Source organism: Pleurodeles waltl, chromosome 2_2, assembly GCF_031143425.1.
Source record: "Pleurodeles waltl isolate 20211129_DDA chromosome 2_2, aPleWal1.hap1.20221129, whole genome shotgun sequence".
NCBI classification, from domain to species: Eukaryota; Metazoa; Chordata; class Amphibia; order Caudata; family Salamandridae; genus Pleurodeles; species Pleurodeles waltl.
In genome coordinates, this window is record NC_090439.1 from 692,250,149 (window position 1) to 692,538,506 (window position 288,358).

Sequence of the window (288,358 nt, forward strand, 5' to 3'; positions counted from 1 at the left end):
TTGTAATATTCCAGGGACTTTAGCTAAAGAGTTGATGCCACTACAATATTGCATACAACGTCTCCTGCAGTTCCTAAACCGTAAACCCAAGTATGTTTCCCACTCAAACCTCAACAACCTCCTGATACTAAAAAAGTAGGTGAATGAACAAATTTCAGCCGACCTCTGTGGAAAAAGATCTGCTTCATAACGTTTCATAAATAAGCATTTTGACGTCCTTGTTTCACCATTATGCATATGCAAGTGCTTATATAAAATGTTGGCTTTTCATTAAAATGACAGAAAACAGCCTACATTCCTATTCCTAAGAACATTAAGACCACTCGATTGCTGTTTGCAGCACCATTCTAGGGCACACTCATTTTAAATGTTCACTTTTAGGTCAGGCCTTTGAGACAGCATAAGCTGCCCCTTAAAAATTTTGTTTTTCTCAACAAATCCCACATAATATTCAAACATAGAGAGAATTTTGGTCAGTGGACGTCATTCATTGGTCTGTTAAATTGTCACTCACATTTTGCTTATACTCATCATAGCACACAGCGTGGCGGAATAGGTCAGCCACCTTTGCCCCTTGGATTCCTTCACTTTGAGTGACCACACAGCCCTTGTGCACTTTGTTCATATTCATCTTTCTCCTCAGGTGCACATCTGGTTCAAATTGTGCTTTTTATTTTATTTGTATGTTACGTTTAAACACGTGTTATTACTTTTGAGGGTACTCCTTTATAAGATTTATGTTAGAAAGTATTTAAGTGGCGTAATTTTGCAGCCCCATGCTAAGGTGGTGATTTACAGTATTATTCTCTCCTTCACAGTTAATAAAAAAATGCACAGTGCAACCGAAAGGCTTATTTAAAAAAGATTCACTAATGAACAAGAGCACTCCTGGGTGTTTTTTACATTTAACATTTTTAGTGCAAGCATAAGGTGCCACGCCAATGGGGCGGCATATTTTCTTTTTTTCCTTTTTACTTCCTGGCATATGCTTGAAATCCCCAAAATATCCATCCCACCAGTTTGTGAAGCCAAGACCTTTGGGCTTTGTCAATGATTTTTAAAATTGTCCACATTTAAAAAGATGAATTAACTACTCTATGGCCTTGCTAGCATTTCTCTGCAGAAATGTCACAAAAGGGCATACTGAAATAAAGTTTATTTCAGTACACGCTGTGCTTATTTTTACACTGCTATTTACTCTCATTTCAAGTGTACAGTAACACAGACCGTGCATATGTTTATACTGTTAATACAGTACGCTCTCTGTTCCACTCTTTCGGTGTACGCCCAAGTGCTCACCAAGCAAACAAACATGTTTGAAGAGGAATTAAACATAGTAATGCAGACGCACGTTCTCTCAGAAGAGCTATCACGGCCCATGGAGAGTACCTGTCATGCACTAATGAGAGAAAATCTTATTGTAGGCTGGCATTTGTGATTCCCACTCAAGCCTTTCTTGAGAGAATAAGTGCACTTCACATCTTTCTCTTGAAGAAGGTATCAAAGAGAAAATAGAAAATGAAGCCATGCTATAGTAATGGGCCTATGGGACAGAACTCGGAGACGTTTACTCTGCGTACTCCCTTCCCAAGTTATTCACAGAATAATAAAAAATCCGCTTGCTTAATCTCAGCGCTTCAAACCGTCTGTGACACCCGTTGCCGTCACCTAATAACAATAATTATTTACCTAAATATTAAATAAGCATGACATAAGTATGCTTCTTTTTGCTCAGTTTAAGACTACTCACACAGAAATGTGTCCTGTTTGATGTATTTATTTTGTCCTATTTCAAAGTGTTGGAAGCATATTACTTAAAGTGACGAAAAAAATGTTAGGGTGGGGAGTGATGCGTGAGCTAATCTCAGATATTAGTAATTATTTTGGGGCCTCAATCCATCCATCTTTTTCCCCACAATGCACCATAGACAGTGCTAGCGTGCCTGGTCCTTAGTAAGTAAACTTACAAGGGGACGCGTATAGGCCGATGAACCTTTTGAATCGCATGGAGTATTCTAGTCATGCGGTGGAATAATGAACCATTAATCAACATTAATAATTCAAAATCAACATTCAATAAACTAAGAACAAACCCTATCTAACAAAAAAAAAACATCACTCACAAGAATGGTTAATAGTTTTTATTCCCTATTTGTTACAATTCTAATAAAAAAAACCTTGTTTGACTTTATTATTAATCAAGCTTTATTAATCATCACGGGGAGAATATTCATTCAAGAATCACAAATAACAAAGCAAACATTAAGCTTATAACTTCTTAATCATTTATGTAGTAATTCAGCAAAGCAATTTCGTCAGTTTGATTTGTCACTGTCAATGTCACCACTGTCAGTCTACCTAACCAAGATTAGCATCAGCACATTCATTTGGAAAAAATCTATCTCAATGAGAAATTCTGTTAAAACAGCGCAGTTGGTACCTAGAAGAAAAGGCACAAATTAATAATTTGCATTATTATAGCTACCTATCCAAGATGGGTCAGCAACGAGTCACTCTTCATCGCCAGGTCATCAGTAGTCAGCAAGGTATCAGGCTCACAGAGTGTAAGCCTAATTATCAGCACTTCGGACAGCATCTCCTGACATAATCAACTTTCTCCTCTCTGCTCTGATTTTACTTCCCTGGTCATGACTTTTTATTAGGGTCTCTCAGTCCATCCCACTAATTTCTAATTGGTCAACCTTATCAGAAGTTATGACTCTAACCTATAGTTTATGTTTACTGCATCTACACGTCTACTTAGGATTCAAGTTCCATTAGTTTGATTGGTTCCTCTGTTGATTAGAACATCATCAGGTTCTTCAGGTGACAAAACTGTTGCATACAAGTCTTTTAGTCAGAGCTTCCATTGTTCAAGTCCTGAGAAACTAAGTTTAGCCTACATTACACATATTTGTATCAAATTGTCTTCATCATCTCCTGTCTGCTGGTACATTGCAGAATGTTCTAGCAGAGCCATCTGAACTCTGCGCAGTTCAAGGTTCTTTGCTCCGGTTACCAGTCCTCGCAAGCCTTATTGCGTCTTCACGTTATAAGCAGTCAAGGCCCAGTGAAACCAGGCCTTTAGTTTGGCTAAGTCAAGAATGTGAATTAACATAAAACGTAGGTTATACATCCAAGTATGACATATTAATGCATTTTACATGAATATTTCTCATTATTTAGCATCTTGTTAATACACATGGTGACCACTCCCCGTGGGCACATTTTGCTTATACACGTTATTTTCAAATATTAGTTTCTTTATTGAATTTTCTCATTATTAAACACACGTTAATCATTAGAAATCTCTTATATTAGCATATCTGCTCCATCAGTCCCTACTCTGATGACTAAATATGTCATCACACCTTTCAACATTTCATAGATTGGTTTCAGCTACGTTTTGACTTCTTCTTCTTGTATTTGCTCTATAAATTCTTCTCCTAGGTTGTTCCTCCCTCCTCTGATTATTTTTACCTCTTTTTAATTTTACTTTTTGCCACAATTTACATGCACCCATAATCCTAATATGAGAATGATCACAATTAGTATTCCTTGGACAATTTTCCATAGTATCCCACCCCAAATTTGACTAAACCAATTTCCCACAGCAACAAATCCATTTCCAACCTTTTCCCAAACTCCTGGTTCCTTCAATTCTTTCAAATCCTTGCTTGCATTAGTTAAATTAGTAAGTAAATCTTTTATCTCTTTCATTCTCAGGGACGTATGACCAACAGTGCCATGCATTAATTATTTTACAGACTCCTCTGTCTTTCACTAATATTATATCTAAAGCAAGCCAATTTTGAAGCGTCATAGCTCTATCCGCAGCTAATTCAGTGTTTCACAAAAGTATTGCTCCTGTAAAGTTTGTCAGCATATTATCCACAATAGTAGACAATTTTCGTATCTTGTTTGCATTTAGTATAACTCCTACAGAAGGAATTATTGCCCCAAAAATATCCCCTACAATTGCAGAGGCTGTTTCTCTTTTTTGTCGTATTTGGTGTAATTCAGTCACTTTCGGTATCTTCTTTAAATCATCTATCTGGTAAATTTCAGGGAAAACTATTCCCAAATAACATGTACCATACCATCCTCTAGGAAGACGGTAATAGGCATTAAGCCCACAAATATAATAAATTCCAGGAATCACAGGGTCTTCACCATTCAGCATAAAAGTCCACTTACTCTGAAACAAGAATACATGCCCACACTCACTCGTTCCCAAAAACAGAGTTTCAGTGTGTGATTTTGGCCGATATATACAAAGCTTCCCTACATGTAATGCATCTAAAGCTAATCACCCTTGTGTTTTAATAGCAGTGTAAGCATAATCATTTTTATAAGTCCTTTTCTCCAATCTTTTTCAATTTCTCTTTTAGTGCTTTTCTCCTATCGTCAGTATGTCCTATAAAGCTCTTTTCCATTGGTGTTAATAAGCAGGTTAAATTGTTATGATGCGCATAAGCTGTGCCAAAGGTTAGAGTTGGCTCAAAGAATCTGCTAAATAATACTATGGCCCTCATTACAACCCTGGAAGTCGGTGTTAAAGAGGCGGTAAAACCGCCAACAGGCCGGCTGAAAAAAATAGAATTATGGCCATGGCGGAAACCGCCAACATAGACAGCCACTTTAACACTCCGACCGCCAAGGTGGTACAAACAAACAGCATGGCGGTCACCGCCAACAGACAGGCGGAAGACAATGTACCGTATTATGACAGGCCAATCCGCCACCTTTTCCAGTGTGGATTCAACGCGAACGAAAACACGGCGGAAACAGGAATTGGAAGGGAAAACACTCACCTCTACACACCCCACGAGGAATCCGGACGCCATGGAGCCTGAACTCCAAATACTCCCTCTGATAGTCTTCCTGCTACTCTACCAGGAGCACGACTGACGGCAGCAACGACCACGGTGAGTACTGCACCTACAACACAGGGGAGGGGAAAGAGAGTGACACACACATGCAACATGCAACACCCCCACCCTGACCCTCACCCACAACAACACACACACCAATACATGCTGAAACATTACATTTACACCCCCCAAATCCCCCTGGAAGAACGCAATGACAAAATGAAATGATTTGAACGATTGTAATCATGTAAAATCCATTAGTCAAAACTTTATATACACTATAAACAAATATGTACACCAAGAATTCAAGTCCAGGTACTGCACCTATATAGTCCGTGGACCACTGGACCCAAAATGCATGGGCGAGGCTCACACTCGATACCCGATCGCAATGGAGAGAACACTGCAGGGGCATCAGATCGAAATAAAACAGGCACCTCAGGGGGAAGGGAAGGGGGGGCACCTCAGCCGGATGAGTGCACGACACCAGCACCACAAGGGGGATCCATGCCCATTGATGTATCCTGGGGAGTGCAAAGCCACAGTCTCTCAAGTCTCTCCAGTGGGTGGGTTGCCCACTGCTTTATCCTGGGGAGTGCAAAGCCACAGTCTCTCAAGTCTCTCCAGTGGGTGGGTTGTCCACTGCTTTATCCTGGGGAGTGCAAAGCCACAGTCTCTTAAGTCTCTCCAGTGGGTGGGTTGCCCACTGCTTTATCCTGGGGAGTGCAAAGCCACAGTCTCTCAATTCTCTCCAGTGGGTGGGTGGGTTGCCCACTGCTTTATCCTGGGGAGTGCAAAGCCACAGTCTCTCAAGTCTCTCCAGTGGGTGGTTTGCCCACTGCTTTATCCTGGGGAGTGCAAAGCCACAGTCTCTCAAGTCTCTCCAGTGGGTGGTTTGCCCACTGCTTTATCCTGGGGAGTGCAAAGCCGCAGTCTCTCAAGTCTCTCCAGTGTTTGGGTTGCCCAGTGCTTCTTCCTGGGGAGTGCAAAGCCACGGTCTCTCAGGTGGATGCCTTTCTCCTCTGGTTCTGGAAGGGGCCTTGTGCCCAGAGTGCTTCATCCTGCCAAGGACTGAGGTAGTGGATGTGAATCTCCACTGGTTCTATAGGGGGCGTTGTGCCCAGAGTGCTTCATCCTGCCAAGGACTGAGGTAGTGGATGTGACACTCCACTGACGGTGGGGCAACATCGAAGCTGCCCAGGCCCCTGGAACTGACCACCAGCCTCATACAAATTACCACTGGGGATGGCAGCCATGTCTGCAGTGGTGCCACTGGCTCAGGATGTTGCGTGGCCGCTGGCGGTGCTTGCGGCGGGGTCAGTAGCGACGGTGCTTTCGGCGGTCATTGGGGAGGCGGTGCTTGTGGCAGTCATTGGGCCAGAGGTGCTGGTGGTGGCCTCACTGACTGCGGTGCAGGTGGCTGGCTCACTGACTGCCGTGCTGGTGGCTGGCTCACTGTCTACTGTGCTGGTGGCTGGCTCACTGACTGCCGTGCTGGCGGCGGTGTCAGTAGCGGCGGTGCTAGTGGTGGGCTCACAGACTGCGGTGCTGGCGGCGGTGTGAGTCGTGGCGGTGCTGGTGGCGGGCTCACTGACCACGGTGCTGCTGAAGGGCACAGTGTCTGCGATGCTGGTGAAGGGCTCAGTATCTGGCGGCGGTGTCAGTGGTGGCGGTGCATGTGGCGGTGCCGGTGGCGGTCTTGTCCGCCGTGCAGGTTGGCGGCGACGTTGACTTGCCTTTCTTTTTCAGGCCCTTCCCCACCTTGGATGGTGGCGCAGCTGTCTTGCCACTCCCAACTATTGTCTTGGCTGAGCCCTTGGTGGCAGGTGTTTTGGCCTTCTCCCTCCGGGATGTGGGCAGCTTCTTCTGTTTTGGAGGTGGGGGAATGTCCTTGGACTAGCTCCTTGGGACACTGGCAGCCCTGCTGCTTGACACACTCCAGAATCCGGATGTTGCTGGCACCACTGTGCCTGGTGATGTGGTGGCTGAGGTGCTTGGTTGGGACCTGGAAAGACGGGCCCTAGGGGACGGACGGGGGGGTGTAGGAAAGAGGTCAACATTTGAGAGGAAAAGCTTTTTTGACACACTGGGATGGGTAGATGAGGGGGTTTGGGAGTGGAGGAAGAGGTAATGGTTGTAGGAGGTGTTCATATGCTGATTTTAGGTGAAGGTGCATGGGCTGGAGGCTGTCGTGAGGTGGATGGCTGTTGGGTGGGTGTGTGACTGCGATTGTGTAGTTTGGGAGGAGGGCTCACAGACACACTGGGAGAGGACACAGGGGATGTGTGAATGGTAGTGGGGGTGGTGAGTGCATGTGAGCGGTGTGTGGTGATGGGCGTGCTGGTGATGGAGGTAGTGGCTGAAGATGTAGTGCATGCAGGTGTGAGTGGAGACGTGACAGGGAGGGAGGTGGGAGACGTGTAGGAGGGGGACACAGTGGAGGCAGTGGATGTTGGTATGTGCGCATGGGTATGATGCTTGTGTGAGTGCTTGTGGGATGTGTAGTGCTTATGTTTGCCAGAGCCACCCTTGTGTGTTGGGAACTTTGCATGCTGGTCTGATGGTGTGCTTGGGATAGGCTGAGGTACAGGGGATTGGGTCTTGGTGGAGGAAGTTGGATGGGGGAGGCTCGGCACAGGGACAATAGCTTCCATCAGTGCAGAGGCCAGAGCCTGAAATGCTCGCTGTTGGGCTGCCTGGCCAGAATGAATGCCCTCCAGGTATGCATTTGTCTGTTGCAACTGCCTCTCTACACCCTGGATGGCATTCAGCATGGTAGACTGCCCAACAGTGAGGGATCTCAGGAGGTCAATAGCCTCCTCACTGAGGGCAGCAGGGCAGACTGAGGCAGGGCCTGAGGTGCCTGGGGCGAAGGAGATGCCCACCCTCCCGGGTGAGCAGGCACGGGACAAACACTGAGGGGCTGTTGGGAGGGCAGTGCTGGTAGGGGGGGTGGTGGCTGTAGCTGTAGATGCGGTGGGCACAGAGGGGCCCGCCACCGCAAGGGAGCTCCCATCAGAGGAAGAGTCGGTGTCGCTGGTCTCAGCTCCCGTCCATGCCATGGAGCTCCCCTCGCCCTCCGTCCCACTGGTGACTTCAGACTCCGTTGTCTGGCCATCCAGGGCCATGTGGGATGCAGCTCCCTCCTGCTCCAGTGGCACAGCTCCTCCTCCTGATAATGCTAATGCACACAAGAACAGGGAGACCACAAAAAGGGGGGTGGAAAAAAGAAGAAAGCCAAGTTCAGTGCATACAATACCGCTACGGTCTTCAGACACTACAGACACAGCAGCCCTCTGCACTACGCCATGCACTTAGAGTTCCCTAATTAATCACAGGGACATGGGGTACAAGGCCTATGCCCAATTGCTGCACACATGGAAGTCACAGGAGCCTGACTAGGTGTAGATGGCTCTTACCACTGGTGGGGATGGGGTGGAATTTTGCCTGCCTCACAAAGGGTCCTTGCCTACAAAGCTCACCCTAGCCTAGGGGAACCCACTGCCCACCTCCCCCACCCAGACACCTCCAATGCACGCAGGGTCAGATGGGTGTGATGGTACTCACCCCCTTGTGGCTGCTGTGATGCCCTCAAGCGCCCATCCAACTCCGGATACGCCACCGCCAGGATCCGGAACATCAGGGGGGTCATGGTGCAACGGACACCCCTCCCACTTTGGGAGGCCATCCCCAGCTGGGCCTCAACCGTCTTCTTGCTCCAGCAGCGAAGGTCCTCCCATCTTTTACAGCTGTGGGTGCTCCGTCTGTGGTGGACCCCCAGGGTCTGGACGTCCTTGGCGATGGCACGCCAAATATCCTTCTTCTGGTGGGCGCTGACCTAGATGAATAGTACAGGGGAAAATGTAAAACGTTTACCGTCCAGACCGTCACAGTCATTGTCCCACGTTCCTACCCTTGCCCTGACGCACATACACTCACCGTCTGATCATGCAGGCCTCATTTCCCCCCTTATCTTCCATCCACACCACTCCAAACAGGCATTGCCCATACAGCATGCTCACAGTGTACTCACCTGTTTGTCTGGAGGACCGTAGAGTAGCGTGTACTGGGGGAGGACGCCATCCACTAGTTTATCCAACTCCTCCGATGTAAAGGCAGGGGCCCTTTCCCCAGACACATGAGCCATCGTCCCTTCCAGACTGAGGTCACAGCAGCACTTGCAGTGTAGGTCCTCTCCTGTTGAAGATCAAGTATCAAGTGAGTAAACAGACAGAAAATGGCGGTCAAGTCCGCGGCGTTGCATACCGTCACCGCTGGTGTACATCGTCAATGGCTCCTGGAACCCATAGGGCCCAATGTTAACCAATGCAGGATTGCGCCGCGGTCTTCGACCGCCTACCGCGATGGTGTACAACACCAGCACAGTTTCCTCATATCCCCTTGTCCCACATTACAGGTCAGGCAGCCGCCATTTCAGGGGGCCACATAGTATCAATTTTTAATGCGTCACACATATATAGGCCTTGCATATGCACAGAGACAGGCACATAGCGTATTGACAAATGTGTGCAATAAAAATATTTTTTTACTGCCTCAGAGTTGGCTGACTCTGTGCTCGCTGTTCTCATCCATAGGGCACGTCTGCTGGGGAGGTGAGGAGATGGCGGCATCCTCCGATGTACAGACCGCTGGTGGACCTGTCGGCAATGGAAGAGAGACATGTAATAGTCACCTACAGACTTGATCGTGCCACAATCCAGGAACTGTGTGGCCAGTTGGAGCCAGACTTGATGTCAGCTATCCGCAATGCCGCAGGAATCCCCCCTCTAGTGCAGGTCCTGTCAGTACTCCATTTCCTGGCAAGTGGGTCTTTTCAAACAACAGTGGCCATTGCATCAGGGATGTTCCAGCCTATGTTCTCCAACGTGTTGTCCAGAGTGTTGTCTGTCCTGCTGAAACACATGCGCAACTACATCGTGTTCCCTCAGGTGGAGGATTTGCCTACAGTGAAAGGTGACTTCTATGCCCTGGGACGCAACCCCAACATCATCGGTGCCATTGATGGGACACATGTGGCCTTCGTCCCCCCCGCAGGAGTGAACAGGTGTACAGAAACTGGAAGAGCCACCATTCAATGAGTGTGCAGATGGTGTGTTTGGCCGACCAGTACATCTCCCATGTGAACGGCAAGTTTCCATGCTCAGTGCATGACGCTTACATTCTGAGGAATAGCAGCATCCCTTACGTGATGGGGCAAGTCCAGAGGCACCGTGTGTGGCTAATAGGTGAGGACAAGGACCCTATACCCTGTGAATAGTTGTCCAGGTATGGGGTTGTCCCTAAGGGTTAGTGTGTGTCTAACAGATTTCCCTCGACACTTGCAGGTGATTCTGGTTACCCCAACCTGTCATGGCTACTGACCCCAGTGAGAAATCCCACGACAAGGGCAGAGGAACGCTACAATGAGGCTCATGGGCGAACTAGGAGAGTGATAGAAAGGACCTTCGGCCTCCTGAAGGCCAGTTCTGGTGCCTCCATATGACAGGTGGTTCCCTATACTACTCATCAAAGAAGGTGTGCCAGATCATCGTGGCCTGCTGTATGCTGCACAACTTGGCTTTGCGACGACAGGTGCCTTTTCTGCAGGAGGATGGTCCAGAAGGAGGTCTTGTGGCAGTTGTGGAGCCTGTGGACAGTAAAGAAGAGGAGGCAGAAGAAGAGGACATAGACAACAGAAACAACGTGATCCAGCAATACTTCCAGTGAGACACAGGTCAGAAGACATCACTGCGTCCTACATCTGATAAAATTGTTAGACCTATCATCTGTCTGTCACTTTCACCCAGTGTATGGACCCTGAATTGTCACTTTGCCTTTCCATTTCACAGATGTGTCTCCCACTGTGTGACCTCTGCTATGTTACCTCATGGACTAGAGCTGTGTGACAAAAGAATAACATTGCTAATTTCCTCAGTTATTGCAAATACACATTAGTGAAAGCACAGATTGACTCCAGATTGTTTTGTGATTCAAGGGTGTTTATTTAAGTGCTAAATAGTGGAGGGGGTTGTAAAATGGTCAGGGGTGATGGTGGAGGAATGTCCATGGTAGAGTCCAGTTATTAGTCTCACAGGTGCATTGTCCAAAGGGGCATAGGAAGTGGAGCTAGGGCAGTTTAAGGATGGACAGAGTGACAAAGCGGGACAGAAGGATGACGTTCAGGGTGGTCTCATTTCTTGGCAGGGGTCTTGGCATTGTTCTCTTTCTTTGTCCTGGATCTCAGGGACCGCTTGCGGGGTGGTTCTCCATCTGCAGGGGGAGGGGTGCTGGTGTCGTGGTCCTGTGGCGGTGCCTCCTGTCCACTATCGCCGGCGGAGGTGGTGGCCAGTTCATCATCCAGGCTAGTGTCAGGGGCCCAAGTTGTGCCGCAGTGTCCCTCCTGGTGTTCACAAGGTCCTTCAGCCCCCCTATAATGGTGCCCAAATACTGTTCCTTCTGCAGCCGCTGGGTCTCCTGAAACTTGGCCAGTACCATTGCCATCGTCTCCTGGGAATGATGGTACGCTCCCATGATGTTGGAGAGGGCCTTGTGGAGAGTGGGTTCCCTGGGCCTGTCCTCCCCCTGTCGCACAGCAGACCTCTCAGTTCCCCGGTTTTCCTGGGCCTCTGTCCCCTGAACCATGTGCCCACTGCCACTGACCCCAGGTCCCTGCTGTTCTTGGGTTTGTTAGTTTGACTGGGTTCCCTGTAGTGGTGGACACTCTGCTGCTTGGCGTGTCCTGGGGACAGAGGTATGGTATGGTATGGTATGGTATGGTATGGTATGGGCCCGCTGGGTGGGTGCTGTGCTGGTGTTTCCTGAGGGGGGAGGCTCTGTGGTGGCCTGTGACTGTGTCAGGGGAACCTACTGTCCCGAGGTCCCAGATGGGCCGGGATGGTCATCTAGATCCAGTTGGACAGAGCTGCTGTCATCACTGTGTGCCTCTTCTGTGGGGGGATGGACATGTCTGGAACCTCCTGTCTGGTGACTTTGGGTAGGGGTCCTGCAGGGGTGTAAAGGCATGATTATTGCATCTGTGTGTGCCATGCTGAGCAATGGGTGGGTGACCCTGTACCCCAGTGCTTACATTCTTGTGTAGGACCTTTTGTGATAATTGTTTTGGGGTCTGTGTGGGTATCTGTAGTTGACATGCTTTGGTGATGGGTGTCCATGCTTTGTTGTTGCATGCAGGGCTTGGTGTTGGGATGTGTGGTTTGTGATAATGGGACATATGTGAGGAGTTGGAGTGATGAAGGTGAGGGCGAGGGTGGGGGTATGTGATGGCATGCAGGTAGGGTGGGGGATATGGTAGGTAAAGATTTAACTTACCAGAGTTCATTCCTCCAGCTACTCCTGTGAGGCCCTCAGGATGCAGTATAGCCAAGACCTGCTCCTCCCATGTTGTTAGTTGTGGGGGAGGAGGTGGGGGTCCGCCGCCAGTCATCTGAACTGCAATCTGGTGCCTTGAGACCACGGAACGCACCTTCCCCCGTAGGTCGTTCCACCTCTTCCTGATGTCATCCCGTGTTCTTGGATGCTGTCCCACTGCATTGACCCTGTCCACGATTCTGCACCATAGCTCCATCTTCCTAGCTATGGAGGTGTGCTGCACCTGTGATCCGAATACACGGATGATTTCCTCCACCATGACCCTGAGCTCCTCCTCAGAAAACCTGGGGTGTCTTTGCAGTGCCATGGGGTGGTGTGGGTGATGGTTGAGGTGGTGTGTGTTGTGATGTGTGAGGGGATGTGTTTGTGTGTGTTGTGTGAGGTGCATGCTTGTTGTGTGGGTGATGGTATTGAGTGCCTGTGGATGCTAGTTTGTTGATGTTGGTGTCTCTCTCTGGCCTTCTGGTGCAGTTCTGGTCGTAAGGGATTGTGGGTGGGTGTTTTATATTGTATTGAGTGTGTGGGAGTGGTGTGTGTATGTGTATCAGGTGTCTGTATTTCAATTTGTCCAATGTGGTTGTGTTTTGTAAATGTGTGTGTATTTTGAGCGTGGCGGTGTGTACCGCCAATGGTTTACCGCGGTTGAAAGACTGCTGCGTGGATTCGTGGGTCGTGATAATGTGGGCGTATTCCTGTTGGTGTGACAGTGGAGGTTTTGTTATCGCCAGTTTATCACTGACCTTTGGTGTGGCGGACTTGTGTAGGTGCCTGGATTTTGGCAGATTCCGAGCTATGGTTCGTAATAGCTGCTGCGGCGGTGTGTTGGCGGTCTTCTGCACGGCGGTAAGCAGCATTTACCGCCAATGTTGTAATGAGGGCCGATATCATGCTCCTTAGCTATCTTACTCAAATATCTAATAATAGGAACAAAGGAAAACACCGGGTCATGGTTTGAATAAAAATGTTGTATATATTCTTGGTTATAGAATCAGGTTAATATCAAACTACAAGTTATGCCATAGGTTAAGGGTAAGCTATGATGTGTAACCTCTTCTTCCACAGAGGAAGGGATTTGCATACACACAAGAAAATTCTTTGCATCCATTGTCTCTACATACTCATTCAACAACCAATAGAAAACGTTAGAAGACAGCTCTCCTCTTGCATTAGTATAATCATGCAAATATTTTTAATCTAACCTCTCTAAAGCTGTTAGTGTGGTAGTTTCATGAACAGGAGTGATAGCAACTTCTTTCATCTCATGAATAGACATTCCCACAATCATTATTAGAAACATTATTCCACACACAATTGCCATTCCCACACTCAGATATCTACAATACCTAATGTTTCTAGTGCTGTTATTTAATCCAGCCATGATCTGTAAAGAACCAGAAAGCAGAGATAACTCTTAAGTAAGGTGCAACAGAAAAATCAAAAATCAAAAAATCAAAAATGCACTTCTTTCTAACAGTTCAGATTCATACGCAAGAACCCTTTTTCTTCCTTTGTCGAATCGGTTAGCAGCTTGTCACATTTAGATTTTCAGATGTCATATCAGGTTATCAGTGTCTTTTCCGGTTTAATTTCGACAGTTTTCTCATTTGGGGCCAGATGTAGCAAAAAGAAAATTTGCGAGTTGCAAATTGCGAGTCCATGCATGACACCGTCTGAGAGTCGCTATGGGGTCGCAATGACCCACCTCATTAATATTAATGAGGTGGGTCGCAAATTGCGGCCCCATAGCGAGTCTAGGGACTCGCAAACATGGAGGCCTGCTGTCGTCAGCAGACCTCCATGTTCGTGACTGCTTTCTCAATAAAGCAGTTTTTTTTTTTTTAAGTGTAGCCCGTTTTCCTTAGCCCGCTTTTGGTATTTTTTCAGGGCAGGTAGTGGTCCCTTGGACCACTACCTGCCCTGAAAAAATTGTATTGGGTCCATTCGCAAAGGGGAAGGGGTCCCATGGGGACCCCTTCCAATTTGCGAGTGGGTTACCATCCACTTGAAGTGGATGGTAACTGCGACACCCTTTGCGACCGCAAATGCGGTCGCAAATGGTATTGCATGCCACTCCGAATCGCAAATAGGAAGGGAACACCCCTTCCTATTTGCGATTCTGAAATGCATATTGCGAGTCGGTCCCGACTCGCAATATGCATTTCTGCATAACAAAGAGGCATTTGCTTTGCTACATCTGGCCCTTGCTCTTTTAGATTAGCTCAACAACTCAGTCTATTGATTCTCTTCAGGTTGCATCAAAGTACTGACTCAGAACTTCGCTGCCAAAGCAAAAGGACATGAGCTCGTTTTGCATTCACTTGTCGCTGCATATGCCCACTCAGGACCTGAGTATCTTTTCACTTGCTACTCTCTTTCTTTTCAACTTTCGCTCTCCTGCTTACTCTCCTTCACTTAATTCATTTTTTCTTGTAGTGTCTATTTCTTCCTCTATTGTCTCATTCATAACCAAGTCTTTCTTCTTGCCTACTTGAGATTCAGGCCAGTTGCCTCCTTTTCTTGTTCCTTCTGTCAATAATCTTTTTAAGATCACACTTTTCTCTTTATCTGTGGTGTTTTCTCTTGATGGACCTGCAATGGGTTCAGGAGGAGTCGGATCACTTTGGCTTTGATCCGCCTCAACTCTTTCCCCCTCAGGTTCTGGCACTTGATCTCCTTGTGCTTTACCACCATCTGCTTCTGGGAGAACCTCCCCTGTGCTTGGTTCTCCAGTCGCCTTAGTTGGATTAATCTCTTGCTCTGGTTATTGGGCTCTTGCACCTTTGTGCCTCACTGGTGTAATCGATCCATCTTCCATCAGCTCTGGGTTCACTTCAGGTTCAGCCTGCTCCTGCTCTGGTTCAGGAAGAACCACTTGCTTTGCTGCTGTTGGTGCTCTCAACAACACTTCTTCATCGTCTTGGGGACTCACCACTCTCTTGGTATGGCTCACGTGTATCCAATTAGGCAAACCGGCACATTTTACAGCTGTTGTAGTTGTCAACACCACTAGGTATGGACCTTTCCAACGCGGCTCTAGGCAAGTCTTTCACGCATGCTTTTTGATCATGACCCAATCTCCATCTCTCAAGTTGTGACCTAGGTCATGGATGGGTGGCAGGGTAACAGCTTGTACCTGCTGAGAAAAAGATCAAACCACATTAGCCAGATCTTTGCAGCAGTCCAACACCATATCATCTGTAATATTGACAAGAGCATTTGCTGGTATTGCTGGCAACCTCATTGCTCCACCCATGAGAATCTCGTGTGGAGACAGTCCTATTTTTCTGTCAGGTATATTTCGCATTGACATCAATACCAAAGCTAATACATCTGGTCATTTCGGATTTGTTGCAGCACACATGTTGGCAATTCTTGACTTCAAGGTACCATTGATTTGCTCTACAAGTCCTGATGCTTCTGGACGGTAACTGCAGTGAAGCTTCTGTTCAATGTTCAATGCTGCACATAAGAGTTTAATCACTTTGTTATTGAAGTGCGTTCCCCTATCTGATTCTAAAGAGATCGGCAATCCGAACTGTGGCATATAACTCTCTAAGCAATAGCTTCACAACTGTGAGACTATCATTTCTACGTGTGGGGTATGCTTCAATCCAATGACTAAACATGCACACAATCGCCAACACGTACTTCAGTCCACCACATGCAGGCATCTCAATGAAATCCAACTGCATCCTGCTGAATGGTCCTCCTGCTCTTCCAATGTGGCTCAAATTCACCACTGTACCTATTCCCACATTTACTTGCAGACACAGCACACATCTGTGACATACTGCTTCTGCTGCTTGCCTGAATTTTGGATTAAACCAATCAACTTTGAACAACCTGACCATGGCATCTCTTCCAATGTGTGCCTGACCATGGTAATACCGGGCCATCTGACTCAATAAACTATTTGGCAGCACCATCTGACCCTCCTCAGAGACCCAAATTTCATCTGGTCTTTGTACACATTTTAATTTCAACCAAAGCTTTTTCTCTTCCTTGTCCTCATTTTCTTGCAATGTTTTTAGCTGTTCTAAAGTGTCAATTATTTTCAAAGCAAAACTTGCACAATTTGTTTCTTACTCTGGCATTAGTTCCCACTTTTCTTTGAACGATATACAGTTCAATACGCAAAACCTTGCGACTTGATCTGCATATCCATTTCCCACAGAAATGTAATATTGTGACTTTTGATGTGCACTGCATTTTACTACAGCAATTTCTTCAGGTAATTGAATTGCTCACAACAACTCTTTTATCCGGTCACCATTTCTTACTGGTGTTCCAGTTGAGGTCATAAAACCTCGTTGTGACCACAATTGACCAAAATCATGAACAATTCAGAATCCATATTGACTATCAGTGTAGATTGTGACTCATAACCTTGTAGAGACATAGCAAGCCCTGGTAAGAGCTACTAGTTCTGCTACTTGCGCAGAGTACACTCCTGGAAGCCACGAAACCTCCAAGGTACCTGTAATGGTGCATACAATATATCCTGCTCTCAGGGTGCTGGTCCCGTCTCTGAGACATGAACCATCAACAAAGACAATTTGATCATTTTCTTCTAGTCGCGAGTCTCTAATGTCAGGCCTTGGTTTTGTGCACAATTCACTCACCTCAAGACAATCATGTTCAATATCCTCCTCTTTCTCAATCTCAACAGTATCACTTGGAAGTAATGTTGCTGGATTCAACACTGTACATCTTTTCAATGTTGCAGTTGGAGCTCCCAAGATGCTCGTCTCATACCTTGTTAGCATGGCCCCCGTCAAATGTTGTGTTTTCGTCCTTGTCAGTAAAATCTCAACAGAATGTGGTACCATTACCATTACAGGGTATCCCATGACTACCCCTTGGCTGTAGGAGACTGGCATGGCTTAAAGTGGGTACCTTATGGTACTTACACATTGTGCCAGGTCCAGTTATCCCTTATTAGTAGTATAGAGGTGCTCTAGCAGCTTAGGCTGAACAAGGAGACATGCAAAGCTCCTACTATACCACTTATATCATATATAACTATATCATACGAAAACACAATACTCAGTTACTAAAAATAAAGGTACTTTATTTTAGTGACAATATGCCAAAAGTATCTCAGAGGATACACTCCCTTAGGAGGTAAGTAATATACACAAATGATATTCACACAAAACAAAAACAGGTAAGTAACAGTTGGAAAAGTAGTGCAAACCATGTAGAATCACAATAGAATGCAATAGGGAGAAATAGGCCTAGGGGCAACACAAACCATATACTCCAAAAGTGGAATGCGAACCATGAATGGACCCCAGCCCTAGTGTAGTGTGTAGAGGGTTGCTGGGAGTGTAAGAAAACACTAAGGGTGTCCAAGATACCCTACCCCAAGACCTGAAAAGTAGGAGTAAAGTTACCCTACTACCCCAGAATGACAGTAAAGTCGAGATAGGGGATTCTGCAAGGAAAACAACTGACCGCAAAACACTGAAGATGGATTCCTGGACCTGAGGACCTGTAAAGGAAGGGGACCAAGTCCAAGAGTCACACAAGTGTTCAGGGGGGCAGGAGCCCACTAAACCCCGGATGAAGGTGCAGAAGGGCTGCCTCCAGGTGGAAGAAGCCAAAGATTCTGCAACAACCGAAGGTGCCAGGAACTTCTCCTTATGTCAGAATATGTCCCACGGCGTGCTGGAGGATACAGAGTTGTTTCCACGCAGAAAGACCACAAACAAGCCTTGCTAGCTGCAAGAGTCGGGTTGAGGTTTTGGGTGCTGCTAGGGCCCAGGAAGGACCAGGAGGTAGCCCCTTGGAGGAAGAGACAGAGGGGGCGCTCAGCAACTCAGAAAGCCCACGCAGAAGCAGGCAGTAGCCACAGAAGCACCTGAACCGGCACATAGAAGATCTGAGGACAGCAGTCAACTCAGAGTCACAAAGAAGGGTCCCACGACGTTGGAGTCCAACCCAGCAAGTTTGGCAATGCAGGACGGAGTGCTGGGGACCTGGGCTAGGCTGTGCACAAAGGAAGTCTTGCAAAAGTGCACAGAAGCCCAAGCAGCTGCAGTTCATGCTGTACATAGGATTACTGTCTGGTGTGGGGAGGCAAGGAGTTACCTCCACCAAATTTGGACAGAAGGGCCACTGGACTGTCGAACACACTTGGACCCAACTCCTGTGTTCCAGGGACCACGCTCTTCAGGATGAGAGGGGACCCAGAGGACCGGTGATGCAGAAGTTTGGTGCCTGCGTTGGCAGGGGGAAGATTCCGTCGACCCACAGGAGATTTCTTCTTGGCTTCCAGTGCAGGGTGAAGGCAGACAGCCCTCAGAGCATGCAACACCAGGAAACAGTAGAGAAAGCCGGCAGGATGAGGCACTACAATGTTGCTGGTAGTCTTCTTGCTACTTTGTTGCGGTTATGCAGGCATCCTGGAGCAGTCAGCGGTCGATCCTTGGCAGAAATCGAAGAGGGAAGGGCAGAGAAACTCTGGTGAGCTCTCGCATTCGTTATCTGAGAAATAGCCCACAGGAGAGACCCTAAATAGCCCACAGAGGAGGATTGGCTACTGAGAAAGGTAAGCACCTATCAGGAGGGGTCTCTGACGTCACCTGTTGGCACTGGCCACTCATAGCTGTCCATTGTGCCCTCACACCTCTGCATCCAAGATGGCAGAGGTCTGGGACACACTGGAGGAGCTCTGGACACCTCCCCTGGGAGGTGCTGGTCAGGGGAGTAGTCACTTCCCTTTCCTTTGTCCAGTTTCGCACCAGAGCAGGGATGGGGGATCCCTGAACCGGTGTAGACTGGCTTATGCAGAGAGGGCACCATCTGTGCCCATCAAAGCATTTCCAGAGGCTGGGGGAGGCTACTCCTCCCCAGCCCTTCACACCTATTTACAAAGGGAGAGGGTGTAACACCCTCTCTCAGAGGAAATCCTTTGTTCTGCCTTCCAGGGACCAGGCTGCCCAGGCCCCAGGGGGGCATAAACCTGTCTGAGGAGTTGGCAGCAGCAGTAGCTGCAGTGGAGACCCTGGAAAGCTAGGTTGGCAGTACCCGGGCTCTGTGCTGGAGACCCGGGGAGGCATGGAATTGTCCCCCCAATAACAGAATGGTATTGGGGTCACAATTCCATGAGCCTAGACATGTTAGATGGCCATGTTCGGAGTTACCATTGTGACACTACATATAGGTATTGACCTATATGTAGTGCACGTGTGTAATGGTGTCCCCACACTCACAAAGTCCGGGGAATTTGCCCTGAACAATGTGGGGGCATTGTGGCTAGTGCAAGGGTGCACTCACACTAAGTAACTTTGCACCTAACCTTCACCAAGTGAGGGTTAGACATATAGGTGACTTATAAGTTACTGAAGTGCAGTGTAAAATGGTTGTAAAATAACGTGGACGTTATTTCACTCAGGCTGCAGTGGCAGTCCTGTGTAAGAATTGTCTGAGCTCCCTATGGGTGGCAAAACAAATGCTGCAGCCCATGGGGACCTCCTGGAACCCCAATACCCTGGGTACCTAGGTACCGTATACAAGGGAATTATAAGGGTGTTCCAGTGTGCCAATGAGAATTGGTAAAATTAGTCACTAGCCTGCAGTGACAATTTTAGAAGCAGAGAGAGCATAAACACTGAGGTTCTGGTTAGCAGAGCCTCAGTGATACAGTTAAGCACCACACAGGGAACACATACAGGCCACAAACCTATGAGCACTGGGGTCCTGGCTAGCAGGATCCCAGTGACACATATCAAACATACTGACAACATAGGGTCTTCAATATGAGCACTGGGCCCTGGCTAGCAGGATCCCAGTGAGACAGTAAAAACACCCTGACATATACTCACAAACAGGCCAAAAGTGGGGGTAACAAGGCTAGAAAGAGGCTACCTTCCTACATTGGCATTGGGAAAGACTTTGACCAACTGCGGCTACTGCTCACTGACAACCTGGTAAAGCTGCTGCAACCGGGTCCAAGGTAGCTGAAAAATAAGCTACTGTGCGATAAGCACCTCTAAGGACCTGTGTCAAAACAGACAAATAACAAGTATCATGTTCATGGCAGAACAATGTGAAAGGCTTTGTGTAATCAGGCATTCCCAACGCTGGAGTTCTGCACAATCTCTCTTTCAATTCAGTAAATGCCTTCATCTGGTCCTCATCTAGGATAATAGAATCTGTAATTCCCTTATGGGTCAACTGTTCAAAAGGTTTGGCTATCTCAGCAAAATTCGGAATCCACTGTTTTCAGTACCCCACCATTCCCAGAAACATTCAAACATCTTTTTGGGAAGTCGGGGAACTTCTCTGCAGAATCATTGTTATCCTTTCTCTGGAGATTCTTCCGAACCCTTTCTCAATCTGATGTCCCAAATATTTTACTGACTTTTGACAATACTGTAACTTCACAGGTGAAACTTTGGGGGTCATTCTGACTTCGGCGGGCGGCGGAGGCCACCCGCCAAAGTTCCCCGACAGAATACCGCAGCGCAGTCAAAAGACCGCCGCGGTAATGCTGAGTTTCCCACTGGGCCGGCGGGCGACCGCCAGAAGGCCGCCCGCCCGCCTAGCGGGAAACCCCCTTCCACGAGGATGCCGGCTCCGAATGGAGCCGGCGGAGTGGAAAGGGTGCGACGGGTGCAGTTGCACCCATCGCGATTTTCAGTGTCTGCTATGCAGACACTGAAAATCTTTGTGGGGCCCTGTTAGGGGGCCCCTGCAGTGGCCATTGGCATGGGCACTGCAGGGGCCCACAGGGGCCCCACAACACCCTTCCCCGCCAGCAAGGTTCTGGCGGTCAAAACCGCCAGAACCAGGCTGGCGGGAAGGGGGTCGGAATCCCCATGGCGGCGCTGCATGCAGCGCCGCCATGGAGGATTCCTCAGGCCAGGGGAAAACTGGCGGGAAACCGCCGGTTTCCCTTTTCTGACCGCGGCTTTACCGCCGCGGTCAGAATTGACCTGGATGCACCGCCAGCCTGTTGGCGGTGCATCCGCGGTCCCCGGCCCTGGCGGTCTATGACCGCCAGGGTTGGAATGACCCCCTTTATGTCCAAATTCTCCCAAATGGTTCAACAGGGCAATTGAGTCATGCTTACACTTGTCCCTTGTTTTGGATGCAATCAATAAATCATCTATGTACTGTACAAGAGTCGATTGGCAAGGTAATTCCAATGACTCCAGATTCTTTTTCAAGATCTGATTGAACAGGGATGGTGACTCCATGTACCCTTGTGAAAGCCTGCATCAGCTATAGACTTTATCTAGGAATTTGAAACTGAAAAGAAACTGATTATCCTCATAAAGTGACACGGAAAAGAAAGCTTTCCACTCCACATTGCATGGAATCTGAAACAGTATCACTGCTGGATTGGGTATGATCAGACAGCATTTAACCACCATGTCATTCACTTTTTGCAAATCCTGCACAACTCGTACCTTCCCACATGACTTTTTCAAGCCCATTATCGGTGAATTACATGGGCTGCTCAACATCTCCTTTAAAACTCCTTGTTTCAGGAACTCTCCAATTATTTGTGCCACTTTCATCAACTCTTCCTGCGCCATGCTATACTGAGGAAGCTGTGGAAATTCAACATTCGGTTTCAAAGTAATTTTGATTGGTTCCACTCCTTTAATCAGACCCACTTCCTTTCCTGTCAAGTCCCAGACTTCCTCTCTCACAGTTCCCTGTAAATCTGCATGTAATTCAATCAATTGGTATTCTTCATAAGCATTATTGAGTACCATTGCAGACGTCTGTTCTTTTTCATCATCACTGTTTGTTTGGACTTCTATCCCTGCATCTGTACAATTTATAGAGCATTTGGTTTTGTACAACAAATCTCTACCTAGTAAGGACACAGGACTTAAATCACACACCACAAATATATGCAGTCCCACATAATTTCCAATTTCAACCTGCACTGGTTCCGTGATGGGGTTTGTCAACTGTCTATTCTCCACTCCCACAACTTGAACTGTCCTGCCTGACAGAGGTAAGTTTGGTACTTCTATGCTCCTTACTGTAGAGCGCGTAGCTCCTGTACCAACTAAGAATGAGACCTTGTGACCCATCACCTTTCCTTTTACAAAAGGACCTCTCTGATCTATTCTAGGGAAGCAGCACGTATACAGGCTCCTTCATCTGAACCGTTACTCATCCATTCTTCATTTATTTCATCCTCACTGTGAAATGGGAACTGGTGTACTGTGTTATTACCATTGTCCTGTCTTTGACCTGTGACCTGTTGAGTAAGTATAATCTGTTGCTGTTCCATCGGTGCTTGGGGTATTTGCATTTGCTGTCTAGGTACCATTAAAACCTGCTGCTGTACCGGTGAGAACGGAGCGAATTGTGCACGAGGCACCTGCATTTGCTGTATGGGCAAAAAATTCTGTCCTCGATTCTGAGCATTAGGAACTATGCCCCTCATTTTCGGGACCTTCACAGTTTGAAATGTACTGACGTCACCTTGCTGAACCACTCCATCCTGCACCATCAATGGGGACTCCCGCTTCCAGTGTCCCACTTTTCCGCAAAATGACAAGGTAACATCATTTTCATACCCTGCACATCATTCTGAATGACCACATTTCCTAAATATGGACTTCACATCATATCCATTCCACGCCCTCTGCCCCTTACTTGAGGTTGAAACATGGCATCTCTCTGTTGCGGTGGCATCAGCAGCACTAAATCTCCTTGCGCTCCTGTTTAGGCTGCCTTAATCTGCATCACCATTGCTTTTTCTTTCAATTTCTTTTGTTTCAATTCAATCTCATCACTACAGTATTTAGCATATTGCAATACCTCATCAATCGGTTTTGCCTGCCAGCAAATTAAATGATTCTTAATCATCTGTCCCACTTCTGGTCTCAACCCTTCGACAAATCTGAACACAAAATGCAACATGTCTTTTAGCTCAATTGCTTCCTTACCACTGTACTCTTTAAATGCTTTCAACAATCTCTTGTAATAAGTATGTATTGATTCTTTAGACTCTTGGACTGTCCTCTCAATCCGCTGCCAATCAATGTTTTTGGGAGAGATTCTAGTCTTCAAGAACTCAATCACCTAATAATAATTCTTCATTACCTCGGGTGACGGTTCACCTGTATCTTTGTCTCTCTCTGGTTCACTCGTTGGACAGTCTACTGCCCTGACATTCGACCCATAGGTCAGCTGGAACAATTATCTCCAGTAATGTGTTCAAGTCTTCCCACAAACAGTTAGAGAGTTTCACAAATCTCTCAGTCTGTTGATACCACTCAACTGGCTTTTCCCTCAACTTGGGATAATCATTTGCGAAAGATAGTATGTCACTCCTGTGCCAAGGGACATGAACAAATTGACACCCTGGGATTTCCCTCATTGGAAGCATTTTAACTGATTCCTCTTTGTCGACTCCTTCCGCCCCTTCATGGGAATCTCGCTTTCGTTTCTCTTTTTTCTTCGTCCATCTACCTTCCCACTTTTTTAATGCTCCCCAGATCTGTGCACTCTGCAGCAAATCTCTCAAGTGTGCTTTCATCCCAGCTGATCTCATGTGTTCAAAATCTTTTGCCTCAAAATCTAATCTGTAACTTTGTCCCAGATACTTCATCATTTTAAGATCAGTGTCATGTTTCTCTGCTAATTCTGCTAGCTTCTGATGTATTTTTCCCACCTCTTTTGTAATTCTTGGGTATAAATACCTCAGCTCTTCCTCCGTATAAGACTCTAGTCGGTTTAGTCCCATTGTTCCTTCAACTAATTCATTTGCTTCTATATTTAATCTCACTCGATTTAGCTGATCTTCACCTTTTGATACGTTCTGAGGAGTATTTAGACTATCTAACCAATTATTCAACTGTTGAGCTGTTAACCCTTGCAATGAGATGTTACTTGCATTCGGGGCTGGTAACTGTTGTGCCACTGCACCTGAAGCTTGCTGCGTCAGAAGTCTCTGACTTCCATTTGAGACATTTACTGCACCTGGTAATGCTACAATAGGACTAAAACCCATAGAGGGTCTAGGTTCATAGAAAGCCTGTCCTGCAGATGATGTCAATTGCGCAGAATCTCCCACTCCCCTTCTCACAAGACTCTCTGACAGGTCATTCTGCTCTCCTGTCTCTGATTTCTTCTGTGTATATAAGGGTACCGCTAGGCCAACAGTAATCAGTAGTGATATTGCATCTCTTGTGTGAGTGGCACTCCTATTGCCTGGTTCATAACTGGTGTGAGATCGGTTTGTGTTCCTGTCAGTGGTGTAAACTTTGGCAAACCATACACTTGTGCGGAAGGTAACAACATTGGTGATGGGTCTGTCTGAATCAACATTGGCTTCTGAAGCACCTGCTACCTCGGCACCATGATATTTGAAACAGTCTCAAGAACTGGTACGTCTGGATAAATTCTCTGTACTGAAGGTAGATGCATCTGTGCCTGAACTACAGTATTAGTTCCTGCATTAGGTGTACTCTGTACTACCCCTGGCAGTTGTTCGCCTTCTGCCTGTACAGCTCCCCTGGCTCCCTGGGATTGTGCAGGAGTAGCTGTAGGGGCAGTAACATTAGTACTCACACCCCCCGCATAAGTCATTGAAGGAGGAGGTCTGTCTCTTAACAACTGTGTAATGAGATCCTCAACATCTGAAGCATCATCATCTACATAGGAATTTTTCCTTTTCTTCTTTCCCCCACTCTCTTCTTCTTTAGCACTGTCTCCTTTTTTTGCCTTGTCCCCCTCTGAAATTGCAGGGAACATGTTAATCTCCTGCATTGTTGCCATCCTCCATCTCTTTTGCTCCCAATCCCATCTAGCTTCTGCTCATGATTTTTCCACTTTATTCACTCATCTATTAAACTTTAGCTCCTGCTACTGTCTGGCCACTAGCTCCCAGACTGATAAAGCCTCGAACTGTGCTGGTCTCGGTTATGGCTTCAAATCATATAGTGACATTCACAATTGATCCAAAATTCTCAAATTAAATGTTCAGTGTTCTGGAAAAACTAAAGTCCCTTGATTTTTTCTCAATTTGCTCCATTGCTTTAACCAAAGACACAGTGCTACACCTCGCTCTTCCATCACAAAATAAGCTGGAGAATCCTCTGGGGGGGTCGGCTCCCCCACTGATGCCTTAATGTAAGTATCGCCCCTTATTGCACTCTTTAATGCCTTGAAAAACATAATTTTGCCTGTTTTTGTTTACGTTTTGATCCAATAAATGAAATGACTTTTACTCCCAAGATTCCTTTCGCCTGTTTACTCAACCAATTGCCTCTTACGTACAGCTGCCGATCCGGTCGCGGCTCTTCTTACTGACTGACCTATCCCAGCGCGGCACACGCTGACGTCACACCAACACACAGCGGCTGACAAAGTCTTGCGGCTTGTCCTCCTCAACTCGACTCACTCAACTAATGCAATTTATTGCAAGCGTCCTTACCATCCAATAACTAAAACAAACCTGCTGATTTACTGCAGGAAGGGACACAATTGCTTCAGGGACATTACGGATTTTCACTAATGGCTCTTTTGGCTCATATAGCTATTCCTCTTTCTCAGTCCCCCACATCCACAAGTAAAATTCGACCCGCAAATTTTACTCTAAACTGATCAATGGGTCTGTCCTGGTGCACATAGAACTCGCCAAATCTCAGTCGAAACTTCTTTTGCTCAATTATCGCACACACTGACTTGTTGATCACGCCCGACCAACCTATTAAACCAGACAGATTGCAACATATACCCAAGTGTCTCCTACAGTTGTCAATGTACTCTGTAGTCTTGGACCACGCAGGGTTCGTACATTACCAACAACCACGTGGATAATTTTTTAGCACATAGCACCACGCACATGAAGTTCGACGACTTCTCTACTCTCATACTATGGAATACGCACATTCCTACTAACCCTGACTTGGAGCACGCAGACTCCCTACCTTACCTCACATACATCACAATTCACCTGCAATTTGCTTAAGCCTTGTGCAAGCACAACCTACTGCTCTCTTACTACTTCAAAAATATGCCAAGAACATACCCAACCTTTCTAACAAGATCCAGGATCTGGGAAAGTCATTGCTGGGCTTAAGGGGACATCATCTTTGCTACGATTGCCATTTCAGAAAAATAAAATTAAAACCTCATAAAATACAAACAACTAAACCTTACTTAAATTAATAACATAACCTAAACTACTATCACATAACTAGTTCTCCAAGAAAACTAACCATCAAACTGCTATCAAAAACTGATAGCGCGCCTGGTCCTTAGTAAGTAAACTTACAAGGAGACGCGTATAGGCCGATGAACCTTTTGAATCACATGGAGAATCCTAGTCCTGCGGTGGAATACTGAACCATTAATCAACATTAATAATTCAAAATCAACATTCAATAAACTAAGAACAAACCCTATCTAACAAAAATAACCATCATCACAAGAATGGTTAATAGTTTTTATTCCCTATTTGTTACAATTCTAATAAAAAAAACTTGTTTGACTTTATTATTAATCAAGCTTTATTAATCATCACGGGAACAATATTCATTCAGGAATCACAAATAACAAAGCAAACATTAAACTAATAACTTCTTAATCATTTATGTAGTAATTCAGCAAAGCAATTCCGTCATTCTGATTTGTCACTGTCAATGTCACCCCTGTCAGTCTACCTAACCAAGATTAGCATCAGCATGTGGGTCTTCATGCGAAAAGAATTTGGATAAAACATTAATTTGGAAAAAATCTATCTAAATGAGAAATTCTGTAAAAACAGCGCAGTTGGTACCTAGAAGAAAAGGCACAAATTAATCAGTTGCATTATTATAGCTACCTATCCAAGATGGGTCAGCAACGAGTCAGTCTTTGTCTCCAGGTCATCAGTAGTCAGCAAGGTATCAGGCTCACAGAGTGTATGCCCAATTATCAGCACTTTGGACAGCGTCTCATGACGTCATCAACTTTCTCCTCTCTGCTCTGACTTTACTCCCCTGGTCATGACTTTTTATTAGGGTCTCTCAGTCCATCCCACTAATTGCTAATTGGTCAACCTTATCAGAAGTTATGATTCTAAACTATAGTTTATGTTTACCGCATCTACTTAGGATTGAAGTTCCATTAGTTTGATTGGTTCCTTTGTTGATGAGAACATCATCCGGCTCTTCAGGTAATTAAATTGTTGCATACAAGTCTTTTAGTCAGAGCTTCCATTGTTCAAGTCCTGCAAAAGTACATTTAGGCTAAATTACACATAATTGCATCAAATTGTCTTCATCATCTCCTGTCCGCTGGTACATTGCAGAATGTTCTAACAGAGCCATCTGAACTCTGCGCAGTTCAAGGTCCCTTGCTCCGGTTACCAATCCTCGCAAGCCTTGTCACGTCTTCACGTTATAAGAGGGCAAGGCCCAGTAAAACCAGGCCTTTAGTTTGGCTAAGTTAAGAATGTGAATTAACATAAAACATAGGTTATACATCCAAGTATGACATATTAATGCATTTTTCATGAATATTTCTCATTAATTAGCATCTTGTTAATACACATGGTGACCACTCCCCGTGGGCAACATTTTGCTTATACACGTTATTTTCAGATATTAGTTTCTTTATTGAATTTTTTCATTAATAAACACACGTTAATCATTAGAAATCTCTTATATTAGCATATCTGCTCCATCAACAGGGACCAGATAAACATTTTCTGGGGTTAACTGTGTTCCCTCTCGAGGAAACCATCTTGGGCTTGACATTTCCTGTTGGATGATTAGAAAGGCTAATTTTTATAAGGCTGGTTCCTGACTGACATGGCTTAGTGGTTAGAAATGAGGTACTGAAATGCAGTGCAAAGTAATTAGCAGTGGCTGATATTAACTCAAGCAATCCAACTATCACTTTTCTGTTTTTCTCAGTGTGATGCCCCAAATGCAAAGGTTATGACCGGGCTTGGGGTCCGTGTTCCATAGGATTTAAGGTTCATGTTATTGGTGAGACCCAAGGAGGTTGAAAGAGGTCCGATGTTGTTTGTGTACTTGTTCAGAGAGCCCTGGCTGGCAGTTTGGATGGACTGTTCCTATTGAAGCAAGGCAAAGCCTAATTTCCTTATTGCAGATTTTTGTCTGAAGTAGCTAAGCACACAATCACTTTTTTGTTTTCCTTAGTTAGACACCATAAGTGTGAATGGTATGCCCACATGGGTTCTGTGCTTGATGTGCCATATGACTGAAGATGCACCCTACAGGCTCCTTATTTTACCCTTGATAGAACTTGCACTTTAAAAGACTCATTTTATGCACTGTTATTCTAACAGTTTTTATTTGTCCAGTTCTGTTATTTGTGACTGGGAGAGCATGGTGACCTGGCTTCTATGAGGCTGGTTCAGGGTGGTTTTAGTGGTTTCTGTCAGCTTCTGACAGCTTCTTGCCACTCTTATTCTAAACTGTACTTTGGGTCCAAGCTCAGCTCTCTGGTCCACCCTGGATTTTTCCATTTGTGTGGAGAGAGCAATAAGCCTACATTCTTACTTCCTGGTTGCCATTTTACAACTGCCATCTTCATTGAGGTGCGGTCTACTGCTCCTCTGGCCTACAAGAGTTGGTTGGGCATGGACAGGGGCCACTGGCACACCAAAGGTATGCTATGCCACAGGCAAGCCCATCTGCACCCGTCCCCACCCAAAAGCCACCAGTTTCCAGGACTCCTGTAGCTTTTGCTAGCAACATAGTCATGCAGTATTAATGTGGGGATTAACTATGTTGGATTGGGAGTAGGGTCCCCTATGTAAATCTTAGGACCTCTGCCTGTATTAACTGTGTCCCATTAATAAAGAAGGTCCCTCCTCATGTTACAGCTGTGGTTTCTCTTGTACCAAAGGGGACTGTGCTGGGAATGAGTATGTGTGCTGTGGGGGTAAGTAGGTGTTTGGGAAATAGACAGGAATTGGAGAAGACTATTTCACCTAACCCCACTGGGATCAACTGCACAACAAGCAGAGTTTATACTTCAACTCTAGAATCACCCTCAAACATACACTCGAAATATGGGATCTTTTGTCCTCTCTTAACCCAGACATCTGTTTCATTAGGGAAACATGCCTTTATCCTCAGGCATTACCCAGTATTCCCATTGCCTTTCCTGACAAATATAAGTTGATCAGGTTGGATACAGAACCTAAAATAGGAGGGGGTGTAGCAATCACCTTTTCTGATACCTTAAAGGTATCCCTTACTGACACTCTACTCGCTGACTTGGTTGATGTGAATATTAAAGATAGAATCTGTTTCAGGAGATCCTTGGAGAGGGGCTTTGTTTTACTATCCACCAGGCCCCAAGAAACATTTCAGTCACAAGCTAGTTGAGTACCTTGCAGCATATTCGCTGGCAACAGATAACTTCATGGTACTAGATGACTTTAATTATCATGAGGAAAATCGATCAGACCCTGATGTCAGTCTGACTTAAACATGCTAGGGCTGCACTGCAACAAAGGGTTTTTGGTCCAACACCTGCTGCAGGGCACACCAGAATCTTCTTTTTACTAACTCTTAACTCCAAGAAATCGAACGCCCAATGCCCCTAATTTGGACCAGTCATTATGCTACTAGTTTTGATCTTCCTGGGCCTGTCATAGTCAGGAAGACCACAAAGAATGGGAAAAAGTTGAATAGATCCCTGGTGACAAATTGACCCCCAGAACGTCCATTCCACTTTTTGTCTTCCTATAATGTACAAATTTGATAATGTCAACAATGCAGTTTCTACCTATCACACTTCCCTTACCACAGCTTTTGATATAGTGGGTCAGATTCAGGGTGCTAAAACTAAACTTTCCAAATTGTAATTCCCATGCAGTGTTCGGACAAAATATAAATTTAAAAATATTGAGTTACAGAAATAGTGAGTTTATAATATTATGACACAGAAAATTTGTGTCCAAAAATATCTCTGACTGAAATATAAATGTTTTAAGGTAAGAAATAGTGTTTTTAAAGTTTCTGTATGTGTTTAAGTAATATTTCAATTGCCTATATTTTATATTGCTTTTGTGCAATTGTTGTTAATGTTTTTAAATATAGTTTTTAATTTTAAGTTATATATATTTTCAATGTATTTGCAAAAAAGTAATTTATAGTATCGTAGTGGGTTGTGAGGTTTGATATTTTTTTGAAAATGATATCAATTATTTATTTTATTATTGAGTATGTAAATTGTGAAAATATTACTATTTTAAGTTATATTTTAGGTGTGGGTTGTTGGGTTTGTATGGTTACAGGGTGGGAAGCTAAATTAATAGTGCATTATGAATGATTAGTTATTCCTAAATTAATAATTAGCTAACTGTGGGTTGTTGGATTTGTAAGGGTATAAGGTGGGAAGTTAATTGAATAATATTTTATCATTTATAAATTATGTATTCATACTTAAATGCTTAATTGTTAATTAATTATGTAAATTGTGTAAATATTATAATTGTTTATCTTAGATATATATTTAATGTGCAACTATAGTGTGGGAATTTGATGAAATAATTATTGAATACATTTTTTTCCTAAAAGTTATAATTATTTTAATTGTTTATTTGTTTTTAATGTATAAATTAAATTTTATGTTTAAAGTTTGATAGTTTTTTTAAAAAGTAATACACGTATTAAAATAATGTATGTGTTTGTAATGAATTACTTTCCCTACTCAATGGAATGGGAATGGGAATAGTTAATTTTACTCCTCCTGAGTCCAGCACTTTAACTAAATCTGCACCGACTTGAGTGGGAATAGTAAATTTGACCCCTCCTGAGTGCAATACTTTCCCTAGTGTTGCACAGACTGGTGTGGGAATAGTCAATTTTACCTCTCTAAAGTCCAAAACCTTTGTCACTGTTGTACCGACTGGAGTTGGAATAGTAAATGTTACCCCTCCTGAGTACAACGCAGTCCCTACTGTTGCACCGACTTGAGTGGGAAAAGTACATTTTACCCCTCCTGAGTGCAACACTTTCCCTACTGTTGCACAGATCAGAGTGAGAATAGTAAGTGTTATCTCTCCTGAGTCCAACGCTTTCCCTACTGTTGCCTGACTGGAGTGGCTATAGTAAATTTTACCCTTCCAGAGTTCAATACTTTCTTTACTGTTGCAAAAACTGGAGTGGAAATAGTGAATTGTACTCTTCCTCACTCCAAACAGTTTTGCTACTGTTGCACAGACTGGAGTGGGATTTGTACATTTTACCCCTCCTGCATCCAACGCCTTTCATACTATTGCGCAGACTTGAGTGGGAATAGTAAATTTTACTCCTCCTGAGTCAAATGCTTTCTCTACTGTTGCACCTGTTGGAGTGGGAATGGTAAATTTTTACCCCTCCTGAGGCCAACACTTTCCCTACTGTTGCACAGAGTAGAGTGGGATTATTGTATGTATATATTCCTAGAAATGTACAGTTTTGTTTATATCTTTTAAATAATATTATTGTTATGTTTCTGTTTATTTTATTTTTTAATTAGTAATGTTTGTAATATATAATATATTTCGAGTAAAATATATTTTCATAACTTACTTTTTTATGTGTAATTTAATTGGTATGTTTTAAAAAAAAATGTTCTAGTTTATTTGTTATGATCTTCAAGAGAAGGCTGGAATCTTGCATGATTATATTATAGGGACCAAAATACCAGCAGGGCATAACTCTGATCCAAAATTGTATGTACATCTTTAATGAGAACAAAAAAGAAGTCATCTGGTGATTTATTGGTCCCTTAAAATCTGCAGGAGTAGAAATATGATTTTGAGGAGCCATGTGAAGATAAGATCTTGTTATATTTATTAATGGATTATTTTGTTACAGGCAAGATGTTTGGACCATTAAAATATCAACTATGCATTGTGCACTTTATATAATGTGTACCTGTGAGTGGGATCACTGTATATAACTGAAGATGGCCAGACATGTACATTATTTAAAACATTTTTTGAAACATCTTTTGAAATATATTTAAAGACATCTTATGAAAGATTGGGTGTTCATTTGCATGAACAATTTACTAGGAGACTATATTAAGGTTTGAGGAGTTATCTGTACAATTACACTTTTGTATAGCATGAATAATACCATAATGCTTGATTTTTGTGAATAGCTTTGCATTTTCCTTCTGCATCTTTAGAAAAAGCACTATCTAAAAAGCACTTCATCTGGATTAGTGATTGCTGCCAGCATTACTGCACCTTTTGGTACTCTCATCAGATAGGGATATATAACATGAATAACTGAGCTTGCATTTTATACCTTATGCCCTAAAAGTCTTGGAAAAATCTCTATCATACCCTTTGAAGTATACTTTGAGAAAATGAGGGAGTAAATTTATATTTTAGGAATTATAATATTTGGTATGTCCGTTTTTTCAAATAGTGTTTTGAATAACTGTTGGTAACATTTGTATCTATTGAATTATGATAGTCTTTCGTACCAGATTCTGAATATGGATCTCCCTCTTTTCAGGTAGTATAGATTGTTTAATTACAAGTAGGATGTGTAAAGTGACATAGGATGATGATGGTCTATATCAATGAAAATAGAGACACCAAGGAGTACTGATAAGTAGGACTCTGCAAGGGTGAAACAAACATCATTATGCAATCTGTTTTAGGAATGTGTTTATTGATATATTTATTCTAATTTGTCTGCATGAGTCTTAAGTGGAATTTCATCCTTTTATTTGAAGAAGCATAAAGTTACAAATGTACTTCATTGTTATGTGCAAATAGCGAAATTGAGTACTCTTAATAATTATTGCTTTCTCAAACATGGACACAGTGTGGAAAAATGGCGTCAGCACTGTGACATCAGTATTAAATTGTGCACGGCCTAGTGCTCATGTGAGTAAACATTGAGAAAGGACCACAGGTGAAGGTTTCATTTTAAACACTGCTTGATTGTGGAGACTGTGTGGCCCAGTTGAAGGCAGTGGCCAAAACACGTCAGCCATGTTTTCCTTTATACGTTTAAATTGAAGGCAATTAAGCAAGAGGTGAAATCTTGTGGTTGCCTGTGCCGTTCATCTGCCGATCGATCTATATATATATATATAAATATATATATAAATACATACATTTTAAAATTGAGATGCAGCCATTAATATCGTTGGACAAATAGCAGAGACAACCACAAGATTTCACCTCATGCTTTATTGCCTTCAATTCAAGAGTGTGCAAATCACACATTGTGAGATAGGATTATGGATATATTTTTTGGAATACCGTGCCTGCAGTGGGTAATAGCTAGCATATATAACATGATGCATCCTGCAATTAGAACCTGATGGTGCATAGCTGGTTACAGCGAAGATAATCTGGTGTGGGTAACCTGTATAACTATGGACTGGGGGCAATTGTTGAGTGGCCAACTCGACAACCTTTCTGTATGTGTTCACCTACAAAATTACAACATCATGGATGCAGTAGTGGAACTGTGCAAAGCTGCGGTGCTAGCACTGTTTGTAAGTGGTTCTAATAAAGGTGGAACTTCTTCTAAAGATAATTAATCTGAGGTAACAATCAAATAGAAGGTCAACAAATTGGAAAAAATGCTTATAAGAGAAATCTCAAAATGGTGGGAGGGAACCTCGATGCAAAACTATGTTGATCAAGGAATGGTCCCTAGGGGACTGAGAATGTATATTGTTTCATAGTATGAGTCTCCAAATCCTAAAATGTTTGAGAAATGGATGGAAAATGCAGCAACAAGCTCACGGAGGATGTTAGACATTCTTATTAACTAACGCATGGCTGGATAGAGAAAGCTTATTGAAGCAAAGTGAATTATTGGAACTGGAGTTGACAACTTGTGTGGATAAGGAGCCCATTAACAAGTTTATGTCTGAAAAGACTACACCCCTCAACAGACATGAGGATGATATCAAGACAAGAAAGCAAAGCAAATGAAATTTACTTTTAGTCACAAGTTTGATAGTGAATTCAATAACAGTATGGTAAAGTCAACAGCACTAGCACCTGAGTGTGTGGGTACATCTGAGAAAAGTACTACAATGGGGACAGAGACAGATACCGCAGCATCAGTAGTGAGTATTTACTCAGGAAGTAAACAATGTTTATAAACCATATTTTTTTAAAGCAGTATCACTCCTAAGGACGAGTCATCAGATTGTCAAGGAAACAACAGGAGTAATGAACAGAGGCACAGGGACATCTACCAGAGGCAGAGGATGAGGAGGAGCTAGCAGAGGAAACAAAGAATATGGCAGAGGAACAAAAAAGAAATGGATCAAAACCACAAAGATGCATGGGAACCAGTACAAGTCCAGCAACAGATGTAAAATGGATCTTGAAATGGTAAACAGGACTTTTATCAATCTATCCAAAAGGGTATTGAGTAAGATTGAGAAACAACTGTTATGTTTTGGTCTATCATTTTGTCCTTTAAGGAATTTTGATTATGTGGGAACTAGAGTGGATCTTTTCAAATTCATTAGAAAATTGAAACGTGCAGAATGGCATCATTGAAAAATAATCCTTCCATTTTACAGGGTACAAGCAAAAGAGACACTACATTTGATGACATTAAAATAACTGATGTTGACGCATTATTTATCCTACATGAATTGCAGGGTAACTAACCTATTCCTAGTAATCCTCAACCTTTGCTCGACAGGCTAGGTATAAATCATGATGAATCAATCCCTAGTAGTTGTAAACCTCCATCCACTTTTCTACCATGTATGCCCCATGATAACATTGACATATTTCATGAGGTTGTCATTAAAGATTTTAAGAGACTGAGAACTAACAAAAGTAGAAGAGCTAATTACAACATTATATAGGAACAAAAACAGGCCCTAAATTTCTTACCGAAAGACAACAGCATTGTTTTTTGCCCTGCTGACAAGGATGGTAACATTGTGATCTTAAATCATGAGCATTATATAGCAAAGTCTAATCGACAACTTAATGATAACACTTCATATGAGGTCACTGATAGAGAAACACACACCAACATTTTTATGAACCTGTGGGCTATACTTACAGAGTGGAGTGACAAGGGGCTTCTGGAATGGGAATCATTTTTGTAATTTAAAGAAGGAATTTCCCAGACTAACTGTTCTTCCCAAGGTACACAAGGACATGGAAAATCCCCCTGGAAGACCTATTGTGTTATTGTAGGAAACCGCATTTGAGAATGTGTCTAGGTATGTGCATATTGTTCTTCATGACTTTGTTATGACTCTCCCTTCTTATGTGAAAAACACTAAGAATTTCCTTTAAAAAAGCTCATGGATACGTTGGGAGGAAGCCTTCTTGCTTGCTACCATGGCTGTGAAATCTCTATGTACTGTCATTCATCATGAGCAGGGTGTTCAGGCATGCCACCACTTTTTGAGGGCGAGACCCATTAGACTATTGGAACATACAGCTATGATACTCGAGATGATGAAACTGTGTTTACTAAATAACATCTTTCTGTTTAATGGTATTCTATACTACCAAATCTTCAGAAATGTGATGGGCACCTGCTTTGTCCCCTGCTTTGCAAATGTTTTCCTCAGCTGGTGGGAGTATTAGTTGTTTGGGTACACCTCGTTGCAGATACATTCTGATGAGGTGGTACTTTGGTTAAGGTTTACTGATGACCTCTTTATCATTTGGAAGGGATCCATTGAGGAGATTACCACCTTTGTAGGGATTTTGAACAACAATACCTATAATTTAGACTTCAGCCTAACTACAAGCCACACGAGAATTGAATTCTTGGATATAACAGTTGAGGTTCAACAAAGTGAAATACAAACCTGCCTATTCAGAAAACCTACGGCAGGCAACAGCATCCTCCACGTGATGAGTGGTCACCCAGAACGTCTTAAGTGGAGGATACCATATGGGGAACTACTGAGTGCGAAAAGGAACTGTAGTACTGAGAATGCTTTCAGAGCAGAATGGGAAGTGATGATACAAAGGTTCAAAGAGAGAGGGTACCCTAATTCTGTCCTAGAGAAGGACTGTAAAAAGGTTGAGGGAATAATATCTGCCTTTTTTTCACATTGTTTTTCACTTTTTTAAATTATACAAGAATTCTTGATATGGTGCCATTGGTATCACATTGACCGTGTTATAGACCTCTGATGTATTATTTGATTTCTGTTGTGATTTTTGAAGTGATATGAGGCATGTGCAATTTAGCAAACAGTTGTATACATGTTACTACTTTTGAAGGTCTTATAATATCATAATTTCTGTTTTTATGAGACAAAATTAATCTTATACTTATATGTCTGTATAAGGTGAAACTGATCCCATAGCAACATATGGGTCCAGATATCCAGATTGACTAGTGGTTTTATTCTGGTTATGCCTGAGGCCAAAAGTATTTTGAACTAGCATGATATGAATATTTACATTGCTTGTACATCAGTGGCTTAATTTGTGGAGCTTTATGCATAGCATGGAGTAATGCTAATACTATTGCTTGTTTATTTGGTCTATATTTTGATCATAGACTGTGGTGTACTGGTTTAATTTTCTATGATGTAACATATGCGGTAAGTTTTTAATTGAAAAATGGATATCTCCTATGAATGTATAACATCACAGAAATTATTAATATGCTGCCAATAGACTGGGAGATTAGAGAGATATGTTGTGTCATAATATTATGTTTGGAATATAAAGTGTTTTCTTTTGATAATCATTTCTAATTGGCCCAATGACCTTTATTGATATACAAACACTGAGAGTGAGATAAGTGTGTGCATTGTCTATTTTACAAGTAAGACAAAACGAGTATAGCAATGACATTTACTTTACACATTATGGGGTATGGGAGTCTGTCATTATTGGTGGTGACAGAAGGTTTCATATACGTTCTGAATATGCATGCAGGTTTATGTGTATCAGGCCGCTTGTACTACCGAAACACATCATAATGGATGATGGATGATGGCTGGTGAATAAACCTTTGGCAACTGTTGCCCAAGTGAGCGCTTCATTTCTTTGGGAGTTGTGACCATGAATACAAATATGTACAGTAAGCAAAGTGAATAGTACAACTTTGAACCAAGACAAAGAGAGGCAATTGTTTCTTTAAAAACCAACAAAGACATTCTCATAAAAAAATCAAATCAAGGGTATTATGATGAATTGTTGAACGGAAAGATCAGGATCAACGTCTGTGGTAAGAATACCAATTCCTCAAGTGTGACTTTCCATAATTACCAGCATTATGCTTTTGACCTAAATTACATAAGAATTCTGAAGTACCTCCTGGTAGACCTATTATATCATCAAGAGTTAGTTTATTGGAAAGCACCTCAAAATATGTGGAATATGTTATACATAAATTTGTAGAGGCATTGCCATTCTATATTCATGACACTGGTGATTTCTTGTGAATATAAATGGCATAGCATGGGAATAAGACTATCTATTACTGTGTCTTGACGTGAATAGTTTGCACACAGTATACCACAGGAGTTGAGATAAGAGTAGTGAGGCAGTTCCTTAGAGCAAAATCTTTGTTGTATCTGTTACATATATAGATGTTGTTGGACAAGATTAGGATTTGTCTAACAAATATTTTTTTCATTTTCAACAAAGTGATTTATCATCAGACCCAGGGGACTCCCATTTGGCACTTGCTTTGCCCCCAGAAACGCTGGTTTGTATCTAGCCGGTGGGAGGAGCAAGTGGTCAGGAACATGAGCCATATCGATGAGCATGTAGTCCTCTAGGCCCATTACATTGATGGCATATTTTGTATTTGGAAAGGGGATTTAGAGTCAGCATAGAAATGTGTTGACATTCTGAATAAAAATGACATTCTGAATAGAAATGACTTTTTGTATAGAAATTTGCAATTTCCCAGTCAGATAGACAATGAGAGGATTGAAAGTTTGGATAGTCAAGTCTTGGTGGACAATGGAAGTTTGGAGAGTTGACTTTACAGAAAGTAAACAGCTGGCAACAGCCTACTTCATGTGAATAGTTGTCATCCTACCAGTCTAAACCACAGTATTCCTTATTGTGAATTACTGAGAGCCAGATGGAATTGTAGTTCAGATAATGCTTTTAGACTGAAGGCAAAAGTGATGATCCAAAGGTTCAGGGAAAGAGGATACCCCATAAGGTGTATTAAAAAAGCATTTGAGAGAATAGAAGGGGTGAAAAGATACAAATTGTTAGTGCCCAGAGCTAGATCCAATAAGACTGTTAAATCTAAAAGGTTCATCACAACATATCACTGCCAAATGAAAGAGTTGAGGAAGATTCTGCAGAAAGTCTGGCCTATAATGAAAAAAGACTATACATTCCTGAAAATCTTATACAATAAATAAATAAATAAAATCCAGAATTTGTAAAGGATGCCAAATCTCCAGTGAGGGTCTCAAGACACTGGTCAGGCATGGTAAGATTAAGTGATTTGCCCAAAATCAGAGGATGTTGAGCCAATGCCAAAACTTGAACCTGGTTCCCTTAGCTCCGAAGTCGGCAGCTCAGGTGGTTACACCACATCCTCTCCTAAGATCACATTCGGGGAAAGGCCCCTCTCTCAAGGAATCTTTGGCTCTCATTATTACATTGGTGGTAAGCATGGAGTCTGTCAATTGATTGAAATATGTATTACTTAAACAAGCTGTAAACATTGTAATTCAAATGTACAGTTATATTTACATAGGTATTACCTGTATTGGGCAGCAATAAACACACCAGGAGCCAGAGTGGGGCACAGATATCTGAAAATTGAGATGCCAAAGGGTACAGTAAGTGGCCATGAAAATAGGGAAATCAGGCTGCCATGTACAATGTCCAACACAAAACTGCAATGGAAGGTGAAGTTACAGTGCCTTACCTGTGTGTCACTGGAAGTACTGTTGGATTATTGTAGTTCTGTTGTCCACATCCTCTTCCTCTGCCTCCTTTTCATCACTGTCCACAGGCTCCACCGCTGCCACACAACCATCCCAGGCTCATCCTCCTGCAGAAAAGGCTCCAGGCATCTCAAGGCCAGGTTGTGCAACATGCAACATTGATCTGGCACACCTTCTGGGGTGAGTAGTACAGGGATCCACCTGTCAGATGGAGGAACCGGAATCTGGCCTTCAGGAGGCCAAAGGTGCGCTCAATGATCCTCCTTGATCACCAATGTTCCTCAATGTAACGTTCCTCTGCCCTTGTCCTGGCATTCCTCACTGGGGTCAGTAGCCATGAGAGGTTGGGGTAACCAGAGTCACCTGTAAATATCGAGGGACACCTGTTAGCCACACACTCACCCTAAGGGACAACCCCACACCGATATACCTACATCAACTGGGTGGGGACCATTGGCTCACCTATTAGCCACACCCGGTGCCTCTGGAGTTGAGCCATCACATATCAGATGCTGCTATTCCTCAAGATAAATGCATCATGCACAGAGCCAGGATACTATGCACTGACAAGGGAGATGTACTGCTCTGCCAAACACACCATCTGCACATTCAGAGAGTGAAAGCTCTTTCAATTTCTGAACACCTGTTCATTTCTCCGGGGGGGGGGCAAAGGCAATATGTGTACTATCAATTGCACCAATGATGTTGGGGATATGTCCCAGGGCATAGAAGTCACCTTTCACTGTAGGCAAAACCTCCACCTGAGGGAAAACGATGTAGCTGTGCATGTGTTTACGCAGGACAGACAACACTCTGGACAACACGTTTGAGAACATAGGCTGGGACATCCCTCATGCTATGGCCACTGTTGTTTGAAAAGACCCACTTGCCAGGAAATGGAGTACTGACAGGACCTGCACTAGAGGGGGGAATTCCTGTGGGATGGCGGATAGCTGACATCAGGTCTGGCTCCAACTGGGCACACAGTTCCTGGATTGCGGCACAATCAATTCTGTAGGTGACAATTACATGTCGCTCTTCCATTGTCGACAGGTCCACCAGCGGTCTGTACACTGGAGGATGCCGCCATCTCATCACCTGCCTCAGCGGACATGCCCTATGGATGAGAACAGTGAGCAGAGGGTCAGCCAACACTAAGGTACTAAAACAACAACTTTATTGTACACATTTGTCAATCCGCTATCTGGCTGTCTTTGTGTGTATGGAAGGCCTAGATATGTGTGACGCATTTAAAAATAATGCCATGTGGCCCCCTGAAATGGTGGCTGCCTGACCTGTAATGTGGGACAAGGGGATATGAGGTAACTGCGCTGGCGTTGTACACCGTCGCGGTAGGCGGTCGAAGACAGCGGTGCAATCCTGCATTGGTTAACATTGGACCCGAAGGGTCCCAGGAGCCAATGACTATGTACGCTGGTGGTGACGGTACGCACCGCCGCAGACGTGACCGCTATTTTCTCTCTTTTCACTCACTTGATACCTGATCCTCGACAGGAGAGGACCTACACTGCAAGTGCTGCTGTGACTTCAGTCTGGAAGCGACGATGGCTCATGTGTCTGGGGAAAGGGCCCCTGCCTTCAAATCGGAGGAGTTGGAGAAAGTTGTGGATGGGGTCCTCCCCCAGTACACGCTACTCTACGGTCCTCCAGACAAACAGGTGAGTACACTGTGAGCAAGCTGTATGGGCAATGCCTATTTGGAGTGCTGTGGATGGGAGATGGGGGGATGAGACGTGCATGATCCGACGGTGAGTGTATGTGCGTCAGGGCAAGGGTGAGAACATGGGCAAATGACTGTGACGGTCCGGACGAATAATGTTGTACCTTTTCCCCTGTACTATTCCTGTAGGTCAGGGCCAACCAGAAGAAGGATATTTGGAGTGCCATCGCCAAGGACGTCTAGGCCCCGGGTGGTCCACCACAGACGGAGCACCCACTGCCGTAAAAGATGGGAGGACATTCGCCGCTGGAGCAAGAAGACAGCGGAGGCCCAGCTGCGGATGGCCCCCCAACATGGCGGGGTCGCCCATCGCACCATGACCCCCCTGATGATCCGGATCCTGGCGGTGGCGTATCCGGAGTTGGAGGGCGCTTGAGGGCATCACAGCAGCCACAAGGGGGTAAATAGAGTCACATCCATCTGACTCTGCACGCATTGGAGGTGTCTGGGTGTGGTAGGTGGGCTGTGGGTTCCTCTAGGCTAGGGCGAGCCTTGTAGGCAAGGACCCTTTGTGAGGCAGGCTAAGTGGCACCCCAACCCCACCAGTAGTAAGAGCCATCTACACCTAGTCAGGCTCCTGTGACTTCCATGTGTGCAGCAATCGGGCATAGGCCATGTACCCCATGTCCCTGTGAGGAATTAGGGAACTCTAAGTGCATGGCGTTGTGCAGAGGGCTGCTGTGTCTGTAGTGTCCGCCAATGGTAGTGGTATTGAATGTACTGAACGTGTCTTTCTTTCCCCCCCTTTTTGTGGTCTCCCTGTTCTTGTGTGCATTAGCATCATCAGGCGGAGGAACTGTGCCACCAGAGCAGGAGGGAGCTGCATCCGACGTGGCCCTGGAGGGCGACACTGCGGAGTCAGAATTCACCAGTGGGATGGAGGTTGAGGGGAGGGGAGGCGAGGGGATCTCCACGGCAGGGACCAGCAACACTGACTCCTCCTCTGATGGGAGCTCCCTTGCGGTGGCGGGCCCCTCTGTGCCCCCCTCATCTACAGGTACAGCTGCCACCCCCCTACCAGCACCGCCCTCCCAGCAGCCCCTCAGCGTGTGGCCAGTGGCCGCTCACCCAGGAGGATGGGCATCTCTTTCGCCCCAGGCACCTCAGCCCCTGCCCCAGTCAGCCCTGCAGCCCTCAGTGAGGAGGCCATTGACCTCCTGAGATCCCTCACTGTTGGGCAGTCTACCATTCCGAATAGAATCCATCCAGGGTGTAGAGAGGCAGTTGCAACAGACAAATGCATATCTGGAGGGCATTCATTCTGGTCAGGTAGCCCAAAAGAGAGCATTTCAGACTCTGGCCTCAGCACTGATGGCACCCATTGTCCCTGTGTCCAAGCTCCAACTTCCTCCACCAAGACCCAAACCCCTGTACCTCAGCCTATCCCAAGCACACCATCAGACCAGCATGCACACACCTCAACACACAAGGGTAGCTCTGGCAAACATAAGCACCACACATCCCACAGGCACGCACACAAGCATCATACCCATGCACACATACCAACATCCACTGCCTCCACTGTGTCCCCCTCCTCCACGTCTCCATCCTCCCTCCCTGTCACGTCTCCACTCACACCTGCATGCACTACATCCTCAGCCACTCCCTCCATCACCAGCACACCCATCACCACACACTGCTCACGTGCAATCACCACCCCACTACCATTCACACATCCCCTGTGTATTCTCCCAATGTGTCTGTGAGCACTCCTCCCAAAATACACAAATGCAGTCACACACCCACCCAACAGCCATCCACCTCACGAAGCCTCCAGCCCATGCACCTTCACCCAAAGTCAACAAACGAACACCTATTACAACCTCTACCTCTTCCTCCACTCCCAAACCCCCTCCATCTAACCGTCCCAGTGTGTCTAAAAAACTTTTCCTGTCAAAACTTGACCTCTTCCCTTCACCTCCCCCACCCCTTCCATCTCCTATGGCCCGCCTTTCCAGGTCCCAACCCAGCACCTCAGCCACCACATCACTGGGCACAGTGGTGCCAGCAGTAACCGGATTCTGGAGTGCGCCAAGCAGCAGGGCTGCCAGTGTCCCAAGGAGCGAGGCCAAGGACATTCCCCCACCTCCAAAACAGTTGTCCACATCCCAGAGGGAGAAGGCCAAAACACCTGCCACCAAGGGCTCAGCCAGGACAAGAGTTGGGCATGGCAAAACAGCTGCGCCACTATCCAAGGTGGGGAAGGGCCTGAAAAAGAAAGGCAAGTTAACGTCGTTGCTAAGCTGCATGACGGACAAGACTGCCACTGGCACCGCCACATGCACTGCCGCTACGGGCACCGCCGCCAGCACCCAAGATACTGAGCTCTTCACCTGCACCACAAACAATGTGGCCTTCAGCAGCACCAAGGTCAGTGAGCCCGACAACAGCACTGCCGCTCAGGACAACGCCGCCAGCACCGAGGTCAGTGAGCCCGCCACCAGCACCGCCGCTCAGGACACCGCCCCCAGCACCGCCGTTCAGGAAACCGCTGCCAGCACCAAGGTCAGTGAGCCCCCCACCAGCACCGCCGCTCAGGACACCGCCGCCAGCACCATGGTCAGTGAGCCCCCCACCGGAACCGCCGCTCATGACACAGTCGCCAGCACCGATGTCAGTGAGCCCCCCCACCAGCACCGCTGCCCAATGAGCACCACAAGCATCGCCGCTACTGAGCCCGCCGCCAGCACCGCCAGCGGCCATGCGACATCCTGACCCAGTGGCACCACCGCAGACCTGGCTGCCATCCCCAGTGGTTATTCGTACGAGGCTGGAGGTCAGTTCCAGGGGCCTGGCCAGCTTGCATGTTGCACCACCGTCAGTGGAGTGTCACATCCACTACCTCAGTCCTTGGCAGGATGAAGCACTCTGGGCACAAAGCCCCCTCCAGAACCAGTGGAGTATCACATCCACTACCTCTGTCCTTGGCAGGATGAAGCACTCTGGGCACAAAGCCCCCTCCAGAACCAGTGGAGACTGTTATCCACTTGGGAGACTGTGGCTTTGCACTCCCCAGGATAAAGCAGTGGGCAAACCACCCACTGTAAAGACTTGAGAGACTGTTGCTTTGCACCACCCAGGATAAAGCAGTGGGCAAACCACTCACTGTAAAGACTTGAGAAACTGTGGCTTTGCACTCCGCAGGATAAAACAGTGGGCAAACCACCCACTGGAAAGACTTGAGAGACTGTGGCTTTGCACTCCCCAGGATAAAGCAGTGGGCAAACCACCCACTGTAAAGACTTTAGAGACTATGGCTTTGCACTCCCCATGATACATCAATGGGCATGGAGCCCCCTCGTGGAGCTGGTGTCGTGCACTCATCCGGCTGAGGTGCCCCCCCTTCCATCCCACTGAGGTGCCTGTGTTTTTTTTTCAATCTGATGTCCCTGCAGCGTTCTCTCCGTTTCGATCAGGTATCTTGTGTGGGCCTCGCCCATGCATTTTGGGCCCAGTGGTCCACGGACTATATTGGTGCAGAACCTGGACTTTAATTCTTGGTGTACATATTTGTTTATAGTGTATAGACATTTTTGATTAATGGATTTTACATGATTACAATCGTTCAACTCATTTCCTTTTGTCCTTGCGTTCTTTCAGGGGGGTTGCAGGGTGTAAATGTAATGTTTCAGCATATATTGGTGTGTGTGTTGTTGTGGTTGAAGGTGGGTGGTGGGGGTGTTGCGTGTTGCATGTGTGTGTCACTCTCTTTTCCCTCCCCCCTCCCCTGTTGTAGGTGCAGTATTCACCGTGGTCTTCGCCGCCGTCGGTCGTGCTCCTGGTAGAGGAGCAGGAAGACAATCGCAGGGAGTATTAGGAGTTCAGGCTCCATGGCGTCCTGGTTCCTCGTGGAATGTGTAGAGGTGAGTGTTTCCCCTTCCAAGTCCTGTTTCTGCCGTGTTTTTGTTCGCGTTGAATCCGCCCTGGTAAAGGTGGCGGATTGGCCTTTCATAATAGTGTGGGCGGTACATTGTCTTCCGTCTGTCTGTTGGCGGTGACCGCTATGCTGTTTGTTTGTACTGCCGTGTCAGTCGGAGTGTTGAAGTGGCTGTCTATGTTGGCGGTTTCCGCCACGGTCATAATTCCATTTTTTTTATCGCCGGCCTGTTGGCGGTTTTACCGCTGCTTTACCACCGACCACCAGGGTTGTAATGAGGGCCTAAATGTCTGGGGGAGTCCAAGTTTGTGTGCTTCACAAGCACCTCACACCATTTTCTTACCCACAATTCCCTGCAAATCGCCAACTTTGCCTGAAATCATGCATTTTCCCTACATTTCTGTGATGAAAACTTCTTGAATCCACAGAAATCCACAAAATTCCTACCTCCCAGCATTGCCCCATCTGTACTGATAAAATCTTTGCCCCACTTTTATGGGTGCCCAAAGCAGATTCAGCATTAAAACATATGAAAAAAACTGCCTATTTGGAGCCACTTTGTTCTACACATTTTTGGGCCTTCCTTGTCGCAGGCACTTGGCCCTCGTACACAAGGCAGGTGTCATTATTATTGGGAGACCAAGGGGAAAGCTAGGTGGTAAGAAGTTTGTGCCAGCATGGTGAGCCCACACAGAAATGAGAGGAAAATGTGATTTCTTTTAGCTAAATTTGAGGTTTGTAGGGAATTCTGTGTAAGAAAACATTGAGGGATCCATGCAGCCACGCCTCCCTGGACTCCCTAAGGTATCTAGTTTTCAGAAATGTTTGGGTTTGGTAGCTTTCCCTAGATTGCTGACGAGTCCGGGACCAAAAATGCAGGCGCCTCCCTTGCAAAAACAGGTAATTTTGTGACAGATAATTTAGATTACTGCACAATATGTTTTGGGCCCTTATCTGTTGCGGGCACTTGACTCACCCACACAAGTGAGGTAGAATTGTTATCAGGAGACCTGGGGGAATTCTGGGTGGTAGGAAATTTAAGGTTCCTCCCAGATTCCAGAACTTTCCATCACAGAACTGAGGAAAATATGTTTTTTAGGCAAATTATGAGATATACAAGGGATTCTGGGTAACAGAACCTAGTGAGAGCCACACAAGTCACCCCATCCTGAATTACTCTGGGTGTCCAGTTTTCGAAAATGAACAGGTTCACTAGGTTTTCCTAGGTGCTGGCTGAGCTAGGGTCCAAAATCCACAGCTGGGCACATTGCAAAATAGGGGTCAGTTTTGGGTGGAAACATTTGATGTTCCACATTGAGTATTGGGTTGTTTCCTGTCACAGGCACTAGGCCTACCCACTCAAGTGAGGCCCCAATTATATCTAGAGATTTGGGGGAATGCTGGGTGGAAAGAAGTTCTTGACTCCCCTCAGATTCCACAACTTTCCATCACAGAAATGTGAGGAAAATGTGTTTTTAGACACACTTTAAGGTTTGCAAGAGAATCTGGGTAACAGAACCTGGCGAAAGCCTAAAGTCACCCCCTCATGATTTCCCAAAGTTGTCTAACTTTAAGAAATGTGCAGGTTTGCTAGGTTTTCCTAGTTGCTGGCTGAGCTAAAACCAACAATTCACAGCTAGGCACATTGTAAGAATAAAGGTAAGCTTTTAGTGGAAAAATGTGCTGTGTCTATGTTGCATTTTGGGCCCCTTTCTGTTGCAGGCACTTGTCCTACCCACACAAGTGGTGTACCATTTTTATCGGGAGATTCAGAGGAACACAGAATAGTAGTACAAGTGTTATTACCAATTGCCTTTCTCTGCATTTATGCCTTCCAAATGTAAAACAATGTGCAAGAGAGAAGTCATTTTGAGAAATGCCCTCTAATTCACCTGTTAGTATGGGTACCCACATATTCAGATATGTGCAAATAACCACTGCTTCTAAACTGCACATCTTATGCCCATTCCAGAAATACATAGATTTCCCTGATACCTATGTTTCACTCTTTATATTTTACCAAATTAATTCCTGTATACCTTGTACACAATGAAAAACCATTGCAAGGTGCAGCTAAGTTATTGCATTCGGGTACCTCGGGTTCTTGGTGAACTTCTAAACCCTATATATCACTGCAATCAAAAGGGTCTAGTGGATGTAATGGTGTATTGTTTTTAGAATTTGCCATAGAAGAAGTTACAGGTGAAAACATAGATACAAATGGTTGTTTTTTCAACTCAATTTCAATATTTTTTATTTCAACTGTTACTTTTTATAAGAAAACCTTGAAGTATCTACTCAAATGAACCCTAGCTAAATTCAGAACTTTGTTTACTTTTTAAAAAGGTATCACTTTCCAGGATTCACTATTGGTTTCATATCTATTTCTACCATTAACCGGACAGATGTTGAAAGCACAAAACATAGCAAAAATGGGCTATCTCCCAGTAAAATGCCACAACTGTGTTGGAAAATGTGGATTTCTGATTCAAGTCTGCCTGATCCTGGAAGCTGGGAAGAGGGTCATTTTAGCATCACAAACCCTTTGTGGATGCCATTATTCATGGAAAAAACATACGCTTTCTTTTGCTGCACTTTTTCCCATAGTTGTATTTTGTCTTCTTTCTCAGCCCCCTCAAGGGGAATCCACAACCTCTAGGTATCTTTGGAATATTCAGGTTACTGAAAAAGGAGAACACAAATTTGGCATGGATACCTTATGTGGACAAAACGTTATGGGGGCCTAATCGCCACAAGTCCTCTTCTGTTTCTAAATAGCACTAAAAGAGAGAAATTGAACCTGGCATTCCTCTATCAAACCCTCAGTCACCCAAGACCTAACAAAACAGGCCTTAAACGTCCCTATCCAAAATTATTAGACTTATCAACTGTGAAATCATTCAATGTAGAAAGTATGCATGCAATCCATAACCTTCTTTATTGAAACATCCACAATATCAGGCCATCATCAACAGCTAGAGGAATTTTAAATAAGTCAAGGACTGCAGGATTAGGCACAGAGGATTCTTGAAACATCTGTTGCATGACCATGCTTTTTTTTGCTCCTGGCCAACCTACAAGAGAGATAATAAACCTTCAATTCACATGTCCCAGCATTGCCACTAGGATTGACTTCTTCCTGGTCTTTGCTATCCCTGCTTATGAAAGTCTCAAAAACAAAAGGGGGGGTGCGGTTCCTCTAGTTGCAAGAAGAAAGTAGAACAGAGGATAGGTTGGATTTCTACAGTTAGGGAGTCCTCAAATTTGAAAAGTGGTGCCCTCACACACCGTAAATGGTATCATGCTTCATCATAAGATGGGTGCCCTCATTCGGCCGCACTGCAATGCCTGACAGACCCCACAAGAGGGCTCTTTACAGGAAATCTTTTGATAAGGCTGTGATGGTGAGATGTGGTTGTGTGAGGTTATAATCTTATGTAGGGTGGTAAAGAGAGTGAGGAACGAAAAAAGGAAGTATATTAAAACTATATAGGTGATAAATTTAGGGTCAACATGTTTCACGCTCCATGGCCGAGCTGGATCCAAAGCGCTTCTTCAGTTCTGAAGTGCCCTACCCTACACACAATTGGGATATGTAATGGTTAGTACACCTTAACAGAACAAACACACCTATCTTTGGTACAATCTGACCTATAAAGAAGAAATAAACCTGAGAATATGTTATGTAACATTCTGAAATTTGAAGATGCCATAGGTGCAGATGTGTCTCAAACTATATGCAAAGAGGTGCATAAAGTTACCTTGTTGTGACCAGTGAACAAACAGCAGGGCAAGCTAGTGACCACATGTGTAGAAAAGACTTCAAGTGTGTCATACATATTGCCAGATAGCATAAAACACATATCGGACCCAAATGTCATAATATCCCATTATGGGAGGGAGTAGGAAACCTTACCCTGTTGAGAATGTCTGTTGGGCCCCTTCAGTCATGAACAGAGAATTGCACATACGTCACAAAGGAACTATTTATAGATAGAGATGGAAGTATGTCAAAGTAAAGGTAAACAAATCAAGGACCTGTATGTCCTCTATATCAGGAGGAATGTCTAAATAAAGAATGTTGCCAGTACTCACATGGTGCTGTGTGTTATGTGCCCATAATTTACCCCGTCTCTGCTCTGCCTGAAAATGTGTGGTAGAGGTAGGTAGTCTCTTAAATAGGGCCTAAAATCATGGTAACGACCTGCAGGTGCAGGCTGAAACGTTTTTTCAACGTAGGTCTTCATGTCTCAATCAGGTGACCTGCAGGCTAAGGACATGTCACAAGACACAGGCGTCTGCCTCCAGTGTTGATTGTCAGTAGGCACATGCATGTATATGTGCAAGTATTAGCCTCAAGAGGCATTGCAGAATGTGGGTGCTATCTTGAACTGTGACAGATCACTAATATGGGGCTGAAAAGGAGGTGAACAAGGCTGATCTGCAAATGGGTGCCATATATAAATAAGGGACATTTCTCAAAATAAAAAAGTTCACAAAGACAGGAAGATTTTAGTGACAATCCAATTAAGGGGTCCAAGCGGAAGCTCCAAAAATGGGGCACCATATTAGAATGTGTAAGCAAACTATAGTACTGTCTACATACATAGTTAATGATTCAAAGACACTGTAGAGAGAGGAACAGGTCATGTCAAAACAGTAACCCCCAAAAAAGTAAACACTAGTCATATGTGAATATAAAAAGCATTTTTTGTCACCAGTTACAGGATATCCTTATTCAAGATACTACACAGGATCAAATAGGTATCCGTGTGACACTGTCTCCAGCAGTGGTTGGGTTTGTAAAAGTTTATCAATCATAACTGACCCCATCAAGAGAGAAAAGTCCCCTTATCTCAGTGCATGTAACTTTGCGTTCACTAGAGGAACAAGGACTGAACAAGCGAATGAAAAATTCAGTGTAAGAAAAGGTGTCATGGTGTAGACAGGACCTAGTGAGAATAGTGGTCATATCTCACACCAAGGGATTTGATCATTAAGGTCATTGTGATTGGTTGACAGTCAGAACAGCCATCACTACACTTTACAGTGAAGTGTCTATTTTCCCCACAGATCATTGGCTTCAAAGATAGTCCATCTAATGTCACAGTGTGTATGGTTTGAGGTGAAAAAATGGGAGTATAGTTTGGTGGTAGTACGTTTGCATCATACATTACTTCGGTGCTCTGTGATTCTCATTTTCACCCAAAGGGTAGAATGCCTTGTCTTTTTGTCTCTCCCTGTCCCTCTCTTTGTTTATTTGGGTTTACTGAAGTCTCAACCTGAAAAGTCCTGGAAAACAACCTCCCAGATTATTCCCTCAAGCTACTTCAGAAGATGTATGGCATGTATCATCACCAGTGAAGAGCTGGGAAATGAATACATCCTGCTGCAAGCAATCCAAGAAGAAAGACCTTCGATGGACAAATATCAACACCTACTTTACAGAAAATGAAGGCCCAGTCACATGGGTTAAGATGCCATGGGGAGCAAAAAAACCTTATCTGACTGGTGCCAGGATAAATGACTATGTCAATGGGATTTGAAACTACATTGGAGAATGAAACAGACAATGTTACTGTCCAGAAATGGCAACAGACTTACCACTGGAGAGGGTTCGGTGGTGAGGTCCAAGTTCACGTCTGTAGGCAATGGTACCTATAAAGGAAAAAAAGAACACAGCTAGGAAGGAAAATGCTCAGTAAAAGAAATGAAAGATAAGACAGACTAGAGACAATGTACGACCTGAAGAAGGAAGAGATTAGACAATTGAAAAGCATGTGGGCAAACAGGTATAATCACAAACAACAGGCTGCAAGGGTGGTTCCATGGGACCATTCGTTCAGAAGACAGAGAGGAATTCATGCAGGTTCAAAGAAAACAGATCATAGACAACCCCGAAGGGTGCCCTTCCTGCAAGTAGACTGAATGTACAGCCAAGCATCCAGGAGAGATATAAAAGGACTGAGATCCTTCTCTAATAGTGATAAAACAGAGAGGTGGCAAGAAAGAACACCAGCTGTCTGAGTAGCAAAGGAATAAATGGGAAGTTGTGTGCAAAATAACAATTGACTGGGACGTGGCCCAAGTAATTACCACTGACTATGATTAATTCAAGCATTCTATCCAACACTTTTTTGTATAATCATGGGGAGTGGCACCACACAAAGGACTAAGAAGACCTATCCTACCTATAACAGAAATATAGTTGGGCCCCAGTCCAAAGGTCCTTGTAGCTGAGTGACAAACCCTCAATGTTTTGGGTATGGAGAATGGGGACACATGCATTGGTATAATACAAAATGATAGGGCCCCTTGCAAAAAGTAAGGATGAGCCACTGAGTCTTCCATACCTCACAGATATCAATTCACTTTGCCTGTATGGGGCTGCCTAAAGGAATGAAGAAGGGCCTGAAGGGGTTGTAGTTCCTCAGCACCTTAGGAGCTGCAGAGGGTTGCGATACACCCCTGTTGACATTGGCTGATTCTCTAGTGAGTGACGAGAAGGTGTGCCTATGGAAGGTGAATGGTTACAGAAACATATATTATGCAGGAGATTCAAAGGGATGAGATTATTACCATATACAGATTAATTATAACAAGGTAGAGGCTCCTTCAGTGATTCTCAGTAGATCTGTAAAACCTCAACAGAGTATGCCACATAAAAAGTTCTGATTCATGTGCATGGGGAGAAAATAAAATCCTTTGATCAGGTTCCCCTGGATAAGAGTCCACAGCTAGATGTTCAAGCGGAAGTAGTAGTCCTGGCCTCTTGATATATCTCCTAAAAAAAAATTAGGCATAGATTTTCATTTGTGATTTGTGTTTTTATTTCATTAGAAAAGTAGTTATGCATGGGTAGACATTGCTAATCCGGGCTGATTTTTTTTCCTGGATGACATTTTTAAAAATGGCAGATGTGTTGCAGTGATGATGTAATATTTCAAAAACCCTGAGACCTATCTACTTTTGGTGTCAGAACATAGGTTTTGGGGGTCAAGTAGTCCTTTAGAGACAATAACACATCAGAGCAACCACTCCACCATTTTCCAAGATGGCTCTATGATAGAGGAAGAAGAGACATATATAGAAAGAAACAAATATTAATGTTTTTTTAATACTTTTATGTATACACCAAACAATGTTTATGATCTGAATATGTAAAAAAAATGTTTATCACTACTGTTTTCATAATTCAGCAGTCACTCATGGTACCTTTGCAGAATGTTGAACATTTGAGAAGATCATATAGACAGTGTCAGGGAATACGGTGGTGGGGAGGATACGGTCAAGCCAAGGGAGAGTCGAGGCCAATGCCTCTGCACTTTCTGCCCTGCCAGCACATTCAGAATGTGCACTGTTGCCATTGCAGACAGTGCGTATTCCGACTGTGCTGACGGGATGGGCTCTGCACTGCCCATAACATCTGCATGGGCAGTTCAGGCCCCACGTGGCCCTGTCTCTGCTTGTTCGCTGGCCTTTTCATGGCAGCACCCCCCCCCACGAAAAGGCCAGCAGAAAGGCAAGTTGTGATCAGCAGGGTGGTGCCAACATCCTCACTGCTGTGCTTGACTACGGCTTTCACTGCCGCAAACGCATTGGGATCCACGATCCTGCCAGTGGTGGCAGTCTTTTGGTGGTCCAAGTGCCAGCATCATATTCTTACGGTTAGAATGCCAAGGATGTGTTGGTCAGAGCGCCACCATGGTTATGGCGGTCTTAGGACCATCCTACTCGTGATCAGGCCCTTAGTGTTGTTTCTCGCATGTTCTATAACATATCCATAACTCCGACAATCCTTGACTTATGAACATTGCAACAAATCTAGGTAGCACAATAATAACATTTGTGTCATTTGACAGCACAATAACTTGATTGGGACCATTTCAAACAGCCACTCAACATGCAGCACAACACAAAGGCCAGCTTCCTCTGATTTGCCTTTAAATGCTTGAACAACATGGCCCAAACCTTTTGCATATATCTCTGCAGGCACCAACTCCTCATTGACAATCATTCCACTTGCAATAATTAGAAATTCAGTGTTCACTGAAGCATCAGCAATGTTTTGGTGAGTTAACATCTCCAAGTTCATCTTCTTCGATGTTGATGACCAGAATTTATCAAGTTGCACAGGTATAGGTGTCGAATAGGTTTGCTCTATAGAAATATCATATACATACTTACATGCACACATACTGCTTTTTTCTCTGAGGATTTGCCAAAAACCCAAGAGACTGCACAGGCAAACGCAGAAACAAGGTGGTCTGTCAAAACCCATCCTGCTAACCCAAGAAATTGGCAAGGGGATAGAGATTTTCAAGCAGCCCAGCAGGAGAGTCCATCCTTACAATATACTTAGACACCAGCTACAGATGCTGGGGCTAGCTCACACGTCTCACCAATAGTCCTCTATTTTTTTTAGCTTTGAGTCCTCTTTTCCTTTTGGGAGCTGATTTCATTTTTAGCCCACACCCATTTAACAGATTGCCATTCCGGGTTTGAAATCACAGAAAGGAGTATCACTGGCCAATTCCACTGGCCAGGATTTTTCTCCCAGGTATGGATATACTGTAGAGCAGTGGTTCCCAACCTGTGGGCCGGGGACCCCTGGGGGTCTGCGAAGCCTCCTCAGAGGGTATGCGACTGCTTAGAAAATTTTATATTATTAGGTTCCAACTATCAGTAAGGACTCAGTGGGGGTCCCCGGATTCCAATAATGATTCAGTGGTGGTCCCCGGGCTCCAGTATAGATAAAATGGGGGTCCACAGAAGTCAAAAGGTTGGGAACCACTGCTGTAGAGAGCACCCAACCTGCCAAACCACTTTTCTGTATAAATCCTTAAAGGCCCCAGAACAGAAACTGGTTAATGAAGAGTCCCATTTCACTAGGTTGTAATGGATCTGGTGTGGCCATTGATAACCAAAAATAAAGAATATAAACACAGATTGATTATTGTGGACTATGCCATTATGACATACTAGAAACTTTCATGTAGCCTCAGCCATGACTGAGGTGTTTTCTTGCACAGGGTTCCCAAAACAGATCTTGACAGACCAGTGGACCCCATTTGTATCTAAGTTAATGGGATAGTTTTGTAAACAATTATAGGTAAAACAGCTTTGCGCTTCAGACTGCCATTCTCAAACAGACAGGTTGCTTGAGAGGTACAATACTATCTTAAAGGCTGACACTTTCGGATAATATGCTGCCTTTGGCACCTCTTGCAATCCGAGGTACAAATTGGGCTCTCCCCATCTGAGCTATTATTTAGGTAAAAACCTAGAGTGCTGCTAGAAATGTCCAAGGAAGTATGGGAGGAGCCTACTACTGATGGAAAATCTTGCCGCCATACGTAAGCCAGTTATAAAAAACAAGTGAATAAATTAGGAGAACTAGTAAAAGAAAATTTGGAAAGAGTTCAAGAAAAACAACAGGCTGTATATAATGTTACGAGAGTTCCATGTAGGGAACTGGATTCGCCTTATGTTATCATCGAGTGAGCATAAGATGTTAGCCAAATGATAGAGGCCTGTCACAACTTAGAATAAATAGAGTCACTTATAAAGTATGGATGTCTGAGAGGAAGAAAGAAGAGCACATTTTTCATGTTAAAGACCTTAAAAAAGCAGAAGGACCGATATCTGTACCTACCTGTACAGTATGGATTGTAAAAACACCTGACATTCTGTGTGAGCCTGTAGAAGTAGGATAGCATCTGAAGCCTGAGGAAAGACAAGAGCTTAAGGAAATGTTGACACTTTTCTTCAGACCAATTTGCAGAGGTTCCAGGGGGAAATAATTTAGTATACAATAATATAAAAATGGAGACAGAGGAGGTAATGAAACAAAAGCCCTATTGCTTACCCGAGGCTTGGCGTCCTGCTAAAGTTAGGTTTGCATTCCACCAGCAATTGCAACTCAACCATAGTTCTTGTTTTCAAATGAGATGGATTATCTGGTTCTGTATTGATTTTCATAAGGTCAATCAGATATAAATGTTCTACTGTACCTGTGTAAGCAAGTTAATTGAACAACTGTGAAGGCCAACCACATTACAGATATTAATCTTGGATCCGCCTGACAAGGAGAAATTGGCTTCTTCACTCCCTAGGGGTTGTATCAATTCATAATTCTACCCTTTAGTTTTCAAGGTGCACCTATAACCTTTCAATGGTTGATGAATCAGCTATTGCAGAAATATTAGACCTATGCCTCAGTATATCTGAATTACATTGTGATTCACAGTAGCTCCTGGTACGATCATCTTAAACATTAGCTGGCAGTTTTACAAACTTTCAGGAATGCGAGTCTATACATTGACCATAAAATACCAACATGGCCACTAGTAAAGCTCATAAACGAAGTTAGGATCAACCAAAGAGGTAATTGAACTGAAAAGAAAAATGGAAATTACAAAAAGGACAAGAGAGTCAGGCACAATAAAGAAAGAACTTGTTTTTTACATTTTAATTTATTAATTACCACTTACATGTGGTTTACTTTATTTTGAGGGCATGACAATGTGGAGAGCGAGGGAGAACCCTGACAATGACCAAAGAAACAGAATGAAAAATGGATTAAATGAACTTAGTATCTCAGAGACGTGGCACAGACTGTAAGATTTTGAACTCTTGTTTTTGTCACACCTAGAGAAGGAAAAATAAAAGGAAGCAATGTGAGGTGTGGTAGTTGTGTTACAGCTTAACTACATCACAGTTACATTGTTTCCCACTAACACTGGTAAAAGCAACATTTAATCTCAAATTGCATTTTGCCTCCAGGCAGAATATGTTTATCCAGTTGCAATTTAAGACACTTTGGCCCTGATTACAACATTGGCGATAAATCCCGCTTACCGCCGTGCAGAAGACCGCCAACATACCGCCGCAGAATTCCACCCCAGCCATTACGACCCACAGCTCGAAATCCGCCAAAATCTAGACACCCACACAAGTCTGCCACACTAAAGGTCAGTGATAAACTGGCGATAACAAAATCTTCACTGTCACGCCAACAGGAATACGTCCACACTATCACGACCCACGAATCCACGCTGCCGCGCTCAAAATACACACACATTTACAAAACACAACCACATTGGACAATTCCAAAATACACACACCTGATACACATACACACACACACCACACACCCAATACAATATAAAACACATACCCACATTACCCACAAACCCTTACAACCAAAAATTTGGAAGAAGCAGAGAGACAGAAAAGAAAAGACCACACCAGCATACAGAGGCACAAAACACCATTACACATACACATCCACGCACAAAACACCACACACCCCTAAACATCACCCCACACATCACAACACACAACACCTCACACATCACCCACAACACCCCATGGCATCGCAGAGACACCCAGGGTTTTCTGAGGAGGAGCTCAGGGTCATGGTGGAGGAAATCATCTGGGTAGAGCCACAGCAATTTGGATCACAGGTGCAGCACACCTCCATAGCTAGGAAGATGGAGCTATGGTGCAGAATCGTGGACAGGGTCAACGCAGTGGGACAGCACCCAAGAACACGGGATGACATCAGGAAGAGGTGGAACGACCTATGGGGGAAGGTACATTCCGTGGTCTCAAGACTCCACATTGCAGTTCAGCGGACTGGCGGCGGACCCCCAAATCCTCCCCCACAACTAACAACATGGGAGGAGCAGGTCTTGGCTATACTGCATCCTGAGGACCTTGCAGAAGTAGCTGTAGGAATGGACTCTGGTAAGTCAAATCTTTAACTACCATATCCCCCACCCTACCTGCATGCTATCACATACCCCCACCCTCACCCTCACCCCTATCACTCCAACTCCTCACATATGTCCCACTGTCACAAACAACCCATCCCAACACCAAGCCCTGCATGCAACAACAGAGCATGAACACCCATCACCAATGCATGTCCACTACACATACCCACACAGATCCCCAAACCAAATATCACACAATGTCCTACACAAGAATGTAAGCACTGGGGTACAGGGTCACCCACCTTTTGCACACCATGGCACACACAGATGCAATAATAATGCCTTTACACCCCTGCAGGACCCCTACCCAACGTCACCGGACAGGAGGTTCCAGACATCTCCACTCCCCCATAGAAGAGGCCCACAGTGATGACAGCAGCTCTGTCCAACTGGATCTAGATGACCATCCCGGCCCATCTGGGACCTCAGGACAGTCGGTTCCCCTGACACAGTCACAGGCCACCACAGAGCCTCCCCCCTCAGGAAACACCAGCACAGCACCCACACAGCGGGCCCATACCTCTGTCCCCAGGACACGTCAAGCAGCAGTGTGTCCACCACTACAGGGAACCCAGGCAAATCCACCACCCCAAGAACAGCAGGGACCTGGGAGCAGTGGCAGTGGGCACACGGTTCAGGGGACAGAGGCCCAGGAAAACCGGGGAACTGGGAGGTCTGCTGTGTGACAGGGGGAGGACAGGCCCAGGGAACCCACTCTCCACAAGGCCCTCTCCAACATCATGGGAGCGTACCATCATTCCCAGGAGACGATGGCAACGGTACTGGCCAAATTTCAGGAGACTCAGCGGCTGCAGAAGGAACAGAATCCATCAATACCATCCAGGGCACCATTGTAGGGGTGCTGAAGGACCTTGTGAACACCAGGAGGGACACTGTGGCACAACAAGGGGCCCCTGACACTAGCCTGGATGATGAACTGTCCACCACCTCTGCCGGCGCTAGTGGACAGGAGGCACCGCCACAGGACCACGACACCAGCACCCCACCCCCTGCAGATGGAGAAAAACCCCACAAGCGGTCCCTGAGATCCAGGACAAAGACAGAGAACAATGCCAAGACCCCGGCCAAGAAATGAGACCACCCTGATTGTCATCCTTCCATCCCACATTGTCACCCTGTCCGTCCTTAAACTGCCCTTGCTCCACTTCCTATGCCCCTTTGGACAATGCACCTGTGAGACAAATAGACTGGACTCTGCCATGGACATTCCTCCACCATCACCCCTCACCACTTTCATACCACCTCCACCATTATGCACTTAAATAAACACCCTTGAATTACAAAACAATCTGGAGTCAGTCTGTGCTTTCACAAATGTGTATTTGCAATAACTGAGGAAAATACCAATGTCCATTCAATTTGTCAACATACCTATGTCACACAGCTCTAGTCCATGAGGTAACATACCAGAGGTCACACAGTGGGACACACATCTGTGAAATGGAAAGGCAAAGTGACAAGTCACTTGGGTGAAAGTGACAGACAGATGATAGGTCTTACAATTTTATCATATGTAGGAGGCGGTGATGTCTTCTTAACTGTGTCTCACTGGAAGTATTGCTGGATCACGGCGTTTCTGTTGTATATGTCCTCCTCTTCTGCCTCCTCTTCTTCACTGTCCAAAGGCTCAACAGCTGCCACAAGACCCCCTTCTGGACCATCCTCCTGCAGAAAAGGCACCTGTCGTCGCAAAGTCAAGTTGTGCAGCATACAGCAGGCCACGATGATCTGGCACACCTTCTTTGGTGAGTAGTAGAGGGAACCACCTGTCATATGGAGGCACCGGAACCTGGTCTTCAGGAGGCCGAAGGTCCTCTCTATGACTCCCCTAGTTCGCCCATGTGCCTCATTGTAGCGTTCCTCTGCCCTTGTCCTGGGATTTCTCACTGGGGTCAGTAGCCATGACAGGTTGGGGTACCGAGAGTCACCTGCAAATGTCGAGGGACAACTGTTAGACACACACTAACCCTTAGGGACAACCCAAGACCCAGACAACTATTCACATGGTATAGGGTCCATGTCCTCACCTATTAGCCACACACGGTGTCTCTGGAGTTGCCCCATCACATAAGGGATGCTGCTATTCCTCAGAATGTAAGCATCATGCACTGAGCCAGGAAACTTGGCGTTCACATGGGAGATGTACTGGTCGGCCAAACACACCATCTGCACATTCATCGAATGATAGCTTTTGCGGTTTCTGTACACCTGTTTATTCCTGCGGGGGGTACCAAGGCCACATGTGTCCCATCAATGGCACCTATGATGTTGGGGATATGTCCCAGGGCATAGAAGTCACCTTTCACTGTGGGCAAATCCTCCACCTGAGGGAAAACGATGTAGCAGTGCATGTGTTTAAGCAGGGCAGACAACACTCTGGACAACACATTTGAGAACATTGGCTGAGACATCCCTGATGGTATGGCCACTGTAGTTTGAAAAGACCCACATGCCAGGAAATGGAGTTCTGACAGGTCCTGCACTAGAGGGGGGATTCCTATGATGGCGAATTGCTGAGATCAGGTCTGGCTCCAACTGGGCACACAGTTCCTGGATTGTGGCACGATCTATTCTGTAGGTGACTACTACATGTCGCTCTTCCATTGTCGACAGGTCCACCAGTGTTCTGTACACGGGAGGATGCCACCATCTCCTCACCTGCCCCAGCGGACGTGCCCTATGGATAAGAACAGCGAGCACAGAGTCAGCCAACACTGAGGTAGGAAAAAAACAAAAGTATTGCACACATTTGTCAATACGCTATGTGCCTGTCTCTGTGTATATGCAAGGCCTATATATGTGTGACACATTAAAAAATAATGCCATGTGGCCACCTGAAAAGGCGGCTGCCTGACCTGTAATGTGGGACAAGGGGAAATGCGGTAACTGTGCTGGCGTTGTACACCATCGCAATCCTGTATTGGTTAACATTGGGCTCTATGGGTCCCAGGAGCCAATGACGGTGTACGCCGGCGGTGACGGTACGCACCACCGCAGACGTAACCGCCATTTTCTCTCTGTTCACTCACTTGATACCTGATCTTCGACAGGAGAGGACCTACACTGCAAGTGCTGTTGTGACCTCAGTCTGGAATCGACAATGGCTCATGTGTCTGGGGAAAGGGCCCCTGCCTTCACATCGGAGGAGTTGGACAAACTAGTGGATGGGGTCCTCCCCCAGTACACGCTACTCTACGGTCCTCCAGACAAACAGGTGAGTACGCTGTGAGCATGCTGTATGGGCAATGCCTGTTTGGAGTGGTGTGGATGGAAGATATGGGGAGGGAGATGAGGCCTGCATGATCAGATGGTGAGTGTATGTGCGTCAGGTCAAGGGTGGGAACTGGTGGGCAATTAGTATGACAGTCCGGACCGTAAAAGTGTTACAGTTTCCCCTATACAATTCCTCTAGGTCAGCGCCCACCAGAAGAAGGATATTTGGCGTACCATCGCCAAGGACGTCCGGACCCTGGGGGTCCATCACAGACGGAGCACCCACTGCCATAAAAGATGGGAGGACCTTCACCGCAGGAGCAAGAAGACAGCGGAGGCCCAGCTGGGGATGGCCTCCCAACGTGGGAGGGGTGCCCGTCGCACCATGACCCCCTTGATGTTCTGGATACTGGCGGTGGCGTATCCGGAGTTGGATGGGTGCTTGAGGGCATCACAGCAGCCACAAGGGGGTGAGTACACTCACATTCAGCTGAGTCTGCGCGCATTGGAGGTGTCTGGGTGGGGGAGGCGGGCAGTGGGTTCCCATAGGCTAGGGCGAGCTTTGTAGGCAAGGACCCTTTGTGAGGCAGGCTAAGTGGCACCCCATCCCCACCAGTGGTAAGAGCCATCTACACCTAATCAGGCTCCTGTGACTTCCATGTGTGCAGCAATCGGGCATAGGCCATGTACCCCATGTCCCTGTGATTAATTAGGGAACTCCAAGTGCATGGCGTAGTGCAGAGGGCTGCTGTGTCTGTAGTGTCCGCCAACGGTAGCGGTATTGTATGCACTGAACATGTCTTTCTTCTTTCTCCCCCCCCTTATTGTGGTCTCCTTGTTGTTGTGTGCATTAGCATCATCAGGGAGGGGAGCTGTGCCACCGGATCAGGAGAGAGCTGCATCCCACATGGCCCTGGAGGGCCAGACAACGGAGTCTGAATTCACCAGTGGGACGTAGGGCGAGGGGAGCTCCACGGTGGAGACAGGAGCTGAAACCAGCGACACAGACTCTTCATCTGATGGGAGCTCCCTTGCGGTGGCGGCCCCCTCTGTGCCCACTGCATCTACAGGTACAGCCACCACCCCCCCTACCAGCACCACCCTCCCAGCAGCCCCTCAGCATGTGTCCCGTGGCCGCTCACCCAGGAGGGTGGGCATCTCCTTCGCCCCAGGCACCTCAGGCCCTGCCCCAGTCAGCCTTGCTGCCCTCAGTGAGGAGGCTATTGACCTCCTGAGATCCCTCACTGTTGGGCAGTCTACCATTCTGAATGCCATCCAGGGTGTAGAGAGGCAGTTGCAACAGACAAATGCATACCTGGAGGGCATTCATTCTGGCCATGCAGCCCAACAGAGAACATTTCAGGCTCTGGCCTCAGCACTGATGGCAGCAATTGTCCCTTTGTCCAGCCTCCCCCCTCCAACTTCCTCCATCCAGACCCAATCCCCAGTACCTCAACCTATCCCAAGCACACCATCAGACCAGCATGCACACAACTCAACAAACAAGGGTGGCTCTGTCAAACATAAGCACCACACATCCCAGAAGCACTCACACAAGTATCATACCCATGCACACATACCAACATCCACTGCTCCACTGTGTCCCCCTCCTCGACGTCTCCCTCCTCCCTCACTGTCACATCTCCACTCACACCTGCATGTACTACATCTTCAGCTACTACCTCCATCACCAGTACGCCCATCACCACACACCGCTCACTTGCACTCACCACCCCCACTACCATTCAAACATCCCCTGTCTCCTCTCCCATTGTGTCTGTGAGCCCTCCTCCCAAACTACACAAATGCAGTCACACACCCACCCAACAGCCATCCACCTCACCGAAGCCTCCAGCTCATGCACCTTCACCCAAAGTCAGCAAACAAACACCTCCTACAACCACTACCTCTTCCTCCACTCCAAAACCCCCTCCATCTACCCCGTGTGTCAAAAAAACTTTTCCTCTTAAATGTTGACCTCTTCCTACACCTCCCCCCCCACCGTCCGTCCCCTAGGGCCTGCCTTTCCAGGTCCCAAACCAGCACCTCAGGCACCACATCACTGGGCTTGGAGTGCACCAAGCAACAGGGCTTCCAGTGTCCCAAGGAGCAAGGCCAAGGACATTCCCCCACCTCCAAAACAGAAGTTGCCCACATCCCAGAGGGAGAAGGCCAAAACACCTACCACCAAGGGCTCAGCCATGACAAGTGTGGGGAGTGGCAAGACATCTGCGCCAGCATCCAAGGTGGGGAAGGGCCTGAAGCAGAAAGGCAAGTCAATGTCGCCGCCAACCTGTACGGCGGAAAAGACCGCCACCGGCACCACCACATGCAGCGCCGCCAAAGACACCGCCGTCAGCAGCCCAGATACAGAGCCCATCAGCAGTACCGCGGTCAGTGAGCCAGCCACCAGCACCGCAATTACAGTCCCAACCTCCAGCACCGTGGTCAGTGAGCCAGCCACCAGCACGGTAGTCAGTGAGCCAGCCACCAGCACCACCGCCACAATGACCACCGCAAGCACCGCTGCTAATGACACCGCCACCATCCCCGCCAGCGGCCCCGCGACAACCTAAGCCAGTGGCACCACCGCAGACATGGCTGCCATCTCCAGTGGTCATCCGTATGTGGCTGGTGGTCAGTTCCGGGGGCCTGGGCAGCTTTCATGTTGCCCCACTGTTAGTGGAGTATCACATCCACTACCTCTGTCCTTGGCAGGATGAAGCACTCTGGGCACGAAGCCCCCCTCCAGAACCAGTGGAGAGATACATCCACTACCTCTGTCCTTGGCAGGATGAAGCACTCTGGGCACAAAGCCCCCTCCAGAACCAGTGGAGAGATACATCCACTAACTCTGTCCTTGGTAGGATGAAGCAAACTGGGCACAAAGCCCCCTCCAGAACCAGTGGAGAAAGGCATCCACTATCTCTGTCCTTGGCAGGATGAAGCACTCTGGTCACAAAGCCCCTTTCAGAACCAGTGGAGACTGTTATCCACTTGATAGACTGTGGCTTTGCACTCCCCAGGATAAAGCAGTGGGCAAACCACCCACTGGAGAGACTTGAGAGACTGTGGCTTTGCACTCCCCAGGATAAAGCAGTGGGCAAACCACCCACTGGAGAGACTTGAGTGACTGTGGTTTTGCACTCCCTAGGATAAAGCAGCGGGCAAACCACCCACTGGAGAGACTTGAGAGACTGTGGCTTTGCACTCCCCAGGATAAAGCAGTGGGCAAACCACCCACTGGAGAGACTTGAGTGACTGTGGTTTTGCACTCCCTAGGATAAAGCAGCGGGCAAACCACCCACTGGAGAGACTTGAGAGACTGTTGCTTTGCACTCCCCAGGATACATCAATGGGCATGGAGCCCCCTCGTGGAGCTGGCGTCGTGCACTTATCCGGCTGAGGTGCCCCCCTTCCCTTCCCCCTGAGGTGCCTGTTTTATTTCGATCTGATGCCCCTGCAGTGTTCTCTCCGTTTCGATCGGGTATCTTGTGTGGGACTCGCCCATGCATTTTGGGCCCAGTGGTCCACGGACTATGTAGGTGCAGTACCTGGACTTTAATTCTTGGTGTACATATTTGTCTATTGTGTATATACATTTTGGACTAATGGATGTTTATTGATTACAATGGTTACAATCATTTCCTTTTGTCCTTGCGTTCTTCCAGGGTGGGTTGGGGGTGTAAATGTAATGTTTCAGCATGTATTGGTTTGTGTGTTGTTGTAGGTGAGGGTGGGGGTGGGGGTGTTGCATGTTGCGTGTGTGTGTCACTCTCTTTTCCCTCCTCCTCCCCTGTGTCGTAGGTGCAGTACTCACCGTGGTGGTCGCCGCCGTCGGTCATGCTCCTGGTAGAGGAGCAGGAATATAATTGCAGGGAGTATTTGGAGTTCAGGCTCCATGGCGTCGTGGTTCCTCATGGAATGTGTAGAGGTGAGTGTTTTCCCTTCCAAGTCCTGTTTCCGCCGTGTTTTTGTTCGCGTTGAATCCGCCCTGGAAAAGGTGCGGATTGGCCTGTCATAATAGTGTGCGCTGTACATTGTCTTCCGCCTGTCTGTTGGCGGTGACCGCCATGCTGTTTATTTGTACCGCCGTGGCGTTCGGAGTGTTAAAGTGGCTGTCTATGCTGGCGGTTTCCGCCACGGTCATAATTACATTTTTTTACCGCTGCCTGTTGGCGGTTTTACCGCTGCTTTACCACCGACCACCAGGGTTGTAATGAGGGCCTATGAGCACTGGGAAAAACCAGGGAAATTACAAGCTGCTGTCCTTCAACAATAAGGTTGTATCCTCTAGGTCAACCATCCATCTGGCTACAGATATTTCTTACAAGAAGTGTCTGGACCTCATAAAAGAGCTTACAGCCTTCATTAGCCATCTCTGTAGTTCTAATCATGTACATTCCTCCATAGCTGAGATTAATGTCTTGAATTGTATAACACACATATTGTGAGAGTAAAATAATTTGCTTGAAGACCGAATCATTGCTAAACAACTCTCTAACACCATAATAGATATGGTGACAAGAATAGCCCCTGGTGAATATGTATTCTGTGTTTCTCATAGACAAACAAGGCACATAATCCATTGCTTGTTCCTCCTGGATTTACCCAGAGGCTATCAGTTATGTATAAGCCATGAAGGGATGAATTACTCTGTTCCAGGTTTTCTGGATCAACATTAAGACTAAGATTCTAACCAAGGTACTAACAGACTGGCTGGACACTGACATTAATTGGCCTATCCCTTATTCATTACTGGGTGATGTGCCTGGATGCACTACTCAGAGAAACTATGCACCCTGCACCATCTGCTCTTGTGAGTAAGAAATGCCATTGATAAAAAAATAATATCTGTCATAGATGTTGATGCTTTGATCATGGGGAGTGGAGGTTTCAGTTGAGTGTGCTTGAAGTGGCAGGTTTGGGCCTTTACTTCATTCCCATGATCAAATGGCATTATCCATTGCTATCAGGCCAAGAAAACTGTGGCAACTTTCTTTTATATTCCTTCCCAGTTTAACAAGTCAGTAGTTAAGGCTGCCCACTGTCACCTGTTCTTTTCATTCAAGCATTTTAACTCTTGACAAACGAACAAAGGTAATCCTGTACCTTCACCCAAAGGCTTGATCCAAATACTGTTGTAATTGGTCTCAACCTTTTCTTCTTTCTCAGAGCATTAGATCAAATACGAGAAGAGTGATGTCTTGTGCAAGACATAATCCTCCACAAATGTACAAGTGAAAGAATTCCAATTTAAGTGAAACCCAAACATCTGACTTATCTTGGATTCTGATAAACAGAGGCCTCCATTACTTGACACCATACTATGATACAACCCATCTGAAATTGACTGTGATATACTTTTTATGATGGTAAAACCTAATTCAGTCCTTATGGGGTAGATTGCTGGCTACTAAGATGATGGCAACATCATGATTTACCTATGTGTTTGGCATGCTCCCTCTTCAGATACAAAAATTGCATTTCCTAACCCTTGATGGAATTATCAAAATATTATTTGAGATGCTGAAGAACCTAAACCAAGGATGAGTACAAATGAAATCATGATATGTAACCACAAATTTTCAGGTATGCCCTCCCATGTACCTCAATGTGCATCCTACCCACTGTGCAAGATGAGTGGCCTTGTTAGGAGCATTCAGCCAGGCCCTTCACCCACACTGTGCGCATCTCATTGCAGGGCTCTGTCCCATGAAAAGCAATTGAACATAGCCTTCAGCTCTATGCATCTGGAGACTGGCAAATGACCTGGCCTATGGCTAGACAATGCACTGAGGCCACAGTCCACTAGGTCAGTTGGACATATCTTTCTTCTCTGCACACAGGCTGACCAGAGGAAAGGTCCTGCATCAGCATCAATCCCGTCCCAAAAAATTGTGCATGTTTTTTGTCAATGTAATATGATCTTTGGCAACAAGGTATGCCTTATGACCATACACTGTGTCAGTTCTGTTCCACCCAAATTAACTACATAGAACATGTATCCGAATAGAGCAAGTTCGGTGTACAGTAGTTCCTAATACAGTACACTTTTGTGTAACAACCTATTGTTTTTGCTCTTTAGTTGTTTTTTCTATCCATGTATCAGTAGCATCAAGTCAAGGCCTAGATTCAAGTATGCAGGTTCAATAATTTGTTACAGCATTTGATGATCTAGGTAAGCAGACTTGGGCTGGATTCTGTTAGTATGATACTGGCAATTTAAATGGCAAATGCGGTAAACAAAATGGGGACATATTTTTGGGTGCACTATCTGCATCCATTCATCCCATATATTCCCCCTGGGTTCAGAGGACACTAACCTGTTACGTGTCCTCTGAAACCTTTTTCAGGATGCCTCCATCAGTACCTCATCTTGAATTGGCCACCACAATGAAAGTTTTCAGTTGTGGACAATACGTTGCATTTTCCACATGTGAGAAAACTGGGCTGATTGCAGAAGCCCCCTAACTGTTTGCCCCCATTGTTCACTTTTTGCTGGTGTTTTCCTGACTCTGATGGTGTGCTGGGTACTGCTAACTGGCCCAGGACCATGCTGTGATTCAAATGAGCATGCACATTAGGCTAATTATAATTGGGAGTATCAACCCCTACCTATAAGTCCCTAATACGTGTTAGGACATGTAGTTTTAGAGACCCAAGCATAGGTAGTGACCCTATAGGTGCACAGCTGAGGTGCCCAGTGTCTTTTTAAATGCTGGCCTGCCTTACTGGATGCTTTGAAGTTAAAGTTACATGCCAATTCGACTTTGGAATTAAAAAAAGTACTTACAAAGTCTTAAACTGCCTTATTTATTTATATATATGTCACCCCAATGGTGTGCCCTAAGTGCCCTTAGGCCTGGGTGCTATGTAACTATAAGCAGGGACCTTATAAAAAATGTTTTATAAACCCTGGTGAGGTAAAATAGTCAACTTCATTTTTCCCTCACCTTAGTGAATGGGCTCCATAGGCTAAAATGGGGAGACTTTTTTTAATTAATGGAGTCTCAATAGGAGCCAGATGTTTAAAGTTCGGTATCAAACTGATTGTTATAATAAATCCCACAACTTGCCATTGTTGGATTTAATATAACTTGTTCAGGGAAAGAGTTTTAGATACTCTACCTAAAAGTTGCCAACTTCAACTCTCTAGTGGCCTTCTCTGATTGGCCAACTTCTGGAAGCCTGGCCAGGCTGCCTAAAAGAGATGTGAAGTGGCCTGGGCTGAAGACAAAGAATGTGCCTCGGGGAGGAGAGCTGTCTCAGCAGATGGAGTAAATAGGGTGAGGGGGAGAACAGCCAAATTGGACTTCAAAGGAGGGAAGAACATGTGGAGTAGGTACGGACCCCCCCCCCCCCATTTCCTGCAAACCCAGACAACCAGGTGCCCTCTTGATTAGATTAGGAGAGAGCAGGAGAGGGGTGTGTAGGATTTTTAGCCACACCAGTGGGTTAGCTCAGCCAGACCTAACCTCCAAAATTCGGTTTCTGCCATTTTGGAATTTTAAGGAATGTTGCTCACGGGGATTGATTTTTGCCACACTTCCCAGGAAGTGGTCATCCAAGAGGGTAGTATCCTGCCTGTGATTGGACAGCTGTCCCCACCCCCGCTTTATATCCCAGGAGCAAGGACACATTTCGCAGAGATGCACTCACACCTCAGATCCCTGCTGGAAGAAGTTACTGGAGAAGAAGGACTGCCCTGCAGGACTCTTGGCTTGCACCTAGACACTGCACTCAGTAAGGCTGCACCAGCTGCACACTTTGGGCTTCAACAAGAAAAGGACTTTGCCTTGCTTTTACAACTCCAGGAGTGTACTCCCTATTTGTTGCAGGTATAAAGAAGCTGACCAGAATCCCCTGCACAAGTCCTGCAAGAAGAGCCAGCTGACCAGAATCCAGGGACCATTTGAGGATTCTGACCAGGTTCATTCTGGGAATTGTAGTCACAACTCCCAAGGAGAAACTCAGAGCTTCTTGAACCATGCACCAAGTTGTGGACACTGCCAGGACCCAAAAAGGACCTCTGGAAGAAGTTCTAGTTTGGAGACTTTTGGAGCAACTGTTGAAAAAAGCTCCATTAGTTGAAGAGGTGCACTGTAGGAGTTGTACTCCCAGACCCCAGGAGATAAACCAGAGTCTCTGAATCCTTGGCTGGTGCTGTGGACCACTTTACTGAATCACTACACATTTCTGAAAGTAAGTGTAACAGTGTTACCTCATGGGTGGCCTGAACTCTGGCTCTGTCCCTGTCCAGTTTTCTATGTGCTAGAAAACCTTAATTCTTTAAAAATTCATATCTCTGGTTTCCCTTATCCAATTGTAATTCTTTGGGTGTCATTCTAAAGATAAAAATAAAATCTATGTTTACAAATTAGTGTTGAATTTTTATTGCTTTTTTGTGTTTTATTTAATTGCTGTTTTGTGATTTTTAAATGCTTTACACATTTGTCTCCTAAGTTAAGTCTTGTCGTTTGTTGCCAAGCTACCAAGGGTTGAGTGGGGATTCATTTATAGAGAACTGACTGGACCTAGTTGGGGTTTGTTGCCTATTGCTAAGTGTAGGTACTAACCTGCACTTACCAGTAATCCACTTTCCAACAACGCATTTGCGGATCCTCCAAGCATCTTTGAATTTGAATTGGACAAAGGGGTGAACAATCCTCATCCAATTAGATTACCTTAATTGTTTTTTACTAAAGCAAGACAATGGCCATAATGTCAAGGTGCCTAGTGTGAAAATCCTTTGAAAGGGGTCAAACGTTTTGGGAGGTGCTAAAAATCACATGCTTCATTTTAATTCACATAGGGAAAATACTACAGAATTAATTTTTACACATTTTGCTTGAAGTGAAGTGACCCAGCCCAACTGGCAGGCCTATAGTGTTCTGGTGAAAATCAGTTGAGCATTTGTTGCAGAAAATTAAATAAAAATAAGGGATTTGGCTAGATATACTAAGATTTAGAATTGTTACTTCCAAATTGTGAATTTTACCGTACCAAAACTCTATTTGGGAATGACTGTTTGTAATTTATTTTAGTGAGCTTTCCTCAATTTGCTGCTCAGTACAATTTGCAATTTTGGGATTTCCTAATATTAATTCAGTAAACATCGAATTGGTATTCAGAAATTGCAAAATGTGAAAGTTACATTCTGGAGCAGCTTGCTGACATCTCAATGAGGAAGCGCTTTCACACATGCTTTCTAGAATATACTGAATGAGATAGGAAGACAGGCTTTGTGAGCCCAATATCCTGGTGACAGTCTTGAGGCTCATGGAGCTACTGTTTTCCACCATGTCTAAAGAAGAGAGCCAAAAGGAAGCTGATGGCTGCAAAAACGAGATCAAATGCATGGAGAAAATGCTGGAGGTGCTCCATGAAGACTGTGTTAATCAATGCGATGAGCTTTTTGGGAAAAGCTCGATTTCAGGTTCCTGACAGTCAGAAGAGAAAAGTTTGGAATGCCATCCAAGACAAGAGTAATACAATGTGGTTCTTGCAGTGTACCATCTAGGAGATAACAAAGCAGTAGTATGATTTGCATTCACACATAAAAAAAGTTTGCAAATAGACTTGCTGAGTCCCTTTGAACAGGTGTCGGGGAGTCCTTAAATGCAGACATTTCCAACATTTGTGGAAGACCTGATCAAATGCACTTTTGAGCCAGACAGTAGAGTTGAGCTTTTGAAAGAAGATACCTCTCCCTCACCCACTATGCTTCAAGGTAAGTGTGCAGTTATAAAATTATTTATTGTAAGTTGCTTAGGGCCAGATGTAGGAAGGAAGCAATTTGCGAGTTGCAAATTGCGAGTCCTTCCGACTCGCAATTTGCAACTCGCAAATTGCTATGCAGTACGGTGTCTCAGACATAGACTGCAACTCGCTATGGGGTCGCAATGACCCACCTCATGAATATTCATGAAGTGGGTCGCAAATTGCGGCCCCATAGCGAGTATAGGCACTCGCTAACATGGAGGCCTGCTGTAGTCAGCAGGCCTCCATGTTAGCGACCTACTTTTCAATAAAGCAGTTTTTTTTTTTTTTTAAATGTAGCCCGTTTTCCCTAAGGGAAAACGAGCTGCATTTCAAAAAATCCGAAACCTTTTGTTTCGTTTTTTTCAGGGCAGGGAGTGGTCCCTTGGACCACTCCCTGCCCTGAAAAAATATTTTGGGGTCCATTCACAAAGGGGAAGGGGTCCCATGGGGACCCCTTCCCGTTTGCGAATGGGTTACCATCCACTTCAAGTGGATGGTAACTGCGACTCCATTTGCGACCGCATAAGCGGTCACAAATGGAATTGCATACCATTGCGAATCGCAAATAGGAAGGGAACACCCCTTCCTATTTGCGATTCGGAAATGCATTTTGCGAGTCGGTAACGACTCGCAAAATGCATTTCTGCATAGGAAACACGCATTTGCGAGTCGCAAACGGCAAATTTTGCCGTTTGCGAATCGCAAAGTGCTTCCTACATCTGGCCCTTAGTTCTTTAAGTTAGTGTATATTTTGAATTAGTCGAACTTCAACACAAACTCCTTATCCATGCATACTATAGTCTATTGGATGCTTTAGGGAAGCTGTGTCCCATAGATTTTAGACTTCTTCTAAAAATTAAATATATAATATCTTTAAAAATATATACAATATTTATGAATGCTAAAAAAGAAGTTCCAAACACATTATTAACAAACAAATGTATTTGAAACAAAAAATAGCTTTTAGATTAAGAATACTGAACAAGTGTGTATATCACAGATATTCCGTCCACAGGATTTGATGATTCACACAATGAGGCACAATGAGGCACCTCAAGACACTTCTTTAGACATGGAGTATGATAATTCAGCAATTCTGAAACCAACAGCACCTGTGCCTTTCAGACACAGAGCAGCAGTGTCTCACTGTTAGATTTCCCTCAAATGGCAGAGTAGCAAGCAGGATACAACACAACTCAACGGGTGGCAGGGTGGTGGAGAAATAATCAAAGAAAATGCTTACCTTTGGGGGAGATGCATTTGTCTCTCCTCCGTCCTCGCCCTCTTCTTCTTCCTGGCTCACACAGGCTCCCAGCTAATCAACGCTGCTGTCACCAGCATGATAGCAAGTGATGATTGGCCTGAGTGACCTGCTATGCCCCTGATAACGCGTCCCTTTATGATAATTTATTACACATTAGGACTCGTTTTAGGCCAATGAATCTTTTGACCCAGTTGAGAGGCACCTTAGGACGAGATAGTTAATCCATATGTCAATCAATACTTATCATAACAATACATTTCAAGGTCATTAGTCAATTCAAAACTCTACCATGACCTTACAACCAGGAATAACCACACCAGTTTAGTAAAATTTTATGAGTTTTATTCCCTATTAATTACAATCTAAGAGCAGATGCGTTAATCTCAAAACCAAAAAACATAATAGCATAGTCATGATATGGCAACTTTGATAAGATTTCATTAAAGCGAGAATCACAAACATCAGAACATAACATGGCATGAACATAGATCAATTTAACAGGGTGTCAATAATGCGTCAGTTCAACAAAGCATAGTTTCGGTTGTTTGTCTATTTGCGTCAGTTTAGTGAATACCTGTCCTAACCACTGATTAGCATTAGCATGTTGGGCTTCATGTAAAACAATTTAGAACATCAATTTGAAAAACATCTAACTATGGTCTCTGTCAAAAGCAAGCAGTTGGTACCTAGAAAGGAAAAGCAAACAGACAAATCACAATTGCATTGTCATAATTACCCTCCAAAGTTTAGGTCAGCGCACAGGTTCAGTCTTCGTCTTCAGGAAATCAGTCAAATCGCCATCAGTCTGAACTCAGCTCTGGGGAAAAGGGCACTTCACTCATAAGGAGATAAAGTGTAAAATGGACAATTCTAAGGTCGAGGATGGTTTTAAGTAAACCAACAAGCCACCAAACAGAGTGACAGAGTTTCTGGATAAAATCAATAGCATTCCCTAACCCACCTAAATGACTCCCCGTGACATGGGTTTTTATCCCTTATTCATTGTACATTCCCCCAAAATTCTATTGGACATTTGTTATACCCCATTATCTGCAACCTATCAGAAAACACATTATGGGGGTCATTCTGACCCCGGCGGGCGGCGAGCGCTGCCCGCCGGGCGGAAACCGCCCAAAGACCGCACCGCTGTCAAATGACCGCGGGGGTCATTTCAACTTTCCCGCTGGGCCGGCGGGCGATCTCCAAAAGATCGCCCACCGGCCCAGCGGGAAAGCCCCTGCAAAGAGGAAGCCGGCTCCGAATGGAGCCAGCGGATTTGCAGGGGTGCGACGGGTGCAGTGGCACCCGTCGCGATTTTCACTGTCTGCTAAGCAGACAGTGAAAATCTTTGTGGGGCCCTGTTAGGGGGCCCCACAACACCCGTTCCCGCCAGCCTCTTCCTGGCGGTGTAAACCGCCAGGAACAGGCTGGCGGGAAGGGGGTCGGAATCCCCATGGCAGCGCTGCAAGCAGCGCCGCCATGGAGGATTCCCTGGGCCAGGGGAAAACCGGTGGGAAACCGCCGGTTCCCCTTTTCTGACCGCGGCTTTACCGCCGCGTTCAGAATGGCCCGGGAAGCACCGCCAGCCTGTTGGCGGTGCTTCCTCTGCCCTCCTCCCTGGCGGTTTGAAACCGCCAGGGTCGGAATGAGGGCCTATGTCACCTAACTCTTCACCCCATATTATTTTACAAGTCTTTGATTGGTCTCCATAATTGACATCTTCAGTGGTGGCACATCTGGTATGATTTCATCTTTCTGTAATTCTTTGCACATCTTTTGGTCAGTAACTTCATTGTCTTCACCGGTTTGAATGACCTTGTACATTACATTAATCTACACAGTTTCATTATGTTTCAACATTTATTCTACAAGCAAGTAAAAGTTATGGGAACGGATCTAGCATGGTTACATTTGTCTTCTAATTTGAAGAAAAAAACATACGGGGTCATGTCCTTTTGTGAGTCAGCACACTGCAAGATAGAAAAATATATTTAATATGAGAGCCAAGCAGCTAAGCTCCGGCTCATGCTAACTTAAGGCCTATGAGGATTTCAGCACAGCTTCAATAACGCAATCATTAGTATAAACTTATTTAAACATAATATAAACATTTTAGTCATCATTATTAGTCCACGTATACATTGGCGGCCACTCCCTGTGGTCACATTTTGGGTGCACGTTTAAGCAAAATTGCTATTATAGTTTCTATGCGGCATTATCACACATTAATTCATAAACATTTCATGTTAATATAGATCATATAAGCTACGCTCTCTCATCTCCTCTGATGATGTTTGCCATCACACAAACCTTTCCCTTTGACCTTTTACTTTTAATTTCTCACCTTGTGCATGATGCGCATTTCAACATCTTGTCCTTTATGTGAGCTTTCCCAAATTTCATTAAACATTTTCTCCCTTTCACTTTCCTCGTTCCTTTTATTCCTCTTTGTCCAGTTTCTTTTTGTTTTATCATTAATTTTGCATGCTCCCCAGTAACCTAATAAACAGGCCAGAACAATTAATAGACCCCCTAATATTTTTGCAAGGACCCTATTCAAAATATTGCTAAACCAGCTCCCTACTCTGGCAATTCCTTTTCCCACTTTCTCCCAGACTCCAGGTTCCTTCAAATCCTTCAAATCTGCACTATCTTTAGTTAGGTTAGTGAGCATACCTCTAATCTTTTTACTATTGTCAGGTATATATGAGCAACAATGACGCTCGTTGAGCATCTTGCAGACTCCGCCGCTCTTTTCTGAAAGAATGTCTAAAGCAAGCCGATTTTGAAGAGTCAGAGCTCTTTCCACAGCAAGTTCAGTATCCATCAGGAGTATAGCCCCTGTAAAATTTGTCAGCCTGTTACCCACAATAGTAGACAACTTTCAAATCTTTATGGAGTTTAAGATAACCCCTACTGAAGGAATTATGGCTCCAAATATGTCACCAACGACAGCAGCCGCTGTCTCTTGTTTTTGCCTAGCATGTTGTAATTCAGACGTTTTAGGTATTTGCTTTAAGTCATCAATCTGGTAAATCTTTGGGAAAACCATTCCCAAATAACATGTTCCATACCATCCCTTAGGGAGACGGTAATAAGCATTAAGTCCACAGATATAATAGATCCCGGGGATCGCTGGATCCTGTCCATTTAACATGAATGTCCACTTAATCTGAAACAAAAACACATGCCTGCATTCACTCGTTCCCACAAATAAAGTGTCATGTTCAGATTTCGGCCTATATATACAAAGCCTTCCTACATGTAATGCATCTATAGCTAGTTTGCCTTGCATCTTTATTGCAGTGTAAGAATAATCATTTGCATATGTGCGTTTCTCTAGCCCTTTTTCTAATCTCTCTTTCAATGCTTTGCGTCTATCATCAGTGTGATCTAAAAAGCTTTTCTCTACAGGTGTCAATAAGCAAGTCAGATTGCTGCAGTGTGCCTCAGCTGTCCCAAATGTAAGCGTCGGTTCAAAGAAACCTCTAATTAATTTTATACTATGCTCCTTAGCTAACTTGTTCAGGAACTCAATCACTGGCACAAAAGAAAACACCACATCCAAATTTAAATAGAAGTATTGCACATGCTCTTGATTATAGAATCTGGTTTGTAGTAAACTACACCTTATCCCGTATGCTAGTGGCAAGCTATGATAGGTAACCCCCTCTTGTACTGATGAATGAATCTTTGAGCACACATAACAGTTTTTCGCATCCATGGTCTCAACATACTCATTCAGCAAGCAATAGAAGACATTAGTGGAAAGTTCCCCCTTTGAGTTAGTTCCCTTTTGCAAGTGTTTTGCATCCTGCTCAAACTTTTCCCACAGTGTTAGTGTTGTAGTCTCAGGTTTTGAAGCATTGTTAGTCACTTTCTTATCCAACCACGGCATTCCCACAATCACACCTACAATTATTATTGCACACACAATACCTAATATAAGACTTTACCCCTTTTGTTATTACCTCTATTATAAGCCATGTCTGTAAAGAATCAGATAGCAGAACAATAATCAACTTGAGGACGATTTCTGCGTGTATTTACAGCGTTTCACTCACCACAGGGCCCTTTTGTCAAATCAGGTTAGCAGCTTGTCATAAACGGGTTTTCAAAGTCAATTCAGGTTATCAGTGTCACATCCGGCAATTTAGCAGTCTCTTTCTCAACTTTTCAGCTTTCAATTTCAATTTCAATTTTAACAAAGTCTCTCTCTATTTATTGATTTCAGGTACCGTAGTATTGGCCTGGTACTTCTCGATCAAAACAGAACGCTAAGAATTCTTGTTGCAATTCAGATGTTGTTGCATACGCCCATTGAGGACCTGCGTACCTTCTGTTTGCGGTTCTCTTTGTTTTCAATCTGCGTTCGCCTTGCAATTCTCCTTCACTTAGGTCCTCTATTCGGGATGTATCAGTTTCTTCTGTTATTGTTTCACCTGGTACGGCTCTTTCTTTCGCAGCCTGCTTCTCTGGCCAGTTATTACCTTTGTGCGTCTTCTTCCTGCTTGTCCTTTCAGGACGCTGAACAGCACCCTCCTCTTGTGCTATGGTGTTTTCTCTTGATGGACCTGCAACTGGCTCGGGGTATGTCGGTGTGCTTTGATCTCTCTCTACTATTTCCCCTTCTTCTTCTGTATCTGTGACAGGTTCAAGCTCTAACCCGAATCCATCTGCTTCTGGGAGGACCTCTCCTTGATTCAGTTCTCCTGCTGCCTCTAATGAGATAGGCACATTGTCACCTCTCTTGAACTCGTTCACTGTTTGAGGGACTAGGCTGTTCTCAGTGGGCTCTCCTGCAGTCTCAGTTTCCTCGTGGCTATTTTCAGGCCCTGAGACTTCCCTCTCTGGAACTGTTGAGTCAGAAACTTCAAGTTCCTCATCAGTTGGACACGTTACCTTCTTTGTGTGACTGGCATGTATCCAATTTGGAACGCCTGCACATTTCACAGCAGTGGTTGTTGTCAGTACTACTTGATATGGGCCCTTCCAGCGCAGCTTCAAACACGACTTTCTCACGTGCTTCTTGACAACCACCCAGTCACCGACTTGCAGGGTGTGACCTGGATCACTGATCGGTGGCAATGTGTTGGCTTCTACCTGGTGAGAAAAAGAACGAACCACATCAGCCAAACCTTTGCAGTAGTCCAACACCATATCATCCGTGATATTCACGAGAGCATTTGCAGGCACTGCGGGTAGCCTTATAGCTCTACCCATAAAGCTCTCATGGGGTGATAGTCCTGTCTTCTTATCAGGGGTGTTCCTCATTGACATCAGCACTAAGGGCAATGCATCTGGCCATTTCATATTGGTAGCTGCGCACATCTTTGCCATTCTTGACTTCAAGGTACCATTCATTTGTTCTACTAGTCCTGATGCTTCAAGGCGGTAGCTACAATGCAGTTTCTGTTCAATATCTAATGCAGCACACAAGAGCTTAATCACCTCATTGTCGAAGTGTCTGCCCCTATCTGATTCTATAGAGACCGGAAACCCGAACCTGGGTATTAGTTTCCTAAGCAGCAGCTTTGCAACTGTGAGACTGTCGTTTCTACGTGTGGGGTAAGCTTCAATCCAGTGGCTGAAAACACACACAATCACCATCACATACTTCAATCCTCCACAAACAGGCATTTCAATGAAATCCATCTGCATCTTGCTAAATGGACCGTCAGCTCTCCCTATGTGGCTCAAAGTTACCACAGTCCCTTTTCCGGCATTCATCTGTTGACAGATGATGCACCTGTGACAAGTAACCTCTGCGGCGTGTCTGAATTTTGGGTTAAACCAGTCAATCTTGAAAGACCTGATCGTTGCATCTCTCCCAAGATGTGCCTGCCCATGATAAAGCCTCGCAAATTGTGACAGAAGACTGTTTGGCAAAACCAGTTTCCCTTCCTCTGAGACCCACAAGTCATCAGCTCTTTCTACACATTGCATTCTCTGCCAGGAGCGTTTTGCCTCTTTGCTAGCATGACCCTGTAATGTTCTTAGCTCATCTAGTGTATCAACCACCCTTAATGAAAAATTCAAGCAGGTGTCATTTTCAGTTTGCAGTAACAGTTCCCACTGATCCCTGAACGATATACAGTTCAATGCACAAAACCTTGCGACTTGATCTGCATAGCCGTTTCCCATGGACACAAAGGGGGTCATTCCTACCCTGGCGGTAGGGGACGGAGGAAGCACCGCCAACAGGCTGGCAGTGCTTCTGGGGCTATTCTGACCGCGGCGGTAAAGCCGCGGTCAGAAAAGGGAAGCCGGCGGTTTCCCGCCGGCTTCCCGCCGGCTTCCCGCTGCCCCTGTGAATACTCCACGGCGGCGCTGCAAGCAGCGCCGCCATGTGGATTCCGACCCCCTTCCCACCAGCCTGGTTCTGGCGGTTTTCACCACCAGAACCTGCCTGGCGGGAACGGGTGTCGTGGGGCCCGTGGGGGCCCCTGCAGTGCCCATGCCACTGGCATGGGCACTGCAGGGGCCCCGTAACAGGGCCCCACATTGATTTTCAGTGTCTGCTTGGCAGACACTGAAAATCGCGACGGGTGCAACTGCACCCGTCGCACACCAGGAACTCCGCCGGCTCCATTTGGAGCCGGCTTCCTCGTTGCTGGTGCTTTCCCGCTGGGCGGGCGGGCGGCCTTTTGGCGGTCGCCCGCCAGCCCAGCGGGAAAGAAAGAATGACCGCTGTGGTCTTTTGACCGCAGTACGGTCTTCTGTCGGTTCCCGCCAGGCAGGCGACGACCGCCGCCCGCCAAGGTAGGAATGACCGCCAAAGTCTTGTGACCTAACATGAGCATTGCATTTCAACACGGCAATTTCAAGAGGTAACTGAATCGCATGTAACAAATCCTTAATTTGTTCACCATTTTTCACTGGAGAACCAGAAGAGGTCATGAAACCTCTCTGTGACCACAATTGACCAAAATCATGTACAATTCCAAATCCGTATCTGCTGTCAGTATAAGTAGTGACTCTCAGATTTTCAGCTGCTTGGCATGCCTTAGTAAGGGCAATTAGCTCTGCCACTTGTGCGGAATGCACTCTCTCGAGCCAGGAAGCTTCAATGATACCAGCTATGGTACATACAGCGTAACCGGCTCTCAGCATTCCGACTGAGTCTCTCAAACAGGATCCGTCAACAAACATAATGCAGTCATTCTCCTTTAACTGAGTATCTTGAATATCAGGTCGGGGCTTGGTACATAGTTCTGTTACCTCAAGACAATCATGCTCCACTTCCTCTTCATTATTAATCTCGGTACTTTCAACAGGAAGTAGAGTTGCCGGGTTCAATACAGTACATCTTTTCAGTGAGACATTAGGCGACCCCAAAATGATTGTCTCATATCGGGTAAGTCGGGCATTTGTCATGTGCTGAGTTTTAGTTCTAGTTAACAGAATTTCAACTGAATGTGGAACCATTACTGTCAAGGGATTCCCATCACTATGCCTTCACACTGCGTGAGGCTTTGACCAACTGCTGCAACTACGCGCAAACAACCCGGTAAGGCTGCTGCGACGGGGTCCAAGGTAGATGAAAAATATTCTACAGGGCGGTTTGCACCTCCATGGACCTGTGTTAAGACAGACAAAGAATAAGCATCACGTTCATGACAAAACAGTAGAAAAGGTTTCATGTAATCAGACATACCCAAAGCTGGTGCCCTGCACATGCACTCTCTCAATTCCACGAATGACTCAAGCTCTTCTTTGGATAAGGCTATGGTATACGGCTCATCCTTAATCTCTTTACCTGTCAGCTTTATCAATGGTTTTGAGATAATTGAGAAGTTGGGTATCCACTGGCGACAGTAGCCCATCATTCTCAAAAACATCCTGACATCTCTCTTTGTTGTCGGGGGGTTCATTTGCAGAATAGCTGTTACCCTTTCCTTTGATATTCTCCTGGACCCTCTCTCAATCAAGTGTCCTAAGTACTTCACCTCTTTCTGACAGTACTGCAGCTTCTTTGGCGACACTTTGGGGGTCATTCCAACCCTGGCGGTCGGTGTTAAAGCGGCGGTCAATCCGCCAACAGGCTGGCGGTAAAAAAAAATGCAATTCCGACCCTGGCGGAATCCGCCAACAGAGACCACCACTTTAACACACCGCCCGCCACGGCGGGACAAACAAACAGCGCGGTGGTCACCGCCAACAGACAGGTGGGAGACAATGTACCGCCCACCCTATCACAACCCACCAATCCCCCACCTTCTCCGGGGCGGTAGCCCCGCCGATAAAAACACGGCGGAAACAGACATTTCAAACGGAAAACGCTCACCTCCATACACCCCACGAGGAATCTGGACAGCATGGAACCCGAACTACACATCCTACCAGCCATTGTCTTCCTGCTCCTCTACCAGGAGCACGAATGCCGGCGCAGAAGACAACGGTGAGTACTGCACCTACGAAACAGGGGAGGGGGAGGCAAAAAATTACGGGGACACACATATGCGACACACCCACCCTCACCCTCAACCACTACAACACACACATCAATGCATAGCAACACATCACAGTTACACCCCCAAACCCCCCAGAAGAATGCAAAGGCAAAAGGAAATGATTATAAAAATAGAATTATATTGTAAGACTGAGTATAAAATATATCACACATCTATAACTTCATATACATAAATTGTCCAGTCTGATATGTCCATCAGCCATTGTTCGTGGGCCACAGGGCCAAAACACATGGGCAAAGCCCACACAGGATACCTGCCTCCAACGGAGAGAACACTGCAGGGGCATCAGATAGGAAAACTACAGGCACCTCAGGGGGAAGGGAAGGGGGGACACCTCAGCCTGATGAGTCCACGACGCCAGATCCACGAGGGGCCTCCATGGCCACTGTGCCATCCTGGGAGTGCAAAGCCACAGTCTCTCAAGTCTCTACAGTGGGTGGCTTGCCCACTGCCATATCCTGGGGAGTGCAAAGCCACAGTCTCCCAAGTCTCTACAGTGGGTGGCTTGCCCACTGCCATATCCTGGGGAGTGCAAAGCCACAGTCTCTCAAGTCTCTACAGTGGGTGGGTTGCCCACTGTGCCATCCTGGGGAGTGCAAAGCCACAGTCTCTCAAGTCTCTACAGTGGGTGGTTTGCCCACTGTTCAATCCTGGGGAGTGCAAAGCCACAGTCTCTCAAGTGGAAAACAGTCTCCACTACTACTGGAGGGGGACTAGTGCCCAGAGTGCATCGTGCAGCCCTACCCGACACAGATGCGGGCCTGCCCCTTCCGCCAATGGGCCAGCGGTGCTTGAGATGAAGGGCCCAGTGCAGCGGTGCTTGAGACGGCGGTGCCCAGTTCAGTGGTGCTTGAGACGGCGGTGCCCAATTCAGCAGTGCTTGAGATGAAGGGCCCAGTTCAGCGGTGCTTGAGACGGCGGTGCCCTGTTCAGCGGTGCTTGAGATGAAGGGCCCAGTTCAGCGGTGCTTGAGATGAAGGGCCCAGTGCAGCGGTGCTTGAGACGGCTGTGCCCAGCGGAGCGGTGCTTGAGACGGCGGTGCCCAGCGGAGCGGTGCTTGAGATGAAGGGCTCAGTTCAGCGGTGCTTGAGATGAAGGGCCCAGTTCAGCGGTGCTTGAGATGAAGGGCCCAGCGGAGCGGTGCTTGAGACGGCGGTGCCCAGTTCAGGGGTGCTTGAGACGGCGATGCCCAGTTCAGCGGTGCTTGAGATGAAGGGCCCAATGCAGCGATGCTTGAGACGGCGGTGCCCAGCGGAGCAGTGCTTGAGACGGCGGTGCCCAGCGGAGCGGTGCTTGAGATGAAGGGCCCAGTTCAGCGGTGCTTGAGATGAAGGGCCCAGTTCAGCGGTGCTTGAGATGAAGGGCCCAGCGGAGCGGTGCTTGAGACGGCGGTGCCCAGTTCAGCGGTGCTTGAGACGGCGGTGCCCTGTTCAGCGGTGCTTGAGATGAAGGGCCCAGTTCAGCGGTGCTTGAGATGAATGGCCCAGTTCAGCAGTGCTTGAGATGAAGGGCCCAGTTCAGCGGTGCTTGAGATGAAGGGCCCAGCGGAGCGGTGCTTGAGACGGCGGTGCCCAGTTCAGCGGTGCTTGAGACGGCGGTGCCCTGTTCAGCGGTGCTTGAGATGAAGGGCCCAGTTCAGCGGTGCTTGAGATGAATGGCCCAGTTCAGCAGTGCTTGAGATGAAGGGCCCAGTTCAGCGGAGCTTGAGATGAAGGGCCCAGTGCAGCGGTTCTTGAGACGGCGGTGCCCAGCGGAGCGGTGCTTGAAATGAAGGGCCCAGTTCAGCGGTCCTTGCCCTGTTCAGCGGTGCTTTCCCTGTTCAGCGGTGCTTTCCCTGTTCAGCGGTGCTTGCCTTGGAGGTCCTTGCCCTGTTCAGCGGTCCTTGCCCTGTTCAGCGGTCCTTGCCCTGTTCAGCAGTGCTTGCCTTGGCGGTCCTTGCCCTGTTCAGCGGTGCTTGCCTTGGCGGTCCTTGCCCTGTTCAGCGGTGCTTGCCTTGGCGGTCCTTGCCCTGTTCAGCGGTGCTTGCCTTGGCGGTCCTTGCCCTGTACAGCGGTGCTTGCCTTGGCAGTCCTTGCCATGTTCAGTGGAGCTTGAGTTGGCGGTCCTTCATTGCCCAGCTGGGCTGTGGCTGGCGGTCCTTCATTGCCCAGCTGGGCTGTGGCTGGCGGTCCTTCATTGTCCATCTGGGCTGTGGCTGGCGGGGCCCTCCTGGGCAGCTGGGCTGTGGCTGGTGGGGCCCTCCTAGGCAGCTGGGCTGTGGCTGGCGGGGCCCTCCTGGGCAGCTGGGCTGTGGCTGGCGGGGCCCTCCTGGGCTGCAGTACCGGGCCTGTGTGTGTCCTCCTGCACACCTGGGATGGGGCTGGTGGGGCCCTCCTGGCCAGTTGGCCTGCTGCCGGACTTGTCGGGTGTGCTGCCCTTCCCACCCTTCCCTGCACGCTTGTGGCCCTTTCCCACCTTTGGCGGTGTGCCAGGTGGCACCTCACTTCCTGACGGTGCCAATGTAGGGATTTTGGTCCCTGGGGTCTTTGGTCGCTCGCGCCGGGCACTGGCAATCTTAGGATGCTTTTCCGGTGGTGGGCTGGCTGTGCCTTGGCTCCTAGCTGAACTGGATGCCCTTGAGGGTGGGGGACTCCACAGTCCATGGACAACAGTCTTCACTGGTCCCGGTTTTGTGGTGGCTGAGGTGCTGATTGGAGTCTTATGAGACGGACGGGGTGGGGGAGTTGTAGGAAAGAGGTCAAGTTTGGAAAGGAAAATCAATTTGGAAAGAGAGGGACGGGTAGGTGTAGTTGGTATGGGAGTGGAGGAAGAGGATGTGGTTGTAGGAGTGTGAAGTCTGGTGTCTTTGGGTGCAGGTGCTTGGGCTGGAGGCTGTCATGAGGTGGATCGCTGTTGGGTGGGTGGCTGCCTGCGTTTGTGTAGTTTGGAGGAGGGGGTGACAGACACACTTGGAGAGGACACAGGGGACGTGTAAATGGTAGTGGGGGTGGTGACTGCACGTGTGCGGAGTGTTCTGGTGGGTGTGCTGGTGATGGACGTAGTGGCTGAAGATGCTGTGCATGCAAGTGTGAGTGGAGATGTCACAGGGAGGGAGGAGGGAGACGAGGAGGAGGGGGACAGAGTGGAGGCAGTGGGTGTTGGTATGTCTGCATGTGGATGTTGCTTGTGTGAATGCTTGTGTGATGTGTGGTGCTTATGTCTGGATGAGCTTCCCTTGGGTGTTGAGGTGTGTGCAGGCTGGTCTGATGGTGTGTCTGGGATAGGCAGAGGTACATGGGATTGGGCCTGGGTGGAGGAAGTTAAAGGGGGGAGGCTAGAGACAGGGACAATTGCTGCCGTCAGTGCTGAGGCCAGAGCGTTGAACGATCGCTGATGGGCAGCCTGACCCGAATGAATGCCCTCCAGGTATGCATTACTCTGGTGCACCTCTCTTTGTACACCCTGGATGGCATTCAAAAGGGTAGACTGTCCAACAATGATGGTCCTTAGGAGGTCAATGACCTCCTCACTGAGGGCAGCAGGGGTGACAGGGGCAGTGCCTGAGGTGCCTGGGGCGAAGGAGATGCCCACCTTCCTGGGTGAGCGGGCAGGGGGCAAACGCTGAGGGGCTGCTGGGAGGGCGGTGCTGGTGCACTGGGTGCCGGCTGTACCTGTTGTTGCGGGGGGCACGGATGTTGCCGCCACCACAAGGGAGCTCCCTTCAGAGGACGAGTCGCTGTCACTGACATCAGCACGAGTCCCCGCTGTGGAGCTCCCCTCGCCCTCTGTCTCACTGGTGAAATCCGAGTCAGTTGCATGGCCCGCCATGGCCATGTGAGATGCAGCTCCCTCGTGCTCCGATGCCACTTCTCCTCCGCCTGATGATGCTAATGCACACATGAACAGGAAGACCACAAAAAAGGGGGAGAGGAGAAATAAAGACATGTTGAGTGCATGGATAACCGCTACCATTGGCGGACAAGACAGACACAGAAGCCCCCTGCACTACGCTGCGCACTTGGGGGTCCACTACGCAATCCGCGGGACATGGCCTACAAGCCTATGGACGACAACTGCACACATAGATGAGACAGGGCCATGGATACCTGTACTTGGCACCCTACAGAGGTGGGGGGTGGGAGCACAGGGCCATGCCTTACGGAGGGGCCTAGCCTACAGAAATCGCCCTGGCCTAGGGATACCCACAGCCCTCCTCCCCCACCCAGACACCTCCACTGCGGGCAAAGTCAGCAGAATGTATTTGTACTCACCCCCTTGTGTCTGCTGTGATGTCCTCACGCGCCCATCCAAATTGGGGTAGGCCACCGCCAGGATCCGGGACATCAGGGGGGTCAATTGACGACTGGCACCCCTCCTACGTTGGGAGGCCATCCCCAGCAGAGCCTCCGCCGTCTTCCTGCTCCCGCGTCGGATGTCCTCCCATCTCTTCCGGCAGTTGGTGCCCCGTCTGTTGTGGACCCCCAGGGTCTGGATGTCCTTGGCGATGGCATGCCAAATCGTGACTTTCTGGTGGGTGCTGACCTATGTGACATGTACAGGGAGAGAAAAATTGTCATCACCTTCTGCATGCTCGATGTGAGTGCCCCCCATTCCCACCCTTGCCATGTGGCACATGCTCTCATCTGTCGTTTGATGCATGCCTCAATCGCTCCCCTCCTCGCCATCTTTCATCCACCCGACTCAACCCAGGCATTGCCCACTAAGCATGGTCCTAGTGTACTTACCTGTTGGTCTGGAGGACCGTAGAGTTGCGCATACTGGGGGAGGACCCCATCCACAAGTTTCTCCAACTCCTCCGCAGTGAAGGCAGGGGCCCTTTCCCCAGTCGCATGAGCCAGTGTCTCTTCCAGACCGAGGTCACAGCAGCACTTGCAGTGTAGGTCCTCTCCTGTCGAAGATCAGGTATCGAGTGATTAAGCAGATAGAAAATGGCGGTCACGCCTGCGGCGGTGCGTACCGCGGCGGTGCGCACCGCGACCGCCGGCGCGCATCGTCATTGGCTCCTGAAACCCATAGGGTTCTATGTTAACCAATGCGGCTTAGCGCCGCGGTCTTCAACCGCCTACTGCTGCGGTGTCCCACGCCAGCGCATTGACCTCACATCCCACTGTCGCACTTCACAGGTCAGGCAGCCGCCATTTCAAGGGCCCACATGGCCTATTTACCAACTGCGTCACACATACCTAGGCCATGCACCAACACTCATACAAGCCATTCAATGCATTGGGAATCGTGCTATGTGCAAGCTGCGGTTACGTACCTGTGGGTTGCTTGACTCTGTGCTCGCTGTTGTCCTTCATAGGCACCGTCCGCTGGGACATGCGAGGAGAAGGAGGAATCTTCCCGAGTACAGACCGCTGGTGGACCTGTCGACAATGGAGGAATGACATGTCATACTGACATACAGGCTTGACCGAGCCACTATACAGGAACTGTGTGCCCAGCTGGAGCCAGACCTGATGTCACCCATCCGCCAACCCACAGGGATCCCCCCTCTAGTGCAGGTGCTGTCAGTACTCCATTTCTTAGCAAGTGGGTCATTTCAAACAACAGTGGCCATATCATCAGGGATGTCCCCGCCTATGTTTTCCAAGGTGTTGTCCAGAGTGTTGTCTGCCCTGCTGAAACACATGCGGAGCTACATCGTTTTCCCTGAGGTGGGGGATTTGCCTACAGTGAAGGGTGACTTCTATGCCCTTGGACATATCCCCAACATCATAGGTGCCATTGATGGGACACATGTTGCTTTGGTCCCCCCCAGCAGGAGTGAACAGGTGTACAGGAACCGGAAGAGTTATCATTCGATGAATGTACAGATGGTATGTTTGGCTGACCATTACATCTCCCATGTTAATGCCAAGTTCCCTGGGTCAGTGCATGACGCCTACATCCTGCGGAATAGCAGCATCCTGTATGTGATGGGTCAACTCCAGAGGCACCGGGTGTGGCTATTAGGGGACTCTGGTTACCCCAACCTGTCCTGGCTACTGACCCCAGTGAGGAATCCCAGGACAAGGGCAGAGGAACGGTACAATGAGACCCATGGGCGGACTAGGAGGGTGATCGAGCGAACCTTTGGCCTCCTGAAGGCAAGGTTCAGGTGCCTCCATATGACAGGTGGATCCCTAATGTACTCACCAAAGAAGGTGTGCCAGATCATCGTGGCCTGCTGTATGCTTCACAACCTGGGTTTGCGCCGCCAGGTGCCTTTTCTGCAGGAGGATGGTCCAGATGATGGTGTTGTAGCAGCTGTGGAGCCTGTGGAGAGTGAAGAGGAGGAAGCCGAAGAGGACGACATAGAGAACAGGAACACAGTAATACAGCAGTATTTTCAGTGACACACAGGTAAGAGTAGACACCAGCATATTACATTTACTTAATGACTCCTACCTCTCTACTGTCTGACTTTTTCCCCCAGTGTATGGTAACTGTGTTGTGACTTTCCCTTCCGTTTTCAGAGCTGTGGGCCCCACTGCGTGACATCTGCTTTGTTTCCCCATGGACTACAGCTGTGTGACAGCGGTTTGTTACCATCACAATGTGAATGAACATTTTGGCACGGTCATGTCTAATACATTTGTTCTAAATCACAGCCAGACTCCAGATTGTTTTGTGCAATAAGTGTTTTTATTCAAGTGCTCTACATTGGATGGGTGGTTGCAAATAGGTGAGGGGTGATGGTGGAGGATTGTCCATGGCAGAGTCCAGACTATCAGTTTCACAGGTGCATTGCCCAAATGCCTGTGGGAAGTGGAGCAGGGGCAGTTTAAGGTTGGACAGGGTGACAATGTGGGACAGTGGGATGACAATCAGGGCGGTATCATTTGCTGGCGGGGGTCTTGACATCTTACGCTGTCTTCTTCCTGGATCTCAGGGCCCGCTTGCGGGGTGGTTCTCCTTCTGTAGGGGGTGGGGTTCTGGTGGCTTGTTGGTCTTGTGTCGGGGCCTCCTGTCCACTAGCGCCAGCGGAGGTGGTAGGCAGTTCTTGGTGCATGCTAGTGTCAGGGGCCCTTTGAGGTGCCACAGTGTTCCGCAATGTCGTGACTACCTCATTCAGGGCCACTACGATGGTACTCATGGCGGAACTGATGTTTCTTAGTTCCTCCCTGAACCCCATATACTGTTGCTCCTGCAGAAGCTGGATCTCCTGAAACCTAGCCAGGACCGTCGCCATCGTCTCCTGGGAGTGGTGGTATGCTCCCATGATGGAGGAGAGGGCCTCGTGGAGAGTGGGTTCCCTGGGCCTGTCCCCCCCCTGTCGCACAGCAGCCCTCCCAGTTGCCCTGTTTCCCTGGGCCTCTGTCCCCTGGACCGTGTGCCCACTACCACTGCCCCCAGGTCAGTGTTGTTGTTGGGGTGGTGGGTTAGCCTGGGTTCCCTGTAGTGGTGGACACACCGCTGATTGACGTGTCCCGGGGACAGAGGTATGGGCCCGCTGGGTGGGTGCTGTGCTGGTGTTCCCAGAGGGGGGAAGGTCTACTGTGGCCTGTGGCTGTGTGAGGGGAACCGACTGTCCCGAGGTCCCTGATGGGCCGGGCTGGTCATCTAGATCCAGGGAGACAGAGCTGCTGTCCTCACTGTGGGCCTCTTCTGGGGGTGGAGGGGACATTTGTGGACCCTCCTGCGCGGTGATGTGGCGTTCGGGTCCTGCAGGGGTATAAAAGCATGGTTATTGCTTCTGTTTGTGTCATAGCGTGCAATGGGTGGGTGCCCGTGTATCCCAGTGCTGGCATTCCTTTGTGGGGGCTGTTGTGACGGTGGTTGGGGGGGGGGTTTGTATGTGTATGTGTAGTGGGCATGCTTAGGTGATGGGTATCCATGCTTTGTGGACGCATGCAGGGCTAGGTGTTGGGATGGGTGGGTTGTGATGGTGAGAAAGTTGCAAGGAGTAGGATGTGATGGGGGTGAGGGTGAGGGTATGAGTTGGCATGCAGGTGGGGTGGGGGGGAGAAGTAGTTAAGATTTGCCTTACCAGAGTCCATTCCTCCGCCTACTCCTGCGAGGCCCTCAGGATGCAGGATGTTCAAGATTTGCTCCTCCCATGTTGTAAATTCTGGGGAAGTAGGTGGGGGTCCACCGCCAGTCTTCTGCACCGCGATGTTGTGCCTGGATACCATGGAACGCACCTTCCCCCGTAGGTCGTTCCACCTCTTCCTGATGTCGTCCCGATTTCTTGGGTGCTGTCCCACAGCGTTGACCCTGTCCACTATTCTGCTCCATAGCTCCATCTTCCTGGCAATGGTGGTGTGCTGCACCTGTGCCCAGAACAGCTGTGGCTCTACTCGTACAATTTCCTCCACCATGACCCTGAGTTCATCATGGGGTGTCTTTGCGGTGCCATGGGGTGGTGTGGGTGATGTGTGGGGTGGATTGTGTGCTGCTAAGTGTGGTGATGTGTATTGTTGTGTTGTGTGAAGTGCGTGCAAATATTGCTGGGTGACAGTGAATTGGGCGTCTGGGTGCTCGGATGTCTTTTCTCGGTGCGTGTTCACGAATCTCTAGGAGTGGAGGTTTGTGGGTGATGTGGGTGTGTGTTTTATATTTAATTGGGTGTGTGGGAGTGGTGTGTGTATGTGTCTCAGGTGTCTCAGGTGTGTGCATTTTGAATTGTCCAATGTGGTTGTATTTTGTAAGTGTGTGTGTATTTTGACCGCGGCGGTGTGTACCACCAATAGAATACCGCGGTTGAAAGACCGCCGTATGGATTCGTGTGTCGTGATAGTGTGGGCGTATTTCTGTTGGCGTGACGGTGGAGGTTTGGTCATCGCCAGTTTCCCGCTGGCCTTTGGTGTGGCGGACTTTTGTGGATGTCTGTATTTTGGCGGTTTGCCTGTTGTGGGTCAGAATGACCGTGGCGGTTTACCGCGGCCGTGGCGGTGTTATGGCGGTCTTCTGAACGGCGGTAAGCGCCTTTTGCCACCGTGGTTGGAATGACCACCTTTATGTCCGTTCTTTCCCAAATGATTCAGTAAGGTAATTGTATCATACCTACAGTCATCTTTTGTGCTGGACCCAATCAGTAAGTCGTCAATGTACTGTACTAGAGTCGAATTGAAAGGCAGCGTTAAGGATTCTAAGTCCTTTTTCAACATCTGATTGAAGATGGACGGTGACTCAGAAAATCCTTGAGGAATTCTGCACCAACTGTACACCTTGTCCAGGAATTTAAAACTGAATAAAAACTGTCTGTCCTCATGAAGAGGTACCGAAAAGAAAGCTTGTGACAAGTCTACAACGGTGAACCATTCAGCATCACACGGAACCTGAAACATGATCACTGCTGGATTTGGCACCATGGGGCAACACTTCACCACAATCTTGTTTATTTTTCTCAAGTCCTGCACAATTCGAACTTTACCACAAGGCTTTTTCAGACCCATTATCGGTGAATTACATGGGCTGCTCAATACTTCTTTCAGGACTCCTTGTTTTACAAAGGCTGCGATTATTTGCGACACCTGGATGAGAACATCTTGTGCCATATGGTACTGCGGCACCTGGGGAAACACTGCATTTGGCTTTACTTGTACTTTAACTGGTTCCACTCCTTTTATCAGTCCTACTTCCTTTACTGTCAAGTCCCACACTTTCTCTGTCACTGTCCCCTGTAATTCAGAAGGTAAGTCAGTTACTGTAAGCATCGGGAATAAGGTTATCAAAGGGTAATCTTCATTCGAGGTTTCTGTCTCTGACTCTAAGCTGGCCATCATCCCCTTCATCATCACTGTTTGTCTGCACCTCAATTCCATCATTGGAACAGGTAATCGAACATTTCGTCTTGAACAGTAAGTCTCTTCCCAGTAGGGATACCGGACTTGAATCACAGACTACAAACTTATGCAGTCCCTGGAAGTTACCGATCTCAACTTGCACTGGATCTGTAATAGGATTTGTTAAGTACTGGTTCGCTACTTCGACCTCTCTTATGGTACGCCCTGAAAGTGGTAATTTTGGAACCTCTGCACTTCTGACTGTAGAGCGTGTTGCTCCGGTATCAACCAAGAATGACACCTTGTGACCCATCACCTTTCCCTCTACATAGGGTCCCCTTTGATCTACTTCTAGGGACGCTGCAAGCCTGCACTCTTCACTGTCTGAACTGTCATCCAACCATTCCTCATTCATTCCATCTTCCCCACGCAATGGGAATTGCTGTACTATATTATTTTGGCTCATCACTTGACCTGTGACCTGCTGAGGAAGCATCACCTGTTGCTGTCCCATTGGAGCTAATGGTAATTGCATTTGCTGTCTAGGTACCATGGGAACCTGCTGTTGTACTTGCTGCATTTGTGCTGTCTGAACATGCGGCATTTGCATTTGCTGCATAGGCTGTAGCCCTTGCATCTGAACCATGTTATTTTGGAAGTTCGGGTTTTGATTTCTCAATTTTGGACCGCTCATATTTTGCAATGTACCGACATTAGTGCTTTGTTGAACGACACCATCCTGCACCACATTTGGGCATTCCCGCTTCCAATGCCCCATGCCCCCGCACGCGTGACATGATGACATCTTTTCCATCCCTTGTGTGTCATTTAGAACCACAACAGTATTCAAGTCTGGACCGCGATTCACAAAACCTTGACCTCTCGGTTGTGCCTGAAACGCACCATTCCCTTGCGGTTGCTTTTGTATCATCTGCTGAATTCCATTTCCCTGCATTCCTGCCTGTGCAGCCCTTATCTGCAGCACCATCACCTTTTCCTTCAGTTTTCTCTGCTTTAACTCAATCTCGTCACTACAGTACTTTGCGTACTGCAACACTTCATCAATTGGCTTCGCTTGCCAACAGATCAAATGATTCTTAATCATCTGGCTAACCTCTGTCCTCAGCCCTTCAACAAATCTGAACACAAGATGGTTCATATCTCTCGGCTCAATAGTTTCAGTACCACTGTAATGTCTAAATGCCTTCAACAATCTCTCATAGTAAGCATGTATCGATTGTTTAACCTCTTGTGAGGTCCGATCAATTTTCTGCCAGTCAGTCACTTTCGGCGACACTTTCTGCTTCAAAAACTCAATCTCTTTAAGATAGTACTTCATCACCTGCTCAGAGGGTGCTCCGGTCACCTTATCCCTTGCCGGCTACTGCGTCGGCCAGTCTACCCCTCTCTTGCACTCAAGCCATAAATCAACAATAATCTCAAACAAGGTATTCAAATCTTCCCAGAGACACTTCGCAAGCTTCACAAACCTATTGGTTTGTTGGTACCACTCGAACGGTTTCTCCCTCAACCTGGGATAATCATTTGTAAAAGATAGGATGTCTCCCCTGGACCACGGTACATGAATTAGAACCCCACCAGCTGTTTCTCTCATTGGTAGCATCTTTACTGATTCCGTATCTGGTGAAGCTTTAGCCTGAGTTGACCCCGGACTGTCACCTTTCTCCTTATCTCTTTTCTTTGCCCATCTGCCTTCCCACTTTTCTAAGGCTCCCCAGATCTGTGCACTTTGCAGTACTTTCTTTAGATGTGCTTTCATGCCCGCAGACCTCATGTGCTCGAAGTCCTTTGAGTCAAAGTCTAATCTGTAACTTCTTTTCAAATGTTTAGTGTTCTCAATGTCAATATTGTATTTGTCTGCCAGGTTTGCTAACTTCTGATGTACCTTACCTACTTCTTTGGTGATTTTAGGGCACAGATATCTCAATTCTGCTTCTGTACATAACTCTAATCTGTTTATCCCCATTGTTCCTTCCACTAATTCAGCAGCTTCCACACCCACTCTCACAAAGTTCAGGTACTCATCTCTTTCCAACCTTTCTGGTTCCACTACAGTTACTGTAGTCTTCTGTGAAGCACAGGTCTTCTCTAGCCACTCATTTAACTGTTGTACCGAAAAACCTTGCAGTGAAATATTCCCTGCATGCATCATTGGCGACTGTGAAGCATTTGTACTTATTGTCTGTGAGGTTAACTCACCTAGCCCTGCCTCATTGCCTCCAACGGTGCTTCAGCCGGGTTAAGGTCTAGCAAAGACCTCGGTCTTTGGACCACTTGCTCTCCTGGGGCCATTAACTGGGGAGTTCCTATGGACCCTCCTCTTATTGCATCTTGGGTCATTACTCCCTGATCACATACACCAGGCTTACCTTGTGCATACAATGGCACCGGTGGACCAATAGTAATTGGCAATGATATGGCAGCTGGTGTCTGACCTGGTCCCAAACCCCGTGGAGCAGCGACTCCAAAGGTCTGATCCGGTGAAGCCGGGGCAGGTATTAATGGAGGTCCTGCTGCTGGGTTATATCCCGGTATCAGTTGTGGCTGCAGCTGGGGCAGCAATTGTGGAGTTGGGCCAATCTGTACTAACCTCGATTTTGTATATATATCGGGTTTGGTGGCACTATCAGATTTGTAGTAGTCTCTAGTACTGGGACGTCTGGATAGATTCTCTGTATCTGCGGTGGAGGTTGCAACTGTATCTGCATGTCTGGAGCAGTGGTACACTGACACTATTCTGTATCGAACCCATATCACTAGTCTGTGCTGTATCAGTAACTCCCTTCTCCTACGTCTGGTTCCCAGGACCCACACTAGTGCTCAGGACATTGTCGCTTACCACATAAGGTGGCGGGCGATCATGCAATAACTGATTTAGAAATTCTTCGTTGTCTGAATCATCTTCTTCTTCCCAAGATCTCTTAGGGGGTCATTCCGACCCTGGCGGTCATAGACCGCCAGGGCCGGGGACCGCGGATGCACCGCCAACGGGTGTCGTGGGGCCCCTGGGGGCCCCTGCAGTGCCCATGCCAATGGCATGGGCACTGCAGGGGCCCCCTAACAGGTCCCCACAAAGATTTTGAGTGTCTGCATAGCAGACACTGAAAATCGCGACGGGTGCAACTGCACCCGTTGCACCCTTTCCACTCCGCCGGCTCCATTCGGAGCCGGCATCCTCGTGGAAGGGGGTTTCCCGCTGGGTGGGCGGGCGGCCTTCTGGCGGTCGCCCGCCAGCCCAGCAGGAAACTCAGAATTACTGCGGCGGTCTTTTGACTGCGCTGCGGTATTCTGTCGGGGGAACTTTGGCGGGCGGCCTCCGCCGCCCGCCGAAGTCAGAATGACCCCCTTAGTTTCTTTAGGTTTACTAGTGTCCTTGTCTGTTTTACATGTGGCTTTCTTCCACTGCGTCTCATCTCCCTGTGTTATCGCTGTGAACAACTTTAATCCATCAACTATTCCCCGTCTCCACATTTTGCTCTCATTATCCCACCTAGCTTCCGCTAGAGTCTTTTCTGCCCTTTTCAGTCTTCTTTGGAACTTCTCTTGTCTCTGTATTAGAGCCATTAAATCCCAAATTGCTAAAGCCTCGTACTGAGCTGGCCTCGGAGGTGGCTTCTGTACACTTAACATCCACCTTAAATTCTCTAGAACTCTCGTATTGAACGTCCCATGCTCCGGGAACACCAAACATCCCTCTTTTTCTGTCAATTTGCGCCACTGTTTTATCCATAAACAAGGCGCGACACATTTTTCCTCCATAACTATATAAGCTGGAGTACCCTCAGGCGGTGTAGGCTCCCCTTCACTCTCCATAATGTATAAGTCTCCTTTCAGAGCACTCTTAAAAGCTTTGACAAAGTTCATTTTACGTCTTTTCTTTGTATATAATCAAGAAGTGACTTTAATTCCCAGGACACTCTTCACCCACCTTTCTCAATCTATTGCCTCTCACGGACGGCAGCCAATCCGTGCGCGACCCCTCTCGACAACTGACCTATCTCAGCGCGGCACTACTGACGTCACACTCACACACTGCAGCTGACAAAGTCTTGCGGCTCGTCCTCCCCTCACTGGATTCACACCAAACTAATGCAAAAATTACTGCGAGCACTTTAACATCAACAACACAAATTTGCCGGTTTACTACAGGAAGGGTAACACATTTGCTTTAGAACTTTACAGAGATTTCACTTGAAGCCTCGGCCGCTACTCTCTCCTTCTCAGTTCCCGCACCCGCAAGCAGAATTCGACCCGCAAATCCTACTCTCGACTTGTCAATGGTTTGCTCTAGTGCACTTTAGAACTTGCCAAATCTCCATCGAAGGTTTCACACATACAATTCGACTCAAACTCGACTTGTCAACCACGCCTGATTGACCTAATTAAACCGCACAAATTACAACATAAACCCAAGTGTCTCCTACACTTGTCAATATACTCCAGAGTCTTAGACCACAACGGGTCAGTACATGATCAACCAACCATGTGGATAATTTTGAGCACAAAGCGCCACACTCATATGAAGTACGCCGACTTCCCTACTCTCATACTGTCGCGTGGGCTCTCATTATCCTAAATGAGACTACTGGATTTCTGGGCAGCAGGGTCGTTCCTGGTGTGGGGGACTTAGTCTTACCCACTTAGAAGGACCTTTGCTACCTTCAATCCGGTTTTGCTCCGGCTAACTAGCAGTGCCTCATCTCTCCCAAGGGGAAGGGATGATTGGGCAGCCGAGCGCATGACATCTTTGGAACCTCTCAGGGAAATCGTGGTCACTCAGATCCAAACCAGCTCTCTCATTTACAATATGATCTCATATACAAATGACAGAGGCAGTTTAAGTTTTATATAATGTTTTAATAAAACGACTGCATTTTAGATATTAAGGCGTGAGCCGCAATAACCAGAACCATACAACACAGTAGGATTGAAATAGTCACGAGGAGAGTGAAACATAAGAATAACGCTATCATGGTGTTAACAATTTCTACTCTCTCTCAGCTAGATCTATTTCGAGCACAGCATGTTAAGCTTCTAACTTGCATTTCAGATTCCCTGGGAAGACATCAACCCTCATACCTGAGCAAAGGCTTGTGATCTGGTTCAGCATCTGCAACAAGGCAGTCAGCGTCTAGTTGTGGTTCCCTGGTCAGAATCTCCCTCTTGCGTGTATTGGGACAAGAAAGTGTTTTTATAACTAACATGTCAGTGTGATCACAAAATGTCCCTACGCAAGAATGCCAAAGACTAAACTCCTGCCACGTCTATCGCAATGTACCAGACTGTATCCTTGACTAAAGCACAGAGTGAACAAGAATGTTTTATTGGGGACTCCAGTGCTGAAGTAGGCTAAACAGTGTGATATAAAAAGTAAAACAAGACCGTAGAACTGGTTATTTGAAAAATAACAGTACGAAGCCGAGTAAAAAGCATTTAGAGCAAAGTGCACAGAGGCTCTAAGCTGCGAGCAAAGGAATAAAATACATCCAGGGCAAAGTGCACAAAGGCCTAAAGCCTGAAGCTAACGTGCAAAGGATACAGAAAACTCACCACACTACACCCTCCCCTTGTCGGTAGCAAGTGGTTCTAATAACATAAAACTATGCCCCTGATATAAAGAAAACATCAAATATATATTTCGACAAGTCCAGAGGACAGCAAAGCAGAAAACTAATTTATATTTGGAAAGCATGTGACGTTAAAGCCAAAGTTGATACAATGTCAATTTTCGATAAAAAAAATCAAATTCTTAGACAGAAGCCACGGAAAGCAGGAGATCCTCTACTTCGACAGATGTCAATATCGGAAAATCCGCGCCAAAAATGATCATGGAGCAGGTGTGTTCCAAAGCCCCTAAACCATCCAGGGCGGCACCCCGTGCAGGGCCTATGAACGAGACAATACCATCTTCCTCCAGGAAGGGAATCTCATAAACTGCCTCACGAAGCAGACGCAACCGTAGTGCACAAGTCTGGGAATGAGCCCTAATCGGGAACATCAACAGATCAGTATCAACCACTGTGGGGCGCTGCAGTGAGAGACAGAGAGCCAGTGCATGTTCAAACGAGCACCAAAGGCACCGAAACACGGGGTCCACACAATCCAAAACCGGTCTGAATGACAGAGACCAGTCACACTCCAATTGTCCCAGGAGTGTTGCTCCAAAATGCTGCTTCATGCGTTCACGACACAGCTGCGCCGACGGGAGCGCCAACATGGGATCTCGTCGCAGTGGGACAGCCATTGCGGAGGAACAGCAGCAACAGCAAAACACCAGCCAACAAAGCCAAAGTAATCGGAAATCCCCCAAAAATGCTTCTGAAAATAGAGTGAATAGCCGAAGGTATTAAACCGAATATGGAAGAGAAGGTATGAGCAAAATCAACACCTACGGCTTTGAAAAAATGTGCAATTTCAGCAGTGCTGGACGCATTAAATATACGTCCCACGAGCTCATCAAAGTGACTTGGAAAATTAGTATTTAAAAGGGACTGTATTTCCGCTGATGACCTTGCCACCTGAAGTGCATAGGTCTCGCTAGCAGATGTAAGGGCCACATGCTTTTGAAACAATAGAGCTTTCAGTCGACTCAACTTGTCGAAATTCACCTTGGAAGTAGCAATATGAGGCCAGATGTCCGTTACCTCCTTAATTCGAGTGGGGGGAAACAACACATTCCCGCAGCACGTAACGGCCTTGGTGACAACGACCATGTAAACTATTCCGGCATGCATGCCACAACAGGGTTCACTGTTAAGAAGGACGTAACTGCCGTTTGAAAGCACCTGGAAAGTGTTCCTAATTACCGGGACTGGAACTCCCTTAAGATAACAAGCTAAGTTAGCAATCGAGGCATTGCACGCCCGTGCAAAGACAGCTGTTTACAAACCATCGAATGGCTGACAGAAGTTTTGCATTCGATACCGCTAAGAAAAACCTCCCTCATACCATTAAGACATCTGTATAAAAAGGGAAGCTCCCACACCTCATGTATGTAATTGTCTCCCAACCGCTCATATCTACCCACCGGAATGTGTTTTAAACAAGACGTAAATTACAGAGTGGAGATAGGCAAATTAATAACCCTGTGTATCAACCACTCCGCTGACGGAATCTCAGCCACAGTAAAAGGCAATTTCTCCAACTTTTCAATATTTAAAATAACATACGTCGCTTCTTTCTTAGCCATTAGTTGTTGTTGACGTTTCAAATTAAAGGAAATGAATATCTCCCTGGCACGAATGTGCTGCCACGGAACGCGACCTGCCTTCAATGTCTGTAGAATCCAACCCAACTGCATGATGGACCGCGTTTGACTCTGCCCATGATATAAAGAAGACATATCCGATTTAATAATGTCTATAGCAGAGGAAACAACGTTGCCAATTGTGTATACACGGTCTGATAGGGTATGCATCCCATTATCCACAACAGACAACGCTTGAATCAAATTTTCCTGATCAATTTACCGCAACCGGGCCGCTGCCTCCTGTTGTGAAAGCTTCCAAATCTCATAATATACTTCATATAAAAAAACGTTTCTTCCGTGGCATCCTCGGTCCTGACAAAAAATCTTGCAAGTCAGTATCATTAGACAGTAACGTGAGATGTGTCTTAACCGCATCCAGCATGGATGACCTCAACCATTGTTGACAAAGTTTCCCTACGCTGTATGTAGTAATGATGTCAGCATGTTCTGGTGATATGTAGCGAGGGTCTGCCCTACTAGACCTGAATCCCCCCGAAGAGGTGACAAAACGTTGATGACACCTATTAGTGTCTATGGGCCACAATAACCACCTGCCTGGACGTGTCAATGCAATGTTAAGCGTACCATTCTGGACCCAGTCTGTAAGCTCACCAAACGTGGCATTAATATATTGCTGCCAATTTTTCATTTTGGATGGGACAGGTATCCCAGGCAAATTCAACTCCCTAATTGTTGCTAAGCCCAAACAGCTAGTCTGTTGTACAGTGTCATTTAAGAAAATCATCTGGACAGGAATAATACATGCCCTAAACAATGTATCCCTACCCTGCATTTGCCAATTTTTCGTTCCCCAAACACTTTAATAATACGACTTAGCACTTCGTTGATGATGCTCAGAAAAATACGCAAATTTGTCATAATAAGTTTTAGAACTCCCCTGTGGAGGAGTTGGGCAATGTTCCCATGAATATACTCAAATATTGATTTAGGGCTACTTGCTTTATGAATAAAGTGGTGTCCATACCATACATATCAAACATCACTCTATCCCACACAATCCCATCTGGAATTGGTACAGCAGAAATGTTCACAAAGGACAAGTCTCTTCAAACCATATGTGACGAAAAATGTGGTTTCAACACCGTCTCCACGTGCTCAATGTCAGATCGTTCAGGAAGAAAATGACCATGTATCACCAGAAAAAAGGTGACCACAAATCCCAGCCATAGGAAAAGAGTCATCACAGTCATTAAAAGCCACAGATAGTTTCAAGGAACAACAAAATATTTATGTTTGAGCCAACACAGCAGCTTACGTGGACCCAGGGCTGGTGTTGAAGAAGACGATGAGTCCGACACAATTTCATCAGTGGCATTGAAGCAGCCCGAAGCAGTTCTCGCAAAAGGTGCAATCGTAAACAAAGAAGCAGATGGTGGCTCTCGCCTTGGCACGCTATAAACCACATGTTCAGCAACATCTGTAGAACGTACAGCAACTTGATCAAAAGATACCAAATCATTCACTGTCTGTGGAACAATCGTAAGATCAGCTTCCACCCTCCCCAAGCTCGGAGAGGAAATATCATCGGTGAAAATCACCTGCAGCGGAACTTCTTCCCCAGTAGTGAGAGGGATTCCGGAGCTACTGGGTGTTCCTCGTGGTCTGCTGTGCAGAATCGGCCACATGTTGTATCTTGACATTTTCAATGGAAACGAAGCGATTTCCTTTGGCCCCTTGCAACGGTGGCAAAACTACAGTTCTTGTGCCACGGACCCCTAGCACAGGGACAGGCACCCGATAGGAAGGACCAAATTCTTTTTTCACTGCGACCTTTTCACACAATAGATCCCCAATCTAGGAATCCAACCAGTAGGCGTCACTGGTTGTTTCTTAATTCCTGTGGAGGCAGCACTGGTAGAAGAGTTATCATCACGGAATTGTTGTAAATCCTGCAAAACAGTGACACGATCATTTATGTCAAAGGGCGTATCTGCCGTCTCCACACCAGGACCATCTAGATCAGGAACATACATTTGTGTTCCAAACAGGCAGTCATATGAAGTACGACCCCCCAGGGACCTTCTAGGCAAGTTATTAAGTGCTCTCTGTACTCCATACAGGTGGGCTAGCCAACCACGACCCGTACCTATAACTCTGGCTGTTAAGGATTGCTTTAAATCGCGATTTAAACGCTCCACAACAGAATTCCCCTCGGGATGAAATGGAGACGAGAACTGGAGCTGGACCCCCAACGAAGCCATGGTGTCCCTGAATGCCTTAGAGGCAAAGGCAGGGCCCTGGTCCGAATGAAAAGCCGCAACTGCATATGTATCGACAAAGATGCGCAAATCTTTAATAACAGTTTGAGCGTCAGCCGAGCGTTGTGGCCAGACCCATACAAATCTGGAGCACGAATCTACAGCAACCAATATATATTTGTATGCACTATCAGGCGTCAGCGGACCACAATGGTCCAAGTACACACATTGTAAAGGTTTATTTGATATGAGGAGGGGCGTCTGCAGCGGGCGTTTAGCCGTGGAAACTTTAATTTGTTGACAGATGTCACAACAAAGGACATACTGCTTTGTCTCTTTATAGAGACCAGGCCACCAGTAACGGGCCTGTAAGTGTGAGATTGTGGCTGCCACGCCTGCATGGGCAGAAGCTGCCCCCTCATGCGCTGCAGTAATTAATTGAGGTCGGCCAATTTTATTGGGAATTTCACGTACACCAAAGCCTGGTATTTTAACAACAGCGTTTAGCATACCACCCATACAGTAATTATATTTAGCAGGAAATCCTTTAGGAAATGGCGTGCCATCAGCCGTAGCTTTTATGGCAGCCAAAATCTCTGTGTCTGGTTTGGAACTCAAACGAGTTACTGCGGCTACAGTGGCAACTACCACTGCCGATTTCACGGCTTCATCAGCCAAAGTATTCCCAGCAACATGTATTCCAACGCACTGGTGTCCAAGTGTATGCACAACATGGACTTTAGGAAGCATTTCCTTCAGATCCGCAACCTTCCCCCACAGCAATTTGTGTTTAATGGTGTTGCCTTTAGAATCTCTGAACTCGTTCAACCTCCAGTAGTGTAGATATTCATTGAAAGACTGAACACAATAATAGGAATCACAAACCAGCAATGTAAACACTGCCAGATCCGCATGTTCCAATGCTAACAATAGAGCTTTCAGCTCAGCCAACTGTGCCGTACAATCTCCCAAGGTCTGTGTATAAGTATGTCGGGGGCAGAACACTTCCCCCTCCCTATAGCCGCTCACCACCGCACATGCAGCAGAATACTGTTATTTAGTCCCAACCGCTGGTTGTGCAGAGCCATCGGTATACATGACCACTTTATATTGGTCAATAGACAATGTGCCAGCGGGAACTGGGTACTCCATTTCATAATGAAGAAATTCCTGAGTCTGCAATTTAGGGTCAAATATGTAATCTACATTAGTGGCCGTCAAAGACGTTGCCCATTGTATCCATCGCGGGTGTAAAGCTTTCGAATTAGGAACACTCGCTTTTGTAACAGCCTCTAAGGCTGGAATCGGGGAAACAACAATAATGCGTTGGCCCTGGGCAAGAGGTCGTTCTTTAATAACAGCCATCTGTACAGCAGTGAGAATTTTTTCAGTTTGTGCAAAACGTTGTTCTGTAGCCGAGTACAAGTGGGATTTGTATGCTATCTGTACTGTCTCACCCTCATTAAAGGTGACATATGTAAATCCAACGGCACCAGGTATAACCCTGATGACCAGATGTGTTTTATTGTCCCGTGTGTGTAAATGCTTTACCACTAAGAGATCAGTTTGCAAATCTCGAAGAATATGTGTATGCTCAATCGTCCAAAACCTATTCGAAAAATTCGGGCGAATCAACTCGTATAATGGTTTTATACGTGTAGCATAATCAGGAATGTAAGTTCTGCCAAAATTTAGAAACCCCAATAATGACTGGAGTTTCCGAACTGTATTAGGAGGTTGTAATTGAGCACATTTCTCCAAAAAGTGAGGCGCTAAGCTCTTGCCCTCATCCGACAACTCATATCCCAGGAAAATGACGCTAAGGAAGGCAATTTTCGATTTCTTAAAATTAAATTTTTAGCCTATATCAGCAAATCCCACAACAATGCGCGCTACGCGCCTTAAATGTCGCAGTAACTCATCGTCCGTCAGATATATATCATCAACATATGATAATGCTTCAGGGTCCAACCCGTGCAAAATTTCTGTTACACGAGCCAAAAATAGTCCTGGGCTATTTTATACCCCTGAGGCAGACTCCAAAACTTTTTCTGAGAGCCAAACGCACTAAAGCTCGTATAATCCCTACTTTCGGGCGCTATATTCTGGCAGAAGAATCCATTCGAGATATTTAATGTAGTTTTATATTTCTTACGCACAATATTATTCATGAGCGCTGCGCTGTGTGAATTCTGTATTGCATATGTGCGTGTATGTCCATTTAAATGTCTGTAATCCACCACTATCCTATATGAATGGTCCGGTTTAGCAACTGGAAATAAGGGATTATTCATCGGCGAGACACAGGGTTCAATTACCCCCTGGTACTCCAATTGTGTAAGTATGTTCCTTACCGATGCCCTCGCTTCAAATTTTATAGGATATTGCGGTTGCGGCTGAGGCTCGCCCTTAATCGGAATTACATGATAAGGTGAATCCCTATCCCACCCCACATTATTTCTATATAGGGCGGGAGCTTGTGCTAGGGCCCATGTTTTACTATAGGACTCTGCTAGTTCTCCCGGAACAAGTGGTGAGAATGAAGGTATAATAACCTCCTCCCCAACTGGACAGTCACGAACAAAGTCAGGAGTCCAATCCTGTTTGGCCAGCAGAACGTCATACAATTTGACCACTCGGTCCCAAAAGATGGCTTTTATAGTGCGCTCAATGTCCCCTTCTAATTGTAAAGTCACTGTATAAACCCGATCGGGATCCGAGACACGCCTATCTGCTGTTTCGACTTGTATGAAGTCATCAGTTGCTTTCACCTCCAGATGCTCTTGAAGATTCCGGGGAACTATTGTGACCTCTGTCGCGCTGTCTAACAGTGCCAACGCCCATGTCTTGTTCTTCAAGAGAACTCTTCTCTTGAGTGGCATGTCGTACTGAGACTGCTGCCACTTTCTTTTTTTTTAATTGCTGTTTCTGTTGAATCGGTTTCTCTTCTTGGTTGACAGAAACCTCCGTTGAGCGTTGTGACTCCTGTCTCGGTTTCACGTACTCTGTTCTCCGCTCTGATAGCCCACCTCTCTCATTTCTCTTTTCCGAGGAGTCCTGAAAGGAACAAGATTGGCGTGTATCAGTATATTGATATCTATCAGGCGTCTTCAAATTATCCCTATTTCTGAGATTATACCTATTCTGCGGGATCTCCGGCTGTGGAGACTGTCCCCTATCTTTTTTAGGTGTCTGATGTTTTTTCTCCCAGCGCTTTTTAGTACCCTCAGGTTGCTGTTGTTTAGTAGTATCTTTACTATTCTTACCCTGTAACTGGGGTTTCTGCGGTCTAGCCCCAAGGCTATCGCGACCGATACTCGAATATGTTTCTGCTATTATTCTCGGCAGTTCCCGCTCCTGGTTACCTTGCGGGACGTCTCGAAGACGCATACGCACCGTTAGTGCTACTGCCTTCCCTTTGAGATTACTCAAAATCATAGAAGAAACTGCGGCAAAATTGCCCATCAGCTGCATCCCTAAATCTAAGGCTGGGGCATCCTGAATTTGTTTCAGCACTTCCGGTAGATTAGCCAATGTTGGTGTACCGTGTGCTGTAGTGTAGAGCACGGCAAACACAGTGCCCCAAGTATTACAATGGTCCACAGTAGGAACCATTTCATACGGTAAACACATCGTCAATATTCTATGTTTATCCTGAGGTCCCGTATGGGGAAATACTGCTTCCAGCGTATTAATCTTTTGCGCCAGCCAAAATGGAGTTTCCTCCCGTTTTGCTGGGACCTTACCCATAACTGAGTGTACAGTGGTCGGATTGACCCCCGGAACCACTGCATGTGGTTGCGCCGGAGCAGCACGCGCTGGGTTTGTGTTAAGTGTCTGCATCACAAATTGAACCAAACGTCTATATGTAGCCGTTAGTTCCATATATAAGCGACGAACTTCAGCCACTGCCAATTGAGCAACCGCAGGATGTGGTGTATATGTAGCCAACAAAGGCCAGGTAGGACCATCATTACTCAGTGGACCTAACCTAACAGGTGCTATAGTGTGTGGAGGGCGCCATCAAGCCAATTATTATGTTCTTGATATGATAGAGGTATCTCTAAATATGCATATGCCCTGTATAGTCCAGGGACATTAGCAAGAGTATATTCGTGAAAAGTGTTTGTACCCCCATCAACTGCTGGAAGTACAACCCAAGAATAAAAAAGCTCTGTTCTATAAGCTGCATGGGCGTCCACCACAAACGTGACCGGACCACCCTGGTTCGTGAGACCATGTGCTATCAGATGTCCCGTGAGAGGATGGCCCATATTAAGCGCTATGTTCACTACTTGAGGATTTGCCATTATAAAAACAGCACTAGGTCAGAGAAGGCACACCAATATCGGGGTTTTTCCTTTCAAAGTTCAAGCTTGAACAACCGACCACTAAGTAATAGGAAGCACCTATCTCGAGGCGGCGGAAAACCTCAGCCCCACGGACGTCTCCGTTAACGGAACCGAGTAGTCAATATATATATGAAACCAAGAGAGTCAGCCGGACCTGAAAATTAGAGCCAGACCAATCATTGGCGGCGCCATGTCGCGTGGGCTCTCATTATCCTAAATGAGACTACTGGATTTCTGGGCAGCAGGGTCATTCCTGGTGTGGGGGACTTAGTCTTACCCACTTAGAAGGACCTTTGCTACCTTCAATCCGGTTTTGCTCCGGCTAACTAGCAGTGCCTCATCTCTCCCAAGGGGAAGGGATGATTGGGCAGCCGAGCGCATGACATCTTTGGAACCTCTCAGGGAAATCGTGGTCACTCAGATCCAAACCAGCTCTCTCATTTACAATATGATCTCATATACAAATGACAGAGTTTAAGTTTTATATAATGTTTTAATAAAAAGACTGCATTTTAGATATTAAGGCGTGAGCCGCAATAACCAGAACCATACAACACAGTAGGATTGAAATCGTCACGAGGAGAGTGAAACATAAGAATAACGCTATCATGGTGTTAACAATTTCTACTCTCTCTCAGCTAGATCTATTTCGAGCACAGCATGTTAAGCTTCTAACTTGCATTTCAGATTCCCTGGGAAGACATCAACCCTCATACCTGAGCAAAGGCCTGTGATCTGGTTCAGTATCTGCAACGAGGCAGTCAGCGTCTAGTTGTGGTTCCCTGGTCGGAATCTCCCTCTTGCGTGTATTTGGACAAGAAAGTGTTTTTATAACTAACATGTCAGTGTGATCACAAAATGTCCCTACGCAAGAATGCCAAAGACTAAACTCCTACCACGTCTATCGGCAATGTACCAGACTGTATCCTTGACTAAAGCACAGAGTGAACAAGAATGTGTTATTGGGGACTCCAGTGCTGAAGTAGGCTAAACAGTGTGATATAAAAAGTAAAACAAGACCGTAGAACTGGTTATTTGAAAAATAACAGTACGAAGCCGAGTAAAAAGCATTTAGAGCAAAGTGCACAGAGGCTCTAAGCTGCGAGAAAAGGAATAAAATACATCCAGGGCAAAGTGCACAAAGGCCTAAAGCCTGAAGCTAACGTGCAAAGGATACAGAAAACTGACCACACTACAATACTGCGGAGTACGCCCACTCCTACTAAAACAACACTACCTGGCCTAAATACACACAAACTTCACAAATCACCTGCAAAATGCATAAGCTGAGCAAGCGCAAATCCTACACCCCACATGCTATGATGCCGAGAACATCCCCAACTCACTTAGGCAGGCTCCGAGATCCCAGGAAAGTCATGGTGAATTTAGAAACACATCATATCTCCAGTTTGCATTATCCGGGAAAAACAATTTAAACAATAATTCTCCGTCCTAGGGCCCCAAAGGGCCAAACCGTCACTCTGCTACCAGAACTGATAACGCGTCCCTTTATAATAATTTATTACACATTAGGACTCATTTTAGGCCAATGAATCTTTTGACCCAGTTGAGAGACACCTTAGGACGAGATAGCTAATCAATATGTCAATCAATACTTATCATAACAATACATTTCAAGGTCATTAGTCAATTCAAAACTCTACCATGACCTTACAAGCAGGAATAACCACACCAGTTTAGTAGAATTTTATGAGTTTTATTCCCTATTAATTACAATCTAAGAGCAGATGCGTTAATCTCAAAACCAAGAAACATAATAGCATAGTCATGATATGGCAACTTTGATAAGATTTCATTAAAGCGAGAATCACAAACATCAGAACATAACATGGCATGAACATAGATCAATTTAACAGGGTGTCAATAATGCGTAAGTTCAACAAAGCATAGTTTCGGTCGTTTGTCTATTTGCGTCAGTTTAGTGAATACCTGTCCTAACCACTGATTAGCATTAGCATTTTGGGCTTCATGTAAAACAATTTAGAACATCAATTTGGAAAACATCTAACTATGGTCTCTGTCAAAAGCAAGCAGTTGGTACCTAGAAAGGAAAAGCAAACAGGCAAATCACAATTGCATTGTCATAATTACCCTCCAAAGTCTAGGTCAGCGCACAGTTTCAGTCTTCGTCTTCAGGATATCAGTCAAATCGCCATCAGTCAGAAATCAGCTCCGGGGAAAAGGGCCCATCACTCATAAGGAGATAAATTGTAAAATGGACAATTCTAAGGGCGAGGATGGTTTTAAGTAAACCAACAAGTCACCAAACAGAGTGACAGAGTTTCTGGATAAAATCAATAGCATTCCCTAACCCACCTAAAATGACTCCCCGTGACATGGGTTTTTATCCCTTATTCGTTGTACATTCCCCCAAAATTCTATTGGACATTTGTTATACCCCACTATCTTTAACCTATCAGAAAACACATTATATCACCTAACTCTTCACCCCATATTATTTTACAAGTCTTTGATTGGTCTCCATAATTGACATCTTCAGAGGTGGCACATCCGGTATGATTTCATCTTTCTGTAATTCTTTGCACATCTTTTGGTCAGTAACTTCATTGTCTTCACCGGTTTGAATGACCTTGTACATTACATTAATCTACACTGTTTCATTTTGTTTTAAAATTTATTCTGCAAGCAAGGAAAAGTTGTGGGAACGGATCTAGCATGGTTACATTTGTCTTCTAATTTGAAGAAAAAGACATACGGGATCATGTCCTTTTGTGAGTCAGCACACTGCAAGATAGAAAAATACATTTAGTATGAGAGCCAAGCAACTAAGCTCCGGCTCATGCTAACTTAAGGACTATGAGGATTTCAGCACAGCTTCAATAACGCAATCATTAGTATAAACTTATTTAAACATAATATAAACATTTTAGACATCATTATTAGTCTACGTATACATTGACGGCCGCTCCCCGTGGTCACATTTTGGGTGCACGTTTAAGCAAAATTACTATTATAGTTTCTATGCGGCATTATCACACATTAATTCATAAACATTTCATGTTAATATAGATTATATAAACTACGCTCTCTCACCCCTCAGACTGGGAGTGGGAGCCTGGGCAGGTTCTTTACTCAAGATAAAATACATTATAGACACTGCTGTTTAAATGGATTCACAAGGTATGTACACAGGCTGACTCATGCTGTTGCCACTTTATCAGAGTGCACAGTCAACATGCAGGTAGAGATGGGTCACTACAGTGGCAGAATTGCTCATAGCCTTTTTAAAGTTACCAGTGCTTTAGAAAATATTCAAACATCATACATCTCTGCTACTCGTGATTTAGGTAGGGGTGAAAGTGAAGAGAATTCTTGTCTCAGTAGCATCTCTGCACAGAAGCCTTGCGTCTGTGTCCCACTCGAAGACAAACTACTGGCAGTGATGTATCAGGAATTCAGAATGTTGAGACCATAGAACGGGCAAGTATTATGAGAGGGAGAAAGACGCATTAGATCAATGTTTCTCCTACTATTTGCTACTTTTTTTAAATTAATTTGTTCTAATTTGCAAAGATAAAAAACAGAAAGTTATTTTGCTGAAATGTGTTTTTTTTATTCTAACAATCATTGACATGATAAGTAAACCTCCGTGAAATGTGATAAAACATTAATGTAAAAGTAACATTGTTCTGTCTAATTTCTTTGTTACATATATTGTGATACTTAGGCCCTGATTTCTACTTTTTTTGCGCCACATTACAGTCATTTATTGACGCAAAAGCGGCGCAAATTTACAAAATAAAATAGTATTTTGTATTTTTCCACCTCTTTTGCGTCTAAAAATGATGGTAATGAGGCACAAAAAAAAGTATAAATCATGGCCTTAGTTTAGAAATAATTTCTAGTCATTTCTGCATGTCACGCAGTTCCTTTAGCTATCCAGAGGGTGAGGTGGTATTAGCAGATCATCTTCGTCCATCTCTGGGTCTTACAACGTGACAGGTATTCCTCTCTTTGTTGTTATGTTGTGCATCATTGCACATGTTGGTACTATTTTATCTTGTCTCTGGTGTGTACCGGAGTGTCCCAACACTTTTATGGAGACAGCTGAAATTACTTCTAAGCAGGCCGCAAGTATGAGCTACCACATTTCTACTAGATTTATAAGCAGCATTGTCATGCACTCAATTGCGATTGCAGGATTACGATACACTGTCTCCTACAATATAAAGGTATGAAATATTTAGAAACAAAATTGATACCCATGTCCAGCATATATCTACATAAATATAAATGTTAAAAATCATCAAATAAATATCAGTCTCTATATTGTCCTCTAAGAAGGCGTGCATAAATTCCACTAAGCCTAAACGTAAGTGAATTGTGGATATTTCCTCAGAACCCTGATACTATATGGGCAATTATGTTAGATGCATTGCAAACTACTTGTATGTTTAAAGAATGTGGGGGTCATTCTGACCTCGGCGGTAAAAGGTGCTTACCGCCGGTCAGAAGACCGCCATAACACCGCCGCGGTCGCGGTAAACCGCCACGGTCATTCTGACCCGCAACTGGCAAACCGCCAAAAACCCGACATCAACAAAATTCCGCCACAGCAACGGCCAGCGAAAAACTGGCAATGACCAAACCTCCACCGTCACGCCAACAGAAATACGCCCATGCCATTCCGACCCACAAATCCCCGCAGCGGTCTTTCAACCGCGGTATTCCATTGGTGGTACACACCGCCGCGCTCAAAATACACACACCTTTACAAAACACTACCACGTTGGACAATTCAAAATACACACACCTGAGACACATACACACACCACTCCCACACACCCAATACAATATAAAACACACACCCACATCACCCACAAACCCTTACGACCACAATTGCGACTGAAGGACAGAGAGAGACAGCACAGAATAGAGTAGACCATCACACAGAGGCAAATCACAACATCACCCACACAATATCCACGCACAAAACACCATACACCACCACACTCACCACACTCTACAACACATACACCACCCCTCACCACATCCACACCACCCCATGGCACCCCAAAGACACCCCAGGTTCTCTGACGCAGAACTCAGGGTCATGGTGGAGGAAATAGTTCGGGTAGAGCCCCAGCTCTTCGGGACACAGGTGCAGCACACCACCATTGCCAGGAAGATGGAGCTATGGCAAAGAATAGTGGACAGGGTCAACGCTGTGGGACAGCATCCACGAAATCGGGACGACATAAGGAAGCGGTGGAACGACCTACGGGGGAAGGTGCGTTCCATGGTATCAAGGCACAACATCGCAGTACAGCGGACTGGCGGCGGACCCCCACCTACTCCCCCAGAATTCACAGCCTGGGAGGAGGAAGTCTTGCACATCCTGCATCCTGGGGGCCTCGCAGGAGTAGGCGGAGGAATGGGCTCTGGTAAGTCAAATCTTCACTACTTCATTCCCCCCACCCCACCTGCATGCCAAATCATACCCCCACCCTCACCCCCACCCCATCACACCAACTCCTTGCAAATGGCTGACCATCACAACCCACCCATCCCAAAACCTAGCCCTGCATGCGTCCCCAAAGCATGGACACCCATCACCAAAGCATGCCCACTGCACATACACATCTCCCCCACAAGCCACCGTCACAAAAGCCTCCACAAGGGAATGCCAGCACTGGGGTACACGGCCACCCACCCATTACACGAAATGGCGCACACAGAAGCAATAACCATACTCTTATACCCCTGCAGGACCCGAACGCGACCACACCGCCCAGGAGGGTCCAGAGATGTCCATCCCACCCCCAGAAGAGGCCCCCAGTGATGACAGCAGCTCTGTCTCCCTGGACCCAGATGACCAGCCCGGCCCATCGGGGACAGTCGGTTCCCCACAGACAGCCACAGGCTACAGCAGACCTAACCCCCTCTGGGAACACCAGCACAGCTCCCACCCAGCGGGCCCATGCCTCTGTCTCCAGGACACGTCAATCAGCGGTGTGTCCACCACTACAGGGCACCCAGGTTGACCCACCACCCCAACAACAACAGGGACCTGGGGGCAGTGGTAGTGGGCACACGGTCCAGGGGACAGAGGCCCAGGGAAACAGGGGAACTGGGAGGGCTGCTGTGCGACAGGGGGGGGACAGGCCCAGGGAACTGACTCTCCAAGAGGCCCTCTCCTCCATCATGGGAGCATACCACCGCTCCCAGGAGACGATGGCTACGGTACTGGCCAGGTTCCAGGAGATCCAGGTACTGCAGGAGGAACAGTACATGGGGTTCAGAGAGGAACTGAGAAACATTAGTTCCGCAATGGGGACCATCGTCGTGGCCCTTAACCAGATAGTCACCACATTGCGGGACCATGTGGCACCACAAAGGGCCCCTGTCACTAGCATGGACCCAGACCAGGCTACCACCTCCGCCGGCGCTAGTGGACAGGAGGCCCCCACACAACGACAGGCCACCAGAACCCCACCTCCTGCAGAAGAAGAACCACCCCGCAAGCGTTACCTGAGATCTCACAAGAAGACAGAGTAGGATGCCAAGACCCCGCCAGCAAACGATACCCCCTGATGTCATCCCACTGTCCCACATTGTCACCCTGTCCAAACTTAAACTGCCCCTGCTCCATCCTTCCACAGGCATATGGACAATGCACCTGTGAGACTGAAAACTGGACTCTGCCATGCACATTACTCCACCATCACCCATCACCGTTTTACAATCATGTCCCTAAATTTAGCACTTTAATAAAATCACTTATTGCACTTAAAAAATCTGGAGTCTGCTTGTATTTTGAACAAATGTATTAGACATAACGGTGCCAAAATGTTCAGTTACATTGTGATGACAACATACCACTGTCACACAGCTGTAGTCCATGGGCAAACAAAGCAGAGGTCACGCAGTGGGGCCCACAGCTCTGAAAACGGAAGGGAAAGTCACAACTCAGTTAACAGGAACTGGGGGGAAACACAGACAGTAGAGAGGCAGGAGACTTTAAGTAAATGTAAAATGGCGGGGTTGATTCGTACCTGTGTGCTACTGAAAATACTGTTGTATCACTGTGTCCCTGTTGTCTGTGTCGTCCCCGTCGTCTTCCTCCTCTTCACTCTCCACAGGCTCCACAGCTATTACAACACCACCATCTGGACCATCCTCCTGCAGGAAAGGCACCTGGCGTCGCAAAGCCAGGTTGTGAAGCATACAACCGGCCACGATGATATGGCACACCCTCTTTGGTGAGTACATTAGGGATCCACCTGTCATATGCAGGCACCTAAACCTTGCCTTCAGGAGACCGAAGGTCCGCTCGATCACCCTCCTAGTACGCCAATGGGCCTCATCGTACCGTTCCTCTGCCCTTGTCCTGGGATTCCTCACTGGGGTCAGTAGCCACGACAGGTTGGGGTAACCAGAGTCACCAATTAGCCACACACGGTGTCTCTGTAGCTGTTCCATCACATAAGGGATGCTGCTATTTCGCATGATGTACGCGTCATGCACTGACCCAGGGAACTTGGCATTTACATGGGAGATGTACTGGTCAGCCAAACAGACCACCTGGACATTCATCGAATGATAACTTTTTCTGTTCCTGTACACCTGCTCACTTTCACTGGGGGGAACCAAAGCCACATGGGTCCCATCAATGGCACCAATGATGTTGGGGATATGTCCAAGGGCATAGAAATCACCCTTCACTGTAGCCAAATCTTCCACCTCAGGGAAAACAATGTAGCTCCGCATGTATTTCATCAGGGCAGACAACACTCTGGACAAAACCTTAGAAAACATAGGCTGAGACATCCCTGATGATATGGCTACTGTTGTTTGGAATGATCCACTTGCCAAAAAATGGAGTACTGACAGAACCTGCACCAGAGGGGGAATCCCTGTGGGTTGGCGAATGGGGGACATCAGGTCTGGCTCCAGCTGGGCACACAGTTCCTGTATAGTGGCTCGGTCAAGTCTGTATGTCAGTATGACATGTCTTTCTTCCATTGTCGACAGGTCCACCAGCGGTCTGTACACGGGAACATTCCTCCATCTCCTCGCAAGTCCCAGCGGACGGTGCCTAGGAAGGACAATATGGAGCACAGAGTCAAGCAACCCACAGGTACGTAACCACAGCTTGCACATTACACGATTCGCTATGCATTGAATGGCTTGTATGAGTGGCAATGCAACGCCTAGGCTTGTGTGACGCAGTAGAAATTAAGCCATGTGGGCCCTTGAAATGGCGGCTGCCTGACCTGTGAAGTGTGACAATGGGATGTGAGGTCAATGCGCTGGCGTGGCACACCGTGGCGGTAGGTGGTCAAAGACCGCGGCGCAAAGCAGCATTGGTTAACATTGAACCCTATGGGTCTCAGGAGCCAATGACAATGTGCGCCGGCGGTCGCGGTACGCACCGCCGCGGTACGCACCGCTGCGGGCGTGACCGCCATTTTCTATCTGCTTAATCACTCGAGACCTGATCATCCACAGGAGAGGACCTATACTGCAAGTGCTGCTGTGACCTCGGTCTGGAAGATACAATGGCTGCTGCGACTGGGGAAAGGGCCCCTGCCTTCACATCTGAGGAATTGGAGAAACTTGTTGATGGGGTCCTCCAGCAGTATGCGCTACTCTACGGTCCTCCAGACCAACAGGTAAGTACACCGGGACCATGCTTTGTGGGCAATGCCTGTGTTGAGTGGGGTGGATGAAAGATGGTGGGGAGGGGAGCGAATGAGGCATGCATCGCACAACAGATGAGAGCATGTGCCATATGGCAAGGTTGGGGAGGGGGGGCCACTCACATCGACCATGCAGAAAATGATGATATTTATTTTCCCACCCTGTCCATGTCACATAGGTCAGCGCTCATCAGAAGATCGACATTTGGCGTGCCATCGCCAAGGACGTCCGGACCCTGGGGGTCCACAACAAACGGGGCACCCACTGCCGCAAGAGGTGGGAGGACATCCGCCTTGGTAGCAGGAAGACCGCGGAGGCTCTGCTGGGGATGGCCTCCCAACATAGGAGGGGTGGCTCCCGTCAATTGACCCCCCTGATGTCCAGGATCCTGGCGGTGGCCTACCCCGATTTGGATGGGCGCGTGAGGATATCACAGCAGACACAAGGGGGTGAGTACCAGTACATTCTGCTATGTTAGCGCACAGTGGAGGTGTCTGGGTGGGGGAGAAGGGTGTGGGTATCTCTAGGCCAGGGCGATTTCTGTAGGCTGGGCCCCTCCGTAAGGCATGGCCCTGTGCCCCCGCCCCCCACCTCTGTAGGGTGCTAAGTACAGCTATCCATGGCCCTGGGTCACCTATGTGTGCATTTGTCATCCATAGGCTTGTAGGCCAAGTCACAATAATTGAGTAGTGTACACCGAGTGCGCGGTGTAGTGCAGGGGGCTTCTGTGTCTGTCCTCTCCGCCAACGGTGTCGCCAATGCATGCACTCAACATGTCATTTTTTCTCCCCCCCCTTTTTTTTGGTCTTCCTGTTCATGTGTGCATTAGCATCATCAGGCGGAGGAGAAGTGGCATCGGAGCACGAGGGAGCTGCATCTCACATGGCCCCGAAGGGCCATGCAACCGACTCCGAGTTCACCAGTGAGACGGAGGGCGAGGGGAGCTCCACAACGGGGACCCGTGGAGACGTCAGCGACACAGACACGTCCTCGGAAGGGAGCTCCCTTGTGGTGGCGGCAACATCCGTGCCCACCGCTACAACAGGTACAGCCGCCACGCAGCGCACCAGCTCCGCCCTGCAAGCAGCCCCTCAGCGTTCGCCCTGTGCCCGCTCGGCCAGGAAGGCGGGCATCTCCTTCGCACCAGGCACCTAAGGCCCTGCCCCAGTTACCCCTGCTGCCCTCAGTGAGGAGATCATTGACCTCCTCCAGACGCTCATTGTTGGGCAGTCTACCCTTTTGAATGCCATCCAGGGTGTAGAAAGGGAGGTGCACCGGAGCAATGCATACCTGGAGGGCATTCATTCGGGTCAGGCTGCCCATCAGCGATCGTTCAACGCTCTGGCCTCAACACTGACGGCAGCCATTGTCCCTGTCTCCTGCCTCCCCCCTCCAATTTCCTCATCCTAGTCCCACTCCCCTGTTCCTCTGCCTATCCCAGCCACACCTACAGACCAGCCTGCACACACATCAACACCCAAGGGCAGCTCATCCAGACATAAGCACCATAGATCACACAAGCATTCACACATGCAACATCCACATGCAGACATGCAGACATGCCAACAGCCACTGCCTCCTCTGTGTCCCCCTCCTCCTCGTCTCCCTCCTCCCTCCCTGTGACGTCTCCACTCACACCTGCATGCACACCACCATCAGCCAGTACGTCCATCACCAGCACACCCACGAGAACACTCCGCACACGTGCAGTCACCACCCCCACTGCCATTTAAACGTCCCCTGTGTCCTCTCCCAGTGTGTCTGTCACCCCCTCCTCCAAACCACACAAACGCAGGCAGCCACCCACCCAACAGCCATCCACCTCACGACAGCCTCCGTCACAAGCACCTGCACCCGCACCCAAAGACAGCACACTTGACTCTCCTACAACCACATCCTCTTCCTCCACTCCCATACCCACTGCACCTACCCTTCCCACTGCTCCTAAAAAGTTTTTCCTCTCCAAAACTAACCTCTTTGCATCACCTGACCCACCCCCTCCATCTCGTAAGAGTCCAAACAGCACCTCAGCCACCACAAGCCCTGCACCTACAAGGACCATAGTCCAGGTCTATTGGAGTCCACCAGCTTCTAGGGCAGCAACATCGGCCAGCAGCAAGGGGACAGCCAGCCCACCCCCTGGGAAAAAAACTAAAAAAGGGAAGGGCCGGCGCGAGAGGCCAGAGACCGCAGCCCCCAAAGGCACTACCCTGGCACCATCACCTGGCACATCCACAAAGGGAGGCAAGGGCCCCAGAGAATCGGCGAAGGAGGGCAAGGGCAGCAGGGCGGACAAGTCTGGCAGCAGGCGAGCTGCCCATGAGGGCCCCACCAGCCCCATTTCGGGTGTGAAGGAGGACACCCAGGGGCCCAGGACTCCAGCACAGGAGGGCCCGCAAGCGAAAGGTCGGATGGCGACTGAGCGGAAAATATTGGCCCGATCTGGTTCCCTGGGAACACATGTCAAGCACTAGGACTAGGACTAGGCTGTTCTCAGTGGGCTCTCCTGCAGTCTCAATTTCCTCGTGGCTATTTTCAGGCCCTGAGACTTCCCTCTCTGGAACTGTTGAGTCAGAAACTTCAAGTTCCTCATCAGTTGGACACGTTACCTTCTTTGTGTGACTGGCATGTATCCAATTTGGAACGCCTGCACATTTCACAGCAGTGGTTGTTGTCAGTACTACTTGATATGGGCCCTTCCAGCGCAGCTCCAAACACGACTTTCTCACGTGCTTCTTGACAACCACCCAGTCACCGACTTGCAGGGTGTGACCTGGATCACTGATCGGTGGCAATGTGTTGGCTTCTACCTGGTGAGAAAAAGAACAAACCACATCAGCCAAACCTTTGCAGTAGTCCAACACCATATCATCCGTGATATTCACGAGAGCATTTGCAGGCACTGCGGGTAGCCTCATAGCTCTACCCATAAAGATCTCATGGGGTGATAGTCCTGTCTTCTTATCAGGGATGTTCCTCATCGACATCAGCACTAAGGGCAATGCATCTGGCAATTTCATATTGGTAGCTGCGCACATCTTTGCCATTCTTGACTTCAAGGTACCATTCATTTGTTCTACTAGTCCTGATGCTTCAGGGCGGTAGCTACAATGCAGTTTCTGTTCAATATCTAATGCAGCACACAAGAGCTTAATCACCTCATTGTCGAAGTGTCTGCCCCTATCTGATTCTATAGAGACCGGAAACCCGAACCTGGGTATTAGTTCCCTAAGCAGCAGCTTTGCTACTGTGAGACTGTCGTTTCTACGTGTGGGGTAAGCTTCAATCCAGTGGCTGAAAACACACACAATCACCATCACATACTTCAATCCTCCACAAACAGGCATTTCTATGAAATCCATCTGCATCTTGCTAAATGGACCGTCAGCTCTCCCTATGTGGCTCAAAGTTACCACAGTCCCTTTTCCGGCATTCATCTGTTGACAGATGATGCACCTGTGACAAGTAACCTCTGTGGCGTGTCTGAATTTTGGGTTAAACCAGTCAATCTTGAATGACCTGATCGTTGCATCTCTCCCAAGATGTGCCTGCCCATGATAAAGCCTCGCAAATTGTGACAGAAGACTGTTTGGCAAAACCAGTTTCCCTTCCTCTGAGACCCACAAGTCATCAGCTCTTTCTACACATTGCATTCTCTGCCAGGAGCGTTTTGCCTCTTTGCTAGCATGACCCTGTAATGTTCTTAGCTCATCTAGTGTATCAACCACCCTTAATGAAAAATTCAAGCAGGTGTCATTTTCAGTTTGCAGTAACAGTTCCCACTGATCCCTGAACGATATACAGTTCAATGCACAAAACCTTGCGACTTGATCTGCATAGCCGTTTCCCATGGACACAAAGGGGGTCATTCCTACCCTGGCGGACCAGTACGGTCTTCTGTCGGTTCCCGCCAGGCGGGCGACGACCGCCAAGGTAGGAATGACCGCCAAAGTCTTGTGACCTAACATGAGCATTGCATTTCAACACGGCAATTTCAAGAGGTAACTGAATCGCATGTAACAAATCCTTAATTTGTTCACCATTTTTCACTGGAGAACCAGAAGAGGTCATGAAACCTCTCTGTGACCACAATTGACCAAAATCATGTACAATTCCAAATCCGTGTCTGCTGTCAGTATAGGTAGTGACTCTCAGATTTTCAGCTGCTTGGCATGCCTTAGTAAGGGCAATTAGCTCTGCCACTTGTGCGGAATGCACTCTCTCGAGCCAGGAAGCTTCAATGATACCAGCTATGGTACATACAGCGTAACCGGCTCTCAGCATTCCGACTGAGTCTCTCAAACAGGATCCGTCAACAAACATAATGCAGTCATTCTCCTTTAACTGCGTATCTTGAATATCAGGTCAGGGCTTGGTACATAGTTCTGTTACCTCAAGACAATCATGCTCCACTTCCTCTTCATTATTAATCTCGGTACTTTCAACAGGAAGTAGAGTTGCCGGGTTCAATACAGTACATCTCTTCAGTGAGACATTAGGCGACCCCAAAATGATTGTCTCATATCGGGTAAGTCGGGCATTTGTCATGTGCTGAGTTTTAGTTCTAGTTAACAGAATTTCAACTGAATGTGGAACCATTACTGTCAAGGGATTCCCATCACTATGCCTTCACACTGCGTGAGGCTTTGACCAACTGCTGCAACTGCGCGCAAACAACCCGGTAAGGCTGCTGCGACGGGGTCCAAGGTAGATGAAAAATATTCTACAGGGCGGTTTGCACCTCCATGGACCTGTGTTAAGACAGACAAAGAACAAGCATCACGTTCATGACAAAACAGTAGAAAAGGTTTCATGTAATCAGACATACCCAAAGCTGGTGCCCTGCACATGCACTCTCTCAATTCCACGAATGACTCAAGCTCTTCTTTGGATAAGGCTATGGTATACGGCTCATCCTTAATCTCTTTACCTGTCAGCTTTATCAATGGTTTTGAGATAATTGAGAAGTTGGGTATTCACTGGCGACAGTAGCCCATCATTCCCAAAAACATCCTGACATCTCTCTTTGTTGTCGGGGGGTTCATTTGCAGAATAGCTGTTACCCTTTCCTTTGATATTCTCCTTTACCCTCTCTCAATCAAGTATCCTAAGTACTTCACCTCTTTCTGACAGTACTGCAGCTTCTTTGGCGACACTTTGGGGGTCATTCCAACCCTGGCGGTCGGTGTTGAAGCGGCGGTCAATCCGCCAACAGGCTGGCGGTAAAAAAAATGCAATTCCGACCCTGGCGGAATCCGCCAACAGAGACCACCACTTTAACACACCGCCCGCCATGGCGGGACAAACAAACAGCGCGGCGGTCACCGCCAACAGACAGGTGGGAGACAATGTACCGCCCACCCTATCACAACCCACCAATCCGCCACCTTTTCCGGGGCGGTAGCCCTGCCGATAAAAACACGGCGGAAACAGACATTTCAAACGGAAAACGCTCACCTCCATACACCCCACGAGGAATCTGGACAGTATGGAACCCGAACTACACATCCTACCAGCCATTGTCTTCCTGCTCCTCTACCAGGAGCACGAACGCCGGCGCAGAAGACAACGGTGAGTACTGCACCTACGAAACAGGGGAGGGGGAGGCAAAAAATAACGGGGACACACATATGTGACACACCCACCCTCACCCTCAACCACTACAACACACACATCAATGCATAGCAACACATCACAGTTACACCCCCAAACCCCCCAGAAGAATGCAAAGGCAAAAGGAAATGATTATAAAAATAGAATTATATTGTAAGACTGAGTATAAAATATATCACACATCTATAACTTCATATACATAAATTGTCCAGTCTGATATGTCCATCAGCCATTGTTCGTGGGCCACAGGGCCAAAACACATGGGCAAAGCCCACACAGGATACCTGCCTCCAACGGAGAGAACACTGCAGGGGCATCAGATAGGAAAACTACAGGCACCTCAGGGGGAAGGGAAGGGGGGACACCTCAGCCTGATGAGTCCACGACGCCAGATCCACGAGGGGCCTCCATGGCCACTGTGCCATCCTGGGGAGTGCAAAGCCACAGTCTCTCAAGTCTCTACAGTGGGTGGCTTGCCCACTGCCATATCCTGGGGAGTGCAAAGCCACAGTCTCTCAAGTCTCTACAGTGGGTGGCTTGCCCACTGCCATATCCTGGGGAGTGCAAAGCCACAGTCTCTCAAGTCTCTACAGTGGGTGGGTTGCCCACTGTGCCATCCTGGGGAGTGCAAAGCCACAGTCTCTCAAGTCTCTACAGTGGGTGGCTTGCCCACTGCCATATCCTGGGGAGTGCAAAGCCACAGTCTCTCAAGTCTCTACAGTGGGTGGCTTGCCCACTGCCATATCCTGGGGAGTGCAAAGCCACAGTCTCTCAAGTCTCTACAGTGGGTGGTTTGCCCACTGTTCAATCCTGGGGAGTGCAAAGCCACAGTCTCTCAAGTGGATAACAGTCTCCACTGGTACTGGAGGGGGACTAGTGCCCAGAGTGCATCGTGCAGCCAGATGCGGGCCTGCCCCTTCCGCCAATGGGCCAGCGGTGCTTGAGATGAAGGGCCCAGTGCAGCGGTGCTTGAGACGGCGGTGCCCAGTTCAGTGGTGCTTGAGACGGCGGTGCCCAATTCAGCGGTGCTTGAGATGAAGGGCCCAGTTCAGCGGTGCTTGAGACGGCGGTGCCCTGTTCAGCGGTGCTTGAGATGAAGGGCCCAGTTCAGCGGTGCTTGAGATGAAGGGCCCAGTGCAGCGGTGCTTGAGACGGCGGTGCCCAGCGGAGCGGTGCTTGAGACAGCGGTGCCCAGCGGAGCGGTGCTTGAGATGAAGGGCTCAGTTCAGCGGTGCTTGAGATGAAGGGCCCAGTTCAGCGGTGCTTGAGATGAAGGGCCCAGTTCAGCGGTGCTTGAGATGAAGGGCCCAGCGGAGCGGTGCTTGAGACGGCGGTGCCCAGTTCAGGGGTGCTTGAGACGGCGGTGCCCAGTTCAGCGGTGCTTGAGATGAAGGGCCCAGTGCAGCGGTGCTTGAGACGGCGGTGCCCAGCGGAGCGGTGCTTGAGACGGCGGTGCCCAGCGGAGCGGTGCTGGAGATGAAGGGCCCAGTTCAGCGGTGCTTGAGATGAAGGGCCCAGTTCAGCGGTGCTTGAGATGAAGGGCCCAGCGGAGCGGTGCTTGAGACGGCGGTGCCCAGTTCAGCGGTGCTTGAGACGCCGGTGCCCTGTTCAGCGGTGCTTGAGATGAAGGGCCCAGTTCAGCGGTGCTTGAGATGAAGGGTCCAGTTCAGCAGTGCTTGAGATGAAGGGCCCAGTTCAGCGGAGCCTGAGATGAAGGGCCCAGTGCAGCGGTTCTTGAGACGGCGGTGCCCAGCGGAGCGGTGCTTGAGATGAAGGGCCCAGTTCAGCAGTCCTTGCCCTGTTCAGCGGTGCTTGCCTTGCCGGTCCTTGCCCTGTTCAGCGGTCCTTGCCCTGTTCAGCGGTCCTTGCCCTGTTCAGCAGTGCTTGCCTTGGCGTTCCTTGCCCTGTTCAGCGGTGCTTGCCTTGGCGTTCCTTGCCCTGTCCAGCGGTGCTTGCCTTGGCGGTCCTTGCCCTGTTCAGCGGTGCTTGCCTTGACGGTCCTTGCCCTGTACAGCGGTGCTTGCCTTGGCAGTCCTTGCCATGTTCAGCGGAGCTTGAGTTGGCGGTCCTTCATTGCCCAGCTGGGCTGTGGCTGGCAGTCCTTCATTGCCCAGCTGGGCTGTGGCTGGCGGTCCTTCATTGCCCCGCTGGGCTGTGGCTGGCGGGGCCCTCCTGGGCAGCTGGGCTGTGGCTGGTGGGGCCCTCCAAGGCAGCTGGGCTGTGGCTGGCGGGGCCCTCCTGGGCAGCTGGGCTGTGGCTGGCGGGGCCCTCCTGGGCTGCAGTACCGGGCCTGTGTGTGTCCTCCTGCACACCTGGGATGGGGCTGGTGGGGCCCTCCTGGCCAGCTGGCCTGCTGCCGGACTTGTCGGGCGTGCTGCCCTTCCCACCATTCCCTGCACGCTTGTGGCCCTTTCCCACCTTTGGAGGTGTGCCAGGTGGCACCTCACTTCCTGACGGTGCCAATGTAGGGATTTTGGTCCCTGGGGTCTTTAATCGCTCGCGCCGGGCACTGGCAATCTTAGGATGCTTTTCCGGTGGTGGGCTGGCTGTGCCTTGGCTCCTAGCTGAACTGGATGCCCTTGAGGGTGGGGGACTCCACAGTCCATGGACAACAGTTTTCACTGGTCCCGGTTTTGTGGTGGCTGAGGTGCTGATTGGAGTCTTATGAGACGGACGGGGTGGGGAAGTTGTAGGAAAGAGGTCAAGTTTGGAAAGGAAAATCAATTTGGAAAGAGAGGGACGGGTAGGTGTAGTGGGTATGGGAGTGGAGTGGAGGAAGAGGATGTGGTTGTAGGAGTGTGAAGTCTGGTGTCTTTGGGTGCAGGTGCTTGGGCTGGAGGCTGTCATGAGGTGGATCGCTGTTGGGTGGGTGGCTGCCTGCGTTTGTGTAGTTTGGAGGAGGGGGTGACAGACACACTTGGAGAGGACACAGGGGACGTGTAAATGGTAGTGGGGGTGGTGACTGCACGTGTGCGGAGTGTTCTGGTGGGTGTGCTGGTGATGGACGTAGTGGCTGAAGATGCTGTGCATGCAAGTGTGAGTGGAGATGTCACAGGGAGGGAGGAGGGAGACGAGGAGGAGGGGGACACAGTGGAGGCAGTGGGTGTTGGTATGTCTGCATGTGGATGTTGCTTGTGTGAATGCTTGTGTGATGTGTGGTGCTTATGTCTGGATGAGCTTCCCTTGGGTGTTGAGGTGTGTGCAGGCTGGTCTGATGGTGTGTCTGGGATAGGCAGAGGTACAGGGGATTGGGCCTGGGTGGAGGAAGTTAAAGGGGGGAGGCTAGAGACAGGGACAATTGCTGCCGTCAGTGCTGAGGCCAGAGCGTTGAACGATCGCTGATGGGCAGCCTGACCCGAATGAATGCCCTCCAGGTATGCATTACTCTGGTGCACCTCTCTTTGTACACCCTGGATGGCATTCAAAAGGGTAGACTGCCAAACAATGATGGTCCTTAGGAGGTCAATGACCTCCTCACTGAGGGCAGCAGGGGTGACAGGGGCAGTGCCTGAGGTGCCTGGGGCGAAGGAGATGCCCACCTTCCTGGGTGAGCGGGCAGGGGGCAAACGCTGAGGGGCTGCTGGGAGGGCGGTGCTGGTGCACTGGGTGCCGGCTGTACCTGTTGTTTCGGGGGCACAGATGTTGCCGCCACCACAAGGGAGCTCCCTTCAGAGGACGAGTCGCTGTCACTGACATCAGCACGAGTCCCCGCTGTGGAGCTCCCCTCGCCCTCTGTCTCACTGGTGAAATCCGAGTCAGTTACATGGCCCGCCATGGCCATGTGAGATGCAGCTCCCTCGTGCTCCGATGCCACTTCTCCTCCGCCTGATGATGCTAATGCACACATGAACAGGAAGACCACAAAAAAGGGGGAGAGGAGAAATAAAGACATGTTGAGTGCATGGATAACCGCTACTGTTGGCGGACAAGACAGACACAGAAGCCCCCTGCACTACGCCGCGCACTTGGGGGTCCACTACGCAATCCGCGGGACATGGCCTACAAGCCTATGGACAACAACTGCACACATAGATGAGACAGGGCCATGGATAACTGTACTTGGCACCCTACAGAGGTGGGGGGTGGGGGCACAGGGCCATGCCTTACGGAGGGGCCTAGCCTACAGAAATCGCCTACTGCTGCGGTGTCCTGCGCCAGCGCATTGACCTCACATCCCACTGTCGCACTTCACAGGTCAGGCAGCCGCCATTTCAAGGGCCCAGATGGCCTATTTACCAACTGCGTCACACATACCTAGGCCATGCACCAACACTCATACAAGCCATTCAATGCACTGGGAATCGTGCTATGTGCAAGCTGCGGTTACGTACCTGTGGGTTGCTTGACTCTGTGCTCGCTGTTGTCCTTCATAGGCACCGTCCGCTGGGACATGCGAGGAGATGGAGGAATCTTCCTGTGTACAGACCGCTGGTGGACCTGTCGACAATGGAGGAACGACATGTCATACTGACATACAGGCTTGACCGAGCTACTATACAGGAACTGTGTGCCCAGCTGGAGCCAGACCTGATGTCACCCATCCGCCAACCCACAGGGATCCCCCCTCTAGTGCAGGTGCTGTCAGTACTCCATTTCTTAGCAAGTGGGTCATTTCAAACAACAGTGGCCATATCATCAGGGATGTCCCAGCCTATGTTTTCCAAGGTGTTGTCCAGAGTGTTGTCTGCCCTGCTGAAACACATGCGGAGCTACATCGTTTTCCCTGAGGTGGGGGATTTGCCTACAGTGAAGGGTGACTTCTATGCCCTTGGACATATCCCCAACATCATAGGTGCCATTGATGGGACACATGTTGCTTTGGTCCCCCCCAGCAGGAGTGAACAGGTGTACAGGAACCGGAAAAGTTATCATTCGATGAATGTACAGATGGTATGTTTGGCTGACCAGTACATCCCCATGTTAATGCCAAGTTCCCTGGGTCAGTGCATGATGCCTACATCCTGCGGAATAGCAGCATCCTGTATGTGATGGGTCAACTCCAGAGGCACCGGGTGTGGCTGTTAGGGGACTCTGGTTACCCCAACCTGTCCTGGCTACTGACCCCAGTGAGGAATCCCAGGACAAGGGCAGAGGAACGGTACAATGAGGCCCATGGGCAGACTAGGAGGGTGATCGAGCGAACCTTTGGCCTCCTGAAGGCCAGGTTCAGGTGCCTCCATATGACAGGTGGATCCCTAATGTACTCACCAAAGAAGGTGTGCCAGATCATCGTGGCCTGCTGTATGCTTCACAACCTGGGTTTGCGCCGCCAGGTGCCTTTTCTGCAGGAGGATGGTCCAGATGGTGGTGTTGTAGCAGCTGTGGAGCCTGTGGAGAGTGAAGAGGAGGAAGCCGAAGAGGACGACATAGAGAACAGGAACACAGTAATACAGCAGTATTTTCAGTGACACACAGGTAAGAGTAGACACCAGCATATTACATTTACTTAATGACTCCTACCTCTCTACTGTCTGACTTTTTCCCCCAGTGTATGGTAACTGTGTTGTGACTTTCCCTTCCGTTTTCAGAGCTGTGGGCCCCACTGCGTGACATCTGCTTTGTTTCCCCATGGACTACAGCTGTGTGACAGTGGTTTGTTACCATCACAATGTGAATGAACATTTTGGCACGGTCATGTCTAATACATTTGTTCTAAATCACAGCCAGACTCCAGATTGTTTTGTGCAATAAGTGTTTTTATTCAAGTGCTCTACATTGGATGGGTGGTTGCAAATAGGTGAGGGGTGATGGTGGAGGATTGTCCATGGCAGAGTCCAGACTATCAGTTTCACAGGTGCATTGCCCAAATGCCTGTGGGAAGTGGAGCAGGGGCAGTTTAAGGTTGGACAGGGTGACAATGTGGGACAGTGGGATGACAATCAGGGCGGTATCATTTGCTGGCGGGGGTCTTGACATCTTACGCTGTCTTCTTCCTGGATCTCAGGGCCCGCTTGCGGGGTGGTTCTCCTTCTGTAGGGGGTGGGGTTCTGGTGGCCTGTTGGTCTTGTGTCGGGGCCTCCTGTCCACTAGCACCAGCGGAGGTGGTAGGCAGTTCTTGGTGCATGCTAGTGTCAGGGGCCCTTTGAGGTGCCACAGTGTTCCGCAATGTCGTGACTACCTCATTCAGGGCCACTACGATGGTACTCATGGCGGAACTGATGTTTCTTAGTTCCTCCCTGAACCCCATATACTGTTGCTTCTGCAGAAGCTGGATCTCCTGAAACCTAGCCAGGACCGTCGCCATCGTCTCCTGGGAGCGGTGGTATGCTCCCATGATGGAGGAGAGGGCCTCGTGGAGAGTGGGTTCCCTGGGCTTGTCCCCCCCCTGTCGCACAGCAGCCCTCCCAGTTCCCCTGTTTCCCTGGGCCTCTGTCCCCTGGACCGTGTGCCCACTACCACTGCCCCCAGGTCCCTGTTGTTGTTGGGGTGGTGGGTTAGCCTGGGTTCCCTGTAGTGGTGGACACACCGCTGATTGACGTGTCCCGGGGACAGAGGTATGGGCCAGCTGGGTGGGTGCTGTGCTGGTGTTCCCAGAGGGGGGAAGGTCTACTGTGGCCTGTGGCTGTGTGAGGGGAACCGACTGTCCCGAGGTCCCCGATGGGCCGGGCTGGTCATCTAGATCCAGGGAGACAGAGCTGCTGTCCTCACTGTGGGCCTCTTCTGGGGGTGGAGGGGACATTTGTGGACCCTCCTGCGCGGTGACGTGGCGTTCGGGTCCTGCAGGGGTATAAAAGCATGGTTATTGCTTCTGTTTGTGTCATAGCGTGCAATGGGTGGGTGCCCGTGTACCCCAGTGCTGGCATTCCTTTGTGGGGGCTGTTGTGACGGTGGTTGGGGGGGGTATGTATGTGTATGTGCAGTGGGCATGCTTAGGTGAGGGGTATCCATGCTTTGTGGACGCATGCAGGGCTAGGTGTTGGGATGGGTGGGTTGTGATGGTGAGAAAGTTGCAAGGAGTAGGATGTGATGGGGTGAGGGTGAGGGTGGGGGTATGAGTTGGCATGCAGGTGGGGTGGGGGGGAGATGTAGTTAAGATTTGCCTTACCAGAGTCCATTCCTCTGCCTACTCCTGCGAGGCCCTCAGGATGCAGGATGTTCAAGATTTGCTCCTCCCATGTTGTAAATTCTGGGGGAGGAGGTGGGGGTCCACCGCCAGTCTTCTGCACCGCGATGTTGTGCCTGGATACCATGGAACGCACCTTCCCCCGTAGGTCGTTCCACCTCTTCCTGATGTCGTCCCGATTTCTTGGGTGCTGTCCCACAGCGTTGACCCTGTCCACAATTCTGCTCCATAGCTCCATCTTCCTGGCAATGGTGGTGTGCTGCACCTGTGCCCAGAACAGCTGTGGCTCTACTCGTACAATTTCCTCCACCATGACCCTGAGTTCATCATCAGAGAACCTGGGGTGTCTTTGCGGTGCCATGGGGTGGTGTGGGTGATGTGTGGGGTGGATTGTGTGCTGCTAAGTGTGGTGATGTGTATTGTTGTGTTGTGTGAAGTGCGTGCAAATATTGCTGGGTGACAGTGAATTGGGCGTCTGGGTGCTCGGATGTCTTTTCTCGGTGCGTGTTCACGAATCTCTAGGAGTGGAGGTTTGTGGGTGATGTGGGTGTGTGTTTTATATTTAATTGGGTGTGTGGGAGTGGTGTGTGTATGTGTCTCAGGTGTGTGCATTTTGAATTGTCCAATGTGGTTGTATTTTGTAAGTGTGTGTGTATTTTGACCGCGGCGGTGTGTACCGCCAATGGAATACCGCGGTTGAAAGACCGCCGCATGGATTCGTGTGTCGTGATAGTGTGGGCGTATTTCTGTTGGCGTGACGGTGGAGGTTTGGTCATCGCCAGTTTCCCGCTGGCCTTTGGTGTGGCGGACTTTTGTGGATGTCTGTATTTTGGCGGTTTGCCTGTTGTGGGTCAGAATGACCGTGGCGGTTTACCGCGGCCGTGGCGGTGTTATGGCGGTCTTCTGAACGGCGGTAAGCGCCTTTTACCACCGTGGTTGGAATGACCACCTTTATGTCCGTTCTTTCCCAAATGATTCAGTAAGGTAATTGTATCATACCTACAGTCATCTTTTGTGCTGGACCCAATCAGTAAGTCGTCAATGTACTGTACTAGAGTCGAATTGAAAGGCAGCGTTAAGGATTCTAAGTCCTTGGACGGTGACTCAGAAAATCCTTGAGGAATTCTGCACCAACTGTACACCTTGTCCAGGAATTTAAAACTGAATAAAAACTGTCTGTCCTCATGAAGAGGAACCGAAAAGAAAGCTTGTGACAAGTCTACAACGGTGAACCATTCAGCATCACACGGAACCTGAAACATGATCACTGCTGGATTTGGCACCATGGGGCAACACTTCACCAGAATCTTGTTTATTTTTCTCAAGTCCTGCACAATTCGAACTTTCCCACAAGGCTTTTTCAGACCCATTATCGGTGAATTACATGGGCTGCTCAATACTTCTTTCAGGACTCCTTGTTTTACAAAGGCTGCGATTATTTGCGACACCTGGATGAGAACATCTTGTGCCATATGGTACTGCGGCACCTGGGGAAACACTGCATTTGGCTTTACTTGTACTTTAACTGGATCCACTCCTTTTATCAGTCCTACTTCCTTTACTGTCAAGTCCCACACTTTCTCTGTCACTGTCCCCTGTAATTCAGCAGGTAAGTCAGTTACTGTAAGCATCGGGAATAAGGTTATCAAAGGGTAATCTTCATTCGAGGTTTCTGTCTCTGACTCTAAGCTGGCCATCATCCCCTTCATCATCACTGTTTGTCTGCACCTCAATTCCATCATTGGAACAGGTAATCGAACATTTCGTCTTGAACAGTAAGTCTCTTCCCAGTAGGGATACCGGACTTGAATCACAGACTACAAACTTATGCAGTCCCTGGAAGTTACCGATCTCAACTTGCACTGGATCTGTAATAGGATTTGTTAAGTAATGGTTCGCTACTTCGACCTCTCTTATGGTACGCCCTGAAAGTGGTAATTTTGGAACATCTGCTCTTCTGACTGTAGAGCGTGTAGCTCCGGTATCAACCAAGAATGACACCTTGTGACCCATCACCTTTCCCTCTACATAGGGTCCCCTTTGATCTACTTCTAGGGATGCTGCAAGCCTGCACTCTTCACTGTCTGAACTGTCATCCAACCATTCCTCATTCATTCCATCTTCCCCACGCAATGGGAATTGCTGTACTGTATTATTTTGGCTCATCACTTGACCTGTGACCTGCTGAGGAAGCATCACCTGTTGCTGTCCCATTGGAGCTAATGGTAATTGCATTTGCTGTCTAGGTACCATGGGAACCTGCTGTTGTACTTGCTGCATTTGTGCTGTCTGAACATGCGGCATTTGCATTTGCTGCATAGGCTGTAGCCCTTGCATCTGAACCATGTTATTTTGGAAGTTCGGGTTTTGATTTCTCAATTTTGGACCGCTCATATTTTGCAATATACCGACATTAGTGCTTTGTTGAACTACACCATCCTGCACCACATTTGGGCATTCCCGCTTCCAATGCCCCATGCCCCCGCACGCGTGACATGATGACATCTTTTTTATCCCTTGTGTGTCATTTTGAACCACAACAGTATTCAAGTCTGGACAGCGATTCACAAAACCTCGACCTCTCGGTTGTGCCTGAAACGCACCATTCCCTTGCGGTTGCTTTTGTATCATCTGCTGAATTCCATTTCCCTGCATTCCTGCCTGTGCAGCCCTTATTTGCAGCACCATCACCTTTTCCTTCAGTTTTCTCTGCTTTAACTCAATCTCGTCACTACAGTACTTTGCGTACTGCAACACTTCATCAATTGGCTTCGCTTGCCAACAGATCAAATGATTCTTAATCATCTGGCTAACCTCTGTCCTCAGCCCTTCAACAAATCTGAACACAACATGGTTCATATCTTTCGGCTCAATAGTTTCAGTACCACTGTAATGTCTAAATGCCTTCAACAATCTCTCATAGTAAGCATGTATCAATTCTTTAACCTCTTGTGAGGTCCGATCAATTTTCTGCCAATCAGTCACTTTCGGTGACACTTTCTGCTTCAAAAACTCAATCTCTTTAAGATAGTACTTCATCACCTGCTCAGAGGGTGCTCCGGTCACCTTATCCCTTGCCGGCTCCTGCGTCGGCCAGTCTACCCCTCTCTTGCACTCAAGCCATAAATCGACAATAATCTCAAACAAGGTATTCAAATCTTCCCAGAGACACTTCGCAAGCTTCACAAACCTATTGGTTTGTTGGTACCACTCGATCGGTTTCTCCCTCAACCTGGGATAATCATTTGAAAAAGATAGGATGTCTCCCCTGGACCACGGTACATGAATTAGAACCCCACCAGCTGTTTCTCTCATTGGTAGCATCTTTACTGATTCCGTATCTGGTGAAGCTTTAGCCTGAGTTGACCCCGGACTGTCACCTTTCTCCTTATCTCTTTTCTTTGCCCATCTGCCTTCCCACTTTTCTAAGGCTCCCCAGATCTGTGCTCTTTGCAGTACTTCCTTTAGATGTGCTTTCATCCCCGCAGACCTCATGTGCTCGAAGTCCTTTGAGTCAAAGTCTAATCTGTAACTTCTTTTCAAATGTTTAGTGTTCTCAATGTCAATTTTGTATTTGTCTGCCAGGTTTGCTAACTTCTGATGTACCTTACCTACTTCTTTGGTGATTTTAGGGCACAGATATCTCAATTCTGCTTCTGTATATGACTCTAATCTGTTTATCCCCATTGTTCCTTCCACTAATTCAGCAGCTTCCACACCCACTCTCACAAAGTTCAGGTACTCATCTCTTTCCAACCTTTCCGGTTCCACTACAGTTACTGTAGTCTTCTGTGAAGCATAGATCTTCTCTAGCCACTCATTTAACTGTTGTACCGAAAAACCTTGCAGTGAAATATTCCCTGCATGCATCATTGGCGACTGTGAAGCATTCGTACTTATTGTCTGTGAGGTTAACTCACCTAGCCCTGCCTGCCTCATTGCCTCCAACGGTGCTTCAGCCGGGTTAAGGTCTAGCAAAGACCTCTGTCTTTGGACCGCTTGCTCTCCTGGGGCCATTAACTGGGGAGTTCCTATGGACCCTCCTCTTATTGCATCTTGGGTCATTACTCCCTGATCACATACAGCAGGCTTACCTTGTGCATACAATGGCACCGGTGGACCAATAGTAATTGGCAATGATATGGCAGCTGGTGTCTGACCTGGTCCCAAACCCCGTGGAGCAGCGACTCCAACGGTCTGATCCAGTGAAGCCGGGGCAGGTATTAATGGAGGTCCTGCTGCTGGGTTATATCCCGGTATCAGTTGTGGCTGCAGCTGGGGCAGCAATTGTGGAGTTGGGCCAATCTGTACTATCCTCGATTTTGTATATATATCGGGTTTGGTGGCACTATCAGATTTGTAGTAGTCTCTAGTACTGGGACGTCTGGATAGATTCTCTGTATCTGCGGTGGAGGTTGCAACTGTATCTGCATGTCTGGAGCAGTGGTACAATGACACTATTCTGTATCGAACCCATATCACTAGTCTGTGCTGTATCAGTAACTCCCTTCTCCTGCGTCTGGTTCCCAGGACCCACACTAGTGCTCAGGACATTGTCGCTTACCACATAAGGTGGCGGGCGATCATGCAATAACAGATTTAGAAATTCTTCGTTGTCTGAATCATCTTCTTCTTCCCAAGATCTCTTAGGGGGTCATTCCGACCCTGGCGGTCATAGACCGCCAGGGCCGGGGACCGCGGATGCACCGCCAACAGGCTGGCGGTGCATCCAGGCCAATTCCGACCGCGGCGGTAAAGCCGCGGTCAGAAAAGGGAAACCGTCGGTTTCCCGCCGGTTTTCCCCTGGCCTGAGGAATCCTCCATGGTGGCGCTGCAGGCAGCGCCGCCATGGGGACTCTGACCCCCTTCCCGCCAGCCTGGTTCTGGCGGTTTTGACCGCCAGAACTTCGCTGGCGGAACGGGTGTCGTGGGGCCCCTGGGGGCCCCTGCAGTGCCCATGCCAATGGCATGGGCACTGCAGGGGCCCCCTAACAGGTCCCCACAAAGATTTTCAGTGTCTGCATAGCAGACACTGAAAATCGTGACGGGTGCAAATGCACCCGTTGCACCCTTTCCACTCCGCCGGCTCCATTCGGAGCCGGCATCCTCGTGGAAGGGGGTTTCCCGCTGGGCGGGCGGGCGGCCTTCTGGCGGTCGCCCGCCAGCCCAGCGGGAAACTCAGAATTACTGCGGCTGTCTTTTGACTGCGCTGCGGTATTCTGTCGGGGGAACTTTGGCGGGCGGCCTCCGCCGCCCGCCGAAGTCAGAATGACCCCCTTAGTTTCTTTAGGTTTACTAGAGTCCTTGTCTGTTTTACATGTGGCTTTCTTCCACTGCGTCTCATCTCCCTGTGTTATCGCTGGGAACAACTTTAATCCATCAACTATTCCCCGTCTCCACATTTTGCTCTCATTATCCCACCTAGCTTCCGCTAGAGTCTTTTCTGCCCTTTTCAGTCTTCTTTGGAACTTCTCTTGTCTCTGTATTAGAGCCATTAAATCCCAAATTGCTAAAGCCTCGTACTGAGCTGGCCTTGGAGGTGGCTTCTGTACACTTAACATCCACCTTAAATTCTCTAGAACTCTCGTATTGAACATCCCATGCTCCGGGAACACCAAACATCCCTCTTTTTCTGTCAATTTGCACCACTGTTTCATCCATAAACAAGGCGCGACACATTTTTCCACCATAACTATATAAGCTGGAGTACCCTCAGGCGGTGTAGGCTCCCCTTCACTCTCCATAATGTATAAGTCTCCTTTCAGAGCACTCTTAAAAGCTTTGACAAAGTTCATTTTACGTCTTTTCTTTGTATATAATCAAGAAGTGACTTTAATTCCCAGGACACTCTTCACCCACCTTTCTCAATCTATTGCCTCTCACGGACGGCAGCCAATCCGTGCGCGACCCCTCTCGACAACTGACCTATCTCAGCGCAGCACCACTGACGTCACACTCACACACTGCAGCTGACAAAGTCTTGCGGCTCGTCCTCCCCTCACTGGATTCACACCAAACTAATGCAAAAATTACTGCGAGCACTTTAACATCAACAACACAAATTTGCCGGTTTACTACAGGAAGGGTAACACATTTGCTTTAGAACTTTACAGAGATTTCACTTGAAGCCTCGGCCGCTACTCTCTCCTTCTCAGTTCCTGCACCCGCAAGCAGAATTCGACCCGCAAATCCTACTCTCGACTTGTCAATGGTTTGCTCTAGTGCACTTTAGAACTTGCCAAATCTCCATCGAAGGTTTCACACATACAATTCGACTCAAACTCGACTTGTCAACCACGCCCGATTGACCTAATTAAACCGCACAAATTACAACATAAACCCAAGTGTCTCCTACACTTGTCAATATACTCCCGAGTCTTAGACCACAACGGGTCAGTACATGATCAACCAACCACGTGGATAATTTTGAGCACAAAGCGCCACACTCATATGAAGTACGCCGACTTCCCTACTCTCATACTGTCGCGTGGGCTCTCATTATCCTAAATGAGACTACTGGATTTCTGGGTAGCAGGGTCGTTCCTGGTGTGGGGGACTTAGTCTTACCCACTTAGAAGGACCTTTGCTACCTTCAATCCGGTTTTGCTCCGGCTAACTAGCAGTGCCTCATCTCTCCCAAGGGGAAGGGATGATTGGGCAGCCGAGCGCATGACATCTTTGGAACCTCTCAGGGAAATCGTGGTCACTCAGATCCAAACCAGCTCTCTCATTTACAATATGATCTCATATACAAATGACAGAGGCAGTTTAAGTTTTATATAATGTTTTAATAAAACGACTGCATTTTAGATATTAAGGCGTGAGCCGCAATAACCAGAACCATACAACACAGTAGGATTGAAATAGTCACGAGGAGAGTGAAACATAAGAATAACACTATCATGGTGTTAACAATTTCTACTCTCTCTCAGCTAGATCTATTTCGAGCACAGCATGTTAAGCTTCTAACTTGCATTTCAGATTCCCTGGGAAGACATCAACCCTCATACCTGAGCAAAGGCTTGTGATCTGGTTCAGCATCTGCAACGAGGCAGTCAGCGTCTAGTTGTGGTTCCCTGGTCGGAATCTCCCTCTTGCGTGTATTGGGACAAGAAAGTGTTTTTATAACTAACATGTCAGTGTGATCACAAAATGTCCCTACGCAAGAATGCCAAAGACTAAACTCCTACCACGTCTATCGCAATGTACCAGACTGTATCCTTGACTAAAGCACAGAGTGAACAAGAATGTTTTATTGGGGACTCCAGTGCTGAAGTAGGCTAAACAGTGTGATATAAAAAGTAAAACAAGACCGTAGAACTGGTTATTTGAAAAATAACAGTACGAAGCCGAGTAAAAAGCATTTAGAGCAAAGTGCACAGAGGCTCTAAGCTGCGAGCAAAGGAATAAAATACATCCAGGGCAAAGTGCACAAAGGCCTAAAGCCTGAAGCTAGCGTGCAAAGGATACAGAAAACTCACCACACTGCACCCTCCCCTTGTCGGTAGCAAGTGGTTCTAATAACATAAAACTAAGCCCCTGATATAAAGAAAACATCAAATATATATTTCGACAAGTCCAGAGGACAGCAAAGCAGAAAACTAATTTATATTTGGAAAGCATGTGACGTTAAAGCTAAAGTTGATACAATGTCAATTTTCGATAAAAAAAATCAAATTCTTAGACAGAAGCCACGGAAAGCAGGAGATCCTCTACTTCGACAGATGTCAATATCGGAAAATCCATGCCAAAAATGATCATGGAGCAGGTGTGTTCCAAAGCCCCTAAACCATCCAGGGCGGCACCCCGTGCAGGGCCTATGAACGAGACAATACCATCTTCCTCCAGGAAGGGAATCTCATAAACTGCCTCACGAAGCAGACGCAACCGTAGTGCACAAGTCTGGGAATGAGCCCTAATCGGGAACATCAACAGATCAGTATCGACCACTGTGGGGCGCTGCAGTGAGAGACAGAGAGCCAGTGCATGTTCAAACGAGCACCAAAGGCACCGAAACACGGGGTGCACACAATCCAAAACCGGTCTGAATGACAGAGACCAGTCACACTCCAATTGTCCCAGGAGTGTTGCTCCAAAATGCTGCTTCATGCGTTCACGACACAGCTGCGCCGACGGGAGCGCCAACATGGGATCTCGTCGCAGTGGGACAGCCATTGCGGAGGAACAGCAGCAACAGCAAAACACCAGCCAACAAAGCCAAAGTAATCGGAAATCCCCCAAAAATGCTTCTGAAAATAGAGTGAATAGCCGAAGGTATTAAACCGAATATGGAAGAGAAGGTATGAGCAAAACCAACACCTACGGCTTTGAAAAAATGTGCAATTCCAGCAGTGCTGGACGCATTAAATATACGTCCCACGAGCTCATCAAAGTGACTTGGAAAATTAGTATTTAAAAGGGACTGTATTTCCGCTGATGACCTTGCCACCTGAAGTGCATAGGTCTCGCTAGCAGATGTAAGGGCCACATGCTTTTGAAACAATAGAGCTTTCAGTCGACTCAACTTGTCGAAATTCACCATGGAAGTAGCAATATGAGGCCAGATGTCCGTTACCTCCTTAATTCGAGTGGGGGGAAACAACACATTCCCGCAGCACGTAACGGCCTTGGTGACAACGACCACGTAAACTATTCCGGCACGCATGCCACAACAGGGTTCACTGTTAAGAAGGACGTAACTGCCATTTGAAAGCACCTGGAAAGTGTTCCTAATTACCGGGACTGGAACTCCCTTAAGATAACAAGCTAAGTTAGCAATCGAGGCATTGCACGCCCGTGCAAAGACAGCTGTTTACAAACCATCGAATGGCTGACAGAAGTTTCGCATTCGATACCGCTAAGAAAAACCTCCCTCATAACATTAAGACATCTGTATAAAAAGGGAAGCTCCCACACCTCATGTATGTAATTGTCTCCCAACCGCTCATATCTACCCACCGGAATGTATTTTAAACAAGACGTAAATTACAGAGTGGAGATAGGCAAATTAATAACCCCGTGTATCAACCACTCCGCTGACGGAATCTCAGCCACAGTAAAAGGCAATTTCTCCAACTTTTCAATATTTAAAATAACATACGTCGCTTCTTTCTTAGCCATTAGTTGTTGTTGACGTGTCAAATTAAAGGAAATGAATATCTCCCTGGCACGAATGTGCTGCCACGGAACGCGACCTGCCTTCAATGTCTGTAGAATCCAACCCAACTGCATGATGGACCGCGTTTGACTCTGCCCATGATATAAAGAAGACATATCCGATTTAATAATGTCTATAGCAGAGGAAACAACGTTGCCAATTGTGTATACACGGTCTGATAGGGTATGCATCCCATTATCCACAACAGACAACGCTTGAATCAAATTTTCCTGATCAATTTACCGCAACCGGGCCGCTGCCTCCTGTTGTGAAAGCTTCCAAATCTCATAATATACTTCATATAAAAAAACTTTTCTTCCGTGGCATCCTCGGTCCTGACAAAAAATCTTGCAAGTCAGTATCATTAGACAGTAACGTGAGATGTGTCTTAACCGCATCCAGCATGGATGACCTCAACCATTGTTGACAAAGTTTCCCTACGCTGTATGTAGTAATGATGTCAGCATGTTCTGGTGATATGTAGCGAGGGTCTGCCCTACTAGACCTGAATCCCCCCGAAGAGGTGACAAAACGTTGATGACACCTATTAGTGTCTATGGGCCACAATAACCACCTGCCTGGACGTGTCAATGCAATGTTAAGTGTACCATTCTGGACCCAGTCTGTAAGCTCACCAAACGTGGCATTAATATATTGCTGCCAATTTTTCATTTTGGAAGGGACAGGTATCCCAGGCAAATTCAACTCCCTAATTGTTGCTAAGCCCAAACAGCTAGTCTGTTGTACAGTGTCATTTAAGAAAATCATCTGGACAGGAATAATACATGCCCTAAACAATGTATCCCTACCCTGCATTTGCCAATTTTTCGTTCCCCAAACACTTTAATAATACGACTTAGCACTTCGTTGATGATGCTCAGAAAAATCGGCAAATTTGTCATAATAAGTTTTAGAACTCCCCTGTGGAGGAGTCGGGCAATGTTCCCATTGAATATACTCAAATATTGATTTAGGGCTACTTGCTTTATGAATAAAGTGGTGTCCATACCATATATATCAAACATCACTCTATCCCACACAATCCCATCCGGAATTGGTACAGCAGAAATGTTCACAAAGGACAAGTCTCTTCGAACCATATGTGATGAAAAATGTGGTTTCAACACCGTCTCCACGTGCTCAATGTCAGATCGTTCAGGAAGAAAATGACCATGTATCACCAGAAAAAAGGTGACCACAAATCCCAGCCATAGGAAAAGAGTCATCACAGTCATTAAAAGCCACAGATAGTTTCAAGGAACAACAAAATATTTATGTTTGAGCCAACACAGCAGCTTACGTGGACCCAGGGCTGGTGTTGAAGAAAACGATGAGTCCGACACAATTTCATCAGTGGCATTGAAGCAGCTCGAGGCAGTTCTCGCAAAAGGTGCAATCGTAAACAAAGAAGCAGATGGTGGCTCTCGCCTTGGCACGCTATAAACCACATGTTCAGCAACATCTGTAGAACGTACAGCAACTTGATCAAAAGATACCAAATCATTCACTGTCTGTGGAACAATCGTAAGATCAGCTTCCACCCTCCCCAAGCTCGGAGAGGAAATATCGTCGGTGAAAATCACCTGCAGCGGAACTTCTTCCCCAGTAGTGAGAGGGATTCCGGAGCTACTGGTTGTTCCTCGTGGTCTGCTGTGCAGAATCGGCCACATGTTGTAACTTGACATTTTCAATGGAAACGAAGCGATTTCCTTTGGCCCCTTGCAACGGTGGCAAAACTACAGTTCTTGTGCCGCGGACCCCTAGCACAGGGACAGGCACCCGATAGGAAGGACCAAATTCTTTTTTCACTGCGACCTTTTCACGCAATAGATCCCCAATCTAGGAATCCAACCAGTAGGCGTCACTGGTTGTTTCTTAATTCCTGTGGAGGCAGCACTGGTAGAAGAGTTATCATCACGGAATTGTTGTAAATCCTGCAAAACAGTGACACGATCATTTATGTCAAAGGGCGTATCTGCCGTCTCCACACCAGGACCATCTAGATCAGGAACATACATTTGTGTTCCAAACAGGCACTCATATGAAGTACGACCCCCCAGGGACCTTCTAGGCAAGTTATTAAGTGCTCTCTGTACTCCATACAGGTGGGCTAGCCAACCACGACCCGTACCTATAACTCTGGCTGTTAAGGATTGCTTTAAATCGCGATTTAAACGCTCCACAACAGAATTCCCCTCGGGATGAAATGGAGACGAGAACTGGAGCTGGACCCCCAACGAAGCCATGGTGTCCCTGAATGCCTTAGAGGCAAAGGCAGGGCCCTGGTCCGAATGAAAAGCCGCAACTGCATATGTATAGACAAAGATGCGCAAATCTTTAATAACAGTTCGAGCGTCAGCCGAGCGTTGTGGCCAGACCCATACAAATCTGGAGCACGAATCTACAGCAACCAATATATATTTGTATGCACTATCAGGCGTCAGCGGACCACAATGGTACAAGTACACACATTGTAAAGGTTTATTTGATATGAGGAGGGGCGTCTGCAGCGGGCGTTTAGCCGTGGAAACTTTAATTTGTTGACAGATGTCACAACAAAGGACATACTGCTTTGTCTCTTTAGAGAGACCAGGCCACCAGTAACGGGCCTGTAAGAGTGAGATTGTGGCTGCCACGCCTGCATGGGCAGAAGCTGCCCCCTCATGCGCTGCAGTAATTAATTGAGGTCGGCCAATTTTATTGGGAATTTCACGTACACCAAAGCCTGGTATTTTAACAACAGAGTTTAGCATACCACCCATACAGTAATTATATTTAGCAGGAAATCCTTTAGGAAATGGCGTGCCATCAGCCGTAGCTTTTATGGCAGCCAAAATCTCTGTGTCTGGTTTGGAACTCGAACAAGTTACTGCGGCTACAGTGGCAACTACCACTGCCGATTTCACGGCTTCATCAGCCAAAGTATTCCCAGCAACATGTATTCCAACGCGCTGGTGTCCAAGTGTATGCACAACATGGACTTTAGGAAGCATTTCCTTCAGATCCGCAACCTTCCCCCACAGCAATTTGTGTTTAATGGTGTTGCCTTTAGAATCTCTGAACTCGTTCAACCTCCAGTAGTGTAGATATTCATTGAAAGACTGAACACAATAATAGGAATCACAAACCAGCAATGTAAATACTGCCAGATCCGCATGTTCCAATGCTAACAATAGAGCTTTCAGCTCAGCCAACTGTGCCGTACAATCTCCCAAGGTCTGTGTATAAGTATGTCGGGGGCAGAACACTTCCCCCTCCATATAGCCGCTCACCACCGCACATGCAGCAGAATACTGTTGTTTAGTCCCAACCGCTGGTTGTGCAGAGCCATCGGTATACATGACCACTTTATATTGGTCAATAGACAATGTGCCAGCAGGAACTGGGTACTCCATTTCATATTGAAGAAATTCCTGAGTCTGCAATTTAGGGTCAAATATGTAATCTACATCAGTGGCCGTCAAAGACATTGCCCATTGTATCCATCGCGGGTGTAAAGCTTTCGAATTAGGAACACTCGCTTTTGTAACAGCCTCTAAGGCTGGAATCGGGGAAACAACAATAATGCGTTGGCCCTGGGCAAGAGGTCGTTCTTTAATAACAGCCATCTGTACAGCAGTGAGAATTTTTTCAGTTTGTGCAAAACGTTGTTCTGTAGCCGAGTACAAGTGAGATTTGTATTCTATCGGTACTGTCTCACCCTCATTAAAGGTGACATATGTAAATCCAACGGCACCAGGTATAACCCTGATGACCAGATGTGTTTTATTGTCCTGTGTGTGTAAATGCTTTACCATTAAGAGATCAGTTTGCAAATCTCGAAGAATATGTGTATGCTCAATCGTCCAAAACCTATTCGAAAAATTCGGGCGAATCAACTCGTATAATGGTTTTATACGTGTAGCATAATCAGGAATGTAAGTTCTGCCAAAATTTAGAAACCCCAATAATGACTGGAGTTTCCGAACTGTATTAGGAGGTTGTAATTGAGCACATTTCTCCAAAAAGTGAGGCGCTAAGCTCTTGCCCTCATCCGACAACTCATATCCCAGGAAAATGACGCTAAGGAAGGCAATTTTCGATTTCTTAAAATTAAATTTTTAGCCTATATCAGCAAATCCCACAACAATGCGCGCTACGCGCCTTAAATGTCGCAGTAACTCATCGTCCGTCAGATATATATCATCAACATATGATAACGCTTCAGGGTCCAACCCGTGCAAAATTTCTGTTACACGAGCCAAAAATAGTCCTGGGCTATTTTATACCCCTGAGGCAGACTCCAAAACTTTTTCTGAGAGCCAAACGCACTAAAGCTTGTATAATCCCTACTTTCGGGTGCTATATTCTGGCAGAAGAATCCATTCGAGATATTTAATGTAGTTTTATATTTCTTACGCACAATATTATTCATGAGCGCTGCGCTGTGTGAATTCTGTATTGCATATGTGCGTGTATGTCCATTTAAATGTCTGTAATCCACCACTATCCTATATGAATGGTCCGGTTTAGCAACTGGAAATAAGGGATTATTCATCGGCGAGAGACAGGGTTCAATTACCCCCTGGTACTCCAATTGTGTTAGTATGTTCCTTACCGATGCCCTCGCTTCAAATTTCATAGGATATTGCGGTTGCGGCTGAGGCTCGCCCTTAATCGGAATTACATGATAAGGTGAATCCCTATCCCACCCCACATTATTTCTTTATAGGGCGGGAGCTTGTGCTAGGGCCCATGTTTTACTATAGGACTCTGCTAGTTCTCCCGGAACAAGTGGTGAGAATGAAGGTATAATAACCTCCTCCCCAACTGGACAGTCACAAACAAAGTCAGGAGGCCAATCCTGTTTGGCCAGCAGAACGTCATACAATTTGACCACTCGGTCCCAAAAGATGGCTTTTATAGTGCGCTCAATGTCCCCTTCTAATTGTAAAGTCACTGTATAAACCCGATCAGGATCCGAGACACGCCTATCTGCTGTTTCGACTTGTATGAAGTCATCAGTTGCTTTCACCTCCAGATGCTCTTGAAGATTCCGGGGAACTATTGTGACCTCTGTCGCGCTGTCTAACAGTGCCAACGCCCATGTCTTGTTCTTCAAGAGAACTCTCCTCTTGAGTGGCATGTCGTACTGAGACTGCTGCCACTTTCTTTTTTTTAAATTGTGGTTTCTGTTGAATCGGTTTCTCTTCTTGGTTGACAGAAACCTCCGTTGAGCGTTGTGACTCCTGTCTCGGTTTCACGTACTCTGTTCTCCGCTCTGATAGCCCACCTCTCTCATTTCTCTTTTCCGAGGAGTCCTGAAAGGAACGAGATTGGCGTGTATCAGTATATTGATATCTATCAGGCGTCTTCAAATTATCCCTATTTCTGAGATTATACCTATTCTGCGAGATCTCCGGCTGTGGAGACTGACCCCTATCTTTTTTAGGTGTCTGTTGTTTTTTCTCCCAGCGCTTTTTAGTACCCTCAGGTTGCTGTTGTTTAGTAGTATCTTTACTATTCTTACCCTGTAACTGGGGTTTCTGCGGTCTAGCCCCAAGGCTATCGCGACCGATACTCGAATATGTTTCTGCTATTATTCTCGGCAGTTCCCGCTCCTGGTTACCTTGCGGGACGTCGCGAAGACGCATACGCACCGTTAGTGCTACTACCTTCCCTTTGAGATTACTCAAAATCATAGAAGAAACTGCGGCAAAATTGCCCATCAGCTGCATCCCTAAATCTAAGGCTGGGGCATCATGAATTTGTTTCAGCACTTCCGGTAGATTAGCCAATGTTGGTGTACCGTGTGCTGTAGTGTAGAGCGCGGCAAACACAGTGCCACAAGTATTACAATGGTCCACAGTAGGAACCATTTCATACGGTAAACACATCGTCAATATTCTATGTTTATCCTGAGGTCCCGTATGGGGAAATACTGCTTCCAGCGTATTAATCTTTTGCGCCAGCCAAAATGGAGTTTCCTCCGGTTTTGCTGGGACCTTACCCATAACTGAGTGTACAGTGGTCGGATTGACCCCCGGAACCACTGCATGTGGTTGCGCCGGAGCAGCACGCGCTGGGTTTGTGTTAAGTGTCTGCATCACAAATTGAACCAAACGTCTATATGTAGCCGTTAGTTCCATATATAAGCGACGAACTTCAGCCACTGCCAATTGAGCAACCGCAGGATGTGGTGTATATGTAGCCAACAAAGGCCAGGTAGGACCATCATTACTCAGTGGACCTAACCTAACAGGTGCTATAGTGTGTGGAGGGCGCCATCAAGCCAATTATTATGTTCTTGATATGATAGAGGTATCTCTAAATATGCATATGCCCTGTATTGTCCAGGGACATTAGCAAGAGTATATTCGTGAAAAGTGTTTGTACCCCCATCAACTGCTGGAAGTACAACCCAAGAATAAAAAAGCTCTGTTCTATAAGCTGCATGGGCGTCCACCACAAACGTGACCGGACCACCCTGGTTCGTGAGACCATGTGCTATCAGATGTCCCGTGAGCGGATGGCGCAGATTAAGCGCTATGTTCACTACTTGAGGATTTGCCATTATAAAAACAGCACTAGGTCAGAGAAGGCACACCAATATCGGGGTTTTTCCTTTCAAAGTTCAAGCTTGAACAACCGACCACTAAGTAATAGGAAGCACCTATCTCGTGGCGGCGGAAAACCTCAGCCCCACGGACGTCTCCGTTAACGGAACCGAGTAGTCAATATATATATGAAACCAAGAGAGTCAGCCGGACCTGAAAATTAGAGCCAGACCAATCATTGGCGGCGCCATGTCGCGTGGGCTCTCATTATCCTAAATGAGACTACTGGATTTCTGGGCAGCAGGGTCATTCCTGGTGTGGGGGACTTAGTCTTACCCACTTAGAAGGACCTTTGCTACCTTCAATCCGGTTTTGCTCCGGCTAACTAGCAGTGCCTCATCTCTCCCAAGGGGAAGGGATGATTGGGCAGCCGAGCGCATGACATCTTTGGAACCTCTCAGGGAAATCGTGGTCACTCAGATCCAAACCAGCTCTCTCATTTACAATATGATCTCATATACAAATGACAGAGGCAGTTTAAGTTTTATATAATGTTTTAATAAAACGACTGCATTTTAGATATTAAGGCGTGAGCCGCAATAACCAGAACCATACAACACAGTAGGATTGAAATCGTCACGAGGAGAGTGAAACATAAGAATAACGCTATCATGGTGTTAACAATTTCTACTCTCTCTCAGCTAGATCTATTTCGAGCACAGCATGTTAAGCTTCTAACTTGCATTTCAGATTCCCTGGGAAGACATCAACCCTCATACCTGAGCAAAGGCCTGTGATCTGGTTCAGTATCTGCAACGAGGCAGTCAGCGTCTAGTTGTGGTTCCCTGGTCGGAATCTCCCTCTTGCGTGTATTGGGACAAGAAAGTGTTTTTATAACTAACATGTCAGTGTGATCACAAAATGTCCCTACGCAAGAATGCCAAAGACTAAACTCCTACCACGTCTATCGGCAATGTACCAGACTGTATCCTTGACTAAAGCACAGAGTGAACAAGAATGTGTTATTGGGGACTCCAGTGCTGAAGTAGGCTAAACAGTGTGATATAAAAAGTAAAACAAGACCGTAGAACTGGTTATTTGAAAAATAACAGTACGAAGCCGAGTAAAAAGCATTTAGAGCAAAGTGCACAGAGGCTCAAAGCTGCGAGAAAAGGAATAAAATACATCCAGGGCAAAGTGCACAAAGGCCTAAAGCCTGAAGCTAACGCGCAAAGGATACAGAAAACTGACCACACTACAATACTGCGGAGTACGCCCACTCCTACTAAAACAACACTACCTGGCCTAAATACACACAAACTTCACAAATCACCTGCAAAATGCATAAGCTGAGCAAGCGCAAATCCTACACCACACATGCTATGATGCAGAGAACATCCCCAACTCACTTAGGCAGGCTCCGAGATCCCAGGAAAGTCATGGTGAATTTAGAAACACATCATATCTCCAGTTTGCATTATCCGGGAAAAACAATTTAAACAATAATTCTCCGTCCTAGGGCCCCAAAGGGCCAAACCGTCGCTCTGCTACCAGAACTGATAACGCGTCCCTTTATAATAATTTATTACACATTAGGACTCATTTTAGGCCAATGAATCTTTTGACCCAGTTGAGAGACACCTTAGGACGAGATAGCTAATCAATATGTCAATCAATACTTATCATAACAATACATTTCAAGGTCATTAGTCAATTCAAAACTCTACCATGACCTTACAACCAGGAATAACCACACCAGTTTAGTAGAATTTTATGAGTTTTATTCCCTATTAATTACAATCTAAGAGCAGATGCGTTAATCTCAAAACCAAGAAACATAATAGCATAGTCATGATATGGCAACTTTGATAAGATTTCATTAAAGCGAGAATCACAAACATCAGAACATAACATGGCATGAACATAGATCAATTTAACAGGGTGTCAATAATGCGTAAGTTCAACAAAGCATAGTTTCGGTTGTTTGTCTATTTGCGTCAGTTTAGTGAATACCTGTCCTAACCACTGATTAGCATTAGCATTTTGGGCTTCATGTAAAACAATTTAGAACATCAATTTGGAAAACATCTAACTATGGTCTCTGTCAAAAGCAAGCAGTTGGTACCTAGAAAGGAAAAGCAAACAGGCAAATCACAATTGCATTGTCATAATTACCCTCCAAAGTTTAGGTCAGCGCACAGGTTCAGTCTTCGTCTTCAAGACATCAGTCAAATCGCCATCAGTCAGAAATCAGCTCCGGGGAAAAGGGCCCATCACTCATAAGGAGATAAATTGTAAAATGGACAATTCTAAGGGCGAGGATGGTTTTAAGTAAACCAACAAGTCACCAAACAGAGTGACAGAGTTTCTGGATAAAATCAATAGCATTCCCTAACCCACCTAAAATGCCTCTACGTGACATGGGTTTTTATCCCTTATTCGTTGTACATTCCCCAAAAATTCGATTGGACATTTGTTATACCCCACTATCTTTAACCTATCAGAAAACACATTATGGGGGTCATTCTAACCCTGGCGGTAAAAACCGCCAGGGCGAATGACCGCGGTAGCACCGCCAACAGGCTGGCGGTGCACCGCTGGGCATTCTGACCGCGGCGGTTCAGCCGCGGCCAGAAACGGAAAGTCGGCGGTGTACCGCCGACTTTCCGCTGCCCTTGAGAATCCTCCATGGCGGCGGAGCGCGCTCCGCCGCCATGGGGATTCTGACACCCCCTACCGCCATCCTGTTCCTGGCGGGTCTCCCGCCAGGAACAGGATGGCGGTAGGGGGTGCCGCGGGGCCACTGGGGGCCCCTGCAGTGCCCATGCCAATGGCATGGGCACTGCAGGGGCCCCCGTAAGAGGGCCCCACAAAGTATTTCAGTGTCTGCTATGCAGACACTGAAATACGCGACGGGTGCCACTGCACCCGTCGCACCTTCCCACTTCGCCGGCTCAATTCTGAGCCGGCGTCCTCGTGGGAAGGCTGTTTCCCACTGGGCTGGCGGGCGGCCTTTTGGCGGTCACCCGCCAGCCCAGTGGGAAACCCAGAATGACCGCCGCGGTCTTTCGACCGCGGTACGGTCTTCTGGCGGTTCCCGCTTGGCGGGCGGCTCCCGCCGCCCGCCAATCTCAGAATCACCCCCTATATCACCTAACTCTTCACCCCATATTATTTTACAAGTCTTTGATTGGTCTCCATAATTGACATCTTCAGAGGTGGCACATCCGGTATGATTTCATCTTTCTGTAATTCTTTGCACATCTTTTGGTCAGTAACTTCATTGTCTTCACCGGTTTGAATGACCTTGTACATTACATTAATCTACACTGTTTCATTTTGTTTTAACATTTATTCTGCAAGCATGGAAAAGTTATGGGAACGGATCTAGCATGGTTACATTTGTCTTCTAATTTGAAGAAAAAGACATACGGGATCATGTCCTTTTGTGAGTCAGCACACTGCAAGATAGAAAAATACATTTAGTAAGAGAGCCAAGCAACTAAGCTCCGGCTCATGCTAACTTAAGGACTATGAGGATTTCAGCACAGCTTCAATAACGCAATCATTAGTATAAACTTATTTAAACATAATATAAACATTTTAGACATCATTATTAGTCTACGTATACATTGACGGCCGCTCCCCGTGGTCACATTTTGGGTGCACGTTTAAGCAAAATTACTATTATAGTTTCTATGCGGCATTATCACACATTAATTCATAAACATTTCATGTTAATATAGATTATATAAACTACGCTCTCTCACCCCTCAGACTCGGAGTGGGAGCCTGGGCAGGTTCTTTACTCAAGATAAAATAAATTATAGACACTGCTGTTTAAATGGATTCACAAGGTATGTACACAGGCTGACTCATGCTGTTGCCACTTTATCAGAGTGCACAGTCAACATGCAGGTAGAGATGGGTCACTACAGTGGCAGAATTGCTCATAGCCTTTTTAAAGTTACCAGTGCTTTAGAAAATATTCAAACATCATACATCTCTGCTACTCGTGATTTAGGTAGGGGTGAAAGTGAAGAGAATTCTAGTCTCAGTAGCATCTCTGCACAGAAGCCTTGCGTCTGTGTCCCACTCGAAGACAAACTACTGGCAGTGATGTATCAGGAATTCAGAATGTTGAGACCATAGAACGGGCAAGTATTATGAGAGGGAGAAAGACGCATTAGATCAATGTTTCTCCTACTATTTGCTACTTTTTTTAAAATAAATTTGTTCTAATTTGCAAAGATAAAAAACAGAAAGTTATTTTGCTGAAATGTGTTTTTTTTATTCTAACAATCATTGACATGATAAGTAAACCTCCGTGAAATGTGATAAAACATTAATGTAAAAGTAACATTGTTCTGTCTAATTTCTTTGTTACATATATTGTGATACTTAGGCCCTGATTTCTACTTTTTTTGCGCCACATTACAGTCATTTATTGACGCAAAAGCGGCGCAAATTTACAAAATAAAATAGTATTTTGTATTTCTCCACCTCTTTTGCGTCTAAAAATGATGGTAATGAGGCACAAAAAAAAAGTATAAATCATGGCCTTAGTTTAGAAATAATTTCTAGTCATTTCTGCATGTCACACAGTTCCTTTAGCTATCCAGAGGGTGAGGTGGTATTAGCAGATCATCTTCGTCCATCTCTGGGTCTTACAACGTGACAGGTATTCCTCTCTTTGTTGTTATGTTGTGCATCATTGCACATGTTGGTACTATTTTATCTTGTCTCTGGTGTGTACCGGAGTGTCCCAACACTTTTATGGAGACAGCTGAAATTACTTCTAAGCAGGCCGCAAGTATGAGCTACCACATTTCTACTAGATTTAGAAGCAGCATTGTCGTGCACTCAATTGAGATTGCAGGATTACGATACACTGTCTCCTACAATATAAAGGTATGAAATATTTAGAAACAAAATTGATACCCATGTCCAGCATATATCTACATAAATATAAATGTTAAAAATCATCAAATAAATATCAGTCTCTATATTGTCCTCTAAGAAGGCGTGCATAAATTCCACTAAGCCTAAACGTAAGTAAATTGTGGATATTTCCTCAGAACCCTGATACTATATGGGCAATTATGTTAGATGCATTGCAAACTACTTGTATGTTTAAAGAATGTGGGGGTCATTCTGACCTCGGCGGTAAAAGGTGCTTACCGCCGGTCAGAAGACCGCCATAACACCGCCACGGTCGCGGTAAACCGCCACGGTCATTCTGACCCGCAACTGGCAAACCGCCAAAAACCCGACATCAACAAAATTCCGCCACAGCAACGGCCAGCGAAAAACTGGCAATGACCAAACCTCCACCGTCACGCCAACAGAAATACGCCCATGCCATTCCGACCCACAAATCCCCGCAGCGGTCTTTCAACCGCGGTATTCCATTGGCGGTACACACCGCCGCGCTCAAAATACACACACCTTTACAAAACACTACCACATTGGACAATTCAAAATACACACACCTGAGACACATACACACACCACTCCCACACACCCAATACACCCCAGGTTCTCTGACGCAGAACTCAGGGTCATGGTGGAGGAAATAGTTCGGGTAGAGCCCCAGCTCTTCGGGACACAGGTGCAGCACACCACCATTGCCAGGAAGATGAAGCTATGGCAAAGAATAGAGGACAGGGTCAACGCTGTGGGACAGCATCCACGAAATCGGGACGACATCAGGAAGCGGTGGAACGACCTACGGGGGAAGGTGCGTTCCATGGTATCAAGGCACAACATCGCGGTACAGCGGACTGGCGGCGGACCCCCACCTACTCCCCCAGAATTCACAGCATGGGAGGAGGAAGTCTTGCACATCCTGCATCCTGGGGGCCTCGCAGGAGTAGGCGGAGGAATGGGCTCTGGTAAGTCAAATCTTCACTACTTCATTCCCCCCACCCCACCTGCATGCCAAATCATACCCCCACCCCATCACACCAACTCCTTGCAAATGGCTGACCATCACAACCCACCCATCCCAAAACCTAGCCCTGCATGCGTCCCCAAAGCATGGACACCCATCACCAAAGCATGCCCACTGCACATACACATCTCCCCCACAAGCCACCGTCACAAAAGCCTCCACAAGGGAATGCCAGCACTGGGGTACACGGCCACCCACCCATTACACGAAATGGCACACACAGAAGCAATAACCATACTCTTATACCCCTGCAGGACCTGAACGCCACCACACCGCCCAGGAGGGTCCAGAGATGTCCATCCTACCCCCAGAAGAGGCCCCCAGTGATGACAGCAGCTCTGTCTCCCTGGACCCAGATGACCAGCCCGGGCCATCGGGGACCTCGGGACAGTCGGTTCCCCACAGACAGCCACAGGCTACAGCAGACCTAACCCCCTCTGGGAACACCAGCACAGCTCCCACCCAGCGGGCCCATGCCTCTGTCTCCAGGACACGTCAATCAGAGGTGTGTCCACCACTACAGGGCACCCAGGTTGACCCACCACCCCAACAACAACAGGGACCTGGGGGCAGTGGTAGTGGGCACACGGTTCAGGGGACAGAGGCCCAGGGAAACAGGGGAACTGGGAGGGCTGCTGTGCGACAGGGGGGGGACAGGCCCAGGGAACTGACTCTCCAAGAGGCCCTCTCCTCCATCATGGGAGCATACCACCGCTCCCAGGAGACGATGGCTACGGTACTGGCCAGGTTCCAGGAGATCCAGGTACTGCAGGAGGAACAGTACATGGGGTTCAGAGAGGAACTGAGAAACATTAGTTCCGCAATGGGGACCATCGTCGTGGCCCTTAACCAGATAGTCACCACATTGCGGGACCATGTGGCACCACAAAGGGCCCCTGTCACTAGCATGGACCCAGACCAGGCTACCACCTCCGCCGGCGCTAGTGGACAGGAGGCCCCCACACAACGACAGGCCACCAGAACCCCACCTCCTGCAGAAGAAGAACCACCCCGCAAGCGGTACGAGAGATCTCACAAGAAGACAGAGTAGGATGCCAAGACCCCGCCAGCAAACGATACCCCCTGATGTCATCCCACTGTCCCACATTGCCAACCTGTCCAAACTTAAACTGCCCCTGCTCCATCCTTCCACAGGCATATGGACAATGCACCTGTGAGACTGAAAACTGGACTCTGCCATGGACATTACTCCACCATCACCCATCACCGTTTTACAATCATGTCCCTAAATTTAGCACTTTAATAAAATCACTTATTGCACTTAAAAAATCTGGAGTCTGCTTGTATTTTGAACAAATGTATTAGACATAACGGTGCCAAAATGTTCAGTTACATTGTGATGACAACATACCACTGTCACACAGCTGTAGTCCATGGGCAAACAAAGCAGAGGTCACACAGTGGGGCCCACAGCTCTGAAAACAGAAGGGAAAGTCACAACTCAGTTAACAGGAACTGGGGGGAAACACAGACAGTAGAGAGGCAGGAGACTTTAAGTAAATGTAAAATGGCGGGGTTGATTCGTACCTGTGTGCTACTGAAAATACTGTTGTATCACTGTGTCCCTGTTGTCTGTGTCGTCCCCGTCGTCTTCCTCCTCTTCACTCTCCACAGGCTCCACAGCTATTACAACACCACCATCTGGACCATCCTCCTGCAGGAAAGGCACCTGGCGTCGCAAAGCCAGGTTGTGAAGCATACAACAGGCCACGATGATATGGCACACCCTCTTTGGTGAGTACATTAGGGATCCACCTGTCATATGCAGGCACCTAAACATGGCCTTCAGGAGGCCGAAGGTCCGCTCGATCACCCTCCTAGTACGCCCATGGGCCTCCTCGTACCGTTCCTCTGCCCTTGTCCTGGGATTCCTCACTGGGGTCAGTAGCCACGACAGGTTGGGGTAACCAGAGTCACCAATTAGCCACACACGGTGTCTCTGTAGCTGTTCCATAACATAAGGGATGCTGCTATTTCGCATGATGTACGCGTCATGCACTGACCCAGGGAACTTGGCATTTACATGGGAGATGTACTGGTCAGCCAAACAGACCACCTGGACATTCATCGAATGATAACTTTTTCTGTTCCTGTACACCTGCTCACTTTCACTGGGGGGAACCACAGCCACATGGGTCCCATCAATGGCACCAATGATGTTGGGGATATGTCCAAGGGCATAGAAATCACCCTTCACTGTAGCCAAATCGCCCACCACAGGGAAAACAATGTAGCTCCGCATGTATTTCATCAGGGCAGACAACACTCTGGACAAAACCTTAGAAAACATAGGCTGAGACATCCCTGATGATATGGCTACTGTTGTTTGGAATGATCCACTTGTCAAAAAATGGAGTACTGACAGAACCTGCACCAGAGGGGGAATCCCTGTGGGTTGGCGAATGGGGGACATCAGGTCTGGCTCCAGCTGGGCACACAGTTCCTGTATAGTGGCTCGGTCAAGTCTGTATGTCAGTATGACATGTCTTTCTTCCATTGTCGACAGGTCCACCAGCGGTCTGTACACGGGAACATTCCTCCATCTCCTCGCAAGTCCCAGCGGACAGTGCCTAGGAAGGACAACATGGAGCACAGAGTCAAGCAACCCACAGGTACGTAACCACAGCTTGCACATTACACGATTCGCTATGCATTGAATGGCTTGTATGAGTGGCAATGCAACGCCTAGGCCTGTTTGACGCAGTAGAAATTAAGCCATGTGGGCCCTTGAAATGGCGGCTGCCTGACCTGTGAAGTGTGACAATGGGATGTGAGGTCAATGCGCTGGCGTGGCACACCGTGGCGGTAGGTGGTCAAAGACCGCGGCGCAAAGCAGCATTGGTTAACATTGAACCCTATGGGTCTCAGGAGCCAATGACAATGTGCGCAGGCGGTCGCGGTATGCACCGCCGCGGTACGCACCGCTGCGGGCGTGACCGCCATTTTCTATCTGCTTAATCACTCGAGACCTGATCATCCACAGGAGAGGACCTATACTGCAAGTGCTGCTGTGACCTCGGTCTGGAAGATACAATGGCTGCTGCGACTGGGGAAAGGGCCCCTGCCTTCACATCTGAGGAATTGGAGAAACTTGTTGATGGGGTCCTCCCGCAGTATGCGCTACTCTACGGTCCTCCAGACCAACAGGTAAGTACACTGGGACCATGCTTTGTGGGCAATGCCTGTGTTGAGTGGGGTGGATGAAAGATGGTGGGGAGGGGAGCGAATGAGGCATGCATCGCACGACAGATGAGAGCATGTGCCATATGGCAAGGTTGAGGAGGGGGGGCCACTCACATCGACCATGCAGAAAATGATGATATTTATTTTCCCACCCTGTCCATGTCACATAGGTCAGCGCTCATCAGAAGATCGACATTTGGCGTGCCATCGCCAAGGACGTCCGGACCCTGGGGGTCCACAACAAACGGGGCACCCACTGCTGCAAGAGGTGGGAGGACATCCGCCGTGGGAGCAGGAAGACCGCGGAGGCTCTGCTGGGGATGGCCTCCCAACATAGGAGGGGTGGCTCCCGTCAATTGACCCCCCTGATGTCCCAGATCCTGGCGGTGGCCTACCCCGATTTGGATGGGCGCGTGAGGACATCACAGCAGACACAAGGGGGTGAGTACCAGCACATTCTGCTATGTTAGCGCACAGTGGAGGTGTCTGGGTGGGGGAGAAGGGCTGTGGGTATCTCTAGGCCAGGGCGATTTCTGTAGGCTGGGCCCCTCCGTAAGGCATGGCCCTGTGCCCCCGCCCCCCACCTCTGTAGGGTGCTAAGTACAGCTATCCATGGCCCTGGGTCACCTATGTGTGCATTTGTCGTCCATAGGCTTGTAGGCCAAGTCACAATAATTGAGTAGTGTACACCGAGTGCGCGGTGTAGTGCAGGGGGCTTCTGTGTCTGTCCTCTCCGCCAACGGTGTCGCCAATGCATGCACTCAACATGTCATTTTTTCTCCCCCCCCCCTTTTTTTGGTCTTCCTGTTCATGTGTGCATTAGCATCATCAGGCGGAGGAGAAGTGGCATCGGAGCACAAGGGAGCTGCATCTCACATGGCCCCGGAGGGCCATGCAACCGACTCCGAGTTCACCAGTGAGACGGAGGGCGAGGGGAGCTCCACAACGGCGACCCGTGGAGACGTCAGCAACACAGACACGTCCTCGGAAGGGAGCTCCCTTGTGGTGGCGGCAACATCCGTGCCCACCGCTACAACAGGTACAGCCGCCACCCAGCGCACCAGCTCCGCCCTGCAAGCAGCCCCACAGCGTTCGCCCTGTGCCCGCTCGGCCAGGAAGGCGGGCATCTCCTTCGCCCCAGGCACCTAAGGCCCTGCCCCAGTTACCCCTGCTGCCCTCAGTGAGGAGATCATTGACCTCCTCCAGACGCTCATTGTTTGGCAGTCTACCCTTTTGAATGCCATCCAGGGTGTAGAAAGGGAGGTGCACCGGAGCAATGCATACCTGGAGGGCATTCATTCGGGTCAGGCTGCCCATCAGCGATCGTTCAACGCTCTGGCCTCAACACTGACGGCAGCCATTGTCCCTGTCTCCTGCCTCCCCCCTCCAATTTCCTCATCCCAGTCCCACTCCCCTGTTCCTCTGCCTATCCCAGCCACACCTACAGACCAGCCTGCACACACATCAACACCCAAGGGCAGCTCATCCAGACATAAGCACCACAGATCACACAAGCATTCACACATGCAACATCCACATGCAGACATGCCAACAGCCACTGCCTCCTCTGTGTCCCCCTCCTCCTCGTGTCCCTCCTCCCTCCCTGTGACGTCTCCACTCACACCTGCATGCACACCACCATCAGCCAGTACGTCCATCACCAGCACACCCACCAGAACACTCCTCACACGTGCAGTCACCACCCCCACTGCCATTTAAACGTCCCCTGTGTCCTCTCCCAGTGTGTCTGTCACCCCCTCCTCCAAACCACACAAACGCAGGCAGCCACCCACCCAACAGCCATCCACCTCACGACAGCCTCCGTCACAAGCACCTGCACCCGCACCCAAAGACAGCACACTTGACTCTCCTACAACCACATCCTCTTCCTCCACTCCCATACCCACTGCACCTACCCTTCCCACTGCTCCTAAAAAGTTTTTCCTCTCCAAAACTAACCTCTTTGCATCACCTGACCCACCCCCTCCATCTCGTAAGAGTCCAAACAGCACCTCAGCCACCACAAGCCCTGCACCTACAAGGACCATAGTCCAGGTCTATTGGAGTCCACCAGCTTCTAGGGCAGCAACATCGGCCAGCAGCAAGGGGACAGCCAGCCCACCCCCTGGGAAAAAAACTAAAAAAGGGAAGGGCCGGCGCGAGACGCCAGAGACCGCAGCCCCCTAAGGCACTACCCTGGCACCATCACCTGGCACATCCACAAAGGGAGGCAAGGGCCCCAGAGAATCAGCGAAGGAGGGCAAGGGCAGCAGGGCGGACAAGTCCGGCAGCAGGCGAGCTGCCCATGAGGGCCCCACCAGCCCCATTTCGGGTGTGAAGGAGGACACCCACGGGCCCAGGACTCCAGCACAGGAGGGCCCCGCAAGCGAAAGGTCGGATGGCGACTGAGCGGAAAATATTGGCCCGATCTGGTTCCCTGGGAACACATGTCAAGCACCGCTGAACAGGGCCCCGCCATGACAAGCACCGCTGAACAGGGCCCCGTCGTGACAAGCACCGCCGAACAGGGCCCCGCCGTGACAAGCACCGCCGAACAGGGCCCCGCCGTGACAAGCACTGCCGACCAGGGCCCCGCCGTGACAAGCACCGCTGAACAGGGCCCTTCCTGTCAAGCACCGCTCCGCTGGGCCCTTCATCTCAAGCACCGCTCCGCTGGGCCCTTCCTGTCGAGCACCGCTCCGCTGGGCCCTTCATCTCAAGCACCGCTCCGCTGGGCCCTTCCTGTCAAGCACCGCGCCGCTGGGCCCTTCCTGTCAAGCACCGCTCCGCTGGGCCCTTCCTGTCAAGCACCGCTCCGCTGGGCCCTTCATCTCAAGCACCGCTCCGCTGGGCCCTTCATCTCAAGCACCGCTCCACTGGGCCCTTCCTGTCAAGCACCGCTCCGCTGGGCCCTTCCTGTCAAGCACCGCTCCACTGGGCCCTTCCTGTCACGCACCGCTCCGCTGGGCCCTTCATCTCAAGCACCGCTCCGCTGGGCCCTTCATCTCAAGCACCGCTCCGCTGGGCCCTTCCTGTCAAGCACCGCTCCGCTGGGCCCTTCATCTCAAGCACCGCTCCGCTGGGCCCTTCCTGTCAAGCATCGCTCCGCTGGGCCCTTCATCTCATGCACCGCTCCGCTGGGCCCTTCATCTCAAACACCGCTCCGCTGGGCCCTTCATCTCAAGCACCGCTCCGCTGGGCCCTTCATCTCAAGCACCGCTCCACTGGGCCCTTCCTGTCAAGCACCGCTCCACTGGGCCCTTCATCTCAAGCACCGCTCCGCTGGGCCCTTCATCTCAAGCACCGCTCCGCTGGGCCCTTCATCTCAAGCACCGCTCCGCTGTGCCCTTCCTGTCAAGCACCGCTCCGCTGGGCCCTTCCTGTCAAGCACCGCTCCGCTGGGCCCTTCATCTCAAGCACCGCTCCGCTGGGCCCTTCCTGTCAAGCACCGCTCCGCTGGGCCCTTCATCTCAAGCACCGCTCCACTGGGCCCTTCCTGTCAAGCACCGCTCCGCTGGGCCCTTCATCTCATGCACCGCTCCGCTGGGCCCTTCATCTCAAGCACCGCTGGCCCATTGGCAGGGCCGGATCTGTGTCGGCCAGGGCTTCACGAAGCACTCTGGGCACCATGCCTCCTCCAGAACCAGTGGAGTCTGTAATCTACTTGATGGACTGTGGCTTTGCACTCCCCAGGATGGATCAGTGGGCAAGCCACCCACTGTAGAGACTTGAGAGACTGTGGGTTTGCACTCCCCAGGATGCTACAGTGGGCAACCCATCCACTGTAGAGACTTGTGAGACTGTGGCTTTGCACTCCCCAGGATGGTACAGTGGGCATGGAGGCCCCTCGTGGATCTGGCGTCGTGGACTCAACTGGCTGAGGTGCCCCCCTGAGGTGCCTGTAGTTTTACTATCTGATGCCCCTGCAGTGTTCTCTCCAATGGAATTGGGTCTCGTGTGTGGGCTTTGCCCATGTGTTTAGGCCCATTGGCCCACGAACTATCCTACCTATAATGTCCCTGTGACCCTTGGTTTAGCTGTGAATTTCTAGGGTTTTTAAAGCTATTTCCTAATTCTAATGTCCCTGTAACCTTTGTACGTGAGGGGGTTTGTGAGTGGGTGTATGAGTCGGATTGTGAGTGGGTGTATGAGTGGCTGTGTGGGGAGCAAGATATAGTTATCCTAGGGTGCAAGTTATAGTAACTTGAGATGACACTAACTATAACTGCTGAATTCCTAAGGTGTTGTGCAAATAAATTCAAAACCTAACTATAATGTCCCTGTAAACATATAGATAGATAGCATCCAAACCACACTCCTGCAGTACAGATGATGGTAAAAGTATTAATGACAAGACATGCAACGCATTTTGACACACAAGGGTGTCTTGATCAGGAATATATATATATATATATATATATATATATATATATATATGCATGGTAAAGGCATTTGCGTGGTTAAGACTTGCATACTATACTAAAGGCAATGTGTGGTAAAGCATTGTGTGGTAAAGGAGGCATGGTAAAGGCATTATGTGATAAAGACCATGTTGTAAAGGATGCTTCCCACAGCCTATACTTTTTCATTCTGGGAGCATTGACCTAGACTATACAACAGTTGTTCTGTATGAGCTCACAGTTTTTCTGTCCTTCACTGATGGCATTGCCCCTTTGCATTTCAAGATTGTCTCTTGCAAGAAAAGTAACACTATCATTATCTACGGGCAACTAATCACAGTGGTTACTCTTTCTGTCAAATGGTTTGGTGTTAACATTACCACTACTTGCCTCTTTTTTCTTTTTGGAATTTAATTTTTAATTTAAATTCCAGAAAAATAAATGGAACTTAATTTAATATAGCTAAATAAGTTAAGATTCAGTTCAAAGTTAATAACGCTGTAGCTTTTTGAATTTTGTTCTATAGGGAGAGTCCATAGTGGGGGTGAAGTCCTCCATTTGGTAAAGTATAGGGGACATGTAAAAATGTTATAAAACTTTATAATAAATAGTACAAATATGTTTGTGGTAAATATTAATGTAAAGTAACATATTTGGAGCAAAATATAAAAATTCTAAAGGGCTATTAACTAAGGGCCTGATTTAGATCTTCGCAGTGTTACTTCCAAGTAGCATCAGTGGCGGGCCCCAGAAGACTGTCAAATCAATGATTTTCCTACCGCCATATTTAGATATATTGCGGTTGAGCCAAAGACCGTCAGAATGGAGCGCTCTCCCTAGCAGTCAGGCAGACTGGTTCCGGCCCTCAGCATTTAGATGTTATAGTTGGACAGTCAGTGTCCTGCCTACAGGTTGCTGATGGAAAGAAGCCATTGCTGGACCCAATGGACACTGGACAATGCCAGTGGCCATGGAATAGAGGTAAGTCACACACACACTCTACGCTTCACATATGCTTCCCTCTGCATCACACATGACACAAAACTCCACATACACACCATTATCCTCCCGATACACACCATTAAGACTCCACTTTTACACCACAACACCTACATGCCAAAAACACACATACATGTATATTCGTAACACACAACATGCACACACCAGTGACACCACACCCACACACAACACAGCCACAACAATTAACATGCTTATCTACGCAAACACATGCACACACAAGCACAACTGCACACATCACAACAGTGACCACCACGCAAAAACATGTACCTGAGTTCTGCATGCAGCAACACAGTTTACAACACCATCCATGCAATATGCAAGTGATACACATACTGACACAAACACATCACCAACTACACCTCCCTCCACCTCACACTGCCAATCACATTGCATGCACACATACATTTACTAACTCACGTACACAACTGAAAGCACAACATGACAGGTACAGGTCCTTTTGCAATGTGCAGATATCTGCACAGTTGCGAAGTGTGATTGTACAGTCATTGTGGTGCAAGCATTCATTTGGCAATGAATACTGACACCATAATGACAGTTGTGTATGTGTTTGATATGTATTGTATTCCACTGTGTCCCCACCTGTGCCTGACTCTCCCATGTCTCTGACATATGCATGTCACAGTAATATAATGAAATTACTGTGACAGGTATATGTCTGCAGGGGTCCTATGCACATGTGTAGTGACCCCCAAGATACACAGTTCATGCGTGTTCCCTACCTTCATGTCCAGCGATGGGGAGGTGTTGTTTTCTCCATGGTCCAGTGGCAGCAGCAACGGAGGATTCTGTCCAGTCATGTCTAGCCAGAAACAGAAGAAGAATCAGAAGAAAAGGTGAGTTTTAACCCCCTTTCTCTCAGTGAGAAGTGGAGATTATGCTGCCACTGTTTGGCATATCAAAATCTGTATGTGTGGCTGGTGCCCTGCCGTTAGCCGCACTTTATTATGGTGCCATCGCAGCAGATGGAATCCTAGGTGGAGTTGGCAGGACTCGGACAGGTTAAAGTCAAGAGGACCACCAACATCTTAATCGGGTGGGTGGGCCACCAAGGCTGCAGGCGGGTTTTTCGTCAGAAAACCGACAGCTGGGCAGTTACCGCTAACATCTAAATTAGGCTAAATTAGTTTTGAATTAGGTCTTTAATTAATTGTTTCCACCCTCTTTTATTAGGGGGTGGAGATGTGTAAGTCTATCATTTTGAGTAATCTTATATTCTGATTTTGTGAATAGCCCAGAAGTATTAAACGTACTAATTGCAAGAGTAAATTACTCCTGTAAATTATTTACAAGTGTAAGTTACCTTTGTGCAGAACCCCATTAATTTTTAACAGATTTAGGTCTTAGATTTGAGGCATAAGAGCTATGGTTTAATAGCCAACACAAGAATGATCCATCGTAATAGTGTCATCCACTGTAGTCACTAATCTACATTGCGTATGACCGATTTGAGCAGTTCAGAAAAGGAGCATGGCAATAAATTAGTTTCACACTCTTTGCATCCACATCTTGCATACAATACTCCTGTCATTATCGTCTTGAAGCTGAGAATCTGAAATGGATTTGATTAAGCGGTGGACAAGTAGGGATGCTTGTTTCCCATTACAGTAAAATGAAGGAAAATTAAATTACAGAAACAAAGTACGTGTAAGGTTACATGTATGTGGTAGCTATATTAATAGAATGGGATGATTTGGTTCCTCTAGATACGATTGGGCCATCTAACAATACTAAAGTAACTTAGCGGTGTCACAGATGAAAGTTAGACCTTGTTGTACACATAGCTTGAGCTTCTGAGGAGAACATAAAATGAGGCATGGAGGAAAAAAATGGAGGATTACCTTACTAAGAACTCTATGGAACATTTTAGGATCGCCTAAAGATACATTAGCTAAAACATGAGAAGTTTTTGCTAGTGGTCAGAAAGCTATTGAAACATGGGACAAGAAACTGAAGTAAATGAGAGTACAAGTTGCAGTAGTTGGGTTGGCAAGTTGCAAAGAAAGAGAGGTTCATAGGTAAACCTATCTGAGGTAGTAAGGAAGAGGAAAGTTAGAGGAGAGGAGATTTTAGATTCTACAAGTACTTAGAATCAGTGTAGCTTGTCTGGCACTGTGGATGGGCAAGGAAAATGCCCAGATGAGAAGAGATTATGAAACTACCTATTCTCATTTGTCTGGTAAAGAAAGCATTTCAGATGATGCTGAAAGTGAGGTAACATGCTCACCTGAATTTGATTGAGCTCAAGATGTGATGTGGTTAACCACAAAAGAATATCTAAAGAGGCAAGTAGGGCCTCAAATATTAATCTGCCCTATCCATTTGTATTATAAATGTTTGATCTTCTTTTGAGCAATCATCCAAAGCCACCGGAATAGACTCCCTTTTCGTATGTGGCACAATATGTGAGACATTGGTTAAATAGGGAAGTTCTCAAGAAAGTGAGATCACATTTGCAATCTGAACTTCCCTGGTTATTACACCATATAAGGGAGCTTTGACTCCAGAACTGGATGCTAAAGTATCACCTTTTACAAGTACAGGAAGAAGGGAGCCAGGTATGAGTCCAGACAGAGGTTTAAAGTCATGTCAAGTGCATTTCATAGATGTGATTGGGCCACTGATGAAGATTTTTGATTTAGCAGAAGATAACTATAATAAGGATAAGCCTTTGAATGCACAAGAGTTGTTCCAGTTGGTTCAACATTCTGTTTGCCTCGCTCTATTTGATTTGTCATGTAAAGGAAAAGGTCCATCTTCAAAAGGTTGCTTCTTTTCAGAAGATTTCAAAATTTGCAGTAGTTTTTAGCTTCATCTAGAAATCTAAGAGGGATATTTAGTGGGTTTGTAGCAGGTTTTTATCATGAAAGGGAGAACAAGATACCATTTTTCTGTCTGATTCCAAGACACGTTAAGGGATCATATGCCCCTTGCATCAACACTGCTCTTTAGAAATAGGCACTTTGAGCCTGATTTAGAATTTGATGGATGGGGTTACTATGTCACAATAAGATGCGCATACAATCTGCTGTATTATGATTTCCATTAGAAATAAGAGAATCGTAATATGGCTGACGGAATATATGTCATGTTTGTAATGGAGTAACTCCGTTTGCCAAACTCTGAATCAGGGCCTTTGTGTTTGGTTCAATCCAATGGCCTTTCCCTCAAAGACTGAGAACTTGGTGGAGAGTATCATGGAGAGAGAGGCATCAGCAAGGATCTTCAGGTGAGTATCGCACCACACCCTGTAAAGCTGGGTGACAGACTTACCCAATCTTATGGTAATAAAAGGAAATAAATCATGACCCTTGGGTTCTGGAAAAAGTTGTTGGTTATAAAATAGATTTGCTAGGTCAACCAGTAGAAGACAGCTTCGGAAGAGAATTTGTATTCTCAAAACACATAAATATTGATGGACAAGAAGGTACAGAATATGTAAGTAAATGTTTTTAGTAGAAAAGAAGGACAAGGCAGTAAATCTCAGAGATCTGAATAATTAAGTGGTTTACCACCAATTCAAGATGGAAAGGATTGATTTTTTAATGAACTTTGTAGGGAGGAAAGATTGGATAAAAAGGTTTGATCTAAAGGATGCTTGTTTAACAATTTTGTTTGTGGTGCTCACCAAAGGCTTTTGCAGTTCCATTATGTCAACAGTCTTGCATTTGGTTTGTCTTCAGCCTCTCAGTGTTTTACCAAGGTGTTATGCACCGTAGTTTCTTTGCTAATATCCAGAGATATCAAGAACTATTGAGGCAGTTGTTTGGAGGCGTTATAACGATGCTTCACAGTGCTTGAAAATAGCACATTTTGAGAAAGAGAATTACTATGAAAAGATAAGATTGATTCAAGAGATGTTAAAAAGATGGGGGTCAGAGTTCAAAGGGATTGGCAAAGGTAGCCAAGGTGTTTTGGGATTACTGTTTGAACCAAGGAATCTCAGTTGTGGCAGAGCATATTGCAGATGTGAGCAACAGAGTGAGGGGCTGGTTCCCAAGTAACATCCAGGATACAAATTAATCAAAATTAGATCACAGATTATTTCTCATGATTAAAAATGCAGGGGGGAGGTGTCTTCTGGATCAAACGTTTGGCAAACAAATTGAGCACAACTTTTTCTCAGTGGAAACCGGATCCACAGTGCACAAATGTTAAGATACAGTAATGGTGGTGACTCCATTTTGGAGATCTCTGGCTTGGTTTCCAGACATGGTGGAAATGTCTGTTGGCTTCCCCTTAGATCACCCACTGTCCTCAAATATGCTAATAGGCCCTCAAAGAGAGTCCCATGCCTTGGGCATGCAAGGATAGTTGTCTCTGATGGCCTGGAGAATTTCATGAGACAATAGGAGAAGCCAGGCCTTTTGCAGATAGCTTTGAGAGTTCTTCAGAATCATGTGGGCTGAAAACAACAAAAGAATCTCAATTAACACTGGAAACAATGGGCTGGTTGGTGCTCATGATGGAATTGTGATCCCATTTCAAAAGACATACTTAATGTTGTGAATTACCGTTTAGAGCTTTTGGAATAAGGACTGTTGTACTGAACAGTCAATTTGTATAGAGTAGAAATAGCTGAAGGACATAGATAAACCACATAAATCACTATCTGAACAAACTCTTGCAAAATGGGTCAAAGAAGTTATGATGAGGTTGATGTGAATGTGAACAATTTTAAAGTGCATTTTATGAGCGAAGCATCCTCTTTTAAATCCTTTATGCATGGCAATATCTTGTGAGATATATCAAGATCTAGTGATAGGGCAAATTAATCAATGTTCAGATGTTGTTATTTTAAGCCATTGGCAAATGTTATTGATAATGTATTATTAAGGCTTTGAACCTGCACGATGTAACCCGGGCCATAAAGAGTACATTTTTCACAGCCTCATGGGCAGAAAGACTAGATTTAATGAAGGACATGGAGGCTAATATTATTACCCTAAGGATGTCTCTTTAACTTTGTCAGTCACAAAGGACAGTCTCCCTGCGGACTCCTGACAGTGTCTCTTTCTCTTAACACTTAGGAATCTAGTAGTAGTGGAGCGTCAAAGTCACCATCTCATTTTTGTGCGGATTAGCATGGGTCACGTAAGGGATTATGGGGTGAGTCACACCTTCTTATGGATCTCCTCGCAACACTGCATGAAGAACAAGTCTTAAGTCTTCACAGCATCTTAAAAGTCCCTTATAGTATGTGTTGCCTGTTTTGCAGAAATAGTATTGGTTAATTATTTTCCAGACAGAAAGATTTGAACAGAGATATTTATGCTGATACAGTTTAATCATATAATCTGTACATTTTTGGTTCCCAATCCAAGATAGCTGAGTGCATGTTCAATCCATCACATCCTGTTTGGGACTCTAAAAAGGGAGTTAATTTTAAGTCTGTTTAAGTTATAATTATTCCTGCTTGATTGCTCGTTTACCGTCTTGTCCAAGTCCTGTTCATGTGTTTCTTACTTTTTCTTTCCATGCTTTTTTCTGGTTTAATTTAAAAAGAAACTTATCATATTCACAGTATTTAAACTAGAAAGGCAGCTGCATGTTCTGGACTTCATTTGCGAATTAGAATCTCACCAAAGTTCAAAAGATTTCCTTCTGCTGCTGCTGTGAGCAAAAACAATAAACGATACAGGCATAATCGTAGCTGTGTCGTCATTAAAATCAATATTTTCTGCCTTCCTAGTTGTGGAACATCTACAGTTAGCGGATATGTAGGCCATACTCTTTTTAAAAGATATTTACAACTAACTGGACGGTTTTGAACTCTGGAATTGCTCTACTGTAAACATGTGTTTATAAGAAAAACACAACTACAGCTAGTGTTCACTTGTGAAGTTTTATCCTGGTTTTACGTCATGCAAATCATTTTTGTGTGATTTCAAATTGGCTTTTATCATTCAGTTCACTGTGAAATTAGATAGGTTGCCTGGTTTAGAGTCCAATGGATGGAAAGCGTACTCTACCCTGATAATGGAGTACCCCACTCACAAAACTCTTATTCCACCTGCCTCATATAGAGATGGGAAGACTTTAAGTATTCTGTTTATGGAGCCACAGGAGGCTCTGTTGGTAGAATACTTTTATTGATGGCTCAATATAGGGAATTTGTTTTTGAAAAATATTGTTGAAAGGGCATGAAAACTGATGGGGGTCTGTCACAGACTTTTATCAGACCGAAATGAACATCCATTACAATGGTTCATTTCAGCATACAGAGGCTACTGTTGAGCCAAGAGTTAACTCTAAACGTGGATTAATGGTACTCCTTTAGGGTGATGGAGGTAATGTCCTCCACCACCCTAATGGACTGTATTCAGTCTGCCAAACAATAAATCAGACCTATAGAGTATGCAGCCAATCAGCACTGACCTGGTGTGATCTGGCACAAGTTGAAAAGACTAACTACATGTGAGGCTTTTTGACTTATTAATGTTGAAGTCTATTCATATGTATTTCAGGGAAAGAGCCACAATTGAAAAGGTTCATTCTAACATTGGAAATGGCTAATTGGTTATTGAAAGGATGTGTGTTTAGTTTACAAGTATCTTATAAAATATTTAGTTTTTTTTTTTAGAATTTGTTTTAGTAAAAACGACAAAAGGTTTGCTATGCTAACGTCACCTTCTTTCCAGCTTTCAGGAACAGTCACAGTTGTAAAAAACACTTTTTCATAGTTTTTCATTTTTTGAAGTGGTAATCGGTCTTTCCTATTTTTTGTTGTTTCCATCTGCTAACAGTTTAGAAACAGTTGTGCATCCCATGGATAAACCCAGACACCTATAACATTCCAGAAAAGTAAACCAAAAAATTCTCAATCCAGCAAGAAGTAATTTGTCTAGATCGCTCATGGTTTAAGACAAAAATTGCAATATGTGACTAGGTTTTCATTTGCACATTTGTGACCTGATGGGCAATTGACAAAAGTAATGTACTCTTGTGTCTATCAGGATTTTCTGGTTACAGAGATATTTAGTGTTTGTTGCTTCTGAAACATGCAGTACACTAAGAGTCAACAACTATTCTGCAGCTTATAAGGATTTTTCATTGTGTACAACAATGCATCGATCTATATGTTAAAATCTAATGAATGAAAAATGGTTATGACGAAAAGCCACTTTTTTTCAAAATGTGCCATGATCATGAGTTTAGGAATATTGGTCCTCATTACAACCCTGGCAGTCGGTGATAAAGTGGCTGTAATACCGCCAATAGGCTGGCGGTAATTACCGCCAAATTATGACCATAGTGGTGACAACTCCCATAGACAGCCACTTTACCACACCTAGCGCCAGGGCGGAAACAACAGTCACCACAGCGGTAGCTGCCTACAGCCAGGCGGAAGCCAATGTTCCACCCACCGTATTAAGACAACCCAATCCGCCACCTTTTCCGGGGCGGTACCAACGACATCAATAGCCTGGCAGAAACACTGCACAGAAGGGAAAGGACTCACCATTGGAGACACAGGGTACAACGCCACCACCATGGAGCCTGAACTGCAGATCTTCCCAATGATTTTCTACGTCCTGCTCCACCACGAACACCAACAACGGCAAAGACGACCACGGTGAGTACAGCCGCCTAGCAGACAGAGGAGGAAAAAAAAAGTGACACACTCACGCAACACACACACCCCGCCCCCATCACCATACATACAATCAGATGCAGTAACACAACATATTTACCCTCTACCCCCCCGGAATAATGCAAGGACTACAGGAATAGATGAAAGTGAGTGTAATAATATAAATACAGTGGAAATACGAAAAGTCATTCTAATGGTATACACATATGTATAGTTCAAGGGACACAGCCCAGTCCTCAATGAGCGTGAGCCACAGGGCCACATGATAAAGTCCAAGGCCCCACTTGTCTCCTGCAGCAACACAGAGAGAACACTGCATGGACATAATTTGGAAAATAGGCAGGCACCTCAGGGGGATGGGAACGGGTGGCACCTCATCTGGCAGATGGTACAATACCAATGGTCCTGGAGGGGGCCACATACCCTGTGCTTGGTCCTAGGGAGTGGAAGGTCACAGTTTCTCAAGTGGGTGACTTGCCAACTGGCTCTGGAGGGGGAAACATGCTCATTGCGCTGCCCTGGGGAGTGCAATGCCACAGTCTCTCAAGTGGGTGACTTGCCTACTGGCTCCGGAGGGGGCATCGTGCCCTGTTCTTCAGATCCTGGGGAGGATGGGGTGAGTGGGTGCCATACCCACTGGTTCTGGAGGGGGCATCATGCCCTGTGCATCAGATCCTGGGGAGGATAGGGTGAGTGGGTGCCATACTCACTGGTTCTGAGGGGGCATCGTGCCCTGTGCTTCAGATCCAGTGCAAGGTCACAGTCTCTCATCTGGGTGTCATTCCCACAGAATTTGCATGTGGCAGATGGCACAACAGCCCATAGAGGCAGGACTACACACTGTCCACCGGTGGTGATGGCTGCTCAGTGGTGGTGGTGCTGCTGCTGGTCGTGTGGGGAGGCTCCAGCCCATCCCCTGCAGCCTTGGATGGCTGCCCACTGGTGGTGCTGCTGCTGGTGATGGGGGGAGGCTCCAGCCCATCTCCTGAAGCCTCGGACGGCTGCACAACCATGGTTGGTGGTGGAGGCTCTGACTGATTCCCTGCACCAGGCCCCTTGTTCTTCCTGCCTTCCTAGCAGCAGCGGGGGATGGCTCCTTGCAGTTCTTGGCAGCAGCTGGGGATGGCTCCTTGCTCTTCTTGGCAGCAGCTGGGGATGACTCCTTGCCCTTCTTGACAGTAGCTGGGGATGGCTCCTTGCCCTTCAGGGCAGCACTTGGGGCAGGCAGCCTATCCCCGAGGCTGTCTGGTGCCCTGGATCCTTTCCCACAATGAGTGGTTGTGGAGACTACTGGGCCCGTGGACTGGGTGGGTGATGTGCTTGGCTAGGTTTTTGCCACCCTGACCAGGCGTGGAGGACAGGGGGAGGGGTAGGGAAGAGGTCAATGGTGGAGAGGAAAAGCTGCTTAGGGACGTTGGGGTGGGGAGAGAAGGAAGAGGGAGTGGTTGTGGGAGGTGTCTGTCTGCTGTGTTTGGGTGCAGGTGCATGGGCTGGATGCTGTTGTGACATGGATGGGTGTTGAGTGTCTGAGTGCTTGCATTTGTGTACCCTGGGAGGGGGGGACAGACACAGTGGGAGAGGACACAGGGGACGTGTGCATGGCTCTTGTGGTGGTGGCTGCCAGTGAGGTGTGTGTTTTACTAGGTATACTGGTGATGCTGGCAGTGGATGATGGTGTAGTGCATGCAGATGTGAGTGTAGATGCAACTGGGAGGGAGGTGGTGGAGGAGGAGAAGGGGGACACAGTGGAGGCAGTGGATGTTGTATGCCTGCATCTGGATGGTGTTTGTGTGAGTGCCTGTGGGATGATGTGTGGTGCTTGTGTTTGCCTGTGCCACTCTTGTGTGTTGTCCTGTGTGCATGCTTGTCTGCCTGTGTGCTTGTGATAGGTTTGAGGGGAATGGGATTGGGAAGAGGAAGTTGGAGGGAGGAGGGTGAAAACAGGGACAATGGCTGCATCAGAAAGGAGGTCAGAGCCTGGATTGATCTCTGTTGGGCCGCCAAGGCAGTGTGAATGCCCTTCAGGGATGCATTGGTCTGTTGCATTTGGGTTGACTGCCCTACAGAGATGGATTGCAGGAGGTCAATAGCCTCCTCACTCAGGGCAGCAGGGCTAACTGGGGCAGAGCCTGAGGTGCCTGGGGCGAAGGAGATGCCCACCCTCCTGGGTGAGTTGGCACGGGCCACTCGCTGAGGGGCTACTGGGAGGGCAGTGCTGGTACGGGGTAGTGGCTGTACCTGTAGCTGGGGTGGTCACAGAGGTGTCCACCACCACCAGGGAGCTTCCATCTGAGGAGGTATCTGTGTCCGAACTGTCCCCTCTAGTCTCCGTCGTGGTGCTCCCCTCCGTCCCAACGGTGCCCTTAGCATCGGTGGACTCTGCCTCCGGGGTCCTGTGGGATGCAGCTCCCTAAATCGCCAGTGCCTCTGCTCCTCCATCAGATGATGCTAATGCACATAAGAAAAGGATAACAAAACAAAAAGGGGGGAAGAGACAAAGGATACACTGGGACAATGGGTGCATCAATGCCACCGTTGACGTACGCACCACACTCACACACAGGGAACAGCCCTACGCACTATGCAATGCACTACCAGTAATAATGCTAGACACTAGGGCATGGGGAGGGACACATACCACCAACTGCAGCACACCTGGGACCCACAGAGCCCTGCCCAGTAGCGGATGTCTACAAGCTAGGTAGCAGGAATATCACTTCAGAACCCTGCCCAATATGTAACCTACTCAGCAAAGTCAGGCCTGGCCTAGGCGCACCCATTAACACACATCCCCCACCCGTGTACCCCCCTACCATGCCTAAGTTGAAATGATGGGAACTGTACTCACCCCCTTGTGGTGGCTGTGATGCACTCAAGCACCCATCCAGCTCCAGATAGTCCACCGCCAGTATGCGGGCTATCAGGGGGGTCAGGGTTCGACGGGCACCCCTTCCTCATTGGGAGGCCATCCCCAGCTGGGCCTCTGCCATCTTACGTGCCCAGCATCTCAGGTCCTCCCACCATTTCCAACAGTGGGTGGTCTGCCTGCCGTAGACCCCCAGGGTCCGCACATCCTTGGCGATGGCACGCCATATACCCTTCTTTTGATGGACACTGACCTACAGAGACATACACACAGGGAAAGGTATTATTCAGACCGTCCTAACTGTTACACTCATGGCCCACCATACCCCTTCACATCGCCATTTGCACACACAGGGCCAAGCACACAAGCTGCCTGCCGCCCAGGGGCCATCCACCAACCCCCTCCCACACGAGGCCATCACACCACACTCCATGCATTCATGCCCCGTGCTTCGTGCCCACAGTGTACTCACCTGTTGGTCTGGAGTCCCATTCAGCAGTCCGTACTGGGGTAGGACCCCATCCACCAGTTGCTCCAACTCCACCGAGGTGAAAGCAGGGGCCCTTTCCCCAGTCACACGAGCCATGGTAGGTTCCAGACACAGGTCACAGCAGCACATGCAGTGTAGGTCCTCTCCTGTTGAAGGTCAGGCAGCAAGTAAGTGATCAGATAGAAAATGGCGGTCACGTCCACGCGGTGCATACCGGTGTACATCACCATTGGTCACTGTACCCCATGGGGCCCAATATTATCCAACGAGGTGTTGCACAGCGGTTCCAGTCTGCCTCCCGCAATGGTGCGCAACATCAGTGGAATTACCTCACTTCCACCTGTCACTCCACACAGGCCAGGCGGATGTCATGTCAGTGGGGGGGCGGCAGGCCCTGGATTATAACTGCATCACAAGGCACAATTGGACATACAGGAGAAATGCCACATATACTTAAAAAATTGGCATCATGCATTGTACTGTTGTGGCTACGATGTTCAGTTTGTGACCGGCTCCTTACTCTTTTGCCCAGTAGATTGCTACTGCTGCGGATGAATAGGAGAGGGAGACATACCCCCGTGTACAGACTGCTGGTAGACTTGGCAACAATGGAGGGCAGGCACATTATCCTCACCTATAGACTAGACAGGGCCACAATCATGGAGCTGTGTGCCCAATTGGAGCCGGACCTAATATCTGCTATCCGTCACCCCACTGGTATTCCCCCACTTGTGCAAGTGCTAACAGTGCTCTATTTCTTGGCAACTGGTTCTTTCCAAGTGACAGTGGGCTTGGCAGTAGGAATGTCACAGCCAATGTTCTCAAACGTGCTGACCAGAGTGTTGTCTGCCTTGATTGAACACATGTGCAGCTACATTGTTTCCCTCCAGGTGGAGGTTTTGGCCACAGTGAAGGCTGACTTCTATGCAATGGGACATATCCCCAGCATCAGTGGGGCAAATGATGGAACCCATTTAGCATTTGCCCTCCCCCCAGCAAAATTAACAGGTGTTCAGAAATAGAAAAAGTTTTTACTCCATGAATGTCCAGTTGGTGTACCTGGCTGACCAGTACATCTCCCATGTCAATGCTAAGCATCCTGGGTCGGTGCATGACGCCTTTACCCTGAGGAATAGCAGCATCCCAAATGTTATGGGCCATCTACAGAGGCACAGAGTGTGGCTAATAGGTAAGCATTGGTTCCCACCCAGTGGATGTTGGTGTATGGGTATGGTGTGGGCCATATGGGATAGTGTGTGGCTAATTGTTGTCCCTTGATATTTGCAGGTGACTCTGGTTACCCTAACCTATCATGCCTACTGACCCCTGTGAGGAATCCCAGGAACATCATAATGAGGCAAATGGGTGAACAAGAAGGATAATCAAGTGTACCTTTGGCCCCCTGAAGTCTAGGTTTCGGTGCCTCCATCTAACTGGTGGATCCCGGTGCTGCTCACTCAAGAAGGTCTGCTAGATAATCGTGGCATGCTGCATGTTGGGCAACCTTGCCTTGAGACCCCATGTGCCTTTTCTGTAGGAAGAGGAGGCTGGAGATGGCCGTGTGGCAGCAGTGGACCCTGTGGACAGTGAGGATGAGGAGGCAGAGGATGAGGATGAGGACAACAGAACTGCAGTGATTCAACAATACTTCCAAAGACACACAGGTAAAACAGTGTTACTTCATATTTCATTGACATTTTTTGTTTATCTTTATCACTGGCAAGCTGTTATCTCCCACTTCTATGCCCACTGATTGTACCCTTTGGCAACTCATTTTCCCGATGTTGGTGCCCCACGATCGCTTCTGGTGTGATCACTGCAGCCAACTACAGGTCATTCCTATTTGAACATTACTGTACAGTTTAATTGCAATGTTTGAACCTGGTTAAACCAATACATACTAAAATAAGTTTAACATACTCCATACTTGTATTTTTTAAATGTGTGTTTATTTAAGTGCTAAAATGTACAGGGACAAGTGTAATGGGCTGTGGTGATGATGGAGGAAAGTCCAAGCTATTGTTCCAGTCTATTGGTAGCACAGGTGCATAGTCCACGGGGACAAAGGAAGGGGAGCAATGGCAGTTCAAGGTGGACAGGGTGACTGTAGACAATCAGGAGAGTCTTATTTCCTGGTGGGGGTCTTGGCAATAATCTCTGGCTTCGTCCTGTGGTGGGGCCTCCTGTCCACTAGCGGCAGCGGAGGTGGAAGGCAGTTCAGATGTGTGGCTAGTGGCAGGGGCCCGCTGTTGTGAGACTGCCTCCCTCATACTGTTGGCCATGTCTGCCAGCACCCCTGCTATGGAGACCAGGGTGGTGTTGATGGCCTGCAAGTCCTTCCTGATCCCCTGGTACTGTCCCTCCTGCAGCTGCCTGTTCTCCTGCACATTGGCCAGGATCTGGCCCAGCGTATCCTGGGTGAATTGGTTTGCTCCCAGGATCTCCGTGAGTGCCTCCTGGAGAGTCGGTTCCCTGGGCCTGTCCTCTCTCTGGTGCACAGCAGTCCTCCCAGTGTCCCTATTGTCCTGTGCCTCTGCCCCCTGAACCGTGTGCTCACTGCCACTGACCCCAGGTCCCTGATTGTCTTGGGAGCGAGGTGTGCCCTGGGGTCCCTGTAGTGGTGGACACACTGCTGATTGATGTGTCCTGGGGACAGAGGTATGGGTACGCTGGGTGGGTGCTGTGGTGGTGTTTCCTGAGGGGGGAGGCTCTGTTGTGGTGTGTGGCTGTGCCTGGGTAACTGACTGTCCAGAGGTCCCTGATGGGCCAGGTTGGTCCTTCAGATCCAGACGACCAGAGTCACTATCATCACTGTGGGCCTCTTCTGTGGGGGGACTGGATAGTGCAGGCACCTCTTTGCCACTGACATTGGCTGGGATATCTGTGGGGATGTAAATGCAGTGTTATTGTTATGTGTGTGACATATTGTGGATCAGTGGGTTGTCCTCTTTGGTTGTATGTGCCCTTGCAGCTTTCACTTGAATAAGTTGGTATGTGGTGGGCTAGCTGATTCTCTCTAGTGTGCATGCTTTGGTGATAGGTGTCCATGCAGGGCTGTGAGTGATGTCCATGCATTGGTGGTACATGCAGGGCTTGGCATTGGGGTGGGTGATATGTGATGGTGGGGTGTTTGGGAGGTGGTGAAGTGATGGGAGTGAGGGTGAGGTTATGTAATTGCATGCAGGTAGGGGGATGATAGTAATAGAGAGTTGACTTACCAGAGTCCAGTCCTCCTGCTACTCCTGCCAGGCCCTCAGGATGCATGATTGCCGAGACTTGCTCCTCCCATGTTGTTAGCTGTGGGGGAGGACGTGGGGGTCCACCGCCAGTCCTCTGAACGGAGAGTTTGTGTCTTGTTGCAATGGAACGTACCTTTCCCTGTAGGTCGTTCCACCTCTTCCTGATATCTTCCCTTGTTCTGGGGTGCTGTCCCACGGCATTGACCCTGTCCACGATTCTCCGCCATAGCTCCATCTTCCTAGCAATAGATATCTGCTGCGCTGGTGCTCCAAATAGCTGAGGCTCTACCCTGATAATTTCCTCCACCATAACCCTTAGCTCCTCCTCTGAGAATCAGGGGTGTCTTTGTGGTGCCATGGGTTATGTGTGAGTAGTGTGGGTGAGGGTGTGTAGGGAGATGTGTAGGGGTGCATGGGTGGTATATAGGTGATGGTGGTGTGTGGCTCTGATCTTGTCTGTGGTCATGTTGTCTGTCTCGCGCCAATGGTTTGTAATTTGTAAAGGGTCATGGGTAATGTGGGTGTGTGTTTTATAGTGGTGCGGGTGTGTGGGTGTGGTGTGTGTCTGTGTGTCAGGTGTGTGTAATCTGAATTGCCCAATGTGGTGCTGTTTTGCTTGTGTGTGTTTTTTGAGCGCGGCGGTATGTACCACCAATGGATTTCTGCCACTGAATGTCCGCTGTGGTGATTCGTTGGTCATAATGTGATGGGTGTAGTTCTGTTGGCATAACGGTGTGGGTTTTGATACTGCCAGTTTATCACTGACATTTGGTGTAACGGAATTGTGTATGTGGCTGAATAGTGACGGATTGGTGTGTGTGTGTGGTGAACGGACATCCGCTGCGGCGATTGTATGTTGGCGGCAGTCAGCATGGTGGTAAGTGGCATTTACCGTCAATGTCATAATGAGGGCCATTGTGTATTTGTGTATTTCTTAGGGGCGGTTCACATGCTGTCATGTGATTCAGATTCCATTTAGCAAAATGTATTAAGTTTTGCACACACCTGTTGCTCCTACCCAATTCATATTTTATTAACATAAACCCTGGTGTCTGGTGGGAATTCTACCCTTTCCTGGGAGGGTAGATAGAAGGGAAAACCACCAATCTGTACCTGAGAGGTTGAAACACTGTTGGGGTGATTAGTGAATAAGTACACAGCTGATACCTGTGCAGGTCACCCTTACTCCATTGTTTTTTCTAGTAGGCTCTCCTTGGTGATGACAGATTAAAGGTAAACCATTCAGTTTTCCCCCAAAGGGTAGTGAAAGTCTGTTGGGGCTGTTAGAGAGATGGGGTATGGGCCAATGCCAGTGCAGGCCACCCCTATCACATTCTTTTTCTGTACACTTGATCCTTGGTTTCTAGTGTGACTTCTGCCTTCTGAAACTAGGTACTGCTGGAAAGATACTCATATGTAAAAGTCATATGTGACAGGTTGACCACATGCCCTAGACTTAGCTCAGGTCATTTGCACAGCCTAGATGTTAACATAAGCCACTTAATATGAACTTCAGCTGTCTCAAGTAGAGGTTTGCCACAGGGTCTCGCCTTTGACCAGGAACTTCACATAGTCTCCATATGGCTGTAATAGGCAGAATTGTAGAGCATTTTTTCAGCCCTGAGGAGTTTCTTGATATTCTTGACAAACAACAGAAGTTTAATTCTACCCAATTCACGGTGCTCTTTATGTTGACTTTGAAATGACAAAACAGAGGAGAAATGGCAGGTTTTGTACCTAAGACAATAAGGTAAAATACAGATCCCTGGAGCTTATGTTTTAGTTCACTGGTGGCAAAGATAGCTGCTCATGAACAAATTAATTTGCAGTGTGCAAAGTTAACAATAGGGACCCATGTGCACAAGTAAGATCATATATAACCATTACATTGCCATTACTGATGACATCACTCTAGCTTTGCAACCATTTTTATGTGTTGTTATTTACCAAACATGTATGAAATTGCATTCTTGTTCAAAACGTGTCACAAAAGTTAAATAGTATTGTAAACCATTCTCATAATATTGTAATTTACCAGCAAAAAGTAATTTCACTACACAAACATGAGTTGATACACTAAATAGGTAGAACAAGTTGGGTGATGTGTGTGAAATCCTGAAATCCGGTATGGAAATGTCAGTGGGATCTTGGCAGTGCTGGTATGTGTGCTCATGCTTAAAGGATCAGTGACAACATGAGTGAGGCTTCATAGAACTTCATAATAATCAAAGTGTTGAATTATCGCCTTCAGTGTGTATGATTCTGTCCTTTCTTTAATGGTTCACTGTTAGACCTGACAGCCTAAAGGTGGTCACCCCTAACTTTTTGCCTGCCTCCCACCACTTTTTAGATACTGTTTTGCCGGTTTTCAGACTTTGCGCGCGTTACCACTGCTAACCAGTGTTAAAGTGCATATTCTCTCTCCCTTTAAACATGGTAACATTGGATCATACCCAATTGGACTATTTAATTTACTTATAAGTCCCTCGTAAAGTGTACTATATGTGCCCAGGGCCTGTAGATTAAATGCTACTAGTGGGCCTGCAGCACTGATTGCGCTACCCACTTCAGTAGCCCTTTAACCTTGTCTCAGGCCTGCCACTGCAAGGCCTGTGTGTGCAGTTTCACTGCCAATTCAACTTGGCATTTAAAAGTACTGGCCAAGCCTAAAACTCCCCTTTTTCTACATAAAAGACACCCCTGAAGTATGCCCTAGGTAACCCATAGGACACGGTGCTGTGTAGGCAAATGGCAGGACATGTACCTATGTAGTTTACATGTCCTGGTAGTGTAAAACTCCTACATTTGTTTTTACACTGCTGTGAGGCCTGCTCCCTTCATAGGCTAACATTGGGGCTGCCCTCATACGTTGTTTGAGTGGTAGCTGCTGATCTGAAAGGAGTAAGAATTTCATATTTAGTATGGCTGGAATGGTGATATAAAATCCTGCTGACTGGTGAAGTTGGATTTAATATTACTAGTTTAGAAATGCCACTTTTAGAAAATGAGGATTTCTCTGCACTTAAATCTTTCTGTGCCTTACAATCCACTTCAGGCTGGGTTTAGTTGACAGCTTCTTGTGCATTCACTCAGACACACCCCAAACACAGGATACTCAGCCTCACTTGCATACATAAGCATTTTGAATGGGTCTTCCTGGGCTGGGAGGGTGGAGGGCCTGCTCCCACATAAAGGACTGCCACACACCCTACTGGGACCCTGGCAGACAGGATTGAACTGAAAGGGGACATGGTGCACTTCTAAGCCACTCTTTGAAGTCTCCCCCACTTCAAAGGCACATTTGGGTATATAAACAGGGCCTCTGCCCATTCCAACTCAGACACTTCCTGGAAAAGATAACTGGAACCAGAACCTGCATCCTGCCAAGAAGAACTGCCTGGCTCCCCAAAGTACTCACCTGACTGCTTTCTGTGAAGGACTGCGGCCTTGCTGTTGCCCTGCTGCCTTGCTGCTCCCTGGCTGAGGTAAAGAAGTGCTCTCCAAGGGCTTGGATAGAGCTTGCCTCCTGTTCCCTGAAGTCTCAGGACCAAGAAGACTTCTCTCTTGCAACTGGACTCCTTGTGCGGCGCACAGCTGAGCCGGAACGATGCAGCCCGACTTCCAGAGAGGAATTGACTCAGCTCCTGCCATGCAGTACAAAATTTGACGCAAAGCCCACCGGATCAATGCAGCTCCTGCGACTTTGTCCTGCCAGTGCAGAAAATCCACGCACTGTCCCCAGGGCATCTGAAAACCCCGCAACCCGAAAAAGATCCACGACCGGGCGTCGAAAATCGAAACACAGCCACCACCTGCGTGAAAACTAAATGACACATCGACGTGTGCGGCCCGAGAAATCGACTCACACCCCTTTGTTTCCACGCTTCTCCTCCTCTGTGGTTCTTGGCGGAGATTTTTCATGCGAACCAGGTACTTTGTGCTTGAAAGAGACTTTGTTTGCTTCTAAAAGACATAAGACACTTTATATCACTTTTCAGTGATATCTCAACATTTACTTATTGCATTCTAATCATGTTGACCTGCATTTGTCCAGATTAATATATCATATTTTTCTAAACACTGTGTGGTGTATTTTTGTGGTGCTATATTATGGTATTGTATGGTTGATTGCACGAATACTGTACACATTGCCTTCTAACTTAAGCCTGACTGCTCAGTGCCAAGCTACCAGAAGGGCACAGGATAATGTGGATTGTGTGTGGCTTATCTTGACTAGAGTGAGGGTCCTTGCTTGGACAGCGGGTAACCTGACTGCCACCCAAAGACCCCATTTCTAACATTGGTGATCAGCGGTGAGGATAGGACTTGTATTTACATACAGTAGCTAAGTATTTCACTACCTACCCACAGTTGAAGGTCAACTTGATTTTTATCTCTTTTTGCAATTTCGATTTTTTTCCTGACAATTTTTGACTAAATTCCTCTGGCTGGGTCTCAAGCAGGATATGAAGATATTGATCTGGCTATGCTGGAGGCCTACAATGTTAAGCAACTGAGGGCATTGTGCAGGGATATGTGTGTACCTACCCAGAAAGCCACCAGGAAGGAGGAATTTCAAATGGTGCTGAGGGCCCGGGCAGAAGCCCATTCAGCGGAGTATGTTGAGGCGGAGGGTCAAGAGGAGGGCCCCTCAGAGGATTTTTTGCCATCAGTGGATGATGTTACCACTGCAATTGTGCCGCCTGCCAAATCAGGAGCATTGTCTCTGATCAGGGCCTTACTGCAGAGGAAAGTAGAGAAGAGAGAGTGTTTCAATTGCAGATGGTATTGTTGAACATTGAGGCTCAACAGGAGTAAAGGAGGGCAGAGAGAGTAGCCAAGCAAGCTGAGGCTGAAAGAGCAGCCAAGCAGATTGAAGCTTAGTGAGCTGAAGCTGCAGCTGAGAGATCCTTGGATGAGAAAAAACTTTGGTTGGCTCATGAATGGAGTCTCAAGGAGCTGGAGATCAAGACGAGACAGTCTGTGTCCAGCAGTGATGGTAGCAGCATACATGCAGGACCTGTCGGAGAGAAAAAGGTTCATATACCCAAGAATGTGGTGTCAAGTTTTGTGGTGGGAGAAGACATTGACAAGTGGCTGGCTGCCTATGAAGTTGCACTAAGGGCCCATGGGACTTCTGAGGAGCACTGGGGGGCAGCCTTGTGGTTTTATGTACCAGTAGTTGGGAGGGACACACTTCTTACACTAGCTCCACAAGATAGGAATGTCTATGCTCACATGAAAGCCGTTTTACTGGCCAAGTTTGGGCTGACCCCTGAGAAATGCTGTCAGAGGTTTAGGGACAGCACCAAACTTTCCACACAAACTTGGGTAGATTGTTATGATTTCTCCAATAAGGCACTGTATGGATGGGTGCGGGGCAGCAAAGCAGATGATTACAAAGGGTTATATGACTTGATTCTGCGAGAGCATATGCTCAGTATTTCTTTTATAGAGTTGCACCAGCACTTAGTAGATAGCAAGCTGACGGATCCCAGGAAGCTTGCTGAGGAGGCGGACCTCTGGGTTAGCACCAGAGTGTCCAAGAAGGCATCTGGGGGAGACACCCACAAAGGTGGTCAGGGTTCCCAACAGAATAAAGAGGGGGCGACACCGGGGAGGCAGTTTGAAAATCCTCTGGAGCGTCGCACCCGAGGATTTTCTTTTTTTTTAATCCCCGGGAGACACGGAAGAGCTTCCGTGTCTCCCTCTGATCCCCCACCCGCCCCTTTGTGATGTCAGCGCGCCGCGAGGCGCACTGACGTCACACTGTTGTTTTCCCCGTAAGGCCGCTTCCTGCTCCAATGGGGAAAATGACCCCAAACGGCCTTCCCCACATTCGGTAAGGCCTCGTGTGAAAGGGGAGACTCTCCCCTTTCATACAAGGCCTTCCTGAACACGTTTCCTGGCCACCGATCGCAGCACTGCTGAGATCAGGGGCCAGGAAATGCCACTAGATGCCAGGGATTTCACTTGGGGGGGTCGGCCTCCCTAGGAAAATGGGCCGGCCCCCCCAGGGGCCATATTTTTTAAATTTAATGTTGGGGCCCCCTGGGGGGCGCAATCGTGCCACACCCAGGGGGTATTTAAAAAAAAAAATACGGACATTGACAGGGGTCGCCCAAAGGCAGGGCGACCCCCTGTGGGGCCATATTTTTCAGTGTTGATGTTGGGGCCCCCTGGGGCTAATAATTATTATTATTTTTTAACCAAATTGACAGGCAAGGCGACCCCCTGTGGGGGCAATTTTTTTTTAGTAGTTGTAGGGTTTCCCTGAGGGCCATTTTGGCCCCAAGGAAACCCTACAACTACCACCCAAAAAAATACAGATATATATATATATATATATATATATAGATAGATATATTCATGTAGATAGATATTTCTATATAGCGATGGCTGCAATCGGCCCCCAGGAAAACCAGACCCACATATAAAAGTGATCTATATATATATATCTTATATATATATATATATATATATATATATATATATTTGCCACCAGTTGTCTTGCAGTTGCAGCTTGTGTCTTCAAAGCAGTGCACATACTTCAACTGACGCTTTTCAACTGTAGCTTTTAGGCAGCAATAAAGAAGTCAAGTAATTCTTGTGATTATGTTTCTACTACAAAAGGATCAGACTTTTGTCTAGTGGCAGTTTCAGTGCCATAAAGAAGCGAAGAAGGTTTATATGACTACTGCAGATGAGCAAATCTGTATTTTAATAAATAGCTGAGTACGTTAGTAAAGTCAGCCACTACCTGCGCTATAATACAAATGAAATGTATGTGCGGGGTGGGGGGTGGCTATGGAGAGCACGTTTGCTGGGTGGTAATGAGGGAATCCGAGGAGGAGGACATGGGAGTGGGAGCACCAATAATGATTGTTGGACTGGGCGCAGGAGGTGCTAAAGACTGTGACGAATGGTATGTGACAAGGTGTTTGAGTGTCTTGAAAGAACGTGCTGATTGAGGGAAGAAGCACAGGTAAGGTGGCCTGTACTGTTGCACGTATCACACACACACACCAGCAATTTTGTGATTGTCTATGTAGGCTAGAGATGGCATCTTGATGGATGACTGCTGCTGACGTCACTCTGGTTATAGAGGACAGCTCTGACATAGGATCAGAGACTGAGACAGCAGATACTGAGACAGCATCTGAGGGATAGGACAATGGCGCAGACTTTGGGAGTGATTTTTCAGTTGGAGGAGTCCCATTGGATAACTCCTTCCAGTAAATTGTGAGAGAGGTGATGAGGGCAGTCCTGTTGTCCCTTCGCAAGCACAGTCTGTGCAACAGGGCAATAGTGGGTTAGCCCAACCCAGAGAGCAGGTGAATGCGGGGGCAAGCACAGAGAGGGTGCTCTCTTGGGAACTCCCCAATTTAGTTCAGCCCCGAATTCCACTGCCCAAATTGTATTGTGGAGACATCAAAATTATCTATCACAAAACAAACTGGTTTTGTAAGGCAGGCACCTGTGTTTTTGGTCCTGGGTTTGTCGGCTATATAGGGAAACATACTAAACCCAAACATTTCTGAAAACTAGACATCCGGGGGAGTCCACAGAGGCGTGACTTGGGTGGATTCCCCAAAGTTTTCTTACCCAGAATACCCTGCAAACCTGAAATGTTGAATAAAAACTCAATTTTTCTTGCATTTCTGTAACACAAACTACAGCAATATGCTGTGATCCACAAAATTCCTACCACCCAGTGATTCCTCACCTGTCCTGATAAAAACACTACCCCACTTGAGTGCCTACACCTAGTGCCTGCGTAAGGAATGGATCACCCCAGGGTCAACAGTTGCCTCATGTAAGTACCAACATTGACCGTTGTGTGATCTATTCCTGTCGCGGGCACTAGGCCTACCCACACAAGTGAGGTACCATTTTTATCGGGAGACTTTGGGGAAGGCTGGGTGGTAGGACATTTGTGGCTCCTCTCAGATTCCAGAACTTTCTGTCACAGAAATGTGAGGAAAAAGTATCTTTGTGGCCACATTTTGAGGTTTGCAAAGGATTCTGGGTAACAGAACCTAATCAGAGCCCCACAAGTCACCCCATCTTGGATTCCCCTAGGTGTCTAGTTTTCAAAACTGTGCAGGTTTGCTAGGTTTCCCTAGGTGCCTGCTGAGCTAGACGCCAAAATCCACATCTAGGCACTTTGCAAAAACAGCTCTGTTTTCTTTGTCAAAATGTGATGTGTCCACATTGTGTTTTGGGGCATTTCCTGTCGTGGGCACTAGGCCTATCCCCACAAGTGAGGTATCATTTTTATCGGGAGACTTGGGGAAACGCTGGGTGGAAGAAAATTTGTGGCTCCTCTCAGATTCCAGAACTGTCTGTCACCGAAATGAGAGGAAAAAGTGTTTTTTTGGCCACATTTTGAGGTTTGCAAAGGATTCTGGGTAACAGAACCTGATCAGAGCCCCACAAGTCACCCCAACTTGGATTCCCCTAGGTGTCTAGTTTTCAAAACTGTGCAGGTTTTCTAGGTTTCCCGATGTGCCTGCTGAGCTAGAGGCCAAAATCCACAGCTAGGCACTTTTAAAAAAAACAGCTCTGTTTTCTTTGTCAAAATGTGATGTGTCTATGTTGTGTTTTGGGGCATTTCCTGTCACGGGCACTAGGCCTACCCCCACAAGTGAGGTATAATTTTTATCGGGAGACTTGGGGAACGCTGGGTGGGAGGAAATTTGTGGCTCCTCTCAGATTCCAGAACTTTCTGTCAACGAAATGTGAGGAAAAAGTGTTTTTTGGCCACATTTTGAGGTTTGCAAAGGATTCTGGGTAACAGAACCTGATCAGAGCCCCACAAGTTAGCCCATCATGGATTCCCCTAGGTGTCTAGTTTTAAAAAATGTGCAGGTTTTGTAGGTTTCCCTAGGTGCCGGCTGAGCTAGAGGCCAAAATCTACAGCTAGGTACTTTGCAAAAAACACGTCAGTTTTCAATGTAAAAATGTGATGTGTCCAATATTTTTTTTTCCAGCTGTTATTTTCTGTAGGAAAACATTGTAGGATCTACACAAATGACCCCTTGCTGAATTCATAATTTTGTCTAATTTTCAGAAATGCCTAGCTGTCCGGGATCCAGTATTGGTTTCACACTCATTCCTGTCACTAACTGGAAGGAGGCTGAAAGCACCAAAAATAGTAAAAATGGGGTATGTTCCAGTAAAATGCCAAAATTGTGTTGAAAAATGTGGTTTTCTGATTCAAGTCTGCCTGTTCCTGAAAGCTGGGAAGATGGTGATGCCATTTTCAGGGAAAAAAACAGAAGCCTTCTTCCGCAGCCCTTTTTCCCCATTTTTTTGAAAAAAACAAAATCTTATGTGTATTTTGGCTAATTTCTTGGTCTCCTCCAGGGGAACCCAGAAACCCTGGGTACCTTTAGAATCCCTAGGATGTTGGAAAAAAGGACGTAAATTTGGCGTGGACAGCTTATGCGGACAAAAAGTTATGAAGGCCTAAGCGCGAACTACCCCAAATAGCCAAAAAAGGGCTCAGCACTGGGGGGCAAAAGGCCCAGCAGCTAAGAGGTTAACTACTTCGCATTAGAGTGTACCAATCTGAGAGGCATTCAAATGGATACTGTGTGGAAAGGACAAGCAAAGGAGCAATTCTAAGGCCAAAAGGCACTGTGCTTTCACTTTATCAGCCATAACTGTTTAATCACCTACTATGACCCTCCTCCCTCTCCTCAGCTACTGACCTTTATTCACCTGAGGGGATCCCACCTCTATATTGTGTGGGGGAGACTGGCATAGACAGAAATGCTAAGGTCAGAAGGCACTCTCTACCCAAAGTAAAATACCTGCCCAAGTACATTTGTACAAGCATCCTTCTATATCCACTCATAATGAAAATTAACGCACGTGAGAGAATGACTTATGTATGCTGTTTGTAGTACTTGGTGTAACATCAACTGAAAGCCCAGGACGGCCAATTGCTTAAATACCATGCACCAGGGCAGTGTCCACAAAGACATTGCATTGCTGTCTGTCAATTCGCTAATGAAGTTTACCTACCTGAAAGGGATAAACTTACAGATCATGGTACACTCTGTGATGTGGCAAATAAAGTAGATCCATCTTGAATAGATAAGCCAAAATAAAATTGGTGTGGACAATAAGGACAGCCCAAGCTGACAGACAAACAAAGGTACCAAGATGCCTCATCGCAATGCATATGGAAGTACAAAAACACAATGCACAGACCACTTGTTGACAAGTAATATGTTAAACAACATGGTCCTGGGTCTGCAAGCATGACAGTCTACTATGTCCCAAGATGAGCTAAGCCACCTCATGCCCAGCCACTGGTTTCACTGCACTGCTGGAATAATAGCAGTCCATGGACAGTTTCTTAAGTACCAAGATACCCACAGAACCTGTAGCAAGGTGGCTTGAAATATAATTTATCATTACCTCAAATGTCAGGTCCATACTGTTGATAGCAGGGGTACCTCTCACATAAAGGGAGAAAAGCAAAGCCAATGTGTATTTGTCATATAAAAAATGCCTCTCACATAAAGGGAGAAAAGCAAAGCCAATGTCAATTTGCCATATAACAAATGTCACTGTAAACTGTTGGAGGTACATGTCACAATACAACATGTAACATGCTGTCCATCACTTCAACAGGTATATCTACAATTGGGACCATGGAGATCCTTCCAGAGACTGGCCTCACCCTGACCACAATAACTCCCCCCAGCCCTGTTGCATCAACATCTCAAGCAACCTTTTAGCCCAAGCCTGTCCCAAGGCATGGTGGGCCAGGTACTTGTCGAACTCAGGGAGATCAAGCTGCAAAGGGATTACCACCATGAATCCTTACAATAGTGGGATGCCTACAATGCCACCTTGGCCTCCCTAACAGGGGTGCTGAGGAACTTCAACACCACCCTGAGCAGGGATGGGGGACAAAAACACACACCTTCCACTGGCCCCCTAACATCAAACCCTTCAACATCTGGGGCAGCCAGTGGAAAGGAGGCCCTGCCAGGGGGAGAACTCACCTCCGACACCCCTGCCACTGTAGCAGAAGAGACCCCACAAGTGGGGACATCCACCCACACATCAAGGAGGTGGGGATGCCAAGACCCCAACCACTGCCAGGAAGTAATCTCTTACCGATGGAACTCCTTTGAGTGCCACAGACTCACTCTGTTAACTGTTCTACATACACTTTCCGTTTCCCAGGATAGTAGAACACTGGACTTCGGACTTAAAAAGTTATGGCAGCTACTCTGACTGCATCCAACATTACTGATCCCTTCAATGTTTGTGTTTGTTATTTGTCATTGCTTTGCATTTTTGACTCAATAATACCTGTAAATAAACACATTGAGCACTCTATCTATGCCCAATAGTGTTTGTGTTTTCAGAATGTTTCAGGCTGTACAATGTGAAAAGCATGTGATATTAATGTCGTACATGTGAAAATGTCAATGTAAGGAGGGACAGAGCACTGACTGGATCAGGCTGAGTATCACCACCAAAACTAAGACAAAAGTTGCCTGTCACCCAAAAATATTTATTTGTAATGTACATCCTATAGGCTTCAAATATGTCTGGACTGTAACAGCCAAGAATGCCTGAAGATTAATTCACTTGTATAGATATCTCAAAGTACAGTCCACCTGACCATAGGGAAAAGGACCATGTCAGATCCAGTACCATAGGATAGCCAAACAGATAGGTAGATATTGTCCCCAGCTTGATCCTTATCCCATACAAAACCAAGTCTATCCAAATTGACATACCCCATGACACAGACAGAGGACAGTACATCGGTTCCTAGTCTGAGGCCCCTCCTATTATAATGTTTAGCCATCCACTGCCATGTCACACACCTATATCAGTGTAATGGCACAGCAACTATGACCTGTAATGAGGGAACACATAAACAGCTACTTACAGGGCATATAGTAGCATTTTGAACACTATGTGAATGGAAAATGAAAGGATTGGCCACAAGGACATGTCACAAGGGCACATCACCACACACATGAGACCATTGGATGAACATACCAGGCCAAATAGGTCCATTCTCAAGCTCAGGAAACTCACCTCCCACTGTCCAGGCAGCCTGCGCATGGTACCCAGACAAACCATATTTGTACTAAACAGTAACCGAATCCATTCCATTGACCATTCACATGTCAGACCAGCCACTTCTACCTGAAAATTACACAACTCAGAAATGTCCACTTGACGATGGCATGCTGATGAGAGCTGAAAGGAAAAAAGTCACATAAATGGAGTTAGGCAGGTAAAGGCATGCTTTAAAGACAAAAGTCAGTTGCATCATCTGTAGTATCACTGACAGTGCAATATGACTGTATATATCAAAAAAGATGCTCAAGTGCAGGACATCCTCAAGTCTGATGTAGCCAGCAAATCTTTGCTCTATGATGTTTTGTATATTATGTCCTGTCTTACTGTAAGATTCATAAGCGCCACAACATATCATGAACTGTACAGTAACCCATGCAGTTAGAGTAATCACAGAACATCAGGTAGTTACAATCCGGTGAAGTAATGATTAATGAGATTTTCCAGCACATCTCCACCTTCATCCTCATCACTGTCATCCTCACTTGTCATTTACGGATTCTCACCACGTGGCACTGCCAGCTCTCCCTCATCAGGAATGTATGGGATGTTCCTTCTCAGGGCAAATTTGTGTAGCTTGCAGCAGGCCACAGTGATCTTACAAACTTTTGCAGATGAGTAGAGGAGGGCTTCATCTGTTTTGTCAATGCTACAAAATCTTGCCTTCAGGAGCCCAAAACTCCGCTCCATGACAAGGCGCGTTCACCCATGTGCCTCATTAAAGTGGACTTCCCCTGGCATAGCTGGGTTTCTCACTAGTGTCAACAATCAGTGTAAATAACCAGGGACAAATGGGAAGGCAGAATCCTCTGTAAGACAAGGAAACATATGTGCAACCATGAGTACAGAGCAAAGTGCCACTAACAGCAGACATGTTACATACAAATACACATGACATATGACATATGTGATTTACCAACCAGTCAGGCTCTCTATGGGTACAGTTGTGTCATTAGCTGTGGAATAGCGCTGTTCCACATAATGAAGGCATCATGGACTTAACCTGGGTACCGAGCACAGACTTGGGTAATGTAGAGGTCTTCCAAACACACTACTTTGACATTGAGAGAATGGAAGCTTTTCTTGTTCCAGAGAATTCTGCTTTCACATGCTCAAAATCTTCATGTTTAGGAAACCGGATTTGGCTGTCCAGGTGTTTCAACAATGCTGAGAGGAAATTTTTCAAGACCAATATGAACATAGGTTGGGACATCACAGAAGATAGGGTCACAGTATTTTGAAAGGACCCTGTGGCCAGGATGTGCAACACGGACATCACTTGTACAATGGGTGGTATGACAGCTGGATGACGGATGGCTGGCTTCAAATCTCAAATCTGGCCCCAGCTGACGACATATATCCATGATTGTCTGCCTATCCAGGCGGTAGATCTGAATCATTAATCTGTCTTCCAGGGTCTGCAAGTCAGCAAGTGGATGGTACACAGAAGATTGTCTGATCCGACTCCTCCCAGGGTTACTATGTGGGTCATAAAACAAGTAAGTTATTCACTCAAAGTGTCCATTACATTTGACATGTAACATGTGTGGTACATGAAATCACATATAATGTGTGTCACTGTAAGCTTTATGTGCAAGCACACCAGGTCTAAGCCTTGCACTTCCTGGGACATTAATACCCTCATAATTAACATATGTGGCAACCATCCTTATGGACAGGAAGCTCATGGTCGATGACTACCTGAACTGCCTGTGATTTAATGCACAACCTCTTAGGTCATACGTATGGGTGAGGGTGGTAGCTGTACCTACAAGCATGTTGTTACATCAGCATAACTACATATCAATATGGTTGGCACTAGGATTGACTTATATGACCTGATTAGGAGAGTATTCAATATCCCCCAGAACATTGCTTATTTCATTAGTGATGAATCAAAATATTTTGTGTAATTGCTTTAGATGGCTCAAAAATGCCTGGTGCCTAACCCACTCCTTTAGTCATCAGGAATCGCCTGTGACCGCCTGCGGAAGTCATCATGGTGATAGGCGGATACTACTATGATAGACACTGCCATAGGATAACATTGCTGTCTGTGACATTCTTGCCCCAATGGCAGTATCTACCAGATGTGATGGTTGTCTGCGTGGTGGGCGTCACCACACTTTTCTGCAGATTTCCTCACTTCACTCCTGATACTGTTGCCAGCAAGACCTCCATGACCTGAACTGCTGTGTACTGCCTCTGGGAGCAATTATGCTGCATCCAACAGGTTATAGAGCTCCTGCCTTCTCATCCAAAGAGGTGAAAAGTCTGATGTAGGAGGTCCTACCCCTGTATGAACAGCTCCATGGCGCACCAGAGGAGTAGGTAAGTGCACCATATGCACACTTACCATCTACCTCTACCTATCTTAGCTTTTATTAGCATGTGTTCAAGGCCAGTTAGTCAGCGGGAGTCTGCAAAGACCTATTTTGTGCTGTAAATCTGTATGCATGGTTGATTGAATGGGCAGGTATCTATGTCAGGTGAGAAGTGTGAAGTTGAGAGAAAATGTGGTGGGTGTGATTTGAGTATTGCCTCTATGTTTGCTCCACCTGTCCCTCCCTTCGATGTGGTCAATGCACAATGGGTCTGTCAGTAGCCTTGTTGTTACATCCTATGACTTTTACCAGCAAGTGACATTTGGAGGTTGTGTATAAAACACTTGCTACTTTGTTGGATGTGTTCATCTTCCACTCATCAATGTCAGGTGATCATGTAATGATTCACAAAAGTTACAGTAATAACAACTGGTCTTTGGAGGGCCTGAGTTTTAGGGTATCTAGTGCACCCAAATGGTGAGTATTTGCAGTCATGTACCTGTGTACAATGACTGATATGTGCCACAGGTGGACAGGAAGGTTTAGACAGGATGTTCTAGGTTTGGTACACTGACATGTATGTGAGTCTGCCATTTTAACAATGAACTTGTGGACATGATTTCTTGTCTTTTTTTTATGCCTCCATGCAGGCCAACTTCCAGCAGAAGAAGGTGATATGGAGAGCCATCCCTAAGACGGTGCGGACCTTGGGTATCTATAGTCGCTGAGCGGCCACTGTCGGAAGAGGTGGGAGGACCTGAGACGCTAGGCCCCAAAGACTCCAGAGGCCCAGCTAGGAATGTCATCCCAATGCAGATGGGGTGCTGATCGGAAAATGACCCCCCCTAATGGCCAGCATTTTGGCAGTGGCCTATCCAGCCTTGGATGGGCATTTGAAGGCTGCACAGCACAGGTGTAAGTACATATAGGTATGACATGCTAGTCCCTTTACCAAGTGATGAAGTGAGGGACAGACTGCTCCCCGTGACAATGTGGCATGTGGCATGTGTCACATATCTCTCTCATCCGATTTCTTTAGAAAGGCCATGTGTCCCCAAATGGTGTGCTCATCCTTTAGGACTTGGGACCTAGTACTACACTATGGTGTCCCCTCAGTATACTTGACCAGCAGTGAGCACATATGTCAGTGGGACCTGTCCAGCTAAGTGTTGCAAAAACTCTGCTGAATGTCACTTTGCACATAGAAATCTCTGCAGGCACATGTTGCAGTCCAGTGGTTAGTATGATGCGGGCCACTGTCCTCCATCATGTGTCTCTGGATATGTGTAGGTTAACATCTGCAAACCAGGGTGAAGTCTTCTCCATTGTATGTTGTGTGCTTGTGCCTCACAGCAGTCTGTGATGCATGGGTATTCATCATACATGTGACATTACTTTTGTGGCAAATGTATTGGCAGCTGCAGCAAGGGACTTCCCCTTGGTAAGTGGGGAACATGCATTGTCATAGTTGATGTGTCATCATTGTATCCAACATGTCTTGTGCCTACGTGTCTGCCTCTGGTCCATTTCTGAGACAGTACATATCTATGTTGAGATGTAGGCATGTGGTAGCCATGCAGATGATATCCCTAGATCCCTCACATATGTAGCCATGAGGTCCTGTTGTAGTCAGAATACTACTGCAATGGTTGTCCATTTATTTTGCTGTCCCAGATAGGACTGGGTGACCATCATATATAATCAGACAGAAACATTCATGCCTCAAAGTATGCTGTAAGTCATGTGTAACAGAAGTAGGCATGATTAACATGAAAGGTAGGGGCAGGGTGTTGATCTACTTGAGGTTGATTAGTATGATATTTGTGGGTCCCCAGAACTTGTATGTTGTTTGGGAATTGTGCTCTGACTGTATGGATGTATCATGGATCAACTTGTTGTGATGTCAGCATGACTTGTATTGTGTCATCAAGGATTCCCCACAGACAGATGCAAAGCTTATTGTGAAGTGGGTATTGATGTTATCTTTGTAAAACAATATGGTGTCCTCCTGATAGTGATTGTAAGGTCTGTGTCCCTCCATCCTGCATGATACAGTTATCTACTCAGTAGTACAGATGGACATGTGTAGGAGAAATGTGAGGGCCTGTCCTGGGCCCTACGAAACCATTCATATGTGTATTCAGGAGACATCTCTGCAAGAGCAATGGGGCCTGACTTCCATGTAGTTTGTTAAAACTTTAGATGTGTGCCACATCTGTGTGGGCCTTGAAAATTCCAACCTTGAACTACATTGATAAGGTGTGACTTGTGGAGTTGTACGTTGTTGTGTTGTGTCCCTACTGAAATGAATGTTTCCATGTCACCTAATCCAGGCATGGCATGACTTCAGTATTATTGATTGCCTTTGCTTAGCACCATCAGTTATCTATGATACATCATATCATTGCAATTCAGATGTGTATATAGGCATGTGTCAGATTAATTGTTAGGATACCTTACAGAGTGATCCTTAGTTTGGCTAATGGTTCCATGTGGTGTACTGTAAATTGCACAAGTTTGATGTGGAGTGATCACCTAGTTGTGGTGTGTTTGGTATATTAGGTAGACTACATCCGTGCCATTGTAGTCATGTGGCACCACAAACGGAAAGTTTGCTAATTATGGATTTAAATATGGCATGCATGTTTTAGTAATGGCACATGATGGTGGCACTTTGCTGTCACTTCATGCAGGTGGTCAGATGATTTGATGGCATGTTTTTGCCTCCCCGTCTGCATTGTGAGGTCATAACATTACTTTTCACTTTTTCTGGCAGCATCAGCACCAACAGGCAAAGGAGACAAGGCCATGCTAAGTGGGGAAACATCTGGCCATAGGACCTCTGGTCACAAAACCACTGAGAGTGAGGTACCCAGTGTCCACGAGGTTGAAGGGGGTGCCACAGGAGAGAAAGGGTCAACATCTTTATCCAAGGATTCTTCTTCCAGTGGCCAATCCCTAGTCGTGGTGGACCCATCTGGGACCACCCCTGTGCCACCTCTATCTACCACCTCCCATTCAATCACCGCCTTCCCTGTTGATCCCCACCCAGTTGGCCTGACCTGCTCACCCAAGAGGGTGGGGGTCTCCTTTGCTGCATAAACCTTTGTGCCTGCCCCTGTTAGCCCTGCTGCCCTCAGTGAGGATGCTATTGACCTCCTGAGGTCTATGTCTGTGTGTCAGGTGGCCATCGTCAATGCCATCCAGGGACTGGCAAGCCAGATCCAACAGAGAAATGCTTTCCTGGAGGGCATTCACAGTGCAATCTCTGACCTACAGAGGTCATTTCAGGCTCTAGCCTCCACACTGAAGGCAGTCAGTCACCCTTTGTCTACTGTCCCCCCTCCTTCCTCTTCCCAGTTCAAATCCCCCTTCCCTGACCCAGCCAAAACAAACAAAACACCAGGCATGTATCTACCTCAACATCCAAGGGAAGCTAATACAAACATAAGCACCACAAGACAAACCACCAGCATGCACACAAACAACATCCACCTACAGATACAGCACCAGTCACAACTTGCCCTGACACTCCCACTACCCTCAGCATCACAACCACAACACCTGGCACACCTGCAGGCACCACACCAACTTTCACTCATCCAGCCACCACACCTATCCTACCAACATACAGCACCTCATCGGACCCTCAAATATCCACTCCAGTCACCACACCTGCAGACACCACAACTACTGACATGCCTACATGCAGCACATCCACCATACCTGCAGCCACCAGCCCAACAGACAGTAACCCCCCCACCACAGCTTCACCCAGCATGTCCATCCCCCTCAGCCCAAAACACATAAACACCCTTACTCACCCACCCAACAGACACCCACCACACACAAGCACACTTCCCACAAACATGCACCCAAGACATCTACACCTAAACATCAGATAACCACTCCCTCACCCTCCACAACCAAGCCCCCTTCTGATGACTGTCCCTATGTGTCTGAAAAGTTGTTCCTTTCTAACTTTTACCTTTTCCCTACTGTTCCTTTCCCCTGTGATACCCCCAAAAGATCAGTTTCCATCCCCAAGGCCATTCCTTCCATCTCTAAGGCCTCCCCTATCCCGGACAGCACCCAAGCCCCTCCCCCCACAAATAAGAGATCCACCCCTGCCAAAAATGTTCCCCCCTGCCAAACCTAAGCCAAAACCCACCCCACCCAAGTCCAAGCCCTAACCCCTAACCCCTCATCCCTCACATCTCCAATACTACCTGAGGTGCTTGCCAGCCCCCTTGATGCCCCCCTGGAGGTTACCTGGCAGTCAGGAATTGAGTTGAGGCCCCATTTTGTGTCTTTGGTGCAAAAACATTGATAATTATGGACTAGCCAATGGCCTTGGTCTTTCATATTGTTTTGCACTTTACCATTATTAAAGCCAACCAGTTGTTTTTTTGGTTATATCTTTGTCCTGCATTTCTTTACCTAGGTGTGTGTTGTTCCTGGCTGACATTGGTTGTGTGCCAGTATTTTGTTTTTTTGTGCTGCTTCATGCATTGTTGAGCAGTATGTTCAGTTGTGTGCAGTGCTGTTGTCCCCCAGGAGTAGGGTGTGTGTTGTGTGATAGGGTATGTGCATGTAGCTGGAATGATGGTGTCCTGGTTGTGTGTTGTGTTTGTATTGATATGTGTTTGTTGTAGTGATGTTCAATGTGGTTTTGTATGGGGGATGGCTTGTCCCCTGATGTGGCTATTGTGTACATGTGGTGTGTGTTGTGGAGTTTGATCATAGCAGAAATGGAATGTGCTGAGTTGTGCAAGTGTGCTTTGCTTTTGAGTGCATGTGACTATTTAGGTGTGTGTTCCTCAGAGATGGCTGGTGTCTTGTATGGGTTTTGGAGTAGTGTATGCTTTCTAGCCTTGCGCTTCACCTATATGTGTGACTGTGCATTACATTGTTGTTGGCATTGCTTGTCTATGAAATCTGAGTAGGGCCCACTCTTGTGGGCATGTTATTTTGCGCCTTGTTTAATATGAGAATTGTCCCAGTATGGCCTCCTTCCATATATGTTATTGCTGCTCCTCTTGCTGCTATGTTGGTCTTGTTGTGATGTGTTGCTTTGTGTGTTTTGTCTGTTTGTGCCTGTGTGTATGTGCATGGCATGATAGGTTTGATGTGCTGTGTGTGTGTATGTGTGTGTGTGTGTATGTGATGTGTGTGTCCATAGCTCAATAGTATGATGGTGGTGCTGTGTGTGTTCCATTACACATGGATGTACATGTGTGTTGTTTGTGTGTCCAGTCCCTGGCCAGTTTTGAGTGAGAGTATGTGAAATGTTTTTGCAGTTGTGCAGTTGTTGTGTTGTTGCTACGAGTATGTATTTTGTATGGCGATCTGTGCACCTGGGCCTGTGCTGTGTTGCTGCGCATAAATGTGTGGTGTGTGTGTGCTGGCTGAAGTGTGCAGGATGTGAAGGTGTGGGTGTCTTTGAGGTAGTATGTGACTGTGTGTGTCACTATGCTGTTACTTGTGTTTGCAGTCCTTCGTTCCCCCTTCCTCTGTTATGTTATGTAACTGTACAACTGTATACATTTCACATATGTAACAGGTGAGTGTGTGTTCTTACCGTTGTTGTCGTCCTTATCAGTGATGATTCTGTTGTCCTTCCGAGAGAAGGAGCAGCGGATGTCGTCTAGTTGTGGTTTCATGGTGGCTTCCAATTTCAATGGCTTCCTGGAGGTGAGTGTCTCCTTTTATACTGCCTGTTTCCACATTATGGTGGTTACACTGTGGGGGTCACATTGAGGGTGTGCAACCTCCTAATAGGTCCGGCGGAAACCTGGTCTCCGCGTGACTGTTTGTGCCTCCAGACGACTTCCCCGGTCTGTGCTGGATGGCAGTGCTGGAGGACCGCTGGCAGTCTTCTTTGTGCACCACTGCCAAACTCATAATTTGGCAGTCCACTCCGTCAGCCTGTTGGCAGGAAAGGGAAGCCAGGAAAGGGAAGCAACATCAAACTAGGACAGGGTTAGAACAATGAACACAGAACAGGACATAAGAAGTCAAGACTAAAAATGTGCAAACTCACAACATCAGAACATGAAATGTGAACTAGAAACACTGGTTTATAAAAGGGACACAGAGGTAGTAGCAACAAAGAACAGAAATTGGCAAGTCAAAATAACTAAACAGGTAGGGAGTAAGAAATAAGGGAAACCAATACACACAAAAGTAAAGATAATGCCTGAAAGCAAAACAGCACAGTCTGGTCAGAGTGAGAGCCTAGCAGTAAAGACTGCGGAGAATCTCAGCACAGTAACCTCACATGGTAGAATTAGCAGGAAGTATAGTTGAAGAACACACGTTCTCTGGGATAGGCTGGTGTGAATCATCAACCAGGTGCAGGGAGTCAGGGAACCACCAATGAAGGCAAGACTGCATAGGAAGCCAGAAAGGGAAAGACTATGAAAGTCATCAGGCACAAGAAAGAGAACAGAAATAAACTATAGAGGTCAGTAGCAAAAGTGGTGATGAACAGAGCTCCACCTATGTAGAAATGTGGAAAAGGAAAGACTATGAAAGCCAGTAGACACAAGTAGAGAAATAGGGAAATGAGGAACCAAGTGCAGATCAAAGCTGAGAGTCGGAGGAACATCTTTTTTCACATTGGAGAAAAGTTTGTGTATGAAGAGAGGGATCATACTGAAACTTTACATCTACTGCACTTATAGAAGAGGTCCACTGTGCCTATTGTGGGTGTAGGGAATGAACATTAGGAATACTTGCCTTTGTGGCCACCTCTAGTGCTGGTACAGGAGAAACAATGATAATATTTTCCCTGTTCCAAATTACACTCTTTTAGGATAGTTGTTTGCATAGCTGTCAGGATCTTTTCAGTGGAAGCAAAACATGCTTCAGCCAAGGAATATAAGTGTGACTTTCTTTCAGTTTTTCCTTCGCTGTAGGTCACATGAGTGTAACCATGGTGACAGTATGAATTTGATGAGTAGGTTGGTTTGCTGTTTGTAGTTTATTAAATATTTAGGGGCATATATATGAAAAGTAGCACTGCACACAGTGCAGTGCCACTTTACTTGCTCCTCTTATTGCCCCTCTACCGCCACCATGTGTGAGCCATATTTAAAATATGGTGCACCATGGCACAGGGCAGGGGGCAATAGCCTCATTTTTCTTTATGCTATTGATGTACTCTGCAGGAGTAGAGCCAAAATGTATTTATATAGTACAAAGAGGCCCATTGTAAATAATGATGTGTCCCCTTTTAACGCCTGCTCTGAGCAGGCATTAAAAGTGCTGAAAAAATGACACAAGGAAATCTTTTAGATTGCCTTGCGCCATTTTTGAGCCCCCCTAGCGGGGGAACGACCCATTTGCATACATTATGCCTGGAGCAGGCATAATGTAGTGCAAAGGGTTACAAAGTATTGCATGGCATGCATTGTGCCGCTTTATAAAAGTGGTGTGGTGCTTTTGGCCTTCGAATGCCACAGTAGCATAAAACAAATGATGTTAATGTGGTGTTAGAATGGTGCTAGGGGCTCTTAAACATGCCCCTTAGTCTCAAGCATGTCTGCTTTTAGAGCACACAAGATATCAGAAAGCACTTTCATCCATTGTTTGGATGAAAATGTGGGAGAAAGCAGGTCATACAAGGGCCTAACCCTCTCAGCATAGTGAGGTAAATTTGTATGTCCAAAGTTAAGAAATCACAGGGTTGCATGGTGGAGCACTTCTGAAGAATGTCTGGAGCTAGATCCTTGCCCTCGCTGGATAACTCGGATCCAAGAATGCCAACATCAGTTAGGCAATTTTACAATTTTTTTAAATTAATTTTGTAACCATGTGATGTTAGTATGGTCACCACTCTGTCTACCCTGGTTCAGTGTAGATTCAAATCATCATCAGTTAGGTAGATATCATCAGTGTATGACAATACCTCAGGCCCTGGTTGTAAGATTTCCATAGTTCCAAGACAAGCCAGGACAGATCTGACTACCAATGGGCAAGCATTGGAATTAAAAGTGCACTGTCAAAACAGAAAGCAGTTAGATGCTCACTCTCAGGTACTATGTTGTGAAAGAAAATGTAATTTGAAAGATCAAGGGTTGTTTTATATTCCTACTGTACTCCTCTTGTCATCAAACCTGTGCTATGCACATTTTGTACTGCATATGTTCGGGTGCGCGCATTCAAATTTCTATGGTCTAAGGTTTTTCTATAGGAACTGTCTGGCTTAGAGATGGGAAAAAGGGGTTTGCTCATTGTTGGAAGCAAGGCGCTATTATGCCCTGGCACTGGAATTGAGCTAATATTGCTTTAATACAATGTTTTGCTTCTGATTTTAAAGGGTATTGTGCTTGTGGTTGTAGTTTACTGTGTAAGGGGATAAAATGTGTACTAGAATGTTCATCCCAAACTGTTTGATTTTCATATAAGACTGGAGCTTGTCTCACAGCCCATTCACTGACATAAATTTCCCTGACATACTAAGGTAGTATAGGAGCAAAGGATATCCTTATGCCTTCCTCCCTCCAGTGTACTTCCCTAATGAAGGCTTAAGGCCAGTCCTTCTTCTACTAGGATGATGTCATAATCAGCGATAATTTGTGTCCAGAAGACTTCTTTGATTATACATAGTATGCCCCCTTCAGTTTATATGTTCAAGTTGTAAACCATAAAAGTTTAAATGTCGAGCTGAAATCTCCATTTGTATGAAGTCATCAGTTAGATTTGCAACCAGAAACCTCTGAAACGCTTGATGTACTATTGTCACTTCTGCTGAGCTGTCTAGGAGTGCTCTCACCCAAGTCCTGTTTTTCATTGGGACTCACAGTTGAATCACATTTTTTGGGAAAGTTTAGCTGTTTTATTTATAGGGGTTTTAAAGTCCAATCTTTTCACCTCCCTCTTTACTCTGGCATCAGTCTCACGTCCTGTTTTACTTTTCCTACTGTACTCCTCTTTTCTTCAGTACTCAGATCGATTCCCTTTTCTGCAATTTTACCTTAAGTGTCCTGAAACTGTGAAGAGTGGCTATCAGAATACTGATACTGGTCAGATTTTGACATTTTTTTGCAGTCTCTTAAGTTATAAACACCCGTTCTTTTTTTGTAAACAGACTTTATTGCTTTTTCTAACAAAGGTAATTGCTTAGCACTTATAGATTATTTATCAAGTCAGTCTATTTCTAAAGGTAATATTAACAACTTCAATAAGAGGCTTCGCCGTTTTCCTGCCACCCCTTCCTGAGCTTGGATGTGGGACACTGCTTTTATGCAGTATATTATTCAACTGCTCCAGGGAGCAAGGGCAGGTATATCCGCTGGTGGCCCTCACAACAATCATAACCACAATCACATAGGACCACTGTGGTTGTGCTTCTTTGACCATTCAGAGTTACTCAGTCCTCCTTATGTTCTCCCCTCCTGGGATTTTAATTCAGTGGTGGGATCAGGTTCCTTCATGCATTCCACCAAACTCTCCCATGCCCGATCCACCTATATTGAGCCCCAGCCCCTTCTGGCATCCTGGAATAGCACCTTGCCTTCATACTTGCCCCACCTTCCCAGCTCTCTACCAGGCGCTTACCCTAGTTCCTTGGCAAGCTTTCCAATTTTGGATGATCTCTTGCTTCGCCAGGGATGATAGTCAGATCAATAAACCTGTTAGTAACTTTGGCTTTGGCCGGGTGTGGGAACCAGTGGAATAGAAATGGCCCAGGCGAACACTGGACCTCCCTGTCACTGATATCAGCCACATAGGTTGTAACCACTCCCCAGGAGTCAGACAAAGAGGGGCAGGACCATAACATATGGTGGACATCTGTTCCAGTTTCACCACATCTAGGGCAAGTTGCCTGCGCAGCATGGAAGAATTTGTTACTTCTGCCTGAGGTAAGGTACTCTTAGTGGAGGATAAATAAATTAATCAGTTTAAATTGTATGTTTCTCAACACCTTTGGTGTTTGCTCCAAGATCTTTACTCACTCTGCCTCTGGTATCTGGGTCCCTAAGTCATCCTCCCACTGCCCCTGAAGCCTATCTAGTGAGTTATGTCAGTTCTGAAGGCCCTGTTAAAGCAGGAGATCACCTTAAGCACTCCAAAGGATGTATAGACAAGATGGCAGCTTTAGCTTGTAGTTGGCTCTGTCAGACCCATCCCACAGTCCTTCTACAAGGCTGCCACCACTGCTGTGTGCAACAAGAAGTGTCCTAGTGCGATACTGAACTATTTCTGCAGGTATGCTAATGGAATCAATGCCTCAGCTCAGAACAAATCATCCACCAAGTGATGCCAGCCTCCACCCACTCCAGGACCCCCTTGCCAACTGTCACATGGGGTAATAATTTCAAGATTGATAACAACATTTCCGGGGAAAAAGGACACCAGCATTGATGCAGTATTTTAAAATCTTCTGATCCCTCTTTGGTGGGTCGTTGGAGCCCCAGAATCAGGCAGTACAATTGGAGGAACTCGGGAAGAAAGGGCCCTATCACTGGTGTCTGGTCCCACTATATAGTAGACCTCCAGGTCTGAGACTAGTAAGACCTGTTCTGTACCTGTCATTTCAGTTTTGCTAATGCTACACTACACAGCCAGACCTTCAGATAAAAGTGATAAGGAGTAACTCCATGTCTCTAAAGATCTCCAATGGAAACAGCAGTGGAAGGGCCACAAAGGGATCAGACCACACCCCTTGAACTCCCTCTAGTAATTCACCAGTGTCATGATATATCTTTACTCCTAAATATTGTATGCATCAACATTCCTGTATCTCGGCTCTCAGGCCCGCAGCTGGGAGTAACCCAGCACACATCAGAAACAGCTTAGATTTCCGCCAGTTCATCTTCAACCCTGACATTGCCTTCAAAGCGATGCAGCCCTCCTGCAGCACCATGCAGTCCCACAGTAGCATCTTGTAGGAACAAAAGAAGGTTGTCAGCATATAATGCAATACAGTGTCTATAATCTTGGATCTCAAGGCCACTGTAATTTAACCTCTCTCTGACTCTACCCTAAAGATTCCAATGCTAATGTGGACACCAGTGGGGAAAAAGGGCATCCGTGGCACATACTTCAACCCACCTCATATTCCTCCGAACATTATACCACCCGTTTTAACTCAGACCATAGGTCCAGTGTACAACAGCCTGTCCAGTCTACAAATCCTCCCTGCAGCTGCAATTTTCGCATTACTTTGTACAGGAATTCCCACACCAAACTATCAAATACCTTTTCAATATCTGCCAAAAGGACTGCTGCTGAGTGCCTGTCATAATAGTCATCCCTCATCAATGCAAGTAGCTGCAAAAATGTTAAGCACAGTGTTTCTTCGCAGTATAAATCCTGCTTGGTCAGGATGTGCCAATTTCATCATATGTGACAGGAGCCTAGATGCTAGCACTGTACTGAGGATTATATAGTCAACATTCATCAGCGATAGCAGCCTGTAGGCTTTTCTGTCATGAGGGCAGCTAGGATTTAACAGGTGGCGCACCAACACCGTCTATGTGGTGTTCGGCAGTTGACCCAGTTCTTTCACCAATTTATATATCTCCACTAGTTTTGGTGCCAGTGTCTCTGCTTAGGTTGCCTAAAATTCAATGGGGAGGCCATCCATGCTGGGGATGTGTCCCCTGGCCATACTTTTCAGGGCTGCCTGCATTTCGGGCAGTGTTATATTACTCACTATATTTGCTCCCTTCTCTTGCGTGGGTGTCAGCTTGTGCAACAGTTCTAAATAAGCATCTACCTCGTGTAGAGCTGGAGCTTGTGCGCCTGCGTATATAGATGCATAATAGTCTTTGAAACTGTCATTGATAGCACCTTGTCTATACAGTCTCTCTCTCCCCGGTCTGATTCTACTCCCAAAATCATAGAACCCCTGTCAGTCAAACTAAGATCATGCCTGCCTTATCCCTCTCAGCATGCATCCAGGTCATATATGCTCAACAGTCGAAACACAGAAGTTTCTCTACTTTGCTGACTCAGAGTTCCTTAGCTTCCAGTAATGTTCACTGCAAGTCAGGTTTCCCAGGTTGTCTCTTCTCTATGTCTTGCAGCACCTCTTCTCGATGCTTTACCTCCTGCAGCAGAGTGCACCACACACCCACCGTCTCTGCCATACAATTCCCCTAAAAATAGCTTTATATATATCCTATTCAAACTGTGGTGAGGATGCTGTTCCCTGACTGTTCTCATAATATTCCTTAATGCTTTTCCTGGCTGAGTGTTGGAAGACTGGATCCTTCAGCACCTCAACTTTCAACCACCATGTAAGGATATTGGAGCGCACCATCTTCCAGTTGAGATGTAGAAGCACTGAGTTATGATTGGATAGTGTTTTTTTTAGGTATTCATCATCTCATACCATTCCTTGGACCTCGGGTGAGCATAGGAAGATACTGAGGTACACATGAAGCTCATGAACACTCAAGAAAAACAAATAGGGGGACATTACGACTTCCATGGTATTTTTTAAAGACTGCCGAAGCCGCGGGCGCCACAGTACGGCCAGTGCTGGTGGTATGCATGGCGCCCTATTATGACTTTTCTGCTGGGCCAGCGGACTGAAACAGCGTTTCCGCCTTCTGACCCAGTGGAAAAGTCACATCAACATTGAAGCTGGTGGCAATATTGATGTGCAGCGGGTGCAACAGCACCTGTCACACATTTCACTACCGGTAATTCGGGCAGAGAAATGCACAATGGGGCTGTGCCTGAGGACCCCTGCACTGTCCATGCCAAGTGCATGGGCAGTACAGGGGACCCCGGGGGCACCCCGAGTGCCCCTCACCGCCAGCCTTTCCATGGCGGTGTTTACCGCCATGGACAGGCTGGCGGATGGGGACTCATAATCCCCAGGGCAGCGCTGCTTCCAGTGCTGCCCTGGCGGATGACGACCACCTAGCAGTAGGCTGGCGGTACCGGCAGTATGACCGTGGTGAATGCACCACCAGCCTGTTGGTGGTACTATTGCAACCGCCGGCGGGCGGTCCGGGACCGCCGGGGTCATAATGACCCCCATAGTCTCTAGATGTTGGGTTAAGGTGCCACCAGGAGTCCCTTAGAACCTAATGAGTCTGCCATCCCCCAAATATATGGCCCGCTCATGAACTGGTGAATCCTGCAATAGTGGATGTGACCTGTCAATCACAGGATCATCCACACAATTAAAGTTGCCTCCAAGAGGCATTGAGTGCATCGTGTAGGTGACAAAACCCAAAAATCTCAACTGGTCTATGTTCGGGACATAAATGTGTACGATTGTTAAGTCTTGATCCACTGATTTCCCTGACATCACCACATTTTGACCTGCCAGGGCTTCCAGTTCTGCTGCCTTCTGGAAGAGGACCCCTCTTGCAAAAGTGAAATAAGTGGTATAAAATGTCTGCCCACACCAGTGCTTGATGAGCGTTGCCTCTACATTATCTGGGAGATGTACCTCCTGTAAAAGAGTGAAAAGTAAGAATATACCCTATATTTCTTGGATATAGTATTCAACCCCTGGACATTCCACAACAGAAATCTGTAGTTTATTGAGATGTCCATACCAAAGCAAGTGGCACTTTCCCTAGTAGCCACAGGGCAAGCGTGCTGCCACTCAGCACTTCCCACTCCCTTTCCCATAGCCAGTAAGTACTCACTCCACCCACATAGCTCATACAAGAACCCCAACTCCTGGATCTCAGGACAAGAGGGCAACATCCCCCCATTCGAACAATCAACCCAAAAACAATTACATGCATGCCAGCCATACATTAACCTCTCATTTGGGTATGTGCTACCTGAGGCACAACCCAGCCAGCCATACCACCATCCAGCAAGATGATGTCCAACAGTTCAGGGAGAAGAGGGAACTAAAGTCATCCAATGCAGCATAAGTACTTTTATGTCCAAAGGGATTCCAGCCATTGCCTTCAAAGATTGTGGGTGACAACCCCCTCTGTTAAGTCAAATCATGGCTGTGCATGGTGTCATCTTGGGTAGTGTGGAGACAGAGCCCATCATCAAGTGCACCCCTTGATCAGATTCTGAATCAGTAATGTCATTTCTTCCAGCTGTTGATAAGGTTTTTCATTTACCCCAACCCAATGCTGCTGCTGCCTCTACTGCACGTAGTTACTCTTGCTGGGCTTCCGATATGGAAAGGACCACCTCAATGCATCTCGCACATGCAGCTACGGTCTACTTCTGGGGGCTTATGAACCACCAGAGCTGGTACATCTGGAGAGACAAGCCTTTGGTCAATTCAGTACCAGATGTCTTGTGGAGAATAAAAAAACTATGCTTCCTTATCTGTGGACACTTTCAGTCTGGCGGGATATAACACTGCATATTATACTCCAAACCGCCACAGATGACGCTTAGCATCCAAGAAGGTGGTCTGTTGCTTTTGTACCTCTCAGGTAAAGCCAGGGAAAATCATGACCCTGCTGTTTTCCACCTTCAGGTCTCCTTTCGATGTGGTCCATTGTACGACATGGTCTCTATCCTTATAATGGACCAATTTAGCCACCACACTGTGAGGGCCCACCCCAACAGTGTTGGCTTGGTTTACTGGGACTCAATGAGCCCTTTCCAAGGAAAAGACCATGGACAGGCACCCCGGTTCTACCTCTTCCCTCAGCTATCATTCAAGGAATTCTAACATATTAGGACCTTCAGAACATTCAGGCAGACCTATTAGGCGAATGCTGTTCCGTCACTCTCTCATTTCAGCGTCTTCGACCCTGTAATCCAGGGTCTTGACTTATTTCTCCATGGTTGTAAGCCTTTCTTTCAGGGAGTCTATTTATGGGGGTATCTCCAGCAGGGTACATTCTTCTGTAGTAACCCAGTCTGATCTTTTGAAGAATCCTCATATCTGCCACTACAGTGTTAATTTGTTTAATCCATGACTTTGTGGGAGTCTTTAATTGTTTGGAGTATGGCATCTAGTGTAAGCTCTGTCTCAGAGCCTCCTTGACCATCTGCACTCTCCCAGCCCTTCTCAGTAGAGCTGGGGCCCACTGAGGACTGTAACATGGTGGCTCCTTCTTTCAAGAGGAGAAAGCCCAAACAAGGGGCACAGGTAGGTCACCTGAGACTCAGAAAGGGATGGGGTGTAACTCCAAATGGGCCAATAGGAGCGTACATGAGCTGCACCTGTCTTAGCAGTCTCATGGTCCACAGGTACCACCTTCAGTTGACTGTCGGGAGGGAGTCCTTTCTGGGAATTGGGATCATATGTCTCCCATGAGTCCACTCTGCTACACATGGCACTCCTTTTTCCTCTTTCTCTGCATCACTATGCAAGGCCACTCTGGTGGCAAAGCCTGGGTGCACCCACTCACCACATCCAGGAGCTGTCTTGTCCAGGTCTTCTATCTGCCAAGGGGCTGCAGCTTTCGACCTCTCATTCAGCTGTTGCTCTCGCTTATGGCTCACCTAGGGTGCTGTGGGCTCAGTTCATTGTGGCTGCGTGGGTGCTGCTGGCAGAGTTTCAGGGTAAGCTGCATGGGCCCCTGATTACCACTCCATGCTGAATGCTTATTAGTAGTCAATTCAGGGGGTCCTCCAGTTTCAGGGCTGCCATTTGCAGGGCAGCACTCTGCCACTTGATCACTGCAGCTGATCTCTCAGGGGGCATCTGCGGGGCCCCCACACCACATTGGCATCCCCTTCTCTCCGTATGGAAGAGTGTGAGGCCCTCCAGGTCAAATACCAGCTGTCCTGTTATCTCCTGAGCCTGCACGGCTCAGCGGTATCCCTCCAGTGGCCTTAGAGCCCAGGGCTGCCATCACTATATCACCACGGCTTCCCTTCACTAGCTCAGCTCCAGCCTCTGCTTGCTCCAGCCTGCACCAGGACATGGAATGTGAGAGGTACACTCCCAAGAGAGTCCCACCAGCTCTCCTGAATAGACTGTTGGGGGCACCATCCTTTTCCATTAGGTCCTCTTCTTCACTGGCCAGCCATACTCCTCTAGCTCCATCAGAGCCATGCCGCCACTATTTAGTCAGCACGCCCGTGCTGTCTTCAGCTCCCGCTGCTGTAATCTTGGTCAGCTGAGGAAGACAGAATCACCTTTGCAACACTCCTGGGGCTATGGGAATCCTTTTCCCACTGGACAGTGGCCCCTTTGGCCAAGATTGAGATCAGGATGCCACTGTATAGGGTCAGCTGGCCGAGAGCGACAGGTTCCGATCATATTCAATTGGCGTACATCTGCCCCAATCCCTACAAACACCCCTTCTGAATTCCAGAGAAGCAGGTGATCCACTCTATCTTTAATCTTTATCTTTCTGTTTTCCTTCTCTTCCATTGAGGACTTCTCTTTATTGGAACCCTCAGTGTCATTTTTTGGTTGTATGTTTGGATTAACGTGTTGAGTAACGAGGGTAACTCTTCTTACAGAGGTAGACACTTTTGTGATTAGTTTTGTTTGGTTCTCATTCACAATCCTGATCTGAAACTGCTTATAGTCTCTGGCCTTTAACCAAAACTGAAGCCTCTCCCTTAATATTGGCTATAAAGATAGAGGACAGTGTAGATAAATGCCCCATTAACTTCATTCCTAGCTCCAGAGCTGGTGCAACTCCATGCTTGTTTTATAACTGGCTAAGTACATCAGGAGGACTGCCAAATAGCCATATCATGCATACTGATGTAAATGCATGCAAAGACACTTACCCAGGTGTTCTTCTATGGGAGACACCTTTCCAAGAGGGACACACACAGTCACTATTCAGTAATTATCTTGAGGGGTAGTGTACATGCTTTGAAGGTGCTTTTCCCATGATAGCATTAATAGTCTGTGGACTAATAGTTTTGTGTAGGGCCGGAAGGTCCTGCTGCAACAGCAGGCCTTGAGCTCCAAGTATGTTGTACAAACTTATTAGTCTCCTGTATAAGAAAAGTGTATAATGTAACATCCCTACCACCTTAGCTTGTGTTAGGTGTTCAGGGAGTGGAATGGCGGTAAACCCACCAAAACTGACCATGTAGCCCCATTGTTACTCACAGGTCCCAGGTGGACATTTCTGTGAGTGTGTGGCAACTGACCATCAAATCAATCTTTGTGTTCTTGGTAAGTTAAAGGGATTTCCAAATATTGTTAGGCACTATAATGTGCTGGCAGGTCTACCACGGTATGTTCTTGAAACTGCCTGGAGGCAGCACCAATAAGCTCAAACTACACCCATGAGTAAAACACATCAAAGGCATATGCTGGATGTGCAGCTAATATAAAAGTAACTGCCCATCCTCATCAAGAACACCTCAATCTCGGAGATACTGAGTGACTGATTCCCTGCAATTGACCCCCATAGCGATAAGTACTGCCATAATGAATGGATTTAATTGAAAATTGGAATCAACAAAGAGAAAACCCACAGAATGAGGAATAACCTTTTATGAGTCCAGCTTTACAAACGTACGAAAATAGATGCTAGGTTATCCCCAATATGAGGTAACCATGATTACTTGGGACGTCTCCGTAATGGCATTATAAAGGTTCATGTGTGCGAATAGTGAAAAAAATCTACTCAAGGTGTAAACATAAGATTCAGGCCCTTCGTTTGGGCTTTGTGTAAGTTATGACTTTAGCATAACTCTCCAATGTGTGCTTTCCTACCCACTGGTGACATGGGAGAACTTGATTAAAATCACCAATGGTGAATGTGAAAGACAGTCTAATGCAGCCCCGCAAAATGCTTTTCAATGTGTGATTGCCATAAAAATATTGCTTTTGGATTATTAACAATCTCATAAAAGGATCAGGGGCACAGTGGTAACAGTCACAAACCTTTTCTTGTTATTCACTGTACCATGAAGAATGAACACTTTTAAGTAAAAAGTATTTATTACTACAGGAATCGTCTGTTTCTCATTACAACTAAGACAGCTTCACTGAATATTATAAAAACAGCATGCAGGCTTGTTCTAAATAATGAGAATAAAATGAACATATCTAGCATTATTAAATTATTAAAATGTTGTTTAAAATGTCATCTGGAATCTAATACCCTAACGTCTACTTTTATGCACTATCCTAAGAGAGTATAGAAGGCAGAGCAACTTGCAGTCTAGAGTTTCTTAGGGAGAAGAGATGCACTGTATACCTTGTTGAGAGCAAAGGCTGACTTTATCACCGGAGGCTTGAAGGCAGTGTTTTGGCAAAGGACACACACTGCAGTCTCCCTCCGGGACTCAGTTTGATCGGCTTCAGCCTTCAGGCGAGATGTAATATCTGCAAAGTGCCGGCAGGAGGTGAGACCTTCTCTGGCAGAATCTGGGGTCATAATCTAGACAAAGGACCTCTCCTGTCAAGTGGTCAAGAAGTGAATACCTCCGACTCAGAGGTAGCCGAAATACAACCATCAGTATTACGACTCAGCAGACCACCAGCATTTCCGTGGCGGTCGGACAGCCACAAAATGCTGGCGGTCATGCACCTGGTGACAAAAATCTCCTTTCCTGTCACCGGCAGCCACACCCCACATGACCACACACCTACATTCACGCACCCCCGCTCACCCACACATTCCCTTACATACACCCCCTGACCCAAACATGCACTCAGATACTCAAATTCACTTGCACACAAGCACTCAAATAGACACATATACTTTCATGCATGTACTCAAACAGATGCATACACTGGCATGCACGCACTCAAACTGACACCCTCTTTCCTCCCCACATTTCATACACACACGCAAACACCACAAATGTTCATACAACACTCCCCGACACTCCTCTCTTCAGACGATCAACTTACCTGATTCAGTGAGGTGGGAGTCCGGGAGGGGATGGGTCCCCGTGCTTTCCACCGCTGGCAATGCACCTCAGTGCCGGAAACCGCTGCATCATATTACGGATCGAAATACAGTGGGCCGCGTCCTGTTGGCGTGGAGGCGCTGGTGGTGGAAACCGCCTCTATTATGATGTCAGCCAGGCTGATGGTGTCAGAATTCAGCCCGAAATCTGGTGGAAATCGGCACAATGTTGTAATACGGCGGTCTTCAGATGCCCACGGCTTTGCAGTATTTCGAAAAAAACGCCAAAGTCGTAATGAGCACCTGAATCTTATGAAAAATTGGAATTCCCCTTATACATTTAGGAATGTCTGATATAGATTATATGCATCAAGGTGCGTGGCCCGGATGTTTCCTTATGCATATGTAAGATAAAAGGACTTCTATTCAGAATACACTACTTTAGTGATGTTATTTAACCATGGCATGGTGAACAATAGACATTTGACCCAGACGAATGTCACATCAAGTGTTGTATTTATGTCATCAATCAAACGACTTGACGCTTTCACAGTTCTTAGAAAGATGAGCAAGGCAATATCTGCATCTAATAGCAAACAGGACATAAATTCTGCATAAATGGGGAAAACTTTCACTCTTTGAGAGAGAGAAAATGGCAACCTCCATTAGTCAAGAAGGAGCCAAGGCCTACATAAGATGGAGTCAAAACTTAGGGACTTTATGTCAATTTCTCCTAGTAGATGGCACTAAACATTGCTCTCCACTGATGTTGTGTACTTTACTCACAGACACTTGACTGATTAGAAAATGGTGAACATCCCCTTTTATAATTTTTGTTAAGGAATTACCACATTTAAAAAAAAATTAATCTAGTTTCTAAAATAAAATGTTTCATGACTAAACTTATATTTTTATTTTAAAATATTTTAAAGATGTCTTTGACCTTACTAGGTTGTCTTTTCCAGTCACCATCTTGGTGTGGGCAATTTAAAAAATGCAGAGGAATATTTACAAGAAAGTGGTGCATCAGTCCTGACGCACCATATTTCTTGTGTCACCCTGCACCTCCCTAACAACACAATGTGTGTACCGTACTTACAATAAGATACAGCATGGCACATGTTAGGACATTAATGTCAAAAATGTTGATGTTATTTTGGTGCTTTGCAGGATTAGCACCAAAAATGACGGGGCTAAACCTGCAAAGTCAAGGGCGGCTCATTGAAAAAAATAGCAGCCTCTCTTCAAAACCTGCCTCAAGCAGCCATTAAAAATGATGCTAAAAGTGGCAAAGTGAAAGCTTGTAAATTTCACTGCACCATTTTTAAGGGCCTAGCTGTGTGAGAACACCCTCCTTGCATACATTATGCCTGGCGCAGGCATAATGTCCTACAGAGGGTTGAAAAGTGGTGCACTGCATGCATTGTGCAACTTTGTAAATATGACATGGGGAAATCGCCGCCTTGACCCCACATTAGCGTAAAAGAAATTATGCTTGTGTGGCGCAAGGAAGCAAGGGGCTTGTAAATATGCCCCTTAATTTTAAAAGCTTATTTTATTTTCTAGCATCATTTTATATTCTTTATCTGTAATTTATGTTTCAATTAAGGCATTAAATTGTAATAAAAAAATCTGCATTTCTAAAAAATTAGTGGAGTATAGACATATGTGGTAAAGGACAATTACATAGGAGTAAATGTATTTGCTGGGTAAAGATGCACAAGATAAAAACAAATCATAACGGCATGCCAGGTAAAGGCATTCAAGATAAAACCTCATATTCTCAATAAAGATTGAACTATGTCACATAATGATAACGTAAATGGGTTATGCAATTCCACTCTTTCCCTACATACAATGCCTCTCTTTCTCTAACATATTAAAAGTAGACTTTATTGCCACTATCTTGTGAATTCAGATTGAGCTCTTAACTGGCGACACTATACAAATGAGGATTGTTCAAATAGTTCACCAGCTACAAAAGTTGGAATATGTCCAAGAAAAAAAAGAAAATGAGAAAAACATGAGCCAATCATTGCATAACTACTAATTCCTTCATGTATTCCCCATTCATGCATTAAAATTCAAAATAGCTTGGTAATGCCATTTGTTGGACATTGGGTCTCTTGTTGGCAGAGTAATGCACACTGTCCAAGCAGGAACCACACTCCTAGACTCCTAATCAGGGTAGGTCAGATACACACCCTAAATTAACCTATGCTCACCCTCTGGTACCTTGGCACAGAGCAGGCAGTCTTAACCTAAGATGCAATGTGTAAAGTATTTGTGCAACACTTGAAATGGTAAAGCAGTGAAAACACACTGCATGAAAAACATCTGCACAAGGTTAGAAAAATAGAGCTTACTTTAATGAACAAAAAAGACCAAAATAACAAAGGCACAATACCGAGATATCGAGATATGAATTTTTAAAGAATACATGCAATTGTGGTGCTTAGGAACTTAAGGCACCAACCGGGGCTATCTGGTCATGCTAGACTGAGGTGAATCCAAAAGTTCAGGCTAACCATGATGGAGAGTGAGCTGGCTACATTGACCAACCTTGTCCCACTGAATATTACCTTGTGTGGAGGGGTTGTATCGATGTTGACGATCTAATGCGAGGAGCAGAGAAGTCAATGCAAAGCAAAGCAGGAGTCCAGCAGGTTCCAGCAGAGTTCCAGCAAAGTGGCAGTCTGTTTAGCAGCACAGCAGTCCTTGTTCCTGGTGGAATGCCCTCTGGTCTAGAAGTGTACTGATTTTGTGGTGTCTGGGGTCCAGTAGTTATACACAGTTATGTCTTTGAAATGGAGGAGACTTCAAAGAGACACCTTTGAGAAGCACAAAGTCCCTGGCCTTCCTTCCCTGGTTCCAGAGACTCTACAGGGGGTTGTGCAGCCCTTTGTGAGGGCTCAGAACCCAGCCTATTCCAGATGTGTCAGCTCCTCCCTCCCATCCTGCCCTGGATGACCCATCAAGTTTTTAATGGCCACTCATGATGTGGATGCCCATCAGGCACACCTAGCTCACTTTGTGTGTAGCTGTCTAGAGGGAATGCCCAAGAACCCAGCTGTCACCTGCTCAGAACTATATTTAGAGACAGGGAGAGGCACAGAATTGTTAAAGTAACTTTGTAAAAAGTGGTGATTTCAGACTTGTAACTTAAAATCCAACTTTGCCACCAGTTGGGATTTTAGGTTGTGAGTCCAGAGACACCAAACCTGAACTATCAATCTGGTCCAAATTGGAATTTACAATAATTAAATGTGATAATTCAAACCAATGTTAAGCTATTGGAGGAATAGGCATTGCAGTAGTGAAAAACAAATGCAAGAGTTTTTCACTACCTGGACATGTAAAACTGTCCAGCAATTTAAACACACTGCACCCTGCCCTTGGGTCTGTCCATGGTTTACCTTAGGGGTGACTTTATTGTATTAAACTGCACACACATGCTCTGGCAGGTCTGAGTTATGTTTAAAGGGCTACTGAATTGGGTGGCAAAATCAGTGCTGCAGGCCCAATAGTTAATTTACAGGCCCTGGACACATGTAGTGCACTTTACTAGGGACTAATAAGTAACTTAAATATGGCAATTGTGGATAAGCCAACATTAACATGGTTGCTGAGGAAGAGCACACACACAATCCTCTGGTCAGCAGTAGTAAAGTGCCCAGAACCCTAAAGACAGCATAAACTAAGTCCGCAAAACAGGAGATCAGAAGGTAAAAAGACAGGGGAAAAGCATGCCAAGGATGCAAGATCTAACACCGCTCTATGGAATAACTGTACCACATGTACCTTTAAAGAAGAGACCCGGTGAATTATGCTACAGAAGGTCTACAAGGGCAAGCACATTATCAAACAAAGGAGCATTCTGGAATGTGTATCTTTGGTACTTATAAGTTTTTAAGACTAGGTAAAGTTTATTGTTTTTTCCACCAAGTTAACACTTTAATTCTTTGTGAGGTGCTATTGATCAGGCTTATCCCCATATGTTCTACTGAACACCCTTTTAGTAACTCTTAAAACCAACACTCAAAAAGAAATTGATTATAAGAAATTAGAGTAATGAAGAAATTGGGGCCAAATGTACAAAGCATTTTTATGGCTGCAAATGCTCCCATTCAATTTGCAGTCTCCAAAATGCTTTTTGCAATATACTAAATCTATTTTGGGAGACTATAACTTTTTTCCAACTCCTAAAATGGGTTTAGAAATTAATCAGGATCTTGGGAGAGGTTGTGGTTGAATATTGTTATCATGAACAGAACACAGTAAAAACGATTTCAAAATTAATGAATTAGGATTCACTATTTGGAAGGGGTATGTGTGGGGTCCTTTTCTGATGAAGATTCCTATCTATTTGTACAGTTGTTCACTGATAAATATGGAAATGGGTGATAAAGAATTAGTTGTTGTAAGCAGTTGAAAAGTTACCAATCCATAATTGGGCTGGTAACCCACTCCCAAAAAGGGAGAGAACCTTCCCCTTTGTAAATGCAAAAAAACTAACTTTGGGCCAGATTCACAAAGGTAAAGTTAGACCGAAAGTTTAACTTTACTAGTAGTAAGTTAGACTTTTGGTTTCAGTGTAGACTTTTGGTCTAGACTTAGACTTTTGATCTACATTTATCTTTGTGAATCAGGCACATTTATGAGGAGTAGACGATGGTCCAGGGACCACTGTCTCTTCTGAAATAAACTTTGAAAAACTTTGATTTTTTTTTTTACATCAGTCCTTTCCCTTTAAGGAAAATGGGCTGAATTTAAAAAGTGTTTAATTTAAAAAGCAATCACAGACATGGTGGTCTGCTTACTCTAGCAGGCCACTATTCCTTTGATGGTCACCAATCCTAGTTAGTCACAGTTTGCCTCTTACCTCATGTCTATCGATGGGGGAGGTGGGAAAGCGACCAACTGAGATTCTAAATTTTGTGAACCAACCCATTAGTACATAGGGTGGTTTGCAAAATTCCACACTGGTGGCAAAAATACTGGTTGCAGTTTATGAACACTATTTTGCGAACAGTGCCTAATACATCTGCCCCTGTTGTTGCTTGTATCTTATGTTAAAAATAACATGGTATGATCTAATGGCTCCAAGCACGAATGCCGAAAAAAGCGGTGGTTGATAAATTGTCGTTTTAGTAACTGGCTTCACATAGAATATGAAATTTATATATCGTTGCATTTTGTGAAAGCTCTTTAGAATAGGCCATTAAATTGCTACTTTGTTTCCTTTTGAAATTCAATGTGCTTACTTTTATTTTTAAATTTCCGGTTTCCTGTAAAAGAGTCAAAAAACACTCACCCTTTGCACCACGCGCGATATTGTGAACTCTGAGCAAATCTAGAATAATAATAAGAGATATTTGATCTCTTCAAAATTATACTAATATGAAATAAATGCAACAACAGACGGCAAAAGATTAAACTGAACAAAGGGTGTGCACAAAGCATCGAATGCCAGACTTTGCAACAGCTGTGCCCAATATTTCACATGTCTATTGTGGAGAAGTTTATTTTTATTCGCCCTTGTAATTTTATTATTAACTGTGCTAAAACTAGTTCTTGAAGTCGCTGACATTAGAACTTTTTTTTATTTTATTTTTATTTTTGAGCCATTGATTGTTTTCATTAACAATCATCAGTAACACTTCACTGAAACATTTTGCAATTGTATCCTGACCCTTTTTCCTAAATCCTCATGCTGGAGTGCCGCAAAGTAGCGGTATAAATAATTATTTGATGCTTTCTGTAAATGAAAGCCCTTAGAAATCTCTTTCTTGGGAACCTATACCAGGACGAATACATTTTTATTGGAAATTTTACAACTCTAAAATCTTAACTCTTGCTCAGAATATGAAAATATTGATAGGTATCTGGGTACATCAAATGTAATTTATCATCAATATCCGGTCAAATGCACTGAAAACTATTGATTTACATTTAACTTTATTTGGTTGGCTTTTATTGAGTTTGAAACACTGTAAGACATATTGATATGTGAGCCTTCACTTTAAAAATATTTCAGAAAATGATGTATTCCTTGAGTTTTCATTAAAAGAAAGAAAACCCTCAGGTGACAGCTTTGGAGCTAAACTCCAGACAATTGTTTTTTTTTAAATGGAATGGTTCCTATTAAAAATAAATAATCTGGACCTTATTCACATTTTGATAAATATGGGATATGCACTTAATCAGGCTGATGGAACTTAAAATTAATGGCCTCAGTGCAGTTTGGCTGAAACTCAGAGCTGCAGCTACACATCTCTCACTACAGTCCATGACAAAGAAAATAGGAAATTAGTTGATGGTGTATAGCTACTGATTGCTCCTGTAGTAATACTTTGCCTACTCTTGAATGCCGTTGTGAACCTGTCCTAAAACATCGAAAATTAGACTACAACGGGACCATTCAGGAAGCGGTCATGTACAATTAGTACAAATAGAAAGGACCCCTCCTCGTTCACTTTTACTAATAAGGAGTTGGATGTTTTGGGGTCGATTGACAAAGGCTTTTAAGAATGCATTAAGAATACTCATGTAAGATTACTTCTCATACTCATTAATGCTTTGCTGAATCATACCCATTCCCTTTTAAAAATATGTATAATATATACATATATTTTTCTTTGGGTCAGTATCTTCCATTCATTCAGTTCGTTATCTCAGGAGTGTACAGTCATTATCTTGAAACATCATCGATCCCATCTTAGATCTGCCCACATGAGTACTTCAGTCTCATCACCTTTCTATTGGCTGTTGGCATGTATTCTTTGGTCTCCGTTGGAATGCATGACAAGTATCTTCTGTATAGAAAAAAGTACTCTATCACATCTCCTGGCAAATTCAATTATGTATCTCATACATGTATTGTGGACATAAAGCAATCCATTTCTAATATTGGTCTGCACTACAAAATGCATCTTAGTCGATTTGCCACAAGAGGCAATGTGTTCATCCTCTTGTCCTTTAAAACAAATCTTCCCCAAAGATTGAGTTGGACAGTGGGCTACGTAGTACAGTGGTACAGAAATGTGAAAACAATGGAAGACTGCAAAGACGTCTGTGTATACACGTAGACTTTTTAAAGTGTGAATCTCACAAACCAATAAAGCAAATGGCAGCTTCAGAAGGCTTTGCTGCTGCAGTCAGACATTTCACTGGAGCAAATGATCATTAAGGGCAGCAAGTGAACTGCTCTGCTTAGCAGCACTGTTCTACTGAATGAATGATTACAAGTGTCATCTGGCAAGGATTAAAAACAGAGGAAAAAATGTCTCATAACTACCAGGTTTGTTTTTTCCCTAAACTGAGAATTATTGAAGTTGGCACGAAACTTGGGGTTGTGGAGAAATTCCAGTGAGTAGCCACAATGACAGAGAAATAGTGGCAGACCAATCTGGCCCTTTTGAACATTAGAACTCTGAATAGGTTTACAGATGCTGAGCATAGACATTGCGAAGGAAAATAGCATAGAAAAGTGATTGAAGACTCAAAGGTCCTGATTAATTAATGACGTCATGACACATATATTATAGTTTTGATTATAGAATCATTTTGCAACAGGAAGCCAGGAAGCCAGTGCAGGTAGACTAAATGCCCAGTAACAGATGAACAAAGAGGGACGTCAAGAATATGAATGGAATGACATTAACCTAGTCCTGACATAACAATGTATTGTTTAATAATTTTGTGACAGCCAAACAGTATATGAAGGTTCACCTTAGGGAGAATGTAGAGATGAATAAAGCAAGAATAAATTATCTTGTTTCTGTGACGTACTCGAAAAGGACAATGCTTTGGTGAAAACTACTGTAAGATCGCATGCAGAAGCAGATGGAGACAGAGGCAACTCCTTAGGAGGCCTCCAGCCTGAAGTCCAGGCTGAGGGAGAAGCACCAAAGATAAGAGCTTCAGTCTTATAACTGCTTCTTTTTAGGAAAGTGCATTTCACCCAAATTGACATTTTCGGGGACATCATCTAGTTGAACCCAATACAAGATCATTACGAGGTATGATGTGTTAGCGCATCAGACCTTAGGGCCATATGTCTGAACACATTTTCACATAAACACACAATGGGCAAAACCCTTTGATGCACCTGGCCCTCAGTAAGTTTTGACTCGTATTAAGATGTTCTTACCATAGCTCTAGTGCAAAAATCATTAAATCAATACAGAATAATTAATAATCATTAGTAATCAATAAATCAATAATCAATGGAGTCAGTAAATGTGACCCATCATGACATTTCAGCCATGAATAACCACACCTTTAGTAAATGTTTAGTACGTTTATTTCCCTTATAGTAACAATGCTAAAATCAGGTAGATTAATCTAAAAATCAAATGAAACACATAGAAGAACAAAACTGGTTGTCCAAAACGATGGACGAAATGCAATCTAATAAAAGCTTGAATCACAACACATTCTAAGGTTACGGAGCATATCGATAGCAGAGTTAGCTGCAACAAAGATATTTCGTACATAGAATTCAACAAGATAACTCATCAAACATTAGTCCCTGAAATTTGTCAGTCATTTTGTGAGTACCCTCAACTAACCTCAGATTAGCATCAGCATGTTGGGCTTCATGCAAAACAAGTTGGTACCTAGAAAGAAAATGCATAAAATGCATTACGATCACATTGTCATATCTACCTATCCATGTTATGAGTCAGCAAGCAGAATCAGTCTTCGTCCTCAGGTCATCAATCGATCAGCAAAGCATCAGGCTCTCAGTCAGAGAGTATGAGCCCAATGAGAGAATCTCAAATCTCTTCTAAAGTCTCTTCTTCTCTCAAATTTGCATCTCAGATCAGAATAAGGTCTGAAGTCTTTTCCCTCTGTCACGTTGTTATATCAAAGTCACCTAAACTATCCCCTAATTCTCTATTGGTCAGTTAATCATACGTTTATATTCTACCCAATAATATTTCCATACCAAATCTATGAATTCTAATATTTCGCTCTTCTCATGAAGTTGATTGGTTCTCTTTACAATGATACATAGTCCTGCGACTTAAGATGTGCACTGCATTTCACCAGAGCAATCTTTTCAGGCAATTGAATTGCATATAACAGTTTGTTTATTCTCTCACCATTTCTCAATGGTGACCCAAATTTACCAAAATCATGAACTATTCCGAATCCATATTGACTATCCATATAGATAGAAACTATCAACTGGGCAGAATCATGACACGCCCTATTAGGAGCGACCAATTCCGCTACCTGGGCAGAATACACTCCTTGATGCCAAGAAGCTTCCAAGGTACCTGTAATCGTGCACACAGCATTTCCTGCTCTCAGTGTCTCTGTGTTGTCTCTCAAACATGAACCATCAACAACAATTATTTGATCATTTTCTTCCAATCTGGTATCTTTAATGTGAGCTCTTGGTTTTGTGCAAAACTCAGTTACTTCGAGACAATCATGTTCAACATCTTCCTCTTTTTCATTTTCAACAGTTTCACTCGGAGTAAAGTTTCTGGGTTCAGCACTGTACATCTTTTCAGTGCCATGTTTGGTGTTCCCAAAATACTCGTCTCATACCTTGTCAGTAAAATCTCAATCGAGGGACCATTACAGTCAGGGGATATCCCATCACCACGCCTTCATACTGTGAAAGACTCTGACCAACTGCGGCAACTGCACACAAACAACCTGGTAAAGCTGCTACAACTGGGTCCAAAGTAGCTGAAAAATATGATACTGGGTGATGAGCACCTCCATGAACCTGTGTCAAGACAGACAATGAACATGCATCACGCTCATGACAAAACAATGTGAAAGGCTTCGTGTAGTCAGGCATACCCAACGCTGGAGCTCTGCACAAACTCTCTCTTAACTCAGTGAACGCTCTCATTTCATACTGGTTTAGCACTATGTGATTGATGACTTCCTTATGAATCAGTGTTTGCAATGGTCTTGAGATGACTGAAAAATTTGGGATCCACTGGCAACAATAACCCACCATTCCCAGGAACATCCTAATATCTCTCTCTGTAGTCGGGGGACTTATTTGTAGTATCATTGTAATCCTTTCTCTGGATATTTTCCTCAACCCTTTCTCAAATTGGTGACCCAAATACTTCACTACCTTCTAACAGTACTGCAATTTCAATGGAGACACTTCATGACCATATTTTCCCAAATGATTCAACAGGGCAATCGAGTCATACTTACACTCGTCCCTTGTCTTGGACGCAATCAATAAGTCATCAATGTACTGCACCAGAGTCAATTGGGAAGGCAATTCTAATGACTCCAAATTCTTTTTCAACATCTGGATGAAAAAGGATGGTGACTCTGTGTACCCTTGAGGAAGTCTACACCAGCAATAGACTTGATCCAGGAATTTGAAACAAAAGAGAAATTGGCTATCCTCATGAAGAGGCACAGAAAAAAACACTTGTGACAAATCGATGGCCATAAACCACTCTGCATCACATGGAATTTGGATCATTATTACAGCTGGATTGGGCACTACGGGACAGCACTTGACCACAATCTCATTTATTTTTCTCAAATCCTGAACAATTCGAACCTTCCCACAGGGCTTCTTTAAACCTATTATCGGTGAATTATATGCACTGCTCTTTACTTCTTTTAGAACCCCCAGTTTTACAAAATCTGCAATTATCTGTGCCATTTTCATCAGGAAATCTTGTGTCCTGTAATACTGTGGAACTTGAGGAAAGACTACATTTAGGTTTAAGGTAACCTTGATTGGCTCCACTCCTTTCCTGTTAAATCCCACACGTTCTCTTGTACTGTTCCCTGCCAATCAGAATGGAGCTCTTTCACTGTGAAAATTGGGAAAAACTCAATCAAAGGGTGTTCCTCATTGGTTGTTTCACACTCAGTTTCTGGGGCTTGGCCTTCCTCTTCATCACTATTTATCTGAATCTCGATTCCATCATTTGAACAAGTAATCAAACACTTTGGGGGTCATTCTGACCTCGACGGTAAAAGGCGCTTACCGCCGGTCAGAAGACCGCCATAACACCGCCGCGGCCGCGGGAAACAGCCACGGTCATTCTGACCCGCAACAGGCAAACCACCAAAAACCCGACATCCACAAAAGTCCGCCACACCAACGGCCAGCGAAAAACTGGCAATGACCAAACCTCCACCTTCACACCAACAGAAATACGCCCATTCCATTCCGACCCACGAATCCACGCGGCGGTCTTTCAACCGCGGTATTCCATTGGCGGTACACACCGCCACGCTCAAAATACACACACAGCTCCAAAACACTGCCACATTGGTCATTTTGAAACACACACACCTGATACACATACAAACACCACTCCCACACACCCAACACAATATAAAACACACACCCACATCACCCACAAACCCCTACGACCACCATTTATTGACTAAGGCCAGAGAGAGACACCACCAGCTAGTACAGAGCATTCACAGGCACATTACACCATCATTCACACAACATCCACGCACAAAACACCACACACCACCACACTCACCACACTCATCACCACAAACACCATCCCACACCTCATCCACACCACCCCATGGCACCCCAAAGACACCCCAGGTTTTCAGACGCTGAACTCAGGGTGGAGGAAATAGTTCGGGTAGAGCCCCAGCTCTTCGGGGCACAGGTGCAGCACACCGCCATTGCCAGGAAGATGGAGCTATGGCAAAGAATAGTGGACAGGGTCAACGCTGTGGGTCAGCATCCACGAAATCGGGACGACATCAGGAAGCGGTGGAACGACCTACGAGGGAAGGTGCGTTCCATGGTATCCAGACACAACATCGCGGTGCAGAAGACTGGCGGCGGACCCCACCTCAACCCCCAGAATTTACAACATGGGAGGAACAGGTCTTGGCGATCCTGCATCCTGAGGGCCTCGCAGGAGTAGGTGGAGGAATGGACTCTGGTAAGTCGAATCTCAACTACTTCATCCCCCCCACCCACCGGCATGCCAAATCATACCCCCACCCTCCCCCCCACCCCCATCACACATCCTCCTTGCTAATGTCTCACCATCACAACCCACCCATCCCAACACCAAGCCCTGCATGCGACCACAAACCATGGACACTCATCACCTAAGCATGCCCACTGCACATACCCATCCCCCCCCAAACCACCCTCACAACAACCCCCACAAGGGAATGCCAGCACTGGGGTACACGGGCACCTACCCATTGCACGCTATGGCACACACAGAAGCAATAACCATACTCTTATACCCCTGCAGGACCCAAACGCCACGACACCGCCCAGGAGGGTCCAGAAATGTCCATTCCACCCCCAGAAGAGGCCCACAGTGATGACAGCAGCTCTGTCTCCCTGGACCCAGATGACCAGCCCGGCCCATCGGGGACCTCGGGACAGTCGGTTCCCCTCACACAGCCACAGGCCACAGCAGACCTACCCCCCTCTGGGAACACCAGCACAGCACCCACCCAGCGGGCCCATGCCTCTGTCTCCAGGATACGTCAACCATCGGTGTGTCCACCACTACAGGGCACCCAGGTTAACCCACCACCCCAACAACAACAGGGACCTGGGGGCAGTGGTAGTGGGCACACGGTCCAGGGGACAGAGGCCCAGGGAAACAGGGGAACTGGGAGGGCTGCTGTGCAACAGGAGGGGGACAGGCCCAGGGAACCCACTCTCCACGAGGCCCTATCCTCCATCATGGGAGCATACCACCGCTCCCAGGAGACGATGGCGACGGTCCTGGCCAGGTTCCAGGAGATCCAGGTACTGCAGGAGGAACAGTTTATGGGGTTCAGGGAAGAATTCAGAAACATCAGTTCCGCAATGGGCACCATCGTTGTGGCTCTCAATCAGATTGTCAGCACATTGCGGGACCATGTGGCACCACAAAGGGCCCCTGTCACTAGCATGGACCAAGACCAGGCTTCCACCTCCGCCGGCGCTAGTGGACAGGAGGCCCCGACACAAGAACAACAGGCCACCAGAACCCCACCCCCTGCAGAAGGAGAACCACCCCGCAAGCGGGGCCTGAGATCTAGGAAGAAGACAGAGTAAGATGCCAAGACCCCCGCCAGGAAAGGATACCCCCTGATTGTCATCCCACTGTCCCACATTGTCACCCTGTCCAACCTTAAACTGCCCCTGCTCCACCTTCCACAGGCATATGGACAATGCACCTGTGAGACTGAAAATCTGGACTCTGCCATGGACATTCCTCCACCATCACCCATCACCGAATTGCAACCATTTCCCAAAATTTAACACTTTAATAAACACACTTATTGCAAAAAAATAATCTGGAGTCTGCCTGTATTTTTGAACAAATGTATTACACAGAACTGTGCCTAAATGTCCAGTTACATTGTGATGACAACATACCACTGTCACACAGCTGTAGTCCATGGGGAAACAAAGCAGAGGTCACGGAGTGGGGCCCACATCTCTGAAATTGGAAGGGAAAGTCACAACTCAGTCAACATACACTGGGGGGAAACTCAGACAGTAGAGAGGCAGGAGACTTTAAGTAAAAGTAAAATGCCGGTGTTGATTCTTACCTGTATGTCATTGAAAATACTGCTGTATTACTGTGTCCCTGTTGTCTGTCTCGTCCTCTTCGTCTTCCTCCTCTTCACTCTCCACAGGCTCCACAGCTGCCACAACACCACCATCTGGACCATCCTCCTGCAGGAAAGGCACCTAGCGTCGCAAAGCCAGGTTGTGAAGCATACAGCAGGCCACGATGATATAGCACACCTTCTTTGGTGAGTACATTAGCGATCCACCTGTCATATGGAGGCACCTAAACCTAGCCTTCAGGAGGCCAAAGGTCCGCTCAATTACCCTCCTAGTCCACACATGGGCCTCATTGTAGCGTTCCTCTGCCCTTGTCCTGGGATTCCTCACTGGGGTCAGTAGCCAGGACAGGTTGGGGTAACCAGAGTCACCAATTAGCCACACACGGTGTCTCTGAAGTAGTTCCATCACATAAGGGATGCTGCTATTTCGCATGATGTAGGCGTCATGCACTGACCCAGGGAACTTGGCATTTACATGGGAGATGTACTGGTCAGCCAAACAGACCACCTGGACATTCATGGAATGATAACTTTTTCTGTTCCTGTACACCTGTTCACTCGTGCTGGGGGGGACCAAAGCAACATGTGTCCCATCAATTGCACCAATGATGTTGGGAATATGTCCAAGCGCATAGAAATCACCCTTCACTGTAGCCAAATCGCCCACCTCAGGGAAAACAATGTAGCTCCGCATGTATTTCAGCAGGGCAGACAACACTCTGGACAACACCTTGGAAAACATAGGCTGAGACATCCCTGATGAAATGGCCACTGTTGTTTGAAATGACCCACTTGCCAAAAAATTGAGTACTGACAGCACCTGCACTAGAGGGGGGATCCCTGTGGGTTGGCGGATGGGTGACATCAGGTCTGGCTCCAGCTGGGCACACAGTTCCTATATAGTGGCTCTGTCAAGCCTGTATGTCCGTATGACATGTCTTTCTTCCATTGTCGACAGGTCCACCAGCGGTCTGTACACGGGAAGATTCCTCCATCTCCTCGGAAGTCCCAGCGGACGGTGCCTAGGAAGGACAACATGGAGCACAGAGTCATCAACCCACAGGTACGTCCCCACAGCATGCACAGTACACGATTCTCAATGCATTGAATGGCTTGTATGAGTGTTGATGCAAGGCCTAGGTATGTGTGACGCAGTAGAAATTAAGATATGGGGGCCCTTGAAATGGCGGCTGCCTGACCTGTGAAGTGCGACAGTGGGATGTGAGGTCAATGCGCTGGCGTGGCATACCGTGGCGGTAGGCGGTCGAAGACCGCGGCGCAAAGCCGCATTGGTTAACATTGAACCCTATGGGTTTCACGAGCCAATGAGGATGTGCGCCGGCGGTCGAGGTACGCACCGCCGCGGGCGTGACCGCCATTTTCTATCTGCTTAATCACTCGATACCTGATCATCCACAGGAGAGGACCTATACTGCAAGCGCTGCTGTGACCTCGGTCTGGAAGAGACAATGGTTGCTGCGACTGGGGAAAGGGCCCCTGCCTTCACTTCTGAAGAATTGGAGAAACTCGTGGATGGGGTCCTCCCCCAGTATGCGCTACTCTACGGTCCTCCAGAGCAACAGGTAAGTACACTGGGACCATGCTTTGTGGCCAATGCCTGGGTTGAGTGGGGTGAATGAAAGATGGTGGGGAGGGGAGCGAATGAGGCATGCAACAAACGAAAGATGAGAGCATGTGCCACATGGCAAGGGTGGGGATGGGGGGCCACTCACATCGAGCATGCAGAAGGTGATGTTTTTTTTTTTCTCCCCCTGCACATGTCACATAGGTCAGCGCCCATCATCGACATTTGGCGTGCCATCGCCAAGGACGTCCGGACCCTGGGGGTCCACAACAGACGGGGCACCCACTGCCGGAATAGGTGGGAAGACATCTGCCGCGGGAGCAGGAAGACCGCGGAGGCTCTGCTGGGGATGGCCTCCCAACGTAGGAGGGGTGCCAGTCGTACTTTGACCCCCTTGATGTCCCAGATCCTGGCGGTGGCCTACCCCGATTTGGATGGGCACATGAGGACATCACAGCAGACACAAGGAGGTGAGTACAAGCACATTCTGCTGATTTTGCGCACATTGGAGGTGTCTGGGTGGGGGAGGAGGGCTGTGGGTATCCCTAGGCCAGGGCGTTTTCTGTAGGCTAGGCCCCTCCATTAGGCATGGCCCTGTACCCCCACCCCCCACCTCTGTAGGTTGCCTAGTACAGCTAATCATGGCCCTGTGTCACCTATGTGTGGAGTTGTCGTCCATAGGCTTGTAGGCCATGTCCCACGGATTGAGTAGTGTACCCCAAGTGAGCGGCGTAGTGCAGGGGGCTTCTGTGGCCCACCGCAACAACAGGTACAGCCGCCACCCAGCGCGCCAGCTCCGCCCTCCCAGCAGCCCCTCAGCCTTCGTCCCGTGCCCACTCACCCAGGAAGGTGGGCATCTCCTTCGCCCCAGGCACCTCAGGCCCTGCCCCAGTTACCCCTGCTGCCCTCAGTGAGGAGGTCATTGACCTCCTGAGGACCATCATTGTTGGGCAGTCTACCCTTTTGAATGCCATCCAGGGTGTAGAAAGGGAGGTGCACCGGAGTAATGCATACCTGGAGGGCATTCATTCGGGTCAGGCTGCCCATCAGCGATCGTTCAACGCTCTGGCCTCAGCACTGACGGCAGCCATTGTCCCTGTCTCCTGCCTCCCTCCTCTAACTTCCTCAACCCAGTCCCACTCCCCTGTACCTCTTCTTATCCCAGACACACCATCAGACCAGCCTGCACACACCTCAACACTCAAGGGAAGATCATCCAGACATAAGCACCACACATCACACAAGCATTCACCACTTGCAGACATGCCAACAGCCACTGCCTCCTCTGTGTCCCCCTCCTCCTCGTTTCCCTCCTCCCTCCCTGTGACGTCTCCACTCACACTTGCATGCACAACATCTTCAGCCACTACGTCCATCACCAACACACCCACCACCATTTACACGTCCCCTGTGTCCTCTCCCAGTGTGTCTGTCACCCCCTCTTCCAAACCACACAAACGCAGGCAGCCACCCACCCAACAGCTATCCACCTCACGACAGCCTCACGACAGCCTCCAGCACAAGCACCTGCACCCAAAGGGACCAGACTTCACTCTCCTACAACCACATCCTCTTCCTCCACTCCCATACCCACTACAACTACCCGTCCCTGTCTTACTAAATTGCTTTTCCTTTCCAACCTTGACCTCTTTCCATCAACTGACCCACCCCCTCCATCTCATAAGGCTCCAATCAGCACTTCAGCCACCACAAAACCTGGACCTACAAAAACAATAGTCCAAGGATTTTGGAGTCCACCACCTTCAAGCCCAGCTACTTCGGCTAGGAGTAAAGAGACGGCCAGCCCACCCCCTGCAAAAAAAGCCAGTGCCCGGCGCGAGAGGCCAAAGACAGCAGGCTCCAAAAGCACTACCCTGGCACCGTCAGGGAGTGGGGTGCCACCTGGCACACCAGCAATGGGAGGAAAGGGCCACAGACGAGCAGGGAAGGGTGGCAAGGGCAGCACGCCCCACAAGTCCGGCAGCAGGCGAGCTGCCCAGGAGGGCCCAGCCAGCCCCAGCCCAGCTGGCCAGGAGGGCCCTGCCAGCCCCAGCCCAGCTGCCCAGGAGGGCCCCGCCAGCCCCAGCCCAGCTGCCCAGGAGGGCCCCGCCAGCCCCAGCCCAGCTGCCCAGGAGGGCCCGCCAGCCACAGCCCAGCTGGCCAATGAAGGAGCGCCAGCCACAACCCAGCTGGGCAATGAAGGAGCGCCAACTCAAGCAACGCTGAACATGGCAAGGACTGCCAAGGCAAGCACCGCTGAACAGGGCACCGCCATCTCAAAAAACGCTGAACAGGGCACCGCCATCTCAAAAAACACTGAACAGGGCACCGCCATCTCAAGAACCGCTGAACAGGGCACCGCCATCTCAAGCACCGCTGAACTGGGCCCTTCAAGTCAAGAACCGCTGAACTGGGCCCTTCAAGTCAAGAACCGCTGAACAGGGCACCACCATCTCAAGCACCGCTCCGCTGGGCCCTTCATCTCAAGCACCGCTCCGCTGGGCCCTTCATCTCAAGCACCGCTCCGCTGGGCACCGCTGTCTCTGCACCGCTCTGCTGGGCCCTTCATCTCAAGTACCGCTCCGCTGGGCCCTTCATCTCAAGCACCGCTCCGCTGGGCTCTTCATCTCAAGCACCGCTCCGCTGGGCACCGCGGTCTCAAGCACCGCTGGCCCATTGGCAGAAGGGGCAGGCCCGCATCTGTGTCGTGCAGGGCTGCACGAAGCACTCTGGGCACCATGCCTCCTCCAGAACCAGTGGAGTCTGTAATCCACTTGTGAGACTGTGGCTTTGCACTCCCCAGGATGGCACAGTGGGCAATCCACCCACTGTAGAGACTTGTGAGACTGTGGCTTTGCACTCCCCAGGATGGCACAGTGGGCAACCCACCCACTGTAGAGACTTGTGAGACTGTGGCTTTGCACTCCCCAGGATGGCACAGTGGGCAACCCACCCACTGTAGAGACTTGTGAGACTGTGGCTTTGCACTCCCCAGGATGGCACAGTGGGCAACCCACCCACTGTAGAGACTTGTGACCACGGAAAAGGTGGCGGATTGGTGGGTTGTGATAGGGTGGGCGGTACATTGTCTCCTGCCTGTCTGTTGGCGGTGACCGCCGCGCTGTTTGTTTGTCCCGCCGTGCCGGTCGGAGTGTTAATATGGCGGTCTCTGTTGGCGGTTTCCGCCAGGGTCAGAATTCCATTTTATTTACCGCCTGCCTGTTGGCGGGTTGGCCACCGCTTTAACACCGACCGCCAGGGTTGGAATGACCCCCTTTGTCTTACACAGCAAGTCCCTTCCCAGTAAGGATACCGGACATGAATCACAGACTACAAATGTATGCAGTTCCTGGAAATTGCCAATCTCAACTTGCACTGGATCTGTAATCGATTTTGTCAAATACTGATTCGCTACCCCTACAACCTGAACTGTTCTTCCTGAAAGGGGCAAATTCGGAACCTCTGCACTTCTCACTGTAGAGCGTGTAGCCCCTGTGTCCACCAAGAATGAAACTCTGTGACCCATAACCTTTATCCTCACATAGGGTCCTCTCTGATCTACCTCTAAAGAAGTCACAAGCACACATGGCTCCTCATCTGAACTGTCACCCATCCATTCACCCTATATTTCATTCTCACTGTGTAACGGGAATTGATGCACTGTGTTACTACTTCTGTCTTGTCTTTGACCTGTGACCTGTTGAGAAAGCATCATCTGTTGTTGATCCATCGGGGCTTGAGGTATCTGCATTTGCTGTCTAGCTACCATGGGAACCTGCTGCTGCATCGGCTACAATTGTGACACTTGTGCACTAGGCATTTGCACCTGTTGCATATGCTGAAAATTCTGCATCTGACTCATATTATTCTGGAAATGTGCGTTAGGACCACTTAGTCTCGTCCTCTCACATTCTGAAATGTATTCATGTAATTACCTTGCTGAACAACACCCTCCTGCACCATCATTGGACACTCCCGCTTCCAATGTTCCACGGCTCCTGCAAATGTGACACAGCAATAGATTTTACATTCCCTGCACATCATTCTGAACCACTACAGCATCCAAATCTGGACCACGCTTCATATTGCCTCCACGACCTTTACCTCTCATCTGAGGCTGAAACATGTCATTTCCCTGCTGCTGCGGCATCTGCTGCACAAAATTTCCTTACACTCCTGTTTGAGCTGCTTTAATCTACATCACCATCGCCTTCTCTTTCAACTTCTTCTGCTTCAACTCAATCTCAACACTACAGTATTTTGCATACTGCAACAACTCATCAATCGGCTTTTGTGTGCCAGCAAATCAAATGACTCTTAATCATCTGACCAATTTCAGGTCTCAATCCTTTCACAAATATAAACACAAATTGCAGCATGTCTTTTGGCTCAATTGCTTCCTTACCACTATACTCCTTGAAAGTCTTCAACAAGTTCTCATAGTATGCATGCATCGACTCCTTTGCTTCCTGCACTGTCCTATCAATCCTCTTCCAATCGATATTTTTGGGTGAACTCCTTGTTTTCAGAAACTCAGTCACCTTATAGTAATATTTCATTACCTCAGGAGATGGTGCACCTGTATTTTTATCTCTCTCTGGTTCACTTGTTGGCCAATCTACAGTCCTCTTACACTCGACCCATAAGTCAGCTGGAAGAACTATCCCCAGTGATGTGTTCAAGCCCTCCATGAACACTTCACAAGTTTCACAAACCTGTCTGTCTGCTAATACAACTCTACTTTCTTCTTCCTCAACCTCGGATAATCATTCGTAAATGATAGAATGTCACTCCTACTCCAAGGAACATGAACAATATTCCCCCCTAGGATTTCCATAATTGGAAAAATATTCACCAGATCTTTGCCCTGTTGTACATTCTCAATCACCTCCAGAGAATCTCTTTTCTTCTTGTCCCCTTTCTTTACTAATCTGCCTTCCCACTTCTCTAATGCTCCCCAGACCTGAGCACTCTGCAATAATTCTTTAAGATGTGCCTTCATTCCGGCTGACCTCAGGCATTCAAAATCCCTTGCCTCAAAATCTAATCTGTAACTCCTGTTCAAATGTTCTGTTTTCTCAATTTCTATGCCATGTTTCTCTGCCAAATCTGCTAATCTCTGATCTACCTTGCCCACCTCTCTTGCAATCCTTGGGCATAAGTATCTCAACTCTGCTTCTGTGTAGGACTCTAATCTATTCACCCCCATTGTTCCTTCAACTAGTTCACCTGCTTCCATGCTTAATCTGACACAATTCAATTGCTCCTCTCCCTTAGAGGCATTCTGTGGGGTATTCAGCTTGTCTAGCCATTCAGTTAACTGCTGAGCTGTTAGTCCCTCTAACGAAATGTCACTCACTTGAACCAGTGGTACCTACTTCACCACTGCACTCGGAGTCTGCGGTGTCAATAATTTCAGGCTCTGACCTGCATTTGGTCCAGTCACAGCATCTGGAAGTGCAACAAGTGGACTAAGATCTAACAATGATCTCGATCCATCAAAAGTCTGACTCACATAAGAGACCACCTGAACTTGTTCATTATGTCCTCTCCTCATTAAACTCTGAGCCATTGCTCCCTGTTTACTCACAATTGGTTTCTTTTGTGCAAATAATGGTACTGCTGGACCAACAGTAATCAGCAGCGATATTGCATCCGGGGCTGCTCTGGCACCTACACTCTGTGGAAGAGTGACTCCCATACTCTGATTCATTACCAGAGTCAAGTCTGACAGCGTCCCTGTAACCAAGGCTGCACTTGGGGCAACAAAATCGGAGTCGGCGCAGTCTGGACCAGCATTGGTCTCGGAACCACTTGCTGCGTAGGCACCCCTAAGTTCAAAGTCGTCTCTAGAATAGGCACATCAGGATAAATTCTCTGTATCTGTGACAGCTGCATCTGTGTCTGCACTACAGGAGTAGTCAGCTCGTTAGGACTATTTTGCTCTGCATTCTGTGTTAGGTTAGCATTAACCTGTACCAGACTCACTGTCCCTGTTACCTGTGCCGGGGCTGTTGGATCAGCACTAGTATTCGGACCACTCTCATGCACTGTATATGGCGGTGGTCGATCTCTCAATATCTGTGTAACAAGATCCACTGCATCTGATTCCTCCTCTACTATGGAAGATATTCTAGCTTCCTGACCATTGGACGACTTCTATTATTTTTTCAAGTCACTTTCTTTCCTTCCATCTCATCCTCCTGTGTAATAGCTGGAAACAACTTAACTCCCTGCAAAGACTCTGATCTCCATCTCTTCTGTTCCCAATCCCATCTCGCTTCTGCTAAAGTCTTTTCTACCCTTCTTATTCTTTTCTCAAATTTCAATTTCTGTTGCTGTCTGGCTAGAGGCTCCCAAACTGCTAACGCCTCAAACTGTGCTGGTCTCAGAAGGGGCTTTGATTCATACAGGGCCATCCGTAATTGCGCCAAAATCCTCAAATTGAATGTCCCATTCTCAGGAAACGCTAAGCTCCCATTTTTCTCTGTCAACTTGCACCATTGCTTTAACCAAAGACATGGGGCAACACCTCTCTCTTCCATTACAATGCAAGCTGGTGTATTCTCTGGTGGGGTAGGCTCTCCTACACTCGCTTTATTGTATGTATCTCCCCTTAGGGCACTTTTCAAGTCCTTGAAAAGCTTCATCTTTTCTACTTTTTTTTTCAAAAATTAAATCAGGAAATGACTTTTAATCCCAAGATTCCTTTCACCCATGTCCTCAACCAATTGCCTCTCACGGACGGCTGCCAATGTGTGTGCGACCCTTCTTACTCACCAACCTATCCCAGTGTGGCTCCAATGACGTCACACTCACACGTACTGCAGCTGACAAAGTCTTGCAGCTACGATTCACACCAACTAATGCAAAATATTTCAAGCACTAATCAAAAAGCAAAACAAATCTGCTGGTTTACTACAGGGAAGGGTAACAGAATCAGTTCAGAAACCTTACAAGTTTTCACTGATGGCTCTTTCGTGCTTACAGCTATTCCTCTTTCTCGGTCTCTCAGATTCACAAGCAAAATTTGACCAGCAAATTTTACTCTTAACTGATCAATGGGTCTATCCTGGTTCACATAGGACTCGCCAAATCTCATTCGAAATTTCCTCTCGCCCTCTTTAACTCACACTGACTTGTTGACCACGCCCAATCAACCTACTAAATCAGACAGATTACAACATATAACCAAGTGCCTCATACACTTTTCAATATCCTCCAGAGTCTTAGACCACGCATGGTCCGTACATCAAGTACATGGACAATTTTTGAGCACAAAGCGCCACACACACATGAGGTTCAACAACTTCCCTACTCTCACACTGCGGAGTACGCACACTCCTACTAAAACTTCATTTGGAGTATGCAAACTCCCTAAATCCTCACAAACCTCACAATTCACCTGCGATTTGCATAAGCAATGCAAGCGCAACCTATTTCACCCACTCTATCACTAGAATGCCAGGAACATACTCAAACACCACTAGCAGGATCCAGGATCTGGGAAAGTCATTTCTAGACTTAAGGGAACATAATTTTCTCTCCAAATGTCATCACTGAAAAACAAAATCCAAATCTCAATAATACTGAATTCTCAAAAGGACCAATTTCAAACCACTATCATCCCTGAAAACATCTCACTCTGCACAGACACCTATGGCAAGCTCTTAAAGAGACAAACCATCAGTCTGCTGCCATAACTGTTAGCGTGTCAGACCTTAATAAGTAAACTTACAAGGGGACATGAACAGGCCGATTAACCCTTTGACTTGTATTAAGATGTTCTTACCATAGGTCTAGCGCAAAAATCATTAAATCAATACACAATAATCATTAGTAATCAATAAATCAATAATCAATAAAGTCAGTAAATGTCAAGCACCATGACCTTTCAGCCATGAATAACCACACCTTTAGTCAAAGTTTAGTAAGTTTATTTCCCTTATAATAACAATGCTAAAGTCATGTAGATTAATCTAAAAATCAAATGAAAAACATATAAGAACAAAACTTGTTGTCCAAAACGACGGAAGAAACGTAATCTAATAAAAGCTTGAAACACAACACATTCTAAGGTTACGGCGCATTTCATTAGCAACAAATATATTTTGTACATAAAATTCAACAAGATAACTCATCAAACGTTAGTCCCTGAAATTCATCAGTCATATTGTGAGTACCCTCAACTAACCTCAGATTAGCATCAGCATTTTGGGCTTCATGCAAAACAATTTAGAGCACAAATTTAGGAAAAAATTCTAGCTACGGAATAGCGCAGTTGGTACCTAGAAAGAAAAGGCATAAAATGCATTATGGTCACATTGCCATATCTGCCTATCCACTGTATGGGTCAGCAAGCAGAATCAGTCTTCGACGGCAGGTCATCAGTCGATCAGCAATGCATCAGGCTCCCAGTCAGAGAGTATGAGCCCAATGACAGAATCTCAAATCTCTTCTAAAGTCTCTCCTCTTGAATTCTCATCTCAAATCAGAATAAGGTCTGAAGTATTTTCCATCTGTTGCGTTGTTATGTCAAAGTCACCTAAACTATCCCCTAATTCTCTACTGGTCAGTTAATCATACGTTTATGCTCTACCCAATAATACTTCTATACCAAATCTGTGAATTCTAATATTTCGCTCTTCTCATGAAGTTGATTGGTTCTCTTTACAATGTCCTCATCATCAAACTCGTCAGGTAACAATATTGTTGCATCTTCAGCTCCAGTCAGTGTCTTCATTGTTCTCGTCCTGGGAAAGTACATCTCACACACATTACACATAATTTGTTACACTGCTAGGAACATCATCTCCTGTTAGTCGGTTCTCACGGAAAGCTTCTGTTAAGCACTTTCAACAGGAGAATGGACATTTCACAGTTTAGTTCACTCTATCAGCAATTTTATTAAACCCTAAGAAATACAGCTTCTTCATCAGGCCTGGCAAAACTAGGCCAAGACACCTGCTAAGTTTAGGCTTACAATTAAAAAAAGTAGAGCATGCTTCATAACCCTAAATATGACATATTACTACATTAATCTAATACATTTTCATTATTTATTAAGTATTAATCATTAATTAGTACACTTCGTGAACACTGATGGCCATTTTTCGAGGTCACATTTCCCAAATATGTGCCTTATTTGCAAAGTGGGGTTGAGGGCAGCAAATTTGTGAACACTGATGGCCATTCTTCGAGGTCACATTTCCCAAATATGTGCATTATTTGTCTACATTATTCATTTTCTACATAATTCAATTATCTAAAATTCATAAACACTCATTAATAATTTCCACTTAAAACATCTGCTTTAGCAGATGTAAAGGAGGAATCATGTGGGACTGAGGGATGAACCCTGGAACACTGCCCAAGGTAGACCATTAAAGGCTGAGCAAAAAGGAGGTAGGAGTAGCCTGTGGAAATTAATGAAACCATGAAAGTACTTGATCTGTGATGCCAATGTGAATCATACACTGGATTAAAATCTCATGTGAATATTTGTCAAAGTCAGCACTCAGATATAGTAGGATAATATCAGCCTACTACCACAATTGAGAATGGCACAAAGATCTTTGGATAATGCTGCACGTTTCAGTGATGAGCGATTCCAATGTATCTAATGACTTATGGATGATAGAGGTGAGGAACAGCCTCTTCCGCTTGTAGAAGAGAGATAAAGAATAAATGCTTTCCTGGAGGACAGAGACTACTCCCTGGAGCATAGTAACAGTTCCCTTTCACACCAGAATGACAGCACTGTTGACAGCTGCGCTCAGGCCAATGTGACATCCTCTGCCGGTATGGTGAGTGGGATCAGCTCTCAGTGTGCTCCTCCTCGGACACCTAACTCATTGCCAGAGGTCACAGCTTAGTCCCCTACCAGACCCTGTTCCCCCAGCAAACTCATAGTCCCTGGCCACTTGCAGGATGTGACTGAAACCCTGCTTCTTTGTTTCTCCGTGCTTTTCATTCTGGCACTTTTCCTTGCGGACATAACCTGGTACGAGATGGCGTGCTGGTGGACCTGGTCACCCTCAGCTTCCAGAAGTTGCACAGCATTCTGGAATGCAGGAGCTGCATATTCTGGCCTGCCTGAGAAGAAGGACGTGCGTTGCTGCAGCAGAGATCAGGTAGCATCCATCTTGGAATACACATGTGACTTTTAAAGGTGCATGAGGAACGCCCTGCTTGCAAAGTGGGGTTGAGGGCAGCAGAATGCTTCAGTGTCCTCAGCCTTTTACCTGCCCTGATGTCCTCAATGTATGCCCCCCGAGTGGGCAGAATGTGCTTTGGAATCCCATGCAAGTGTCCATTCCTAACCCATGATGAAAGGATTCCTGACTTTCTCAGACACCTCGAATTACTGCCTTACATACTCAAGGGCATTAATAGTGACCTGGACTGATAATTAATATCACCCTGACCACCCTGATGTTCACCATCAGCTATCAAGTATCAGGGCTCGAGGGGACGGCAAATATAACTCATCACAGTGGCCCATGTACTCTGAAGGTGACGGACGGCACTGCTTTAATGAAACACTGTATGCATTAAAATATATATATATATATATATATTTTAAACAGAGAATATGAACACAGGGGCACAGAGTACTAGCGACGACTCTGCCACTCAAGGGTGTCAAAATGTAATGTAAGCAAAGGACCGGCCAGTCCCCACATGCAGATATAATTTGTAGTTTCCCAATGATAAATAAAAAATGAGGACTGGCTATTTACTGACTTAACTGGGGAAGCCCATGGATCCTCATGTCAAAACTGACTGGAATAATTATTTGCCATTGAAGCACATTCATACTGAGGTACAAAACAGGCCCTCGCAAATGGATCACACTAATAAACAAGGCTGAGAGGCACACTACAGGCTGTATTTATAGGCCCCTAGCGCCACAGGAGCATCAGTTCTTGTGACGTTCCTGTGGCTCTAAGCACTGTGCTGTATTTACAAGGTGGCGTTAAGCCACTTTTTGTGGCTCGACGCCACCTTGTAAATATGGTCCCTTCCCACGCAGCACTGTGCGTGGAAGGGGCGTGCAATGGTTGTTGCAGTGGGCATGCCACAGCAACACCCATTGCATTCTGATGCTGCCTCAGATTTATGAAATTCCGTAAACCTGAGGCAGCGCCAAAATCTAATGTTAGCAGGGCACAACAAGGAGGAATACTTTTAATCCTCCTCGTTACTTGCTTTTTCTATGGGTGCTGCATTCTGCAGCACCCATAGAAAGAGCAAAATGCCAGAAATTATTGTTTATGTGCAGGAAGGTGTCCCTTCCTGCTCATAAACAATCATTTGAACATGACGTTTCACGTGCTGCATTGGGCAGCACACACAGAAGTGCCAAAGAGCCATTAGTGATTGTTTATGTGCAGGAAGGGACACCTTCCCGCAAATAAACAATCACACCCCTCAACGCAGACATCCTTGCACGATAGTGCAAGGATGCCTGCATTGGCACTGCCAGCTAAATTTAGCACCAGCGCAGGGGGAATCACAGGGCTGCGCCGTTCAGTTAAATACAGCGCATCCCTGCATTTCTAAAGTGACACAGTGCGGCGCTGCCAATTTTGGCGCATCACCGGGCTGCGCCACTTTTCAATAAACCTGGCCATACGTGGCTCCCTAGATGCAAAAACATAAACACAGTGACAAGGAGCATACGTCTGAGCCTAAACAGGAGGGGTGTGAAAAAAACAAAACATAAGTATTTCAGCAGCCCCCACCTCTTCTCCTCTCTTCTTTCCTTTTGTGTTGGACTCACAAGTTGACGATGACCCATTTAAGGCCCTAGGCAAATCAAATCAAATCAAATCAAATCATTAACATTTATAAAGCGCGCTACTCACCCGTGCGGGTCTCAAGGCGCTAGGGGAAAGAGGGGGTTACTGCTGCTCGAAAAGCCAGGTCTTTAGGAGTCTCCGGAAAGCGGAGTGGTCCTGGGTGGTCCTGAGGCTGGTGGGGAGGGAGTTCCAGGTCCTGGCTGCCAGGAAGGAGAAAGATCTCCCACCCGCCGTGGAGCGGCGGATGCGAGGGACGGAAGCGAGTGCGAGGCCAGAGGAACGGAGGAGGCGGGTGGGGACGTAGAAGCTGAGGTGTCGATTGAGGTATTCCGGTCCCTTGTCGTGGAGGGCTTTGTGTGCGTGGTTGAGAAGTCGAAAGGTGATCCTTTTGCTGACTGGGAGTCAATGCAGGTGTCTCAGGTGTGCGGAGATGTGGCTGTTGCGGGGTATGTCGAGGATGAGGCGGGCCGAGGCGTTTTGAATGCGTTCCAGGCGATTTTGGAGTTTGGCTGTGGTCCCAGCGTAGAGGGTGTTGCCGTAGTCCAGGCGGCTCGTGACGAGGGCGTGGGTCACGGTTTTTCTAGTGTCGGCGGGGATCCAGCGGAAGATCTTGCGGAGCATGCGGAGGGTGAGGAAGCAGGCGGAGGACATGGCGTTGACTTGCTTGGTCATGGTGAGAAGAGGGTCCAAGATGAAGCCGATGTTGCGGGTGTGGTCTGCGGGAGCCGGTGCGGTGCCGAGGGCCGTGGGCCACCAGGAGTCGTTCCAGGCGGACGGGGTGTTGCCGAGGATGAGGACTTCCGTTTTTTCAGAGTTCAGCTTTAGGCGGCTGAGCCTCATCCAATCTGCGACGTCCTTCATACCCTCTTGTAGGTTGGTCTTGGTGCTGGCGGGGTCCTTAGTGAGGGAGAGTATAAGTTGGGTGTCGTCGGCATAGGAGGTGATGATGATGTCGTGCTTGCGTACGATGTTGGCGAGGGGGCTCATGTAGACATTGAAGAGTGTCGGGCTGAGTGATGAGCCTTGGGGTACGCTGCAGATGATCTTGGTGGGTACTGAGCGAAACGGAGGGAGGTAAACTCTTTGGGAACGGTTTGAGAGGAAGGAGGTGATCCAGTCCAGGGCCTGGCCTTGGATCCCGGTGGAGCGGAGGCGGGTGATTAGGGTGCGGTGACAGACGGTGTTGAAGGCAGCCGAAAGGTGGAGGAGAATGAGGGCGACTGTTTCACCGTTGTCCATCAGGGTTCTGATGTCGTCTGTGACTGAGATGAGGGTGGTTTCCGTGCTGTGGTTGGTTCGGAATCCGGTTTGTGAAGGGTCGAGCAGGTTGTTGTTTTCCAGGAAGGTGGTCAGCTGTTTGTTGACGGTCTTCTCTATTACCTTGGCTGGGAAAGGCAGGAGAGAGATGGGGCGGAAGTTTTTCAGGTCGCTCGGGTCAGCCGTAGGTTTCTTTAGTAGGGCGTTGGCTTCGGCATGTTTCCAGCATTCGGGGAAGGTAGCAGAAGAAAAAGAAGAGTTGATGACGGCCTGGAGGTGCGGGGCGATGATGTCGTCGGCTTTGTTAAAGATGAAGTGAGGGCAGGGGTCCGAAGGGGCGCCGGAGTGGATAGAGTTCATGGTGGATTTGGTTTCTTCAGTGTTGATGTGGGTCCAGTTGTTGAGGGTGATGGTCGGGGGTGCGGGTTCGGTGGTGTTTGGTTGGGTCTGGTGTCCGAAGCTGTCGTGGAGGTCACTGATCTTGCGGTGGAAGAAGGTGGCGAGGGATTCGCACAAATCCTGTGAGGGCGTGACGGCGTTGGCGTTGGGGTTGGAGAACTCCTTGACGATGCTGAAGAGTTCTCTGCTGTTGTGGCTGTTTTTGTCCAGTCTGTCGGTGAAAAAGTTCCTTTTAGCAGCGCGGATCAGGTGGTGGTGTTCGCGGGTAGCGTTCTTGATGGCGGTCATGTTGTCAGCGGTGTGGTCCTTGCGGCAGGCCTTCTCGAGAGCGCGACAAGTTTTCTTTGGTTCTTTGAGGGTGTCAGAGAACCAGAGAGGTTTTTTGGTGTTGGTCTGTCGATGCGTGCGTTTGAGGGGAGCAAGGTTGTCTGCGCAGTTGGAGATCCAGTTTGTGAGGCTGAGGGCTGCGTCTTTGGGGTCGGTGGTGAGGGTGGGTTGGTTGGCGGCGAGTGCGAAGAAGAGTTGCTCTTCTGGGATCTTGTTCCACTGTCGACGAGGGATGGGTTGAGTGCGGAGGTGGCCGGTCTCGCGTCGGAATGTGAAGTGGACACAGCTGTGGTCGGTCCAGTGTAGAGCGGAGGTGTGGCTGAAGAAGATGTGTTTGCTGGCGGAGAAGATAGGGTCGAGCGTGTGTCCGGCGATGTGGGTGGCGGTGTTCACCAGTTGTTTGAGGCCGAGGTTGGCGAGGTTGTCGAGCAGGGTGGTGGTGTTGGGGTCGTTGTTTTGTTCCAGATGAAAGTTGAGGACGCCTAGGAGGATGTAGTCCCGTGAGGCGAGGGCGTGCGGGGAGATGAAGTCGGCGATGGCGTCGCTGAATGGGGCGCGCGGTCCAGGAGGACGGTAGACGAGGGATCCTCTGAGGGTGGTCCTCGGGTCGGTGCGAATCTGAAAATGCAGGTGTTCAGCGGCGAGAGGGGTGTCTTCGGTGGAGGTGGTGACGCTGATGGAGTCTTTGAAGACGATGGCGATACCTCCTCCTACTTTGTTGGTGCAGTCTTTTCTGGAGATCTTGTTGCCTTCGGGGATGGTGGTGGCGATGTCTGGAGCAGAGGAGGCGTTCATCCAGGTCTCCGTGATGAAGGCGACGTCCGGGGCTGTGGAGTCCAGGAGGTCCCAGAGTTCAACGGCGTGCTTGTGGACGGAACGAGCGTTGACCAGGATGCATTTGAGGTGGTTGATGGCGCGTGGGCTTGTGGTCGTGGTAGTTGCGTGGTGGAAGATGCGTTTGCAGGAGTTGCAGGCGAAGGGTCCATGGGTGCGTTTGGGGTGAGCTTGGAAGCAGGTGTTGGAGCGTCCTGGGTTGAGGGCGTGGAGGGTGGTGGGGTCGTAGCGGATCAGCGGGGCTTGGGAGAGCTGGGGACCAGGGGTCGTGGTGCTGGGCGCGGGCTAGGCACGGACGGGCGCAGACGGGCGCGCAGCGGCTGCCATATGAGGTAGGAGGGGGGAGGGGTCAGCTGGGGGCGAATGGGAGCTGGGGGCGGGGGCGTGCAGGAGGTCGCGGCGGGAAAGCGCGAGGTGGGGGACAGGTAGAGTGAGAAGAGCTGGGGGAGGGGGGTTTAAGGGTGGAGGGGGGTGAGTGTTAGGAGGTTTAGGAGATTAGGGAGAAAGATAGGAGTAGGGTTGTGAAGATAGGGGAGGGGGGGTTGTAGAGGTGGGTGAGGGTGAGAGGTAGAGTGAGAGGATAGGAAGATAGGTAATAGAGGGGGTGGCGGGAAGGGGGGGAGAGATAGTGAAATAGATAGAGAAAATCGATAGATAGAGAAATCGATAGATAGAGAAATAGATAGATAGAGAGATAGGTAGATAGGAGGAGGTGGAGAGTGAGGGAGTTAGATAGTGGGATAGTGGGATAGAGAGATAGAGAGATAGGTAGATAGGAGGAGTGAGGGAGGTAGATAGCGAACGGGTTAGATAGGGGTGATAGAGAGGGGGGAGGCGAGCGAGGGAGGGGGATGAGGCAGGAGCAGGAGGGCAGGCACGGGGAGAAGAAGACGGAGGAGGCAGAAGAGCCGAAGGCAGAAGATAGAAGACAGAAGACAGAAGAGCAGAAGACAGGAAGAACAGAAGAACAGAAGAACAGAAGACCAGAAGACCGGAAGAACAGAAGAAAGGAAGACCGGAAGAACAGGAGACCAGAAGAACAGAAGAACACAGAAGAACACAGAAGAACACAGAAGAACACAGAAGAACACAGAAGAAGATACAGAAAACGAAGAACAGAAGGCAGAAGACCACAGAAGAAGATGAGGAAGAAGAGAAGAAGAGAGAAGACGGGGAAAAGAAGAGTACAGAAGAAGATTACAGACGAGGAGCGAGGAGGAAGAACAGAGAAGAAGAAAAGAAGAAAAGAAGCAGGAGCAGGAGAAAGGGTGAGTAGCGCGGGGCAGAGCGAGGGGCTGGGAGGTGGGGGGTACTTACTGTGAGGTGGGTCTCAGGAACTCAGGAACCTGGAGGAGCTGGAGGAGCTGCAGCGGCAGGGGGAGCGACCTACCCTTGGGTCAAGGGTCGCTACCACTGTCGCGCAGCGGCCGCCATATGAGGTAGGAGGGGGGGAGGGGTCAGCTGGGGGCGAATGGGAGCTGGGGGGTTGGGGGCGTGCAGGAGGTCGCGGCGGGAAAGCGCGAGAGAGGGGGAGACAGGTAGAGTGAGAAGAGCTGGGGTTGGGGGGTTTAAGGGTGGAGGGGGGTGAGTGTTAGGAGGTTTAGGAGATTAGGGAGAAAGATAGGAGTAGGGTTGTGAAGATAGGGGAGGGGGGGTTGTAGATGTGGGTGAGGGTGAGAGGTAGAGTGAGAGGATAGGAAGATAGGTAATAGAGGGGGTGGCGGGAAGGGGGGAGAGATAGAGAAATAGATAGAGAAAATCGATAGATAGAGAAATCGATAGATAGAGAAATAGATAGATAGAGAGATAGGTAGATAGGAGGAGGTGGAGAGTGAGGGAGGTAGATAGAGAACGGGTTAGATAGGGGTGATAGAAAGGGGGGAGGCGAGTGAGGGAGGGGGATGAGGCAGGAGCAGGAGGGCAGGCGCGGGGAGAAGAAGACGGAGGAGGCAGAAGAGCCGAAGGCAGAAGATAGAAGACAGAAGACAGAAGAGCAGAAGACCGGAAGAACAGACGAACAGAAGAACAGAAAACCAGAAGACCGGAAGAACAGAAGAAAGGAAGACCGGAAGAACAGAAGAACACAGAAGAACACAGAAGAACACAGAAGAAGATACAGAAAACGAAGAACAGAAGGCAGAAGACCACAGAAGAAGATGAGGAAGAAGAGAAGAAGAGAGAAGACGGGGAAAAGAAGAGTACAGAAGAAGATTACAGACGAGGAGCGAGGAGGAAGAACAGAGAAGAAGAAAAGAAGAAAAGAAGCAGGAGCAGGAGAGAGGGTGAGTAGCGCGGGGCAGAGCGAGGGGCTGGGAGGTGGGGGGTACTTACTGTGAGGTGGGTCTCAGGAACTCAGGAACCTGGAGGAGCTGGAGGAGCTGCAGCGGCAGGGGGAGCGACCTACCCTTGGCTATTAGTGAATTCAGTGCACTGACAAGATGGCTTTCTGCCAGAAGTGGAAGCTGGGAAGTTACTACATGATAGAGGAGTATGAAATGAAGCATTTTGTCAGTACCAAAAGCAATAAGTCTGTCTACCCATATACAGTACATAAGGAAGTCAGTTCAGAATGGTAAAAGTGATGATAAGCAATGTAACATGATTATGACCTTAAATTCTAAAGAATGCATCTTTGCTAAGCTGCAAATACCAAATAGACTTGCGCTACAAGTGATGTTAATATGAATGAGCAACCCGTTTATGTTATGAAAATAGAATAGATTCATAGTAGCAGTCTGGATCTAAATACATGAATTTCTTGGACGTGAGTTTCCAGTTTTTTTGCTGCTCTGAGCATATTATCCCCCTGATTGTTTCTGCAAATCTCCTGTACTAGTTTAATGGTGTTGAAGCACAGTTTTATGATGACAGATTTCCTCTCCTAGTTCACAAAGTTTAGTGGTTCAACTAGAATGGTAATGAAAACTACAGCTAGCAATAATACATTAGCTTTAAGTGATGAAAAGTTCACTAGCAAATGGTGATCAAAACAGAGGAATGTGGCATACATTTTAGTTTGAAAATGAAATTTGTTAAAACAGAACTCATTGGCAGTTTATGGCGGATTATTGCGAGACAGGATCAAGAATTAACCAGGGCTGTTCTTCAATAAAGCTAAATTCATAGAAACTTCAATGCTGTTTGTATAATGTTACTTATCATTGAGACTGTACAAGACATGGTTATATAGCTCAAAGAGAATAAATCTATTGAGATAAAGGGTCAAGATTTGTTTCTTACCAATTTAAAGAAAACTCATTAACTCGTACGGTGCCTTGGACGAGATCACCTCGCCCTGCACCGGGAACCGGGGGAGCGCTAGCGCTCCCCCCATGGGCTCCCCACCCACACACCCCGGTCGTGGATGGAAGTGGAAGCCCTTCCCCTTCCACCCTCCCTCGGCAATCCGATGACGTCAGCGCGTTTACAGCGCGCCAATGTCATCAAATGTTGCAGAGGGACGTGCTGGAAGCCATTTGCTTCCAGCGCGTCGAGGGAACAGGACATTGAGGTGAGTCCTTCCCACTTTGGGGGGTGGGGGTGAGGGAAAACAGACACGGGGGAAAGGAAAGGGTTTTTACTTCCCCCCTGTGCCTCTTTTCAGGGGATTCCTGCTCCATAATCGCAGACAGGGCCCGCGATCGTGGAGCAGGAATCCCCACTAGGCACCAGGGATTTCCTTTTTATGTTAGTTTTGGGGGGCGACCCCTTGGGCAAGGGTCACTCCCATTGGGGGTCATTATTTTCCTTTTTTGGCCCCCCCGGGTGCCAATTGGACGATTATTCGTGGATGGGGGTCGAAACCCACTAGGCGTCAGGGATTGTGAGGTGTGAGTATGTTTTGTGTGTTTGGGGGCACCCCTTGGGCAAGGGTCTCCCCCCCAAAGGGCAGAAACCACCAATATGGCAGGGATTATTTTTTTTAGTTGCCCTTTGTTAGACCTGACAGCCTTTGGGGGGTCACCCCTAACTTTTTGCCTGCCTCTCTCCACTTTTTGGACACTGTTTTTGCTGGCTTTTAGACTCTGTGCACTTTACCACTGCTAACCAGTGCTAAAGTGCATATGCTCTCTCCCTTAAAACATGATAACCTTGAATCATACCTGATTGGACTATTTAATTAACTTATAAGTCCCTAGTAATGTGCACTCTATGTGCCTAGGGGCTGTAGATTAAATGCTACTAGTGGGCCTGCAGCACTGGTTGTGCCAACCCCTTAAGTAGCCCCTTTTTCCTTGTCTCAGGCCTGCCACTGCAAGGCCTGTGTGTGCAGTTTCACTGTCACCTCGACTTGGCATTTAAAAGTACTTGCCAAGCCTAAACCTCCCCTTTCTCCACATATAAGTCACCTCTAAGATGTGCCCTAGGTAACCCCTAGAGCAGGTTGCTGTGTGGGTGAAAGGGAGGACATGTACCTGTGTAGTTTACATGTCCTGGTAGTGTAAAACTCCTAAATTCGTTTTTGCACTACTGTGAGGCCTGCTCCCTTCATAGGCTAACATTGGGGCTGCCCTCATACAGTATTGAAGTGGTAGCTGCTGATCTGAAAGGAGTAGGAAGGTCATATTTAGTATGGCCAGAATGGTAATATAAAATCCTGCTGACTGGTGAAGTTGGATTTAATATTACTATTCTAGAAATGCCACTTTTAGCAAGTGAGCATTTCTTTGCACTTAAATCTTCTGTGCCTTACAATCCACGTCTGGCTGGGCTTAGTTAACAGCTCCTTGTGCATTCACTCAGACACTTGCTGGAGAAGAAACCTGAACCAGAAACTACATCCTGCCAAGAAGAACTGCCTGGCTACTCAAAGGACTCACCTGTCTGCTTTTTACAAAGGACTGCTGCCTTGCTGTTGGCCTGCTGCCTTGCTGAACTCTTGTCTGGCTGTGAAAGTGCTCTCCAAGGGCTTGGATAGAGCTTGCCTCCTGTTCCCTGAAGTCTCAGGACAAAAAAGACTTCTCTTTTTCACTTGGATGCTCAGTGCGCCGAAATGTTCGACGCACAGCTTGTTCCGCGGTGAGAAAAACGCCGCACACCGACGCTGATCGACACGATGCCTTCGGGACGACCGGAACTTCGACGCACAGCTTCGCAAGGACAACGCCGCCCAACCTCCAGAGGAGAAATCGACGTGACGCCTGCCGTGAGATCGAAATTTCGGCGCGCAGCCCCGCAGAACGACGCACAGCCGGAAAACAAGCAGGAAAATCCACGCACAGACCCGGGACATCTGGTAATCCCCGCGATCCACAGAAAGAGACTGTCCGCGCGCCAGAAAACGACGCACGACTTTCCCGCGTGAAAAATAACAATGCAAGTCCGTGTGTGCTGGGGAGAAATCGACACACACACCCTTTTTCCACGTATCTCTTCTTCTGTGGCCCTCTGAGGAGATTTTCCACTCCAAACCAGGTACTTTGTGCTTGAAAGAGACTTTGGGGGTCATTCCGACCCCGGCGGTCTAGGACCGCCGGGGCCGGGGTCGGCGGGAGCACCGCCAACAGGCTGGCGGTGCCCCGCAGGGCATTCTGACCGCGGCGGTTTGGCTGCGGTCAGAACAGGAAAACCGGCGGTCTCCAGCCGGTTTTCCGCTGCCCTTAGGAATCCTCCATGGCGGCGCAGCTTGCTGCGTCGCCATGGGGATTCCGACACCCCATACCGCCATCCTGTTCCTGGCGGTTCGCCCGCCAGGAACAGGATGGCGGTATGGGGTGTCGTGGGGCCCCTGGGGGCCCCTGCAGTGCCCATGCCAATAGCATGGGCACTGCAGGGGCCCCCGTAAGAGGTTCCCACAAAGAATTTCAGTGTCTGCTTTGCAGACACTGAAATTCGCGACGGGTGCAACTGCACCCGTCGCACCTTCCCACTCCGCCGGCTCCATTCGGAGCCGGCTTCCTCGTGGGAAGGGGTATCCCGCTGGGCTGGCGGGCGGCCTTCTGGCGGTCGCCCGCCAGCCCAGCGGGAAACACAGAATCACCGCGGCGGTCTTCAGACCGCGGAGCGGTGTTCTGTCGGGGGAACTATGGCGGGCGGCCTCCGCCGCCCGCCAGAGTTAGAATGACCCCCTTTGTTTGCTTTTTAAAGACTTAAGACACTTTGGGGGTCATTCTGACCCTGGCGGTCTTTGACCGCCAGGGCGGAGGACCGCGGGAGCACCGCCGACAGGCCGGCGGTGATCCAATGGGGATTCCGACCGCGGCGGTAAAGCCGCGGTCGGACCGGCACCACTGGCGGGCTCCCGCCAGTGTACCGCCGCCCCATTGAATCCTCCACGGCGGCGCAGCTTGCTGCACCGCCGTGGGGATTCCGACCCCCCCACCGCCATCCAGATCCCGGCGGTCCGACCGCCGGGATCCGGATGGCGGTAGGGGGGGTCGCGGGGCCCCTGGGGGCCCCTGCAGTGCCCATGCCACTGGCATGGGCATTGCAGGGGCCCCCGTAAGAGGGCCCCTACATGTATTTCACTGTCTGCTGCGCAGACAGTGAAATACGCGACGGGTGCAACTGCACCCGTCGCACAGCTTCCACTCCGCCGGCTCGATTCCGAGCCGGCTTCATCGTGGAAGCCTCTTTCCCGCTGGGCTGGCGGGCGGTCTGAAGGCGACCGCCCGCCAGCCCAGCGGGAAAGTCAGAATTACCGCCGCGGTCTTTCGACCGCAGAACGGTAATCTGACGGCGGGACTTTGGCAGGCGGCCTCCGCCGCCCGCCAAGGTCAGAATGAGGGCCTTTATATCACTTTTCAGTGATAGCTCTACAAATTCACATTGCAACTTTTTTCGTTTTGACCTACAATTGATAAATATTATATATTTTTCTAAACACTGTGTGGTGTATTTTTGTGGTGCTATATGGTGGTATTGTATGATTTATTGCACAAATACTTTACACATTGCCTTCTAAGTTAAGCCTGACTGCTCGTGCCAAGCTACCAGAGGGTGGGCACAGGATAATCTTGGATTGTGTGTGACTTACCCTGACTGGAGTGAGGGCTTTTGCTTGGACAGGGGGTAACCTGACTGCCAACCAAAAACCCCATTTCTAACATTGGTGATCAGCGGTGAGGATAGGACTTGTGTTTGTGCAGTGACATACAGTAGCTAAGTATTTCACTACCTACCCACAGTTGAAGGTCAACTTGATTTTTATCTCTTTTTGCAAAATTTTGTTTTTTTTTCTTCCTGACAATTTTCAAAAACTAAATCCTCACTCAACATGTCTCTGACTGGGTCTCAAATGGGAGACTTTGACCTAGTCCTGTTGGATACATAAACGGTCAAACAGCTAAGAGGGTTCTGCAGGGCAATGAGGGTAACCACCCAAGGGGCCGCCAAAAAGGAGGACTTTCAAGTGGCGCTGAGGGCCTGGGCAGAAGCCCATTTTGAAGAGGATGATGAGGAAGAGGAGCCAGAAAATGGCCCCTCAGAGGATTTGTTGCTATTTGTGTATGATGTTACCACTGCAATTGTGCCCCTTCCAGACCAGGGAGCAGTGTCTCTGTGCAAAGCCTGACCGCAGAGGAAAGGAGAGAGGAAAGGGAGTTCCAATTGCAAATGGCAAAACTGAAAATTGAGGCTCAACAGGAGGAAAGAAGGGCTGAGAGAGAAGCCAAGCAAGCTGAGGCTGAAAGAGCAGCCAAACAAATTGAAGCTGAAAGAGAAGCCAAACAAGCTGAAGCTGAAAGAGCAGCCAAACAGGTGGAAGCTGAGAGAGCTTTGGCTGAAAAGAAACTATTGTTGGCTCATGAACGGAGTCTCAAGGAGCTGGAGATCAAGGCAAGACAGTCTGAATCCAGCAATAATGGTGGCAGCATACAGACAGGACCTGCTGGAGAAAAGAAGGTTTGTATACCCAAAAATGTAGTGCCCAGTTTTGTGGTGGGAAATGACATAGATAAATGGTTAGCTGCTTATGAAGTTGCACTAAGGGCTCATGAGGTTCCTGAAGGGCAATGGGGGGTAGCTATGTGGGGTTATGTGCCGCCATTGGGGAGGGACACACTTCTCACATTGGATTAACCTGATCAAAACACATACCCACTTCAGAAAGCCACTTTACTTGCCAAGTTTGGGCTGACCCCTGAAGGATACCATCAGAGGTTCAGGGACAGCACCAAACAAACCACACAAACATGGGTAGATTTCTTTGACTTTTCCAGTAAGGCACTGAATGGATGGGTGCGGAGGAAACAAAGTAGATGATTATAAAAGGTTATATGACTTGATTTTGAGAGAGCATATGCTTAATACTACTTTTACAGAGTTGCGCCAACACTTAGTGGATAGTAAGCTGACTGATCCCAGGAAGCTTGCTAAGGAGGCGGACCTCTGGGTTAGCACCAGAGTGTCCAAGAAGGTACCTGGGGGGACACCCATAAAGGTGGTCAGGGTTCCCAACAGAAGAAAGAGGGGGGAGATAAACTTACAGATAAGGAACTCTCCAAAGGCCCCCAAAAGAATTCCCAGGGAGGGGGTGGCAACCATTCCTTTTCCAGATTTGGGAAAAAGCCAGGGACATATGATAGATCAGGGAAATCCAAACCCAAATGCATGGAGTGTTACCAGTATGGTCACTATAAAGGCGACCCCCAGTGCTCCAAGAGAGCACCGTCCACTACCAGACAGACACCTGGGTTGACTAGTGAAGCGCTCGGGGGGAAGATGGACCCAGATAGCTTTGGGGAACAGGTAGAGATTTCCCTAGTGTACCTGGGAGAAGGAGAAATGGTGCCCAAAGCCCACATGCCCCAAAATACTTCCAAGTACAGGCAGTGGGTCACCATTGATGGGCAGAAGGTGGAGGCTCTGCGTGACACAGGAGCCACTATGACTACTATCAAGAGTCAGCTGGTGTCAACAGAGCAGATAGTCCCTAATACATTCCACCAGGTCATAGTCTCTGACAATCGTGAGAGTCACCTACCAGTGGCTCTAGTTCCCTTTGAGTGGGGGGGGGTCTCTGGTACTCTGAAAGTAGATGTGAGTCCTGCCATGCCTGTGTATTGTCTGTTAGGCAATGATCTTGAGCATACTGCTTGGAAAGAAGTGGAGCTCAGATCTCACCTGGAGATGTTAGGGTTACCTGAGTGGGTCTGCATGACCACACGGTCCATGGCTGACCGAGAGGGAAGTCAAGGGCGTCTGGAGCCTGGAACAATGGCCCAGAGAGCTGCCAAGAGGAGGGGCAAGGGGCACAGGAAACCGGCCCCAGAAGTTCCCGCAGTGGTTGACGGGGCTCCTGAAAAGGAGGCTCCCGAGCCAACTGGGGAAGACATTGCCACCCTAGGTGACCTACCGGAGCTTGCTGGCTGGCAAGTTGAGGGTGGACCCACCAGGGAGGAATTCTGCAAGGCACAGAAAGAATGTCCCACTCTAGAGGGTCTGAAGAAGGAAGCCTCAGACCAGGCGGCAGGTGAAGCCTCTGGCGATCACCACATATATTGGGAGAATGATCTCCTTTACAGTGAGCCTAAGGTTCCAGCCTTTGGGGCAGCGCGTACGCTGGTGGTCCCCCAGTGTTACCGAACCTTCCTACTGGGTCTGGCTCACGACATTCCCCTGGCAGGACATTTGGGGCAAGGCATGACCTTTGACAGGCTTGTCACCCACTTTTATTGGCCCAGAATGAGTACAAACTCAGATAAGTTCTGTAGATCTTGTCCTACCTGCCAGGCCAGTGGTAAAGCAGGGAAAAGGGTTAAAACCCCCCTGATTCCACTTCCTGTCGTTGGCACCCCCTTTGAAAGGGTGGGCATCAACATTGTTTGTCCATTGGACCCCAAAACTGCCTTAGGCAACAGGTTCATCCTGGTTTTGGTGGACCATGCCACCCGTTACCCAGAGGCAATCCCACTGAGGACCGTAACTGCACCGGTGGTGACCAGAACTCTGATGGGGATATTTACCCGTGTGGGATTCCCAAAGGAGATAGTGTCTGACAGAGGCACTAACTTCATGTCTGCATACATGAAGTCTCTGTGGGATGCGTGTCGTGTAACCTACAAGTTCACCGCACCCTATCACCCCCAATCTAATGGTCTTGTGGAGAGATTCAACAAGACCTTGAAATGCATGATTGGTGGCCTCCCTGAGGCCATGAGGCGTAAGTGGGACGTCCTCTTACCATGCCTTCTCTTTGCTTACCGAGAGGTCCCCCAAAGGGGGGTGGGGTTCAGTCCCTTTGAGCTTCTCTATGGGTACCCTGTCAGGGGACCCTTAAGCATTGTCAAGGAGGGGTTGGAGAGAGCTCCAAAGGCACCCCCTCAGGATGTGGTCAGCTACATGTTGGCCCTCCGCAACCAGATGACCCGCTTCTGGAAAGAGGCCCAAAGTAACCTTGAGGCCAGTCAAGAGGTAATGAAACGCTGGTATGACCAGAAGGCCACCCTGGTAGAGTTTCAACCTGGAGACAAAGTATGGGTAATGGAGCCAGTAGAGCCTAGAGCTCTCCAGGACTGCTGGTCTGGCCCATTTGAAGTAAAGGAGTGGAAAGGGGAGGCCACTTACCTAGTGGACCTCCAAACCCCTAGGAACCCCCTAAGGGTGCTCCATGTCAACCGGCTAAAGGCTCATTTTGAGAGGTCTGAGGTCAACATGCTTCTGGTCACAGATGAAGGAATGGAAGAGGAGAGTGAACCTCTCCCTGACCTCCTCTCTGCCCAAGAAGGTGATGGGTCAGTGAAAGGGGTCATCCTATCTGACTCCCTGACTCTAAACCAGAAAGGAGACTGCTATGAGCTGTTGGAGCAGTTCTCCCCCCTATTCTCCCTTACTCCTGGACTGACCCACCTCTGTGTTCATGACATTGACACCAGTGACAGTCTCCCTGTGAAGAACAAAATTTACAGGTTATCAGATAAGGTGAAAGCCATCATCAAGGAGCAGGTCTCCAAGATGTTAGCTTTAAGGGTTATCGAGAAATCCAGTAGTCCCTGGGCCAGCCCAGTGGTGTTGGTCCCTAAGGCTACTGCCCCAGGTGCAAAGCCAGCACTCCGGTTCTGTGTGGACTACCGGGGTCTCAACTCAGTCACCCGGACTGATGCTTACCCCATCCCCGAGCTGATGAGCTCGTTGACAGGCTGGGCGCTGCCAAGTTCCTGAGTACATTTGATCTTACTTCAGGGTACTGGCAGATCGCCCTGACTGAGGGGGCTAAAGAGAGATCAGCATTTTCAACCCCTGATGGCCATTACCAGTTCCGGGTGATGCCATTTGGATTGAAAAATGCCCCCACTACCTTCCAACGGTTGGTTAACGGGGTCCTAGCTGGCAAGGAGGCCTTCTGTGCAGCCTACCTGGATGACATAGCTGTCTACAGTTCCAGCTGGGAGGAACACCTGCTCCACCTCAAGGAGGTGCTTCAGGCCCTGCAACAGGCAGGCCTGACCATCAAGGCTAGTAAGTGCCAGATTGGGCAGGGTTCTGTGGTGTACTTGGGACACCTAGTGGGTGGTGGCAAGGTGCAGCCACTCCAGGCCAAGATTGAAACTATCAAGGCCTGGCAACCACCTAGAACTCTGAGGTGAGAGCCTTTTTAGGCCTCACAGGATACTACAGCAGATTTGTCAAGGGCTATGGTACCATTGTGTCACCCTTGACAGAACTCACTTCCAAGAAACAACCTAGGTTGGTGAATTGGACAGAGGCTTGTCAGAAAGCCTTTGACTCCCTGAAGGAAGCCATGTGCACGGCCCCCGTGCTCAAGGCCCCTGACTACCTGGATGACATAGCTGTCTACAGTTCCAGCTGGGAGGAACACCTGCTCCACCTCAAGGAGGTGCTTCAGGCCCTGCAACAGGCAGGCCTGACCATCAAGGCTAGTAAGTGCCAGATTGGGCAGGGTTCCGTGGTGTACTTGGGACACCTAGTGGGTGGTGGCAAGGTGCAGCCACTCCAGGCCAAGATTGAAACTATCAAGGCCTGGCAACCACCTAGAACTCTGAGGTGAGAGCCTTTTTAGGCCTCACAGGATACTACAGCAGATTTGTCAAGGGCTATGGTACCATTGTGTCACCCTTGACAGAACTCACTTCCAAGAAACAACCTAGGTTGGTGAATTGGACAGAGGCTTGTCAGAAAGCCTTTGACTCCCTGAAGGAAGCCATGTGCACGGCCCCCGTGCTCAAGGCCCCTGACTACTCCCAGGAATTTATCTTGCAGACAGACGCTTCAGAGCATGGCATAGGGGCGGTCCTAGCACAGCTAAATGAGGAGGGCCCAGACCAACCAGTAGTCTTTATTAGCAGAAGGCTATTACCACGGGAACAGAGGTGGAGTGCTATTGAAAGAGAAGCTTTTGCTGTGGTCTGGGCACGGAAGAAGCTAAGACCCTACCTGTTTGGGACTCACTTTTGGGTTCAGACAGACCCCAGGCCCCTCAGATGGCTCATGCAGATGAGGGGTGAGAATCCAAAACTCTTGAGGTGGTCAATTTCCCTACAGGGGATGGACTTTATGGTGGAACATCGCCCCGGGGTTGACCACGCCAATGCTGATGGTCTCTCCAGATACTTCCGCCTTAGCGATGGGAGCTCCCAGGAGGTCGGGTAGCTCTCCCCACTTTCAGCTGGGGGGGACACATGTTAGACCTGACAGCCTTAGGGTGGTCACCCCTAACTTTTGGCCTGCCTCCCTCCACTTTTTGGACACTGTTTTTGCTGGCTTTTAGACTCTGCGCACTTTACCACTGCTAACCAGTGCTAAAGTGCATATGCTCTCTCCCTTAAAACATGGTAACCTTGAATCACACCTGATTGGACTATTTAATTTACTTATATGTCCCTAGTAATGTGCACTCTATGTGGCTAGGGCCTGTAGATTAAATGCTACTAGTGGGCCTGCAGCACTGGTTGTGCCAACCCCTTAAGTAGCCCCTTTTTCCTTGTCTCAGGCCTGCCACTGCAAGGCCTGTGTGTGCATTTTCACTGTCACCTTGACTTGGCATTTAAAAGTACTTGCCAAGCCTAAACCTCCCCTTTCTCCACATATAAGTCACCTCTAAGATGTGCCCTAGGTAACCCCTAGAGCAGGGTGCTGTGTGGGTGAAAGGCAGGACATTTACCTGTGTAGTTTACATGTCCTGGTAGTGTAAAACTCCTAAATTAGTTTTTGCACTACTGTGAGGCCTGCTCCCTTCATAGGCTAACATTGGGGCTGCCCTCATACTGTATTGAAGTGGTGGCTCCTGATCTGAAAGGAGTAGGAAGGTCATATTTAGTATGGCCAGAATGGTAATATAAAATCCTCCTGACTGGTGAAGTTGGATTTAATATTACTATTCTAGAAATGTACTTTTAGCAAGTGAGCATTTCTTTGCACTTAAATCTTCTGTGCCGTATAATCCACGTCTGGCTGGGCTTAGTTGACAGCTCCTTGTGCATTCACTCAGACACTTGCTGGAGAAGAAACCTGAACCAGAAACTACATCCTGCCAAGAAGAACTGCCTGGCTGCTGAAAGGACTCACCTGTCTGCTTTCTACAAAGGACTGCTGCATTACTGTTGGCCTGCTGCCTTGCTGAACTCTTGTCTGGCTGTGAAAGTGCTCTCCAAGGGCTTGGATAGAGCTTGCCTCCTGTTCCCTGAAGTCTCAGGACCAAAAAGACTTCTCTTTTTCACTTGGACGCTCTGTGCGCCGAAATTGTCGACACACAGCTTGTTCCGCGGCGAGAAAAAAAAAAGCTGCACACTGATGCTGATCGACGTGAACTTCGCTGCCCAACCTCCAGAGGAGAAATCGACGCGATGTCTGCTGTGAGATCGAAATTTCGACGCGCAGCCCCGCAGAACGACGCGCAGCCGGAAAACAAGCAGGAAAATCCACGCACAGACCCGGGACAACTGGTAATCCCCGCGATCCACAGAAAGAGACTGTCCACGTGCCAGAAAACGACGCACGACTTCCCCGCATGAAAAATAACGACGCAAGTCTGTGTGTGCTGGGGAGAAATCGACGCACACACCCTTTTTCCACGTATCTCTTCTTCTGTGGCCCTCTGAGGAGATTTTCCACTCCAAACCAGGTACTTTGTGCTTGAAAGAGACTTTGGTGGTCATGCCAACCTTGGCGGTAAAAGGCGCGTACCGCCGTGCAGAAGACTGCCAGAACACCGCCGTGGCCGCGGTAAACCGCCACAGTCATTCTGACCCACAACAGGCAAACCGCCAAAATACAGACATCCACAAAAGTCCGCCACACCGAAGGGCAGCGAGAAACTGGCGATGACCAAACCCCCACCGCCACGCCAACAGAAATACACCCACACTATCACGACACACGAATCCTCGTGGCGGTCTTTCAACCGCGGTATTCCATTGGCGGTACACACCGCCGCGTTCAAAATACACACTCTTCAGCAAAACACCGCCACATTGGACAATTCCAAATACACACACCTGATACACATACAAACACCACTCCCACACATCCAATACATTTTAAAACACCCACCCACATCACCCACAAACCTCCACTCCTAGAGAATCGGGACCACGCACATAGAAAAGACATCCGAGCACCCAGACGCGCATTTTACTGTCACCCAGCAATATTACCACGCACTTCACACAACACAACAATACACATCACCACACTTAGCACCACACAATCCACCCCACACATCACCAACACCACCCCATGGCACCGCAAAGACACCCCAGGTTTTCTAATGATGAACTCAGGGTCATGGTGGAGGAAATTGTATGGGTAGAGCCACAGCTATTTGGATCCCAGGTGCAGCACACCACCATTGCCAGGAAGATGGAGCTATGGAGCACAATAGTCGACAGGGTCAACGCTGTGGGACAGCACCCAAGAAATCGGGAGGACATAAGGAAGAGGTGGAACGACCTACGGGGGAAGGTACGTTCTATGGTATTCAGGCACAACATTGCGGTGCAGCGGACTGGCGGCGGACCCCCACCTCCTCCCCCAGAATTTACAACATGGGAGGAGCAAGTCTTGGCGATCCTGCATCCTGAGGGCCTCGCAGGAGTATCTGGAGGAATGGACTCTGGTAAGTCAAATCTTCACTACTTCATCCCCCCCACCCCACCAGCATGCCAGCTCATACCCCCACCCTCACCCCCACCCCCATCACATCCTGCCCCTTGCAAATGTCTCACCATCACAAGCCACCCATCCCAACACCAAGCCCTGCATGCGACCACAAAGCATGGACACCCATCACCAAAGCATGCCCTCTGCACATATCCATCCCCCCCAAATCACCGTCACTAAAGCCCCCACACGGGAATGCCAGCACTGGGGTACAAGGGCACCCACCCATTACAAGCTATGGCACACACAAATGCAATGACCATACTATTATACCCCTGCAGGACCCGAACGCCACGTCACCGCGCAGGAGGGTCCACAAATGTTCACTCCACCCCCAGAAGAGGCCCACAGTGAGGACAGCACCTCTGTCGACCTGGATCTAGATGACCAGCCCGGCCCATCGGGGACCTCTGGACAGTCGGTTCCCCTCAGACAGCCAATGGCCATAGCAGACCGTCCCCCCTCTGGGAACACCAGCACAGCACCCACCCAGCGGGCCCATACCTCAGTCCCCAGGACACGTCAATCAGCGGTGTGTCCACCACTACAGGGCACCCAGGTTAACCCACCATCCCAACAACAACAGGGACCTGGGGGCAGTGGTAGTGGGCACACGGTCCAGGGGACAGAGGCCCAGGGAAACAGGGGAACTGGGAGGGCTGCTGTGCGACAGGGGGGGGACAGGCCCAGGGAACCCACTCTCCACAAGGCCCTCTCCTCCTTCATGGGAGCATACCACCACTCCCAGGAGACGATGGTGACGGTCCTGGCCAGGTTTCAGGAGATCCAGCTTCTGCAGGAGGAACAGTATATGGGCCTCAGGGAGGAACTTCGAAACATCAGTTCCGCCCTGGCCACCATTGTAGGGGCTCTGAATCAGGTAGTCACCACATTGCGGGTCCCTGTGGCAGGACAAAGGGCCCCTGACACTAGCATGGACCAAGAACTGCCTACCGCCTCTGCCGGCGCTAGTGGACAGGAGGCCCCGCCACAGGACCAACAGGCCACCAGCACCCCACCCCCTACAGAAGGAGAACCACCCCACAAGCGGGCCCTGAGATCCAGGAAGAAGACAGAGTAAGATGCCAAGACCCCCGCCAGGAAAGGATACCTCCCTGAATGTCATCCCACTGTCCCACATTGACACCCTGTCCATCCTTATACTGCCCATGCTCCATTTTCCACAGGCATTTGGACCTTGCACCTGTGAAACTAATAGTCTGGACTCTGCCATGGACAATCCTCCCCCATCACCCCTCACCGATTTGCAACCACCCACCAATATAGAGCACTGAAATAAACACAGTTAGTGCACAAAACAATCAGGAGTCTGGCTGTGTGTATGTACAAATGTATTAGACATTACCGTCCCAAAATGCTTATTTACATTGTGATGCCAACATACCACTGTCACACAGCTGTAGTCCATGGGGAAACAAAGCAGATGTCACGCAGTATGGCCCACATCTCTGAAATTGGCAGGGAAAGTCACAACTCAGTTACCATACACACGGGGAAAAGTTCAGACAGTAGAGAGGTAGTAGGGGTTAAGTATATGTAATATGCCGGGTTGGAATCTTACCTGTGTGTCATTGAAAATACTGCTGTATTACTGTGTTCCTGTTGTCTATGTCGTCCTCTTCGGCTTCCTCGTCTTCACTCTCCACAGCTGCTACAACACCACCATCTGGACCATCCTCCTGCAGAAAAGGCACCTGGCGTCGCAAAGCCAGGTTGTGAAGCGTACAGCAGGCCACGATGATCTGGCACACCTCCTTTGGTGAGTACATTAGGGATCCACCTGTCATATGGAGGCACCTGAACCTGGCCTTCAGGAGGCCGAAGGTCCGCTCGATCACCCTCCTAGTTCTCCCATGGGCCTCATTGTAGCGTTACTCTGCCCTTGTCCGGGGATTCCTCACTGGGGTCAGTAGCCATGACAGGTTGGGGTAACCAGAGTCCCCTAATAGCCACACACGGTGGCTCTGGAGTTGAGCCATCACGTAAGGGATGCTGCTATTCCGCAGGATGTAGGCGTCATGCACTGAGCCAGGGAACTTGGCATTCACATGGGAGATGTACTGGTCAGCCAAACACACCATCTGTACATTCATGGAATGATAACTCTTCCTGTTCCTGTACACCTGTTCACTCCTGCTGGGGGGGACCAAAGCAACATGTGTCCCATCAATGGCACCTATGATGTTGGGGATATGTCCAAGGGTATAGAAATCACCCTTCACTGTAGCCAAATCCCCCACCTCAGGGAAAATGATGTAGCTGCGCATGTGTTTCAGCAGGGCAGACAACACTCTTGACAACACCTTGGAAAACATAGGCTGAGACATCCCTGATGATATGGCCACTGTTGTTTGAAATGACCCACTTGCAAAGAAATGGAGTACTGACAGCACCTGCACTAGAGGGGGGATCCCTGTAGGTTGGCGGATTGGTGACATCAGGTCTGCCTCCAGCTGGGCACACAGTTCATGAATAGTGGCTCGGTCAAGCCTGTATGTCAGTATGACATGTCTTTCCTCCATTGTCGACAGGTCCACCAGCGGTCTGTACACTGGAAGATTTCTCCATCTCCTCGCATGTCCCAGCGGACGGTGCCTATGAAGGACAACAGCGAGCACAGAGTCAATCAGCCCACAGGTATGTAACCACAGTTTGCCACAAACACGATTCCCAATGCACTGAATGGTTTGTATGAGTGTTGATGCAAGGCCTAGGTATGTGTGACGCAGTTAAAAGTAAGCCATGTGGGCCCTTGAAATGGCGGCTGCCTGACCTGTGAAGTGTGACAATGGGATGTGAGGTCAACGCGCTGGCGTGGCAGACCGTGGCGGTAGGCGGTCGAAGACCGCGGCGCAAAGCAGCATTGGTTAACATTAAACCCTATGGGTCTCAGGAGCCAAGGACGATGTGCGCCGGCGGTCGCGGTACGCACTGCCGCGGTACGCACCGCCGTGGGCGTGACCGCCATTTTCTATCTGCTTAATCACTCGATACCTGATCTTCCACAGGAGAGGACCTACACTGCAAATGCTGCTGTGACCTCGGTCTGGAAGAGACAATGGCTCATGCGAATGGGGAAAGGGCCCCTGCCTTCACTGCTCAGGAATTGGAGAAACTTGTGGATGGGGTCCTCCCCCAGTATGCGCTACTCTACGGTCCTCCAGACCAACAGGTAAGTACACAGGGACCATGCTTTGTGGGCAATGCCTGTGTTGAGTGGGGTGGATGAAAGATGGTGGGGAGGGGAGCGATTGAGACATGCATCAAACGACAGATGAGGGCATGTGCCACATGGCAAGGGTGGGGATGGGGGGCAACTCACATCGAGCATGCAGAAGGTGATGAATATTTTTCTCTCCCTGTACATGTCACATAGGTCAGCACCCACCAGAAAATCGACATTTGGCGTGCTATTGCCAAGGACGTCCGGACCCTGGGGGTCCACCACAGACGGGGCACCCACTGCCGGAAGAGATGGAAGGACATCCGACGCTGGAGCAGGAAGACGGCGGAGGCTCAGCTGGGGATGGCCTCCCAACGTGGGAGGGGTGCCAGTCGGACTTTGACCCCCCTGATGTCCCGGATCCTGGCGGTGGCCTACCCCGATTTGGATGGGTGCGTGAGGACATCACAGCAGACACAAGGGGGTGAGTACATTCTCATTCTGATGACTTTGCGCGCAGTGGAGGTGTCTGGGTGGGGGAGGAGGGCTGTGGGTATCCCTAAGCCAGGGCGATTCCTGTAGGCTAGGCCCCTCCGTAAGGCATGGCCCTGTGCCCCCGCCCCCCACCTCTGTAGGGTGCCAAGTACAGCTATTCACTGCCCTGTGTCATCTATGTGTGCAGATGTCGCTTATAGGCTTGTAGGCCATGTCCCACGGATTGCGTAGTCGACCCCAAGTGTGCGGAGTAGTGCAGGGGGCTTCTGTGTCTGTCCTGTCCGCCAACGGTGTCGCCAATGCATGCACTCAACATGTCTTTATTTTCTCCCCCCCCCCTTTTTTGTGGTCTTCCTGTTCATGTGTGCATTAGCATCATCAGGCGGAGGAGAAGTGGCATCGGAGCACAAGGGAGCTGCATCTCACATGGCCATGGCGGGCCATGCCACGGATTCGGAATTCACCAGTGAGACGGAGGGCGAGGGGAGCTCCACAGCGGGGACTCGTGCAGATGTCAGTGACAGCGACTCGTCCTCTGCAGGGAGCTCCCTTGTGGTGGCGGCAACATCTGTGCCCCCCGCAACAACAGGTACAGCCGCCTCCCAGCGCACCAGCACCACCCTCCCAGCAGCCCCTCAGCGTTTGCCCCATGCCCGCTCACCCAGGAAGGTGGGCATCTCCTTCGCCCCAGGCACCTCAGGCCCTGCCCCTGTCACCCCTGCTGCCCTCAGTGAGGAGGTCATTGACCTCCTGAGGAAGCTCACTGTTGGGCAGTCTACCATTTTGAATGCCATCCAGGGTGTAGAAAGGGAGGTGCACCAGAGTAATGCATACCTGGAGGGCATTCATTCTGGTCAGGCTTCCCTTCAGCGATCGTTCAACACTCTGGCCTCAGCACTGATGGCAGCCATTGTTCCTGTCTCTAGCCTCCCCCCTCCAACTTCCTCCACCCAGACCCAATCCCCTGTACCTCTGCCTATCCCAGACACACCATCAGACCAGCCTGCACACACCTCAACACCCAAGGGAAGCTCAGGCAAACATAAGCACCACACATCATACAAGCATTCAAACAAGCAACATGCACATGCAGATATACCAACAGCCACTGCCTCCACTGTGTCCCCCTCCTCCTCGTCTCCCTCCTCCCTCCCTGTCACGTCTCCACTCACACCTGCATGCACAACATCTTCAGCCACTACGTCCATCCCCAGCACACCCACCAGAACCCCCCGCACACGTGCAGTCACCACCCCCACTACCATTTAGACGTCCCCTCTGTCCTCTCCCACTGTGTCTGTGACCCCCTCTTCCAAGCTACACAAACGCAGGCAGCCACCCACCCAACAGCCATCCACCTCACGACAGCCTCCAGCCCAAGCACCTGCACCCAAAGACACCAGACTGAAAACTCCTACAACCACAACCTCTTCCTCCACTCCCATACCCACTACACCTACCTGTCCCTCTGTTTCTAAATTGCTTTTCCTTTCCAAACTTAACCTCTTTCCTACAACTCCCCCACCCCGTCCATCTCATAGGACTCCAGTCAGCACCTCAGCCACCACAAAAGCGGGACCTGTAATGACAGTCTGCCATGGACTGTGGAGTCCCCCACCCTCAAGGGCAGCCAGTTCAATAAGGAGCCAAGGCACGGCCAGCCCACCCCCGGTAAACATCAGAAGATTGTCAGTGGCCGGCGCGAGAGGCCGAAGACACCAGGGACCAAAATCCCTACCATGGCTCCGCCAGGAAGTGTGGTGCCGCCTGGCACACCACCAAAGGTGGGGAAGGGCCACAGGCGAACAGGGAAGGCTGGGAAGGGCAGCACGCCCGACAAGACCGCCACCAGCCCAGCCGGCCAGGAGGGCCCCGCCAGGCCCATCCCAGGTGGGCAGGAGGACACCAACAGGCCCAGTACTGCAGCCCAGGAGGGCCCCGCCAGCCACACAACAGATGGGCAGGAAGGCACCGCCAGCCACAGGTCAGGTGGCAAATGACCTCCACGCCATGGCCGGATCCGCTGAGATGGACACTCATCTGATGCACCACTGAACAGGGCACCGCCGTCTCAAGCACCGCTGCACTGGGCACCACCGTCTCAAGCACCGCTGCACTGGGCCCTTCATCTCAAGCACCACTGAACAGGGCACCGCCGTCTCAAGCACCGCTGAACTGGGCCCTTCATCTCAAGCACCGCTGCACTGGGCCCTTCATATCAAGCACCGCTGAAGAGGGCACCGCCGTCTCAAGCACCGCTGAACAGGGCACCGCCGTCTCAAGCACCGCTGAACAGGGCACCACCGTCTCAAGCACCGCTGCACTGGGCACCGCCGTCTCAAGCACCGCTGCACTGGGCCCTTTATCTCAAGCACCGCTGAACAGGGCACTGCCATCTCAAACACCGCTGAACTGGGCCCTTCATCTCAAGCACCGCTGAACAGGGCACCACCGTCTCAAGCACCGCTGCACTGGGCACCGCCGTCTCAAGCACCGCTGCACTGGGCCCTTCATCTCAAGCACCACTGAACAGGGCACCGCCGTCTCAAGCACCGCTGAACTGGGCCCTTCATCTCAAGCACCGCTGCACTGGGCCCTTCATCTCAAGCACCGCTGAACAGGGCACCGCCGTCTCAATCACCGCTGAACAGGGCATCACCGTCTCAAGCACCGCTGCACTGGGCACCGCCGTCTCAAGCACCGCTGCACTGGGCCCTTCATCTCAAGCACCGCCGAACAGGGCAACGCTGTCTCAAGCACCGCTGAACTGGGCCCTTCATCTCAAGCACCGCTGAACAGGGCACCGCCGTCTCAAGCACCGCTGAACTGGGCCCTTCATCTCAAGCACCGCTGAACAGGGCACCGCCGTCTCAAGCACCGCTGCACTGGGCACCGCCGTCTCAAGCACCGCTGAACAGGGCACCGCCGTCTCAAGCACCGCTGCACTGGGCACCGCCGTCTCAAGCACCGCTGCACTGGGCCCTTCATCTCAAGCACCGCTGAACAGGGCACCGCCGTCTCAAGCACCACTGAACAGGGCATCGCCGTCTCAAGCACTGCTGAACAGGGCACCGCCGTCTCAAGCACCGCTGCACTGGGCACCGCCGTCTCAAACACCGCTGCACTGGGCCCTTCATCTCAAGCACCGCTGAACAGGGCACTGCCGTCTCAAGCACCGCTGAACTGGGCCCTTCATCTCAAGCACCGCTGAACAGGGCTCCGCCGTCTCAAGCACCGCTGAACTGGGCCCTTCATCTCAAGCACCGCTGAACAGGGCACCGCCGTCTCAAGCACCGCTGCACTGGTCCCTTCATCTCAAGCACCGCTGAACAGGGCACCGCCGTTTCAAGCACCGTTGAACTGGGCCCTTCATCTCAAGCACCGCTGAACAGGGCACCGCCGTCTCAAGCACCGCTGGCCCATTGGCGGAAGGGGCAGGCCCGCATCTGTGTCGGGCAGGACTGCACGAAGCACTCTGGGCACCAGTCCCCCTCCAGAAACAGTGGAGACTGTTATCCACTTGAGAGACTGTGGCTTTGCACTCCCCAGGATGTAACAGTGGGCAAGCCACCCACTGTGGAGACTTGAGAGACTGTGGCTTTGCACTCCCCAGGATGGTACAGTGGGCAAGCCACCCACTGTAGAGACTAGAGAGACTGTGGCTTTGCACTCCCCAGGATGGTACAGTGGGCAAGCCACCCATTGTGGAGACTTGAGAGACTGTGGCTTTGCACTCCCCAGGATGGTACAGTGGGCAAGCCACCCACTGTAGAGACTAGAGAGACTGTGGCTTTGCACTCCCCAGGATGGCACAGTGGGCAAACCAACCACTGTAGAGACTTGAGAGACTGTGGCTTTGCACTCCCCAGGATGGTACAGTGGGCAACCCACCCACTGTAGAGACTTGAGAGACTGTGGCTTTGCACTCCCCAGGATGGTACAGTGGGCAAACCAACCACTGTAGAGACTTGAGAGACTGTGGCTTTGCACTCCCCAGGATGGTACAGTGGGCAAGCCACCCACTGTAGAGACTAGAGAGACTGTGGCTTTGCACTCCCCAGGATGGTACAGTGGGCAAACCAACCACTGTAGAGACCTGAGAGACTGTGGCTTTGCACTCCCCAGGATGGTACAGTGGGCAACCCACCCACTGTAGAGACTTGAGAGACTGTGGCTTTGCACTCCCCAGGATTGAACAGTGGCCATGGAGGCCCCTCGTGGATCTGGCGTTGTGCACTCATCTGGCTGAGGTGCCCCCCTTCCCTTCCCCCTGAGGTGCCTGTAGTTTTGCTATCTGATGCCCCTGCAGTGTTCTCTCCGTTGGAGTCAGGTATCCTGTGTGGGCTTTGCCCATGTGATTTGGGCCCAGTGGCCCATGGACAATGCCTGCTACAATGATCGGACTTTAAAATGTATGTATATAAAGGTTTTAGATGTGTGATATATTTTTAGGCCAGTGATACAATATATTTCAATGTTTAGAATCATTTCCTTTTGTCTTTGCATTCTTCTGGGGGGTTTGAGGGGTGTAACTCTGAGTTGTTGCTATGCATTGATGTGTGTGTTGTAGTGGGTGAGGGTGGGGGTGGGTGTGTCGCGTATGTGTGTCCCCGTAATTTTTTGCCTCCCCCCTCCCCTGTATCGTAGGTGCAGTACTCACCATTGTCTTCTGCGCCGGCGTTCGTGCTCCTGGTAGAGGAGCAGGAAGACAATCGCTGGGAGGATGTGTAGTTCGGGTTCCATGCTGTCCAGATTCCTCGTGGGGTGTTTGGAGGTGAGAGTTTTCCGTTTGAAATGGCTGTTTCCGCCGTGTTTTTGTCGGCGGGGCTACCGCCCCGGAAAAGGTGGCGAATTGGTAGGTTGTGATAGGGTGGGCGGTACATTGACTCTCGCCTGTCTGTTGGCGGTGAACGCCACGCTGTTTGTTTGTCCCGCCGTGGCGGGCGTTGTGTTGAAATGGCGGTCTCTGTTGGCGGTTTCCGCCAGGGTCGGAATTCCATTTTATTTACCGCCAGACTGTTGGCGGTTTTACCGCCGCTTTAACACCGACCACCAGGGTTGGAATGACCCCCTTTGTTTGCTTTTTAAAGACTTAAGACACTTTATATCACTTTTCAGTGATATCTCTACAAATTCGCATTGCAACTTTATTCGTTTTGACCTACAATTATCCTGATAAATATTATGGCCCGTATTTATACTCCGTTTGTGCTGAATTAGCGTCGTTTTTTTCGACGCAAATTCGGCGCAAAACTAACGCCATATTTATACTTTGGCGTTAGACGCGTCTAGCGCCAAAGTATGGGCAAATAGCGTCATTTTTTTGCGTGAACGCCTTCCTTGCGTTAATGAGATGCAAGGAAGGCGTTCCCGTCTAAAAAAATTACGGCGACGCAAATGCGTCGTATTTATACTCCCGGGCAAAAATCACGCCCGGGAGTGGGCGGGTCAAAAAAACCCGCATTTGCGCCACTTTTTAACGCCTGGGTCAGGGTAGGCGTTAAGGGGCCTGTGGGCTCAAAATGAGCCCACAGGTGACCTCCCATGCCCCCAGGGACCCCCCCTGCCACCCTTGCCCACCCCAGGAGGACACCCAAGGATGGAGGGACCCATCCCAGGGACATTCAGGTAAGTTCAGGTAAGTATAATTTTTTATTTTTTTTAAATTTTTTTGGTGGCATAGGGGGGCCCCCCTACATGCCACTATGCCCAATGACCATGCCCAGGGGACATAAGTCCCCTGGGCATGGCCATTGGGCAAGGGGGCATGACTCCTGTCTTTACTAAGACAGGAGTCATTTAAATGGCGTCTGGCCGTCGATAAAAATGGCGCAAATCGGGTTGAGGCGATTTTTTTGCCTCAACCTGACTTGCCCCATTTTAAGACGCCCTAACGCCATTTTCCCCCTACGCCGGCGCTGACTGGTCTACGTGGTTTTTTTTCACGCACACCAGGCAGCGCCGGTCTGCTAGCGCCGGCTAACGCCATTCCATAAATACGGCGCCCGCATGGCGCTTCAGAATGGCGTTAGACGGCGCTAAATTTTTTGACGCTAAACTGCGTTAGCGCAGTTTAGCGTCAAAAAGTATAAATATGGGCCTATATATTTTTCTAAACACTGTGTGGAGTATTTTTGTGGTGCTATATGGTGGTATTGTATGCTTTATTGCACAAATAAGTTAAGCCTGACTGCTCGTGCCAAGCTACCAGAGGGTGGTCACAGGATAATCTTGGATTGTGTGTGATTTACCCTGACTAGAGTGAGGGCTTTTGCTTGGACAGGGGGTAACCTGACTGCCAACCAAAAACCCAATTTCTAACACCCTTTATTTGTTTAGTGCTGGTGGTGCCCCCTGTTTGCCCTCTTTGGCAAGGGTCGTCCCTAAAGTGGGCACAGAGCTGTTGGCCATTTCTGCCCTCCTTGGGGGCAGATCGGCCAATTTCTTTACGCCCATCTGCCCCCAAGGGGGACAGAATCCACTTAGGCACCAGGGATCCTGTGTGTGTGTGTTTCTTTTGTGTGGGAAGGGCGGTGCCACCTTTGGCAAGGGTCGCCCCCCAAAGGGGGCACGTTAGTGATGGCCATTTCTGCCCACCTTGGAGGCAGATCAGCCTATTTTTTTTTTAGGCCCATCTGCCTCCTAGTGGGGTAGAAGCCACTTAGGCACCAGGGACAATTTCTAAGTTCTTGGTGGTGGGGTGTTTGTCAACTGGCGAAGTATTTGTATTTGTGATTATAACAGTTTATTTCTTCTTTTTGTTCTAGTTCAAAGCTTTTTCTTCCTTTGCTGTGGATCCTTGTGGTTTTGGCAGTTGTTGTCCTACGTTTTGCATGGTTGCATGTTTTAGGTAAGTGAAAGCAATTTACTCCAAAGGAGTATTGTTGACATGCATGAATGACATGTTTGTAGGTGCTGTACTAAATGCAGTATTGTGTGTGAAATTGTCCTTAGATTTGAGCACAAGGATATTTGTGTTGTCATATGTCTAATTTGCTTTTTTCTTTTTTCTTTATAGTGGGATATCATTGGTGATTGCTGTGTCTGTGCAGAGTAGTTGCTGGTGAGTAGCTTTTTCAGGCAAGTGAGTGGTATAGTTTTTTAGTACATAACTCTTTGTGATAAAGCTACACTTTGTTTATTACTTATTTTAGTGCTGGTTGTTGTTGACAATCCATTTGTTGTTAGTGAGGATCATGGCTAGCCGCAGATTGACCGCTCAGCAGGTTGTTGGCATGCTCTTTGAGTCGTCTTCAGACCATGATTACGAGACTGACTGCATCTGAGGCAGAGGAGGAAGTGAGAGATTCTGGCAGTGAGTTTTCTGTCCAAGAGTATTCTTCTGATGAGGAAGCTACTCTCAGTGCAGATGAAGGTCCTGTTGTAGACGAGGACATTGATGTGCCAAGAGTGCAGCAGCCTGGGGCTGAAGGGTTTCCCATTAGAAGACCTGACACCTGGATTCACCCAAACATGGAGCAGCCACAGTTACCTGCATTTACTGGTCTCCCAGGGTGTAGAGTCAATACGGAAAACTTTTTGCCTGTCCATTTCTTTCACTTCTTTATGGACGATGTATTTTTGGAAGAGATTGTGGAGCAGACTAATTTGTATGCAGAGCAATTTTGAGGGACAACCCTGCCAGACTTAAGCCTCAGTCTAGAGCAGATCAGTGGGTTCCCACATATCTGAAAGAGATGAAAAAGTTTTTAGGTTTGACTTTTTTGATGGGGTTGATCAGGAAGCAGTCTCTGGCTTCTTATTGGTCTACTAGTCCCTTGATGGCAACGGCTATATTTCCTGCAACTATGACACGTAATCGCTATTTGCTTCTTCTTCGTATGCTTCATTTTGTAGACAATGCTTTAGCCTTGCCACGAGATCACCCTGATTGTGACCTTCTTTTTAAGATTAGGCCTGTCCTTGATCATTTTGTAGATTAGTTTTCAGAGGTCTATGTTCCAGGCAAAGAGATAAGTGTGGACGAGTCTTTGGTCCTTTTAAAGGGGCGTTTAGTTTTTAAGCAGTACATTTCTACTAAGAGGGCATTGTATGGGATTAAATTGAGTATGCTGTCAGAAAGAAGTACAGGATATGTGTATAATTTCTGGGTCTACACTGGTAGGGATTCCATTATTGACCCTCCTGGTTGTCCGACCACTTTTGGAGTTAGCGAAAAAATTGTGTGGGAACTTGGTAGACGACTGTTTAGCAAAGGTCACCATTTGTACGTAGATAATTTCTACACTGGAGTGCAGTTGTTCAAAGAGTTGTGTAGAATGGACGCTGTTGCTTGTGGCACAATCCATTCTAACCGGAAAGGCTATCCAAGGGAGCTTGTCTGTAAAAAACTTGAGAGGGGACAGTGCAGTGCCTTGCAGAATAATGAGCTGCTAGCTCTGAAATTTTCAGACAGGAGGGATGTGTACATGCTATCTACCATCAATGATGAGAGTACTTCCCCTGTGACTGTTTGGGGTCAGGTTGCGGAAGTGCGCAAACCTGCGTGCATTTTGGACTACAATAGGCACATGGGTGGTGTTGATAGAGTAAATCAGGGGTTGGAACCTTACACTGCTCTTCGTAAGTCTTACGTGTGGTATAAAAAGTTGGTCCTACATTTATTTCATTTGGCAACTTTTAATGCTTTTATTGTGTTCAAGGATTGTTCACCTGAGTCAAGGATGACATTTGGTAAATTTCAGGAGTCAGTGATAGAGAGCCTTATTGTGGTGGAACGGGCAACAGCTCCAAGAGCAGAAGAGGTGGAGGAAGTTGCTAGATTGAAAGATCGCCACTTTCCAGATCACATTCCTCCCACTCCCAAAAAAGACTTGCCCACAAAGAAATGTAGAGTATGTGCCCGGAGATCAATCTGGAGGGAGAGCCGGATGCACTGCCCCGAATGCCCTTCAAAGCCTGGGCTGTGTGTTCCCGGCTGTTTTAGAAGTTACCACACAAGGAAAAACTTTTGAGAAATACCATGAGCGTAAACTGCCTATTTTATATTTTCATATGTTCAGTTTCACGGTTGGCATCACTGTAATGTATTTAGTTAGAGCTTTTGTGTTTGTAGTTTTGTACTTATTTTATAATTAGTTAGTAGTTTCTTTGTTGTTTATAAACAAAAAAAAGTGATGGCTGTGTGTGTGGGGTGGCGCTTGGCTGGCGGTGTGCTTGGGGTGGCGCTTGGCTGGCGGTATGGGTGGGGTGGCGCTTGGCTGGCGGTGTGCGTGGGGTGGCACTTTGCTGGCAGTATGGGTGGGGTGGTGCTTGGCTGGCAGTGTGCTTGGGGTGGCGCTTGGCTGGCGGTGTGCTTGGGGTGGCGCTTGGCTGGCGGTATGGGTGGGGTGGCGCTTGGCTTGTGGTGTGCTTGGGGTGGCGCTTGGCTGGCGGTATGAGTGGGGTGGCGCTTGGCTGGCGGTGTGCGTGGGGGGGTGCTTGGCTGGCGGTATGGGTGGGGTGGCGCTTGGCTAGCGGTGCCAGCCAAACGCCAGTCCACACACAATCAGCTGGTGTGATTGCTGTATCAGGCATGTGGCGTATGAAAGTGATGGGCCCTTGACTGGCGCTGTCTGTGGATGCAAGTGTTGTAATGTGCTGGGCCCGTGCCTGACGGCGTGACTGGTATTGTGCATGTCATGTATGAAAGCTGTGTGAATGGACTGTAAAGCGGTTGGTGCCTTGCCGTGGCTTTACAGCTCACGAGCTGTGAGTCATTGGTTCAGTTTTTTGGCCTTTCAGTTATTATCAGTGCATTTCATTTTTGTGAAATCTCTTGTTAATAAAATTTGATCTACTGAACCATCACTCACCCTCGTGCCAAATCCAACCAGTATGTGTGGTACAAATGACAAAACCTTCTCCGCTGTAATCAGGCGACGCAGCACACTTGAGACACGCTAGGTGTCTCAGGTGGGACCCCGATGATGAAGCATACCACCAACTTGGTTGGTGGGTGAGGGGTCTTTTTCACATAACCTAAGTGCATTTCTTTTCACAATTTTTGTGTTTGGCACATCATAGACGTATGTGGACACATCAAAATGATATATTACAAAACTACCTGTGTTTGGTGGGGAGGGGGCACCTATGTTTTTGGTCCTGGGTGCGGCCTTCATCTAGGAAAACCTACCAAACCCAGTCATATTTTAAAACTAGACACCCCAAGGAGTCCAGGGTGGTATGGCTTGCGTGGATCCCCCAACATTTTCTCACCCAGACTCCTCTGCAAACCTCAAAATTTGCTTAAAAAAGCATATATTCCTGACTTTCGTTTGTACGATCACCGCTCCAGCACAAAATTCCTACTCCCCAGCATTCCCCTCAGTCGCCCAAGTAAAATGACACCTCACTTGTGTGGGTCCCTAAAGCAGAGTCAGCCTAAAGATGTATAAAAGAATATGTCCTTATCAACTCGCTGTGCTATCCCATCTATCTCTTTGGCTTTATTCTGTTGCAGGCACCTGGCCCATCCACACAAGGGAGGTATCATTTTTATCCGGAGACTTGGGGGAACGCTGGGTGGAAGGAAGTTTGTGGCTTCTCTCAGATTCTAGATCTTTCTCTCACCGAAATGTGAGGAAAATGTGTTTTGTTAGCCAGATTTTTAGGTTTGCAAAGGATTCTGGGTAACCGAACCTGGTCAGAGCCCCACAAGTCACCCCATCTTGGATTCCCCTAGGTCTCTTGTTTTTAAAAATGCACAGGTTTGGTAGGTTTCCCTAGGTGCCGGCTGAACTAGAAGCCAAAATCTACAGGTAGGAACTTTGCAAAAAACACCTCTGTTTTCTGTCAAAAAATGGGATGTGTCCATGTTGTGTTTTGGGGCATTTCCTGTTGCGGGCTCTAGGCCTACCCACACAAGTGAGGTATCAATGTTATCGGGAGACTTGGGGGAAAGCTGGGTGGAAGAAAATTTGTGGCTCCTCTCAGATTCCAGAATTTTCTGTCACTGAAATGTGAGGAAAATTAGTTTTTTTAGCCAAATTTTGAGGTTTGCAAAGGATTCTGGGTAACAGAATCTGGTCAGAGCCCCACAAGTCACCCCATCTTGGATTACCCTAGGTCTCTAGTTTTAAAAAATGCACAGGTTTGGTAGGTTTCCCTCGGTGCCGGCTGAGGTGGAGGCCAAAATCTACAGGTAGGCACTTTGCAAAAAACACCTCTGTTTTCTGTAAAAAAATGGGATGTGTCCACGTTGTGTTTTGGGGCATTTCCTGTCGCGGGCGCAAGGCCTACCCACACAAGTGAGGTATCATTTTTATCAGGAGACTTGGGGGAACATAGAATAGCAAAACAAGTTTTATTGCCCCTTGTCTTTCTCTACATTTTTTCCTTCCAAATATAAGATAGTGTGTAAAAAAGACGTCTATTTGATGAATGCCCTGTAATTCACATGCTAGTATGGGCACTCCGGAATTCAGAGATGTGCAAAAAGCCACTGCTCCTCAACACCTTATCTTGTGCCCATTTTGGAAATACAAAGGTTTTCTTGATAGCTATTTTTCACTCTTTATATCTCAGCAAATGAATTGCTGTATACCCAGTATAGAATGAAAACCCACTGCAGGGTGCAGCTCATTTATTGGCTCTGGGTACCTAGGGTTCTTGATGAACCTACAAGCCCTATATATCCCCGCAACCAGAAGAGTCCAGCAGACGTAACGGTATATTGCTTTAAAAAATCTGACATTGCAGGAAAAAGTTACACAGTAAAACGTAGAGAAAAATTGCTGTTTTTTTCACCTCAATTTCAATATTTGTTTTTTTCAGTTGTTATTTTCTGTAGGAAACCCTTGTAGGATCTACACAAATTACCCCTTGCTGAGTCCAGAATTTTGTCTGCTTTTCAGAAATGTTTAGGTTTCTGGGATCCAGCATTGGTTTCACACCCATTTCCGTCACTGACTGGAAGGAGACTGAAAGCACAAAAAGCATAAAAATGGGATATGTCCCAGTTAAATGCCAAAATTGTGTTGAAAAGATTTTTTTTTTATTCATGTCTGCCTCTTCCAGAAAGCTGGGAAGCTTGTGATTTTAGCACTGCAAACCCTTTATTGATGCCATTTTCAGGGACAAAACCACAAGCCTTCTTCTGCAGCCCCTTTTTCCCATTGTTTTGAAAAAAAACGAAATTTTCACTGTATTTTGGCTAATTTCTTGGCCTCCTTCAGGGAAACCCACAAAGTCTGGGTACCTCTAGAATCCCGAGGATGTTGGAAAAAAAGGACACAAATTTGGCTTGGCTAGCTTATGTGGACAAAACGTTATGAGGGCCTAAGCGCAAACTGCCCCAAATAACCAAAAAAAGGCCTGGCACAGGAGGGGGAAAAGGCCTGGCAGCGAAGAGGTTAAGATAAAGGCAATCGAACGTTCCGACATGTTACAGCAAGCATTAATGTAGTTACTGGATCTTTTCCCAAACATATTAATGATTTCAGCAACCATTTTCAATTAATGACATACTTCTTATGTAAAAGTAACGGCTTGTCTCTTATGTAAAGAAGAAATACTTGTCTTGAATCTTTGCCTAAATACATTGATGTTTTCTGGAATCGTTAAACAGTTGCCCAGTAATTACATAGTTCATATGTAAAAATAATGGAATGCCTTTTGTATGTAAAAGAAAAATCTTTGATGATAAATGAAGTGGAATGGATTTCTTCAATTACAGCCCACAACGGTTAGTCATCCTAGATATTGATTCACACTGTACTTCCACTCTGAGGTCTACTGCCCTAAAATATTTGGAACAGCATCTAGGGTGGGCTGAACTCCAAAGCATATATATTATATTGTTCAACATGCTATAATAGTGCTAAAAGGAAACTGCATTTAGTCATCAACTCTACTTACATTTCAAGGGCATAACGATTGGGAAAGCATGTGCCCTTATGGGGTTTCCAAACAAATTAGGACATTCCAAAATATATCCGGGGTAGGAAAAATGAAAAACTAAGAAACGGTATCAAAATGCATGCACAGAAAGTATATGATCAAATTTAAGGCCTGTCTGTTATACGTCAATGTTACACCTACATGTTTAAGGTCTTTAAAAATACCTTGTAGATTTAAGAAATATTGTATCTTCATCTCCTGCCAGCAACTGCAACTGTTTCCAGGTCTTGCAAAAGCAGCACAAACTTTCCAAATTCAATTATATTTTGTAAGTTTGTGCCGCTTTTATGTAAAAAAAAATGATGCAAATGCGATACTGAAAAAGTATAAATCAAGCCCTTAATGTCTCTCTTACATCCATTGTCATGTCATGTTTTTGCAATATTAGCTGGCAATTTTCCCTAAGATTCCTTTGTCTTTGCGAGTATATGTGCATGCATTGTATAATTTAGACCTTTTGGGTTACCATTTTGCTATTTGCTAAGTATGTACTGGTAGTCATCTTGTGGTGCTTACAGTGTTTTTATAAAGTTTTCATTGTTACCGTTTTAGATCAAGTTTATTTCAACAATATGTATAGGGGTAATATTTGGCATTGAGTACATACCAATGTGTAACGTGTATGTAGGAAATCAGCGTGCGCGCTATGAATATTTTTTATGTGTTGATGTTGTGATGTCCCGACCTTCTTGCAGGGGCTTCTATTGAAGAATATGGCAAATGGATTTGAAATGGACTTGTAGTGCGTAGATGCAACCTAAACATATTTGAATACTTTTGAGCTCAAACTTGCCAATGTTTGGTAAAGCCCTGTGTGTAACAATTATAGATCGAGCCGTTATTTGAAATAAAGCAAAACTTTGAACTACTATTTGATATTTTAATTAGTAGGCCATAGGACCTCCAATGTACCTCTTATGTTCTAGATTAAAATGATATAATACTTAAGTACAGCAATGCCCACCACGAGCAAGACATTTGAAATGTTAATTAGTGCCTCTCAAAACCTTCTACCTTGTATTTCATTGTTCTGACCTTTTGAAGGTTGTGAAACTCCATCTGAAGGTAGGTTTTCCAAAATGACATGTCTCTGAAATAGGATCATTTGCTCACTGCTGGGATCTGAATAGTGTTTACCTTGGTGTACATCACTTTCTTTAGCTTATATCATACCTGTGGTTCATCAAATAGGCACTTTGCTCTACATTAAATCAGTTTGAGGCTCTAGAAAACACCAAACAAGCTCAGTTCACAATCAGATTCGTGGGGAAAATAACATACACAGAACATATCGTTTAAATACAATCTGTTGAAGCTTTAGTATGCAACACAAATACTTTTCGGTTTTTTTCATTTTAAACATTAACATTCTTCGGACATTGAAATGCCTTTCGTTTATGATATGGCAATTTTAGAAGATGTCTGCAACAATACTACTTACAATTATGGGAGAGATTTTCTCAACAAAGTGGTGCACGCCTGCACAGCAAGCAAAGTTGCTGTGCTGCGTTGCTTCGCCTGGAGAAAGCAGAACTGCTTCTTATCTTCAGATAAATGCACAAACCTGTTCTCTTTATGCTCAGATGCAGTTTGTGGTGGCTAGCACCAAAATAGACATCCGTGCGCTATAATGCAAGGGTGTCTGCATTGGGTACTGGACAGTTTTGTGCAGGGTTTTCCTGCACAACAAATAGCCTTTGAGGACATTTCCTCTCTGCATGTGTGCTGCAGCATGCAGTACACCTGAAACGAGGAAACAAAGAGGAGAAATAAATATATTTATCCTCTTTATAAAGGTCTAAGGGAGGCACAGGACTTGGGGCCAGATGTAGCAAGCAGTTTTGCCCATTCTGTGTCTATGGGAAAATGTGTTCGTATATATGGCCCTTGGTGTGCAAATCCTTACCTCTAAGTCTTTGTGGATATGGGTTTTCACTAAACACTTGAGTGGCTACAGGGAAGCACTCATGCAGCACCACTAAAACACCTAACTGAAGCAAAGTTACACAAGGTAACACAAATGTGTGCCTTGTGTTACCTTTCTTTTTTGAAAATAGGAAAAGGATTTTGCATTTGGTCTGTGTTAAAAAAGTCAAAATCTTTCAAAGTCTGGGTCAAGATTTTTTGTTAATGAAGTAAGGCACAAAATAACTTTGAGTAATAACAGTTTCACTTTAGGTTTCATTCTAGCAGTGACCCAGGCCACCAGAGTGCATGTGCATGGAACTGTGAGGTGGGTGTTCTCTCCCAGCACTTTTTACCCTGTCTTTGTACCACTCCATATCTCGAGACTAGAGGAGTAGTTTCTTGACCCTTCACTGTCCCCATTCATTAATTGCTTGACCACACAATATCACATAGTATTAGAGCTTTGGGTGAGGTCATTTAGGTTTGCTGTCGACCTGGCCTACTGAGGCTTTGACAAGAATAGAAAGAAGGGATGGGAGAGGCTATTCTTTAAGTTCTTCCTCCACTGGGGGAATTAGCCCTGTGACGACACAGGGCAAGGCAGCTTTGAGCTATGCACTATGCTCCACTCTTCCCCTTTTTAGTAGCACAGCAAGTATAGGTCCACATTTCTCCTATGATCTGAGAAAAGTTATTAGTGAACATATACTACTTCAAACTAAGTCAGCAAATAAGCCATACATGGCACTAAATTCACTAAATTCAAATAAAGGGAATCTTGAAAGAAAATGTACAATAACAATGAAAAGTTAGTACTCATACACCATCAAGGCTCTACAAGACCTTGTAAAGAAAGCAAAGCAAAACACTACTCACACTGTATCTTAATAACTGCTAGACCAGAAAAGGAACGTCATAAAAGCATTAATGAATTCCAGAATCCAGCGTGCATTGATATGAAGGTGTCAGAGCCTGAAGAGCTACGTGATTGTCTGGCAAATGATTTTATCAATAAAACAGAAAACCTTGACAACATAGTCCCATTATCCATCGCTCCCCCTGCTGCAAAAGATGTCTTCACCAACTCAACATAAGATTGTAGCAGCTGTGCATCACTAGTAAATCCACTGCCCAGGATATATTTTCAATAACGTCATCACCAAAAGCTCTGTGACCATCTCAGCGAGGGGTACAGTAAATCATCCTCTGGTGACAGTCACCTTCCCAAGAGAACTCAAAATGACAAACATAAAACCTATGTGAAAAAACAGGGTCTTGATTTCTTTGATTGTAACAACAACCAACCAATAGTTAAGGATCCTTTCTGAGGCAAACAGATTGCGAGATCTGGATTAAAGCAAATACCACAGTTATTTAAAGATAACCTGTTCTTGCAGTACTAAGTTGGTCTGTTCTGTGACTAAGGCATCACTGATTGTGAGATGATAACCAAAGAATTGTTGACTGAAGGAGGGTGGTTCTCCACTTCTCATTTGATTTTTCATTGCTGTTAGACCCATATCCCAACCTCAAATTCCCAAAGGATCCTAATGACTTCGAATTTAATGGAACCCTTGTTTACAGGATGCTCGTCATACTATTTTCTCTCTAAGCCTCTGAACCATTCAATTCTACCATGGGTGTACCTCGAAACTCCAACTTGCTCCCCTTCAGTTTACCATCTACCCCAAATTACTACCTAATCTGATGTCCTCTTATAAATTCACCTGCTGTAACTAAGCTGCAGATAAACATTTTTTCCTAAAGCTCAAAACTTTATCTGATATTGACTCCTTGGGGAATCGCTGACAAGAAATTGATACTGACTGTTTGCTAACCTCCTCAAACTCTACAACAGAAAATCAAGATCATTTTATGTGGCAACTGGATGATCTACCAGATTAATTTCACATTTCCCTAAGAACTAAGACCACTACCTCAATTCTCAGTGGAAGTAAGGAACCTTGGGGTAACCATGGACTGCAATCTAGCCTGTATACCATATATAATCAAGTGTGCAAGAAAAACCTCCATGTGGTGAGTTGATTTATTTTCCCTTACCTTTGGTTCCCAATCAAGTACATGCATTGGTATTCTCCCACCTTGACTACACCAAGGAGTTATATCACGGAGCAACCCTGTTAATGCTGTTAATGCTTTCTAAACTACAGACAATGAAACATGTGGTCACCAAACAGCTTCATTGCCTACTAAAGAGGAACCATATAGTACCTAGTCTTATTTTTCTTCACTCTCCCAATACATTAGAGCGTTTTACATAGCTGACTGAGTGATCCAGAGGAATAGACCACTTTTCCTACAATAAAACTGCACATATCACCAAGCAAGGCCTCTGCGCTCCAAGTTGCATTCACTGCAGGCTGTGCTTCCCTTCAAAATGACATGAACTGACAGAACCTTTTTCTCAGTCCATTCAGTCAAACTTTGGAAATGAATGCCTCCTTTAAAAAGGAGAATTGACAGTCATTTCTTATTACAGAAAACATTCCATCCTTGTAACTAGAGATACATATATAGTTTGAACTATACAAGTGTGAGCTGGCATGGCTTCATCTAGTTTCATTATTTTCATGACAACGTGCATAGTCCCTTGAATATGTCTTAGAAACTTAGACACCCCCACCAACATCCCTAACGTAGAACAAATTACACCTAACACACTTCAGCCATGCACTCTGAAGGACCACCCAGAAATCAATAAATTACAATTCAGCATCCTGGTATCACATCCATCAATGCAGTGTGAATGGTTTTCTTGCTCTGTCTCCAGTCTGCTGTCCATTGAGAGGTTCTTCTACACTGAGACTGACTTTCTTTATTTGGCTTCTGCCCGCTGTCTCCTGGGTGTTTCAACATGAGTATTCTCTGCTGCAACCTGAAAGTAATTTGGGCTGTACACACAATATCAATGTCATTACAGCAAACTAGCTTCTTCTCCTGTGACAGAATGAATCTATGCGCCACCCAGCCACAATTCCTCCCCCTATCTCCATGTACGAAAAGAAATGAAGTGCATAAACATTTTATTGCAGATATGAGGATCTACACTTAAACTATAGAACGCTGTCATACATTTCTGACCCACTTTTAGATCTGATTGGTAACTGCTTCAGCTGCCCCACAGTGCTTACACTATCCTGACACAGATAGAGGGGCATTCTTTGATCTTTAGTGAGCCTTGTGTACACTGGAATAAACAATATGGAGGGTATCGCCCATATCGCCCCTAGTCCCTGAGCTATCAAACTACAAACAACAAGGCAGAATGAACAAGCAGGATACATTTAATCGTTCCTGTGGACAATGACACCATTAATTGTCACTGGAAGTACATTTATTCTTTGAAATAATTATATCACTTTTTCCACAGATTTCAGTACATTTTTCTGCGACACATTAACCTGAGGTTATGCCATGCGGAATATTTAAAAAATGTAAAACAAATACGTAACAAGCATTAATGGACAAACAGTTACCAACGTTCTCTAGGGGATTCCTTGTAACTTCCAAAGTTAGAGGAAAGGTGCTTGCGACCAGTCCTCTGCGCAGAGAATATATTTATTTGAAAGGAATTCATGTTTTTCCAGTGACAATTAATGGTGTCAGTGCGTATAGGAACAATTTAATTTAATCCCCTTGTTCATTCTGCCTTGTTTGTGATTTGTACACTGGAATCATCGTTCACATCCTTGTAACACTAAAAGCAGCAGTGCTACTCTCAGGACGCAAATTGGTGTTGGCTGAAAGGATAGATGTAATGCATCACACATGATAAAATACCACAAAGTAGCTATAAACATGATGTGATGGGAGTTATTTGTATTGCTTTCAGCGGGAAAAAAATACAACTTTCTTGGCAGCAGCTGTTCCAAGCTTCATGTAGATAGGCATACGAGTTTTAAACTGTAATGTTTAGTGAGTATACAAAAGCTATTTAACATAAGATGCAAGAGAGGTCTAGGCGCTGCAGTCCTCTCTCCTCTACTCTCCATTGGAGTCTGTGAGCTGAGCAGCCTGAGCTACTGGGGGCTCGCGGGAGCAAGAACAGCATCATCAATTGTGGCGAGTAAACAGCAGGCATCCATAAACGTAGGTGAGCAAACATACAACCACAACTTGACTCACGGCATCAGACCAACAGGTAATGGCACATAGAGGTGGCATCCAATCATATTCTGGCACCCATATACACTGTGATAAACATACAAACACCTGTAGAAGGCCTGAGGACCGGCAGGGTGCGTTGGGCCTGACTGGATTCGGCGCAGAATGAGTACACTGAAGACCAGGTTATACTTTGCACTCTGCCTCGCGCGGCTGGATATCTGTCCATACCTGAGGATGCACTAGGCTTCAGCAGTAGCTGACTCTTCCAGAACAACTGCACACATCACCAACTTATTCGCCTTCATCCCCGGGGCTCTGCAACAGTCCTTGCTTTTATAATGTTCCATCGGGATGGCTGACTTTGGGCCAGATGTGCGAAACATTTTAGCAGCCGCACAGAGTCACATTCGCATGTACCTCTGTAAAACTGTGATTCAGTAACCTGTTATTGCATCACAATTTGGCTCTGCGATTCGGTATTAGTAGAGGTGTGTTTAAGGTGTCTCTTCCTAATACCGAATCGCAGTGGGATGTTTGAATTTTTGCGACTGATAAGTGTTTGCAAAACATTTACAGGTTACCATCAATTTCAAATTGGTGGTAACCCTTTTGCAAATAAGAAGAGGTCCCCATGAGACCCCTTCCCCTTCATGAATGTCTGTAGAAGCATTTTTTAAGAGCAGACTGTGGTCCCATAAAACACTGCATGTTATTTATAAATTAAAAGAAAACTTTTCATTTTGTTTTTTAAACGTGCCCTGTTTTCTTCTAAGGAAAATGGGCTGCATTTGAAAAGAAGATTGCTATGTTGAAAAGCAGTCACAGACATGGTAGTATGTTGACCCCAGCAGGCCACCGTCCCTCTGGTTTTGAGATTCCCCCTGGGTTTGCCCAGCAAAACCTACCTCATGAATAATAATGAGGTAGGTCTATTTGCAAGCCACTGTGAATCGCAAATGAAACTCAATGGAGTTTCATACGTTTAAAAATCAGATTTCCTAATTGCACTTTGCATGGAATCGCAATTAGGAACTATCAATTTCTAATGTACATACATGTGACCCAAAGTTTCTAGCTTTGTGCATGGTCTGGATGAGGTTGCAGATTATTCTGTTTTTGCTGTTTCTTGCAGTGCTTTCTGGGGAGGGTTACAGCCAGGATTCGCACAACTCTGGTAAGGTCTTTTGGATTTTTTTGCCAGCTGGTGGTACACTCCTACGTCCAGGGTGGATATTAATGGGAATGATGCTGTGGCTTCCTTTTTATCCCCCTTCCCGGGTTGCTCCGTCAGACTCTCACAGTTGCTTTCTTCCTTACTTTCCAAGGCTGTTCTTGGGTACACTCTTTTGAATTACGCTATGTTGCTTGTCTCAGTGATCATGGTTCCTTTACATTGAGTTACACTCTATATCCTTTTTTCGTGTGGTGTCCGTTTTTTCCAACCAGAATACAGGTCTTTTAGGGCCACTCTGTCTCCTCTCTGGATCCTGCTGTCCTTAGCTTATCAGGCCTCTGTCACCCACTGATTATTTTTTGCTATCCTCTTCTGGCTGTATTCTGCAACTAGCCTGTTTGGTTTTCACTCTGTTTTTGTTGGGAACACGTATCTGACCTTCATCCCAAACATCAGTGATTGCGTACTACCATATACTCTCAGAAAATTGAGAAGCACCCACTCGGGCCCTTCCCTTTGATATGGTCTGATTTCAAGCACTTAAGCCATGATGCACATAAATCTCTCCATGTCTCTGTTCACCTGTGACTTTCAAGGGGTTATGCACCAATGTGTCATGTTCATGCTCTATAGATATGCTTGAAATTCACATCTAAAATGGGGATCCGTTGTCAGACCTCACTGTCATCAAGAGGCTGAAAACTGCAAACATTTATTCCTTCATGGGGCTTTACATTTTTAGACGCTGTTGATTCTACCAGTTCCACCACTTGGAACTGAGACTATGGGCCTCATTACAACTTTGGCAGTCTTTTCGGAAGACTGCCGCAGTGGCGGCCCCCAAACTACACCATGTTGGCGGTAATCCGACTGCAGTATTATGACTCACACTGTGAAGACCGCCAAAAGACAGCCACAAATTACACCGTGAAGAGACAGGAGGGCGGGAAACAGGCAGTTCCACCACCAGCACCACCAGCCCGACCGAATTCTACGAATCACTACAGCGGTTCTTTCATGCCAGAAAACCATTGGCGGTGCGAACTGCCATGCTCAGAACCCGCTACTGTCAGAACATTGAACAGTTTGAATAACCAACACCTGGCACACATACACACACCAGACACACCTATGTACTGCACTATATAACACACCCCCACACAACCCACAATCCTTTGCTAGAAAATCAATTTTCACAGACACCGAGAGCAGGCAAATACACTTATATAGCACCATTACATCATACGTATATCTCCCTCAGCACACACCACACAACTGTACTACCAAATCAAAACACACATAAAGAGCACACACACACCACTAGCATCCATCACCCACTACGCACCACCCACGCATGCCCCATCAATCACCCTACACTTCACCCTTACACACACAACACCACCCCCTCAAAACAACCACTACCATGTCCCCACAAAAGCACCCACGGTTCACAGATGAGAAGTTGAGGGTCATGATGGATGAACTTGTCAGGGTAGAGCCACAACTGTTTGGAGCACTGGTCCAGCAAACCTCGATAGCCAGAAAAAAGGTGGAATGACCTACGGGGGAAGGTGCGTTCCATGGCATCACAACACCAGATTGCGGTGTAGAAGACTGGCGGTGGGCCCGCTCCTCCTCCCCCACAGTTCACATCTTGGGAGGAGAAGGTCTTGGACATTCTGCATCCCGTGCGCCTGACTGGAATTCCTGGGGAACTGGACTCTGGTAAGTACCCACAACGTTCATGTCACACAATTGTAGGGTCCTGCATGCTTCCTCACCACCCATATACTCCCCAATGTACTGCATGTCTTACTACACATCCCACCTATCCACCTAATGCCCCTCTCCTATATGCCACACCTCCACCCAGCCCAACTGCCCACATAGTCCTTGGCAAAGGCACAAATAGCGTTGGCTAAAACTATCACTACAACTCCCACAATGCACTAGCCCATCTACGTGAATACCTGGAATGTGCACATCATATCACATCTCTTGCATTTATGACTTTTGTACTAGGTATACCAACTAGATGGTATGACTGAGGACCACTACATGACAATTACAGCAATGCAGTGGCACAACACAATGCCAAACATGGCTAAACACAGCTACAGCACTGTGACTAATCCAATTGGCCACTACTCAGGAGCCACAACCCATAAATTGACCCACCATGGTATGGAATGTAAGATGGCAGACTCTATGCACATGCACAACATGCACAGACAGGCCAATTAACATTGTATACTCACATACCCTTCTCTCACTGGGACACCATACTGCAATGTCCAGCCATTTCCTTTCACAACTAGCAAGCCTGAATAGTCACTAGCTAACAAAGCAGAACAGTCATGTGAACTATCAGACAGTACCAATACCCATCCACACAGTCAGAGTTCCTAAACCTTAATGACACCAACCTAAATGGAGTATGGTACACATGCCTCAGACCACTAACTACCACCAATGGCATGATGTGCAGCATCTGTCATTGTCATTGCAGGGAATCACGTCGAGCCACTGTAAGCATATGATACAGAGATAACCAAAAACATGTTCAATGTAACTCCCTCTTCCACTCCATCCACAGGTACCCCTGCCTGTGTCACCATGGAGAGGATACCAGAGACTGTCAGCCATCCTCAGGATGAAGGCCCCATTGAAGACAACACGCCTGGAATTCTGGACACTGACGACCTACCTGGCCCATCTGGACACATGGTCAGTCTATGACTCCCTGCCTCACCCTGCCCACATCAATCACCCCAACCCTGTGGCTTCTACATCACAGCCAACCCTTCGTCCCCAAACCTGTGTCCCAAGGACTGCTCAAACTATTGTGTGCCCCACAGTACAGGGACCTGAGTCGACCCCCAACACCCCAGACAATTAAGATCCTGCAAACACTGAGAGTGGGCACAACATGTTGTACAGAAAGTACCAATCAGGATGGAAGGCATGGAGCTACACAAAGCACCTTTGTAGCACATAGATTTTGTGCCCAGTGTAGAATACTTCCTCATCACGGCCCCCCCAGAGATTACCTATGCATCACCAGTCACAGAATATTCAACATAAATAACTTTAGCTGCCATCTGTCATGTAAAACCCTCAATTCTCAAATTGTTTAGCAAAGGTTAAAGACTATGAATGCCTCAAGTCATAGGTAGCGGAGGCACATATTTCAATATCACAATCAGTGGGTGGAATGACATGAGAACAGGATAATGCAGCAAACATAGCTCAATACTGGTCTGTGCATTGGAGATGTGAATCTAGGAAACTTCAGTGAGTACACTTGTTAGAGTTGAGACACTTTTACTGTGCACCTTGCATTCAATCAGTCAGCTACCCCAACACACACATACGGATAGGACCACATTACACCCCCATTGATGAATCAACTCAGGAGGACTATTGTCAGCAAAATATGTGGATATACAACCCTTGCAAACCCACACTCACCATACCTGTATGTCACTGGAAGTCCTGATTGATGAGCCCAGTCCTTGAGTCAGCTGTACCTTCCTCCTCTGCATCCTTATCACTTGCTATGTCAGCATTACCAGCCAATGGTCCAGCTGCCTCACCCTCATCAGCTAGCAATGGTATCTGAAGTCTCAGGGCTAGATTGTGGAGCATGCAGCAAGTTACTATTATCTGGCATGCCGTTTAGGGAGAATTGAGGAGGGCACCTTGTGAGAAAGTAGCCTCTTTCTAGCCTTGTTACCCCCACTTTGGGCCTGTTTGTGAGTGTATGTCAGGGTGTTTTCACTGTCTCACTGGTATCCTGCTTGCCAGGGCCCAGTGCTCATAGTGAAAACCCTATGTTTTCAGTATGTTTGTTATGTGTCACTGGGTCCCTGCTAGTCAGGACCCCAGTGCTCATAAGTTTGTGGCCTATATGTATGTGTTCCCTGTGTGGTGCCTAACTGTCTCACTGAGGCTCTGCTAACCAGAACCTCAGTGGTTATGCTCTCTCATTTCTTTCAAATTGTCACTAACAGGCTAGTGACCAATTTTTACCAATTTACATTGGCTTACTGGAACACCCTTATAATTCCCTAGTATATGGTACTGAGGTACCCAGGGTATTGGGGTTCCAGGAGATCCCTATGGGCTGCAGCATTTCATTTGCCACCCATAGGGAGCTCTGACAATTCTTACACAGGCCTGCCACTGCAGCCTGAGTGAAATAACGTCCACGTTATTTCACAGCCATTTTACACTGCACTTAAGTAACTTATAAGTCACCTATATGTCTAACCTTTACCTGGTAAAGGTTAGGTGCAAAGTTACTTAGTGTGAGGGCACCCTGGCACTAGCCAAGGTGCCCCCACATTGTTCAGAGCCAATTCCCTGAACTTTGTGAGTGCGGGGACACCATTACACGCGTGCACTACATATAGGTCAATACCTATATGTAGCTTCACAATGGTAACTCCAAATATGGCCATGTAACATGTCTAAGATCATGGAATTGCCCTCTCTATGCCATCCTGGCATTGTTGGCACAATTCCATGATCCCAGTGGTCTGTAGCACAGACCCTGGTACTGCCAAACTGCCTTTTCTGGGGTTTCACTGCAGCTGCTGCTGCTGCCAACCCCTCAGACAGGTTTCTGCCCCCCTGGGGTCAAGCCAGGCTTGTCCCAGGATGGCAGAACAAAGGACTTCCTCTGAGAGAGGGTGTTACACCCTCTCCCTTTGGAAAATGGTGTGAAGGCAGGGGAGGGGTAGCCTCCCCCAGCCTCTGGAAATGCTTTCTTGGGCACAGATGTGCCCAATTCTGCATAAGCCAGTCTACACCGGTTCAGGGACCCCTTAGCCCCTGCTCTGGCGCGAAACTGGACAAAGGAAAGGGGAGTGACCACTCCCCTGACCTGCACCTCCCCTGGGAGGTGTCCAGAGCTCCTCCAGTGTGCTCCAGACCTCTGCCATCTTGGAAACAGAGGTGCTGCTGGCACACTGGACTGCTCTGAGTGGCCAGTGCCACCAGGTGACGTCAGAGACTCCTTGTGATAGGCTCCTTCAGGTGTTGCTAGCCTATCCTCTCTCCTAAGTAGTCAAACCCTCTTTTCTGGCTATTTAGGGTCTCTGTCTCTGGGGAAACTTTAGATAACGAATGCAAGAGCTCATCCGAGTTCCTCTGCATCTCTCTCTTCACCTTCTGCCAAGGAATCGACTGCTGACCGCGCTGGAAGCCTGCAAACCTGCAACATAGTAGCAAAGACGATTACTGCAACTCTGTAACGCTGATCCTGCCGCCTTCTCGACTGTTTTCCTGCTTGTGCATGCTGTGGGGGTAGTCTGCCTCCTCTCTGCACCAGAAGCTCCGAAGAAATCTCCAGTGGGTCGACGGAATCTTCCCCCTGCAACCGCAGGCACCAAAAAGCTGCATTACCGGTCCCTTGGGTCTCCTCTCAGCACGACGAGCGAGGTCCCTTGAATCCAGCGACTCTGTCCAAGTGACCCCCATAGTCCAGTGACTCTTCAGTCCAAGTTTGGTGGAGGTAAGTCCTTGCCTCACCTCGCTGGGCTGCATTGCTGGGAACTGCGACTTTTGCAGTTACTCCGGCCCCTGTGCACTTCCGGCAGAAATCCTTTGTGCACAGCCAAGCCTGGGTCCACGGCACTCTAACCTGCATTGCACGCCTTTCTAAGCTGTCTCCGGCGACGTGGGACTCCTTTGTGCAACTTCGGTGAGCACCGTTTCACGCATCCTTGTAGTGCCTGTTTCTGGCACTTCTCCGGGTGCTACCTGCTTCAGAGAGGGCTCCTTGTCTTGCTTGACATCCCCTCTCTCTGCTGGTCCAATTTGCGACCTCCTGGTCCCTCCTGGGCCTCAGCAGCGTCCAAAACCGCAACCGCACGATTTGCAGTTAGCAAGGCTTGTTGGCGTTCTTTCAACGGGAAAACACTTCTGCACGACTCTCCACGGAAAGAGGAATCCGTCCACCAAAGGGGAAGTCTCTAGCCCTTTTCGTTCCTGCAGAAACCTCAGCTTCTTCTGTCCAGTAGAAGCTTCTTTGCACCCACAGCTGGCATTTCCTGGGCATATGCCCATCTCCGACTTGCTTGTGACTTTTGGACTTGGTCCCCTTGTTCCACAGGTACCCTAGATTGGAAATCCACAGTTGTTGCATTGTTGGTTTGTGTCTTTCCTGCATTATTCCTCTAACACGACTTCTTTGTCCTTAGGGGAACTTTAGTGCACTTTGCACTCACTTTTCAGGGTCTTGGGGAGGGTTATTTTTCTAACTCTCACTATTTTCTAATAGTCCCAGCGACCCTCTACAAGGTCACATAGGTTTGGGGTCCATTCGTGGTTCGCATTCCACTTTTGGAGTATATGGTTTGTGTTGCCCCTATCCCTATGTTTCCCCATTGCATCCTATTGTAACTATACATTGTTTGCACTGTGTTCTAAGACCATACTGCATATTTTTGCTATGGTGTATATATATCTTGTGTATATTTCCTATCCTCTCACTGAGGGTACACTCTAAGATACTTTGGCATATTGTCATAAAAAAATAAAGTACCTTTATTTTTAGTATAACTGTGTATTGTGTTTTCTTATGATATTGTGCATATGACACTAAGTGGTACTGTAGTAGCTTCACACGTCTCCTAGTTCAGCCTAAGCTGCTCTGCTAAGCTACCATTATCTATCAGCCTAAGCTGCTAGACACCCTATACACTAATAAGGGATAACTGGGCCTGGTGCAAGGTGCAAGTACCCCTTGGTACTCACTACAAGCCAGTCCAGCCTCCTACATTGGTTGTGCAGCGGTGGGATAAGTGCTTTGAGACTACTTACCACTCTTGTCATTGTACTTTTCATAAGAGAAAAATATACAAAACAAGGTCAGTGTATATACACATAGCCAAAAAGTTTTGCATTTCCTCTTTTCACTCTTTTCTAAGTGCTGAAAAGTACTTCTAAACTTTCAAAAAGTTCTAAAAAGTTTTAAAAGTTTTTTTCTCTGTCTTTCTAAAAGCTCTGACAAACTTTTTATCTCTTACTATCACTTTAACTCTCTCTAAAAATGTCTGGCACAGGCCAAAATGTTGATCTGTCCAAACTTGCATATGATCACCTTAGCTGGAAAGGAGCAAGGAGTCTCTGCATAGAGAGAGGTTTGAGTGTAGGGAAGAATCCTTCCTTAGAACTGTTAATTAACATGCTTAGAGTACAGGATAAGGCCATAAGTGCCCAATCTGTTGAAAAAGTAGCTAATGGTTCTCAATCTGATCCAGGGACTCCCCCAGGAAAAGATTCAGGAAAGAAACTTCCTAGCCTGCCCATTACTAGACAGTCTAGCATAGTTGGTAATGATGATGAGCCACACCATATAAATAGTGTTGTCTCACATCATAGCAAAAGCATTTATTCTCACCATACTGGTAGTGATGTTTCTGTTAGCCAAGCTGTTAGGGTGCCCTCTGTAAGGGACAGGTCTCCTTCTGTTCATTCCCATCATACCTCTGTATCTAGAAATGTCCCTCCCACCCACCCTGATGACAGATTGTTAGAAAGGGAGCTCAATAGATTGAGAGTGGAACAAACCAGACTGAAGCTTAAAAAGCAACAGCTGGATTTGGATAGACAGTCTTTAGAATTAGAGAAGGAAAGACAGAAGTTGGGTTTAGAAACCCATGGTGGCAGCAGCAGTATTCCCCATAGTCATCCTGCAAAAGAGCATGATTCCAGGAATCTGCACAAGATAGTTCCCCCTTATAAGGAGGGGGATGACATTAACAAGTGGTTTGCTGCACTTGAGAGGGCCTGTGTTGTACAGGATGTCCCTTAAAGGCAGTGGGCTGCTATCCTATGGCTACCATTTAGTGGAAAAGGTAGGGATAGGCTCCTTACTGTGAAAGAAAATGATGCTAATAATTTCCAAGTTCTTAAGAATGCACTCCTGGATGGTTATGGCTTAACCACTGAACAATACAGGATAAAGTTCAGAGAGACCAAAAAGGAGTCTTCACAAGACTGGGTTGATTTCATTGACCATTCAGTGAAGGCCTTGGAGGGGTGGTTACATGGCAGTAAAGTTACTGATTATGACAGCCTGTATAACTTGATCCTGAGAGAGCATATACTTAATAATTGTGTGTCTGATTTGTTGCACCAGTACCTGGTAGACTCTGATCTGACCTCTCCCCAAGAATTGGGAAAGAAGGCAGACAAATGGGTCAGAACAAGGGTGAACAGAAAAGTTCATACAGGGGGTGACAAAGATGGCAATAAGAAGAAAGATGGTGAAAAATCTCAAGATAAGCATGGGGATAAGGGTAAAACCAAAGATCCCACTTCAAATCTTAAACACTCTTCAGAGGGTGGGGATAAAACAAATTCTTCCTCTTCTTCCCAACCTGCACACATTAAAAAGCCTTGGTGCTTTGTGTGTAAAAATAGAGGCCATAGGCCAGGGGATAAGTCCTGTCCAGGTAAACCCCCTGAGCCTACCACCACTAATACATCAAGCTCTAGTGCCCCTAGCAGTAGTGGTACTAGTGGTGGGACTGCTGGCAACAGTCAAGTTAAGGGTGTAGTTGGGTTCACTTTTGGGTCCATAGTAGAAACTGGGGTAGTCAGTCCCAAGACAGTTTCTGTCACACCTAGTGGCATTGGCCTTGCCACACTGGCTGCTCGTCCCCTTACAATGGATAAGTACAGGCAGACAGTTTCAATAAATGGTGTTGAGGCCTTGGCCTACAGGGACACAGGTGCCAGTATCACTTTGGTGACTGAAAACCTAGTGCACCCTGATCAACACATCATTGGACAACAGTATAAGATTATTGATGTCCATAACTCCACTAAGTTTCTTCCCTTAGCTATAATTCAGTTTAGTTGGGGTGGAGTTACTGGCCCTAAGCAGGTGGTGGTATCACCTAGCTTACCTGTAGACTGTCTCTTAGGTAATGACCTAGAGGCCTCAGGTTGGGCTGATGTAGAGTTTTATGCCCATGCAGCAATGCTGGGCATCCCTGAGGAATTGTTCCCTCTCATTTCTACAGAAATGAAAAAGCAAAGGAGAGAAGGCCTGAAAACTCAGGATCCCTCTCCATCAACAGGTAAAAAGGGTATCACAGTATCCCCTAACCACCCTACCATTCAGGATACCATTCCTGTGGTGGGAGAAACCTCTCCTGGGGTGGCACCTGTTCCAAGGGAATCATCAGTTGGCAAAACTGTACTCCCTGAGGTGGAAGTACCTCTCTGTGGGATAACTAACATTGGTGAGAAAAAGAGCACCATTTTAGTTAACATGGAGCATCCCTCCAACCCTCCCAGAGAAACTTTAGTGCAGAAACCCTGCACTGCCTCACAACACTTAGGACAGCATCCCTGCCCTAGTGTGGAGCTCATAGGACAGCATCCCTGCCCTGCTCCAACTCAAGAGAAACAGCATCCCTGTTCTCTCTTCCAGCCATATGGACAAAGTTTTTGCCCAGCTATGGCTTTACTGAGACAGCATCCCTGTCTGGCATTTCCATCATTACAAATAGGTTCAGTGGATAATTCCCACTGCTCTAAACTAAAACTTACTGATAGAAACTCTGAAAATACATCTTCACATTGTTGCTTAGCTAAAAAACTTCAAACAGGGTGGTTTACATCCCCACAGGGAAGTAACCATATAGTGGATGATAAAGGGAGTAACCAGTCTATTGCAGAGCTACTCTCTACTTATCACCACTTATACAATAAAGTCTCAACTGGCCAAGGTTAGCCTTATTGTCCTTCGTTTGGGGGGGGGTTGTGTGAGAAAGTAGCCTCTTTCTAGCCTTGTTACCCCCACTTTGGGCCTGTTTGTGAGTGTATGTCAGGGTGTTTTCACTGTCTCACTGGTATCCTGCTTGCCAGGGCCCAGTGCTCATAGTGAAAACCCTATGTTTTCAGTATGTTTGTTATGTGTCACTGGGTCCCTGCTAGTCAGGACCCCAGTGCTCATAAGTTTGTGGCCTATATGTATGTGTTCCCTGTGTGGTGCCTAACTGTCTCACTGAGGCTCTGCTAACCAGAACCTCAGTGGTTATGCTCTCTCATTTCTTTCAAATTGTCACTAACAGGCTAGTGACCAATTTTTACCAATTTACATTGGCTTACTGGAACACCCTTATAATTCCCTAGTATATGGTACTGAGGTACCCAGGGTATTGGGGTTCCAGGAGATCCCTATGGGCTGCAGCATTTCTTTTGCCACCCATAGGGAGCTCTGACAATTCTTACACAGGCCTGCCACTGCAGCCTGAGTGAAATAACGTCCACGTTATTTCACAGCCATTTTACACTGCACTTAAGTAACTTATAAGTCACCTATATGTCTAACCTTTACCTGGTAAAGGTTAGGTGCAAAGTTACTTAGTGTGAGGGCACCCTGGCACTAGCCAAGGTGCCCCCACATTGTTCAGAGCCAATTCCCTGAACTTTGTGAGTGAGGGGACACCATTACACGCGTGCACTACATATAGGTCAATACCTATATGTAGCTTCACAATGGTAACTCCGAATATGGCCATGTAACATGTCTAAGATCATGGAATTGCCCCCTCTATGCCATCCTGGCATTGTTGGCACAATTCCATGATCCCAGTGGTCTGTAGCACAGACCCTGGTACTGCCAAACTGCCTTTTCTGGGGTTTCACTGTAGCTGCTGCTGCTGCCAACCCCTCAGACAGGTTTCTGCCCCCCTGGGGTCAAGCCAGGCTTGTCCCAGGATGGCAGAACAAAGGACTTCCTCTGAGAGAGGGTGTTACACCCTCTCCCTTTGGAAAATGGTGTGAAGGCAGGGGAGGGGTAGCCTCCCCCAGCCTCTGGAAATGCTTTCTTGGGCACAGATGTGCCCAATTCTGCATAAGCCAGTCTACACCGGTTCAGGGACCCCTTAGCCCCTGCTCTGGCGCGAAACTGGACAAAGGAAAGGGGAGTGACCACTCCCCTGACCTGCACCTCCCCAGGGAGGTGTCCAGAGCTCCTCCAGTGTGCTCCAGACCTCTGCCATCTTGGAAACAGAGGTGCTGCTGGCACACTGGACTGCTCTGAGTGGCCAGTGCCACCAGGTGACGTCAGAGACTCCTTGTGATAGGCTCCTTCAGGTGTTGCTAGCCTATCCTCTCTCCTAAGTAGCCAAACCCTCTTTTCTGGCTATTTAGGGTCTCTGTCTCTGGGGAAACTTTAGATAACGAATGCAAGAGCTCATCCGAGTTCCTCTGCATCTCTCTCTTCACCTTCTGCCAAGGAATCGACTGCTGACCGCGCTGGAAGCCTGCAAACCTGCAACATAGTAGCAAAGACGACTACTGCAACTCTGTAACGCTGATCCTGCCGCCTTCTCGACTGTTTTCCTGCTTGTGCATGCTGTGGGGGTAGTCTGCCTCCTCTCTGCACCAGAAGCTCCGAAGAAATCTCCCGTGGGTCGACGGAATCTTCCCCCTGCAACCGCACGCACCAAAAAGCTGTATTACCGGTCCCTTGGGTCTCCTCTCAGCACGACGAGCGAGGTCCCTCGAATCCAGCGACTCCGTCCAAGTGACCCCCACAGTCCAGTGACTCTTCAGTCTAAGTTTGGTGGAGGTAAGTCCTTGCCTCACCTCACTGGGCTGCATTGCTGGGAACCGCGACTTTTGCAGCTACTCCGGCCCCTGTGCACTTCCGGCGGAAATCCTTTGTGCACAGCCAAGCCTGGGTCCACGGCACTCTAACCTGCATTACACGACTTTCTAAGTTGGTCTCCGGCGACGTGGGACTCCTTTGTGCAACTTCGGCGAGCACCGTTTCACGCATCCTCGTAGTGCCTGTTTCTGGCACTTTTCCGGGTGCTACCTGCTTCAGAGGGCTCCTTGTCTTGCTCGACGTCCCCTCTCTCTGCTGTTCCAATTTGCGACCTCCTGGTCCCTCCTGGGCCTCAGCAACGTCCAAAAACGCCAACTGCACGATTTGCAGTTAGCAAAGCTTGTTGGCGTTCTTTCGGCGGAAAAACACATTTGCACGACTCTCCACGGCGAGAGGAAGCTGTCCACCAAAGGGAAAGTCTCTAGCCCTTTTCGTTCCTGCAGAAACCTCAGCTTCTTCTGTCCAGTAGAAGCTTCTTTGCACCCACAGCTGGCATTTCCTGGGCATATGCCCATCTCCGACTTGCTTGTGACTTTTGGACTTGGTCCCCTTGTTCCACAGGTACCCTAGATTGGAAATCCACAGTTGTTGCATTGTTGGTTTGTGTCTTTTCTGCATTATTCCTCTAACACGACTTCTTTGTCCTTAGGGGAACTTTAGTGCACTTTGCACTCACTTTTCAGGGTCTTGGGGAGGGTTATTTTTCTAACTCTCACTATTTTCTAATAATCCCAGCGACCCTCTACAAGGTCACATAGGTTTGGGGTCCATTCGTGGTTCGCATTCCACTTTTGGAGTATATGGTTTGTGTTGCCCCTATCCCTATGTTTCCCCATTGCATCCTATTGTAACAGGTCTCCTTCCGTTCATTCCCATCATACCTCTGTATCTAGAAATGTCCCTCCCACCCACCCTGATGACAGATTGTTAGAAAGGGAGCTCAATAGATTGAGAGTGGAACAAACCAGACTGAAGCTTAAAAAGCAACAGCTGGATTTGGATAGACAGTCTTTAGAATTAGAGAAGGAAAGACAGAAGTTGGGTTTAGAAACCCATGGTGGAGGCAGCAGTATTCCCCATAGTCATCCTGCAAAAGAGCATGATTCCAGGAATCTGCACAAGATAGTTACCCCTTATAAGGAGGGGGATGACATTAACAAGTGGTTTGCTGCACTTGAGAGGGCCTGTGTTGTACAGGATGTCCCTTAAAGGCAGTGGGCTGCTATCCTATGGCTACCATTTAGTGGAAAAGGTAGGGATAGGCTCCTTACTGTGAAAGAAAATGATGCTAATAATTTCCAAGTTCTTAAGAATGCACTCCTGGATGGTTATGGCTTAACCACTGAACAATACAGGATAAAGTTCAGGGAGACCAAAAAGGAGTCTTCACAAGACTGGGTTGATTTCATTGACCATTCAGTGAAGGCCTTGGAGGGGTGGTTACATGGCAGTAAAGTTACTGATTATGACAGCCTGTATAACTTGATCCTGAGAGAGCATATACTTAATAATTGTGTGTCTGATTTGTTGCACCAGTACCTGGTAGACTCTGATCTGACCTCTCCCCAAGAATTGGGAAAGAAGGCAGACAAATGGGTCAGAACAAGGGTGAACAGAAAAGTTCATACAGGGGGTGACAACGATGGCAATAAGAAGAAAGATGGTGAAAAATCTCAAGATAAGCATGGGGATAAGGGTAAAACCAAAGATCCCACTTCAAATCTTAAACACTCTTCAGAGGGTGGGGATAAAACAAATTCTTCCTCTTCTTCCCAACCTGCACACATTAAAAAGCCTTGGTGCTTTGTGTGTAAAAATAGAGGCCATAGGCCAGGGGATAAGTCCTGTCCAGGTAAACCCCCTGAGCCTACCACCACTAATACATCAAGCTCTAGTGCCCCTAGCAGTAGTGGTACTAGTGGTGGGACTGCTGGCAACAGTCAAGTTAAGGGTGTAGTTGGGTTCACTTTTGGGTCCATAGTAGAAACTGGGGTAGTCAGTCCCAAGACAGTTTCTGTCACACCTAGTGGCATTGGCCTTGCCACACTGGCTGCTTGTCCCCTTACAATGGATAAGTACAGGCAGACAGTTTCAATAAATGGTGTTGAGGCCTTGGCCTACAGGGACACAGGTGCCAGTATCACTTTGGTGACTGAAAACCTATTGCACCCTGATCAACACATCATTGGACAACAGTATAAGATTATTGATGTCCATAACTCCACTAAGTTTCTTCCCTTAGCTATAATTCAGTTTAGTTGTGGTGGAGTTACTGGCCCTAATCAGGTGGTGGTATCACCTAGCTTACCTGTAGACTGTCTCTTAGGTAATGACCTAGAGGCCTCAGGTTGGGCTGATGTAGAGTTTTATGCCCATGCAGCAATGCTGGGCATCCCTGAGGAATTGTTCCCTCTCATTTCTACAGAAATGAAAAAGCAAAGGAGAGAAGGCCTGAAAACTCAGGATCCCTCTCCATCAACAGGTAAAAAGGGTATCACAGTATCCCCGAACCACCCTACCATTCAGGATACCATTCCTGTGGTGGGAGAAACCTCTCCTGGGGTGGCACCTGTTCCAAGGGAATCATCAGTTGGCAAAACTGTACTCCCTGAGGTGGAAGTACCTCTCTGTGGGATAACTAACATTGGTGAGAAAAAGAGCACCATTTTAGTTAACATGGAGCATCCCTCCAACCCTCCCAGAGAAACTTTAGTGCAGAAACCCTGCACTGCCTCACAACACTTAGGACAGCATCCCTGCCCTAGTGTGGAGCTCATAGGACAGAATCCCTGCCCTGCTCCAACTCAAGAGAAACAGCATCCCTGTTCTCTCTTCCAGCCATATGGACAAAGTTTTTGCCCAGGTATGGCTTTACTGAGACAGCATCCCTGTCTGGCATTTCCATCATTACAAATAGGTTCAGTGGATAATTCCCACTGCTCTAAACTAAAACTTACTGATAGAAACTCTGAAAATACATCTTCACATTGTTGCTTAGCTAAAAAACTTCAAACAGGGTGGTTTACATCCCCACAGGGAAGTAACCATATAGTGGATGATAAAGGGAGTAACCAGTCTATTGCAGAGCTACTCTCTACTTATCACCACTTAGACAATAAAGTCTCAACTGGCCAAGGTTAGCCTTATTGTCCTTCGTTTGGGGGGGGGGGGGGGTGAGAAAGTAGCCTCTTTCTAGCCTTGTTACCCCCACTTTGGGCCTGTTTGTGAGTGTATGTCAGGGTGTTTTCACTGTCTCACTGGTATCCTGCTTGCCAGGGCCCAGTGCTCATAGTGAAAACCATATGTTTTCAGTATGTTTGTTATGTGTCACTGGGTCCCTGCTAGTCAGGACCCCAGTGCTCATAAGTTTGTGGCCTATATGTATGTGTTCCCTGTGTGGTGCCTAACTGTCTCACTGAGGCTCTGCTAACCAGAACCTCAGTGGTTATGCTCTCTCATTTCTTTCAAATTGTCACTAACAGGCTAGTGACCAATTTTTACCAATTTACATTGGCTTACTGGAACACCCTTATAATTCCCTAGTATATGGTACTGAGGTACCCAGGTTATTGGGGTTCCAGGAGATCCCTATGGGCTGCAGCATTTCTTTTGCCACCCATAGGGAGCTCTGACAATTCTTACACAGGCCTGCCACTGCAGCCTGAGTGAAATAACGTCCACGTTATTTCACAGCCATTTTACACTGCACTTAAGTAACTTATAAGTCACCTATATGTCTAACCTTTACCTGGTAAAGGTTAGGTGCAAAGTTACTTAGTGTGAGGGCACCCTGGCACTAGCCAAGGTGCCCCCACATTGTTCAGAGCCAATTCCCTGAACTTTGTGAGTGCGGGGACACCATTACACGCGTGCACTACATATAGGTCAATACCTATATGTAGCTTCACAATGGTAACTCCGAATATGGCCATGTAACATGTCTAAGATCATGGAATTGCCCCCTCTATGTCATCCTGGCATTGTTGGCACAATTCCATGATCCCAGTGGTCTGTAGCACAGACCCTGGTACTGCCAAACTGCCTTTTCTGGGGTTTCACTGCAGCTGCTGCCAACCCCTCAGACAGGTTTCTGCCCCCCTGGGGTCAAGCCAGGCTTGTCCCAGGATGGCAGAACAAAGGACTTCCTCTGAGAGAGGGTGTTACACCCTCTCCCTTTGGAAAATGGTGTGAAGGCAGGGGAGGGGTAGCCTCCCCCAGCCTCTGGAAATGCTTTCTTGGGCACAGATGTGCCCAATTCTGCATAAGCCAGTCTACACCGGTTCAGGGACCCCTTAGCCCCTGCTCTGGCGCGAAACTGGACAAAGGAAAGGGGAGTGACCACTCCCCTGACCTGCACCTCCCCTGGGAGGTGTCCAGAGCTCCTCCAGTGTGCTCCAGACCTCTGCCATCTTGGAAACAGAGGTGCTGCTGGCACACTGGACTGCTCTGAGTGGCCAGTGCCACCAGGTGACGTCAGAGACTCCTTGTGATAGGCTCCTTCAGGTGTTGCTAGCCTATCCTCTCTCCTAAGTAGCCAAACCCTCTTTTCTGGCTATTTAGGGTCTCTGTCTCTGGGGAAACTTTAGATAACGAATGCAAGAGCTCATCCGAGTTCCTCTGCATCTCTCTCTTCACCTTCTGCCATGGAATCGACTGCTGACCGCGCTGGCAGCCTGCAAACCTGCAACATAGTAGCAAAGACGACTACTGCAACTCTGTAACGCTGATCCTGCCGCCTTCTCGACTGTTTTCCTGCTTGTGCATGCTGTGGGGGTAGTCTGCCTCCTCTCTGCACCAGAAGCTCCGAAGAAATCTCCCGTGGGTCGATGGAATCTTCCCCCTGCAACCGCAGGCACCAAAAAGCTGCATTACCGGTCCCTTGGGTCTCCTCTCAGCACGACGAGCGAGGTCCCTCGAATCCAGCGACTCTGTCCACGTGACCCCCACAGTCCAGTGACTCTTCAGTCCAAGTTTGGTGGAGGTAAGTCCTTGCCTCACCTCGCTGGGCTGCATTGCTGGGAACCGCGACTTTTGCAGCTACTCCGGCCCCTGTACACTTCCGGCGGAAATCCTTTGTGCACAGCCAAGCCTGGGTCCACGGCACTCTAACCTGCATTGCACTACTTTCTAAGTTGGTCTCCGGCGACGTGGGACTCCTTTGTGCAACTTCGGCGAGCACCATTTCACGCATCCTTGTAGTGCCTGTTTCTGGCACTTCTCCGGGTGCTACCTGCTTCAGAGAGGGCTCCTTGTCTTGCTCTACGTCCCCTCTCTCTGCTGGTCCAATTTGCGACCTCCTGGTCCCTCCTGGGCTTCAGCAGCGTCCAAAAACGCCAACAGCACGATTTGCAGTTAGCAAGGCTTGTTGGCATTCTTTTGGCGGGAAAACACTTTTGCACGACTCTCCACGGCGAGCGGAATCCATCCACCAAAGGGAAAGTCTCTAGCCCTTTTCGTTCCTGCAGAAACTTCAGCTTCTTCTGTCCAGTAGAAGCTTCTTTGCACCCACAGCTGGCATTTCCTGGGCATATGCCCATCTCCGACTTGCTTGTGACTTTTGGACTTGGTCCCCTTGTTCCACAGGTACCCTAGATTGGAAATCCACAGTTGTTGCATTGTTGGTTTGTGTCTTTCCTGCATTATTCTTCTAACACGACTTCTTTGTCCTTAGGGGAACTTTAGTGCACTTTGCACTCACTTTTCAGGGTCTTGGGGAGGGTTATTTTTCTAACTCTCACTATTTTCTAATAGTCCCAGCGACCCTCTACAAGGTCACATAGGTTTGGGGTCCATTCGTGGTTCGCATTCCACTTTTGGAGTATATGGTTTGTGTTGCCCCTATCCCTATGTTTCCCCATTGCATCCTATTGTAACTATACATTGTTTGCACTGTGTTCTAAGACCATACTGCATATTTTTGCTATGGTGTATATATATCTTGTGTATATTTCCTATCCTCTCACTGAGGGTACACTCTAAGATACTTTGGCATATTGTCATAAAAAAATAAAGTACCTTTATTTTTAGTATAACTGTGTATTGTGTTTTCTTATGATATTGTGCATATGACACTAAGTGGTACTGTAGTAGCTTCACACGTCTCCTAGTTCAGCCTAAGCTGCTCTGCTAAGCTACCATTATCTATCAGCCTAAGCTGCTAGACACCCTATACACTAATAAGGGATAACTGGGCCTGGTGCAAGGTGCAAGTACCCCTTGGTACTCACTACAAGCCAGTCCAGCCTCCTACATTGGTTGTGCAGCGGTGGGATAAGTGCTTTGAGACTACT